Below are 268,055 nucleotides of genomic sequence, written 5' to 3'. Positions count from 1 at the left end.
CAAGAATTGACAGGCCTGTGTGAGGCTCTGGGAATATCTGGACCTCTGGGTACAGTATGTGCCATTTCTTCAGAGGGTGGGGGAGGGGGGAATTCACACAAACGCACACACACTTATACATAAATGGTTCTGGGGATTGAACTCAGGGGTGCTTTACAACTGAGCTACATCCCTGGTTCTTTTGATTTTTTTCTTTTAATTTAGTTGTAGACAGACACAATATCTTTATTTTATTTTCATGGGGTGCTGAGTATTGAACCCAGTACCTCACGCATACTAGGCAAGCGCTCTACCACTGAGCCCCAGCCCCAGCCCTTTTTTGTTTTTTAATTTTAAGACAAGGTCTTGCTAAGTTGCCCGATTTGGCCTGCAACATGGATCCTCCTGCATCAGCCTTCTGAGCCACTGGAATTACAGGCATATGCCACAGTGCCCTGCAGGATTGAAAAACATTAAAGGAAACTTCAGCCACAGTTCCACCTAATCATGTGGGAAAGTCTTTATTGAAGGACGGGATCAGCACAGGGAAAAGACAGAAGCAATTTACCAAGCCATGGCCAATGGATACAGAGTCTCAAAAAGCTGCTAATAAAACATTTGGATGTCACAGTCTAGTGCTTTGACTGGACTAACAGAGATAAAGATCAGATGGAAAAAAACTTCTCAGGGTTTACCAGCCAAAATATTCCGTCTTCTTTTCTGAAATTACTACTTCTCTTGGCCATCTTTGAGCCATAAGGCAGGACTTGGCAAGAATTTTAAGGACAACAGTGGCTCTCCGAGGGAAAAGACTGCCGGTACCATCCAGAAGATGATGGGCAGGGCGCCTGACAGAAACCCAACTCCCACTCCCAGGGGTGGCTCCGTGGCACAAAAAATAAGCATAGAGGAGGCTGGAGAGATGGGGGAGTGGGCGAGAGGCTTGTTCCTGACATTCGAGTTTCCAGCCAGGAGACCTCAGCGGTGGCTATGGGGTGGTGGTTACAGGGCTTCCAAGCATCCTCATGCACAGGAAATAAATACCAGCAGGACAATAGATACTAAGATGGAGGACCCTGTGGGCTTGGTGGCACAAGCCTGTAATCCCAGTGTCTCTGGGGGCTGAGACAGGAGGATCATGAGTTCAAAGTCAGCCTCAGCAATGGTGAGGTGCTAAGCAGCTCAGTGAGATCCTGTCTCTAAATAAAGTACAAAATAGGGCTGGGAACATGGCTCAGTGGTTGAGTGTTCCTGAGTTCAATCCCCAGAACCCCCCTAAAAAAAGATGGTGGGCACCATAGTGATACAGACAGTGGCCACAGCAGGACAGGTGCCCAGTGTCCAGCAGGACCGGAGAAATGGCTGCAGAAGACAGGGAGGAGGTTGGAGACAAAGGTGGGCCAGACTTGTAACCAACCAAATCAGTGAACAGTGCTTCTGGTGTGGAGGCTATCAGTGTAGTCATGCTGGATTTGGAAGGAAAGATATCCTACTATTTTTTTTTTTTTAAAGAGAGAGTGAGAGAGGAGAGAGAGAGAGAGAACCTTTTTCAACATTTATTCTTTAGTCATCGGCGTCACAACATCTCTGTTTGTATGTGGTGCTGAGGATCGAACCCGGGCCGCACGCATGCCAGGCGAGCACGCCACCGCCTGAGCCACATCCCCAGCCCAATATCCTACTATTTGAGGTTGTAGAACCTTACATTCTACTAGAGCTCCGATAATAAAATCTCAGTTTCAGAATCCTGAATTAATGTGAGGTTACAGGTGGCAGGCAAGAGTCCTGCTTGGCATAAGCATTTGTAAGTCTTCATTCAATTCTGTTTTTGTTTAATGGACTGGCATAATGAGGTTTATTGGAGAAACATATATATCAAACACAGCTCTCTATTTAAAAAAAAATGTCAGTGTGGGGCCTATGTGGTAGAGCACTTGCCTAGCATGCAAGAGGCCCTGAGTTCTGTCCCCAGCCCTGCAAAAATAATTAATTAGTTAATTAATTAAAAGGTAATTAATATTGCATTAACTGACCAGTAGACAAGTTCCACAATCAGAACTTGAATCCTCTTTTGAAGAAGACTTTAGCCAGGCTCTGTGGTGCACACCTGTAATCCCAGTAGCTTGAGAGTCTGAGGCAGGAGGATCTCGAGTTCAAAGCCAGCCTCAGCAATTTAGCAAGGTGCTTAGTACTCAGCAAGACCCTGTCTCTAAAACATAAATAAAGGCTGGAGATGTGACTCAGTGATTAAGCACTCTTGGGTTCAATCCTCAGTACCAAAAAAAAAAAAAGAAAGAAAAGTTACTTGAATCAATAATTTGTATGTTTTTAATATTCAATTTTGAAAATGAGACTTCACCTAGACTTTTCTAGATTTACTACCAGTAAATGCTCCTTGTAGTAACAATTCATTTTTATGTGTTTTTCTTGAAGGATTTTAATGTCTGTTTTCTAAGCATCGTTCTGCCCCCGGCTGGCTTCTTATTCGGGAAGGTTGTGCCCCTTTGCTTCCTGTCAGAACCGCTAGGTCAGTTGCTGTTAAATGAGCTCCTCTGCAGAGAGCACATTCAGTGCCTTATTCCATTGATGGAGTGCCGGACTGTCGGCTCAACTCTGAAAATCTTGAATACCACCCAGATCCACAAAGATTATAAGAGCAAACTAAGTTGTGAAACTACAATACACAGAGGCATTTAGCTAAAGTGTAACAATTCAAACTGATCTATATCCATCCAAAACAATTTCCTCCTTCAACCTTACTATTCTTTGAAATCTGCTAGAAGAAACAACTAACTCAAATGTGTGTGTGTGTGTGTGTGTGTGTGTGTGTGTTTAATTTGGCGAGGGAGGGGGTACATGCTGGGATTGAACCCACGACCTCTCACATGCTGAGTGCTAAGCAGGCACACTTTCACTGTGCTACACCCCAGTTCCTTTGGAATTTATTTTATGCATGAGCTAATACCACTGGCTCAGCAAATACAAGTTGGTTTACTGTGGGCAGGAAAAAATTTTTTTGAAATGAAAGAAATGCATTACGAAGTAAGACAGATTTTTGCTTAGTGCAAGAGGTCCTTTATTATTGTCTCAGAAAACAAAAGCCTGGCTGACTTGATGTTTTCCATTATCTTTCTTCTGAAACCTACATGACATGATGTTTCTGGCTGGGTTTTCATATATTCACAAATGTTTGTTAAGTTGTGAAAGAAAATGGCTGGAGGTATACTTTGTGCTTAAAGGTGAGCAATAAAATATTCGTACATTCAAAAATACAAATGGGGCTTCATTCAAAATGCGGAACGTCCGCCCATTAAAAAAAAAAAATGAATCTACAATTCCTTCATTTCAAAACTTGCCATCCACAGCGTACGCTGTTCATGACGTTACCACAGGGTGGCGCCACTTCAGTAGGTAAAGCGCACTCTGGGAACCTCTGCGTGGGTTGGGTGTGCTGGGACTTCCCAGTTTCACCGACACGTTCTGGAAAAGATCCGGCTGGAGAAAGCATCCAGGTTGTAATCACTTTTGTGGAAAGGGAACTGAGATAAAGTGCTCCGAGAGGCCAGCCACTGTGATAGCACTTACTATTAAACTTATGTGAGAAAGTTCTGCAAAATACAAGTTGGTGCTGGCAGAGGATCATGTCCACCAACTCGGTTTGTTTTGTTTTGGAGATAGAACCCAGAGTCTGCGCGTGCAACACAATCACTACTAAACATATTCTCTTCCAGGGAGCTACACCCTTCTCCAGAAAACCATCATTATCTTTATTTTTTTATTTATTTTATTTATTTATTTATTTTTTTTTTAGAGAGAGTGAGAGAGGAGAGAGAATTTTTTTTTAATATTTATTTTTTAGTTCTCGGCGGACACAACATCTTTGTTGGTATGTGGTGCTGAGGATCGAACCCGGGCCGCATGCATGCCAGGCGAGCGCGCTACCGCTTGAGCCACATCCCCAGCCCCATTATCTTTATTTTTATTATTATTATTTTGCACTGGGGATTGAATTCGGGTGTTCTACCATTGAGCTACATCCCAGGCCTTTTTATTTTAAATTTTGAAACAAAGTTTCACTAAGTTGGGGGAGGGGGGGCTGGCCTTGAACTTGTGATCCTCCTACCTAATGTGATCCGCCTACTTCGGCTTCCCACCATCATCCATCTTCTTTAAGTTTTGTTTTTGGTCAGGGATTGGACCTTAACCACCAAGCTTAACCACTGAGCCACATCCCCCAACCTTTTTTTATTTTTTATTTTGAGATAGGGTCTCACTAAGTGACCTAGGCAGGCTTTGAACTTGCCATCCTCCTTCCTCAGCCTCCCAAGCTGCTGGCATTACATGTCTGTGCCCCTTTGTCCTACTTCCATCATTCTCTTTAAATATGATTGATTGTTAAAAGATTCTGATCCTTAGGAGCAGATTACCTTGCCTGATTCCATCACCCCTCCTAAATGCAGCTTCCATGTACAGGATTCTACCAACTGTAATCAAAAATATTTGGGGAAAATGCATCTGTCCTGAATATGTGGTCTTCCTCCCCTTGTTATTATTTTCTAAATGATACAGTATAACAACTATTTATATAGTATTGACAGTAATCTAGATGACTTAAAGTATGCAGCTTCCTGGCCCATGCCTCTAATTCCTGTGACAGGGGAGTTTGAGATAGGAGGATCACGAGTTCGAGGTCAGCCTCAGCAATGCAGCGAAACCCTAAGCAACTTGGCAAGACCCCGTCTCAAAATAAAAAATTGGGGATGTGGCTCAGAGGTTGAGCACCCCTGGGTTCAAACCTTGGTACAAAAAATAAATAAATATGAGGGAGGATTGTGTAAATTCTATGGAAATCCTATGGTATTTTTTACAAGGGACTCAAGCGTCTTCAGATTCTGCCATCTGAGGGGAAGAGGAGATCCTGGAACCAACCCTCCCAAGGATGCCAAGGGATACGTGTGATTTACCCAGGACAGCACAGCGTGTAATCAGTAGGGTTGGGATTTGAACCTAAGTCAGCTTGACACCAAAACTCACCTTGCTCCTGTAAACCCTGGTGCTCCTACACTATGCCTGCCCTCCTATCTCCACCATCAACAAATCACCAGGAATCAGCAGGTGCCCATCTGTGACCAGGGCGGAGAGAAGGCATTTCTCAACAAGATATCATTGCCCCTTCATAAATTACCTGAACATTGTGAAGCGTCCTTGAGCAGGGTGATTTCGAAGATTGGTTAGATGGAAACGGTCACACCTTCTCTCCAGACATACTGTCACCATCGCGTGGTTAAAATGGCAATGGTACGTCAATCAGCAACTTAATCAGTGATTCACTTGCAAGATTTTATTTTAGTGAGTCAGCAGCCTTTACATTTCATGGAGTCAAGGAGAGGTTGATGCAGGTGGGGCAGAAAAATCAGAAAATTGACATACGGCAGCAGAGACAGACTGTCAAATGCTTCCTAAGTCTTTAGGAAATTGGAAAGTTATTTACCCATCCACTCACCAAACACAGATGAGGAAATAAGAGCATGAAATCTGGGGTGGTTCACCCCTTGCCAGATAACAGGCCAGCACTGCCTTATAAAATAGCATCATTCTGAAAGTAAGGTGCCTGTGTTCCTGATTAAATCAAAAGTAGAAATGAAATCGAGACTCATAATTAAAGGAGACTTAGATAGCACACTTTACTTTTCAAAACCCCTTTACATCTCTTATCTTAATTTATCTCTGCACAATCTCCCTGCTTTGAGCTACTTTATTGAAGCACTCAGGGGCCCCTGTAGTTAATGTTTAGTGTATATGTCAGTCTCTCCCGCTGGTTTATGACCTTCTTCAGGGTTGAGACTGCATCAATAAAGCCTGAGCCCTTGGCGAGGTCTTAGTCAGGACTTGTTGCTAACACAGAAACCCACTGGATGCCGTTTAAGCAAAAGGAGGGCTTTGTTTCAAAGAGCCCCAGGGCAGGGGTGCAGCCACGTCTGGGACGCCCAGGAACCAAGCTCTCTCAGTTCCTCGCGTCTGGGTCTGCCTCATTAACACCTCTGCAAAAGAGTCTCTCCCTGCTTCCTAGTCCATTCCGCTGAAAACCGGCCTGCCAGCATCTCCCGAGTCGACGTGCAACTTGTCCAGCCCTGCAGGGAGCCTCAAAGCTCTCACTCCCAACCTCCCCAGTCTCCAGGGGCCGAGACTCTGATTGGTCCAGCCTGGGTGAGGTGTTCACCTCTAGTCCAATCAACGGTGGCCAGAGGGGTGCGGTCCTCCGAGGTTGTTCCTATGGTAACCATGAGTTGGGGGAGGGTTGGGGGTGGCAGGAAGGAAGAAGGCACCGTTCCCAGAAAGAAAGAGTGGAGGAGCGGGGCGACCCCAACAGTAGGGGGCCAGTTCCCGTGTACACTTGGTGCTCTATAAATGCTTACTGATCGGCCTCACTCTAAAGGCTTAGTAAAAAGAGCACCCGGGGCTCTGTGTGGCCGCAGGGCTTCCCGCTGGTTTCTCTTCCTGGTGGCGCTTTCTTGCCCGCACCTCCTGGGCTTCACCGACTCCAGCTCTTCCTCGGGGCCTGCATTTGGACTCGCCTCTCTTAGGCCTTTCCCGACCCCCCTTCGTGATTTTTTAAAAACCCTCATCTTGAATGACCTGCTTAATTCCAGCCTTCTCCCAAAGACCAAGTTCCAGTTGGTCCAGGGGCGCCCCAAAGAATTAATCTGCAGAGGTGGGGGCGGAGAGGGGAGTTAATGACTCATTAAGCAAACCTTTGACCTGTGGGAGATAGGAGAAGTGGAGACTTCTTAACCCTTTTCTCCCTAGAGGACTGTCCCAAGGTGAAATGCATGTTGCTTTTGAGAGGGTGGTCCGGAAAGTCAGCATGGCCTAGAGAGGTAGCGGCTTCTCACCCCACTGGCCTTGCCCCTCGTCCCTGCGGTCTGGGGACTCCTTTCCTAAAGAAGTAGCAAAGAGGACTTCAGGCTGTGCTTTCTGGGTAACTTGCGTGCATTAAGCACCATGCTGAAACCCTGTGTCAGAAGTCCCCTCTCTCCATCTCCAGGCTCTGCTTTTCTCCACACTGTTTTTATTGCTCGCTTAGCTTTCCCTAAAGTTCCCAAGGGTTGGCATCAGCTCCAGCTGGTTCTTCAGTGTGAAGGATGCTTCTTCTTCCTAGTTGTAGCCCAAGTTCTGGGGACTTCCCTATGGGCTCCGATTGGCCCCTAGAGGGTCATGTGTTCAGCTCTGACCAATCATCGTGGAAAATGGGGACAGAACTTGGTCTCTAGGTATTCTGTCCTTTCTAGTTTCCCTGGGAGGAAGTGATTCCCTTGGATAAGGGGCAAGATGGGAGCTGGAAATGTCGAATTGGGTGTTGGGATGGAGCGGGGAACAACACAGATGCAGAGGACAGGGTCTTCTCTGCTGACCCAATACAGATCCATGGGGCTGGGAGGAGAAGGGGGAAGGGCAGATCTGGGCAGCCAGCTCTGTGCGCAGTTGGGCTGGGAGGCTAGAGCTAGGGCTGGCCATTCCCCAGGAGCAGGCTCTGTGGCCAAGGACCTGGCGTCCACCTGGGACTGGCTGTCCTTCTTTGCAGCACCACCAAGTTCTCAGACTCAGAGCCTTCCTCCAGGACCCAGACAGACACCTCCATCACAAGGCTGAGATCACTCAGCAGCCAGGGACCCCTCAGGGAAGCCGCCTGGAGGCTCCTCATTCACCACACACCGTCAGAGAGGTGGCCAGGTGGCGGGAGCCCTTCCCGGAGACACAGTGCTTGCCCAGCAGGCCCTACCTGAGAAAATCACCTTCCACAGGAGAGTCGGGACTTAGCCAGAAGCTTCAGGCCAGCAGCTCCCCTGACAGCCATCTGCCCATTCTTGGGGTCACCACCCCCGACCTTTTAGGCTTCCTCATGCCCCCATTATCATTCTCACTCTCCTTGGTATGTCTGCAGCTGTGTGAGTCCCTTGGAGTAAGCTCTTACTCCCTGAGGCCTAAGACAGCCAGTGCTCACAGAGCATCTAGTGTACTAGAAAATCATCCAAATGCTGCTGATTGTTTCTTTTAATACATGCAGCAAAACTGGGAGTGGTGTTGCATGCCTGTAATCCCAGCCACTCAGGAGACTGAAGCAGGAGGATCGGGAATTCAAGACCAGCCTCAGCAACTTGGTGAAGCCCTAGGCATTTCAGCAAGACCCTGTCTCTAATAAAAAATATATGTATGAAAAAGGGCTGGGGATATGGCTCAGTGGTTAAGCCACCCTGGGTTCAATCCCTGGCAACAAAAACATGCAGCAAAGACTCTCTGAGAGCCATGTTTTGGCCTTGACCAGAATCCAATCTGAAAAATGTAATCAGTAAAAACATCCAGGGGACCTTTAGTCAAATCTGAATACGGATTAGGGATTAGGGTTATGTAAAGAAATTTTTGTTACTGTTGTTCAGCATGATAACAGTATTGTGGCTACTGGAGGAAAACATGTCATTTCTTCGAGCATGCTGAATCATTTAGTGGTGAAACTCAATGATGTCATTGCTTTAAATATTTTAATGACAATGACAACCAAATGAAGCAATATGGCAAAAATGTTGGAAATTGCTAAGTCTAGGTCGTGGAATATGGGTGTCCGTTATACTGTTCTCCACTTTTCTGCATGTTTGAGCATTTTATGATAAAAAGTGAAAAACGGGCTGGGGATGTAGCTTTTGGTAGAGGTTTGCCTCGTATGCATAAGGCCCTGGGTTCAATCCCCAGCACCACAAGGAAAAAAAAAAAGTGAAAAACGAAAACAGAAAATGAGAGTTAATATTAGCAGTCCCATTTCACAGATGAGAGAGCTGAGGCACAGAGAAGTACTAGCCTCCCTAAGGTCACAGAGCTTGAGAATGACACACTTGTACTTGAACCCGGTCAGCTGCCCCACTGGTACACTCCTGTCTTCTTCCGTTCACTTGTGCTGAGTAAGTACCTGTGGGATGCACAGTGGTGGTTTAAAGGGTGTTGGCCATTCTACCTCAGGTATGTTCCCGGGACTTACGCTCTACTCTGGGCCCAAGTTCCTATACGCAGCATCTTCCAAGTGGTCTGTGGATTGGTGCTGTGTTCCTCAGCTGGCTTATTAGCAGTTCTACACCCAGCAGCTGAGAAAACGTCCTGCATGTGATATGAACCTAGAACTGACTACTGAAACACCTTTCCGGGTTTTTCCCCGGAAGAGCTTTTGCTATTGCTGTTCCTGTTGTATTAATATCGCTTGCTTCTATGAATTAGTAACAGTGCACATGATGTAAACTTCAAAAAACTCAGAAGAAAATAGAGCAAAAGGCGATTCTCCCTCCTGCCCACTCAACCACCAGGTCCCCTACCTGGAGGCCACCATTCTACATAGTGTGCGGTGTACCCTTTCAAGGATGGCCTGTGTGGATAGAAGCAAGTCGGGAGGGGGAAGGAGGGGAAAAACCCTTTTACGCTCCACCCCACCCTACCTAACACCAACCAGAGGAGCCCATTTTGTCTACACTGTGACCATTTATTTATTTATTTTGGTGCCTGGGAAAGGAATCCAGGGCCTTGTGCCTGCTAAGCACGTGCTCTACCACTGAGCTCTACCCCAGGCCCTAGTTTGGCTTTTTGTGCAAGCTTTCCTAGTACTAAAAAATATCTGAAGCAACTGACTAAAAGGATAAAGAACTCACAGAACTTCTCCTGGCCTGGCCCATTTTTAAAGCCCCAAATCTGCTGTCTCCTCCAAAGCAGCACATGTTCTGGCCCCACATTTAATGCCCTGCGTTTTGTGGCCTGAGGGTTTTTTTTTTTTTTTTTTAATATTTTTTTAGATGTCGGTGGACCTTTATTTTATTCATTTATTTATATGCAGTGCTGAGAATCGAACCCAGTGCCTCACACATGCTAGGCAAGCGCTCCACTACTGAGCCACAGCCCATGGCCTCAGCTTTGTATGGGGTGTTTCTATAACGTCCTGGTGGTTTTCTTTGTTTCTGTTTGGTGAATTCATCCTTAAGATCCACTGTGAATATTGCCTCCTGTGTTAGCAGTTATTGATGTGTAGCATGTTACACCCAAATTTGCAGCTTAAACACATATTTATTATCTCTCACTACCGATTGTAAAGGTTGGGAGTCTGAGAGTGACTGAGCTGAGCAGTTCTGGCCCAGACTTACTCATGAGTCTTATTCATCTTTCCCTTCATTTTCACTCAAGCAGTGGCCAGGGCCGCAGTCTCATCTGAAGGCCTGACTGGGGCTGAGTGAAGTGTCTCCAAGCTCCTTCACTGTTGGCAGAAGGCTTCAGTTCTCACCATGTGGGCCTTTCCCATTCAGTCTGCTCTTGGCTCCTCCAGTGTGGGGAATCCGAGTGACAGAGAGCACACCCAAGGTGGAAGCCACAGTCCTTCATAGCACTGCAGAAGTTTCATGTCATAACTTCATCTTATTCTACTAGCCACGCTGACCAAACCAGGTACAGTGCAGAAGAGGCCATGCAGGAGTATGAGGTCCAGAGGTGAGGATCACCCTGGAGCTGCCTGGCCTGTTGGAGTCCTCTGGGGACCTGCACTTTTACTCAGTTTCTGCAAAGCTTTTTCCACCTTGGGTTATAGATGGTTTGCTTCATTCCTAAATCGCAAACTTATTAAGGGCAGTGACTAAACCTTATTCATCTTTCCCTTCATTTTCAGGCCCAAATACTTTCTAACATAGAATATATATTCAATAAATGTCAAATTAATGCCGAATGCATGATTGAATGGATATAAATAAGTGAGCAAATTAGTGACTACATAAATGGATAGTTCAAAAGACCAGAGGAGGTAGGATTGACTATGAGATGGTTATCTCCCCCGCTTTCTGCTTGTCGAGATAGCTAATGAGTTGGTCACTAAGTCCTTGCTTTCTTTTCCTCTGGCTCTTCTCTTTGCCCACCATTCCCCTCCCCATGGTCAGCATCGGAGGGCTTGGTCACCGTATCGACATAACAACTTCCTGGGCCCAGGTCACAGCCGACGGCGCTCTTGGCCCAAGCCAAACCCATGGGCTCTTTCTGCAGGGAATTTGAAATTGGCACCAGGAAAGGTCCAACTTCAGTGTGTCTTCTTCCTTGTCCAGAGGGACATGAAAACCAAGAAACTCTTGGTAATCGTGCTTTTTTTGCTCTGTGGACTGGGGAGCAGAGAAAGCCAATGTGTGTCAACAGGAGAAAATGAAAAGAGAGGAATGCAAATGAGAAGGGACGGGGAGGTCAGCCCAGGGCTGAGAAGCGCTCTTGTTCCTGTTTCCAGGCCGATGGTCAGGCCCAGCTGTGTCTTAGTCCCCACAGAGACACTCCTCCATTCTTTTAATAACTCTGGGGAGGGGGGCATGGTGTGCGGGAACTCACTTGCCCAGATTATGAAAGCCAATTAGGCATATTCAGTGACAACACGTTGGTGGCTGGAAATGAACGCAGGGGCAGGATTTGCACCACAGACATTGGCAAATGCTATCAATCCAGAATCCCTCCCCGAGAGCTGCCAATAGACCTTCTCCACAGACTCAGGGGATTTCTGCAACTTACAGCCCCAAAACACTCCGACGGCTGCTGGGCAAACTCCTCCTCAAGGTTGAAGACCCGGAAGATCTCCTGAGAAACCCTTCAGGGGGGTGACATTTGCAGGAAGCTAGTTCAGTGTGTGCTCATAGTACCTGAAGGACGTCGTGAGGCAGTCCAGAACTCTGAGGGTTACGTGACACAGGCCATGCGGGAGGCAGCGACTCCACCTAGGCAACAACCACCCATGACCCTTAAGGCTGAAGTCCATGCTCCTCAGCAGGCAGGCGGTCCTCTGAGCAGTGGCCCTTGTCCTCCATGCATCTCCAGGCTCTCTCCTGCCAGCTCCTCCCCTGCCCACCTTGTCACCACCCCCTGACCTTGCCCTTGCCTCCTCAGTGTGTTCCCAGCCTCTATCTCACAAGCTGATAATCAGTTGGAGAGTCTGATAAAGATCCCAGTCCGAGCTGGGCACCATGTCGCATGCATATCATCCCAGCAGCTTGGGAGACTGAGACAGGAGCCTTTGAGTTCAAAGCCAGCCTCAGCAACTCAGCAAGTCCCTTAATTAAGCAACTCCGCAAGACCCTGTCTCTAAGTATAATACAAAATAGGGCTGGGGATATGGCTCCATGATTGAGTTCAATCTCTAGTACCAAAAAAAAAAAAAAAAAGGATCCCGGCCCCATCCCAGGAGGAACCCACAGACACACCAACGATTGCAGTTTCAGGGGTCATGGACCAAACACCTTCTTGCCTCTAAAGGCTTTTAGGGCCCCTGCATCCCAAGTGCCTCTCTCTAAGCCAAGCCCACCTCTGTCTCAGGATTTAAACCCTTCGCTTTCATATTCATTTTCAAGTCTTAACTGTGCTGGGGACATCTTGAAGGAAGCATCCGATTGTTTTATTTGTGAGTATGTGGATGACCGAGGGATGGCAGGGTGTGTCCCAAACCTCAAGTTCTAATCATGAGATCAGGGTGTAGCTGCAGCCACAGCCAGGCTGTCTAAGCACAGAGGTGTGTCACTGAGCATGGTATTGCCATTACTAAAGGAAGCAGATGCCACCCACAGTTAGGCCTGACACCCAGGGAAAATGAGAAGCAGGAATCACTGTGGCCAGGGTGTTCCCAGCACTGGTGGCACAAGAGGCTCAGGGGGTAAGGACCTGCCTTAAGCAAAAGATGGGGAGCCGCTCAAGTGTGGTTCTAGGGAAATAAGTTGAACTTGTAGTCCTGGAGATCTGGGTTCCCATTCTAGTTCTGTCACTTACGGTGTGTGACTTTGTTTCTCTCAGCCCCAGTTTTCTCATCTGCCCAAAACGACTTTATTGAATCACTATTAAGAGAGACAGCTGTATGAAGTGCCTGTATTGCAGGATGGTCAAGAAAAGTTAGCATCGCCTTTACCTGTGTTTCCTCCATTCTGTCACAGGCAAAGAATCCATCTCCTCCAACTAAAGCAAAACAGAGTATTGCAGGAGTGGAAGGGCTAACTATTTCCCAATTTCTTCCATCCATTTCTTCCATGATAAAATATTTTTTACCTAGGTACATAGTTGCTTCGTTAAATACTGCCTTCCTTTTCCCCAGCCTTCCTTGTGGATTGTCACACTCTGGTGACTATGGTCCAGACATTGGAATGTGAACCAAACTGACATGCATAGCTTCTAGTTCATGTCCTTAAAGAAAAGGCACATATACTCATTTTTCTTCTTCTCATATTCTCTCCTCCTCCCCCACCCCTCCTCCTCCTCCTCCTCCTCCTTCTCCCTCTCCTCCCCGCTCCTTCTCCTTATTCTTCTCTGTCCTAGCTAGGACAGGACTGGCGCAGTAGCAGCCATGTTGTCCCATCAAGTAGAAGTTGAGGTTTAGAAGGATGTTAGGTCTCTAGTGACTTAGTAGAGCAGAGGCACCCTACCAGTTCAGACATTAAAGTACAAAATAATTAAACTTGCATTTGTTTAAGGATTGTCAGTCTTTGGGTTTTATTACAGCAATCAAACCCGTCCTCCATCTAACACTCAGTAAGCCACGGGGAAGCTCAGAGCATCCAAGGAAGAGCCTAACCCTCAGCCTTCATGGGGAGCAGATGTCAGGACGGCTCCTGGACACCCTGCCTGTAGATGAGGCTCAAACTGTTCAGGCCTCCACTCTGGGGAGTTCATTCAGTTAACTCCCATAATAGTTCCACACATGCACATCATTTTGATTTTTTGTTTTTTAAGGATTTTGTTACATTTGTACAAGATGTTCTAAGCTCAAGTTGTAATTTTCCTGCTCCAGCCTTGGAATCTGACTTTTCAATAATGAGTTTTCCCTCTTTCAGTGGAGAATGGAAACTAGAAACTAAGATCTGGGCCGCACAGGCTGGTATAGTGGTACTGGCAGTCATTCCTTCCGGGCTTTTAGCAAACCGGAAATGTGAGGGAAAGGAGAGTTGTGTAGACACATGCATATATCTTCATCAATTTCTGCACCTATTGATGTATTTTTTAAAACCATGTATCACACCAACCAGTTCCAGTCTGTACCTAGGCCTGGGTTCTGCCTTTCTTCTCTGACAGCAGGAACCGGATCTCATTATCTCCAACTATTTTCCTGTTTGCTCAGCCCCCCAGGCAACCCAGTCCTCTGACCTTACAGGTGGCCTCCTCCTGTGCAGCCCTGCCTCACCCACCAACCAGGCCCTCAGCACTGACCTAGCTACAACCCCAGTCCTCTTGAGTATTTTATTTAGAGACAGGGACTCACTGAGTTGCTTAGTGCCTTATTTTGCTAAGGGTGGCTTTGAACTGGTGATCCTCTTGCCTCAGCCTCCTGAGCTGCTGGAATCACAGGTGTGCATCACTGTGCCCGTCCTCTACGTTTTTTATCGGTGCATTATGGTTGTACATAATGATGGGATTTGTTGCTATGTATTTGTATGTGCACACAATATATTTGTGTTATTTTTATTGTTGTATTATTTATTTGGGGGATATTTTCAGTCTGAGGTTGGTTGGATGCACAGCAGCAGAGCCTCATAGCAATATTTGGAGGAGGCCCTTTTACTTCGGGACTCCGGTTTTACAGATGGGACTGTGGAGTCTGGGAAGGGGAAGGAAACTGCTTAAGGCCACATAATCAGCATCAGGCCTGGAATTGGAACCACCACATCCCAGCCCACTGTCCTGATCCATGTCCTTGAACCCACGCTTTATGTTCCTTTGACTGCCATCTGTGGCTCTGAGGCTGCCCACGCTCCAGCTAGGTCCATTTTGTCCAAGGAACAGTTCCAGGCTCACAAATGACGTCAGCGCCAACTTTTTAAAAAATATTATTATGTGATATTTAACACATAGAAAAGGAAATACGGCCAGGTGTGGTGGTGCACACCTGTAATGCCAAGCACTTGGGAGACTATGGCAGGAGGATTGAGGATCTGAGGCCAGTCTGGGCAGTTTAGGGAGAAACTGCCTCTAAATAAACAAAAAAACAAATAAATGGAAATATGTAATATATATTTATAAGTTACCAAGCATCACCATGAAAGAGCCCTCCTGTCTCCAAAGCTTGCCTCCTAACTTGAAATATGCTAACAACGGGGCTGGGGGTGTGGCTCAGTGGTAGTGTACACAAGGCCTGGGTTCAATCCCCTAGGAGCTGGGTTCAATCCCCCAGGAGCTGGGTTCAATCCCCCAGGAGCTGGGTTCAATCCCCCAGGAGCTGGAAAAAGTAAAACACAAAAAACAACAATAACAATAACATCAAAAACCATTAGCAAGTTTTTAAAAAACAGGTTTGCTGGGCATGGTGGTGCACACATATAATTACAGTGATTTAGGAGGCTGAGACAGGAGAATTGCAAATTCACAAACAGCCTCAGCAATTTATAGAGGTCCTAAGCATCTTAGTGAGATCCTGTCTCAAAATAAAAAATAAAATGGTCTGGGGATGTGGCTCAGTGGTAAAGCACCCCTGAATTCAATCTCCAGTACCCCCTCCCCCCAATAGAGGCTTAAGATTTACATTGTGTTTTCAGGACACAAAATGTCTCTCCATTTAATCTCCTAACTGGAGACCTGAATCTTCCCAGTGGGTTATCCAGCTGTTTCCCTCTGTTACCCTTCCTCAGAAGCCCTTGACTACTCTGTTTTGTTTTGGTGTTTGTTTGTTTGTTTGTTTTGGTGTTGAGGATCAACCCTGGGGCCTCCAGCATGCCAGGCAGGTTTTGTTTGGAACTGGATGTCCTACCAGCAAATCCTGTGTTTGTCTTTCAAAAGTGCAACACAAATCTGACCATCTCTGGTCTTCTCCCCTAATCCAAGTAGCCTCCTCATTGCTCTCCCCTGGGATCCCAATGAGCTTTTTAAAAAAATTTTCTTTTGTAGTGCTGGGGCTTGAATGCAGGACCTTGTGCACTGTAAGACAGGCACTCTACCAATTGAGCTATACGCCCAGCCCCTGCAGTGAGTTTTCAATTAAAAAGGAATCACATTATAATGTTTTCAGCTGGGCTGGGTGCTGGCCCCTGGGCCATGCCTGTCCTGAGCCAATCCTGCATCCTCAGGGTGGTCAGAGGGTAAGGTAAGGGCCTCTGCCTATGGGCTCCTGCATAGCCCCATCCATTCCTGGTTCTCAGCCAACATCAGTGAGATCAACACTTCCTTTTTGCAACATTCTGCAATGCCCTCTCCCATTTACAAGCGTGAAATAAATTCACAGATAATAAAACCTACGTAATTTCACACTTGTAAAGCTCAATAGAATGTACTGGAACTTATAGGAGAAATTAAAGGAATTAACATTTGATGACCTGTTTCACATAGAAATCCTCTGGCAGCGGTCTGGTCCATGCCACCAGGCCACACATAGGAAGCAGGGTGGTGTGTAAATGTCCGGGTGACAAAGATGAACAGATGGAGGTTGATACAGATTCCACAGAGAGGCAATTTTCTTTAACTGTAGATGACTCTCAGACCTGAACAGAACAAAGCATGGCCTTCCCTCTGTGTCCACCAACCTTGAATTCCTGAGCATGCAGGGAGCACTCCATCTGGGTACAAAATTCTTCATCTTTAATTATCAAACCAAGTTGGGTTCTGGGCTCAGATAAATCTGATAATTTTTACCTACAGGGATGTCTGCTGGAACATTCTAGAATGACAAGTAGGAGGTCAAAGTCATCCCCCATCCCTTCAACTACCTTGAGGTCTGGTGTCACTGGGCCTCTTTTGGCTCCTAGTCCCTGTAAGCAGTGGGATAAGGCCTATGGGCTTTTCCAAAATGTTCACTAGGTGGCGCTGCCGCTCTGGGTGAGGAACAGAGCTGGGGCCCTTGTTTTATTTTACTTTTTTCTCATTGCCCACCAGAGTGTGTTCAGAAGGGGATCCCTGGGCTGGGAGTCAGTGTGACCTATATCAGGCCCTGTTTTCACCTGGTCTCTAGCTTCGTGGGACACTGAGATTTTCCAACAGACTGACCACACCCCCTGCTTGCTCATGCTGCTAAATTTTAGTGAAGTTTCAGGGTAAGGATTAGAGATGTTCCTTAAATGCTTGTCCTGGGCCAGGCCCTGAGCAAGCACTGGGGAAGGGTGCTCTCGTTGGATCCCCAGGATCGCCCCTCTGTCTTGTGCTGTTATTTCCCCCACTTTACAAATAAAAGAAAGAGGCTCAGTAGAGACCAGATGCCAGATAACCATCTCAATGCCACACGCCCACCCACCAAGCTGGAGGCCACCAGGCTGAACACAAGGGGCAACAGGCCTCTTGACAAACTTTGGGCAAGATGGTGAGTGATAGTAGAGAGGAGCCTTGTTTGGGAGCCAGAAGACCTGGTTGCTCTGCCCCCAATTGGCTGTGTGTGATGCTGGGAGTCCACTGAGCCTCGTCTCCTTGCTGATGAAGTAAAGTGGTGGAACCATTCAAAAAAGCTAATATGACCCAAATCCACACCTGCGGCTGTCTGCCTTCAGTGAGGGAGACTCTGGCTCTGCCTGAGCCAGCCCCGTAGGTCCAGGGATGTCCAGGGTGGCCTGGAGCAAGCTTGGAAGACAACATCCCGGTGGGGGAGTTGGGCCTTCAGTTGAGGAAATAGGGCCCTTTCCGCCTGGAGAGAGAAGATGGGGGTACGGGGTGGGGGATCTTGGGGGGAGGAGTGGGAACGATGGGTAGTGGCAGGAGAGTTTGCTGCTTTTTCAAGGGTCCTGATGATACCTGGTGCTTTTAACCAATGGTCAGGGTCCAGGATGGAGGTCTCTGCTCACACTCTGGGGTCACCCTCCTCACAGTGCCCCGAGTCATAGGTTAGAAGACGAAAAAAGTCTGTTTCCATCTGAGGGAACCAGGAGTACGTAAGGCACAAAGAGAGGGAGAATTTTCTAGAAGCCAGGGGCATGGCTGCAAGTCAGGCTTTCCTGATGGAGGGGAGAGCTCTGGGTGACAAAAGGCCAGTCAGGAAACTGGACAGAAGCTTCAGGCAGGTCCTTCAGGTCCTTTCCAACTCCAGGCCGTTGTGTGGATGGCCCCAGACCCCACTGCTTGAACTTGGGGCTAAGAAGTCTTTCCCTTCTCTTCTCATGGGGCCATAAAAATCCTTGAGGGCCTTTTCTAAGCCAGCATGCAAGAAGGTGCTGAGGTCTGTTCCACCAACTCTGTGGGGCCCAAGCCTGCCTGGTTATTTCTGGCTTTCCCCAAGGAAAACAAACCTTAGCCCACTAATGTAAGTGTTGCCAAAAGCTCAATCCTTATCCCGATGCCAATTCAATAACAAGGACACAGTTTTGAGAGAAAGGAAAAAGAAGGTTTTTTTTTGCTTTGCTAGCAAAGGAGAAACACAGGGGACTCCTGTCCCAAAGGCTACATTTCTGCCCATCAGCAGGAACGGGGGGCTTTTAAAAAGGTGACTCAAAGGCTACGTTCCAGTGTTCTGTGTTGGAGTCGTAATTCATTTGTTCACTTGGGAGATAGTCATTTCTGAGATCTTCTGGTACCATCCCCAAAGTCTGGGTTACCTCATTCTATGGTGCTGTGAGCTCAAGGACAGATAAATCTGTCCTAAAATGGAGAAGAAAGGGTGATCCTGTTTCCCCTGAAATTAGATTAAGGAGGAGAGGTTGGGGAAGAGCAGGGAAAGAGGAAGAGGAAGAATCATGTCCATTTTTAAAATAAGTTCCAGTGGCCGAGCAGCAAGGGCTATATTCAAAGCATAAAGTGGTCACTGTTACATAAACAGGCAAAACCTTTACCCAACAAACAAGCAAACCAGCTCCTCTAGGCCATGCCCAGCTTCCTAATATGGCACCGGGTACCGTACCCCTGCTGCCAATCAACACCCGTACTCCTTCTCCCAGGAGAAGAGGAGTGGGTACTGACCCCAGCTGGCAGATCAAGGTCACAATCACACTGAGGTGGCTTCAAAAGTTGAATAGGCTGCCGGTCACAGTGGCACATGCCTGTAATCCCTGTGGCTCAGTGGCTCGGGAGGCTGAGGCAGAAGGATCCAGAGTTCGAGGCCAGCTTCAGCGAAAGACGGCCCTAAATGAGACCCTGTCTTTAAATAAAATACAAAATAGGGCTGGGGGTGTGGCTCAGTGGTTGAGTGCCCCTGAGTTCAATCTCTAGTACCCCCCTCCCCCTCAAAAAAAAAAAGTTGAATAGGCTCTTCAGGGTCAAGTGCTAGATAAAATATAGGAGACTCAAGTTATATTTGAATTTTTCATAAATAATGATTTTCTTTTTTGGTGCAAGTATACTCCACAGTCCATTTAGGATGCACTTATACTTTAAAATTATTCATTGCTTGTAAGAGATTCAAATTTAAACAGGCCTCTGTATTTCCTTTGGCAGCCCTCTGGGCAGCTCACAAATATGGCCAATGACCTAGGCTGACTGACAGGTGTCTTTGAGGGAATGGATACCTTTCAAAGCAGGACATTGGGCCAGTAACCCTGGGCTTTGTCACGTAATTAGTTTACATATAAAAACAGCAGGAACAGAAATGGCGGAGCTGAAGAGGCGTCACAATGTAGAAGCTGCTCAGGAAGTTAAAGTTATTTTCATTCTTTGGGTAAGACTTGGGACTTGGAGTTTGACCCTGTTATTCACATAGGAGGAGTCCTTTCCAAGGACATATCCTAGGTAAGCTTTGTGGATAAAGACATCCATCCAGCACTATCTATGGTCATCGTTAATACTTATATGGCAGTGCTGTAATTGAGTGGACTGTTTAACCCTCACAATTCTAGTGCCTCAAAATAACCCTGGAGTAACCTGGGAACTCAGTATCGGGGGATTAGAGAAGTGAGTTGATGGCATAACTACTTGGTAGGCAGAGTATTAGGCTGTTGTTAAAGCTAATGATTATTGAAGCTGTTGAGACGCAGAGGGTTCTTAAGGTATGATGAAAGAGGGGAGAGCTGGATTAAAAATTACAACATGTTACCTCCTGTAGGAAAGACTTGAGAAGGAAATCAATGTGAACTGTGATTAGGTGGGCTAAGCTTTGGCGGGGTGGAGGGTGTGCCAGGGATTGAACCCAGGGGTGTTTTACCACTAAGTCACATCCCCAGCCTTTTTTTATATTTCATTTAGAGACAGGGTCTTCCTGAGTTATTTAAGGCCTCGATAAATTGCTGAGGCTGGCTTTGAACTTGCTATACTCCTGCCACAGCCTCCTGAGCCACCAGGATTACAGGCATGTGCCACTGTGGCCGGCTGATTTTCTTAGCTGTTTGCCCATTTCAGGCCCAGTCCAGGCAATAAGAGGACTGGAGGTTGCTACATCTGCAAGAAAGGGAGTCCCCAAGGCCTCCCCCTGCCCAGGGCCTCCTTTAGTTGTAAATGTCTTCGTGGCATCACACACCTGGATGCCCAGGACATTGGCAGTGGGTGGACTTGAATCCATGTACCAGAAACATCAGACAAGCAACCATTTGGGTGATTGTTCAACTGCCCAGTTAAAAGCAACTGTACACATGTTCAAACTTAGCAGAGTTTTGGAGGAAGAATAGTATACTCATTGAAGTGCAAAAAAGGAAAAGTAGAGAATTTATAAACAGCAAAACCTTCTAGAGCAGGGGTCAACCGATCTATTCTGACAAGAGCCAGAATGTCATGATTTTATGCTCTGCCGGCCACCACCTCTGTCACAGCTACTCCACTCTCCCTTTGTGGCTGAAATCCAAAGACAGAACCTAAAGGAACGGGTGTTGCTGTTCTAACAGAGCTTGAGTCCCAGATGCCAAAATAATTTTGTATTATTTTCACTTGCTATAAATTCTTTTTCTTCTTCAGATTTTCCCCCCACCACTTAAAAACGTAAAAAAAAAAAAAAAGAAAAGAAAAGAAAAAAAGTAATCCTAGCTTGAGGTTCGTACAAAAATCTGTAGTGGTTGGGTTTGTCCTGACTGTGATTTGCTTTTCCCTGGTGTAGGGTATGGACCTGCAGTCAGCTCCAGCCTCACGTCCCTTACTGTGACATTGAGGGGCCAGGGTTTTCCTTATCCTTTTAGCCATCACTTTCCTCAGCTGGAAAATGGGAGGGGGAAACACAGGGTCATTAGGAGGACTCTATGGGGGGATACTGGCTGCACACTGCAGGAGCTTCATAAATGCATGCATGGTAGACATTTTTTTTAAATGTAAAGAATATATATATATATATATATATATATATATATATATATATATATATATTTATTTATTTATATTGGGGGGGTACCAGGGATTGAACTGAGGGGCACTCGACTACTGAGTCATTCCCAGCCCTATTTTGTATTTTATTTAGGGTCTCACTGAGTTGCTTACAGCTTCACTTTTGCTGAGGCTGGCCTTGAACTCCTGACCCTCCTACCTCAGCCTCCCCAACTGCTGAGCTGCTGGGATTACAGGTGTGTGCCACAGTCCCTGGCTGTAAAGAATATGGAGTGCCTGATTATAAATGATGATGATGATAATTTCATGATTCATTTCCCTCCCAGTATCAGTCGAGGGCAAGAGTTCTCCTTTCCTTTGTGTACCCAAATACTTGGGAAAACGCTTTTGCTTCTTGTGATTCTCTAGGTTGATACAGAGGGCGTTGGAATCATGCTGTTCACTTCATGGCACATTTTCATCCTTGGTGCATGTGAAGTGCTGCTCTTTCTTGTTTATTTTGAGTAGTCCAACTCTCCCTCCAAGTCCCCCATGCCCGAGAACTCTGATTCGACAGACAGGTCTGGGTTGGGGCCAGACAGAAAATGTGGATTGCTAAGACTCTTCGGTGCAACCATGCTTCAGCTGGTGTAGCGTTTGCCATAGCTTCTAGTCCTCTGTTGAGAAATACAGTCTCAGGTTCTGCCTATGACCTGTTGGATCAGAACCTGCAGTTTTTATTTGTTTTGCTGAGCACTGAACCCAGGGACTTGCGCGTGCTAAGCACATCATCTACCACCGAGCTACACGGCACTGTAACAGGAGCCCCCAGTGATCTGTGCACTCCTGGGAGTTGAAGATGCATGCGCACAGGTTGCGTGCAAGGTGCACCCCTTTCTGCATCAACAGGGGCTTGAATGTGATATTGGAACCACACCACACGGCTGTAGTCAGAATCAGGTTGAGACCCCAGGGGATGCTGGTGGCCCGCTGACCACAGAGCCGTGGGTGCCGTGAGCTCATACTTTTTTTTAATCTAAATTTCTTGTAAAGTGAGGTCCCACAGCAGTTGTCTGTCTGGCAGAGCCCAGAGGGTGGGACTGTGCCAGGAAAAGCAATTTAGGATCCAAGAGGCCACCAGGGGCCTCTTTCCCCATGACCCAGAGGGTGGACGTCACTGGGGCCTGTGGGGCTGGCCGGGGGTGGGCTGTAGATGGCATTTCTTAATATAGTGAGTCAATAGCTGTTTTCCGAGTGCCACAGAGGACTAAAGGAATGTCACTGAATGTTTGGCATGGAGGGAAATGATGGCTCTGAGAGGGACATTTCCCAGGCCTTGGAAGCGAAACAGATATGACGGAAGGGGCGACATGGAGGCCCGTCTCCACATCCAGGCTTCCTCATGCCCTTTTCCCCACTCTGGGTTGGGGCATGCATGGAGAGATGCCAGCCGAGCCAGCCTTCCCTAGAGAGGCTCCGACTCGGGGCTAGGTGTTGCAGGGACAGGCGGGGCTGGCTGCCACAGACTTCTCCCTCCACCTTGGTTTATTGGCCTGTACAAAGGGCAGTCGCTGGAGCTAGCTAGGTTTCAAAACCCAGTTGAACTGACTTCCTTTCTGAGCACTTCCTTCCCTCTCCCCTCCTGAGGTCTGAGAGGAGGATTCCTGTCCTTGACTTCCCTCTGCCTCTCCCACCATAACCATTAGAATGGCAGGGAAGCCCAGCAGGAGAGGCCAGCCCCACTCTGCTGTCACTATGCTGTGTCACTCTCAGCTGGGCCCCACAGGGGTGGCTCTACAAGTGTGCAAAGCCATGGATCTAAGAGTTCTCTGGAAATCAGAGCACAGAATCATTTCTCCCCCTGCAAACCCCATGCTTCCCCTCGCCCACTTTTTCCCCGAGATGACAGCCAACTTGAGTGTCTGATCAGTTTTGCCACATCCAAGGAAATCGTTGATTTATTATCACCTGGTGTTAAAATCATTAGGAGGCTTTGATCAACAGGACTGTGGCACATTCATGTCATGAAATAAGACAATAATGGGGACAAGAACTTCACACATGTGATATGTCTGTACCTCACAGGTGACACTGAGGGACACTGTTCAGACTGTACATTTCATTTGTTTGGAGTATAGAGAAGCAGGCAAAAGTAATCTGTGACTTCTGAGGAGAGGAGACTGAAGTCAGAGTAGAAGTTGACCTGGTGTGGGGACCCTATCTGGAGGGCATAAGCAGGAGCCAGGCAGGGGGCTAGGAATGTTCTCTATCTTGACATGGATGTGTGGCTGGGTGCACATGTAAAAATCTTTACAAAACTAGGCCTTATGGCACACATAACACTATTTGAGCCAGAAGCTTTTAACTCTAACCAAGACTTGAGATCCAACTTCCAGTTTATAGCAAATGTTATGGGATAGAAGAACAAGCTAAACGGCACTACGGGGAAGAAATGAGCCCGGTGCCATTGCGCAGGCCAGTGATCCCAGTGGCTCAGGCGGCTGAGGCAGGAGGATTGCAAGTTCAAAGCCAGCCTCAGCAATTTAGTGAGGCCCTGAGCAACTCAGTAAGACCCTGTCTCTAAAACTACATATAAAAATGGGCTGGGGGATGTGGCTCAGTGGTAAAGCACCCCTGAGTTCAATCCCTGGTACTAAAAAAAACAAAAGAAGCAATGAGACAAATAAGAAAGTTACAACTTCTTCAGGGTAATCAGTCACTTTCAAGAGGGAAAAATGCTGTAGATCAGAAGAGGTTAGGAGACATCACTATCAGATGCCAACTAGGGGCCAGGTATGGATGTGGGTTGGAGGAACAGTTGTAAAGGGAATTTTAGAGGCAATTAGGGACACTGAATATTATATATATATATATATATATATATATATATATATATATATATATATAATTATTTTATTTATTTATCTTTATGTGGTGCTAAGGATTGAACCCATGGCCTTGCATAGGCTAGGCAAATGCTCTACCACTGAGCCACAACCCCAGCCCAATATATATATATATATGTTGTAGATGGACACAATACCTTTATTTTATTTTTTTTATGTAGTGCTGAGGACCGAACCCAGTGCCTCTCACTTGCAAGGCAAGCGCTCAATCACTGAACCAAAACCCCAGCCCCTTGAATATTATATTAATCCATTTTCTATTGCTATAACAAAATACCTGAGGCTGAATGTTTTATAAGGAAAGAGGCTTATTTAGCTTATAGTTTGGGAGGCCCAAGAACATAGGTTTGGCTTCTGCTTGGCTCTGGTGATGGCCTACTGGCTGCATCACAACACTGTAGATGATATCATGGTGGGAGCTTATGTGAGAGGAAATGATCACATGGTGAGACAGGAAGCCAGGGAGATTTTGAGATCTAATAACCTTCCACTAGGTCCCACATCTTAAAGATTCCACCATCAAATTGCCACACTAGGGACCAAGCTTTCAGCTTATGAAACTTTGAGGGACATACTAAAACCATATCCAACCATAGCAAATATAAATTATGTTTTAGATGATGATAAGGAGTCATTTGTAATGTCTTAAAGTAAGATAATGCTAATTAGTTCCAGTGGATTTTTGTGCATGTGGTACCAGCGATGGAGCAGGGGTGTTTTACCAGGGAACTATGCCTCCAGCTCCCACCCCTCTTTTTTTTTTTTTTTCCAGTGCTGGGGATCTAACCCAGGGCCTTGCACATGCTACCACCAAAACATATCCCTGGCCCTTTTTTTTTTTTTTTAATTTTGAGATAGGGTTTTTCTAAGTAGCCTGGGCTGGCCTTAAACTTGCGATTCTCCTGCTTTAGCCTCCCCAGTTGCTGGGATTATAGGTAAGTGCCATCATGTCAGGTTGGAAGATGTTATTTTTCACAGATCCATACTGGAAAAATATTTTTCTCGTCCATTTTCAGCTTGGAGAAGGATAAGACAACCCATACAGGTGCTTCAGAGGTTTCTCTTTCTGCAAACAGCCCTTTCAACTGGAAATGGACGTTGCTTGGACTCGTGCTAGACCTAGCACATCATGCATTTCCCTATTTTATAACAGCTGTGTGTTTTTCCTTGCTAAAACTATTTTTCACTGAAACAGTAATATATGCTTGATGAGAAATATTTTAATAGACTAACAAATATGTCATGAAAAATGAGGCTCCTCTCACCCCAGGTAACTGCTTTCACAGCTGTTCTTCCAGCAGCAACTGGGACAGATGAATTCCTGTGCATCTTTACAGAAATGAGACAGTCTCTGTTCACGCAAATGTATCATTGCACATGTGGGGTACTTTACCTTTTTTTATGCAGAGGCAGCCTATCAGCCACCGGGTATAATACTTGCTTTTTTTTTTTTTTTTTTTTTTAGAGACACTTTCATATCTGCTCTTTTGAAGGCCATAAATAAATTGTTCCACACACTGGACTGCTCTTTTCTTCTAGAAATGCTTCCCTCCTTTGGCTTCTATACCTACCTATACATTCTCGGGGCTTCGATTTCTTCTTCTCTGTTGTTGGTTCCTCTGGTCTTCCCTGACCTCTGAACAGTCACGTCCCTTGACTCCATCCTTGACCTTCCCTCTGACTCTCTTCTTGTACGGGGTGATCTCACCCAGTCTTAGGGCTCTAAGAAACATCTCTGTATTGACAACTCCCGATTTTATCTCCAGCCTGAGTCATAACCTGAACTCTGACCTCTTATCTGGACTGCTTACCTGGCATCCCTTCTCTGCTGGTTATCTGGCAGAAGTCCCTAACCTAACCTGTCCAGAACAGATCTCCTGACTTGAGCCCCCAAGCCTGTCCCTCCTTCTGTCTTCCCTGTTCAGCTGTCGCTCAGGCCAGGAGCCTGGGACACATCGGCCTTCCCTTATGCTTCCCTTCACGGCTGCCCCCCAGCAAATCGCCCTGAGCTCTTCCCACAGTCTGGCACTCCTCGCACCTGGAGCTTATCACCACAGGGCTGGGCTCAGCTACCATCACTGCTGACCTGGATTGCTGCGAAGCCTTGCAGGTGGTCTCTCTCCCTTCTTCTTTAAAATTTTTAGGTTGTAGATGGACACAACACCTTTATTTTGTTTATTTACTTTTATGTGGTGCTGAGGATCCAACCCAGCACGTCACACTTGCTAGGCAACCCCAGCCCCTCTGCCCCTGTTCTTGCTCTTGGTCTGTGGCTCCTCAATGCAGCAGCAGGTGATCCTGGGGAAACTGGGCAAGGCCCCATTCTCCTGTGAGGGATTCCCTTCTCACTGAGAGGATGAGCTCCTCAAGCCTGCGTGACCTGGCCATTCTCTCCGGCCTTCCCTCCAGACACTTCCTCCTTTATTCATTCTGCCCCAGCCTGTCTGATTTCCTTGCTATCCCTTGTCAACACAAGGCCCAAGCCTACTTTAGGACATTTGCTATCCCTCTGCCTGAGGGTTTGAATCCCAGATATATCTGCTTAACTCATTCACCTTTGTCACATTTTCGCTCAAATGTCACTTCCCTGTGGCACCGACACCACCTGGTGAAATCCTCACCATAATTCTTCCAAGTAAGCATACTCTCTCCCATGTTGAGCTCAGAGACTTCAGTGATGTGCACAGGGTGAGAAGAGCTGGACTAGGACCTCTCAGCCAGGTCTTTCAAAGCCAAAGGCCTTTCTTCCTGTCCCTGTGAGAGACACCACCACTCTGACACTTTCCCCTGTCCCCTGGCACCTTCACAACATACAACATGAAGCATCATAGATGGCACAGCCACTGGTATTCATATTCTGAAGTGCTCTTGTGGAGCAGGGCCGATCTTATGAACTTGGATGGAGGATCTGAGATCCCAGGGGCTCTGTGGTCTGCAAGGCCACATAGCCAACGAGATGGAGTGCTCCTGCATGAGATGGAGCAAGTAGAAGTTTGTGGAAGTCCCAGTGGGACAAGCCTCATTCTGGTTGCAACTCAGATCAGAAGGAAGGGGGTTGTGTTGGGGATGGGTTTTGGCCAGCTGTAACCAGGGGAAGAACGCAGATGCTGGAGCTGGGCCTTGGTGGAGAGGCTTTCCGGAACCCTGAAGATTCTCTGTGCTTTATACATATTAGGCCCTCACATGAGTTCTCTCTCTCTCTCTCTCTCTCTCTTTTTAAAGAAAGAATGAGAGAGAATGAGAGAGAGGGAAAGATAGAATTTTTTTAAAATATTTATTTTTTTTTAGCATTTGGCGGACAAAACATCTTTGTCTGTATGTGGTGCTGAGGATGGAACCCGGGCCACACGCATGGCAGGCAAGTGCACTACCGCTTGAGCCACATCCCCAGCCCCGAGTTCTCTCTTGGCACCTTAAATCATCTCATCAGCCATGTGTGGGGAGCATTTTATCCCCATTTGGAGGATGAGGATACCCAGAGCTTTTCCACCTGCCCATTGGGAGGCAATTCTGTGCATGTGCACCCCCCATCTCCAGTGTCCTTCCCAACACCCATGGTCCATTGCTCAGGACACATGTCCCTTCTCATTCTATCTTTCCACACCTGATGAGTTACAGCGTTCTCGCTCTTCATTCTTTGAACCTTTGCACCTGTTCTCCCCTTTGCCTGGAGTGTCTCCCCTTCCTGAACTCCTACTCATCCTTCAAGATCCAGTGCCACACATAGTCCCCAGACCCAACAACAGAGCTGATAGTCCTCTCCCCTTGCATTTCTTTTGTGGCTCTCACCATGTTTCCCATCAGTGGCTTGTATCCCTTTCCTGGGACTCAGTCTCACTCATCTCTGTGCCCCACTGCTGTGAGGCACCAGGCTCCCTGTGTTTGTTGGAGGAAAGCAACCCCAGGAAGCCTCCTGGAGTACCCACCCGACTGCTCTCTCTGCTCCTAGGAACACAGAGCACTTTCAGCCTTTGCCTGTGTTAAGGGATCTTCTACTATTGATGTGACAGTCAAACAGTGATTGTTGGCCCCTTTCTTGTTCCTTCAGTCTTCCTCTTTCCATTTCTTGCCTCAGCCAGGGGGTGTCCTTGCCATGAGCTCTGGGGAGCAGCCTCTCTAAGGTGCAGCACTGACCCTTGATGCTAGCGCCCCTTCCTTTCTAGGTGGCCTAGGGTGCAAAGCCCCTCCTCACTGGCTATGTGGCCTTGCAGACCACAGAGCCCCTGGGATCTCAGATCCCCCATCCAAGACAGAGTCCCGACTCCCACCCTTGACTGTCTACTTCCCACTCCCATTCTTTCCCTCCCCTGTTAAAGAAAAAATAAAGGCATTTGTTACAGACAGCAAGGAAGACTTTAAGAAGCCCACTACTCCAATGGGGGTGTGTGTGTTTTATATCAGGGGAGAGACTTAGTGCCACTCGGATGGCAACGGGAAAACTGGGAATTTATAGTCCAGGAACATTGTAGGGGGTCGGTTTGTGGAAAATTACTAAGCAGAGACCTCAAGGCTCTGGGACTTGACAGGATTCTTACTGCAGGCAGGCAAGGGTGATCTGATACCAAAGGTGGCGGATTTTCCTGACTCAGCAGGACTTCTGCTGGAAAACAAAACAAAACAAAAAACGACTAGGGGGCCCAAGGACAGAGGCCAAGGTCAGGGCCTAGGCAGAAAGAAGAACTCAGAGGAGCCTGGCTCGAGTTTAGTCCAGTCCCTTACAACTTGGCTCTTTCCTTTCTCCCTCCTCAAGCCAAGCCTTTCTTGTTCTCAGGCCGGAATAATCTTCCTTATTTCCCAAGACCAGTTCAAATGTCTCCTCAAGAGAGTTTCCTGAGCTCTGCACAGGAACCCAGTTTTCCTGCCTGAGAGGTGTCCATTTCTCCTCCCCACACAGGGAGGTCTCTGTGGGCAGGGACGCTGGGTAGTGCCCACAGGGCCTGGGAGGGCAGGTGGGGGTCAGCGAATCCAGACTCGGACCTCGCCCCGCCCCCTGCCCCCCGTCGAGGGAAGGGCCTGCGGGGGGGGGGGGGAGGGAGGGGGATGTTCCGGCTCATCCTTGGCGCTTTCCTCTGTCCTCCAGAGGGACCCGGGTGTGGGGTGGTGGTCAACGTGCTAAGCCGGCCCGGTTAGCCTCCTCTGGGATGGGAGGAGATCTCATTCCACGTTCCTGCTCCCCGCTGCAGTTGCACCGAATCGCCTTGGGGGGCTGACAACCGCTCAAGGGATGCGGGCGAGGAACGAAGCTCGGCGGCTTGGCCACCCCCAAAGGACAGGCACAAAGTGCCCACGCTACGATTCCCTCCCCTCGCCCACTTAACGTGTCAGAGCACTCGGCCAGGGCCAACCTAAAAGCCGTCCTCGCCTCCACCGAGACACATACAGGCGCCCAACAGCTACCAGGGAGGGCGCTGCGCCTTTAAGAGGCGGCGGCGCTGCCCCCTGGCGGCCGCCCGCGCTTCCTCCGCGCGCTGCCCGGCGGCCTCCCGAGGCAGCCGGCCGGGCAGCGCGGGCGTCGCCGCCGGCTTCTCGGCGGGCTGAGCGCGAAGACGCGGCGGCCGCGGGTGAGGACCGCTGGCGGGCGGGGGCGGCCGCGTGCGCCCCGCCGGGTCTAGCTCGAGCGGCGGGGAGGCCCGGCTCGGGCGGCGCGCAGCCCCCGCCGCCGCCGCGGGAGGGCGTGTTGCTCGGGCCCGCGCGGCGGGAGGGAGGCGCGCGGGCCGGGCGGGGGCGGCGTCGCCGAGGCCCGGCCTCCCCCCTCGGCGGCCCGGCCCGGCGCAGCCCGCGGGCAGGCGGCGGGCGGCGAGCCCCGCGGGTGGCGGGGGCGGGCGGGCGCGTCGCAGGCGGGCGGGCCACCCCGCCGGGCCAGCCAGTGGCGCGCCGCGCTGAGCCCTCCTCCGCGGGCCGCCCCTCCCCGCCCGCGCCCCTCCCGCAGGACTGCGCGCCGGAGCCCGTTCCGCGTCCCCGCCGCCGGGAGGAGGTGCCCGCACGCTCGCGGCGCGCGCCGGCCCCGGACTCGGCCTGTGGGCGATTTCCTCCGGACCCAGGCTCCGCGCCCGAGGAGGAAGATGCAGACCTTTCTCAAAGGGAAGAGAGTTGGCTACTGGCTGAGCGAGAAGAAAATCAAGAAGCTCAATTTCCAGGCCTTCGCCGAGCTGTGCAGGTAAAGAGGGACGCGGCTCCGACGCCCGGGGACCCCCGGCCTCAGCCCGGCTCAGCCTCAGCCCGGCTCAGCCTCAGCGGTCGCTGGGGAGGCGAGGGCAAAACGGGAAGGAGCGGTGAGCGCGGAGGCTGCGTGCGCGGAGCCAGGTGGCCGTGGGGCCGCCGGCAAGTCGGAGGGGAGCGGTGGCCAGTATGGGCGATGGCTCGGACCAGAGCTCTCAGGTGCACTGTGCCTGGCCCCGAAGCCCCCAGCCGCGCGGGGAGCGCTTCTGGAGACTGGCGGAGGTCCTGGGCAATCCGGGGGTCCACGCTGTCAGCTGGGGGTTTGAGGGTACTTTTGCACAGACGTGTTTGTCTTCCTTGGTCACCTTCCCCGTAGTGGAGAAGGGCACCAACGTTTATGGGCCACCTACTACGTGCCACGCGTGTGCTCGGCTCTTGGAGCTGTCATTGCATATCACTCGGTTGAGCCCCATTGAAGCGAGCAGCAATACTTGGCTTGTATGTGGTGATTTGCTGTCTCATTAGAGCCTCACAACAGCCTTGCAAATTGGCCAGGGTGGTGATTCTAGGCCACGTGTCTGGGAAGGGGTACCGACCAGCTAGCGAGAGGGGTGGGGTACTTTCCTGGGTCCCTTGGCTTAGGAGTGGCTTGTGTAAAGAAGGGGCTGTGTAAATGTATGGCCTTCTGCCATCTGCTGACTGCCCCCCTTCCACCATGCTCAGTGGTGGAAACAGCGTTCGGTAGATTACATTCTTGGTAAATTACAGAAGTATGGAGTCTTGTGTCAAGTGTCCCTTGTCTTGCTCCACAACTGTGACTTTGCCCCTGAAATACTGTTAAATTCCCTTTTCAATGAAAGCCTGAGAGGCTCTGATTTCCCAAGCCGTTTGCAAACTCCAGGTGGAAACCTTTGTTACGCAGTGTCTCCATTTGGTAGATTTGATTTTTGAAAATGGGCCCCAGTTGCATTTTTGACCCTGTTGAGTGCCCAGACATCTAGGAGAATGGAATAGTTGGGTCTCTTTATCCTTGGTGTGCAGGGCAAGGCACCATCTGAATTGGCACATGCTGGCAGCACCTGGGTGCTCCTCACTGCTGTCCCCAGGGCTTTCTGCACCTCCATCCAGTGCAAGTAGCACAGGCACTTTCTGCTGGTTGGCTGCCTCTCCCAAACAGGCTTCGTTGGGATTTTCATGGCCAGCAAGGCGTGCAGAGTGGCCCTAGGAGTTTATAAGGAAATCAGGAGGAACTCGGAGCCAGAGCTTTGACGATGGGGTATAGGGCTTCTGGAACATTGAAATAGGACATTGGAGTATTGCACCCCAGATACACACTCTTATGAAAAGGGTGCCCTAGACACTGAAGAAATTTGGAGAAGCCCCTGTGGCTTTCTGGAAGTCCAGTTGTGATGTGGGGCACTGGAGCTCCCCCTGCCGTCATCATGTAAGACTTGGGAGATCCCAGTTAACACTTTGCACCTTTTTTACTGATAATGCGTTGTGTCACTCTTTCTGTAACCAAAGCTTGAGATTTGTCCTTGGGTTGGTAGGTTTTACTCAGTAATTAGCAGCCTCTAGTAAAAGAGTCCAGGCTGACTCAGGGCTGGGACCTCATGCCAGACCTGCTGGCTTGCCTTTCTTTTGGACCCCCCCTGCCTTTGAAGGGGTAGGGGCTCAGGGCACCCAGAGGGGCAACTGTTCTGGGGAAAATTGGGAGTAGAGTGTTAATTTTTGTAGAAGGGCTGTTGAGTTCAAGGTCTGATTGCCTTCCTTTGTCCAAATATTGGCTTCAAAAAGAAGGCAAAGGCCTCTAGGCCATTCTAGAACCCCAGGAAGCCCACTCTGTTTTCATTACCGAAGCTTTAGATGTTTTGTTGGGTAAGCTTAAGAAGGAAAAGAAAACACCAAAAGGAGTTTTTGTTTCTTCTTCCACTTCCAGGGCAGTGCCCTCTGGTGGCCACATTTCTATGCTGGCTGCAAAATCTTCCAACTGTTGGGATGGTGACCGGGGCCTATGCTGTTTTGTTTGGTGTGAATGTCCATGAGACAGTGTGGATGGTTGTCTTCATCACTCAGACTCTGAGGGTGCAGTCCTTCAGTATTGATGGATGATCAGTATTTATGGATGATGAATTCTATATTGAAAAGTCCAGGGATGTTGGAGATGACTTGATGTTGCTCTGAATGTTTGGGGGCAGTGCCCTCACCAGAGGGAATTGTTGGACTGGCCTGGGATGAGTTGTTTAGTTCAGTGTCAGGCCTTATAAAAACCTTATCAAGACATGGAGAGGTTGTCTCTTCCAGCCTTGTTTTACAGATGTGGAAATGGGTGCCAGAGAGAGCAGACTCCATACTTCTGCTCTTTTCCTGTGCCTTCTGCATTGAGTCCAACCTAGTGACCTTGAGATGTGCTCAGAGAGCAAAGCCTTTCTTTCTGGGCACTTCCAACAGAAGGTGCCCTTGTTCTCTTCTCAGGGTCCAGCTGCTTCTGTTTTGTCCCTAGCTAGGGACACTTTCCTTGCAAGACTGAGTTGTGCCCTCCACAAGTGTAGTGCCCTGTTCTCCCAGAGGTCAATGCCTGTGGGTGGCATCAATAGGTGGTTGAGCTAAGTCCTGGGAAGTGCCCCACCTACATGAGGCAGGTACAAGGGCCAGCCCTTTCAGCTGTGATAGGATGGGGCCTCTGGCCAGCCAGCAGATGAGCCTTGGAATCAGCTTGTTTTCAGTGGTACTGTTTGTTCCTGTTCCTCCTCTGTGTCTTCCCCTCTCTGTGGAGACACAGGACATGGCTCTGGTTGAGTTCATTTTCCCCTCCCACCTGCCTCCCAGTTCCTAGGCTGGGGCCACCTCATACCCTCTCTTTGTGGCTTTTTCAAGGTGCCTAGAAGAGGCCCCCAAGAAGCAGTGGAGGACTAAAGTTGTGGGTCGGACAGATTGGGAAATTTCAGGGAGCTTCTGTGTTTGTTTTGTCCCTGTGGTGCTCCTTTGGGGAATGCTGGCTGGCCTGGGTTCCTCTCGTTCATGTTTTCTGTGCCTCTCCATCAGGTCCTTTTCTGCCGGTGGAGCTACAGGAGGTTGTGACAGAGGCACGTGGCATCATGAAGCCCTCTGATATACCGTGTGGGTGAACATTGTCTGTCTTTACTATAACGACAGCTGATTTTTAATGAGTTGCTTCTAAGTACCTCCTCGCATCTCATCCTTCTAGCAGCCAGGGGTGGAGAGATGGGGAAAATGAGACTCCGCATGCAGAAGGGACTGGCACAGCCTGTTGGAGGGCTTCCCTGAGCTCAGGCTGGAGCCTTGCCACCTAGAGTACAGCCTCCTTGTTTACTAGGTGTCTCCTTGCCAGCTGAGGCCCAGCCATTGTAGAGGCTCAGCAGGAGAATGCCTGTGAAGTTCTTGTCTTCAGAGCATCAGAATCCAGCTAGGCCCACTCTGCTTTTGGGACTCATGCTCAGGGAGCCATCTCAAACCATGCACGTTGTTTGTCTCTGCATCTTTTCCCACTGAGGACCCATTTGTAAAGTTCCCAGAAGGCACCATGGAGTTCACTGATGCTCAGGTTTACTGAAAGCCTTCTAGAATCCATGCTTGGTGTTGGGCTGGGGGTTGGGGTACAGTGCCTAGAGCATGCCAGGGAGAGTAGGTGCTGTTGGGCCTATCCCTTTCCCTTGGACCCTACATTTCTTCTTCTTTTTGGTAGTGCAAGGAATTGAACCCTGGGCCTTTCACATGCTAGATGAGCACTCTTCTACTGAGCTACCCACCATCCCCATTTTTTCCTTTAAATCAGAGCCATCCTGAGGCCACTGTGTTCCAGGATGGCTTAGCACTTTGGGCTGGAAGTCTTCCAGGAGATTCTGCAGAAGGAGAAAGGAGGCTCTTTTCCAGAATTCAGTGATACCAATCTGGGTTGGTATTTATTCGTTGATTTTAATGGCAGGATTTGCCACCATCTTGGAGGCGTGGAGGTGGGAGGAGGTTCTGACTTAGGTTTCCTTTGTGTGGCACGTGGGGAATATCCATAACTCAACCTTGCAAATAAGCCTTTCCTGCCAGCCTCCTAGGGAGTAGACTGGACTTCTTGTCAGAGCAAATACCCATCTGGATGCAGAATGTCTTTGATGAGGCTGTGAAGGTTTCAGGCCAAGCTCTACAGCTGACTACCATGTGACACCCATTTGGTGTTGTTCTTGGATTTGGTAGTTTGCAAGTGGCCCTGAGGTCTCTGATGTTAGCTGATCATGGGGTGTGGGGTTTGCGGCTTCCCTGATGGTTCTATTTTCCTTTAATGCATGGCCCATCTGAATCCCACAGTGCCCACTCCTGCCCCCATGGACTGCTGTTCTCACCATTTTATGGGTGAGGAAGCTGAGAAAATTATTTGACTGCAAGGTGATACTCTCATCTTTTTAAGTGTGGAGATTGGAGAGTTTGTGCTGGACTTCCTGGAAATGCCCTTTCTGTTAGTGATTTAGAACAGGCTTGTGCTTGTGTTTCTCTTCTGGTAGTGAGATGCAGGAATTCACATTGTTGGGGCTGACTAGGCATCACCAGGCAGAGCTAGGCTTATTGGCATGGCAGGCTGGGTGCCTCTGATCCGAAGCATTGAACCACTCTGTCTCCACTAGTTATTTCTCCCAGTGGACTAGCAGGTTTGGATTATCTAATAAAATCCCAGTGAAGTGCCTTGTAAGTACAATTCCTGAGCAGCTGGATGTAAGCAGGGTTTCTGTCCCCATTTATATTTTGCATTTGGCTGGTAAGTTTACTTCCAAGGGTATGCTGTGGCACCTTCTTCCTTCCTTGGCAGAGCCACTGACTGAACCCCTAACCCCTTCCTGCATGAATTGGGCCTTGGAGAGCTGGCCTAAATTGGTGTGGCCTTGCTTTGGAAGGTGTTGCAGTCCTGGGAGGGAAACCCAGGCCTGGCATGTCCAGAGTCACACAGAGGGGCTATGGCAGAGGACGCCCTGCTCTAGTACCAGGGTTCCTGCCCCCTGCTCACTGAAGCCTCCTCTGGAGGTGGGACCCAGGGTGCATGCTGGAACAGGTTGTCCCATTCCCATTGGGCTGTTCAAATCCCTCTGGGCCTTGTCGTCTTGCTACAGGTCTCCTCAGGAAACAGCCTTGTGGCTGTGATTCCCCAGCAGGGCTTCATGGGCTTTTATAAGCCAACACAATGCTAGTTCTTAGGACACCCCCTTACCCCCAACTTTTAGGGGTTAGCAGGGTTGATCTGTTACTGGCTGGAGATTGGAGAAACACTTCCAGGAGGGAGCTCTCGATCCTGGCTCCCCCAGGCCCATGAACACTGGGTGCCCTTCTCTGTTAAACTTCAGGGTGTCCCAGGGCATGCCTGCCAGCAGAGCCTACCTAATGGGCTCTGCTAGCCACCAGCTGCCCCTGGAGAGTGAATCAGTATGCACAGTCAGGCCAGAGGCCCTTCCGGCTTCTGGAGAGGTCTTATTTTTCCTCCTTTTGCTCAAGTTGAAGCTTCAACTTGCTTAGGGAACCCCAGTGGCTGGGCTTGCTCCTTCTCTGTCTATTTGTGTTCACTGTCTTGCTTATTGTCTGTTTCACTTTTAAAAAATAGATTCCGTGAAGGTAGAGACTTGAGTGGTTTTATTTATTGCTGGAACCCTGTCTACCACAGGCACATAGGAGCTGAAAAGTTTGTCCTGCTGGTTTTGGAAGCCTTTTCCATGTCCTTTTGGCTCAACCAAAGCCTCTTGTGACTCCGTATCCTCTGGTCCAGGAGGAAGCCTCTGGCGTGATGGCGGGAGGAGCAGGTTGGGGAGCTTGTGGGCCTTGTTCTTTGATTTGCTCAGCAGCTCCCCAGCATCTGCCTCAGCACCCTGTGCTCTGTGCTGGCCTCTGCCTCTGGAGCCTGGGAGAGGAGGGTAAGCAGCCTCAGATGCACTGGACACACTCAGGGTGCAAGCAGAACCAGGAAATCTGCAAACCAGAGAACTGTGGTGGGGTGGCTGCCACCACTTAGCATTCTGTGGCCTCTCTGAGGAGGTGGCGTTTAATGAGGGGACTGAGAGCTCCCTGCAGAAGCTGAAGGGTGGGCAGTGTTCACTGTCTGACTGCCTTGGTCCTGGGTTCTGAGTTCCACATGCACCCAGGGGAGCCACCGAGGGAAGAGGTAGCTCTGGTCATGACTGCAGGCTTTAGACAGGTGGTCAGAGGAAGCATGAGGGTGTCCATACTGCGTCTGTTCCCTGACAGTGGAGAAGGCCTGGAGGAGCTACAGCTGTGCTCTGGACTGAGGATCAGACAACGCACTTGGTCTGCCTTGAGTCTAGCCTTTTTGTTCAGGGAATAAGCAGCTCTGGACCTTGGGGTGGGTGGGCCCAGGTAAGCTGTCATTTCCCAGAGCCAGGGTTAGGCCTCAGTGCCCTGGGGGTGGGGTGGGCAGATGCCCCCAACTGATGGCTGGTGAGTGTTCTGGGATGGTCGTTAAGCCACAGTGTGCCAGGCTGATCCCATCAGGACCTTGGGCTCAGGGTTTCTTCATGAGGAATAAAATGGTGGTGGTCTGTTATATTCTCTCTGCAGGTGAACATCTGATGCTTGTTCTCCTTGGCAGTCATTTGTCACTGCCTAACAGTGCTTGCCCAACAGAAGGTATAAGGAGCACTGATGAGAGCGGCATGTCCTTGTGCCCAGCCCTCCTCAGACATGACGCTCTCAGGGGAAGGGACTGTGGTCTTTTTGTGGAGCACCCTGAAGATGCTTCTGGCAAACTCAAACTGCTATTTCCTAAGTGTGTCTCTCGACCTCACTCCAAAACTGTCAGACATGGGAAGCACTGAGTTCAACAAGGCTGAGCCAACACTGCAGACTTCTGGGGATGGGGATCTCCAGGAGGGTGTTGCAGAGCTTTCCAGGGAGGTCTCTGTCCCCAGTGCTCCTGGCTGCACAGTGTGGATTCCCGACTCTCTCCTCAGCACTTGGGCTAGAAGACCCTGGAGGGAGCCCCATCTGGCCAGGCAAGGCAGGGCACAGCTGCTGCCCAGCTCTTCCTGCTGGTAGCTGCCTTTTGGGAAATCCCTTCTCCCTACCTGTTAGGATTTCTTGCCTCTGGCTTCTGGTTTGCTATAGAGTACTGAACGGTGGATCTGGAGGCTTGAAAGGAGCTAGTTTTGCATGGGAGACCTTCCTGGGACCACTCTGTCTAGATTTGATCCTGATTTCAGGCCTGGACTGGGAGGGGCACTGGTGCAAGCTGTGTTTTCCTCTGCAGTTTGTGCTGTGAATGCATGGATTCCTCAGCTGCTATCTGCCTATGGCCTGGGGAGGGCCCAAGTTGGGACCGAAGGACGCGGAGCTTGTTAGGTGGCTGCTGTGCCTAGGAGGGCTGTTTTACTTCCCCTCTGCTCCTTTGCCCAATGGCTCGTGCCAGATCTCAGGGGGGAGAACCCACCATGGGCCAGGCATGATTGTAGATTGGAAGCATACCCTCCAAGATGGGTAGTGTGTGTCCATTTGCTAGATGAGAACTGAGGCTCAGGGAGAAGCGAAATGACCACTGTGAGTGTCGGAGCTGGGATTTATTCTCAGGGCTGGCTGACTCCTGAAACCATGCTGTCTTTTTCCTGCCACTAAGGCATGGCACTCAACTTCAGAAGAAAACCAAAGGTTCTTTTTTGGGCATCTTCTGTGTGCAGTTGTTGGGCCCACCACCCAGTTAGGTGGTGGGTGGCTGAGATGGCAGTAAACTCAGCTTGAGACTTGGCCACCTGGCTGCAGGTGCTGGGGCATGTGATCCACCTTGCTGGTTTCTTCTCCTGCATCGTGCAGTCCAGTCCAAGTGGCATTGCACCCTGGGGCTGTGAGCACGGTGGTGCCTGGTCAGTGACAGGAGTCCAGCCTGCCTTCTCTTCCAGGGTGGGCCTGGGGTCCCAGGCGTCTCTGGTGGGAGCCCAGCCCAGGCAGCAGGTAGCTCCCCTGCAGTCTTTTTTTTTGGGTGTCTTCCAGTGCCACTGACCAGCTCACTGGTCTCCGGGAGGACTGGGGCAAGTGAGGTAGGTGGGTGCAGGGGTGCAAGGAGATCTCTCTGTGGCAGTTTCACTTTCATTTCTGCTTCACACCCTATTTCCACCCAGCAGCCAGGGCTGGGCTGCGGAGGTAAGGAAACATCTGGTGCCCACACTGGGGCATCCACACTGGGGCACTGTTCCTACTGTTTGTGCCTGTGTTTACGCACCCCCGGAAGGGATCTGGGGTGGGCCTAGCATCTTCTTTTGAAAGGCACCCCACTCCTTCCTTCCCATGCTCACACACGAGTGCCTGTTGGGTGTGGGGAGCTCCTGGGTTAGGGACGGCTGGTGAGTGTTCTGGGATGGTCGTTAAGCCACAGTGTGCCAGGCTGATCCCCATCAGGACCTTGGGCTCAGAGTTTCTTCATGAGGAATAAAATGGTGGTGGTCTGTTGTCTTCTCTCTGCAGGATGGACTTTCCTCTGTGCCCTGCATCCTCACTGCCTTACATGAGTGGGACAGTGACTCTGGAGGACTGTGCTGTGAGCCCCAAGCTGCAGAGCCTGCAGGGGCGGCTTAGATTAGAAGCTGGTCTTGCTGACCCTAAAGCTGACTTACTTTAAGATTTTATGAAAGTCCTAACTTTTGTTCTGGGAACCTTGAAAAAGAAAGGAGATGCTAGCTCTCCCGTCAGAGGCTTGTTGTCGCCTCCCTAGAGTGGCCTGGGCCGCGGTGTGGAGTCCAGTGTGAGAGAAGTTCTGTTTCCTACACCCAGTCCTTACCTCGACCCTGTGTTCAAGGAGATTTGGGTGCCCAGTGCCCTTGGCTGCTTTGCAATGGGCTGAAGCTGTGGGGTGGGGTGGCAGGTCCTGGCCCAGCTTCTAGCCTTGTAAATAAACAGGCAGGGTGCCCCAGCTGGTGGGGAACGTGCTTCCTGAGCTTGAGGATCCCACCAGGTGCCTGTAGCAAAACTGCTGAGTTGTCCCTGGGCTGCGAGATTTTAAGTGGTGCAAGTGGTTTCTGTCAGTGGACCTTGGTTGGTAGCCCCCTCCTGTCAGGGTCTTTCCTTTAGCTTTGCTAGGAATTCTTTGCTTTTGGGATGCTGTCCTGGAAAGGGTTGGGGGAGTGGGTGGTTGTCACCTTCCCTAGGGCAGCCACTGGGATGTGGGTAGTTCTGGTGTGCCTCTGTATCAGCAGCAGGCTGGGATTGCCCAGAAAATGAGACCTTGTAGATGGCCGCAGACCTGGTCCCACTGCTGTGTCCTCTGTCCTCTCCCTCTCCACTAATCAGCAGACATGGTGAGTCATCAGGGTAAGGTCAACCGGCTAAGAGGCAAGTATGGCTGATTCCTGCTAGCCATGGGTGATAGGTTATAACAGAGACCTAGTGCCACTGGATCTTGTGATAAAGGGTGAAGGATTGACTCCTGTAAGTGCTAAATCCTCGGAGGGTTCTGGCTTTGAGCATAGGTGAATTCAGGGGCTCAGTGCTGGTCCTTGGACCTGTGTCTGTGCTCTCCTGTTCTCTCCCACTGTGGCTTCGTTCTCAGGCCCATGTTGTGGTGTACCATGAGTGCTCACAATGACCTTTACCCTGGGCTAGGCGCTGTGCACTCTCTCTTATGATCTGTGCCACAGTTCTGTCGGGTGTGTTTAGTACCCCAGTTTCCTAACCAGACTTGCTGGGGTTCCCACAGCTAGTGGTTGGCTGAGCTGAGATTCAGAGCTGGGCAAGTTGGCTCCAAGCCAGTACCCTAGGCCCTAGGTGCACAGGGACCTGGACTCATTCTGATTTGTCAGCCTCAGCCAGTGCCTGTCTCTGCACTGGGGTGGGCTGGGTGTGGAGCTAGGCGAAATCTCCAGAGGGAAGCTGGGAACTGTTCCTGGAGAGAGTAGGGTGAATGTGGCAGCCAGGGGGAGGTGGAGGGACTCCCTGGTTCTGGTTCCAGTGGCTGGTGGGGGCCAGGGGGAGAGCAGGGACTACTTTCTATGGCTTCCAGCCTTTTACAGGGATTGCGAAGACCAGGGTAGGGGCCTGAAGGGTGTACACGTATTGTCCAGGGCCAGGACACTGTTCCCAAGAGGAAAGGGGAGAGTACCCCCACAAATTGGAGCCAAATGTGAGACTTCTGTCTTTACCTTTCTCCTCAAATAAACCCGGTTCTGGCTTATTGCTGTGGCCAGGCCAGCAAAGGCAGATTTGAGGGTCTTGGCCCAGAAGCCAGGTGGGTGGGCATCCTGGAGAAAGTACTGCCCCCCCTACCTTGGAGGGTGGCATTTTCCAGGGCCTGGGGATAGGCTCCCTGGGGCTCAGGGTGAAGGGTGATGTCTTCTCTGCCCTGCTGTCTCTGTGGGGAACCTTGGTGTTTTGACACTGAAGTGTTTTGGAGTGAAACAGTCTCCTGTTATGTAAACACAATCAGCCTGTTGCTGCTTGGCCCTGTCCCCACTCAGGGAGAGCTGAGGTCTCTTTTTGCCAGGATGCTGAGGATTCTGTGAGCCAGGAGCAGCTGTGGCTGATCGATTGGGGGATTCTTGGAGCTGGAGGGAGCGCTGGTCCAGGGAGGGCCTCTCACAGGTCCATGACTTGATTGTAGCCATGTGCAAAGCCTGACTCAGCTGAACAGGCCTGGTAGGAAGTGTGGGGAGGACACCCTGAGAGTGTTTCCACCTGGAAGGGGGAGGAAGTGGTCATTGGATGGCTGCTGGCCACTAACCCAGGCTGTTACAATCCTCAGGGCCAGTCATGAGGGCGCCAGGCAAAGAGAGAGAAGGCTCATGGCAGTTGAGCCTGGCTAGGAGTTTGGGTTCCTCAGGGTCCCTTCTGGAGCCAGTGGGAGGGTGAGGAGAAACAGCTCAAGGCCTCTTGCCTGAGGCTTGCTTGGCCTCTGGGGGGTGCCTCTGCTTGTTGGTCCAGATTCTTAGAGGCTTGGATCTCTTTAGGGATGGCCATGTCAGGGCAGCTAGGTAGAGGCAGTGCTGGTGGGAAAGCTTTGGGAGGAAGGACTGCTCAAAGCCTTCCCCTTTGCTGTGGTCACCATGGATAGCAGGGCTATTCTGACCTTTGTCCTCCCCAGAGTAGCCTCTTGGGTCTTTAGGAGCTGTCCAGGGAGGCAGGGATTGGGATTGGAGAGCTTGTGGGCCTGCACTGATGTCCGCATGCAAGGGTCAAGCTCAGGTCCCTGGGAAATGAATTTGCTGCCTGTCAATTCCATTAAGCCGGTAGGACTGCTGAGTGGACAGTGGAAAGACCACAGGGAAGTGCCTGGGTCTGTTGTGTGAAACTGTGAGGGGTCTTCTGTCTATCTGCTGATGAAAACAGCACTGAAATGGAAACAAACTTGACAAGTTTGGAGACCTGACCCATAAAATTGCAGAAGTCTGGGCTGGGGCTGGGCTCAGCGGTAGAGCGCTTGCCTAGCATGTGTGAGGCACTGGGCTTGATTCTCAGCACCACATAAAAATGTGATAAATAAAATATAGCTATTGTGTCCATCTACAACTAAAAAAATAAAAAAATTGCAGAAGTCTCAGGGGCAGGCTAATGATCAATTTGTGAATAGCACTAGATAGCTTCTATTAAAAAGTGGTACTGAGCATGATTGCAGAGCACAGCACATCAGGGGCATGAAATGAAAAGCAAGTGTCCCTCTCGCCAGCCCAGTCTCCAGAGGCAATGTGTTGCCACCTTCTTGTGTGTTTTAGACCTGTGCTGTCTTTGTACAGGCAAGCATGTGCACGCGTGCACGTGCATACACACACACCCACCCACACACACCCACACACCCACACACACACACACACACACACACACACTGGCTCTCCTGTGCTAACTTTTTCATTTAACAAAACTTATAGATGATTCCATATTGGCACTGACTTTGAGCTGTTAGTGGCCAGGAAATAATGTGAATATAGCTTTATTTTGCTGTTCTCATACAGCCTCAGGCTCTAACAAACCCCTTGTCAGTCTCCTCTTGGGTGCTAAGCCCACCCCAAGCTCATGGTTGCTCTTTTCCCTCGTCTCAGCCTAGGCTGCTGTAACAAACACCACCGACGTTCAGTTCCTGAAGTTCTGGGAGCTGAAGTCAGAGATCAGGGCCTGGTAGACTTGGCTCCTGGTGATGATATCCTGGCTTCTTAATGAGTCCATGGGGGGACTAGGGGCACCCTCCTCCTAATTGCATCTGACCCTAATTATCTTCCAAAGACCCCCACCTCCAAATACCATTACTCTGGGTACTAGGGCTTCAAACTTTTGAGTTTGGGGGGTTATGCAGACATTCAGTCCATATCATCCAGGCACTTTAGAGGAGGAGGTAGTATGAGGCTCATCCCCTAAGCCTGGAAGGGGCTTCAGCATGTACAGGTCCCCATGCCTTTTGCTCCTAGTGCATGTGACCTTTCGTACAGGTGCTGTGCTAGAGAAGGCTGTTCGGAGTGCTCAATTAGCCCAGGGCATGCGTGGGCCCCCTGTCCTAGTCTGTAAAACGGGTACCAGTATCCAATTGGGAGGCAGTTTGAGGGATCACAGGAGATGAGGATGGCTTGACAGAGATGGTTTCTTATGCATGTGGATGGTCTGATTATAATTTACCCTTATAATCCCCCCCTGCCCCCCACTGAAGATTTATATATATAGTTTTTGGTACTGGGGATTGAACTCAGGAGCACTCCACCACTGAGCCACATCCTGTACTTTGTTTAGAGACAGGGTGTCACTGAGTTGTTTAGTGCCTTGCTTTTGCTGAAGCTGGGTTTGAACTCATGATCCTCCTGTCTCAGCCTCCTGAACTGCTGGGATTACAAGCATGTGCACCCAGCTTGAAGATATGTTTTTTTTTTTTTTTTTAAAGAGAGAGTGAGAGAGGGAGAGAGAGAATTTTTAATATTTATTTTTTAGTTATTGGTGGACACAACATTGTTGTTTGTATGTGGTGCTGAGGATCGAAACCGGGCAGCACGCATGTCACACGAGCGCACTACCGCTTGAGCCACATCCCCAGCTTGAAGATATGTTTTTGAGCTGGTGATCGTTACTGATCTTCCAGCTGGAAAAGGGAGGGCTGTGGGTGTGGCCCTTATACCAGCAAGGACCCATTTTGGTCAGTATCTCCTCCCTGTCTTCCTGCCAGCCAGGGTGAGAAGATGTGGCCAGTGGAGGGCTGGTGAGGTCCTCTCCACTGCCCAGTTAGTCCCATTTTCTCAGCTGCTCCCCAGTTCCAGCAATACCCTGGAGCCCAGGGTGCTTCTAGGAAGGGCCCCCAGCCAGCCCCTGACTTGTGCCGTGCCTCATGTAGGAAACAAAAGGGTGTCATGTTTTCCCTGAAATGTTCTGTCTTCTGCAAGATAGTTTAACATCATGGAAGAAAAATTTGAAAGGACAGATCGTTCTTCCACCCCCACCCATACACATTTCCTTTTTGTATATTCTCTTCCCTTTTTGTATCTAACTGTCATAGAGTTGAAATCATTGTACATGAAGCATTTTGGTTTCTGCTTTTGGCACATAGCAGTGTAGTGTAAACATTCTTTGTTTATAGTCTTTAGTTTTTCTTTTTCTTTCTTTCTTTCTTTTTTTTTTTTTTTAGTGCTAGCATTGAACTCAGGCCTTTGCACACAGTAAGCACTTGCTCTGCCCCTAAGTTGAGCTGCCAGCCCCAGGAAAAGTTCATTTTAAGTTTAATTTTTATTCTTTTTCTATGGAAAAATTTTTAATGTATACAAAAAAAAGAATAAAAGCACCACAGCACCTTCTTGATACCAAGTGATAGTCACTATAACTTCTGACTGCTATTTTATTTATTTTATTTAGGTGAATTCCAAATATCTGATTTCATATGTAAATGCTTTTGTGTGATCTTTTTTTAAAAAATATTTTTTTTAGCTATATATGGACACAATATCTTTATTTTGTTTATGTATTTTTTGTGGTACTGAGGATCGAACCCGTGGTCCCACATGTGCGAGACGAGCACTCTACCGCTGAGCCACAACCCCAGCCCTGCTTTTGTGTGATCTTTAAGAGCTAAGGAAATGTTAAAAAAAAAATCAGAAAAGGGCATCATCACATCCAAAAATAAAGTACAGTAGAGGAGGATTATTCTGGTCGCTGTGGAACTGGTCTATTGGGTGGAAAATCATGGTCCTCTGGTCCCTTGTCGGGGATCATGAACTTATTCCTTTACCTCTCTGAACCTTGATTTTTCCTCTTAGATGGGGCTGTGGTAGACCTTCCACGGGTGCTGGTGGGATCGGGGGTGCCAGTGGATGCCTTAGACAATTTCTCAATCTCTGCCAGGTTTTCCTATGACCTCAAAAAGCCCCTCAGTTCTGGGTCTTGGTTCTCCTTTGTAGAAAATGGAGGACCCTGTGAGGGGGAGGGCCAAAGCCAGAAGTTATCCCCAGGGAAGAGGGGAGGAAGGAAGGCCAGCTAGCACCTGTGATGTTTTAAGATGGAGGCCCCAATCTAGAGTCCCCAAGAGGGCCAAGCGCTAAGGTCAGGGGGATGAGCTGCAGCGGGGGCCAGGGTGTGCTCTGGTTCTTTGGCTCTTCCCAGGGGTGGAGGCCTGAGAAGCCCAGAGTGGCACTTTTTTCATTGTTCCCAGAGCAGAATGTGAGAAGTATGTATTTGGGCTTGGGCAGAGCTGGGTTGAACTCAGTTCTTCCTCAGCTAGCCGAATGGCCCAGTGGCCTCTGGGCTTCAACTTCCACTTGCAGGTCATTGCTGCCTTGGGTGCTTGATGGGCGAGGGGTGGGATTTGGATGGGACTGTGTCAGCCACCATTCATTCCTCCAGCAGGGCCTGATCACAGATGGGAAACTGAGCCCAGGAGGTCCTCAGTGAGGCTACCCTTGTTACTAACTGGTTGCTCTGGAGTCTGATTGCCAGAGATCCTAAAACTAAACAAGAAAGGAAGGAAAGGGAAGGCATGCTGGCGTCTTCCTGGAGGGGCCCTGAGCCAGACGTGCAGAATTGAGGCTGGGCCCCCAGCTGGTGCTGCCCAGGCAGCTGGAAATGCTTCTCTCGAGCTGTCTGGCCCTGGCGCCTTTGTTGGCTCTGTTACTTTTTGCCTGCAGGGGCCTGAGCAATCTGTGCTGATGGTAAAACATTTGTTGGACTGCCGCTGTAATCACACTGCAAGGGACACTTGGAATTATATCTGCATTTGGAAAGCTAATTTTAAAGAACGTTTTTCCTTCACAATTATGTGCAATCAGCCAGCCAGAGTCGCACTGTTGGGGATTCTCCCTCCTTCTTCAGCTTAGAGGCATCTATTTTTCTCTTACTGCCTTTCCTTCAGTCTGGGAAGGGACCACCAACCCTTGGCTGCCAGGATGCCCCCATGAAACCTTTCTGTGATGGCTGTGCAGGGCACAGGGACAGGAGATGTAGAGGATGAGGCTAGACTCAGACATGAGCTACAGGATGGGTAGGATGGGTGGCGGATTCTGTTTTCAAGATAGGAGGTTCAGGTTGGTAGAGAAGATGCTGGAATATGTCATTTCAGTTTGGATGTTGGAGTGGCCAGGATCTTTTGGTGTAAATAACAGTAAGCCCAGTTCAGGTGAGCTTAAGCACAGGTGAATTTCTGGGCCCAGGCAATCCCACCCCTCAGGCCCTGTGTTGTCCCTCCTGTCCCTCCCTGTGTAGCCCAGTCACTGGGATCTTTTCTGTCTTCTGGAAGCTCCTTACCTGCTTTCCCCGCAAGACCTCCATGCAGCCCTGCCCTCTGCCTCAGCCTCTCCTGCAGACCTTCCAGCCTGTGTCCCACGCTGTGTCCTTGTTTACCTTCCCCTCTGTGCTGCGAACTGGAGGACAGGGACCCTTTCTGCAGTCTTCATGGTCATGTCCCCAGCAGTGAAGTTGTGCCTGGCACAGAGTAGGTGCTTGAGAAGCATGCAAGAAACAAATGCCCGCATGCCTTGGGTCAAAAGGTGGCCAGCGGGTCATTCGGAAGAGTTAGTTTAGGAGAACCTTGACCAACCTTGACCTCACCCGTGGTGACCTGTGTTCATTCCCTTCTCTTAAGTTCTTGTCCTGACAGCTGGGGTCGGTGCTGCACACTCACTGGTTCTTGGTCTAGGGAAGCGGGTTGAGGGTGGGACAGACCTGGGCTGGGGAGGAGCCCGGGTCAGGGGAATGTACCACTGCTGGCTTCTAGGTCCTAGGCTGGTGCCCCGCCAGCCCTCCTTGGCCCTTCTCTTTTGTTGCCGCGCTGTGGGGGGCTGTTCCTGGGAGAGGCCTCCATGTTGAGGGTGGTGGCCAAGGGGGGCATTCCAGACAGAGGGGCCAAGGGTGCGGGCAGGTGGCTGGAGGTGTGAAGGAAGCCTCTGTGGGTCAGGGCTGGGTCAGGTGTGGAAGGAGCAGGTAGGGTGGGAATGCCTGGTGGGGAGGTGAGCACCTCTTGCAGGGCTTGAATACCCGTGGCAAGGGAAGCGCCTCAGGAGGGCCTGACTGGGCAGGGAGAGTGCGCTGAGTCAAGTTTTCAACTTAGAAGGCTGCTGACTGGAGGGCAGGTGTGCAGGCATAGCAGGGAGACCCCATGGAGGCCTTCAGGGCAAGGTCTGTGCCTCTGGCCAGCTCACACGTGGTTTTCCCTTTTCCCTTCTGATTGGAATTAGATATTCCTCTTTTTGGTATTTTCCATTTCTGCCCAGGGGCCTGGCTCTTGGCATTGGCTTGTGACTACTGTGACCCCTCCGTGTGGGGCTCTAAAGGATTATTTTAGCTATTTGGGGCCTGTTGCCATGACTCCCAGCTGCAGAGTCTGGCAAGGCCTAAAGACTGGGGCATGTGCCCACCTGCTTGGAGCTGGCCCTGGACCCTTGACTCTTGGCAGTGGAGTCCTCTGGCCCCAGGTTTGTCCACCTCTTCTAGAGGTGGAGCTGGCCATGCATTTTCATTGGCTGCCATACTGTGATCCGGCTGATTTTTCTTTTTGGAGTAAGACTCTAGCAGTGTTATCTCTGCCACCTTCTGCATGGGTTCGTCTCCCATCTCTGGGCATCTGAAGTCTGCTTGGATTCCTCCCACCATGGGTCGTTCACCACTTGCTTTGACATCCTTCCCCTGAGAGCTGGCAGCCTCTTCCTGAGGTTTAGCTCAGTCTGATTCCAAGCCCCTTCTGCTTCATCAGAAGAGTCCCTTCTGCTTGGAGAGTCTGATGTTGTCATCAGAAGGAGCTGGCATCCTGTTGAAGGGGAGGAATGGGGGTTCATACCTCCTGCTTCTGGGCCTCAGGTGACACAGGCATAGCCAGTCTTTGTGGTACTGGATGGCTGAGGCCAGACACACCCTGTAGGAAGTGGCCTGAAGCCCTTTACCTTTAGGCCTTTTAGGGGGATGCTCTCAGCTCTTGGGGACCCAGGGCGGTGGTGCCCATCTCCCTGGCCTGTTGGGGCCCAGGGTCTGAGGAAGGATTTCATTTTGCACTTGGGGCAGTGGTGGGTGGCGGAGGAGAGGCTGTTTTGTCCAGAATAGTCCTTTCCCAGAGATGCAAAGGCCTCATCCCCAGCAGACCTGGAGAGACCCCTGCCACACAGGGCTCCTGCTTCTCCAGGGCAGTCACACAGAGTCGTGGGACCAGGAGACCTTTGCTGACTGACAGGCCTGAATTTGGACTGTGGTTCTTCTTGCTTGCTGGGAGTCTTGGGCAGGATTCTTTATTGCCCCGAATCTCTCTGCTAGAAAAAATGTGACAGTTATTCTGCTAATGTTGCTGTGGATGGTAAATGTGAGCAGAGTGCCCGTGCCAGGCCTGGTGCTCTGGGCCCTTCTGGGATCCTTGGAGATGTCCTTGGTCCTTTCTCCTGCTTGGTTTGGGGAGAGCAGAGTGGGTGGGAATGAGGGAGCGTTAGTGGTGTTGGCCTTGTGTTTGTGTGGGTCACACTCAGGCCCTAGGAATCCTCCCTGAAATTCAAAGGGCTCAGGGTCATCAGATGAAGTAAGTGATGCCTGTTGCTAAAGTTGGGGTGTCTATGAGTGCGGGACTTCAACAGGCCCCTGCTGGCCTTTCTGGGCCTGAGACTCAGGCCCAAGGGCTCAGACTCAGACTCTGTTTGAAGCCTGTTCTTGCTCAGAGCACTTGGCAGAGCTAAATGAGGTGCCCTTCAATGGATCCAGGTGGCCTTAGGATTGGGTGTGGCTGTCCTGGGCATCTCTTCTGGACCTTAAGATGACCCAAGGATCAGGATTTTCACCCCTGTCCCCAATTTATAGCCAGCGCTCCTAGGCCATAGGCATTCATCACCCAGTCCCTGTTCCCTTCCCTGACTCTTGAGTCCTCCTCCCTGATGTTGCCATCAAGGACCCCTGCAGCAGTGTCTGGTTATACCCAGCACCCTCTGGAACCCTTAGGCACCCTGTGAGGCCCATGGAGGCCCTTGTGAACTCCTGGGCATATCCTCACCTGTCCCTTTCTCAAACGAGGACACTTAAGGGAGCGACAGTTTTGTGGAGTGGTAGAGCTGCAGGAGTCTTGGCATTGTGGCACTTGGAACAAGGCCCTTGCCAGTCCTTACCAAAGGCAGACAGCCCTCAGCACCTGTGCTCGAGGTAAGAGGGCACAGTGTGCTACAGAGGCGATTGCTGAGGGTCTTGAGATGGGGAGATGGCCCTGGGTTACCCAGGCGTCCCAGTGCACTTGCCCAGGTCTTGAGGAGGAGGAAATGGGAGATGCAGCAGGGCAGGCGGAGGTCAGTCAGCAAGGACAGCAGCCAAGCAGCCAAGGACAGCCTAGGGCCTCCAGAATGGAGAAGGATGGGAGCGGACAGGTGCTTCCCAGAGCCTCCAGAAGGAAGGCCGCTCACTGACCTCTTCAGTCCTGGACCCAGGTCTGTCTGCTCGTGCCTATCCCTGACAGCCACAGCAGGAGGTGCTTGCAGCATTGATACCCACTGCCTGTTTCAGGGCCCAGGGGGCAGTGCTGGGTCAAGGTCAGAGTGTGTATGACTACATGGTGTCGGATCAGGCTGCTTGGCTCCCTGCCTCATCCATCAGAGGATAAGGTGGCCCCTGCATTCCTCAGGATGGCCTTCCTGCCTGCCATCTGTGGATGTCTGAGAGGGAATTGTTTAGATAGGGCGTTTGGTGTGAGCTTTCTGAGGTGGCAGCAGGGCTGACTCTCACCTTTGCTTTGATTGATAGCAATTGGTGCACATGGTGAGAGGGGCCCAGGAAACGTTGGTGCCTGATATCTGGCCTTTGCCCTACTGTATGGCACTTGCAGGCCTCCCGGTCACACCCTGGCAGCTCCTGTCCCTGCCTGCAGCTCTCTCTAGCAGCACCCTTCTGAACCCTTGCCTCTGCCTCCTGCTGCCCCGATGTTGGCTGTACTCAGGGCCTGTGGCCACCAGTGCATAGCTCGTCTCTCACCCACCTTCTCTGTGGCCACCAGCATCTCTAGGCAGGACTTGTGGCCTATGGGCCCCTATGCACCTGGGCCAGCCCAAGATTGCACAGAGGAACCCAGCAAATGTTTGATGAAAATTAGCCAGGGAAACCTCTCTGTGCCTGTGGTTGGCGGCTCAGTAGCTTGGTAGGTAGGGAACTCCTAAACCTTAGTGGTTGGAGAATCCTCTCGAGGCCTTGGAGCTCAGGGCTGCAGGGTGCTTCCCAACTGTAGGATGTGTTGGCCGCGGCAGCAGGCAGCGCAGAAGCTCAGTGTCTGGGGTGCAGCCTTGAGGGCAGGTTTCTCAGTCCCTGGAGTCCCAGGGAGGAAATGCCAGCTCAGGGGCATTCTCCCCGCCTGCAGAAGCCTGCAGAAGCTTACCTCACCAGGCTGAGATTAAAACTGATTTGGCATTCTTGGGATTAAGAGAGTGCTGAGAACAGAGTGGGCTGTGTCTGCGCCTGGCAGGCTGCTGGAGCAGGTGGGGGAGGCCTGGAACCCGACTTCCAGCGTCCCTGGCCTCCTTCCCCAGGGACCATCCCTAATTAGGGGAATGAAAAATTACAGCACCTGCAAGACCCAAAATGATTTCAGGTAGAGAACTTTTGTATTAGAAAACGGATGTGTTTTCACTGTTAAGGGACAGCCTTAATATCTGCTCTTGGCTTGAACTAGCAGCACTTAGGTGCCGCATGGTATGTCCTGGGGCACTCTGAAGCCCACTCTGTCAGCCTGAGACTCTGTCCTGAAAACCAAGGGGTGGGGTTGCCAGGCGCCTCTCCAGGAGGCCCAGGAGGGGAGTCTCTGGCTGCCCTCCCCCACGCTGGGTTCCAACAGCTGCTTCTAGGGGCCCCACCAGCTTGTCTAGGTCTGAGATCTGGTCCTGATTCAGGCTGCACTGTAGGGCCAGCCTGCCTCCCTCTGGTGGGGCACCGAGGCTAGGTAGGGTCTCTCGTTAAGGTTGGTGGTGTCTGACCAATCGAGGGAAGGACCCTCCCCCCATAAAAGACATATGGAAGCTTCCAGTTTATGTGGTTCTACTCTGGAGCTGTCCAAACAATTCAAATGTTTGTATTGGCTTTGAAAATTCTGTTCATATGTTGTCTTTATGTTGGGTCATTTCAGTTTCTGGCATTGTCAGTAGGAGGAAAATCCAAATTACAAAATAATGGGCCAGGGAAGCAGGATGCCATGGGGGAGCAGGCAGCCAGGCTCTGGGCTGAGCTCAGCACTGGGGGGCTGGGAGTGCAGTTTAGGGAGCTGAAATAAAGACCAGTCTCTGAGCCTTGGGGGCTCACTGTCTGCAGCGTGGGATGGCTGTGGCAGGAGACAGGGCAGGAAAGGGTCCCTTGGTGAGGATGGTGTTGGAGCTGGTCTCTTTGGATGACCTGGAGTTTGCCAGGTAGGGATAGGTACTCCAGGGGACAGGACAGTTTGTACAGAAGCATGGACCTGGTGTTTTTGGAGAAGCGAGTCTCTCTGGGAGGGTTTGAGAGGAAGGCCTGGTGCTGCCTTCTCTCAAATGCCCACGTACAGTGAGCTAGGAAATTGGAGATCTAGATAGGCACAAGCCCTGCTCCATGAGGGGTGTTTAATAGTCAGGCAAGGTCAGGTAGGTTGCAGTGGCAGATACACCCCCAGGTCTGAAACAGCAACACTTGATCCAGTGGATCTGCCACCCCCAGGGCTGCCCCCTGTGGATCTGCCACCCCCAGGGCTGCTGGCTGCTCCACAGCAGCCCTGTGTTGTATTTTCTTGGCCTCAGCACCGTTGTCATTTTAGTCCAGATGATGCTGTTTTAGGGTTTGTCTGTGTACTCCACACACTAGATGCCCACAGCATTCACTGCAGCGCAACAATCGGGAATGTCTTCAGGCCTTCCTAAATGTCCCTGGGGAGCAAATTGCCCCTGTTGAGAACCAGACCTGGCCGAAGGTTCTCTTGGTCACTGGTTTCTTTCTGGACCCCAGCCTGGCTTTGATGCTGCTCAGCCAGGGTTGTTTCCAGGCAGTAGGTCTGGCTGGCTTTGGTGCCCCCACACTGCCGAGAGGCTGAGAGGACTGGCTGGAGGGCCTTGCACTGGCTCTTGAGTGCTGCTTCCTAGAAGTGTCACTTCTGATCACATGTCATTGACCAGAGCAAATGTTGTGGCTATGCCTGGCTCTGCGGTGGGGTGTAGCAGGTGCAGTGCGGTGGCACTGAGCATCTAGGAGGAGGAATACTGGTACTGGTGGCCACTGTTGGTGTCTGCCTCTGAGTAGTGAACCTAGGAGTGGGCAGTGCTGTGGAGCCAGGGAGTCCGCTGCTCTGTGCTCAGTGCTGGGCAGGGAAGCGTGGGTGTGGGGCCTCTGAGGCTGGAGACCTAGGAAGGCTGCTCCAGAGAAGCTGACTTGAGGGGGTGGGGGTGTGCTAGGACTGCGGCATTGCTTCTGCACACAAGGGTAAGGGAGGAGGCCCTGTTTCCTATCAGTAACCCCAGGTCCTTGGGAGACATTGTGGGCTTTGGGTGGCATGCAGAGACCCCTGGCATGCAGAGAAAGGTGGGGGATGTAACTCAGGACTGTTCCCCACATGCCTGGTACCTTGAAGTGCTAAAGGGCCCTATTATTCTGGGTGACTGAAATCTCAGTTACCAAGCCGTGCTACAAATTGTTTGGTGAGGTCGCCTGGCCTCCTGTTTTCCTAATCACACCCTTGCCTTCCCTAGGTGGTTGTTAACTTGGGGTGTGGTGCATGCAGCTGCTTTTGTTGCCCACAGGTAGGGGTGGGGGGGCACAGTGTTTCCAGCAGATCCCTCCTGCGTGAGATGGCTCCTGGGAGGCCTGGCTGGGTTGTCCTTTGTAGTGGCAGCTGGGCTCTGGAGTGGGCAGTCCTCAGCTGCGCCTGGGAGGGAGACAGTGGCTCCGAACTTGGATATGGCAAGAAAGCAGTTCTTGAACCTGTGGGATCCTTTTTGGACAAACCTCACTATTCTTTGGTGGCTGCTCTGCTGTCTCTTATTGACAGGAATTCTCTTAGCTGTCAGCAGGCCATTCACCTTGATGGCAAGAGGGGACCCTCCCTCTCCTACTGCTGATGCTGATGTTCACGGGCCCTGCACCCTTCTGTCCTCCTGGGCTGTGAGGCAGGCTGTGTGTGAAGGACTCTGTCATCCCAGAGTGACCTGCATTGGCCTTCCGGATACTGCGGCCAGTGGCCTTGTATTGGGGCTTTTCAGGGCCTTGTGGTGTGCACCGTGGGTGCCTTTCTGAATCTTACATCACTCTTTCTACTTCTCTTTTCTGTTTCTCTTTATTGGACTCCACTGTTGTCCCTCTGCCTTAACACCAGGTCATCCAGGATAATTTTTGTCATCTTCAGGAAGTGGAAGCTGCTATCACTTCATTGAAAGCCCCTGTTGTTCAGCCTCCAGTGACAGAGACTCATCTTAAAACTAGTTTAAGCAGAAACCTGCAGGTGCAGATCCAGAGAGGACTAGATCTAGGCTGGACCAAATCCTGAAACTCCAGCAAGAGGGCTGTGTCCTTGCCTAGGTCCTTCAGCCATTTCTCCTGGTGTGGTCTCTGGTCTAGATTCCGGCCACTAGGAGGCAGGGCCACTTATGTTGCTGACATTCCCCCAGGACCCATCCTCAGGAGGACCAGGACTGGCACCTTGGAGTCAGAATCATGTGGATAGGAGCAAAAGTAGCAGAGTCTGTTGCTGATATGGGCCTGGTGATGCGCTGGGCCTGAACTCCTGGTCTCCCAAAGTCCCATGGGATGGGTACTAGGACTCTCCCCATGTCACAGGGGAGAGCATGGGGGTAGGTGGCTTAGGGATGGCGGCACAGCTGGGCCCGAGAAAACTGAGGTACCAGGTGCCTTGGGTTTTAATAAATATTTTAATTATTAAGCTTTACCTCTATTGTCACTTTTTTTCTGTGGTGTTGAAGTAACATATATGCTCACTGTAGAAAATACAGAAAACACAGGGCAGTGGAAAGGAAGACCAGCAAACCTCTTTCTTGCTGCCACCAGCCACTGCAGCGTGTTCCCTTCTGGCGTTTTCCCAGGACCCAGGTGTTCCAGTGGGTGCAGAGTCTGCCAAGTGTCCACCCGCAGTGCGGAGGCCCCGCCGAGGGTGCCGCCCAGCTCCTCTGCGAGCAGTCTGTGGAGGCCTCCTGCCTTCCTCCGGAATCCCGAGTGCCCGCCGCCTGGCTTCATCCTTCATTTGGTGGTTGGATCTGTGCCTTCACAGGCATCGTCTTAACGTCAGACCCAGCCAGCAGCCAGGGTTTCACCTATTATTTTAAAAATCGTTAAGAACTCTTTTCCTAGAGTTTGAGAATATGCTGTAGGCACTCTGCCAGAATTCAGGGACGTGGTGAAACGGATGTCGTCTTCTCCACCCTGCCTTTGCCCTCTCGCTGGCCGCGCTGTGGTCATTTTCTTGGAGTTGTTTTAGTTTGTTCTGTTTACACACAAGCACACCCTCTTGTCCTGGCTGCTGTTCTTCACACCGATGGCTGGGTCCCGCACACAGGGTTTTGCATTTTTCACATGCAGCTTTGTGGAGGTGATTCTCCTCCTGGGCACAGGGAGGGCTTCCTTATTCTTTCTACTGCTTCATGCTGTTCTTTCGGGCATGTGGTTTGTTAGTGGAACCTCTTGGGGACATGTAGTTCGCTACCAACCTTTTGCAATCACAGACGGGTTGGCAGTGGGATCCCCGAGTCTGAAGTATTTTGCACACTGAGTGTGTCTAGGGTGACAAGGTGGGCGGTGGAGTTAGGGTTTTCAAGAGGGAGCAGCTGGTACTGTTCCTCTGTTCCCCATGTCCCTCCCTTCTCCCTCTTGCCCTTTGGCTTCACAGTTCTCTTTCTGAACTTTCTGGTTATGGCAGGATTTCAGGAGCCTGCTCCTGGGGATTTCGAGGTTGCTGGTACCTTTGCTTTTCAGAAGTTTCCAATGAGGGAATGAGCCCTGCCTGACAGGTTATTTCCCAAGAGGAGGTGGGGTAGTGCACCGGGCTCCACTACCAGAGGGGACATGGTTTTCCGCCAGTGTTCCCTGTTCATTCCCTTACAATGTGGCCCTGGAGGCCAGAGGTGCTAGCCCATTGGGTGCCACCGCCCACTGTGCTACACCTGGCTGTGAATGCAGGTGGGGCAGACCTGGCTCTGGCCAGCTCCTGGCTTCCTGAGTCCCCTGAACTTCTGCTTACTCACCAGAGCAGCGGGAAGCCTGTGCCCTCCCTCCTCGGGCTGCAGGAGGAGTCAGCGGGCAGGAAGGGTTCAGGTGTGTGTGACCTGACGTGGACTGAAGGGAACCAAGCCCCACTTTTTGCCAAAGTTCCAGTTTATCCTGTTTTAGGAGCTCTGAGCTGGTGGGGCTGGTGGGACTCTGGGGAGCTCAACCCCCTGAAGAGTTCAGCCTACCTTTTCTCTTGATTACTTTTGTTGTTGTTGCTTTCTTATTTTTGTGTTCCATCTGTTTTCAAAGCTGGGGATCTTTTTTTTTTTTTTAAATATTTATTGTTGGACACAATACCTTTATTTATTTATTTTTATGTGATGCTGAGGATCGAACCCAGCCCTTGAGTGTGAGAGGCGAATACTCTCTGCTGAGCCACAAACCCAGCCCCAAAGCTAGGGATCTTCTTAAAAAAAATTTTTTTTAAAGGACCAGATGTTGTAAAATGTGGACTGATTGGAATGACTGCAGTTGGCTTGGTAGAGATGAGAGCCATGTGCTAGGATAATCTGGATGCCAGCAGGATTTTCCCAAAGGGCATTTGTTGTACCCTCAGAGTGCTGGACTGGGCTGGGGCCAGGAGCTGAGCTAAGTTTTCCTGTTTCTATACCTTCATTTACCAGCAACTGTTCATGAGCATGTACATGCCAGGCAAGCACCAGAGCTAGGTGTGGGGCACACAGTTTTTAATCTTGGAACGTTCTTTACTCTACGGAGCTTGGGGAGTCAACTCTAGTTCCTGTTGCCTGGTCCCAGGCTTCTTTGAATGGCTGTCAGAGGCCCTGCCTTCTTCCCAGCAAGCACACAACATGCACTTCAGTCTTTCTCAGTCCCTACAGATCCTGGTAACCCTACCCAGGGCACTCCTAGGTGATGGTGATCCATGCTCTCGCACAAAGGGCTGGGAGAGTAGCAGCTTAAGGTCTGTGGGAGTGTTGCTGGGGTGTTGGGGAGGGTGCTGTGGGATGACACTGTGCTGTTCCACACAGAGGGGCCCTGGCTATGCTTGTGGGAGGAAATGTGGGGGGCGAGGATGAGGGCTCTGTGCTCTGGGCAGACCCAGACCCAGGCTCTTAGTAGGTGGGCAAAGTCAGGCATATGTGGGGACAGATAGTAGCCTGAGACTATGTGGGAGAGGGGGGAAAAAGGGGGAGGACGTGAGATTTAGACTAGGAGGGGTGTGGGTGGACTGGGTCAAGGGACTGGCAGGGAGTCCATGGGGCCAGAGATGGCTGGTACTGGAGACATGTTTGGCCTGAGAAGGGTATGAGGTCAGGATCCTGTGGCTTCCCGTGGGTGAGAGTGTTTTCGGTTGGGTGTAGCAGGCTATTTCAGGCTGTGGCACACCTGAACGCCAGCCCAAGGTGTTCAGCCTGAGGCTGGATGGCATGGGGAGCCATGGGGGGAGGTTGAGCTGAGCAGAGGCACTGGCGTCCATGGTGAATTTGGTGGTGGGAGAGTCTTGGGACAATGCAGGCTGGAGCCACTGAAGAAGGCCTGGCCCCTGGATCAGAGGGAGGACAGCCATTATGAGTCCTTAATGGGACTTCAACCAGCTTCACCCTCTCCTCTAGCCCTTGGTGGCTGTGAGAATCCCTGCCCTGGAGAGCATGGCTGTCCGGGCGACATGGAGACTGGTGCCCACTCTCCCAGGGCGGCTCTCAGCGCTGGCCTGCCTTTAGCTGTAGTGGACGTTCTCCTTCCTGCCTGCTGTAGTAACGTGTGTTTTCTTTGTTTTTCTCCACAGGAAGCGGGGGATAGAGGTGGTGCAGGTGAGTACAGACTGCACTTTGACCGCCTTCCAGGTAGCGTGACCTAGTCTCCCCTTTCCCAACTCCGTAGGAGTCTGAGTGCTTGGCCCTCTTGTCACACTCTAGTTGGTAACTTTCCCCTGAGGATTAAATGCCATTTCCTCACCAGGCTGGACACAGGTGGTTGATGGCTGCTGCCTTGCAGAGTTACTGTGCCTTTTTGGGGAAGGAGCTGGGGTTAGTTTGGGAGTTCTGGGGGTCATAATATTGCTCGCATTGGGGGTGGAAAAGCTGAGGGTTCAGCAGTCGCCCAGGCAGGTGTCCGTTGTTCTGTACCCTTTTCTGCCTCATTCCGAGTGGACTTGGGCCAGGAGCTCATTGGCTGGAAAAGGAAGGAAGGAAGGATAGATGGAATGGATGGATGGAGAAGAACGGAGGAATGAATGGAGAGAGAAGGAAGGGTGGGTGGAGGAGGGAGGGAGAAGGAAGGAAGGAGGATGGATGGCTGGATGGAGAAACTGTCCCAGGACAGGAAGTAGATGCACAGGCTCTGACAGCAGCTGTCTCTGGAGAGCCAGGAGGTCTGACCTATCAGAGAAGAGCCTGGAGTGAGGGGCTGCCTGGGTGCTCTCTGGCTGGTGATATTTGCTGCTGTGGTTATGACTCATGAGGGTGGGAAGGGGGGCATTTTTGTCTATGTAAACACAGATACCTTCAGACCTGCCGTGAATGGCAGGCACGACATTGCAGCCACAGGCACACCTGGCACCTTGTGGCATGGAGACCCATGGTCATTGGCCCCTGCAGAGAGGGCCAGCCAGTCCAGAAACCAGATCAGGGCTGATGAGGAGCTGGGCCCCCTGTAGGAAGCTTCCAGAAAGCTTGCTGGGGAGCTCTCAGAGGCTGCGTGGTTGGCTTCAGGAGCCCACTGGGAATGACTGCCCCATTCCTGGCAGATTCAGCACTTCAAGCCCAAAGGGGCAGCACAGAAGCCCTGGAGCATCCTCTGCTCAGGGTCAGACTGGGCACTGGTAGCTCCTGCAATATTGTCCACAGCTCTGGCGAAGGGTGCTGCATGCCCCTCCTGACTTCCTGCTGGTGGTATGAGGGTTGATTGGTCATCAGAGAGCTGAGGTTTGCTTTGGGGTAGAGAGAGAGTTTCTGGAAGCCTCTGGTCAGCCGTCTCCTGTTCATGAAGGCTCATCTTGGCTTTGTAGAGTTGCATGACTGACAACTGAACTGAATTGTGGACTTTGATTTCCCTGTCCATTTCAGGAATGGCCAAGAGGTGTGCCTCCGGGCCTTCTCTGCTGCCTGGGGGTTCTCAGTGTGCATGGGTGAGGATGGGGGATGGTGGATAATGCCTGCCACAGACACAGGTGTGTGCAAAGGAGGTGGGTGTGGACCATTTCTAATCCAGGATGCTGGAGAGGCTTTAGCCCTTTCTGAAGGCTAACTTGAAAACCCTTTGCAGATGTATACCCATCAAGGAACTCTTGGTGCTACTTGGTGCTCGATGTGCAAGGGACAGTTCTGGGTTTGCCTTAGCACTGATAAGGGCCCAGGAGGAGGGTCACTGCTGGGAGTGGTTCCTGGAGGAAGTGAGGGCCTGTGCTTACCAGCAGACTCCCTTCTTGACAGAGGAAGAGAGGCGTTCCTCCTCCAGACCCTTCCATTCACATGATCCCATTCACATGCACAGGGTGTGAAACACAACCAGGGGCCACAGGAGGTTTCCCGGGCCTCCTAGGAGGCTGTGCCGAACCTTTCCTGCTTAGTCATGGGTGGGACAGGAGACTGGAGTCACTGCTTCAGAATGTGCTAGGCGGGCAGAGGAGGGGCTCTGAAGTCTTTCAAGATGTGTCTGTTCTTCCTTTGATGATGACTCGGGGAAGGAAGTGGTGACTAGGGACCAGAATGAGGCCAAACTGGACGTTTTCCACTCTGGCATCTAAAAATAAAACCCACAGTAAAGCCTCTCCCTCACCTCCTCTTGGCACCCCTGGGTGTTTTAAATTTTAAGACATTGGGAAAGGCTTTGCAAAATTTGCAAGCCACATCACCTGGCTGGTTTTACAAAATTAGGCTTCTGTGTATCCAGTCTCTGGCTCTGGGCCCTGGTTAAGGTGGTAGTGAGGGTGAGGGTGACCTTGCACCAGCCACCTCCACATCGGCTGTGTCAGGTCCACTTTCCCAGTCTGGAGAGGCACCCAGTGATGGTGCGTCCTCTGTAGAGATGAGGAAACTGAGGCTCAGGACAAAGTGACCTCTTGGGGTGTTCAGCTGGTTGGTGGCAGCGTTGGGCTTGGTGTGGGCCTGTTGTCTGCTGGGCAGGCGGTCTCCCGAGCATGGTAGTGGGCTGCTCCACTTACTAACTGCTTGCCTGCCTGGCGTTCCTGCCTTTGGCTACATATAAAAGGATGCTGAGGCTGGGTCAGGACCCAAGGCTGAAAACCCTGGCAAGGTCCTGCAGTGTTTGTCCAGGTCATGGAATCATTCCTCTTCCTGCCATTCATCAGTGTTCAGTACTTATGGGAACTTCAGTATACCAGGCATCGAAGCCATTTACTCTGAAGGAACTTTGTGTATAATCCTTCCCAGGTGGAGGTACTATTTACGCATGTTCACCTCCTCAGGTGCTGGTCCCATAGCTGTGTGCTGGGAAAAGAGCTTATAAACTCCTTTCCTGTCACCCCTGCTACCCCTTCCACATTGTTCCTCCTCCTTTTTCTAGGGATAGTGTTATAGTGGTGTGGAATAAGACCACCCAGGTTTAGGTCTCTGGCTGTGTGACTTGGGACCAGTTGCTTAAGGACTCTGTGTGTCAGTCTGCTCAGCTATAAAGGGGGATAATTCTACTGTCTGTGCCCAGGATTGGTGTGAGGACTCAGTTATTTTGGGTAACAGAGTTGGCACTGGACCTGGCTCTAAGAAACTGGTGATCTGCAGAGCCACGTGTTCTTGCTTCCTTAGGCAGGCCTGAACCCAGGGGTGGACTGCAGGACAGGAAGCCCGCCAGTCATCGTTATAACCCTGGGCCAGGGAGGTGGTCCCTGTTCCTTGTTTGCAACAGAATTGGAAGAGGAACTGCGCAAGTTGTCAGCCGATAGCACGTCAAGAGTGATCTTGGAGGTCTGGGGTGCACGTGGTAGTGTAGTGCTTGCCTAGCACACAGGGCCCCCGGGGCCAGCTAGTCCCCAGCATGGAAAACAAAGATTTGTGATGAGAGATTACTGTAATTCTTGGCATATGATTCTACAGGAATCCAAAGAATTTGCTATGACAGATCTCTTTCCTTTTTTTTTTTTGAGTAAGTGGTTTTAACACATATCCATGAAAGCTGAAAAATGAAGATAGAATTGATAAGCCTGTCTCGTTCCAGCAGTAGATGATACTCATCTGTGGATACAGGAAATGACTTTAAAGGTCCCATTCACCGCCTCAAAGTTGTGTTTCCAGTAAAGTTGTACTTTCTGTGATTCTCATTTGTATAATTTTAAATGTTTCTGTCATGTTTTTCAGTTGTGTCCTAATATTAATTATAATGAGAAGAAACATTTTGACACTGAAGAGCTTTATGGTCACATGAGAAATGAAGAAAAGAAACATTATCTATACATGTGTATGTTTTGGCTCAGTTGTGGAATAATCAGAACAGGGCTTCCCAGCATGTGCTGTGATTGCATAAACATCCCAATGGAAAGTGGGCTGGGAATTAGAGTCCAGGAAGAAAAAGGAACGTGGTGGGATTTCCAGGTGTCAAGGAGAGCTTGGTTATATAATTTTGAGATGGATGATGGTGGATCTCAGACCACTAAGGTATTTAGATTCCATTGGATCCATTTAAAAGAGAAATAGTAACAGTTTTAGTTTAAAATGTTAATATTTACAGTATGTTGGAAATTACATCCTCTGCAAGTATTTAAACTTATGATGAGAAATATTAGATGTCAACTGTAAATTGTACAAATAGAGACATTGTTTTAGATGCTCATTTGGGGGGTTTGGTTTGAAGGCCATTTGTTTCTCAGGACTAGGTAACTCCTCTGAGAGGGACAGCAGTGGGCCTGGCTCTCAGGCCATCTAGAGACCCCTCTGGGCCTTGCCCAGCCCCATGCACCACTGAGACCCACAGGGGCCCTCTGGTTTCCCAGGCCGTGGACTCATCTGGAGGCCGCTGGCTTCCCTCAGCCAGGCCTGCTGGGCTGAGTGATGAGGATGATGAAGGGCACATGGCCCCTCCCTGCTCCTCGGAGAAGAGCTGCAGTGAGCTGGATCCAGGAGGCTGGGGAAGCAGCCCTGCTCTGTGTCTAGCATGAGGCAAGGGCTGTGGGACATGAGACATTGTGTCCTTGTCCTGTGTCCTGAAGAGCCATCTGTCACAACAGCAAGGGCTGCAAGTTTGCCTCAGTTTCCTGCTTCATAGTGATGTCCTGAGGAAGCTGGACCCATGGGCCCTGACTGCACTGTTCCAAGTACAGTCTCACCAGCTGTTGAGGTGAGAGCCCCTCATGGCCAGGAGCCAGCGGGCGGGGCAGGCTCTTCTCAAAGCAGTGGTGCAGCAGCCTCTCTGGGCCAGGCTATAGGTGCTGGCCCCGCCAGTTCCCTTGGCTCTCTGTGAAGCCTGCGGTAGTCTGTCAGTGGCTAGGTGTGGGTGAGCACATGGGCTTAGGCACAGAAGAGGGCCTGCACCCAGCCTGGTCATTCAGGAAGGCTCCCTGCAGGAAGAACCTGGGAGTGGTGATGAGCCTTGTCCCCCTGACAGAGCTGCCTGGGAGGACAGTCGAAGCCTGCAGGCCCAACCAGGTCTTGACTCACTCCCTGGGCCTTTGACCTTTAAAACAACTGGATGCTACAGTGATCGAGAGCCAGGCAGGGTATGGCTGTCACTCCCATTTCACCCAGTGAGTCTTTGTTGGAGAAAACATTCCTGGGCAGGTAGGGTCATCTGGTCTGGTGGCAGGATATGGTGGCCTGGGGCCTGCCTCAGCTTTGCAGGACTGCGGGCATTTTCCGCTCTGGCCTGATCTGTGGGGAAGCACAGAAGAGATGGTTTCTGGTCCTTGGGCTCTACTGCCCCTTTCTAGAGCAGCTCACATGGGTGGGGAAGACCCCAGAAGGAGAGCACTCCTGTCACCCTCCCTGCCTCTGGCCAGCGCCCTTGGGAGAATGTGCTATGTCCTGGCCCCACCCCAGTGTGTTTCGTGGGCTCTGTCCCCGGTTATTATAAAGGACCAGGGGAGAAGGAGATCTATTAGCATGAGAGGGCTTGGTATTTTATTTGAAAATGCAAGTGAGTGAACCGCAAATGTGAGAAGTACAGTAGCCGATTATAGATTTACTGTCTTCCTTCCAGATTCCCTGAGAATTACGAAACCCTGTCTTGGAACAGCCGCTGTTTCTCAAGCAGGCAGGGAAGTAAATAAGTTTCCCCATTTGTAGAAGGGAGAGGCTGCGGTAGGCCTTTCTGTCATGGTCTCTCCAGAGCTGTCACTTGCTTGAAATGCTACTGTTCTTGGTGTATGTATCTCCTCCTTGCATGGTGGACAGACAAGCCAGGGAGAAAAGGCAAGACTGAGAAAGGCCAGGCAGATAGTTCTCCTCCGAGAAAGGCCATGTGTCCAGGGCTGACGCAGAAGTGGGTACTGGACCTCTGGAGCTTGGGGAGCCACGGCGATGACCTCCTAAGCTCCTGAAGAGCTCAGTGGGCAGGACAGGCTCATCTGTGCTGTGGGTGGGGCCTGTGAGGGTGGGAATGGGCGCTGGGCAGTGGACTGTGGTAGGGAGGTCTTCTGGGGAAGTGATGACAGAGGTGTCCATGGATGGGTGGGTATCAGAATGGGTTGAGCTGGAGCACATCCCTGCACACTCCTAAGCTGGGATGGGGGTCTGATGGTGGCCAGTGTTTTGGCTGGTCTAGACTCTTGGGCCTGAGAGGGTTGGCAAGAGACCTGGCTGGAGGTGGTGGGAATGTCTGTCCCCGGAAGGCTGAGGGACTGTTGGATGCTGAGTCAGGGCATTGAATGGCATCTGCAGGGAAGGATGAGTGCTGGAATTGGAGGTGATGGGGGCAATCCATCTGGCGACAAGGCTGGACTGGAAGTGTCCCAGCATGGGGTAGGACCTTGACCTAGGGAGGGTGTTGAAGCCTGGCTGGAAATTCTTGTGGTAATGAGGTCTGGGAGGACAAGTGGCAGTGCTTGGTACCTGGGTGGATGTGGGTGTGAGGAGAGAGGGGACCTCCCCCAGATACCTCTTTCATTGCTGCCTAGGGTACCAGATTATGGGCTGCAGGAGGAGGAGCAGCCAGAGGAGGGCAAGGTGGTGGTGACATCTGCCTGTTCAGACAGGTGTGCTGGATGCCAGCAGCAGAGACGCGGGTTCAACAGCTGGCCTCCCCAAAGCAGATCCCGCGGGTCCCGAGGTTGCAGGGCCTGCTTCTTTCTGGGGATTGTAATGCTGAATTCTCCAGTTCAGTGTTAGAACGTGTCCTTGTCACTTAGGGAGTGTTTCCACCTGACTCCAGACTTGTTTCAGAAGCTATGCAGATGCATCATCTGATGATTCATGCCAGCTGTGCGCCTGCACCACACACTCTACAGAGTCTCCAGCGGCTGCCCTTGCTGGATTGTCTCCTGGGGGCACAGGTAGGCTGGGACTTGCCCTCCCTCTTCCTGGTGCTCTACAGCCAAGGGCAGGAGGCTTTGGGAAAACTGAGTACTTTGCCCTAATTGGAGGCCTGATGTCCTTACATCTAGAAGCAGACATGCAGCCACTTCCCCAGGTAGCAGTAGCTATATGAGGGCCACCTGAGTTGGAGTGACCCCCAGCAGACCTCAGCATCGCAGGAAAGACTGCCAAGGGGTTGGAAGGTTTCCATGTGGTGATTGAGGCTAGTAATGGATGTAGATTGTCCTGGAATGACCCTGGGAGTCCTGGGCTTGGGCTTGAGTTTCTGTTGGTCTGTTTTCTGGCTGCGTGACCTCATTTTCCTCATCTTTAAAGTGGGGATGCCACTCAGCACATGGGACTCGAGAGACCTGACAGGTCCTGAGGGAGTATTAGGTGACTTCCCTCATTCCTTGTCAGGCACGGCAGCAGAGGCGGAGGCAACGCACAGTAAGCTGTGCTGCGGAGGAGGAGGGTTGCTGCTGGAGGACTCCACACCACAGACGTACTACTACTGAGTTTCTAATTATTACAGATTTTAGTTCACTACTTTTTTTTTTAAGGTTTTTTTTTTTTAAGAAAATTTGAAGTACAGATTTTTTTTCCAAATATAGAAAATTATTTTCACACTCAGTCATTTACTTAAATCTATTTGTTAACTATGTATCTTATCTGTGAGCATGATCTCCATAGTATTTTTTTATAATACTGATACACTGGGTAGGGGAGTTATATAAATCAGTGTCAGCTTTTTATAGCTATTAAAAACACCACATTTTGGGAGACGGTGTGGGCAGTGATGGAGAGAGGCTGCCGGGAGGGTGGGTGTCGGGGTGGCTTCCCTCCTGTTGGCTTTTTTACTCCTGAGCCTTTTAGGCTTCCGTTAGGGACGTGGTGGGGGAGTCCCGGGTGCGCCACAGTGCTGCTCAGTCCTGGCGCGGCCCTTCCTGGCCTCTGACATGCTGAGCCAACAGGAGCAGATCCTTATGAAAGCAAGTTCCTGCTTTCCATATCTGGGTGACAGAGTGGCCAGGAAATCAGAACCCAGGCCACCCACACTGCTGTGCTGAGTTGGGACTCCATCTCCCTCAGCCCCCAGACCCCTGGTCAGCCTTCAAAAAAGTTCACAGTTGCCTTGGAGTGTGCCAGGCAAGCACTTGAGGTAAAACCAAAAAAAGAAGAAAAAAAAAGGTGGATGAAGGAACACGGGGAAATGGGAAGGACCTAAAGGGCCATCGTGGAAGAGCCAGAGGAAAGTTTCTGCTTTGAAAGTAGCCACCTGTCCTGGACACTCAGGGTGAAGTTGTCCAGAGGGTAGCCACCTAAGGTGGCTGTGCAGCCTCCAGCATCGTGGTCCTGTGAGCTGGTGCGCTGGACACGCCAGGGTGGGGAGTTGGGTGCGGGCTCCTGGCTCCTCACCAGGTCGGCCTGTCTGGGCTGAAGGGCACCTCTTGTGGACAGCACAGCAGCAGAAATGGGAGTCTGAGAAGCATGTTGATGAGAAGGTCCTGGGCCATGCTTCAAGCCCAGCTGGGCTCGCAACCATGAAGTCACAGGCAGAAATGCAGATGTGTGTTTCCTCAGCTGGTTGGGCAAGGGGCTGGCTGCTCCCTCGCCAGCTCAGGTGCAGTCTGGCCTGTGATACCTCTTTGCTTCCCGGCAGACCCCACCCTCTCCTCCCCAGACCTGCCGGTCAGCATGGGCTGCTGAGGCCAGAGCTTCCTAGTCTGCAGGGAGAGCAGGTTTTGTTCCATGTGTGCTCTGTGTTTGCTGGATGTGGACAGAGGACTGAGTGGTTGCTGCACCACGTGTGGCAGGCCTTGCAGGTCTGTATTTGTTCAGAGTGACTCTGGGTTATTCTTGTGCTCGGGAAGTAACGTGTACTCCTTCTTGAAATCTTGGGAGGTAAGAGGGGCCTAAAGGTGAAAATCCAGAGGTACACAGTAAAGTCATTTGTTCAGTGTTTTCCTCTAGCCTTTTCTTCCGTCTTGACATAAGCCATACTCTCACGTGTGGTGTGCATCACATTGTGCTTTTCTGTCCCTAGTTTTGTGACCTGCATCTGAGGGTAGATGAACCTTTGCTTGTGCTGTTGAATGAAGCTTCTTGTAAGTAACTGCTACAGTGCCTGCCTCCATTCTCATTGGCCCTGTGTCCCAGCACCTAGAACCATTTGTCCGCCCCAGAGCCTCATTCTAAGTTATTTCTGACTTGCTGTCACTGACAGTGCTGCCATGGGTATCTTTAGTCTTCAGTTGTTATATACCTAAACTATATCTCAGATATTCACTTTGGATAGATTTTTAGGAGCGACTTTGCTGAGTTTAAGGCACCAAGCCTTTGCAGTATGATGTTAATATGCAATATGGGGGCTTGCAGTTGTGCCTCTATGACTCCCACCCATGGTGCCTACAAGACTGGGGCTCAGGCCCAGTGTTACTGTGGTGTCCCCACATCTGACTCTGTGCTCAAAGCAGGAGGTTGGGGAGCCCAGGGCTGTGCAAGACAGTGTAAACCTTGCACATCAGGCTCTCACTTCTCTCAGGGTGGTGTGGCCCCACTCTGGCACATTGCCCTGTCACAGTGGTGACCTCCACTGAGCACACCCTGGGTGCCAGCCTAGGCCATAAGTATTTTTGCCCACATATTCATGTATTCCTTACAATGGTCTAGTTAGGTATATACTAGTGTCATCCCCATGTTAGGTAGCAGAACACTGAAACCAAGGGCGAGTAGCTTACCCAAGGTCGCATGGGCAGGAGGAGGAGGAGGAACAGGCTGCTGGGCTCTTGAGGGCTTATTTAGGATTATTTAAAAAGGTGTCTATTAGGAAAAACCATATGACATACCAGAGTCAGGAGAGCTTAGTCTAACGGTCCATGTGCCCTTCCAAAGCTCTGTGTGTCCACACACGGCCAGGATGGCTCCAGGGAGATCCTGGCTCACACTGGGTTCCAGTGAAGTCTGTCTCAGCATTCTGTCAGTTTGCCTGTGACGTTTCTGAATGTGACTCTGAAAGATAAGGACTAACCCTTGATTTTAAACCTCAGCTGGGCCACTCAGGACGGGTGGGGCTGCCAGGTGAGGGGGCTGCCTCTGGTTTGATTCCTGCCTCTGGATGTGTGGAGGGTGATGCTCAGCAGGTTTGTGCTGGGCTTTGGGCCTCTGGCATGGCTATTAGATGCATGGGTGAACTGGTCAATACCTCTTTAGGAGTGGTCATTGTGACGGTTGACATGACCACAGCAAGTATGAAGACAGCCTTACTGTGTTGAGGGGCCCTTTTGAAGAACTTGCGTGTATCAACTAATTCAATCCTCACAACGGTCCAGAGAACTACTCTTATTCTCTTTATAGATAATGTGTTTATTATCATGCCCACTTTAGATATGAGGAAACCGAGTCAGGAGTCCTCATCCTGGCCCCATGGCAAGCAGGTGGTGGTACAGCTGGCATGCCAGCCCATCATGCTGGCTCGTGGTCCATTCCTTTAAGAATTAATATATATATATATATATATATATATATATATATTTTGTTAATTCTGATTTTTGTGGTTTGCTTTCCCTTCTTTATAGTGCTAGGTTCAAACCCAGGGCCTCCTGTATGCTGGGTGAATGCTCCTGCACTGAGCTACACCACCAGCCCTTTAAAATTAATATTGTTTTTAGTTGACACATCATTATGGATGCATATGGAATCCAGTGTGAGGTTTTAATGTGTGTGTACAATGTGTGGTGATTAAATGAAGCTAATTAACTGTGTTACCTCCTTTACCTCTGATTTCACCTGGTGGGACCTTTGACATTTACCTGGTTACTTTGAAATGTGTGTCAGAGGGCAGAACTCACTCCTGCTGTCGCCCTGTGGCCCGGCAGCCCTGCCTGGTGGCCACATTCTGCCCTCACTGCCGGGGTTCAGCTTTTTTGGTGTCCACCTGTGTAGGAGATTGGTGGTGTGTGTCCCTCTGTGTCCGGCTAGTGTCCTCATCATTAGGGCTTTCAGGTCCCTCTTAACTGCCACTCTCAGCTGTGGCTTTCATGTCCCGACGCCAGTGCATCCTTGTGGTTCCTTTGCCCAGGTGTCTTGGTCTCTCTCCACTTCCTGACTGCCAAGTGCTCTTCTCGCACAGCCCCGTCTTGCCACTGAGTGGCTGCAGGCCAGTCTGCAGGGATGTGACCTGTTCCTTGGAGGGCCCCATGAGATCCTTAGCAGTTGATTCCTGTTCCAGGGACCTCAGCCAGCTCCCACCCACCGAGGCACTCTCCAGGAACCCAGTGCGGAGCCCAGGCATCCACAGGGCCTGTTCCTCCTGGTGTTCCGACTGCTGGACACTCATTGATCTGTCCAACCAGGTTCACAATCACTAGCTCTGAAGCCTTCTGGGACCCCCCTCCCCTAGGCCTGGTAAGCCCTCTGTTGTGTGGGCCCCCAAGTCTACTGTGCATCCCGCCTCCAGGCAGGCAGGTTTCATTTTATGGTGTCATTGCACACTGTGGGGGCTTTCCCTGTCCTTCTCTGTGAGCTCCTTGGGCCACAGGCCACATCTCATTCCTCTGGGGACTGTGGAAGCCTCTTTTATGTTAAAAAAAAATCTTACCAAGAAACTTTCAGAAAATAATTGAATGTTATAGAAATAGGGGAATTGGAGAAGTTCCCCAGCATCCCACTCCCCAGCGCCCCTGCTGTGAGCTTTCTCTGTACCTGCACTAACCCATTCTTTTTCCTTCTCTCTGGTTCTGTACTTAAACAACTTTTAGTGCTTTTGAAGTTGATGAACATTTAACATGACTGCTACAACTAAGGGAGCCCTTAAGACGGGATGTGGGGTAGCTGTGCATTTGTGTATGCTGAAGATTCACCATCTGCGCTCGGTAGTGGTGCCTACGGGCTGGGATAGGGATAGATCTTGGATTTATTTTTCAGCAGTAGGTTGATGTGTCACCTAGCACCTTTCAGTGGCTTGTTCCATGGTATCCATGGGGCATTGGTTCCAGGAACCCCTCTGGGTGCCAAATCCCTCAGATGCTCAGGTCCTCATGGAGCATCCTCAGTGTCTGCCTGTGATGTGCACTGTCCTCCCGTGTACGTCTCTAGAATATTTAGAGTACCTCCAACAGCATCCACATGGCAGAGAAATAAGGACGAGGGAGAAGGTTGGCACGTGATCAGTACAGGTGCAGGTTTTTCTGCCAGATGTTTTTCATCTGAGGTTGGTTGAATCAGGGATGTGGGACTGAGGTAACAGAGGCCTCAGGGAACTCATGAACTGGAGACCACTTTCTTTGTTCATATGAGGTGCTAGCTTGTTAGGTAACTTGCTATTTGACTATCCTGGAATGGGAAGAATGAGTTGCTTCCATTATTTTTATGGCTTAAGGATGTTCATAGCTTTTTGGTGTTGTATATACTTTACTTTCTACCTCTTTCCTCAAAGGAAATTGAGCTTCCTGGCAGCCAGTGTGTGTGGGGCAATGAGATTAGTTACCCTGGTGAAGAAGTGTGTTAAGTCTTCAAGAGGGAGACTAAAAACCATGGAGAGGATTGAACTTTTCTTCCTGAAAAATTGAAGAACCTTGTCAGTGTCACAGGTAAATCTTTTGTTTTTACCTGGATGAAAAAGGACAGTGGTAATGGAAGCAGAATAGTGGCCTGGCCACATCTTCCAGGAGTCTCTGTTGCAGGGGCATTGTACTTTGGGCGGGGCTTTCCTCTCCTCAGCCCCCACGTCCACTCTGCCTGGTCAGCTTCCATTCTGCAGCATCCTGTGTACCTGCAGCTCACTGTGGTGCCATCCCTCACTTGCAGGATGGCAGGATTTGCATTCATCTCCCAGGATCCAGCTGGAAATAACAGTAGCCAAAATTAACCACGTCGCGCCTCTCCCCTGCCAGAGGTGCTGGAGGCAGGCAGTGTAGGGCTAGCCACTTAGCCCTCTTCTGCTGGTGCTATGTCCCCACCCTGCGTTCAGGCTTTTTGAAGGGAGGTCACCTTGCTGTCCCTGGTGCTGGAGCTTGGGCCATCGTGCACGATCACATTCTAGGCAGGGGGAAGGCAATGAGGGAGTCGGGCACCCCAGCCCCTGGCGTCCAAGTCTTTTCTCACTTGTGGCATGTTAGCTTTCTGATGCTGTGACAAAATATCGGAGAAAATCAACTTAAAGGAGGAAAGGTTTCTTTTGGCTCATCGTTTTGGTGGTCTGAGTTCAGGGTCGTTGGCCCAGTTGCTTTTAGGCTGCCAGGAGGAAAAACATAGTGGAGGAGGCAGGCTGTCAGCTCAGGGTGGCTAGGAAGCAGAGAGTGTGCAGGCAAGGGCACTCTTGGTACAGAGCCCCTCTTCCCAAACCCACTCAGCTGGGAGTCCATGGTGGATCAACCAAGGTGGGGTTGGAGCTCTAGGGTCCAGGCACTTCCCAGTGGCCCCGCCTCTGAACAGTGCTTTTCTGGAGAGCAAGCTTTTGGGGGACATTTCAGATCTTAACCATCACAGTTGGCCTCCCTAGAAGCCCCTTGGTGCACTGCTTCTACCACGCCTGGGTCACAGTTGAGCCACCGGCAGACAGCAGGTGGGAAGCATGGTCTTCAGCATTTGCTGGTGCCACCATCACCATCGTCATTGCCCGTGGCCCATGGAAGATGGGACCTAAGTGAGGTGTGGTGTGGTTAAGTAAGGGGTGGAAGTGAGCCCCACCGAGAGGATCTCTCCTGAGAGTGGCTCTCATGAGGAAAGAGACTAGGGGTACCTGGTGTGCTGTCTCTGGTCTGCCTGAAGCAGGGCTGGCCAGGGGTGACTCCCTGCTGTGGCTGCGTGACGTCTTGGTTTGGCAGCCCCGAGCTCTTTGCCGTATTCAGGAGTGGGTGCTGTTGGCCTGCAGCACCGTCTGGAATTGGAGCAGGGTTTATCCTGCCTGGGCACATTTAGCTGATCTACTTTCTCCCTCTTTCTGGGTTTCCTTGAGCCCAACCATGCCGGGGTGAAGGGGTCCACTCTGAGGGGTGCTGACTCTGATCTATTCCCATAAATACCCAGTCCCCCTAGCCTGGTGTGCTGCTTATCATTGGCCCAAGAGGGTACCAGGGAGTCCTGGGCACAGCGATCTCATGGCTTTTCCTTGTGAGTCCAGAGCTGTAACTTAGCTCTGCCTTTCTTGCCTCCTTTTCTCACCTCCAGCCTGGAGATCTCCTCTGGGAACCAGGGCAACCTCATGGTTCCTTTCCCCAAGGCCTCGGCTGTTCTCCTGTAAGCTGCAGAGTCAGCTCTTTCAGGGACCCAGCTGCTCTGGAGCTGCGCTTCCCAGGCCTGTTTTCCAGCATCACTGTCAATCTAAGTCTTTTTCTTTTTGAGCTTTAGAGAATGGCCCTGCAGCATACCCTATAAGGAGATGGCTCGGGGTGCCCGGCCCTGCAGCTGTGTCCTAGGAACTCGGCTGGTGTGGGGCTCAGTCGGCATTATTCAATGCCATTCAGGAAGGCTGTCAGCGACCCCATGGGAATGGGGTACAAGGACTGGGTGGGGGTTTGATCAGGTGTCCTGGGTCTCTGCAAGGAGACAGCCTGGAGTCTCCTAGGCTGGGAGGAGCCCACACAAATTCCAAAATGCATTTGGTGCCTTTCAGCTGGGCTTTTATGACTCAGCCCAGGCAGTAGCAGTGGTCATGTCTATTTGTGCCTTGCCTTCTGAGGGCCAGTACGAGTGTCTGCACTTGCCAGGCGGGAGGACAGAGGCTCCCCAGTGGCACTGTCTTCACCCCATGAGCCAGCAGTAGAACTGGCCCTGGGTTCCAGGTTGTGCAGTGGCAAGGTCAGTACCCTCTTTGCCCTGAAGGCTGCCTGCTTGGTGAGGTCCGTGACTCAGCCCTAGTTTCAGCTCTGCTCCTTTGGAGCTGGGCAACCCTGAGCAGGTGACACTGCCTCTGCGAGGCCCATTGACCAGATGGTGGCAAGGTTGACTGAGATGAGGTGAGGGCAGGTAGAAGGCCTTGTGAAACTGTCAGCCCTCCTTGCTGGAGGGGGAGGTCGCTTGAGGTCAGGAGAGCTTAGCGGCTGGGTGGGGTTGTGGGCTCGGGAGACTTCCTAGCAGCTCACTGGTTTTCTTGCTCTGAGATGACTCCAGTCTTGGGAAGCCCACCCTCCTAACTGGGCAGGAGTCTGGCCTTGACTTGGTGTCTCTCCCATCTCATGTAGGTGGGGCCTGGGTGGCCTGGTGTGAAGGGGGTCTTGGGCTCACTCCCTTCTCCCTCTCTGGGCAATACTTTTGCTGCAGGCCCTGCCAGGTGGCCATGTGGTTCAGGGTGTTTTGACAAGCTCGGCAGGAACCTGGGTAGACTGGGATGCCTTTGGGTCTGAGCTAAGAGCCTAGGAGTATGGTGGGGAAGGGCCTGGCTGGGAGAGGGCCGGGGGCCACAGGGGCATACACTGACTGCACTTGGTCAAGGGCAGCACACCCTAAGCTGAGGCAGCAGGCCCTTACGGGAGCTGGCTCCCTACGCCTGGCTGTTGGCTGAATGTCCCGGCCTGGGGCTCAGGGCACACAGTTGCCTTGCTATCTGGGGCTTCAGTGTCTTCTCTTGTCCAAGGGGCACCAGGACCACATCTGTCCAGCTTACTTAGGGGAAAAGATGAAATGCCTCGAGGTCCTGAGCATGGTCAGTGAGACAGACCCTCCAGTTGGACTGCTGGGGACCTATGCTGTTTCTTGGGACAGCACAGAGCATTGTAGCCAGGCCTACTGGAACCCTGCCTCTGTCCAGCTCATTTTTTGACCCTCTGGAAGGGGATTTGAAAGAAGAGCCTCCTGTGTGGCCTGTGGGAGCAAAATGCGTTTCCTTACTACCTGGGGGTGCACGCTATTGCACGCTTTCTTTGAGCATAGGAGTGGGCTGCACGCTCATGCTGAAACCAATTTTGTTTTGATTTTTAAACCAATGTGACCCTGCTGAGATCTGTGGCTGTCCCGGTATGTCCCTGTTAGATGCATGCTCAGGTTGCTTTTCTCCATGGCTGAATGTGTTTTCTGGTGGTGACCGCAGTCACTTGGCCCTCTGGGTGGATGCTGGCTCAGGCTGTGTTGTCACTGTCACCAGAGGTATTACAGTGAGCATCCAGTCCTTGTGTTGTGGGGGCAAGTCTGTGAGGCTGCTTACTGTTCCTGCAGTTTGTTGATGTATCCCTCCTGGGGACTGGAGTCAGGCACAGAGGCTGGGTCCTTCAGACTTGGGATGCTCTGTTGTCACCTGCGTTCCCTGTCAGTATGCCTCCCTCTGGAGAGGGGTCCGTGCCCTCCCTGCTCTGTGTGGAGGTCTGTTCTACTCTCTCCAGCTCAAGTCAGTTTCCCTTCTTTGGTGACCCAGACTTTGTCCCTCCTATATTTTAGCCAGGAATCCACTGGGAATCGGGCTCTGAGATGGTTCTGGTGAAGAAACTGGAGTGGAGGAGTACTTTTGGAGTGAAGGCAGGGCTGAGGGAGCAGGGGGACTGGGGAGGGCCCAAGCCTAGCAGCCGTCGGAGCTGTCACTGTTCCTCAGGCTAACACGGGAAAGAAGTGTCACGGAGATCCGTGATGGTAGCTGGGCTGCCAGGTGGTGGTTGTGGTCATGGCGAGCTGTGACCACTGCCCAACAGGGAGAGAGAAGGAATAAATATCTCTAACCCTCTCTCTGCCACCCTCTGGTCGCCTGCCAGTGCCCATCACTGGCCCAGTGCCACTGGAAGGCCAGAGTCGCAAGTGATGCATTCCATAGAGGTCAGCCTCCCAGGCCCGGAGCAGGGCGGAGGGGATGGCGTTAGTGGGCATCGACTAGGGCCTCCTCCACCCCTGCCTGTGACCCTGTGGCCTCAGGGCTGAGCAGGAGTGCATCCTGTGGACTCTGTCGAGAGGGGACCCAGGGTCCTCGGTCCCACTGACCTCCCTATGTGGCCCTCCAGCCCATTTCCAGGCACAGGTGGTTTGTGATGGACCCTCTGAGGGAGCTGGCAGCTTGCTGGGCAGGGCCCTTTGTGGCTGAGCCCTTCATCCCTTGTGTTGCTAGGTGCTCCCCCAGGCCCTCCTCTGTCGTCTGGGGACCCTAAGATGGCCAAGTCTTCAGCCTCCTCTGTGCTGGTGGCCCCAGAGGGCTGCTTTAGAAGAGCTGAGAAGGGTGGGCCCCTGCCCCCACTCCCGCCCCTTCAGGAGCTGCGGAGGGCACCTGCTGGTGGGTGGTCCCTTCAGAGCTTTGGAGTCTCAGTTACCTGCAGCCACCAAGTGTGGTGATATTGACCACCTGTTGGGCATGTCCCTGTGTGTGCCACTCATGTGTAGGAAAGAACATTAGGCCCAGGCTGCTGTCTCTGCAGGCTTTGGGCCAGGCTGCAGGAGCCCTCGTTCCTGCTGGCTCTGCTGCTTGTGCTGTGGCCTTGTGTGGCTTGGGCCAGGCTTGCTTCCTCCTATGTAAAATGGCTGACAGCATCTCTTGGGTCAAGTCTCCCTCTCGCCCTCGGTGAGTCTGACTCTGCAGGACAGGGATGGGGAGTCTCCCGCTGCTATCTTCTTGTCCGTCTCCTTTCTTAGCCTTTCATCTTGCTGTGTTATTACTGCAGAATGGAAGGATCTGAGCCTCCCATCACCACGGGTGCCGAGTGCTTGTGTGAGTGTGTGTTGAGCTGCTCTAAGCGAGCTCTTCTGACAGTCTTTCAGCAGGACAGATTTCCAGAGGGTTTGGCCAGCTCCCACGTCCACCTCCCTTGGTTGCACTATTTTTGTGCACAGTGAACATACACGTGGCTGCCTGCGCCTGTGTGCGTGGGGGATTTGGAGTCAGGCTGACCTTGGTGGCATCCTGCGAGTGACCTTGTCTAGATGCGTGGCCTTGGGCCAGTGTGCTGCAGGCAGTTGACTGCCAGGCTTAGTGTTTGCCGCGCTCCTCATGCTTGCCCCGCTTGCCTGGTAGTGCTGGGAGGACCAGGTGGGTGCGTGTGGAGGAGGTGCAGGTGCTTTGTGTCCGTGCAGCCCCTGCGGGGTGATGCACCCCAGTACCCTGCGCCAGAGGCGTTCCTGAGAAGGCCCCTTTTTAGCCTTGCAACATCATGCTCCAAAAATGCTTGCATGCCGTTTATTTAACTTTAAGTGGGGCAGATTCTGAAATGGGTTGTTTATTGTCCAAGTTGAATTTTTAATTTCTCATAAATATCCCACAAATTGCTGTAGTACATTTATATTTATTGAATCTGTCAGGGTTGTTTATGACACTGAGGCCTGGGCTCTCCGTGTTTGTGGGCTGTTGCCATGGCGACGCCTGGGTCTGAGGCTCTGCGTCTGTGTGGAAGGTTCTGGAATGGGCTCTCTGTGTGAAGAACTAGGACTGCTACCCCAGGAGCTGGCCTTGTGTGGCTGAGCTGTGTGGGATTCTGGTCCTGTTTCGGCTTTTCCTTGCTCTGTTGCTCTGTCCCCCCGAGGGGGTGCACACTGTATCTCCTAATTCTTACCCCAGCCCTGGCTGCTCCAGTGTGGCCTGGGCCTCCAGGTGCGCTGGCCTAGCACCTGTGAGAAGAGTAGACCCTCAGGCCCTGGAGCCATCGAGCCCAGCTGCAGTTCATTTGGCACTGGGGCCTCCTGGCGTAGCCACCAGTGACAAGCCCCTCTGCCATGTTCCTCAGAAGCCTGTACCCTTGGGGTGGATGCATCAGCAGTGACTTATTACACTGGGGGCCGCCCAGTGCCACACATCCCCGAGTCCAGAGACACTCAGGTGGAGAAGCATAGTGGTGTGTGATTCTGTGCAGGGGACTGTCGTGAACGGGAAGGTCTGTGCTCTGGAGAAGACAGGCCAGAGGTCTCCCGGGGACAGGGTGCTGGTGGGAGGGAGCCTGCCTGCGCCAATGGGAGGCAGTTGTGAACGGTCGCCAGGCTGTCCACTCGCTTCCTTATCACAGGCTTTGCTTTGGTAAAATGCTTATAAAAAATAAAAGGCATGAAAGCCGTGGGAGGCGGAGGGTGTGCTGCTTGCTGTGGTATGTACCATCGGGTTCTCTGGAGCGCTGGCTCTCAAACCCCTGTGCCCGTCCTCCTGAGCTCCCCTTCAGGAAGATGCTGCCCTCCCCAGGAGTGACACGGCTCTCAGGAGAGGCTGTCTGGGGAGCCACAGTCCAAGGGCACCCTTACCCTCCAGCTGCCTGGAGCCTCCTGGTGATCACGGAGGGTGGTACCAGTTCTGCACCCCAGCCCCTGGCCCAGTGTCTGGTTTGGAGTGGGCACTTAGGTTTATGTCCTGGTGGCTTTAGCTCATCTTGGGAGCAGGTCTGTTTCTGAGCACAGAGGTACAGGGTTTCTTCTCAAGCTTTAAATCTGCCTTTGAGAGGTGCAGTGGCAGGGATGAGACCGTCTTATCTGGATGTTGCTTTCTGGCAGCCAGTGTCGGGGCTCGTCTCCACCAGGCTCTTTATGATAGCCTGGTTTGTTGTGTGTTGACCTGTGCCACGTGCCAGGCTGTGTCCCATTCAAGTCCCGCAGGACCCTACACTTATAAATGAGGACAATGAGATCAGCACAGATGAACATGGCAATGGGCTCAGATTCCCTAGGAAGGGGGACTGGCCACACTAGGCAGGGAGGGTCCCAGGCTGCCTGTACCCTTAGTGCATGATGGGAGTGTTCGGCCGTGTGGACAGGGGTGTTAGGAGCACAGTTGGATGGATTGTTGGGGTACAGGAAGTGCTGTTTTAAGTCTCTGCCCTTTCACTTCCTTCCACCTCCTCTGCCTCCGGTGGCCAGTGGGACTGCCCTCCTGGACTTTTCCCTGATGGCTCTGGCCCTGGTGGTTTTACCGACTCTGAAACCTGGTGTCCCGTCTGCCTCCTAAGCATCAGCATGGTTGCCCAGGCCACCTGGATGCAATCACCCAGGAGATTTTCTTTTTTTCATAGCAAAATTGGACAGAAGGTACCTGTAGTTCCCCCTGCCCCTGCCACACACACTTGCGAGCCTCCTCCACCGTCAGCAGCCCCCAGCAGAGCTGTCTGTTACATGTGATGAATGGGCATGGCCATATTGTCACCACCCACCAGGGGACCACAGTTTCCATTAGGGCTCACTTGTGGCGTCGTCCTGTGGGTGTCTGATGGGATCACACAGCAGTTCTGTTGCCCCAGGTATCCTCTATGCTCCCCCGTTCTTTCTTTTTCTTTTTAAATATTTCCTGGTTGTCCACGGACCTTTATTTTATTTATTTATTTTTATGTGTTGCTGAGAATCGAACCCAGTGTCTCACACTGCCAGTCAAGTGTTCCACCACTGAGCCCCAACCCCAGCTCCCATCTGTTCTTTTAAAAGTCGTTTTTAAGCAAGTACTGATAGGATGGCACGAGGTAAGTGCAGATCTCCAGGCAGGTCCCGAGCATTGGGTGTCCTGAGCTTCCAGGTGATTCCGACTGACATGTAGCCAGAGGCAGAGTGGCTAGATTGGAGCGCTGGCACACTTCAGTGTGTACAGAACCCCTGGGAGTGTGTTGGCAAGCAGGTAGTGGACCCCACTCCTGGTTTCTGGGCCCGTAGATGTGAGAGGCTGAGAATTTTCATCCCTCTCCGGTTTCCCAGTGATGTAGATGTTGTTGGTCTGAGTGCCTCCATTTGAGAACCACGGGTTTTAAACTGTGATGGTGAAAGAAGTGATGGGGCCTGATGTCCTCCCACAGAATGCCACCAGAGTGCTTTCCACTCCTCTGGGGTGCCTGGAAGGTTATCCTGACCCCTTTCCCAGCTTGCACTGGGAACTGAACCTGGCCGCGGGAGGTGCAGGGCTGTTTTCTACCTCCCCAGGCCCCAGCAGCCTGGTTGGGAGAAGCCATACCATATCATATTGAAAGCCGTGTTCCAGGAGGCCAGGTCAGTCTCGGGGGTGAACTTCCAGCCCACTGACGCTCTCTCAGACCATCTCTGACCTCACTAGGGTCCCTTTGGCCTTTCCACCAGGACAACTGCAGGCTAGCCAGGCCTCCCTGGAGGGCGTGTCAGCCCTGGCCGCCATCAAGTCCTGGATCTTGTACAGAGCCCAGTATCCAGATATCCTGTTCCCCAGGCTCAGGCTGCCCCGGATGCCTGGCATCTGTCATGAAAGACCTTGAGTGGAAGCTGAGCCCGATGTGCTTGGCCTCCTGGGAGCCCTGCAATAAAATCAATGTAAATATAGCTAACATTTGGGAGTGGTTATAAAGCACTTGAAAAAATCCCTCATATAAACCCAAAGTCAGTCCCACAAGATGTAAGGAGGATTGATTATCCCACCTTTTGGCCTTGGAGACTGAAGTTCAGAAAGGTTAACGAGCTTGCCCAAGGCCACAGACTGGGGGAGAGCCAGGGTTTGCACCCAGAGCCCTGTGTTTTCTGCTCTCCGACAAGCCCGCCGCTCTCCCTGCTGGGATGTGGGCTTCCTCAGCACCGGGTTCTTGGAGTGCGGTGTGCCAGCGTCGTCATGGTGGAGTTCTTGAAATAGGTGGTGGTTCTGCTCAAGGCATGGGAGTGAGCACCCTCTAGCTGCAATGGTGGCCAGGATCTAGAAGCCTTTCAGCTTTCCAGTGGGAAGAGGGTGCCCAGGAACTTCAGGCCCACGGTGGTTTCCGCACCCATGGGAATAGGGTTAGCAGGAGAGATAGCACAGTAGTCTCCGGCCTGGCTTCACGCGGCACCCTCCATATTAGATTCCTGAGGGTGTGCCTGCTTTTTGACGGGGGATGACTGACTGCTCACAATAGGCTCCCTTTAGCCTGAGCAGCTGTTTTGATCTGGCTCCTCCATATTAGACTCGTCAAGAAAGACCTCTGTGGCCATGAGCGTGCAGGCCTCTGGTGTGGAGGTCGGAGTCCTGGATGCCCTTCCTCTGCGCCGAGTGCTGTTTACCTGCCAGGTGGGCAGCGCGTGGCTGCCAGGCCCCGGAGAGCGTCCAGTTGGTAAGGAGCTTCTAGCTGGTGGCAAGACAGACTGTCCCGAGTAGACTTGGAGCCTCTCGGCGCCTCTGGGCACTGGCCTTTGAACTTCCCAGGCAGGTGCTCCTGCTGTTTTGATTTTGCTGATGGGACGGCTGGTGGCAGGACCTACTTCCTCCCAAGATAGTGTGGGTGCACCCCTTCCTGGGGGCCGCAGGTTGGGGCAGGCCTGCAGTGGCTCCCAGCTCTCTCTATAGTCCCCACCTGATTCTATCTTTTAAGAATTACTTTTTTTTTTAAGTTATTTTTTAGTTCTTGGCGGACATCATATCTTTATTTGTATGTGGTGCTGAGGATCGAACCGGGGCCGCATGCATGCCAGCAAGCGCGCTACCGCTTGAGCCACATCCCCAGCCCTTAAGAATTACTTTTACCAAACCTCCCAACTTCCTGCACTTCAATTTCTGGTTGAGTAAAAGGAATAAAGCAGAGGCAGAAGAGGGGCCCACAGGAGGAGGGATGCAGGAGTCTCATAGGCGGGTGGGATATGGTCAGTGGCTGCTGCACTCCAACAGCTCATGTCCCCGAGTCTGGACTCTGTTCCTCTTTCATCTCGGACGGGATAGAAATTGCTAACCTGGGGGCCCTTGGAGAACCCCTTGGTGAGCATGGGCTTTAGAACACATTGCTTGTGTGTGGCTGTGTGGCCCGCCACTGTGACGCCTCTTTCTTGAGCTGCCCCACCCATGGTGCACGGATGTGGTGCAGATGGGAGGCTGCTATCTTGGGAGATGTTGACAGGTGCCAGCTCCAGGACAGCAGAGCCAGTGGGACCTCTGGCTTTTTCCAGCAGGCACCCTCTGGTGTCACCTCCTCCAGCCCTGCTGTGGCTCTGGTTAAGGCAACTGGCTGCCCCTGGCTTTCGGTCAGTCCCAGGACGGCTGCTGCTCCCAAGTTCCTTGTGACTGGGTGAAGCATGGGCAGGGCTGCCCTTCCTGTCCCCAGCAGCCTAGAATGTTTTGGCACCACTAGGCCCAGCTCTGTGACCGACGCCCACTTTGCCCTCCAAACCTCCTGCTTCCCTGTCCTCTGTGTCCTCATGAAGCACCTCCTCCCCAACTTGCAGGTACAGCCAGCTGGTGCCTCTGTCCCTCCACATCACCCTGCATTCATTCCTGGGTCCTGAGGCTTCCTGGATGATCCCCCATCCACTACCCCAGTCCCTGGCCCCTCTGGCTGAGCCTCTTGCTGAACCTCCTGCACCCACCTGTGCTTGGCAGCTGTTCTGCGTTGCTGCCCTGCCTTCCCCTTCTGCTCTCCCTGGTCTGTAGGTCGGATCCGAGCTCTGCACAGGGCTTTACAAAGCCCTTCCTGGTGAGGCCCAGCCAGCTGGAAGCCACTCCCCAGTGTGAACCCCAACAAGTCCCAGCTACCCCTGGTCCATGCCTCCGCACCTGCTGCTGCTGGTGCCAGCACCTTGGCACCCTGCACCCTCGACTTCTCGGCTCCCCTGGGTGGTCTCAGGTTGCCTGGCCCAGCTTCCTGTGCTTCCATCAGGCGCCATTGTCTGAGGCTCGCCTCTCCCCCTTCTCCTGTGACGGGTCCCTCCTGTCACTGCAGTACCCAGCAGAGAATCTGGCCCAGAGGAAGCCTCCTTCACAAGGACTCTGGTGAACTGTGGACTCCAGGCCAGGCCAGTTTAGAAGCCACTGCAGTGGGTTTTCAGGGTTTCCAAGGGTCAATGGACTCTCAGTCTTTAGGATCTTCCAAGTTGCCTTCCCAGTGTGTCTTTACTTTCCGGCTTCCATGAAGTCACTTTTGCTTTGGGTGGCATTGGAATTTCCCACAGACTTGCACTCCGGCCTCCCTTGCAGCTAAGGGTGCCTATTTTATGTATTTCTGATCAGTGAGATGTAAGGGAAACAAGTGTTTCCTCTATTATGGGAAGACAGCTGTTTGGCCCCGCCCTCTTCTTCCTGCCTTCCAGATATCCTGTGAGGGTGTGGGAGCCTTGGCAGCCATGTTGTGAACACGAGTGGACAGGCATGAGGACAACAATCACTCATGGCAAGTACTGCAGAGTAGAAATTTGAAAAGAGCCTTGGTTCTTGATGATTTCAAGCTGTTGAAACACCTAGGAGCCCCCATCTTGCCATACTTTGTTTTTATGATTAAAGCACTTAAAAATCAAACACATCTTCATGATTATGAGCCTGGTGGACCTGTGTTTTGTTATCAAAAAGTCATATGTACTTTTGTGAGAGGGACGGCCATCATCGAAACAGCTGGGAAGAGTAAAACTGGTTGTCAAGGAGGACATCAGTGCTCCAAGTGCTGTCCTTTTTGGGACAGCTACTGGGCTTTTTGTTTGTTTGGACGTGTGTTATGTTAAAAAACAAATTATACCCTCCATATGAGACAACTTAAAGATTCTTGAGGTTTTCAGCATGAATGAAGAAACTTAAGGAAATGTCAGTTGATAGAATTATTAGCAAAAGGTCCATGGATAGTTCTGACAGGTTTCAGGCCACTGAAGAAATACTCCATTTTTCAGACGCCTTATGAAAGTTATTTTGTCTGTGTCTCTGCCAAGTCATGAGAGCCGTGGCCAGTTGCTCAGAGCTTCACAGGATCCAAGTGTCTCTGAGCAAGATTAGCAGAGGCCCAGGGCCGGCTGGCGCTCCCGAGCTCTAATTGATCTGGCTTAGGCCAGGTCTGTCAGTATTAGTTTCCTGGGGCTGCTGTAACATATTACCACCAGCCAGATACCTTAAAGAACAGACATTTACTCTCAGCTCTTGAGAGTTAGAAGTCAGATTGTAGACGCCATGCTTCCTCCAGTACCTCTTACAAGGACACTTGGATTAGAGCCCATCCGATCATCTCCTCCTAGCTTGATAACATCAGGACCCTGTTTCCACAAGGGTCACATTCGCAGGTACCAGGGGTGAGGACTTAACTGTCAGCTGGATCACAGTTCTCTGCTCTAGTCACCCTGGACTAGGAGACGGGATGCTTTCCTTGGCTAGGCCTGAGTCACATGCCCCCTGGAACGAGAGCGCGTCAGTTCCCAGCCCTCGTGTGGCTTGGAGGTGGGAAGGAAGGTCCCCAGAGGGAACTACTTTGTGGGCAGGCCCAGGACGCCAGCCACAGAAGCAGCACCATGAGGGATTCACCAGCATCGATGTGGCCTCAAGGGCCCCGCTTCTCGGTGGGGAGTGGTCCCGTGGTCCAGTTCTCTGTGGCTGTCCTGCGTGCTGCTCTCTGGGACGGAATGGGGACGAAGCAGCCTTTCTCTGCCCGTGCAGCCCAGCCCATGCATCCTTCGGCTGGTTCCTGAGCCTAGTGATGGCCACAGGCAGGGTAGGCGGTGTGGTCCTGAAGCTTGGAAGAGAAGGAGCTGCCCACTGGCTGTTCTTTATCGTCGGGGTTTTTAACAGCCATGGGAGGCAATAACAATACCGTGGGGCAGGAGAAGGTCGCCGGAGTGTTCCATCCCTGGAGAAATGGAAAACTACCCACTACCTGGCTCCGCTGCTGGCTTTCCAGTTTACACTCATTTGGGGATGGTTTCGTTTGCTTAGTTTTTCTCCTGCCCACCTGGTCCCTAGCGCAAAGTCCTAAAGCCCTTGTGCCCAGGCAGGTCTGCGCTGCTCGTGGCTTGCGTTCACACTTCCCGCGATGTGCTTTATCTCCATTACGACTGAGATGTGGCCACCGTTTCCTTTTACTGGAGCATAGGAAGGCACAGGTGGGAGGGAGACGACCCAGGCTCACTCCATACACCAGCGCAGGGCCCTGATTTCTCAGAGCCTCCGGGTCCTCTGCAGAATGGAAACAGGAGTCCCCCAGGCCTGCTCTGTTGTCGCAGTGGCCCCAGCTGACTTCCTGTCGGTGGGTTTGTGCGTGTCTGAGACCCTGCGCACAGGTTACAGGCAGGTCTCAGTAGGCGCTCCCGGTCGGCCTGGCAGGTGCTGTCAAGATGCCCTGGGAGTTGAGAGAATGGAACGTGATTGCTTCAGATCCGACAGGGAGTTGGCAGAAGCAGAGCCTGGTGGTATTGTGTTGCGTGTGCTGCCCAGTGAGGCCTAGGGCCAGGCTCACCACCAGCAATGGACTGGTTTGAGGATGCTGTGAGCTGCTTTGGGAGGTGGGGAGGCGTGTGCATGAAGGAGGCAGTGTGGGTGCTGGCTTAAGGACAGCAGGGAGCCATGGAAGGTTTTGAAGTGGGAAGAGCACGTTCAGGAAAGGTATTTAAGCAGTTCTCACCCAAGGTGAACTGGGTTTTTCCCAGACTAGAGCCTGGATTCTGAAATTAGTTCTGAAACAGCAAAAATGTCTGCACTGGAGAGCAAAGCTTCATCTGATGACTTCTCTGCATGCAAGCCAGGGTCCCAGCTGGTTTTGGAGTGCCCTCGTGCATTGAGGGAAGCCCCCTACCCTTTCTACCAGCCTTCTTGCTCTGTGCATTGGTGGCAGAACCTCATCAGGGGGAGGCAGGGCAGGGCACTTGGGCGTCATCAGGGGGTTGAACTCAAAGGCCTTGCTGACCCAGCCACCTCCTGGCTGGCCACCTGCCAGGAGCTGCCAGAGGCAGATTGCTACCAACTGGGGCTGGCCAGGACAGAGGGGCCCCGAGGTTTGCCCAGAGAGGTAGCTGGCCTCTGCTTCCTCCTGAGAGGAGGCTCCGAGTTTGGCTTGACTCTGAGGCTGGTGTGTGCGAGGAGGGCGCTGTCCTGAGTGTCATCGCCAGACTTGGAACTGTAGATGCAGGCTTCCCTCTCAGGCTGAGGGCACATGGCATGGGCTGCCATTCAAGGTCTGATTCTTCAGGGTGGATCTTACGAGGGTAGGCCCTTCAAAGCCCCTGCTCCCTGCGCTGGAGCCCTGCCCTGAAGCCTGCACCTGCCGGGCCCCTGAGTCTAGACCCAGTGTGCCATGGTGTCAGCGTATTTTCCTTCTTCTTCCTCTTTCTTGGTGCTACACGGAACCCTTCTGGCCAGTCCTGCAGGCAGAGGTTGCATCCTCTCTCCAGTCTGCAGAGCTGGTGTGCCCAGGCCACTGACCTTCCCTTCCTTCAAAATGCTTGGTCCCACACAGGTGAGTCAGTTACTGCATAGAATGACCTGACACCTCTCAGTTCTTTATCTTCAGAGCCTGTGGCTCCTTTCTGGTCCCTAATAATCCAGCCCTAGAGTGTCCATCAGAGTCTATCCTCAAACCCTCACTTGCTGGCAGGCAGCTAAGCTGGTGGCCATGGCCTGGCCTAGGCTTGGGTTAGATTTATGCTGTGACTTCTCCATAATTCCCTGCTTGGCCTTAGCCATGTTCTCCTTCCTTTTGGCCAGATTCTGCTTTCCCCTCGTGTGCAGGAGTTGAATCAGATTGACTTTGACTCAGGTACCTGGCCCACACGTGGCTTATTTTTTACCTTCTGTTCTTTGAATTAGTGACCAGCACTCAGGCCGGGTGTCCCAGTTCTGCTGTTCCCTTTCTCCACCAGCCAGCTCCACTGCTGCATTTTCCCTGGGCATTTCACTTTGCTCTTCTCCACTGGCTCCTGCTCCATACACCCCCAGTTCCCCTGCTGTCGTTGGCCCCCAGGGAGAGGAGAGAGAGGAGAGAAGTGAGCAGCTGGTCAGCCATTCACCAGGTGATTGGAGTTGAGGACTCCAGAACTGAGAGGAGAAGGCTCTCTTTTTGTCCAGCACTTGGAGTGGGGACAGTATGTGGATTAGTGGACTTTGAGGCTGTAAGTGGCTGAGGAACAAAAAGTTGAAGCCTGGACTGTGGCAGGGTGCGAGTTGGAGCCATTGGAGGTAACAGGGAGGGGTGGGCAGGTATTGTGGGAAGGACTGTGAATGGGCTCCTGAGGGCCCTAGGCAGGATGCCAGCCCTCTGCTGCCAGGGTCAAGGGGAGCTTGTGGTTTGGGTGTGACCTCTGGACCCTTGGAGAGTCCTGTAGCAGGTGCCTGGCTCCAGCACCCCCAACCTCGGGCTCACAGGCTATGGTTTTCATCCAGCCGTAGATGAGCATTAGCCTCCTGGCTGGGCAGAGGCCCCCAAGTGGGGTGCACTTTCCTGTCTGGGGCACTCTGTTCCAGGTAGGTGGAGCCCTGTGGGAGGGGCTGTTTTGGAGCCAGGATGGCATTTTCCCTGTTTGCCAGAACAATCCTGTTGGAAATAGCCCCCGAGATAAGAGACTTTCAGTTAGTGGCAAGATTAGTGCATGAATTCAGTGTCCTGTGCAGGACCCCAGAAATATGTAGGTGTGGTGATGTCTGTACCTGCTGTCTTCTGCTTTCCTGTGGGCATTTCCTGCCTCTATCCCTAGCTGGGTGATCTTGGGCAAGTTACTTTACTTTATTTGCAACAGGGTCTCCCTAACTTTTACAGGTCGTCCTCCAACTTGGTGATCCTCCTGCCTCAGCTGGGATTACAGGCATGCACCACTTACCACTATACCCAGCTTAGGAGATTTTTTTTTTTTTAACTTCTCTGAGCTGGGGCTTTATACCTCTTTAGGCCATGAACTGCCCCTAGCCCACGAGACTAATCCTAGGTCAGTTATTTTGTGCTAATGCCAAGAAATTTCTAAGGCTTTCCTCATAGCCTGTGATGGGAAGTTGGCGGTGGCTGGACAGGGAAGAGTTTTGGCTTTGAGTCACACTTGGGAAAGGATTACAGCTTTTATTTCCTTCTGCTGTTGCCATTCCCTCCCCTCACTTTTTTTTTTCTCTATTCCTGAGCTCCCTAGCCTTCTTGGAACCAGAACATGGGTCACCCACAGACCCCAATTCCTGGCTGCTGGCCCAGCAGGAGAAACAGACTAAGCACAGGCTTGAATTCTAGGTCTGTGCCTCAGTGTTCTGTGGGGGCCCAGCTCACCCTTGTCCCACTTCCTGGCCTTGTCTCTGGTCTTAGTATCTGATCAACACCCTCAAAGTGGGTGAAACCTTAGCCTCAAGCAAATCCTGTTGGCAAATGGCTGTGAGTCAAGGGGTTTTGGTGATCTCAAAATGAGCTCAGCTCCAGCATCAGGGCCCAGTCGGGGTTGGGAGTGGAGCTGTTTGGTGAGCAGGGGACCTCCTATGTGTTCTTAGCCACAGGTGAGCCAAGTGGCTATTGTCATCAGCTGAGCATTCCCCAGGACCCCGGGCACAGAGGGCAGGGCGTGTCTGCGCCATCTGTTTGCACCTTGGCTGTGCTGCCGGGTGTCCAGGTATCACTGTGCTCCAGCATTAGTTTCCTTAACTGTGCCTCTGTGGGGATACGTATGAAGGCTCCGAGGCCGAGCAGAGTGCCTGCACGTGGCAGGTATGCGATATTGCCGTTTCATATGTGGACTGGGGTGTTCAACACCTCGGGAGACACGGGCTGGGGGTGATGGGATCCTTGCTCAAGAAAATTGTGTGAACAAGGGCCAGCAGGCACTGCAGTAGAGGTTGGCTGTGTTTTGCGGTTCCCAGTGTCTTGATTCCTCCCAGTTTATATCTGATGACACTCTTCCTTATGGTGCTGGAGGTGGCACAGAGGACCTTGCCCTGTCCTCCCCTGCAGAGCCCTGTGGGTGCAGTGCTGGTCGGGGTGGCTTTGCAGCAGAGGCAGGAGCCAGGTGGGGCAGGGAGCACTGTGCCTGGGTTTGGGCTGCATGGTGGGCCTGCCTTGGTGTGCTTCTGGCTGGTAGCCTTTGTTGTGGGGGCCTGACTTCTGAGTGGGGCTCTCCTGACTTCCTTCAAGGCCATTTGCTACTCAGGTCAGCCCCAGATTGTTTCTGGTGCCAGCATCCCAGGACCTACTGGTTTCAAGGATCCAGAGTAACACATGTGCAGAGTAACATAGCAACAGGACAGCCCCGCTGCTGCCCAGGCAAGGTACACACCTGCTGTGACCAGGGACAGGGAGGGGTCCTGCGGAGCTTTTGCTTGGAGCTGTGCATGCTGGATGTCCTCTCACCTCATCCAGAGGACACCTTATCAGGTGGGTGTGCCTGTCTCTTACAGGTGGGACATGCAACCTCAGGGAAGGCAAGTGACTCACCCCTTCCCCCAGGTTGGCCAGCCCCCTCTGGGCAGGACTGCATGACCAGTTCTGCCTCCCAGGCTTGGCTGTTTCCCACTTTGTAGGCCTGACCTGGAGGGTGACAGTCATAGGGAATGAGAATGGCAGTTGTCCAGGGAGGGCACAGAGCCACTTCCTGCCCAAGGAGTGCTGGGTGGCTTTCCAAGGAGGGAGAGTTCAGAGAAGGCTGCGAGCTGGTGGGAAGGCTGGGGGATGGCCATGGCAGACCCTGAGGCTTGAGCTAGCATCGGTACTGGGGACTTCGGTCTTTGGAGTCTGTAGTGTGTGTGTGGTGGACTGTCCCCAGGCAGGAGTGATGGGCAGGGTTCCATGTGCTCTTGTCAGGGACCTCGAACCCATTTTGTCAGTGGTGGGGAGAGCCTGGTGGGCAGAGACCCAGAGGCCTTCTCCTCTCCCTCTTCACTCCCCTGCCCTGCCCTGCCCTTGGCTTCAGGAGGATCCTGGGCCCTAGCTCCACTTGTGCAGGAAGAAGCAACCGTGCTTCCTGAAGCCACAGCCTGGGACCCAGCTCACCCCTGTCTGCTCTCACTCAGACCCTGTGAGCCCTCAGTCCCCTGGTTCGAATCCCAGGTCTTACCTTTGATCCTAGAAAATGACAAACATAGTGAACCTGCCAGACGTGTGAAGGTATAGTTTTTAAATAAGCCAGTTCAACCTAAAAGGAGCGGAGAGTTGCCTGAGTTCATAGATGATGATTGGACATCTTTTTGGTCATCTTGAATCAGGTGAGGCACCTCCTGGGTGCAGGAGGCACCTCTGGCAGCAGGAGGAGGCCCCGTGGAGGGCTGGGAAGGGGTGAGAGCACTCCTGTAGTGTTCTGGAGGAGCGAGAGGGCCATTGGTCTCCTCTCACCCACCCTGCATCTGTGTAGGAAACTGCCGGGCTGGGAGCACACAGAGCTAGGTCGTGTGAGAAGCTGAGGGCCCCTGGCTCCTCCCAAGACCCTGTGAGGTATGGGTGTGCCTCCTCTGTTCCTAGTCATGTGAGGAACACAGTGAGGTTCAGGGGCTGCTCAGCTCTGCAGATTGTGATTTTCATATATATACATATACATTTTTCTTTTAGTTGTACACAATACCTTTGTTTTCATTTATTTACTTTTACATGATGCTAAGGATTGAACCCAGGGCCTCGCATGCGCTAGGAGAACCCCAGCCCTGTAGGTTGTGATTTTATAATTAGATTGTTGAGTCCACGGCCACGACCAGTCATCTGTGCATTGTGAAGATGCATGGCCTCCATGGGCTCAGGTGGGCAGAGCAGGGAGGTGGGGGGCATGAGCAGGGGCAGGTAGAAGGGGTGGGGCAGTGAGGCTGGGGGCCTGGACCCTGGCCTCAGCACACTGGCTTCACTTGGCAGAGTGAGGGGAGTCATGGGACTTTGAGCAGGGACGAGCAGAATGAGCCTCAAGGAGCCATAGAGGGGGCTGCAGATATATGGGGTAGCTCCAAGAATTTACTCCAAAGCATGGAGACATCTTTAGGCTCAGTTCTGAGAAAAATTGAGCAAGAAATAGGTTCAGGTTTAGGAATAGTTATTTTCTGGCATGCTCTAAAGTGCCCTTTCCCCTAGTGCCACGTTGTTAGGCACCTGGAGCGTGCTGCTGGGTCCTCAGAACTCTCCTCCGGCCTCCTCAGATCCCACGCTCCTCACCCTCTGAGAAAGTGTGTATGGGTTACTGCATCCTCTTTTCTGGGGGATTTGTAATTGTACAATTAGGAGCAGCCAAATGTTAAATGGTGGGAAATTGGTTCAATAAAGTATGCTTTATTGGCCTTCTAGTGACAGTACTTCAGAAGAATAGGCAATGTCACAGAGATATTGTCGTTATAGCATGTTAATTTAAAAGTAGGTTCCAAATTTGTTTGCATGGCATAATTTCAATTTTGGAAAAATGTACATCTAAAATTTGGAGGGGCATTTGGTAATATGTTACGAGTCATCTCTGAGATCAATTTAACTTAGGTGTGGCTCTGAGGGTGTAAGTGGTAGAGCACTTTCCCAATGTGTGCAGGGCCCTGGGTTCCATCCCCAGCACCAAAAAGAGAAGGTGTGTAAGTAACTGGGAGTGCAGACATCCCTTACAATGGGCATATATTGATTTGATCATGGAAAATCGACCCATTTTTAAAAGCTGCATTTCTTTGCAGTCACATCTGGACTCTTTCCATCTGACCTCCAGGCCAGCAGGGGCAGCTGTACATAGTCAGCGTGCATGGCACGAGTACCTGTGCTCCGTCTTGAGCTCTTGGCCCCCCTTGTCTGAGGCCCGGTGTGAAGCTCAGCCCTTTGCTCTCTGGCTGGGTGTCCTTGAGTCTGTCTGGATCTTGGGCTCTGTGTTGTGCAGTGAGGACAGGGGGCGAGGGGGACCTTGAAGGTGGGTGCCCGGGTGGGTTCTGGAGTTCCTCTCTTTCAGTCAGGGGTTGCCATTTCCTTTTCAAGGGAGGCCCACCCTTCACAGTTCTCAAACTATTTTTAATGCTCTTTGCTGAACTTTGAACTTTGATTAGAAGACAGTGTGAGTTTGGCCCTTGGTCGACTCTTTGAAGAAGGCAGATGCATGTGTGTGCACACAGGTGAGCACACAGGTGGGGTCTGACATCCTGGGCTAAGCAGTGCTGGCCTTGGCCTGCCTTGTCATCACTGTCTAGTTAGCTGTGCAAGGGGCATGGAGGTGGCTTTGTCCTGGGACTGGGGAGGTCTGCTTGGACTCAGGGGCTTCCTGTGCAGCTCTGAGGATTAGGACTGGCCTGGCCCAGAGCAGAAGCCACCCAGGGAGCAGGGGATGGCCCTGCAGGGGCCCCCTTGTCCAGTTGCCTGAATGTGCAGGCCTCTCTGAGAACAGCCCTGACAAATAGGGGACACTGCCCTAGAGGAAAGGACGGGGACGGCCAGGGGTCCCGGCCGTCCCATGTTCTGTGTGTGTTCTGTGGCTTTCCTGGTGCCCCAACAGGCACTGTGGTCAGGGAGCCCAACCCTGAAAGCAGGCAGATCCCCTTTGGTCCCTCAGGGTAGCTTTGCCTTGGCCTCTGCCAGTGTCTCTCAGCCCCTGTCCTCACTGCAGCGGCCCCCTGCCTCGCCCTGCTCCGCTGTGTTTGGGTGGGAGAGAAGGTGGTGTGCCGTTGGTGATGGCCCCAGAGCTGGGGTCCCAGTGCTGTGTTCTTGGGGAGAGCCCCCTCCCCAGGTGCTGAGCCCACGAGTTGTGAGTGGAGTGAGGTCTCAGAAAGCTGTTGGGACTTGGTGGGAACTGCGGGGAGGCACCACTTCCAACAGCCAGTATGGCGAGGGCCAGTTATCAGAGGAGGTCACGTTTTGTCACTTGTTGGTGGCTGTGATTATGTGGAACGAGCTGTGGTGTGGCACTTGGGGGCCCAAGGCACGTTTCTGCCTGTGCTCTCAGTGCCGGTGGCTTTACCTGGAACTCAGTAAGATACCGCAGTCCCCTGCATGCTGTGCTGGAGGGGTGGCTGCTGGCCCCACCATGTGCCCTTTGGACATTCCAGTTCACTGCACCTCTGCAGGCCCCCGGGGGCAGCCGCTCCCAGTTCGGTGGGGATAGTGGTTGGTTATGTTGTCTGCTTTGTGGCCTCATCGTGGCTGACTGTGGGGCCCTCAGGAGGGACAGGCTCCTCTGACTCCTCTGACACCCCTCCTCCCCCCAGCCATTTCCATCCCCTCTAAGGGTGCTTCTTGGGGACCAGAAAACTTCAAATTGATGATCCAAGTGCCAGAGCCAAACTGGGGTGAGGCAGCCACTTAGCACCACACAACCCCTCCTCCAGCTCATCTAGGCATCTGTCTGCAGCCCTGGGCCTGAGATCCTCACAGACAGGCCATGCTCAGGGTGCTGACCTACCCGGGCCTATGTCTGCTGATTCTAGGAAACAACGGGGCCAGTAACCAAAAGGGAGGCTCTAGCCCCAGCTGCCGTCTGCAGTCCGAGGGAGTGTCCTGGGGAGGCTGAGGGCCTGCAGTGCAGCTCCTGCTGACCCTGGCATCCCCAGGGTTTTCACAGACGATTTTGAGACTCAACTTCTCTTTTTTACGGAATATTAAAAAAAATTAACATTATATCAAATTCCAGATTGGAAACTGCCCTAAGGAAAAAAAGGAATATAGAAAGAATCCTGCTTCCTGTCTTAAGAATGTATGCAGGCTTTGTAGAAATTCGCAAAATGTTCCATCTTTATTGTTGAAGAGAGTATTTTGGGCTTGGAGAATTCCTAGCCCCTTATGGTGGGAGCTGCCGGTTGCCATTCTGGGAGGAACATGGAGATAGAGGCAGCATTGAGACCCTGGAAGCTTTTCCCTGGTAAGCCCAAAAATATCAATCCCGGGCCTGTTGCCAGGGCGGGCAGAGAGGGAGATTTGGGATATGAAGTGGGGATGCAGATGGGAGTGGCAGCTTTCTCAGATCATCAGTTCTTGGAACCAGACCACAGGCCTTGGCATGGCCTGGGACCCTTGTGTTAAAGCCTAGACCCAGGCCGCAGAGGAGGAGGGTGGTGGCCCATGTCACACTGTGGGTCAGTGCCAGGTCCCACGCTTGTGCTGTCTTTTAGAGCATCATGGTTTTTGAAGTTCTTATTTCAGCCTTGTGTTGCACCAGGTTGTAAAAGAGACAAGTGCCAGGTGTCACACGAGGTGCTGGTGACGTCTCTTCCAAGGGAGCCAGGGAGCCGAGAAGCCCCTCTGCCCTTCTGAGAGCCCTCGGGGCTTCCTCCCACACTGGGGACAGTGGCTTCCAGGCCTGTAGTTCAACTCTCTGCAAAACCTGCACCCCTTCCCACATGCCCTCGCCCACCCTGGACTCCATGCTGCTCCCATGCTGGCTTTCCTCCTTGCTCAGAGCATGCCCCCAGGTCTCTCAAGTTCTTCCTCGCTGGGTCTCAGCCCAGACGTGTCCTTAGAGAGGTCTTGAACTTGTTTGCTGGGACAGCTATGACCAAGTACCATGCACCAGTGGCTTCACAGCTCTGTGGATTTTCTCCAGTTTTGGAGAAGGGGGTTTGAGGTCACAAGGTGGGCAGTGCTGCTTCCTTCTGAGGCTGTGAGGGACACTCTGCTGCTGGCCAATCCTGTGGCCGCTGGGGCTCTGCTGGCATCTTTGACCTGCCTTCTTTCTCCACGTGTCATCCTGCTCTCCACCTTTACTTTAGCATGGCTTTGCCCTGTGTGCTGTGTCCAGGTCTCCCCTTTTGACAAGGATGCCAAGCACATGGGTTTAAGGGTCTGCCCTCTTCCAGAGTGACCTCATCTCTTCCAGTCACATCTGCAGGAAGTGAATTTCCAAATAGAGTCACACTGTGGGGCAGTGGAGCTTAGGACATCCTATTTTCATGGAGCACAATTCAAGCCGTGCAGGCCTCCCGTGGCCGGTGCCTGCTCTGCCTCTCAGTGCCTACTCCACTGCTGCGGTGATGTCATTGGCCCCCTGAAGTTACTGTTATGTCCTCATCTGCCGTCCCTGTCACCTTCCCTCTAGTGTCACAACTCAGTTACTTCCAGAAGTCATGCACTGATCCACTGAATAAATAAGCAAATGAGCGAGAATGGTTCTCTGCAGCAGGTGCTGGCTCTGCTGAACCCCGTCCAGAGCCTTTGTGGACAGCTGAGGCCGTGGTGGTTTCCTTGATTTAAATCCCATGTCCAGGTAGAAGGAGGGTTGTTGCTGCCGCGCACGCACTGTTTCCAGAGTGTGGCAGTGGGCTGGCGCCCTCTGTGTTTTCACACCTGCTGCTCTGCTGAGTGTAAAGATGCCCACCACAGTGCCTTGCCCTTGCCCTTGGTTGCCACCTCTGCCTGGCAGGGAGCACGTGGCTTGTGCAGGCTGCTGTGGGTGTCTGCCTGCTGCCTTCTTACCTTCAGGGAAGGGCACTGGATTTCAGGCTGGTCAGTCCTCATGGGGAGCCCCCATGAGAGGTGGGTGAGGAGGGCGGGAAGGGTGGGGGTCATCTGGAATGGTGGCAACTGCCTCTGAGTCATCTGGCTGGAGCTCAGGGAAACCCACGCCTCGCTGCAGCTCACACATTCATCTTTGGGACTGTCAGAGGTGGCAAGGAAGTCCATCCATTGGGACTGTCACTTGCTGCCTCTGTGCCTTCTCCTTGCCCACTCTTAGGTCTGGAAGGGTCCTTGTCTGGTGACTTATCTCATCCTTGTGCTCAGCTCTAGACATACTGAGTGTCAGGGTCTCTCCAGACATTCATGGTCGTCTTGGGGGTACATGACAGTCCTGGAAGCTATAATGGTGACCAAGTGATTGTGGCTCCTTCCTCTGCCTTTCTTGTGGTCCTTGTCAGAGCCATGGTACCTCTAGTCCCAGGGATGGAGGCCTGCTGACGTAGCTGAGAACACGGTTGCCTCTGTGGCCACTTCTGCTCTGCGAAGTACATGCCCTAGGCTGGGACTGGGGTAGCTCTAGTGTCCTTGCTTGATCTCTGGCCCAGAAAGTCCTGAACTTCTTTTCCCTGCCGGGCCCAGGATGTCTGTTATTCCTGGGGCCACTTGGGATTGCAGAATTTGTTGACTGAATGCTTTTTCCAGTGTCCCTTCCTAAGCCACTGTGGGGGATCTAGACCTAGGGGCAGGTGGGACAGTACTGTGTTGAGGTTGATCAAAGTGATGGCTGTTAGGGAAGGGAGTGGATGAGGATTTGTGATCAGAAAACGTCTGGGCCTGCCCCTTCTTGGTAGTGACCTTTTGTGAGTTACCCTATCACTTTCAACCTTCATATTTACTTGACAGATGCTTGGGTGGGTAGATAGGTAGTGGACGTGTGTGTCTGTGCCACCTCAGGAAACTAATTCAGTGCATGTTAACTGACCCCTGGCACTATGCCAGGCCACCAGGAGGAATAGGACATAGTCCTGGCCTTGGTGAGGGCACAGAGAGCTCTTTCTGCAGCTCATGAGGAGCAGGGTTGGCGGGGCTGGGCGGCTTCAGTCCCTCTGGAGTAGGATACTGAATCAGTCAAGTCGTCTGAGTGGAGTGGCAGCCCTGCCACCACACTAGGCCCCTGAACCTGAAAGGCAGTTTCCATTTGGCATTGGAGGTGGGGTCTCTCCCAAGAACTGTGGCCAGTGTGGTGCTGGAGGGACTGAGTGCAGAGGAGTGGCAGGAAGGTGCTCATGCCCTGTGCAGGGCCCTGGCTGCCCAAGGCCCGCTCTGGGCCGGGATCCCTGCTGAGGCCCCACTTACCCTCTCCGGTTCAGTGCTGGAGCTAGTGTCATGGCTCCTTGGTACCCATAAGGACATGGGTTCAGTGTAGTCACAAGGACCCAGGCACTGCCCACAACTGCCTGCCCTCTTCCATCGTTCCTGGCTCCAGAAACCAGAATCCTATGGCCACTACTTTGTGAGGGCCCAGGGCAGAGATGCCCTGCCTCACAGGCCATTGTGGGTCTAGTGAAGTAACACACGTGGCATGCCAGAGCTGGGCCTGGCATACAGTGGGCATCTGTGAGCCCAGGTTCTCTTTCCACATGCCACTCACCTGGCAGTGAAAGGTTTAGGTGCCTTCAGAATAGCACAGCATGGGAAGGCCCCTCTCCTTGTCCCTCAGGCCCCGCTCCCCACCCCAGGGAGGCTGCCACACAGTGCCTTGGGAACACCTTGAGATGCTCTGTGCAGGCCCAGGCAGGAGAGAGACACCCTCACACACTGCCCTGGGGCTGCTGCTCCTCAGAGGTCGCTTTCCAGGGTTTTCCACAAGTGATTCAATCTGATCCTCCTTCATGGGCTTGATTTATTAATTTTGGTGACTACAAACAATGCCTTGTCTGTCAGCCACCAGCAGGATGGACTGACCTAGGGTCCCAACCCCGGCATGCCCAGTGATCCTTCCATGGGAGTGTTCAGAGATGGCTTCCTGGTTGAATCCTTCTGTCTCTCCAGCTGGGGTTCAGACCCACCCGGCTTCTCCTAGGGCTGTGGGCAGGATTGGATGGGGACCTTGTTGTTGGACCCCAGGCAAACATGCTCCTACCTCTGGCCCTGGCAGATCATGCCTTGGATCACATTGTGGCTGCCTGTCACTACAGGGAGGCATCTGGTCAGCTGTACAGTCAACCCCTTTCTTCCTGAAGAAAGCAGGCTTAGGACCCTGTGTCCTGGAGCACAGGGACCTGGGGCATGGAGGCACCTCCCTTGCTGATGGGTTGCACAGCCTCAGCTTGGTTGTTTTCCCTCCTAGAACCTGCCTTGCCCCTTCTGTAGTAGACACAATGACCCTGCCTCCGAGGGCATGAAGACCAGGTGAAATACGTGTCTGAGCTGCTGGGTTCAACACTGGAATATGGTAAGGTTGAGGCAGCTCTGGTGGAAAGATTGATTAGGAAGGCCACACAAGGCCAGAGAGACAGAGTGAAGCCAGAGAAAATCCAGCCTCACGTGAAGACTGATGAAATCCCTGTTGGCTGACCTGATGCAGTGGGCTCAGCTTAGTTCATGGGGTGTTGGTTGGTGCCTGATGGTAACTGTAGGAAGGATGGTTTTCACCCCCACTTGGCAGGTGAGGAAATGGGCTTACGGAGGTGAGGGATGCCCAGGTCTGCATAGCTGGATACAGCCTCTGTCCTTTGACCCCAGCACCCCTCTGCTCTGGGAAGGGGCTCTGTACCCGGGGAAGCTTAGGAAGAAGGGAGTCTGCTCCGTGGAGAAGGGAGTGCAGAGGGCAGGGGACCCTGCGAACCTCCTCCTGGCACAGATTGATCAGTGGGACCGCCCCACCCACACCCCTGCGTGTGTGTGCACACGGTGCCTCTGACGCTGTGGTGCCGTGGACTCCCCGCCACTCTGGCCTGACCTTCCTGTCCTTCCCTTTTTTCTTTGCCAGCCTGTGACTTGTGCTTTCCCCTCAGGACAGGAAGAGATGCTTCTGGTGACAGGGAGGTTTTGGTTCCTGTTCGTCTTGGGCCCAAGGGCACCACAGTGAACAGTAACAAAGACAAAGCAGCCCACTTGGCCGAGGCACTTGGGATCAAGGGACCCGTTGGGCAGATTTAGGGGACGGGCTTTGCCGGATGCTGGAGGACAGCCAGGTCCGTGGTGTGGCTGTGTTCAAGGTTTCTGCCTTGTGATCCTCGGGGATCAGACAAGTAATCTTCCCCTTACAGGATGAATCCCTGTTCCTGTCTCCTCCAAATTCTGAACTGTAACTAAAAAATGAAAGAAGAAAGGAAAAAACCCAGCTGGACCGTTTGCTGTCATTTACTTTCCTCCCTATTTCCTGTCCCTTCCCTGTTTATTTTTTCCCTGCAAATGAAAGAAGACAGCATTGGGCTTGAGAACACCTGTCTGGGGGTAGGCTAGACTGGGCAGCTCTGTGTTCACAGATGACCCCAAAGTCCTGGTTGCTTAAGCCCTTGAAACACCCCTCACTTGTGCGCCAGCGCCCGGGACGGGGAGGCTCTGCTCGTCACAGGCAGCCTGTCTCCAAGGTCACTGGGCCTGGCCGGAGAAGGGGAGAGCCCCACTGGCCCTCACACTTGCCATTAAATGCTTTGCCTGGGAAGCGACTTGGGCCACTCTCCCACAGGGTACTGACTAGAGCTAGTTGTGGCTGGTTTCCCATGACCCAGTAGGGGCAGTGTCCTCGTACCCAGAGAAGGGCTGCTGTCCCTGTTACCCTACTCTGACATTTTGTGCTTCCTCTCTGGTGCTTCCTGTGGCAAATGCCGTTTCATGTGGTTGTAACACAGGCACATGCCCTTGTCCGCTGAGACCCTTCACTGTCATTTAGTGGCTCTTGAATAGCCCCTCGTGGTGGTGGGTGAGCCCATTACTGCACAGCTGTCCCATGTTGGCACAGGTCTTTATTGTGTTTCTTCTTGTCGACGTGGCCTCTGAGAAGTTCCCTGGTCCAGAGGCTGCCTTACCTACACGTCCTTCGCAGGCTGACACCCCAGAGATAGGCTCTCTGGGTCAGAGGCGTGGGGTGTTTATCTTTTTAATCTGCTCCTGAGCCTGACTCTGTGGCACTGGGTGCAGACCAGGGCTCTGAGCTCCTGAGAACACAGGGTCAGCCTGTTCTCGCAGAGCCCTGCTTGCTGGGTGGCTCTTTGAAATAAAGTTGCTGGAAGTTTCCCAGGAGGTTGGAACTACCAGGCATTGTCATTTGGCCATTTAATTGCCTTGGCCCCTTGTCTTTTGGAGGGGAAATTTTGTCCACTCCTTTGCTGTGAGTAAGTTGCTGCTTCTTCCCATTACGTAGTAATTGGGAAACAGATTCTGAGAGACCGGGGACCTAGGTCAGGGAGCGTGTTCGCCAGCCTCCCTCACTGGTCCTGGGCTGAGACTTCTGGGAGGACCAGCTGCATCTTGGTCCAGCCTGCTGGCAGGCCTTGGTGAGCTCCAGCTCTGGACCTTGCTGAGGGACACGTGGGGCTCCTTTGGAGTGAGCTGCCTGCTAAGGAAAGCCTTCGTCTCCCTGCCTGGCTACCTTTGGAGCCAAACCCTGCCAGGAGACACACTGCCAGCACTGACTCCGGGGCCTGCTCCCTTTTGGAACCTGTGGGGAGCCCAGACCCGACCTCTCCTGCACAGGGGCCCTGCTGCTGCTTGTGAACCCCAAACCTAGTTGGGCAAACCGTCCTGATTCTCAGCTCCTCAGGAGGCTGCAGAGGCGTGGAGCAGACCCGCCCTCTCGCCTCTCCAGCCCTGTCTCACCCTGGCCAGGCAGCACTTCTGACACAGGGCTTGCACTTGAGGCCACAATTGGAAGTTCTCTACTCCACAGAGGTGCATGGGGGGAAGGGGGCTGAAGGAAAGCTGGGAACGTGGGAGCCTTGGGAGTGGAGGGTACTTGTCTGGCTTTGGCTGGAGGGACACCTGGGTTTCCATGGTGCTGTGACCTCTGTGCCCTTGGGAGTGTCACTAAACTTTTGTGGCTGAGTGACCTTATCTGTGCTGCAGGTTATCCATGTTTGTTAGCCAGCCTGTAGCCCAGGATAAGCCCTTTGTAAAGGCTAATTGTCATCATGAACCACAATGGTGAGCTCTGGTGTGGCAGCACTGTGGGGACACTATTGTGAGTCAACCAACGGTTGCAGCATCCAAACTCTGGCCTGTGTTGAGCTCCCACTGATGCCAGGGAGGCTCCTGCTGGCCCATGAGTGTGAATACAGAGGAGCGGAAACGCGATGGCTGGCGTTTCCTGAGTGTGTGGCACTCCTGGGCGAGATCCCGTTACCAGTGGGCATGAGGCCATGAGACGGCAGCAGAGCCTTCAGCCACAGCGTGCCTCCGCATGGCCCTGGTGCAGACAGCTGTGAGGATCGGGCGTCCCTGTGTGCGGGTGCAAGGAACAGCCCTGAGTGTGCAAGAGTGTGCGCGTGCTGGGCCTCCAGGCCACCTGCATTACAGATGGGGCCGCGAAGGTTCTGGGTCCTCCTGTTTCCCACCGTGGCTCTGTTGTGGCTTTGTGAGTCTCCGGGTTCTTTGGGCCTGTTAGGCCTTTTCAGGAAGTGCAGCAGATTCTGTGGTCCTGGGTGCCACGTGCTTCACAGTGAAGGACTCCGCAGCCAGGGGCGATGAGCAGCCTGCAGCGGGCGGAAGTCGCTGCCTGAGTCCAGTGGCTTGTGATCGGAAGTTATGGTGCCATCCTCCAGGGATGTGCCAAGGGTCCTGGGGACATAGTGAGACAGGAGTTCTTCCTGTTCAGGGTGGAGTGAGTTGAGAAGTATAAGGAAGGATTGGACGTTTGCTCTGGGACTCATGCCGCCCTGTGAGGTATAGGGAGGAGTTGGTGGGGAAACTGAGGCAGCAGGGCTGGGTGGATCTCCAGGTCTGGCTGCCTTGCCCGTCCCTAGTTTCAGTCTTGGGGAGGTGGGCATGTGTCAGGGCCTCACTGGCCTAATTACCAGGCTGGGGATGATTAGTTAATCATTTTAAAAGTCAGAAGTGACTCTTGGGCCACTGGGGTTTGCAGGCCTTTGTCCCACCTCCTAGCCCTGCCCCCTCCTTTGAGCCTTGCTGACCTTGTTGCTGAAGGAAACAGTGGCCCCTTGTTCTCCCCAGCACCACACTGCCGGTGTCCAACACGGGCCTCACACGATGGCGTGACTTGGAAACGCGCACCCAGACTTCCTCTGGCCTCAGCGGGGGCCCTTTCATCCAGACACCCTCACTGTGCCCCTTCTGCAGAAGAGAACAGGAAGTTCCCGGGAAGCTCCCTTTCCTGAGGGCAGGGTATGGTCAGAAAGCAGCAGACCACCTGTCCCAGGGTCACTTAGGCCTGGCCCTTCCCACCAACATCTGGGAGTGGGCCTCTGTGTGTCCCCTCCCCTGAGGTACCCCCTTGAGTCCCCTCCTGACTGTGTCTCCTTTGCAGAGTCCTCCCCTAAGGGTCCCTCTTCTGCAGCGTCCTCTGCCTCCACTGCCCTCCCCTCAGGTATTCTGGGGGCTGTCTCCTCTTTCTCAGCTGGTGAGGAGGGACTTCAGGCTCTTGAGGCATTTTCAAGGAACAGAACCCTGTGGGGTGATCGTGGCATGTGTGGTCACTTGAAGGAGCACCGTGCAGAAGTCTTTAGAGCCACCAGGGCCCCACTTGCACCCTGCAGGAGGCCTCCATGCTGGGGAGGGGCCAGGCCCCTGCGTGTCCTGAGCTGTTGTTCTCCTGAAAGGGCTGCACTGGCATAAAAGTGCTTGGAAAATACACAGAGGCAGGTGGCTGGCTTCCAGAACTCGACTGTTTACCTCAGCAGCTCACCAGGAATGCCAAGAGCTCATTTTCCAAACAGCCCACGGTTGTCAGGTCTACAGGCCTCAGGGTGATGCCAGGGGTGTCCCCTCTGCCTGCCTCCTTCCCCAGTTATTGGGGACCCCAGTTCCTGGCAGGCTGACTTGTCTCCCTGTAGTGTGGGGACAGGCGCAGGGTGTGTGCCAGCATCACTTGAGTGACCTGCTTCTCTGTGGCTCTCTGGGTCTGGGAATACTGGCCTCTTGTCCTGGTGCCCGTCACAGTGGAACGTGGCAGAAGCGGGTGGGTATTCCGAGTGCCCCCCTTCTCTAGCTCATCCCACTGGCTTCTGTACCTTCCTTAAATTCAGGTGTCCAGGGGAGGAGGGTCTGGGGTCTACACACAGAGCCAGGAAGGCCCTGGTGCTCTCCTTTTTTCCAAGGCAGAGACTGAGACTGGGGGATGAAGAGCTGGCGGCCTGGCAGGGACTGTACGCGGCCTTGCTGCCGAGCCTCTCTACTTCCAGCTGCCTGGCTAGATTGGCCATTTTTCCTTCCTGGGCTCTTGGTGTCCTGGCCTGGGAGGGTCGGAAGGTTGTCCCCTGGCCCTGGCCTTTCTGTGTGGACCAGTGTGTGCCCGAGTCTCAGAAGATGTCTGGCTGGCTCTTCCCCTCCTTACCCAGGAGACTAACAGCGACCTCCGGTCCTGCGAGTTCGTGGGCCCTTGGCCCCTCCCCACGGGCGGGGCGGGGGGCGTCAAGTTCTTATTGGGATGTCTGGGGCGCCCCTACATAGAGGTGAGCCCTCAGCATCCTTCCTGCAGAGTGGAGGATGTCTGAAGTTAATAGAAGGGTTGCGGAGGGACTGTGTGTGGCTAGGTGGAGGAGGGCTGAGAGAGCCGAAAAGGGACAGGGTGCCTCGGAGGGAACAGGAGCAGTGGAGGACAAGGAGACCAAATTTGTCATAGGAGCCATAGAGGTGGTAGCCGTTATGGGAGAGGAGCTATGACAGCAACCAGGAGTGCATCTGGAGGGTGGCACGTGGGGACAAGAAGGTGAACACCCAACCTCTTTCCTCTCTGCTGTGTTTGCTGGTGCCCTGACCTGGCCAGAGGACCAGGAGCTAGGTGGTGGCCTGAGGACAGCTGCTTGGGGCATGGCTGGCACTGGTCAGAGGGCAGTGGTGGGCGGGGAGGGGGATTGAATGCCAGGCACCACTGTGGGTTCCCGTTTGACTCCCAGCAGCACCACCGTTCCCACCCAGATCTTGGTAGGTCTTTAGTCTGTGCCTCGCTCTCTTCACTTGTGAGATCCTTTCCCGGGATGCTGGAAATAAACTGGAGCAAACATATAAGCCAGGAGCACATACCTGCTCGGAATGACCCTTCCTAGCTGTTATTTGATTCAGCCTCCATCCTGGAGGAAGCTGCACTTGGGGGTGGGGCTTGTGGCCTCCTCTGGCCTCTTTTGAAGCCATGTGGGGGTCAGCAAGGTGCAAGGCTGACGCTACTGCCTCCAAGGGACTGTCCTTGCAGGTGGTGGCCATGTGCCGGCAGCAGACAGCTGGCGGGTCAGGAAGCCTAGCGGCAGGTGCTTCTGGCTCTGGTCAGGTGGTGCTGGCTGTCAGCACCTAGCTCTGGCTCCCTTGGGGCCTGATCTTCCCAATCCCTGTCCTCTTAAAAAAACAAACACATTCCCAGTGAGCAGGGTGAGCAACCCGGACTTCCAGACAGCCCACACACCTCCGCCAGTCAGGCCAAGCCCAGATCTCGGTATGCAGTGAGTAGCTGCTGTTACTTGAGGCAGCAACTCCTAGATCTACTGAGACCACCAGCTCTGCTGAGAGTTTTTATAGTTTTGTGGAAGGAATATCCACTTAGATCCAGGGTCGAATCTGCTGTCTGACTTGAGTCATTTTACTGAACCTCTCTGAGCCCTAGTTTCGGTAGGTCGTGGGCTGAAGAGACATGTGCAGTAATGTCTAGACGGCCACTCCGCAGCCTACTTAGGTGCGTGGATTTTCTGCCCCTGGGTGCTATGGGGCTTGGGGACCAGAAGTGCAAACACAGAGGCTGCCCTCTAGGAATTAGGAGAGACGAGTTGTGGGGCTGTAGGGGTCTCGTCCTGTCAGTGGGCCCTTAGGAGCTTCGTCCTCTCTGGTATGCTGCAGAGGCTTGTGGGTCCCCTGGCTTGTGCCTGGGGTAGGTAGTAGGGTGCAGTAGCCTCAGGCGCTGAAGTTGCTCTCTGTGTCCCATTACAGCTGAACCTCAGCCGGCCGATCGAGGAGCAGGGCCCCCTGGACGTCATCATCCACAAACTGACTGATGTCATCCTTGAAGCCGACCAGAATGACAGCCAGTCCCTGGAGCTGGTGCACAGGTTCCAGGTGAGTGAGGCTGGTGCCACCCAGCTGAGGGGCCTGCAGGAGGCAGAGGAAGGCTCAGGAATGGCTGAGTGCCGTCTGAGGGCTGAAGCAGCCATTTGGATGTGTCATCCACAGAAGTGACTGTGGCACTGGCCAAATGTGGTTTCAAAGGCAGGTACTTCCCTACGAGTGAGGCCTCGGTCTTCCTGGGCGGAGTGTGGAGACTGACGCCGGGCACGGTTGGCACCCTGCCCCTCCCGCCTGTGTAGACATGGCTAGGCCAGAGTGTGGCTGAGTCCAAGTGTGGCCTCCACACCTCACACAGGCACGCTGCCCCGACTCGGCATCCAGAAGGGACCCTTTGCTGTGCTTGGAGCGAGGACACCTCCGCGGGCCTTCGTGCCAAGGCTTGCCTTGGAGGAGAGCCCCCTCTGCTTGTCACGCTGACCCTGTGTGCTCCTGGATGCACACGGCTCAGCTGTTCCCTGCTCCCCACCCATTTCCCTAGTAGCCTCCTTTTTTGTGTGGACAGATGTGATTCTTTCCTCTAGAAAATGGCTCAGGGGTCACAAGAAACAAAGTCACATTATCCATGAAAAGCACTGAGACAGTGGGTGTCCTCGGCCTCCCCAGAGAGACGGGTGCCTGAGCTAGCACTTTCCTTATGTGATAATTGGAGAGGTGACATCGTTTCTTTCTGTCAGAACAAAGAGGCTCTTGTCACATAATAGCCATCCTGCTGACCAAGTTCTTCTCTCCCACGTGTTCAGGGACGGTGGCCTCAGCCTCCCTCGCTTCCCATGGCTCCCACCCGCTCCCTTGGCCGCTCCTTGCTGCAGAGCCCACTTCCCACCTGGGAGTGATGGGGACACAGTGGCAGCTGCTCACAGCCTCCCATGTCTTGGGGGTGGCAGGCAAGGTGGGGTTTGTCCCTGTGTTGTGCTCTCCAGGGCCTCTGCTCTTCCAGTAGCTGGATGTCCTTCCTGTGTGCTAGACTCCTGTCCTTTCCTAGGGCTGGAGCCATGGGAAAGGTGACTTGTGACTCAGTTTTCTCAATTGTGAGTTTCTTATTTTTCTTATTTCCACTCCTCCTGTTGGTCAGGAGGCCATATGAGGGGAGGTGTGAAGTCACTGTGCTTAGCCCACCACACGCCCATGAGTTCCTGCTGCACTCTGGGAGCTCTTCCAAGCACTGGGGTGAAGACACGATCCACTGCTTGTCCAGGCCCTGTCCCGTAGCAGGGCTGGGTTGAGATGATGCACTGCTGTGTCCATTTTATCTCTCAGGGCACGGTTCCCCAGCCCTGCTTTCCAAGCCCAGGAGACTGAAGCTTGGAAGCATGCACAGTGCACCCATAGGGACTGGGCAGAGCCAGGGTTCAGTCTTGACTTTTTTAGGGACCGGCTGTGTGTTCCTACAATTGTGGCATTTATGCTACCTCTTGAGTCCTGGTCTCTGTCACCATCCTGGGTGCAGGCCCAGCTGGTGGCCAGCAAAACAGGGCTCTTCCTTGTCCCTGAGCTGTCTCTAGGAAGCTTCCAGGTGTCAGTTCTTGTGCTAGTGCTGCCTCAGGCGACAGTGTGGGGAGCGTGGCTGAGCCTGGCAGCTACATAGATCTTTGGGACAGGGATTCCTACTGAATCCCTCTGAAGGATGATGCTCGTGCAGGGACCTGCTGAGCAGCTCCATTTGTAAGGCTGGGCGATGTGTAGTGAGAGCAGTTGTGATAGCAAGAAGCTCACAGAACAGCCACGGGGCACCAGGCCCTGTTCTAAAGCACTCTGTGCACATTGGCGGGTCTGCTGTCGAGCAGGAGACTACTCTTATTTCCAATGTGAGCGAGGAATGGGTGGAGGAAGGTTGGGCGGCTTCTCAAGTCGCCATAGTTAGAAAGTGGTGACTGGGGTCTGAACTGTGTCGCTGGCTGGACCCCACTCTCCCCCACCTGCCAGGCTCCACAGCAGACTGTGGACACACTGCCCGGTCAGTGCCCCCAGCATCAGTTTCCTTGTCATTAGAATGAGGTGCTGGTGGCTCCTCCTTCCTGGGACAGGCAGCAGTGTGTGGGAAAGTGCTGGTTCTTGTGAGAGCTGTGGCCTTCCTGCTGTTGTAGCTGCCATAATGACACCACCGTTACTTTGGTTGGTAACATCTTTCTGTAAGGGCCAGGCCCCCGACTGGCCCACGGGTTCCTGGAGTCACGGAATAGCTATTCCATCCTCATTGCCCCAGACACCCTGAGCTTTCAGCCCAGGGCAGGCAATCGCTGCCTTCTGTGTACCTGCTGTGGGCAGAGAGGACACACATCAGGGGGCGGGATGTGCAGCTTAAGGCTACCAGGTACAGTGGGGGTCTTGGCTGGGTCTCCAGGTCTGTCCCTTCCAGGGTACACACCCAGTGGTCCTCAGCAGGATAGTGACCTCATGCAAGCTTTCCAGCCCCAGCATTTCTGGGATGAATTTTCATTCATCGTGGGTTTCAGTGAGAAGTCAGATGTCTGATAAGGCCAAGAAGTTTCCTCCTTTGTGAGAACAGTCCCTTAGGGAAGAGTGTGCTCCCTTGCTCTCCAGAGGACTCAGAGGGGAGGAGCCAGCAGCAGGTGTGAGAGAGTCCGGCAGCTCCAGGGCCAGGACACAGAGGAGGCTTTTGCTGACACGTCGTCCCCTGCCACTGATTGACAGAGGCATAGGCTCAGAGCCAGGTCATGTGAACTCAGGGATGACCCTCGACCTTGACCATGCCCTTTGTTTTCAGAGTCTGTTCGAATGTTCTTTCTTGAGACGTGAATGAGGAGGTGTTGGTGTGGCTTGTGGAATGGGGGGAGCCGGGAGGCCACGATCAGAGGCAGTGGACTTCAGGAGCAGGAAGCAGACCTGGGGCATGGACCTGCAAAGCAGCCCCGCCCTGCCTTTCCTGGTGAGCAGAAAAAGCAGAGTTAGATGCTCTGCCTGAAGGGCCTTCTCCCAAGATAGTGTCCAGGTCCCTGGGGAAGGGTTTGGAACTGTGTGCAAAGATCAAGTTTCTGAGCCAATCCTGACAACCATGGAGCCTTCTGCTGTGGGATGCTCCTGTCCACCTGAGCCCCTGAGAAGTTGAGCTGAGAGCCCAGGTGGATAGGTGGGGATCTGAGCCTGGTTATCAGATACAGGCTGGTGTGCTGCCGTGGATCATTAAAGCTCCTTGTTATGGAAACACCCAATCTGGTTTTTTTCTTCCAATTTTGATTAGTCTCACAATGGCTTGGCCTGGACAGTCACTGGGATGATTCAGTTGGTTTTCTACTCCAAGGCTCGTGTGAACCAGCAGCCTGGTGCCACCACGGCTCTGCTTGAGATTTGGTTATCAGTGTGCGGTGCTGGGCAAAGGTCCCTTGGTGACCCTGCCTACATGGGCAAGTGGGGCTGGCCAGACCCCAGGGGCCTCCTGGCCTCTCCAGCAGCTTTCTCGGGGAACAGCAGGAACCTCCTGCTCACTGACCTTCCCAGCACTGCCTGCCAGGTGTGGGAGGGCGCCCCTCCTCTTCTGCCGCACCTTCCAGCCCCAGAAGGGTCATTATGCTGACTGCGATCTGCAGGGCCTGGGGATCCTCCTGGGGTTTTCTTGAATGAACCTGGGGAAGGAGGTTGGGTCCAGGTTGAGGCTTCTTGGACCCATCTTACTTAGCTGGAGGGACATTTGTTGTCCCCAGTGTTCCTGGAGCCCAAGTCTCACACACACCCTGGGGCTGCTTGCTGATTGCCATTGCTCTGAGTGCCCAGCCAGAGGGAGGCCAGGGCTGCTGGGGATTGTTCTCATAGCCCGAGCCACGCACTGGGAAAGCACTCTCATCACAGTCCACACTGGCTTAGCTTTCCTGTTGTGGTGTCATCATAAACCAGGACTGTTACTGTGGCCTATGGGTCTGAGTGGCCTGACCACAAGCCTCCCTATGTCCCCTGCTCTGTGCTTGTTGTGCTGGCCCTTCCACAACAGCTGTGGAGCCTGCCCTGCCCAGTGTCTTTGCACAGTGGTTCCTTCACCTGGGCGCCACTTCCCAAGGGGCATCTTCTCTGATGATTGACACAGCTCCTGTCCTTGTCCCTCCTGACTTCGCACTTTTCCTTCAGGCCATTTGAAAGTCAGTTATTCCTCCTCAGTTGCCACCATCCATCCCTCACTGGGCAGGGGTAGTGCCTGCTCCCAGCACCTGGTGTGCCTGGCTGCTGCCCTTGGTGGCTGGTACCCTGGCTACGAGAATGTGTGTGTTAGGAGTCATGTGTCAGCTTCCCATTGCTGTTACACATCTGAGAAAGGCAGCTTTAAGGAGGAAAGGTTTATTTTGGCTCATGGGCTCAGAGATGTTGGTCTGTGGTCACTTGGCTCTTGGTTCTGGTCCTGTGGTGAGTCAGGACATCTTGGTGGGGAGTACATGATGGAGCAGAGCTTCTTAGACTCCAGGAAGAGAGAGCCTGCTTGCTTGCTGTGTACAGAGTCCCGTCCAGAGTCACTGTGGAAGGGCCTGAACCCCCTGTGGGCGGGGCTGGCTGAGCACCCAGCCCTAACATTCAGCCATTCCCAAGGGTTCCTTCTCAGAGTACTGAGACTTCACCACATGGGCAGAAGTGCCTGCAAGGTTCTGGCCTTGAGCTGGTGAGCCTTGTGCAGGGCACCTGGTAGCCTAGGTAGGGGACTAGGAGCATGGTGTGTGCCCAGTAGTTGTGCATGGGGATGTCCTGGCAGGGCCAGAGCTCCTCATGCCAGGTGTGGGGCGTGGCCTCTGTTCTATAGGAGAGTCGGGACAGGATGGCAGGTTTAACTGGCAAAGACAGGATCTGCCCAGGAGGGGGACCTGCCATGCAGAAGGAGCAGGTGGGGACCCCCAAAGCCAGCCATGACTGGTGTTGAAGATGAAGAGGGAGCTCCTGCCTTGTGGCCCAGTATCACCTGTCCTCAGCTCAGTGTCCTGTGATCCTGAGTGTCCCCTTTCTCAGCCACAGTGGCAGGACAGAGTCCACTCCCTCTCAGGTCTCTGTCAGTGTTCAGTTGTGTGAAATGGGTCTAGGAAGGGGGCCCCTTACCTGTCCCTGGGGATGCAGGAATCGCTCACGCACTTGGCTGTTTGGTTCTTTACTAGCGTTTACCTGAAAGAAGCAGCATTTACTCAGCCTTGGTACTGCCATCAGCCAGGGGACAGGAAGGGGTGGGGCAGGGCAAGGGCAGGAGCCTCTGGTGCCTCCCTGCAGGACGGGTTCCTCTGAAGGGGTGGAGGGCATGGCCTTCAGGCCCTTCCTGCTGTGACTCAGGTGAGGCCTGGCTTCACTGCACCCAGGGCTGCCCAGATTAGCTTGAGACTCAAGGCCACACCTGTCAGGGACCTTGGCCTGAGCGGCCCGCTGGCAGGTCTCTGTGGCAGGACAGTATGGAGGTGAAGCTCAGAATGGCTCTCGGTTTCTGACCGGCAGAACTGGGGACTCTCACACCGCCTGGCCCAGAGTGCCTGTGGCCTCTGTGGAGTAGGACCGCCTGCTGCAGGCACCGAGTACCCCACAGCTCCTGTCCTCCTTCACAGGGTGTCGTGAGCATCAAACAGGTGGACATATGCAGTGCCCTTAGAACAGCACCTGGTGCAGGGCGAGTGCTGCATGTGTGTGTGCGTGCGTGTGCACACGTCTGTGTGAGTGCTGACCACCCTTCCTTTTAGTGTCTGGGCTGTGCTGGTGTGTGCAAGGCACCCCCACACAGGCTTGGCACTTGAGCACTGGGTGACACACCTAACATCACCTTTAGTACGGTGGCAGTAGCACTACTCCTGGCCTTATCTGTGGCTCCAGCTGACTCGAGGGTTCTCATTTGTAGTTGGAGTTGATGAGGTGGTGGTTTAAAAGTGTCCCCAAATGGGAAGAGGTGTGTTGTGAGGGGGCAGCTGAATGCGGAGTGGCAGCCTGAGACTCATGGCTGGGCCAGGGTCAGGGACGTGGCTGCCACCCCTGGCTCTGCTCCTCTCCAGCCAGCCAACCCGCACTCCACAGGGAATATGCAGGCTGGCATGTGAGACAGGGACACTGGGAGCAGCCCTGTCCAGCCCCAGGGCTGCCTCCCTGAGCGTGGCCATCACTCCCAAGGCCACAGGTCAGCTTTGCCCCCACCCTTGGGGCTCAGACATGATTACACCACTGCATTGAATCCATGCTGCCACCCGGTGCTCGCTGATTGTTGGGGAGGGGGGCAGGGAGGGGAGACAGTTTTGGCTGTTCTGGGTCCTTGGATCTGGTTAGGAAGATGGCATCTGAACCTCGAGATGTTTCACAGCTCCCAGAATCTAGTGGGTCTCTGTTGGCTTGCCTGTGGGCTGTGGGGTCAGAGCTAGGGTCCCAGTGGAGGGTTTGGGTTGTCACCACAGAGCAGTGGGAGACCTTGATGGAGTGTCTGCCATGTGGCCTACTCTACCTTGGGCCAGCAACTGAGGGACCATTCCCACCCAGCTGGCTTGAAGGTCAGTATTCACCTGAGGAAGAGGTTGTCACCTGAACCACCTCTGACACGGCTGGTGTCATGCAGTGACAAAATGTTGGCTGTCAGGTGCCATGGGAGGTGGAACTGGGACATCTCAGCCTCAGAGAAAGATCCGTGTCTTGGGGTGACTGCAAGGTCAGCCTTGAGGAGCCTGCTGCCCTGGGTCACAGACCATTCCTCCCAAGGTGGAGACGGCCACACAATCTGCCCATTGTGTACTGAGACCTTGCCAGGCCAAGCGGGTGGGGCCTGGAATCACTCTTCCTGCTGCTGGAGTTGTGATCATTTAGCGCCCTAGGCTGGCTGCAGGCACTTTCCCATGCCGAGAGGAAGCCTGGACCCCAGGCAGACCTGCTACCCATTACTCCACAGGGTGCAGCCCAGGTGGTGGGTGGCTGGAGAGGGTGCCCTGAAGCCTGAGCCCAGGCCAGCTTGCTGTGTGTGTGTGCAGCTCAGAGCATGTTGGGTTTCAGAAATAGAAATGGTTATTAATACATTTCCCGAAGTTGTAGAAAGAACTTCTGTGCACGTTTTCTTTAGATTTCTTAGTTTTATTGATATCTTTGGATAATTCTGTGTTGTTAGGGGTTTGCCCTCTGCCATCCAGAATGTTTGGTGGCCTGCCTGGCTTCTGTGGATTCTACCCACTGGAGGCTAGTAGTGCGCTTGCCCCATGCCTCTGTTTTGACCACAATGGCTCCAGATGTGCAGATGTTGGCTGGCACCCCTGGTTGAACACTGCTGTGCTTTTTTTTTTTTTTTTTTTTTTTGGCTGCGCTAGGGATTGAACCCAGGGCCTTGTGCATGCGAGGCAAGCGCTCTACCAACTGAGCTATATCCCCAGCCCCCCACTATGCTTCTTTTTTTTTTTTTAAATATATTTATTCTCAAGTTTTAGGTGAACACAATATTTTACATTTATGTGGTGCTGAGGATTGAACCCAGTGCCTCGTGCATGCTAGGCGAGCGCTCCACCACTGAGCCACACCCCAGCCCCCCCACTATGCTTCTTGAGGGAGGACTCCAGCATCCCTGAGAGCTGGCGTGGCCCGGAGAGTTGCTCCTGTCACAGGCATCTGTGCTGGGGCCCCATGCATCAGGCTTCAGCATTGGGATCTCAGCCCATCTTGGGCTTCTTTTCATCCGTAACACTGGCAGCAGAAAGGGCACCCTGTTTTCCATTTTCCTCCTGGGTTGTGTCGGGACGTGACTTCCTGACTTGTTTCTATGCCGCCTGTGTCGGCTGCATGGTACAATAAAGCCCAGTGTGGTTTCCTTGAACTTCACGTAGTGAGTCACATTGCCACCTCAAGCCAAGAGTACAGCTAGCTGGTAAATTACATGCTGCTGCTCTGCTGACCTTGGTCATCTGAGGATGGACAGAGGACGTCCTCAGAGCTCCTAACTGCATCTGTGCAAGGTGGGTCTCTGCTCCCTGCTTCAGGCCTCCACACCCCGTGCTCTCAGTCTCTCCATAGATTGGTGAGATCATTCATCAACTATTAGGTCCACTCAGTTGTTCATTCAGCAGATCTTAGCTGAGCACTCTACGTGCCAGGAATCATAAGACTTGCAGATGCAACAATAAATAGGTCAGGTGGACATAGTCCCTGACTTTCTTGTATTCACGTGTGAATGTGTTGGGGAATAGGGACGAAGCAGACAAAACACCAGTGTACTGAAGAGAAATAACACAGCCTCAGTTATGTGAAGAACTTGGAGGAAAGAAGTCAGGGTTGTGGCAGTGGGAGGTTCTCGACACTGGTTCTCCCTGGGGAGCTGACACTTGAGCTGAGGCCTGAAAAGATGGGACAGAGCCCGTCCTGGTAAGGGGAGACTTGGGCAGGTGGAGGGGGCAGCCTATGGGAGACCCTTTGGAGGGCAAGTTGCAGAGACCCAGGATCTGGAAGACCTGTTGTGGCTGAGCATAGTCCGCAGTGGGCTAGAGGGAAGGCAGGGCCCAGATTGACCCTGTACTATGGTATCTGAGGAGTTGTGGGCAGCTCCTTTGGACAAGTGACATCACGCCATGTCCTCTCTCTGATGACCCTGATTGAACCACAAAGTGCCGTTTTCTACTTTCTACACTCTGAGGAGGAAGAGGCCTTGGGCCATGGCCGGGATCGGTGGCAGGCTGCTGCCTCCCTGGGAGCTTGCTGCTGCTGGCTAGGGGAGGGCCACCGAGGGCGGCAGCGTTCCTGGCTGCAGCTCCAGCCACTGCTGGCTGCAGTACATCTCTCTGTTTCCATCAGCCAGAGCCTGCTGGGACCTGGGAGGTCTGGGTGGCTGTGCGCAGAGGTGCGGAGCCTGGCCCTGGGGCCTGAGTGACCCTTGGCTGTCCCAGAGTTCAGCGCACCACTGACTGCACACAATTCCAGTTAGTGATCTCCCCACCCCCACCCCAAGCAGGGAATCCCTGCGGCCTGGCTGTGTGTCTGCTTGTGAACCGGTCCAAGCCCTGGGTGAATAGGGCAGGGGAGCCTGTGGCTGCCAGGAGGTCTCCGCTGGGGAACCAGCAGATGTGGGCCGTGGGCAAGGGTGGGGGCAGGGGTTTCCCCTGGCATGGGCTCCCCCTGGCATGGGAGTATGTAGGAATGAAGGACTGCTGCTGTGGAGCACACTCAGTATGACCTGGGACCAGGCTCCCCTTTCCTGTCTTCTTCGCCTGGCACAGCTGTTGGCTGTGACAGTGGCCAGGTGACCACCAATACCCTTGCAGCCCTGACGGCCTGTGGTCTATGAGTGAACAACCCATGACCTCCGTTCCGTGAGGTCATGCTGCCCCAGGCCCACGCCAGTGTCGCACCAGGGCCCTTGCAGGCTCTACAGGCTACGTGTGGCCTCAGTCTCCTAGTCATCTGGAGGACCTGATTAGTTCTGTGCCCAGTGCTGGGAGAGAGAGCACCGGACATCCGTCAGGTGAATAGCCTAGGCTGTTGCCTTGCCCTTCTCCCGCCAGAGAAGGTGGGAGCAGTTTATAAGTTCAGCACTGGGCTCCAGGGACAGAAGGGAGGTATTGTTTTCACTGGGGTCCTGGGGGTGGGGAGGGATCTGCTGACTCAAAATAATAGCCTTCAGTTCCTGCCCAGCCTCCTCGTCCACACAGGGTTAGTTTTCGGCTGGAGCAACATTTTTCCTGGGCTTTTCTCTGGCTCTTGAACACCAGTCTCTCCCTTACAGCCCGTTTCTCCCAGTCCAAGCTCACACTGCTCACAGGTGGCCGAGGGGGGTTTGTAACATGGTGATGCCTCAGGCCACTTGGGTGGTGACCTAGGTGGCAATTGGGGCTCGCCTCTTTCTTTGGGCTAGGGGTGCCTGTGCGCGGGAGGCCCTGCTGTCCTCCTGGGTGCTCAGGCCCCAGCCCTGTGCCTTCCCTCATCTGGAATGGAGGTCCCTCCACCTGCTGGTGGCATTTATTCTGGAGGCAGGGCCTGTTGCTCCAACCTCCCCAGGGCCTTTTGAGTCCTTTCCTCTAAGGCAGTTCTCTTTGCCACCTGGAAAGTGACATGCTATTGGTGGCTTCTAAGAAAATGTCCTGTGCCCTTCCTGGACGTCCCTGTGCTCCACTCATCTTTTCCAGCTGAGTCTTACAGGGACTGATGCCGAGGGCCCTTAGACATGGATTTCCTGGTGGCATCTGTGTGGTCCTAGGTGGCAGCTCTGGTTTGGGGGACTCTGAACATGGAACACATTCCTGACTGGGGTCTCTCCTGTCCTGCTGCCCCGCCAGCCTGTTTCCCTTTGGGCAGCCATTGGCTTCAGGGGCTGTGAGCCTTCTCAAGGCTTCTGGGTGCTGAATATGGTCTCCCTTAGCCACGCAGACCCACTGGCCTGGGAAGTGGCTGCGCGTTGGCCCCCACAGCGCCCTCTGCCTTTCAGCAGTGCCTTGAACGGCCTTAGCCACCTTTGCTAACAAGGCTCTGCCAGCGAGCACTTAGAGTGTCTCTGATCACATTTTAGAAGCATGTCCTAGCGACCACCCAGCAACACAGGAGTGAACCCCAGGGGTAGAACTGCCGAGTTCGCACATTGTTTATTTTGGCTGTGGCCTGGTTTCCTCCACACAACCTATACGGGTTCTGCACCTGCCTTCCATGTGCTACCTCCTCTGTTTCTGAATAGCTTATGTTGGCCCAGAATTGCCATATGTCAGAGGGGACCAGGTCCCTCCAGTCTCTTCTCTTGCCTGTTGGTTATACCTCTGGACACTCAAGGCCCCAGAAAGGGCATTGCTGGCCTCATCAGCTTGTCTGGGCCACCTTGCTCCTGACTGTGCTCCCACATTCAGCTGGCCTCTATTCCACACCCCTGTGCTGTTGGAGTCTGGCCACCCCAGCCTGAGCTCCCAGGTTAGTAAGGGGGCTGAGGAGCAAACGGGCCTGGGGTACATGGTGGTTTTCTTTTTAGCTCTACCAAATCAGAGACGGTGTTGTGCTCAGGGTCAAGGCAGCCTGTCAATCCTGCCTGAACAGTGAAGCCCAGCACACGTGCTGGCCTGATGCACTGCCAAGACCTCGTCTGTTCCAAGTTCCATCTCATGGTCTTGCAGACTGTTGGACTGGTCACTTTGTAACTGAGAGCTGTCCCTGTCATCCTGCAGCCAAGGACCCTATTGCTTTAGGATCAAGTCCAGACTCTTGGGTTGGTTTGTGTCCAACTGTTTTTCCTGCCCTTGGCCTATTTAACCTTCCCTTTTGAGACTTATGACTACTCCGGCTGTGAGCCTCCTTACAGGTCCTCAGGCGTGCTAGGGTGCCTTTCCCCAGGGCTCTGCTTTAGCTGTCCCCTCTGCTTGGAGTGCCCTTTCTCCAGGCCCATGTCCATTACCCTCTGTGGTTCAAAAACAGTGACCTTAGGAAACTTCCTCCCCCCCAACCCTAATGACCAGATTAGTTCCCCAGCCCAGTGCATCCCTCGTGTCAACCCTCCAGACCCTGTCACCACCACCCCCTGCACCCTAGCACATCTGCCACTCAGCAGACCCCCAGAAGGTGGTCAGTATTTACATCCAGACACATGCTCACATTCACATGCACGCACCATCACATGTTCACATGCATGCTCACACCCTTGCACACCCAGGCACATTTACACACACATTTACATGTGTGTGCACACACACAGGCTGGTCTTGTGTGCTCTGGAGACCTCAGACAGGGTGTTCAGACACAAGAGGTCTCTCCAGAATACAGCTGAGGGTTGGCTGAGGCTAGAGTATCATGGGGAAGCTTGGCTCTCCCAAAGAGCCACTGTAGGAAAGTCGGGAAGTGGGCAGTGAGAAAAGACCTTAGCCTGCCAGGACCGAAGCCAGGGGAGAAGAGATATGGGGGACAGTCTCAGGGTTGGTCGTGCCTGGGCTAGTGACTGGTCTACCATCCCTGGCAGAGCTGTGGCCTGTCCCCAGGGCATGCTTGTCTGCCTGCTGCCGCCCTCCCTGTATGGCATTTGCCTGGCTGGCCACAGGTGACAGGGACCTGTGCTGTGTGAGCTCTGAAGGCTGCGGCCCTGGCTCCTGCAGTGCTCCAGCCTGACCCAGCTCAGGGGCCCAAGAGCTTTTTGTTTGTGCGGTCATCACACCCTAGAACTGGAGCACCTAGGGCGGAGGAGGCAGAAAGGACATGGTGGGTTCTCTCGCCCTCATTGTGCAGATGGGAGAACTGACGGCGGTGCAAAGTGGCTTCTGGAAGCACATGTGGCTGCTCCAGGACTTCAGCCCGTTCTGGCCTCAGCTTGCACATTGCCTTGTGTGGGGATTGGGTGGGGCCGGGCCCGGGCCACAGTGCAGAGCAGGTCTGGCACCCAGATTGTGCTGTTCAGGCCAGGGCTTCCTTTTTAGAAAAAAGTTTATTGAAGTGTAACACATGCATGAAAAGCGTAGATCTCTAAATAAGCTTGGTGGGTTTCCACCAACCAGGCCCACTGTGTACTGCTCTGGATTGGGTAGTGCAGAGCTGCCCACCCCCCAGCAACTCAGGGCTCCCTGCTGTGCTCTGCTCTTCCTCCCCCACCCCCACCCTTTTTTGTTTTTTAACCTCTAGGACTGTAATACCTCAGTTTGAGAAGCCTGTCAAAACCCCCTGCATCTCCTGCCTTCTGCATGTGGCCCTTGCACAGAATTGGCAGCCAGGCTCTGTGTTGGTTCCTTTTGCTGGGTAACAAGTTACCTCAAATGTGGCAGCTAAAGGCAGAAGTTTACCATCTCTGTAGGCCGGACACACTGGTGCTGGCCAGGGTTGCATCTCGTCTGAGGCTTGACCAGGAGATTTGCTTCTGTCAGGTTTTCTGCAGAATCTGTTTCCAGGAGGGTGGGGTCTTGTCTACTATAGTGTGAACATCTGTAGTTTTGAAGCATGTCGCAGGCCTCACCCTTACTCTGGGGGAGATTATAAACTAGAGTCAGGTGGTCATGGAGCTGGATGGACTGGTGGAAGGGAAACCCTTCCTTGGCCTGTGGCCACACTACCTGTGTGGAGTGTCTGCCCTGTCTCATAACATCCTTCTGTCCAGGGTGGGGCCAGAAACCTTCGTTTCTGGGAGGAAAGAAGGAAGCTGGTCACCATACCAAGAGACAGCCTCCGACATACTTGAAGTTCTCCAATCCTTGCTCTGCAGTGTCTTCTGACATGGCCCCCACATTGCTGTGGGGATTCTTCTAAGACTCACCTCCAGTCCTGCATTGCTCCTGCAGTTTCCCTGTGGCTCCCTTCAGCCTTCAGGTCCCCATGCAGCGTGCCTACTGAGGCCAGCAGTCTGGCACTTGGCTCATGGCCCTGTGTGAGGCACCTTGGCTGCCCTGGAGAGTTGAAGCTCCCTGCAGGCAGCAGGGCAGGCTTGCTCGTGTGAGCTTGCATCAGCTGCCATGTGGGTGCCCAAGAGATGTGACTGTCTAGAGGGCCACCTCTCCTGGAGCAGACCCCTGGAGACCTCTGCAGAGGAGATCCGTTCTCCAAGCCTGCAGGAGGTCTGGACAGCTTCGTCTTCCTCTTTCCCCTGTCCCCTTGCTGGCTCTGGCTCCAGTCCTCTGCCTGCTGCTGCAGACCTGCCTGACCTGCTTGTGCACAGAGTTCTTCAGCATTTCAGTTTCAAACAGTGTCTGTCTTCCTGAGGTTTAAAGGCACTTTAGCCACGTTACCTGTGTTTCAGTGGGTGATGAGATGCACCACAGAGGCCTCAGCTTGACGTCGTCATGGTTGATTTTGAATCCTGGCAAAACCCCAGCTAGTTATTTTTGACCTTGAACCAGTCACTTCACCTTTCAGGGACTTGATTTTTTCATTTGTAAAATGGAAATAAATGGATGTTTGCTCTGTAGACCACAAGGTTGGCCTGAGAGCCAGATGCAGTATTTTGAGTGTCTGCCTCATGAAAACCAGGAATGGTGCTGTTCTTGCCCCCACATTGGGTCATCAAGATGACCTAAGACGTGCATGCCTGAGGAGCTGTTCTGTGGTCCGTTGGACTACCACAGCTAGGTATCTAGCACAGGAAGTGAACAGCAGTGCACATAAACCCTTACACAGGCTGCTCACAGCAAGGTTATTTGTAATAGCCAAAAAGTGGAAACCAACCAAATATCTTTCAAGTGATGAATAGATAAACAAAGCGTGGTGCATTCATAACATAAAATATTTGGTCATAAAGAGAAATGAGATGTTGAATCTTTCTGTGTGAAGTATGAATGAATCTTGAAAACATTTGAGAGCAAAAGAAGCCAGTCACAAAAAACCACATATTTTGATTCTATTTATATGAACTGCCCAGAATAGGCCCATCTATAGAGACAGAAAGTAGATCCATGGTTTCCGGGGCTGGGAGGAATGCAGACATTGAAACTGAGAGAAAAGGGTGTGGGGTTTCCTTTTGAGATAATAAAAATATTTTAAATTGTGCCGATTATTGCACAACTCTGTTAATATGCCAAAGCCCTGGAATTGTAAACTTTAAGTGGGTAAATTGCATGGCATGTGAATTACATCTCAATAAAGTTCTAGAAGGTATGAACTATTGCAGTCTCCATTTCACAGGTGAGGCCCAAACTTAGGGAGGCCCAGAATGGCATGTGAGGAGGGTGAGAGGCCTGGTGGCCCCGGCTCCTTGGCCTGTCTGCCCTTGGCAGCACTGCCCCGCTCCGAGAGAAGGGGGTGGCCCCTTTCCTACCTCCCAGCTGCCCCTTTCCCCAGATGAGAGCTTCCCAGCCCTGGATGGAGTTCTCCCGAGCCCCGTGGGCAGGCCTTCTGCTCCAGGGTCATTAGTGGAAAGTGGAACCACTGGTGGGGGGGAGCGGGAGTTTGGGCCCAGCAGAACCACAGCTGGGGACCTTGTCTCTGACCAAAACCTGTCAGCTCTCAGGGTCCTGAGGGAGACGGGAGAGTCCTGCCACTCTCTCAGTGCTGTTGGGGGGCCCACAAGCCTGTGAGGTGCTTCAAGACCTGTAGGGGCTTCAGGGTGTGCCCAGGGTTCCTCCCAGCACCCGGCTGGGTCAGTGCCTGGGCATCTCTGCCAAGCAAGGCCGCATACAGGTCCTGCTGCTCAACGCCAGGCCTTTGACTCACGGAGTCTCTGTTCTGGTGATGTCTAGTTGTCCAGCCTTTCCTTCTCTGGCTGTTTACTTCAAGGTCCCAAAGATCTTTGCCATTGTTTTCTTCTAAGAGTTTTATAGTTTTAATTCTTAATCTTAGGATTAATCTTTTATATTAAAAGAAGTGGTGCTCAAAAACCATTTCATCCAGCATGGTGCCTATAGCAAGCCCAGCGTAAGCGCCAGCTCGTTTGTTTTTAGGTTGTCCCTGGTGATCGCTATGATTATTTTTACCATGATTATTATTCTTTTGTGCTTCCCATCTGAATAGCTGCCTCCTGTTCCTTCTAGAAAGATAGTGCTGGTGTTCACATCCAGTCTGGCACAACTAGGGGTGGGGGGTAGGAGAAGGGGAGGACCTAGTTGCCCCTTGCCCAGTTTTTGCAGACTTCATTTTAGAAAGGAGTCACGTGGGTGAGGAGAGAGCGAGCTGCAAGCTATTCTAGGGCCACGCCGCAGCTTAGCCCCCAGCTTGGGTTCAGGCTCCTTCCCTCTGCACTCACCTGCTTCTCCCTCTACACCCTGCCCCTCCTGAGAATCCAGAGGGCAGACACCCCCAGTGAGGACCTCTCCTGCCTCTGGGAGGAGCGGGTGACCCCTCCTGCCTGTGTGGTAGACTTGGTGGTATGGTGGGTTGGTGGACTCCCCTGCCTGGCCACACTGTCCCTGGAGGGCACAGGCTGGGCTTCTTGGGTCAGGGATTGTGTGTGTTCCAGGCATAAGCAAGAGGTTAGCACAGACCAGGACAGCCAGGTTTCCTGTCCCAAGGTCAGAGCTGGCCTGCTCTTCCATCTGCTGGACAGGGCAGGGCAGGGCAGGGCTGGCCCAAGACCTTAGGTGTGGCTCTAAAATTTGTGTGTTACAGAACCACGAGAATCCTTCTCTGTATCCACCCACTCCTTCCACGTTCGTGAATCCTCAACACCCACAGTACTCCCCGCGATGGCTTTATTCAGACTCGGGCTTACCTAAGGCATTTCAGAGACTTCCCTCCAGGATCTTGTTCCCAGACAGACAGCGGCAGGGGTGGGACTTCTGACAGCATCTTCTACTAGATGAGAACAAAGCCTGCATCTCACACTTCCTCACTTCCTGCCTGCAAGGACCACAGAGGAAAGGGTATCTCTGATGCTCCTCTCAGCCCTCATTTGGCTTAGATTCTCAGAGGAGAAGCTTGACCCCTCTAGCCCCACAGAGCCCTGATGCCCATGTTGGCGTCGTCTTGCAGGCCCCTGGGAGCTTGGGCCTGGGAGGGCACCTGGCTCCTCTCTGCCCCCTTGTCCCTGCAGCAGTCCCTTCACCACCCCTCCTGGTGCCGCGGGCCAGACTGTGCGGGCCTGTGTGAGGCCCTGCACTTCCGCTTCCAGGAGCCCGCTCTGGGTATTCCTTGGCAGGCTGGCCCTCGGGGAGCATGTTTTCCGTTTGCTATGGAGACGGTTTGGGCCTTTTCTTCCAGCAATTTGTTTGGTAATTCTAAGAGACTTGTGAAAAATGCATGAGGGCCTTCAGTACAATAGATAAACTGAAAAGCCTGGGAGAAACTCCACTTGTGGCTGGCAGGCTATTGACAAAGCCCCTTGCCCGCTCTGTGTCCTCCCTCTGTGTCCTCCCGGGAGAGGCGGTGCTGGAGCGACTGTCATCCTGATGCGTTCGTGCAAGTTCCGGAGCTTACAGGCACTTGCTTGGCAGACATTTTTCCTTCTGGTTTCTCATGACCCTTTTCCCCACTGAGTTTGTCTTAAACTCACATGCTGGGTTCTCTTGAATCTTGAAAGGTCACCCACCCTGGTGCATAAAGTGGGACCAACGTCAGTGCTGTTTCTCAGCAACTGGCGGATCCTCCTCTCGGGCCCTTTGTGGGGGAGGGGGAGCACGCCAGTTGTTCTTAGCAGCCTGGGTTGCCTGGGGAGGACCAGGCTGACCCAGCATGATGAGCATCTGATACTGGAGGAGGGGAGAGAGTATGTGTGTAACCCTGCTGTCACCGCGATGCCTCCCGCAAGTGGCTGTCCCTCCCACTCCAGAGCAGCCCGCAGCCTCAGAGGAACTAGAGGAACCCCAGACCTTGCTCCTGGGGTTCCTCTAGTGGGAAACTCACCCGGCTCCAGTTTTGTCTTTATGAGGACCTCTGCAGTCATCTTCAGTAACTTCTTAAGTCACTGTGAGGAAATAGAGGCCCTGAGGAGCCCAGCACCTGCCCAGAGGTGCACCGAGGTGGACGACACTGGGAGCCTGGGTCTCTTGCTGCTGGCCACGTGCTCTTCGTATGGCACAGGCTCTGCCTGGCTCGTGGGGAGTGGGGGCAGGAGCTGGGTGCTTCCAGGCCCTGGCCCAGAGCACGACCTTGTTGGCCAGGATCACAGAGCAGTGGGCACCAAGTGTGGAAGGCTGCAGCCTGCGTGAGGCCCAGCATAGCCGGCCGGCACTGCCAGCTGGCTGAGGGGCAGCCTTTTCACATTAGTGTGTTGCTGTGGTCTCATGAGGTGTGTCTCGGGAGGGACAAGCTCTGGTGGAAGCCGAGACCTGGTTTGCAAGAGCACACTGGTGAAGGAATGGTGCCCAGAGGGTAGGTGCCGGCAGACGCCCCAGAGGAGAGGTGGGGGCTCCTCGGCAGGCTCTTGGGTGAGGAGGAGGCTGTGGGGGGGAGGCTTGAGGGCAGCTCTAGATAATGCCTCCTTAGGCCGCTGCTCAGCTTGTCCCTGAACCCATGTTGGTGGGACGTGGGCATCCCACGTAAGCTGCCTGGCCCACTTGGCCTGAGCAGCTGGCAGCTGGCCCAGTTGACCTGCTGACGGTTTTGTCTTCAAGGAGGGGAAGCAGTGGGGCTGCTTGTGTCCTGCATGTAGGTCCACAGCACAGGTTTGCCGAGAGGAACCCAGGCCTCCCAGCAGTGCCCTGGCCACCACCCAGGGCCCGAGGGGATTGTAGCATCCAGAGAAAAGAGCCTGTAAACCACACGCCCTGGTGTGGAACACTCAGGAAGTTGGTATGGACCTGCTTTTGAGTCAGAATAATAAATAAAAATAATAAAAAAGATTATTAGAAACCAAAATGGGTTCATGGGGAAAAAATCCCAAGTGCATCTTGCTTTTTGTTTGTAAGATTTACCAGAAGGGCCGGGGTTGTGGCTCAGTGGTAGAGCACTTACCATGTGCACGTGTGAGGCCCTGGGTTCGATCCTAAGCACCACATAAATAAATAAATAAATAAATAAATAAATAAATAAATAAATTAAATAAAGATGTTGTGTCTACCTACAACTAAAAAAATATTTAAAAAAATAAAGATTTACCAGTAAAGAAGACTTGGGTGGTGCTCCCTGCTGACCTTCACTGACCCTCCAGGGGGTGTGCTGGCTGTGTGGGGAGAACCTCGAGGGGACAGAGTGAGCTGGCGTGGTCTAGCCAAGTACCGGAAGCCTGAAGCCTGGTCCAGGGGTTAGCAGCTGTTGTTCCCGAGGCTCTGAGGGGCACCTGTCCACCCCTTGCTGTGCTCCTGGTGCTCACGGGCACTCCTTAACAGGTGCCCACGACACTTCAGCTGTGTGTCTTCGTGTGGGCTTTCCCTGTGTCCCGATCTCTGCCTCATTTATAAGGAAGTTGGTGATCAGGCCCACCCTTGTGCAGTGGGACCACTTCCTAAGCTATCACATCTGGAGACTGTTTCCAAACAAGGCCCCACGCACAGGACGCAGAGGGGTAGGAGCAGAACATGTGCCTAGGGCATCGTTCAACCCGCCACAGGGGGAATGGACTTCCTCCAGGCCAGGCTTTTCTAGACCCTTGCCTTCTCTCCCGCATTCCATGATGTTGTCTTCAGAATCGAAGGGTCTAAAGAGCCAGAGAGGAACAGGCTTTTATCAGTTACTCTTGCGTTTCCATAGTGCCACCACAAAGGCAATAGGTATTAAAGGGAAGTTCCTGAGTGTTGAGTAGCCATCTGGGACACTTCTGTCCATCACTCCTTCCCACAGAGTTTCTCATGCCCCCAGCATCCTTCCTCTTTCCCTCTGGCCCCCGTCTCAGTGCTGGGCTGGCTCTCCTGTGGAGCAAATCAGCACGGGGATCAGATCTGGCTTCAGGTGAGGCTTTATCCAGGGGTCAGACAACTTGACCAGACCTGGTGGCTCTTCTAATCCTCAGCTATTTTCTGAGCTTAGGCCTCAAACAGGCCTTGCCTTCAGTTCCCATGGTGATTGCTCACAGCTGCCCAGTCTCCATGTGTCCACCTTCTTCCTAAAGCTGAGGACATTCTTATCCTACCATTCCCCCGCATGACCCCCTGAGCCTGCTTCTGATTGGACAGGCTCAGGATCATCCCTCTTCTCCTGAGCCAGTAGCCCTAGGCTGGGATGCACTGATTGGTCACGCCAGAGTCATGTGATGGGGGAGGGACAAGAAAGGGATGGATACACTGGATACACGAGGGCTCAGGGATGAATTTGTGCCTGTCTCCTTGGCCTCAGCCTGCTTTCTAACCAAGATCTGCTTTCCTTCCAGGAATACATTGATGCCCACCCTGAGACCATTGTCCTGGACCCCCTCCCTGCCATCAGGACCCTGCTTGACCGCTCCAAGTCCTATGAACTTATCCGCAAGATTGAGGTCTACATGAAAGGTACAGGCGTGTGCTCAGCATCCGTGGCTCGCAGCCCTGCCTTGTGGTCACAGGTGGACAGTGCGTGGGAGGGGAAGGGGTTGTGTCTTTTTAAGCACTTTGGTGCAGGAAGCAGTTGAGTTCCTGGGCACAGTCATTCTGGGGAGGTCCTTCCTCTCCCTGCTCTCACTCGGGGTGCTGTTTGGGAGAGGTTTCTGTTTGCTGTTCTGAACCCTTGGGGTTCACTTCATGCTGTGATCAGGGAGTACGAGTCCAGGGCCAGTGGAGTTATGCAGCCCGACCAAGGATTCCAACAGAAACGAAGGGCCTTCGTCCCCACACAGACAGGCAGCAGGCGGCACACTCCACGGGTGCACTCTGCTGGCGGGTGGGAGCCTGCCCCTGGGTGTGGAGCTTCCCCGGCTGCAGGGTCTTGTCCCCAAGGAGCCCCTCTCCCTATTCCCGCCCCTCAGGGAGCAGAGCAGCTCCAGGGAAGCCCAGACAGCCTCTTAAAGCTGTGTGTCCGCATGCAGGAGACTTTTTGGAGAATCGTGCTCATAACTTCCTAGTTCTCTCTTCTGGGCTCTGGTCCCTGCTGGGACTATTGTTTAATTTTTAAGAAAAAGTGCTCTGCCTGGGCTTGGGGGCTACTTAAGGATTCATCCTGGCATCAGGAGAGGCGGCCTCCTGTCCCCAGCCACACAGACCTCCATTGCGCCGTGGCTGCCTTGAACCCTGACCTGCTTGTTTCCCATTATGGTGGGACCAGCAGGCGCAGTTTGTTTCACAGGGCTGGAGACAGCCTGTCTGCAAGGGGACTGTCACAGAACTATGGGGGTGGCATTCGCTGGATATGCACCCTGTGCTCTTGGGTTGGGCAGCCTCCTTTCGTTGTCTCTTTCAGTGCTCTTTGGTGGGCACAGTGGTCCTTCCCATTTCACACAAGTCATGGAGGCTATGTAACTTAGCTTTTTGTTACTGTAACAAGATACCTGAGACAGGCTACCTTTATAAAAGTAAAGAAGTTTATTTAGCTCATAGTTTTGGAGGCTGAAAAGTCCAACCAGCATATTACAGATTCTGGCAAGGGCCAGAACTTGGCTTTGTCACTTTATAGTAGGTAACAATGGTGGGAGCAGGCAGGAACAAGCAGATGGTAACATCTTGAACCAGGAGTAGAAAGAGCTGATTTGGGTCAGGTTTGCTCCTTTCATAAGAACTCTTTCACAAGAATTACCCAGGGGTGACAGGAGAACCGGCTCACACCCCAGTGACCTAAGGACCTCCTGCAGGCCCTACGCCCTACAGGTTATCCTCCCTCTCAGAACCACCACCCGGGGACCAAGCCTTCAATCCCATGAACCTTTGGTGGGAGTGGAGGGACACAAGCCACAGGCTTGGCAGGTGCACTGACGTCACACAGCCTGGGCCAGCAGCTAGCCAGGCTCCTAGCTCCTGCCTCCCATCCAAGGCCAGAGGGTGCTGGTCCTGAGAGATGGTGATCCTCAGTTCTCTAAGGACACGCTCCGGGAAAGGGCTGGGTGCCAGCCCCATGTCCTTGGAGGGGTCTGGGGGCTGTTCCTGGGCGCCTGACACTGACAGCCTGGTGTGCAGCCTGCAGAGACTCCCGGGGCCCCCTTGTGGGCAGGTGCCTCAGCACCACGGCAGCAGCCTCGCTCCCTGGGCCTGGAGTGGTTTACTTCCCTTTCCTGGTGGGTATAGAAACCAAGATGGGGATTGGTTCTGGAATCAGCCTCTTCCCGAAGACGTGCTTACTGGACACTGGGTAAAGGGGCAAGAGAAGAGCGTTTGACATGATACGGCCAACTGGAGGAGGCAGATGGCAGGTCTGCAGCCACCTCTGATGTCCACAAACAGCCCAGTGGAAGTGGACGATTCAGAGAAGGTGCCACAAGGGACTTTTTCAGAGTAAAACGCGGGCTTTGGAGGGAGACAGACTGAAGATGGGCCCCAGTCTGGGCTTCAGCTGGCTCTGTGTCTTGGACAAGTCACTCGATCTGGCCCTGCCTGTGTTCTGGAAAACGTGGATAACAAGTAGCTCCTCCTAAGGTCCCAGGGTAGGATAACTGGGACAGTGTCTGTGGAGACTTCTCTTGCTGTGTGGCCCATGGGGGCACCTGGGGATGCTTTGGTTTCTGCTTCTGCTGTAGCGGCAGGGCCCAGGCCCTGGGTTGTGTCCCACAGCCTAGGACAGATTTTCACAAGTTGAAAAGCAGGACTGGTGGGGGGTAGGGGTGGGCAGGGCTAGCTGGGGTCTGGGGCGCACGCGTGTGCAGTGGTCAAGGAGCAGGAGCCTGCTGGTAAGGCTCGGCTGCGGCACCAGGTAGAGGGTACCTACCAGGTGGCAGCAGGGAGCCCTAGCCTGCTTGCGAGGCTCTGGAACTTGGTCTCTCCTGAGCAGTAAGGAGTCACGTTGGGACGCTGGAGCTGGGGAGTGCTCCAGTTCTGCTGGGGCTCTGGAGAGCCCACTGGCTGCCGGGTGGAGCCTGGATGTAAGTGGCAATGTCTTGCAGTGAAGGGGCGGAGACAGAAGAGGTCTGTGTAAGACGTGTCTCGGAGGGCAGCCACCCCAGCCGGTGGGATTGCCAAGGGAGGTGGATCAGGACCAAGGTGCACGCTGCCTCCCCTGGGCTTGACGGTTGCTCCCGGGCCTTCCCTGAGTCCCCATGGGGAAGCTGACTCCAAAAAGTCTTGGGGCCTGTGGCCACTCCAGCAGGGGCCCAGAATGGCAGTCTGTCCGCTGCACTCTCCAGGCATCTCGGGGGCAGTTCCTCTGTCTGCAGTTCCTCTCATGGGGAGGTTGCTCCTCTTGTAACCTCATCTGTCCCAGGGTCTGCTTTGCTCACTGCCCTGGGCCCCCACCTGAGACGGAAGTGAGCACTCGGGCTGCTGGCTGCGCCTCTGTGTGAGTTAGTCACCCGGCAGATGCTGAGCAAGGGCCCCCGTAACAAGAAGGCTCCCCAAGCCTGATCCCCTCAAGCCAATCGTTAGGATAGGCCTGTGGCCTTCGGGCTCGAAGCTTCCTCTCTGGCTGTGAGGTTCTTGTTCTTATGGATGGAGACCTGACCCTGTCCTGGGAGTCTGCTCTGGGGTGGAGGCGAGACTGCGATGTCTCGAACTGTCTGCGGTTCTCTCATGCGAAGGTGCTCGTTTTTTAACCCCATCTGTGACGTGAGACTCGGGCGACTCAAATCCAGATGGCTTGCGCCTCCGTTCCTGTGGGGAACTTTCTCCCCACGTGCTGATGATAGCTGGGACTTGGGTGGGCAAGGCTGGGGGCTACAGCAACTTGGGCCTTCAGGCTGGGCAGTGTGGTGAGCACAGGGAGACTGATGGTTGGGCCAGAGGGTACAGTGAGGGACCTCATTCTTGGGCGGCCATTGCAGGCGCTTGAGCTGCTGAGTGAGGAGATGAGGTCTTAGACACCTCAGTGCAGAAATGGCTGGAGAAGCTTCTAACGGCCATTTCCTGTGTTCTGTTGAGGGGTGACTGGATCCTGGACATTTGATGGTGGCCCAGACCCAGCCTCAGACTTGAGGGGCTGGTGACAGACATCTGGTAGGAAGAGCGCCAGACAGAGGCTGTTCTGCTGAACTCAAAACCCTTAACCCCAGACACTGCTCAGGAGCCACCAGATGGACTGCTGTGACGGTTGTCCCCAGGAACCTAGTCCAGCAGGACCTGTGGGCCAGGGCTGCGCGAGCTGCACCCTGGATTTTCCTTACCGTGCGTGCTGAACCTGGCTTGTGTTCTTCCAGCAGGGCGTCCAGAGGCTGGGCCTTCCTGGAGCTCCCTCCTGCTTACCAGGGGACCAGCACTCTGGGTGGGTCTCTGCTAGATCCCCTCCCACCCCTGGCAGGTGCAGAGCCTACCTGGGAGAGGTGTCCCCAGCACCCCTGGGCCCTGCTTGCTGCTATTCTTGGAGGCATACAACTGTTGTAGGCCTGCTGTAAGTGGCCAAGTCGCTCCTGAAGTTCCCTCAGATAATTATAGCAACCCAATGGCACCCCTTTTGTGTGGGAGAGGGGTGTGGCGAGCCTTTCCAAGCCATCAGCACCCCGGGCTGTGGTGACTCCCTGTTTTGGAGAATCCAGACTGTAGGGAAGACAGAGCGTGGGTGCTGCAGGGCTGGTCGGCTCCTGTCGGATCTGGGAAGGAGGAGACCGTGGCCCTGACTGCTGTGGCACATGGGGAGGATCCTTAGGGATAGCAGGCCGATGTCCCTGTCCCCCTTCTTCATCCCTGGCCTCACCTGTGTGTGACCTGTGGTCAGTGCCATCCCAGTTCCATATTCCCAGAGCTCTTCCTATAACTCAAAGCCAGGAGGGGAATCAGGGCCCTTCCTCTGCCTCAGATCTGCCAGCTTCCGGCCACTCAGTCAGCATGCAAGTGCCTATAACAGTAGAGACCTCAAAGACGGTGGCTTGAATGGGATAGCACTTCCTTCCTCTATAACGTGAAGGCCCAGGGGAAGCTTGTCAGCACTAGAGTGCAACAGTGGGACCCACACCTTCCAGCTCACTGTTCTCCAATAGTCTGGCCCTCCTGGACCACGGTGGTGGCTAAACCTCCAGCCATCACGTCCAAGATCTAGACGTGAGGATGAAGAGGAAGCAAAAGGGAGCAAGCCCTAGTTATCTTTTAAGGAAGGTTCTGGAAGCTGCAGCTTGATGCTCCTTTTCTGTTTTCATTGCACAGAATTAGTCACTTGCTGAGTTGCAAGAGAGTTGGGAAATGTGATCCTTGTTCTGCATTTTCAGCTGAATTTTGGGGGATTTCACCATGGAAGAAGAGGTAGATTGAATTTGGGGGATATCGTAGAGGCCTGCCACAGAATTGTCCAAGATGTGGCATCCTGCTTTGGGGACTTGCCTTTCCCATGGGTGAATGGCATTTGGAATATTATTCCTCCTCTGGTCAGCCAGGCGTGGCTTTAGCCTGTGACCTCAGCAGTAGTCCCCTCCAAGTAGCAGCTTGACACCATGAGGTCAGGAGGCTTCCAGTGACCTGCCCAGAGCTCCCCCAGATGACTGCTGCTGGGAGGCAGCCACCCAGGACACACCTGCGCCCACACCCTCACCCACCCCACATCCACAGCCTGTTAGCAGAGACACAGGCAGCGCTGAGCCTGAACGCGGTTCAGGCCAAAGGAGGGGCTGGTGACAAGCCATGGTTTGCCTGGCATTTTTTGGAGGCCACTTGGCCACCCGGGGCCAGGATCCAGAGACTAAGGCCGAGGCTGAGCAGTTGTGGGCAAGGTTCTAGCTGCCTGAGGTGACCAAAGCTGTGTGTGAGAAGGCACCTGGGCTGTGATTGGATGACAGGGTTTGTGTCCCTGTCCTTGGGGATAGCAGATCCAAGGGTCTCAGGCCCTGGCCAGTAACTAGAGAGCTCCTCCTGTACTCTGGTGACTTCAGGGTGAGGGGCAACTCTCTTTTTCCAAATCTCCCACACATGAGCTCTGGACGTGGCAGGTGGCCTGTCCTGGATGCCAGTCCTCCCGGGGAGGGTGCACAACACAGATCAAGCTTCTCCGCCTGTGGTTTTATGAGAATTTGATCAGGGTTCATCTAGGAGCAGGTTTGGAAGCTGGATTGAAATTGAGTTATTTAGACACCAAAGAAAAGAACACATTTTAGAGCCTGGGAGAAATGATCCCGTAGAGCCTGGCCTGGGGGGACATTGTGGCAGTGGTACAAGGGTTTCACTGTGGGGCAGGCTGGCTGTCCACCTCAATGAGCTGCCCAGGCTGTGTGGGGGAGGGGGCCAGGGAGGGAAGGTTGGAGGCAAAACCAGGCACCCCCCCTCTGCCCCACGTCATGTGGACCCCCTGAGCCACTCCTTTGCAGATCTTGGGCACTGAGTGGGTAGGGCCACACTGGCCTGGGTACTCTATGGTAGCCTGTAGGAAGGTTTGTGCTCTCGTGCCCCCTTTTAGAGGTGAGCACTGAAGGGCATCGAGCTGCCAATGGCACAGGGCCCACTACAGGCGCCTGCAGTCCCCGAGCACAGCTCCTCACCTGCATATGACTGCCTCCTGGCCCAGCGACTGACGGGCAGGGTCCGAGGCAGAGAGGACACTGGGGGTGCTCTGCTGCCTGTGGTGCGTAACCCCAGGCTCTCATGGCACAGGGCACTGCCGGCTGGCATCGTTCTTGTACCCAGGAAGTGACACTGACCAGGGAAGGTCCCTGGTACCCACTAGCTGCTCTGCTTCAGACAGCCACAGGCCTGTACCCCACATGGTCACTGGACAAAACCCCATCTGATCCTTTGAGGGCAGCAGCGTGTCACGTGCACTGATGGGCCTGGCCTCCAACCTGGGCCGCAGGGGCCCGCTTGAGGGAATGGTGTGCCCCATCAGGGGTCTGGTGTGGGGGAAGATGAGGTGGTCCCAGGCCTGGACAAGCACCCAGAGCAGGTGGCCACCGAAGTAACACCGGCCCCACAAGCTGAGCAGTGAGGCAGGGCCCTTGGGCAGTGGCTTGGCTTGCGGTTCCCCCATCTGGAGCTTGAGGGATGTGTAGGACACTGTCCTCATTCCCACATTGGCCACCTTCCACACCCCAGTGTGGGCAGAGGTCTGGGTCAGCAGAGCAGGAGGGTGCCTGGGCTCCACATTCAGCCCAGAAGCAGGGCAGCCGCACCTCAGCTGAGACCAGACTGGTGCCACACCAGCATTGGGAGGCATTCCAGCAAGCCCAGGGCCCGCATGAGCCCTGTCACCTCAGGGCAGGTCAGCGTCCTCCCTCCTAGAGCTGAGGGGAAGGTGAAGTAGGCTGTGAGCCCTGGGACCAGCCCCAGCCCAGCCTTCTAACACAGCAGGGTGTCCCTCTTTCAGAGGAGAGCCCGGACCTCAGGGTGCCAGAGCTGCCCTGCTTTCCTCCCCACCCTCTGCCAACCCCCTGCGTGGGGCTGCTTCTGTCCCTGGCTCTGGGTCAAAGGCCGCACCTGCTGCCTGGGCCTGGAGCCAGGGGACACTCGGCTGCCACCCAGGCATCCTGTGCTGTGGGGAGTTCTCATTCTCCTTCCCCGCCCTGCTGACCCACTGTCAGCCCTCAGAGGTCCTGTGCTGAGGTGACCTGGGGATCTTGAATGCACCCGTCCTGCTGGCTGCACACACTGAGGGCAGGGGAGCAGATCCTCAGGCCTGCGCCTGCTATCCGTCCACAGGCCCAGGACCACTCATTCCCCACCAGGCCTGGTCCTTGGTGCCCACCTGCCATGGCATAGCTGAACAGGGAGACAGGGCTTCCTAGAGGAAGATGGGTAGACCTCCTGCCCAGCTCTAGTGCCCTCTCTTCTGTTACCCTAGTGTTGGAGCCTGAGCTTGGCTTTTCCTGTACAGGCCTTTGGGTCTGGCCTCCCACTGGCCCGGGCAGAGATGCTGCCAGGCTCCTTCCTCTTTAGCATGCCTGGCACACGAGTATGGAGGTCCCCAGGAGAGATTCCCAGGAAGGACGTGAGCTCTCCTAGCCATTGGTTAGGAACCACAGTCCATTCTTAGGAAGAGCATTGTATCTGTTTGTGGAAAGCAAACAAGCCTTCCACGCCCTCGGGACCATGGCAGAGACATACCTCCAACATGGCAGGAGCACTCCTCCACCCACAGAAACCTCCCAGCCTGCCTAGCTCAGTGGCTTCTGGATGAGATACCCTCCTCCTCGGCCGCAGAGACCAACCAGGCTCCCTGCCCGCCTGCTAACACCTAGAGACTGCTGGGCCTCATCTTCTCTTGGCCACAGATACCCCCTAGGAGCCACTCCCCCAGCTATCCCACCAGATTTGGGCTGATCCTGAGCCAGTCGGTGAGGTGAGGTGGACTGCTTGGGACCTCTAGCTCCCTCTCCCCAAGTTCCTTGCCCCTCATAGGACCAGCTCCTCCTGAGGGACATCCCTGGGGACCTGCTCCTCCCCTGCCTTGCACAGTCTCCCAGCTCCTGGGTGAGCATCTTCACGTCCCTCCCCGGGGTGTAAGTGAGGCGGTGGATACTCAGCATGCCCATGGAGGGAGCTGGACAGAGGGTCTGGCAGCAGTCATTTATTCTGCAGTAGGAGTGCGAGGCCTGGGCCTGCAGCTGAAGCGATTTTCCATGTCTTTAAAGGTGAGGAGAGAGCCCAGGCAGGTGCCGTTCAGTGCCTTCCAGCTTGATCCAGCTCTCTCCAGGGAACTGCTCCTCCAGGGCAGCGGTGCTGTCTATAGCAGATCCATTCCTCAGGGGCACTTGGGCAAGTCGTCTAACTGCATCGAGGCTCAGCTTTCAGATTGTCAACCAGGGAGGGATAAGGATGATGGCCCTCCCTCATCGCCCCAAGACTCCTCAGAGTATAGTCCTTCTCCTGGGTGACAATGCACCGAGGGTTTCTGAGGACCTCTGGTTGTCTTTTGTGACCTCGACACTTTGGAAGAGCCCTAACCATTTATTTTAGAGAGCACCCCTCCATTTGGGTTTCTCGGGATTTTCAAGGATCTGGGCGGGGTCATGTATGTGGGGGCAGGAGTGGCCTCCCAGAGGTGCCGAGCCCTCTGACCCACCCGTCCGAGGTGACAGTGCACCTGTCTGCACAACAGCCATTATTTGGCTACAGTCTGCAGGTTCTGACTGTAAGTTTCTGATTTCCCTCGTAGCTGTCAGGTACCTTATAAGAGTCACCCCCCACCCCCGGGTTTGCGGCACCTATTCAAGGTTCTGGCCAATGGTGTGTGCCAACAGGATTTCAGACACTGCCCGCTCCAGCTACACCTGAAAGCGATGGAACCCTGCAACTTCATAGCCATCCCTAAGGACTGGGTGGAACTTCAGGGAGCCCCAGCATACTCTCATAAACAAAGGGAAACCGAAAATAAGGACGCAGCGCAGGGCGTGTGGGAGGCGCGCGGGGCCATGCGCTTCCTTGCCACAGGACTTCTCAGGGACATCAGTGTCCGAGTGTGAACCTGTAGGGCGGGCAGGTACTGGGTCTTGCCCTGGTCGTAGGGTGCACTGATTCTTGATATTCCAGTAGAAGGAAAAACTGGCCTGCCAGTCGTGACCTGCCAGGGACTCTGAGACAACCCAGCTGACAGCTGGAGAAACGTGAAAGACATGATTAGAACCAGTGCAGCAGGGCTGGCTGGGGCTCAGTGGCAGAGCGATGCTTGGCATGTGTGGGCCACTGGGTTCCATCCTCAGCATGGCATAAAAATGAATAAAATAAAGCTATTTAAACAAAAGGGTCAGTGAAACGCCGCAGTCCTCAGCCTTCCCACTCCGTCTGCCATGGGGTCCCCCTCCCACTTTTGCAGTGCTTCTGGTGAGAGGCCTGCTCAGGAGGCTCCTGAGGGCTAAGCACCCCAACAATGGAATTGCACATCTTCCTGGGAATTGCCCCTTCGCCTGTGGGACCCTCACTGTTGGGGACTCCTCTCAGATCTTCAGAGGCAGCTGCTGTTCAGTTTGGTAATCCATCCTTCTGGTGCTTCTCACACTTGGCAGAAATATGTGTGCATTTAAAAAGGAAACTGAAGCAGGGCCGGGTCGCATGTTTTCTGGTAAAACTTGTATCCCCTCAGTATTCATCTTGACTTCTTTCCACGTCAGCCCATGAAGACGAGGGAGATGAGTCTGCCCCTTTTGATGGCAACATAATATTTCAGCCTATAAATGAGTGAATCATAATTCAGTCAAGTTACTTGGGCTCATAACATTATTCCAGGTTTGTTTGGATTTTTTTTTTCCAATAGACAAGGCTGTTCAGTAAACAGACCTCTGCATATTTCTGGAGAATTAATCCCTAGAAGTGGAATTTCTCATTTGACGATTCTAAACATTGCTCACATTGGCAGATCTCGCTGGATTGCCCTTCAAAAAGTTTGAACAAATTTTCCTCCTAATCATGCGAGTCACCTGGGGGGCATGGAATCGAGCTCATTTGTCATTATTGGCAGGATCGCCTCTTCCTGTGTTTACTCACGTTTCTTCTGCGAGTGAATGTTTGCATGGCGTTTGCCCCTCTCTGCCGCATTATTGGTTTTTTATTATTTATTAGAGCCCTTCTGTATGAAGGAAATTGTCCCATTATTTAAAAACAAACAAACAAAAAAAAACCAGGGAACCCCATCAATGCAGCAGCATCCTCCTGCTGGGCCACACTGGTATTTTCTGTCCTGCTTTTAGAACAGGTTCTGCCAGAAACACTCCAAATGTTATTTTTTAAACATCTTGAAAACAAAAGGTCTGCTGCGTTTGGGGAGCTGAAGCTGAGTGGGGTTGGTGAGGCTGGCCCGGGGTCCAGAGGGGGCTGTGAGTGACTCGCTGAGAACAGCTGCCGGGGAGCTAGTCCGCACTGCCAGCAGCCAGTCAGGGCTCAGGAATGTCTCTCTGCCTGGCCAGTGTCTGGCTCCTCCACTCCTGGACTTAACATTCCAGGTGCAGTGGGCTGTCTGGCCTCACAAGACGAGATGGGCCACTAACTTGGTCAGTTGGGAGGAAAACCACTCACCCTGCCGGCCATGGCAGGCTTCGCCCACCTTGCCATGCCTTCCCCTGCTGGGAGATGCTCCGTGGTGGCATTTGTTTCCCTCCGTCCCTCTCCAGAAACACCCCACCCCCATTGCAGGCTGGTCCCCTACCTCCAGTGCGTTCCCAGAAAGCTCACCTGTAGGCATCAGGGACTGAGGGCCGTTCCCAAGCCGTCCCTCCCCAGTGGCTTTAAATAGCCCCATTACTTTTCTCCCTTGAGAAGGCATGGTAATGGCTACGTTAGTTCCCTGCTGCTGCAGCTGAGCTGAGCGGCTCATTTCTTATGGCGCCATCGGAGAGGTCAGAAGTTCTCTCCAGCACTTGCGTTCTCAGGGAGTCATGGGCGGAAACAGGGGCCAGCCGGGCGGAGTACTCATCTGGAGGCCTGGGGAAAGAAGCAGCCTCCACTACATTCTTGTGGGCAGAATTCAGTTCAGTGTAGGACTGAGGTCCCCCTCCTTCCTGGCTGTCGGCTCCTGCCTTCTCTCATGGCCCCTCCATCTCCAGGCCTGACGGGTGGTCCACCAGAGTTTCTTCTTCAGACAAGACCTTCTGCTCTAAAAGACCTCCTGCAGTGAGGCTGGCCCCAGCTCATCTCCTAGTCAGAGGGTGAAGTCCACCACATGTGGATGCTGCCCATTGTGCCAGCAGATAGCCATGGGCTCTCCATGGTGACACTGGAGCATTTTCTTTTAGTTATTCAATTGTTTATCATACATAAGACCACACAACTGTACAGATGCATTGGATTTTATGATTTCCTTTATGTAAATAATGGGTTAAAAACAGTTTTACGCTTGTTTTTTTTTTTTTTTTTTGTGGTATTAGGGATTAAACCCAGGGGCACTTAACCACTGAAACCACATCTCAGCCCTTTTTTATATTTTATTTAGGTACAGGGTCTTGCTGGGCTGCTGAGGGCCTCTCTGAGTTTCAGAGGCTGGCTTTGAACTCACAATCCTCTTGCCTCAGCCTCCTGAGCCCCTGGGATTACAGGCGTACACCGCTGTGCCTGACTGGATTTTTTTTGTTTGTTTTGTTTTTGTTTTTTGGTAAGATGTGGCAATCGGCATAGAAAAAAATGACCTGACCCTTATAGTGTTCTAACCTCATGTTCCGCATTCCTAAACAGCAGAAGCTGCTGGATTCTATTTGATATTGCTACATTTGTCAAGGTGATGATTCTTTTATTCACTATAAAATTTTATGAACTGCTGAGTTCAAAAACATCATCCGCAGGCTTGACATTTAATTGCAAAATGAATATGGATTTTCTGATTGATAACAAAAAATTGTGGTTTATAAAAATGGATATTTCTGGTGCTGGGGCTCAGCGATAGTGCACTTGCCTTGCATGTGTGAGGCACTGGGTTTGATTCTCAGCACCACGTAAAATAAATAAAATAAAGGTCTGCCAACAACTAAAAAAATAAAACTAAAAAATTGTTTACAAAATAGATATTTCCAAGTTTCTATTCACATTTACATATTTTTTTGAATTTAATTATTTATTCTAATTTGTTATACATGAGGGCAGAATGCAATTCATTTCATATTACACACAGAGCAGAATTTTTAAAATATTTACTTATTTTTAGTTGTAGTTGGACACAACACCTCCATTCCTTCATTTATTTTTGTATGTGCTGAGGATCGAACCCAGGCCCCTACACATGCTAGATGAGCGCTCTACCGCGGAGCCACAATTCCAGCCCTAGAGCACAATTTTTCAAGTCACTGATTATACACAAAATATTTTCACACCATTGGTGTCTTCATACATGTACTTAGGATAATGATGCCTAACTCATTCCACCGTCATTCCTACCCCTTTGCCCTCTCCCTTCCCCTCTCTCCTTTTCGCCCTATATAAAGTTCCTCCATTCCTCTCATGCTCACTCCCATCGCCATTATGAGTCAGCATCCTCATATCAAAGAATACACTCGGCATTTGATTTTTTGGGATTGGCTTACTTCACTTAACATTATATTCTCCAACTCTGTCCATTTACCTGCAAATGCCATGATTTTTTTCTCTCTTAATGCTGAGTAATGTTCCATTGTGTATATATGCCAGAGTTTCCCTATCCATTCATCTACTGAAGGGCATCTAGGTTGGTTCCACAGTTTAGCTATTATGAATTGTGCTGCTATAAACATTGATGTGGCGTGTCCCTGTAGTATGCTGTTTTTAAGTCCTTTGGGTATAAACTGAGGAGTCGGATAGCTGGGTCAAATGTGGTTCCATTATCAGTTTTCCAAGGAATCTGCAAATTGCTTTCCAGATTGGCTGCACCAATTTGCAGTCCCACCAGCAATGTATGAGTGTGCCTTTTCCCCCACATACTCACCAACACTTATTGTTGTTTGTATTCTTGATAGCTGCCATCCTGACTGCAGTGAGATGAAATCTTAGTTTTGATTTGCATTTCTCTGATTGCTAGAGATGTTGAACATTTTTTCATATGTTTGTTGGTTGATTCTATATCATCTTCTGAGAGGTGTCTGTTCAGTTTCTTGGCCTATTTATTGATTGGGTTATTTGTTTTTTGGTGTTAAGGTTTTTGAATGCATCATACATCCTAGAGATTAGTGCTCTATCTGATGTGCTTGTGGTAAAGATTTGCTCCCATTCTGTAGACTGTCTGTTCACTTCACTGCAGACAATATGATTCTATATCTAAAAGACCCAAAACATTTTATCAGAAATCTCCTAGAACTAATAAATGAATTCATCAAAGTAGCTGGATATAAAATCAATGCTCATAAATCAAAGGCATTTCTGTACATCAGTGACAAATCCGCTGAAAGAGAAACTAGGAAAACCACTGCATTTAAAATAGCCTCAAAAAAAAAATACTTGGGAATAAACTTAATGAAAGAGGTGAAAGACCTCTATAATGAAAACTACAATACGCTAAAGAAAGAAATTAAAGAAGACCTTAGAAGATGGAAAGATCTACCTTGTTCTTGGGTAGGCAGAATTAATATTGTCAAAATGATCATACTACCAAAAGCACTATCCAGATTCAGTGCAATCCCAATCAAAATCCTAATGACATTCCTTATAGAAATAGAAAAAGAAATATATAGAAATTCATCTGGAAAATAAGACTCAGAATAGCCAAAGCAATACTTAGCAAGAAGAGTGAAGCTGGTGGCTGGCATTAACATTCCAGACCTTAAAGTATATTACAGAGCAGTAGTAACTAAAACAGCATGGTACTACTGACACCAAATAGACCTATAGACCAATGGTACAGAATAGAGGACACAGAGTCTAACCCACATAACTACAGTTATCTTATATTAGACAAAGGCGCCAAAAATGTACATTGGAGAAAAGATAGCCTCTTCAACAAATGATGCTGGGAAAACTGGAAATCTACATGTAACAAAATGAAATTAAACCTCCATCTCTCACCATGCATAAAATTCAACTCAAAGTAGATCAGGGACCTAGGAATTAAACCAGAGACCTTGAATCTAATGGAAGAAAAAGTAGGCCCAAATCTCCATCATGTTGTATTAGGCCTCAACTTTCTTAATAAGACTCCTGTAGCGCAAGAATCAATAAATGGGATGGATTCAAACTAAAAATCCACTTCTCAGCACATTTACATAGTTGTAAGCCTTTCTTTTGTTTCTGTTTGTGTATAAAAACCTGTTTTGTTCAGAAAAAGTCAACCTAGTCAGCCACATGGAGTTGACCAAGGAAAAGGAACTGTGGTGTTCTGCTGAGTTGTTTGGAAAGGGGTGGACCTTTTTTTTCATATTTATTTTTTAGTTTTAGGTGGACACAGTATCTTTTTTTTTTTTTTTTTTACATGTATGTGGTGCTGAGGATCGAACCCAGTGCCTGTTGCATGCTAGGCGAGCGCTCTACCACTGAGCCCCAGCCCAGTAATGATGGTGACTGACAGGGGGCTGGAGGAATCCCACAGGTCCACTATTCCACGTTGGCTTCCGTTGAACCCATCTGATCCTCAACAACCCAGGACTGCCCCTCCCATTCACAGAGTGGGAAACCGAGGCCTAGAGAGGTGAAGGAGGCTTCTCAGGGTGACACTCACCCCAGCAGCCGGGAGCAGCCAGGAGTAGGGGCCAGCAGCATAGCTGGCTGGACACCGGCATCTCTGGGTCTCTGAGTCTCTGAGGCAGGAATGGGAGCCTCAGCTCCTTCCAGGCTCAGTGTTCTTCCTGGGTGGTGGGAAGTGCCCAGTCCTGTCTGGTGAATGACTGCTCCAGCTGCCTCCAGTGACCGGGTGCCCCAGGGCTTGTCTGCCTTTGGTCCTGAGAACCCACCAGCCGTGTGGAAGCTCCTCAGTGCCTGGGTGGCACAGTCAGGGCCTTTGGTCGTCCCTATTCTATGGGATCACCTAAGAGAGAATCTACAGCCTTGGTTATTCGTCCCGAGGGCTGTAGGGTGGACCTCAGGGAGCACAGGAGGCAAGCCAGCTCCAGCTGGTCACAGCAGTGAAGTCTTGCCTTGGGCTTGCTGTGTGCCACACGTGCTCAGGGTGGTGACTGATGTGCACTCAGCCGTCTTCATGGCAACCCCTGTGGGTGCTGCTGTTGAACCTCCTGCAGGTGGGGAGAGAGACCCCGCGGTTAAGCGGCCACCCGGATGACACGGTGGATCCAGGCTTGGGACCTGGCACTTAGTCCTCGGGCCTTTCATGCTATTGAGGGGCTTTGGCTTAGCCACAGGGGCCACAGGGATGGCAGTCTGCAGCTCCTGGAGCCAACCCAGGGATGCAGCAGATTTTCAGTGGTTTCCAAGAGGCTCCTCCTTCCCACATCCCCAGGACATGCCAATTTCAGGGCCGGGAACTTTTGATGTCTTAATAAACAAAACAAAACATGTTATTTCCATTTTATCTCATCCAGGACTATTACTGGGCCTTAGACACAAGGGTCATGCCTCTGCTATTCAGTTGTTCCTACTTTTTTTGAAGGGACGCATCCTGTTAAAATCCCAGCATGCTGAGGGCCTGCTGGGCCCTGCCCGCAAGGGGCCCTCGGGCCACAGGGAGAGATGAGTCACTTGCCACAAACTGGGCGTAGAGGGGTGCAGAGTACAGATGAGCACAGTGTCCTGACCCACATGTCAGGGAATAAGCAGGAGTGTCCTAGGCCACAAAGAGGCCAGCAAGGGCCTGCAGGGCTGAGGGACCAGCACGCGCAGGCTCCAGGGCTGGAAGGCAGGGCTGGAAGGCAGGGCTGAGTGTGCTCCGGCTCTTGCTTTCAGGGATTTGGTGAGAACCTGGATCCTGTTGCCTCCCCTGGTCCCGCCACCTCCATTCTAGTGTCTGCTGCCCCCATGGGGACCTCACTGCCCCCTTGTGAATAAGACTGCTTCCTGCCATACAGAGAGGGCCCTGGGAATGGGGCGTGGCCCAATAAAGCAGAACTGAGCCCGGCTGTGAGGGGCTGTGTCTGAGGCACCCTGCCAGCTTGCCCCGCACCCCGTGGGAACCTGTGTGTTGACATGGACGTCCTCCTTCACACAGGAGGTGGGGACGCAGGCTGGTGTCTGGTGCGTTCATTTCTTCACTCCTTGCTGGAGGAACAGCCATGGGCTGGATCGGCTTCTGTTGGGCCTACCCAGAGGGTCAGCAACTCCTTGGCTGGAGGGTTCCTGCAGATTCTGTGCCCTCACAGGCCATTCAGACACCACCTCCGTGCCCTCGTGGGTCTCTAGTGCAGGTGGAGTGATGCCCAAACCCTGGGCTGGCTCTCCTGCCTGCTCCTGTCCTGCAGGGAGTCCTTCTGCTCCTGCTGGCCTCACTCCTGGGAGCACCTGGGAGCCCAGAGCCGCCCTTGCTTTGTCCTCGGGAAGGGTGTGCACAAACAGCAGCACTGGAGACCGTCACCCTGAGAGTGGATGCTTTTTTGTCTGGCTTTCGCAGATTCCACAACATTTCTGCCACTCCACAGGTGGACAGGACTGGCTCACCCCACGCCTGCTGCCAGGCATGCCAGGACTGGGAAGCACAGGTGTGCACCTGGATCTCTCTGGGCCTGCGTGCAGGACTTTGTTCACTGTTAAGCACTTGCCTGCCCCGAGCTCCCTGCCTGGCCTGGGGTCCCCCAGCTGGCCCCAGATGACCATACGTAGGGGGATGGGCTTGTTCATCATGCTGCCCACCCCTTCCCTCTGTAAAGGACCTTCCCAGATTTCTGAACATGGGATCAGCCAGGGCTGAGGAAGGCATTGGGCACAACAGGTGGTTACTGGCACCACAGCATAGCCCTTCTGTTCTTTTGGGACACAGTATGGCAAGAACCACTGACATGCTGATTCCCGTGGACCCTGGAACTCACTTCTGGGAACTCGGCTATGGAAGTGATTCAGCGCAAGCCCACAGCCTCGTCAGCCCTGAGATGGAGAAAACTTGTCTGTCATTAGGGGGAAGCGTTGCCGGTCAAGTGGCCGGGAGAGGCAGAGCCACTAGAAAAATAGGTGACAGTAAAAACAGAACTGAGAAGGAAATTGACTTGTTCAGAAAACCAGCAAGTGAGGATGAGGACGAGGCTCTCAAGGGTGCGGCCCTCAGCACCTGGGTGTGTGGCGGGCCCAGGAAACCCGACGTGGACACTGTCCTGACTGCCTGCTCTCCTGGGCTTCCCAGCAGCCTACCCCACTGCAGGGCGCGCGAGACTCAGTGCTGTGGAGTCATTTGCCAAAGCTTTGGTTGTGATTGGTTGTCCCAGGGTCAGGGAGGCTGGGTGGCTTCAGAGCTGCCCCTGTTGTCCTGCTGTGTCCAGATGTTGTCATTGGTCCTCTTGTTTTCTTGCTAGTGCTGTGGAGGCTGCCAGCATCATGAGAAAAAGGTCACCTGCAGAGTGGGCAGGGCAGAACTGTGTGCCCCGATGCCAGTGCTGGCCCTGGCCCCACCAGGAACTTGGGTAGCCTTGAACCCCTTTCCCTCCCCCTGGCTGGATCGTGACCTATGGTTGGGCTTGCCCCTCTCCAAGGGCCCTCCAGCTCCACAGGCTCTGATCCGAGGGGCAGAGAGGGAAGACGCTGCAGCTTCTCTGGGGGCTGAGGGAGCAGTTCTCAGGAGAAACAGCCCAACCTCCAGCCAAAGTAGCCTCCTCCCAGCCCTCGCCCAGAAATACAGATGACAGATCAACAGCAGCAGCAGTGGCTTCCCGGGGACCAGAAATAGCCTCACGGGCTCCCAGGCTCACTTACCAGAGCATCTGCCCGTTTCCATGTGGGCGAAGGGCTGCTGGCGGGGCTGCCCTGAGCTTCCCATGGGTGAGCAGAGGAGCTTCTGCTGTCCCCGTCCCTCACGTGGGCACTGCTATGTGTCAGCTAGCACGAGGTGGTTGTGTACCCCTGCCCCATGCTGCAGGGCCTGGTTCCCTCTCCAGCCTGTCCCAAGCTAGGTGGCTGCTGTGCCCACCTGCTGGACTGACCACAGGGCCGGGATCCAGGCTGCAAGAGGTAATGGAGGCATGCTGGGCCCCCAGCCACATGGCCTCTAGGCTGCCCTACCCCGCCCCTGCTCAGCGAGGCCTTGTGGGGCGCTTCCCTCACGTACCCCATGCTTCCCCTCCCAGCTGTACCACTCCTCTGTGTGGGTCATTTCCCGGCCCCTTGGGCTGGAGTGAGCTCCGTGCAGGGAGGGGTGTCCACGATCACACACTGTCACGGCTCAGAGTTCAGGAGGCGCTCAGTGCGTTTTTGTTGGTGGTGGCGGTGAATGGTCGTCGAAATCAAATTTTAAGAACAGTGGGTAGTGTCCAAGTCCATAGTGATTTCACAGGCAGGTCTGGTGGGCTACAGGTGGCCAGAAACTGGCTCAGGCGGCACAGATGTTGTTGGTACCAGCACTTCCAAGGGGTCTACAGCCCAGTAAGGGACAGATCCTCCCCTGCCTCAACTCTGCAGGATCTGGGCTGCCTTCACCTAAGATTGGTTCCCTGGGCCTCAGCTTGGCACATGGGTCTCATCTGGCTGTGGGATTGGGCCAGGCTCAGCTCCAGCCCACCCCTCCCCAGAGTCAGTCAGGCATGCAGCCGGTGGTGTGGATAGCCAGCTATAAATCAGGATAGACAAATAAGAACGTGACTCTGTGGTTGTGCTCCTTTGTCTGGCCCACTTGGCCCCTGCTACCACCGGGGCTGCCATCTTATACACAGGATTTCAGAGAGCTGGGTGTGTCTGAAGCATAAGAAACTTTTGTGCATCAAGGAGAACTATAAAGGAAGGAAAATGACAACTCATAGAATGGGAAAATATTTGCAAACCATATGTCTAATAAGAGACTAGTGCTGGCGCCACATGTTGGTTGGGAGTATCTTGTCCTTGCAATTCTTCTGAACCTGTCACCTCTCAGGGGAATGTCCCTGTACATCACCTCTGGGGGGAATATACCTTCATCATCTCTGGGGGGAGTGTCTCTTCGCTGACTTCACTGTGAACTCGACAGGAGTGGGGACAGACTCTGCAGGTTTGTTGGAAGGTATTATTTAGCTCACTGTCCCTTGGAGAGCACTCAGTAAGTGGCACTGCTGGCTTTTTAAAAATAAAATTTTTTTAATGGATGTAATTCACATTGCTAGGAGTGGAGTTGCCAGGTCACATGGTAACTTTTTAACTGCCCAAGGTCCTGCCAGACTGTTCCCGAAGTGGCTACGTCACTTACATTGCTACCGGCAACGCATGAGGGTTTGAATCTTCTACATCCTCAACACAGGAATCCCTGATGGTGAATGATGTTGAGCATCTTTTCATGGACTTACTATCCATTTTTATTTCTTATTTTGAGAACTGTCCTACTCAAAACCTTTGCCCAGGGGCTGGGATCATGGCTCAATGGTAGAGCCCTCGCCTGGCATGCATGAGGCACTGGATTCCATCCTTGGTACCACATAAAAGGTATTGTGTCCACCTATGAGTAAACAAACAAAATAACAGAAACCTTCTCCCATTTTAAAATTGGGTTGACTTTTTATTGTTTAGTTTTAATTGTTCTTTATATGTTTTGAATACTAGTCCTGTACCCAATATATGATTCGAGAATATTTCTCCCATTCTCTGGGTGTCTTCTCACTTTCTTTACAGTACTTTTTGAAACATGAAAGTTTTTTTATTTTGATGGTATCCAGTTGATCTATTTTGGCTTTGATTGTGCTTTTAGTGCCATATTTAAGAAGATATTGCCTAATTCAGACCATGAAGACTCACACAGATGTTTTCTTCATAGGGTTTTGTAGTTTTAGCTTTAGTTAGTTCATGATCCATTTTTAATTAATTTGTATGTGATGTGAGGTAGGATTGCAATTTCAGTCTTTTTCTAATGGGTAACAAGTTGTACTAGCACCATTCATTGAAAAGAAAATTTTTTCCTCATTAAGTTCTTTTGCAACTGAGCACAGGTGAATGAATTCACATCTGGATTCTCCATTCTTTTCCATGGATCTGCATGGCTGCCTTACTCCTGTACTGTACTGTCTCAATGACTCGCTTTGTAGAAAGTTTCACTTATTTCTTTGTTTTTGTGGGCTGGGGATTGAACCCCAGGCCTTGTGCAGGCCAGGCTCTCACTCTCCCACCGAGCTACACCCCAGCCCCATGGAAAGTTTTGGAAAAAAAAAAAAGTGTGAGTCTTATAGCTTTGTGCTTCTTAAGATGTTTGGATTATTCTGGGTCCCTTACATTTAATGTGAATTTTAGGGTCAGCTTGTTAATTCCTGAAAAAAAAAGCTGGTATTTCAATGGGTATTGTGTTGAGTTTATAGATCAAAACATTGCCAACTTAATAATGTTTACTCTGTTCATGAACCTAGTGTGTCTTTCCATTTATTGAAGCATTCTTTAATTTCCTTCAGTGATACTTTGCAGTTTTCAGAGTTTGTTTTGTACTTATTAAATTATTTTCTTCACATCACATTTAGAGTGTTCATTGTTGGGTATAGAAATGCAGTTGTATTTCCTGTGTTGCTTTTGTATCCTGCAGCCTTGGTGAACTTGGTTATTATTAGCTCCAGCTGAGTTGGGAGGGTGTGTGTGTGTGTGTGTGTGTGTGTTTCTTGGGATTTTCTGTGTACCATATCATAATATTTGCAAACAGACATAGTTTTATTTCTTTCTATTTTGATGTTTTTTATTTCATTATTCTTGTCTAGTGGCCCTGTCTAGAGTCTGCAGCAAGGTGTTGAGGAGGAGTGGCCAGAACAAATATCCCTGCCTTGCTCTTAATCTTAGGGGGAAAATACCGAGGCTTTCAGTGGTGGATTTGATGTTATCTTAAAGAGTGGGTTTCTGAGGATGCTCTTTATTAGGATGATTAAATCCCCTTCTTTCTAGTTGTTGTGTTTTACTGTAAAAAGGTATTAGATCTTGTGAGATGCTTTCTATATCATTGAGATTATGTGTTATGCTTTCGTCCCTTATCCCAGGGGGGATATGTTCTAAGACTCCCAGTGGAAGCCTGGAACTTCAGCTAGTGCCAAGCCCTACACTTACTGTGTTTTCCCTATACTACATCACATGATAAAGTTTAATTTATGGGGGGTGTGTGGCTTAGTGATACAGCGCTTGCCTATCACTTGCACGTGTGAGTCCCGGTGGATCCCCAGCACTGAAAAAAAAGTTCCTAAATTAGGCGACAATCTCATAACAAAATAGGACAATTCCAGCATCCCTGCTCTTGCACTTTGGGGCCAGTATTAAGTAAAGCAAAGGTTCCTTGAGCGCAAGCCTGTGTTCTAGGACAGCTGATCTGGTAACTGAGGTGGTGACTGTGGTGTCGTGCTAGACGCAGGAATGAGTCGGGCTGTGACATGGGTGGTGCAGGCTGGAGAGCCCCTCACCCTGCTTGTCATCCTGCTCATCACCCTGCTCGCCAGGTGCGGGTTAAAGCTCAGTGCTCTGTAGATGGCCACAGGCGGCTGACCCTGTGGAAAGTGGGACTCCGCACAGTGGGTGGCTGGACTGCAGGGGTCACCTTCGTGCTTCCCATTGCTGAAACTGCTGCTGTCTCAGTACTGCCACCGAGCAGAGGAGATGCTGTTAGGGACACCCTGAGCCCGCAGCCATGGTCACTAGGCTGGACCTGGAGCCAAACCACCCAGCATACCCTAGGCCGTACCTCTTTTTTGTTTGTTTGTTTTTAGTTGAAGTGTACATAATGCCTTTGTTTCTATTTATTTATTTTTATGTGGTGCTGAGGATCGAGCCCAGCGCCTCACATGTGCTAGGCGAGCGCTCTATCACTGAGCCCCAGCCCAGGCCATCCCTCTTGCTCACTGTTAGCTCCACACCGGGAGCGTCTCCATGGTGCCCGCTCCCTCAAATGGAAAGTGGGAGTGATGGTGGTGCGTCCTCAAAGGCTCTTTGAGGATGAACGAGTTGCAGTGTAGCCACGTGGAACAAGTGCGGTGGGCCCAGGTCAGCAATCAGCAGTGGTGTGTGACAGTTGGGGTCACTGTGGGAGCCTGACAAGCTCCTGTCTCGTGCCTGCTCCTTGCAGATCCTGCACTTTACTGGGACCTCAGCATCACGCCCCCACAGCAGAGCAGCAGTGGCTCTGTGACTCTGATCCTGAGCCTCCTGCCAGTCCTCCATCCTTCATGCTGGGGGAGGGCAGATGAGGCGGGTGTGGGTCACAGCCTGCAGCGAGCACCAGGACCCCCCATATCCTCAGCTTGATTTTCCTGACTTCTCTTCTTCCAGGCTGCTGGGTAGACCTGGCTCCTTGCCCTGGCTCTTTGGTTGACTGTCCTATGACCTTGGGCAACAACCACCCTGGGCCTCTGGTTCTTGACCCGTGCTCCACGCGCCGTCACAGCAGCTTCAGGATGGAATGAGCACTGCTCGGGGCTCGCCACCCCTCCAGGGGCCTGGCAAACGTGGACTCCCAGCTGCCCTCCCAGGGCCCCCAGAGGAGCCCCTGTCTGGAGTCCAGACTTGCCCTGGTGGGGTGGGATGCCCAGGGAGGCGAGAAGCTCTTCTGAGCTGCCTTGTGCAGCTCTTGCATTGCTGCTGAGGTCAACAAGGCTGGCTCTCGTGCTCCAGTGTGCTGACCTGGCCAGCCAGGGAGTGGACAGCTCTGGGGACGGCTCTCAGCTGCTTTGCTCTGGGTTTGGCTCCCAAGTTTGGGGGGGGGTGGGCAGGGCAACCTGCCCTGCCCATGTGCAGCCTTTCCCAGCCCTGTGCCAGAGGTATGGAGCGGGCCCACCTCCTGGGGGCTTGCAGTCTTTTGGAGGAAGGGGACTATGCTGGAGGGGTGGCAAAGGTGGAAGCGACGTGTGTGTTTTTCTTTTCTGTGTGCTTCAGGTTTTCTAGTTAGCATGTAAGAATTTTATAATTACAGAATATTGCTGGGAAATGTAGTTGAAGAATATGCTGCTCTTGTCACATACACCCCACGCCCCACTCAGGGGACCATAGAGCTTGGGACCCTCAGGGCTGGAGGTGGGCAGGGTCCAGGACAGCCCTGGAGGAGGCGCTGACCTCCCCTCTCTTTGTGACCTAGATGACAGGATCTGCTCGCCGCCCTTCATGGAGCTCACCAGCCTGTGCGGGGACGACACCGTGAGGCTCCTGGAGAAGAACGGCCTGGCCTTCCCCTTCAGTACGTAGCCGCGTGCTCGGCCGCATGGCCACGGGCAGGGTGGGTGTTCTAGGCCCACAGGGTTGGAATTGCTGAGGGTGGCCCAGGCTTTGCCTGCGGAGGGCACAGCCCCAGGCGCCTCCACGCCACCACTGCGCGGGTCCTGCCTGGGCTGGTGGCATCTGCCCACGTTACCCCAATTGCAGCACTGCCCTGTTCCCCTTGTGGCTGCAGGAGTTTTGAGGGGGTCCTCTGGGGAGATGCCCTGTGTCCACCAGTCAGACATCAGGACTCACTGATCCCTCTCTGCTTTCCTCTCTCCAACCCGCAGTCTGCAAGACCAGAGTGGCTCACGGCACCAATTCTCATGAGGTGAGTGGAAGTCTTGATTGTCCCTGTCCCTGCCTCCCTGCACCACCCCTGCCCTGTCACCCCAACAGGTCTTGCTGGGACCCTGCCAAGCTCCCGGGCACAGCCTCTTGGTGTGCAGCTCCCACCCCGGCTCCCTGGACTTGAGTAGAGGAAACAAAATGTGGCAGCCTCGCAGGCCGTCTCCAGCCTCTCTCGCCTTCTCCTGTCCCTGAGGCTGGGACGGTGCTGGGGCTGCCGTGACAGAATGCCACACACACTGGTGGCTTGAGCAGTAGACGCTGACTCTCACAGTTCTGGAGCCGCGGGTCCCAGATGAGGGTGGTGCAGGACTGGGTTCTGTAAGGCTGCTCCTGGCTTCTCAGTGTCACATGTGGCCTGTACATAGCATGTGTGTGGTTGTGTGAGCAGAGTGTGCCCAGAGGGTGCTCATCTCAAGGTGAGGGTCCCACCGACCTCACCCAAACCTGACTGCCTCCAGACACCCTCATGCTGGGCTCAGGGCTTCAATTCATGGATGGAGGGGCATGTGGTCCCTAGGGGAGCCCAGAGAAGTCACACCCAGCCTGACCTGTCCCTGGCTGCATGTTGTCTGGCCCAGAGTGCCAGGCACTGGGCTGGGAAGGCTATCTCTGCCCACCAGGCGCTGAGGCGGAGGGCCACGCCCGCTGGCTAGCTGTGCCCCGCTTGCCCTCCTGTCCATCCTTCCCTGTGCACATGTGTCTGACCCTCCTGCAGGTGCCAGGGAACAGGTGCCTAGGCTCCACCCCATCCCTGTGGGAGACAGTGAGTCCTTAGGGAGACTGCACCTGTGGGACATGCGTGGCCGTGAGCTGTAAGCACTTGGGGGTGAGAGAAGCAGGCAGTGGGCAGGGCCCCGAGGTCTCTGCTGCCCTTCCCGCCCTCAGGAACCACAGGGGATGTCATCTTCAAGCCCTGGGCACAACCCAGTTTGGGCCTCCCATTAGGCAGTTGCCCTGGCATGCAGAGTGGGCCCTGTAGGGAAGACCTGTCCCCCGCAGCCCTGCCATCAGAACATCCCCCACCAGGGGAGACTAAAAACAGAAGCCGGCAGCAGCGACCTTTTCTGGATTTATATCGTGCTCCTTGTCCCTGGGAGATATTTAGGGGAAATGTCTATAAACAGTGTCAGCAGCGGGTGTGCTGCGAGGGGCGGCCCTGCCCGTGGGAAGGAGATCTTGGCCTGCTGCAAAGGTCAGCGGGAGCCTCCCTGGGCACTGCCTTCCCGTGCTTGTCCTGCCTGGGCATCTGCATGGCCACAGCCAGGGAGAGGGCAGCCAGAGGATGCCCCTGTGCCTGCTTCCCTCATTGCCAGGGCAGCTTCCTGGCCACTGTCTGCCCGTGGTCACCACAGAGGCCCTCTGTTGGCAGGTCCTTGTGTCTTGGTACACCCCTGGGTGGGTAGACTGGTCCATGCCAGGGAAGGCCCCTGGGCAGGGAGCAGCCACATGGAGCTCCAGGCCACGTGGGGACTGCAGCCTTGGGAACCCGTCACTGCTGGATGGCACTGCCATCTGTGAAGTGCAAATGACCCTGCCTCTGAGTGTCTGACCTGCATTTATGCATGGGGACTTCCCAGTGACTGTGAAGGACACGGGTTACTATGGGGCCCGCTGTGACCTGGCCCAAGGGAACTGTTTGAAAGCTGGTGTGGAACCAGGCCCCAGGGAAGGTCTGCATCCAGGTGGCTCCTCTTGGCAGGCTCTGAGGGGTTGCACGAGCCTCACCCCCAGTGTGGGTCCTCACCCCCAGGGAAGTTCGCACACCCTCTGCCCCGCCCCCATCCCCAGTGCTCTCCCGACCCACGGCAGTAGTGTCCACCTGTTGTCAGCATTTGGAGACCCATGTGTGCTGTGGGACTTGGTGCCTGGGGCCTGTTGGCCTCAGAGGGTTGCTTCCTTGGGTGTGGGTGCCCTCCACAGGGTGGGCACACGCCTCCCATAGGTCAGGATGTCCAGCTGGTTTGGCCAAGGTTGAGTTGATGTTCACAGGACTTCTGGGTGTTTAGCTTACAGAGGGTGAAGGCCCTGCCCATGCCCACCTGGGAAGTGCCGGGGGCCTTGGGCCCAGCTGGTTCTGGGGCTGCCTGGCCCCATCACTGTTGCTGGAGGCGAAGGGGATATCCTGGCCCACCCCAGCACACACTGCACTGGTTCCCCCGCTGGCCTGGATTTCTGCTCTGTCCTGCCCAGCTGAGCACCAGGCATGCAGGGTTGGCAGCTGTTGAGGCGGCCAGCTGTCCAGGCCCTGTGCTCCTCCTGGGGCCTGTGGGTAGAGGGATTAGCAATGACCTAGCACAGTGGCTGGCTCCAGTGGGCCCCATGGTCCTTAGAGCAGACAGACCCCATAGGCCACTACAGACACAGCCTCCGTCAGAGCCGAGAGCATGTCTGCAGCCCCTCTACCCTCAGTCCCACCCCACGTCCTCAACCAGCATGGTTGCCCCAGAGGGGCCGGGCACCAGGGGCCAGACACGCCCGTTTGTGACACCTATATGGCCCCTGCGTAAGAAGCGAGGCCCATGCTGGGCACACCTGATTCTATTCCAGGCTGTCATCCTCCAGCAGGTCACCGACCCTGCTGTCTTATCGATGTCAGAGGGTGGTGACGCGAGGGTGACACCAGGTGACTCACATGGGTGTTAGAATAGGGACTTGCAGTGAGTGTTCAGCAGGAACAGCTTGGACCAGGTCCTCAAGTTCATATCCACAGCCTAGTGTCCCGCCCCCCATCCTGGATCTTTGTGGAAGAGCCCCCAGATGTCAGAAGGATTGAGTAGCATAGACCTAGGGGCCCCACTCCCTGGCACTGTGAGGAATGCTCTCAGGAGTTGTGCAGTGCACCAGCTGTTCACCCCCACGTGGTGGACTCCGACTCCCGCAGCAGAGGTGACTGATGCAGGCGTTCTTCTCGCAGCCATCTCCACTCACATGTGTCCCTGGCTCAGGATAGGGAATGCTGCTGGTAATGTGCTGTTGTGTTGAAGGCAGGAGGGTGGTGGGCTCTGATGCAGCCCGTGTCCCCTGTCTCCCCAGATGGCCATCGTGTTCAACCAGGAGGGCCTGAGTGCCATCCAGCCACCCTGTGTGGTCCAGAACTTCATCAATCACAACGCCGTGCTCTACAAGGTGTTCGTGGTGGGCGAGTCCTACACGGTGGTCCAGAGACCCTCGCTCAAGAACTTCTCTGCGGGCACATCAGGTAACTGCCTCTCGCACTGGGACGAGCACAGCTGTCTGTCCTCCCACTTCCCCTGCCACTCGTGTGACTTCTGGAGGCTGGAGAGATGCCCTGAGGCTGAGTTGGTGCAGCAGATGGATAAAGAGGTCTTGGAGCACCCTGTCCCAGCAGGCTGCTGGGAGACTCTGGGACCACCATCAGCCCCAGAAGGCCCCTGGAAGTTGCCTGTGTCCCAGACAGTTCCCAGGACCCACGGTGATGAGACGGGGAGGGAGGTGCGGGGCGGGCACGGTCAGCCAACTCTGCAGCCCCTCGGGAAGCTGGCTGGTCCCCCACCTCCCTGCTTCTTGTCTCCACTACCCCAGCACCAGCTGTTTCTGCAGCCACTGGGGGTACCAGTGCTCTGGAGCAGGCAGCACCTGCTGGACTGAGGATCCCGATGCGGGACGTCAGGTCCCGGGGCAGTCACACACCCCCTACCTAGTGCAGGGCTGCACGTGTGCGCACCTGATCAGCCAGCGTGCCCTGAACCATGGAGGGGGGTCCTCAGTGTCCCTGAGCAGTGATGTCACATGCTGCTGCTGTCCTTCAGGGCCCTAGAGGTGGTCCTCTAGGAACAGCCTCAAGACCCCACTGAAGCTTCCCTCTGCCCTTACCTCCTTCCAGGCCTGGCACCCACCATGAAAAGGGATGGGGTTAAAAACCTGCAGCTGTGGGGCTGCAGTGAGGAATGTTCTGTGGGTCCTGAGGCCACTCTAAGGCGAGTTCCAGAAATCTTGGGTGTTATAGCAATGCCTCACAGTAAGTGGAGCCTTCCAGAGGGCTCCCGGGAGGCCCGTGCCTGCCCTGCAGCTTGCTCACGTTTCTCTCTCAAGGGAGATGCCTTCAGGCCTGCCCGGGCCTCCTGAGGACCTGCCTGGCTGCCTGTCACCTGCCTGCTGGCCTGGAGCAGCTACCCGTCGTCCCCTCCAGCTCTTCTTCCCCTGGGTCACTTTCTTTCCCTTTCTTTGACTGAGTGGACAATGGGGCAGTGTCTTCCTCTCCCTGCCGAGTCTCAGCAGTCTTCCAGGGTCAGGACAGCCTCTCCTGACCCGTCCAGCACCCGCCCTGGGGCGAGGGGATAGTATGGGTTGGGTCAGTGGACGCGTCCACTAGGGGACATTCTTCCCTGTGTGGCCTGAAGAGACTGACATTTCACACAATGTTTTTATTATTTTCCTGGTTTTAAAAAAATACACACTTTATGAAGAACGTGTAACTATTAAATTAAGAATAGTTAGGGCCGGGACCATGGCTCAGTGGGAGGGTACTTGTTAGCATGCATGTGGCCCCGGTTCATCCCAGAACCACACACTAAAAAGCGCTCTCATGTCTCTCTTGCCTTTTTTACCCAAATCACTTCATTTCTAAGATAAATTTACTGCCAGATCTCCTTTCTCATCCACACAAAAGTGTGTTTGTGTGCTTTTCTTTCTTGGTTGTAAAATGGTGGCCCAGTTCTCTTCTCAGTGCGTGGGGAGCCCTCCTCTCCACGTGTCCCTCCTCGTGGCTGTGTCTCAGACCCCGGCCAAACAGTAAAGACACAGAGGACAACCGAGTGACTTCCAGTGATTCTCCGACTCTACCACTGTCTTACGGTGAATGGGACATGGCAGGGGGCCCGGCGCTCACATTCAGGCCTCTCGGGGGCTGTAAGGCCTCAGTGACGGCAGCTCTGTACGATGCACTGGTTAAACGGGGCTGGGGGGCTCTGGCCACTTTACGGCACCCACCTAGCCTGTGGTTCCCACTGCCCAGAGTGGCCGGTCCTACACTTCCTGTGTCCAGGCTGGGAGCTGGGCTCCCTGCTCAGGGCTGCTCTTGACCTGGGGGGAGGTAGAGACAAGGACTTGTCTCTCAGCTGCCATTTGCTTTTGATTCTCAGGAATACTTTTTTTAATATTTATTTTTTAGTTGTGGATGGACAAATACCTTTACTTTGTTTATTTATTGTTGTGCTGAGGATGGAACCCAGTGCCTCACATGTGTGAGCAAGTGCTCTCCCGCTGAGCCCCACCCTAGCCCTCCCAGGAACATTTTTTTCACATGTCAACATCTCCAGAATCAGGTGTGTACTTAACAGCAGTGGCATCCCGCAGACACCTTGACTGGAACCAGAGTAAGCTCTTATGCAAAGGTGACATTGGCCACCAAGAACACGAGGACTGCGCTGTGTTCCTTGCCTGAGGTTCATGTGCTCTCTTCACCACGCTGGGGCAGAGGGATGGCTCTCTTTGTTCCCTCTCTCTGTGCAGTGGGGCTTCCTTGACCTGAGGACGCAGGGCCAGGGGTCCCAGCCCTGTGCAGGGGCCTATTACACTCTCCATCCTGGGCCTTTTTCCCTTAGGGAAGAAGAGTGGTCCCTCCTACCACGTAGAGCTGGATCTACCAGAGTCCACAGGGTAGATGGCTCCAGTGCTGTCTCCATTACTAAAAGCTGCTGTTGCCGCATGGGAGCAGCCTAGAGATATGTAAATGAGTGGGCGGGGCTGTGCCCAGGGAAGCTTCAGGTACAGATGCAGGCAGCCTGTCCTCCACTCCAGAGCCTCTGAAGAGGCAGTGAGGTGCTGCATTCACTGAGCCTGCCGAGGGAGTCCAGCCAGGGGCTAGCCAGCCAGACTTCCTGCCTTCGTGAGTAGATATTCCAGTGGGGGGGAGAGAGCACACGGGAGAGAGACCAGAGCCAGTTGCCCCGAGATGGAGACTCCAGGGAAGACATCGCGGCTCTGGACACCTTCCAGTGAGGGGAGTAACTTGGAAGAGGCACAGCAGACACAGGCACCTTTGCAGAGGTGGCATCTAGTGGCAGCTGGAAGTTGACTTGGGTTGCCACCCACAGTGTCGTGGCATGCACCTCCTGGGAGCGGCAGTAAACAGCAGAAGAGCAGCAGATTGTGGCTGCAGCTCAGGGCTGCCCCGCCACAGTGCCGGGGTCTGGGAGCTACTCTGCTCATTTACTCTTCCTCTTTTCCATCTGTAAGTTGAGAACAAAAACAGTCTTGGCTTCCTTTCCCTGCCGATCCTGTGGGGAGCCGAGGTGGCCCTTCACCCAGGCTGTGTGTCCTTAGGACTCATCCGCGAACAGGGACTGGCAGGGGCGTCTACACTCAAAGTGCTTCTGACAGCAAGGCCCTGACCTTGTTCCCCTAACAGAGGGGACAAGGATCTGGGTGCCAGGGCTCTGTCCTGGGCTCAGGCTCCTTCTGACCCACCCGAGCTCCCCGCAGGTTCCCATAGTCTCTGGGGACAGGCAGTGGCTGGAAGCTGCTCTCCCTCCTTCCCTCCCTCTGCCCTGCCCGGCTGCATGTGGAGAGCTGCTGGACCTGTCATTGCTGGCCACCCTGCCCAGTAGTCCTCTGGCCAGAGCACCGCAGGCCGGAAGTAGCAGTGTAGGGTCCCCCTTGGAGATCCTGTGCGTTTGGTCTTGCCCCAGGGAGCCATTGTGGATCGCAGTTTGTCCAGTTCCATGGGCTTGGCAGGCCCCTGGGGCAGCTCTGTCCCCTTCCCTCCATTCTCCTTGCAGCTTCTACAGCTTCCCAGCTTCCCTGGACTTTGCTGTGTCCACCTGTGCATGGTGGCCCTTTCTCCCTCTCTGCCTGCTCTGCCACCCTGTTCATTTTCCTTGGGGACCTGCAGGGGTACAGGTGGGAAGGTGCTCTGAGTTTGGGGGCTGTAGGATGAGGAGATGGGCAGTGCCTCCAGGAGGCCAGACCACTGGCATGGACGGCTGGCACCTGCTCCAGCCTCTGGCCCGCTGGGCTTTGCCACCTCGAAGGCTCCCTGGTGCCAGGAGAGGATTGGTGGGACTGCGTGGCAGAGTCCCGCAGGGTGTTTATTTTCCTCAGGCTCCTCCCCAGGACCGTCTCTCGTGCCCCCTGTCTGGACTGGCTCTGGTCGGAGCAGCGGGAGGACTGTCGGGCACACCAGGGTGGCCAGGGGCCTCTATGCCCCGCTAGCGGGAAGGATGCCAGGTACCTCTCAGCGCCTGCCTGCTTGGCTCTGCCCCAATCACTTCCTCTGCATGATCGCTGTGGCGCCGCAGAGTCCTGGAGCTGGTGGGGTCGCGGCACCAGGGCAGGCCCCCCACCCTGGCACCCAGGCCCTCAGCTGGTCCCTTCCTGTCCTTCAGCTTGGGGGCCTGGGTCCCAGGGCCCGGCATTGTGTCCTGGGGAACAGGACCCATGATGCCCCACCCTGGAAGGACTCAAGCAGGGCTAGGCCCCTTGGGGACTCCTAGCCAGGGGGTCCTGGCTGTTCTGGGAGTGGGGGAGGCAACAAGGTGGTGACGGCTCTGCCAGACCCAGACCTGGGCTCCTGGCTTTGTGATTCTTGCCTTGACGTGCCTGTGCTTCCAAGTGCCTGAGAACGTGTTTCTGGCTGACCAGCCGACCTTGCAGCTCCTCGGGGTGACCTTGGTTACTCCAGAGGACATTTACAAGTGGGGTGAACGATTGCACCGTCAGCCTGTCGCGCTCAGTGTCCCCGAGACTGGTCTGCTGCTGGGCCTCTGTGGGAGTTGGGGGTGGGTGCGATGGTGGCGCACACGCAGGGACTCGCGAGCTGGATGCAGTGGAGGGGGTGTCATGGTGAGCAGGTCATTCTGAGCAGCTTCTTGGACGGGCACCGTGGAAGCCCATGTTCTGGTTTTCTGTTTTTGTCCTAAATAGTTGGAAAACAGCAGAACCTTTGTTTTAAGCTCTCACATGGCGGTGGCAGCCTGGCCGGGTCTCCATAGGAGTTCCATGGGTGGGAGGGGCCTTCGACATCGGGTGCATGGCTTGTCCTGCCTACTTAGCCCCCTTTCCTCCTGGCGCCCTTTTGGTGACATATCTGCAGCATCTTTCAGGATGGACCTTAGGCGTTGGGGAAGCCCAGGTGGGATATCACGAGATGGTCGTGGAGGTGGCTCAGCAAACCGTCATTTTTGTGTGAGAAATGAAATTGAGGCCCTAACTGGGCCAAGTCCATCCCTGGTACACTCCATGGGGTGGGGAGCCCAGCTCCCTGGAGCGCCTGGCCCTACTGCTGGACCTGGAGGCAAGGCGCTGGCTTGTGGCTGAGGTGGTGCTGCCCTCTGGTGTTGGATGGCGGAACCACACCCTGGCCTGGAGGCCCTGACCCATACTCCTGTCTGCTTTTTCAGACCGAGAGTCCATCTTCTTCAACAGCCACAATGTGTCGAAGCCGGAGTCCTCATCCGTTCTCACGGAGGTACGTACCACCTCCTTGGTGGCCTGGCATGAGGCTGCCTTCGCCCAGGGCTGGGCATCATGGGAGGCCCTTGTCCACATGCCAGGCCCAGGCCCGTTCCCCAACCCCTCCTGCCTGCTGTCTTCTAGCCCGCGTGCTGGTGGCGTCACAGCTGTGCACACATTGTGATGAGCATGTGGGGGCCAGGGCGGGAGGGCTGCAGGCAGCCCCCATGAGCGCAGAGAGGCTTGCTGTCCCTCACTCTGTTTGTGAGTGTCCCTTGACAGCCTGCTGTGTGCTTCTGCAGCACTAGGGTGGCGTGTGACCCCCACCCCTGAAGCCGTGGCAGCAGGCATCATGGCTGGTGCTCAGTGAACGTCACCATGGCAGTGTCCAGCTGGGTGTCTAGCAGCCTCCCTGCAGCCTCGCTGGGATTGGACCCCAGGCCCGCTTCCAAAGCTGGCTCTTTTAGGAAGCCGGGGCGACCTACCACTCTAAGGACTGCTGGACAGTGTTCCACAGCAGACAGGAGCCTCCAAAAATCAGGCAGTCTGCCGTCCCTTGTGGGCCTAGCAGGCCAGCGGCTTTGCTCTCATGTCCCCTGCACTCAGGACTTGCTGGGGTCCTGTCCCCCCTAGAGTGCAGTGCGTCCATCTTGGTGTCCTGGGAGCCTTTGCTTTCTCGTGGCCTCCTCCCTCTTCAGGGCTGGGCACAGCCAACCCTGGGGATCTGCCCTGGCCTTGTGTTCCTGGCCCCCAAACCTAGGCAGCCTGTCTATCTATTGTTTGTTTCTGGTGTGAACAAGGACCTAGAGGGACACCACTGTCCCCAGGACCTCAGTAGCTATCCCCCAGGAATAATCAAGAGAAGCGCCGGGCCTGGCTGTGTCGCTGTGAGGCGTAGGTAGATGCTCTGTGCAGGGAGGCTCGGCCCACTCCAACATCTCCAGGGCTTCCTCCTGCCGGCCTCGCGGAGCCTTGGCCAGTGTGCTGGGCTGCAGAGGAATTGGCACAGCACAGACTTCCTGAGAAGTTATCCCTGCCAGTGCCCTCGCACAGCACAGGGCTAGCGCCCACTGGGGCTATTGATCAATACCAGGGGGACACTGAGGGCTGCATGCAGGGTGGCCCACTGGGAGTCACCCTCTTGGATAAACCCCTGTTGACTGTGGGCCTCAGTTTCCTCATCCAAGAAATAGGAGGGGTCAGCCTAGAGCCACAGCAGGGTCCTTCCTCTGCCTCTCAGACCTACAGTGGTCCCCCCCCCCCCCGGCCTTCTCATGTGACTGCTAGTCAGGAATCCTTCAGGACTAATGCTTCCAAGAAAAGAAGAGGCAATGCCAGCTGCATGGCCTTCCTGCAGGACCACGGCCACTGTGGCCTCCCTCAGGCCGTCCATGTCAGCTCCACCATGGGAACTAGTGTCCAGAATACTCCCTTACCAGTCCTCCTGGCCTGTGCCACCTGGAGCTCTGCCAGCCCTGTCTCAGCCCCCCTGAGAGCGCCCTGCAGGGACCCACACTGGCCTGGAAGCCCCACCTCCTTCCCCAGGAGGCCCTAACCTGGGAAGCTCCACTCAGCCTGCAGGCCCCAGGGGCCTTCTACCTTTCGGAGCCCTCATAGGATGTCCTTAGGAGCAGTGGGCCTCCGAGAGCACAGCTCAGTGGTGGGGCACTTGCCCAGGAGGCACAAGGCCCGAAGTCCCAGCCCCAGCACCTCGGGAGGTAAAAAAAAAAAAAAATTGCTTTTCTGGGAAAAATAGCCCGGGTCGGACCCAAGCTCTGGCAAGCCATGTCATCCCTTTGAGCCTCAGACTCCTCATCCTGCCCAGGGGGAATCCAGGGGTTCTGTGAGTTGCTGCCGAGCGGTGCCCACTGCCCGTGTGCAGGGAGTTCTCAGTGTTGGCCGTGAGCGGTGGCCCCGGGGCACCCACAGAGCTCCTTCCTGACTCCCCACCTCCTGGTTAGCAGGGTACCTTGGGTGGTTGGTGTTGAATTCCCGGGGAGGAGTTCCACCCTTGTCTTGTCCCAGGCTGGCTGTTTGGGTTTGGACAATCAAATGGCTTCGGAAGGATTTCTGAGATTCCTCAGCTGAGCTGGGAAAGTGCTTTTATAAACAGCTCGTCAGGAGACGCGGGTGAGAGGAGCTGCGGGTGAGAGGAGCTGCCTGCCCTGGGCCTGCCTCTGTGTCAGCCCCCAGTCCTCCCTGAAATCTCAGGGCAGAGGCATTCTCATTACCCACTTCCGGGGTGAGGAAACAGGGTCCAGAGGTTCGCTACAGCTAGGGCAGGCCCAGGGCATGGGCAAGCCTGGGGTCCACCTGGACCTCTGACTTGGTGAGGATGCTGGGCTGTGGGCCAACTGCTGAGCTCCTCTTTGGACTCGGCCTCTGACCCCGAGTGTCCCAGGGAGCTCAGGTGAGCTCCTGTTCAGCTAGACTGCCACTGTCCCTAGGAAGCCCCCAGGAAGACACCAGGGCACTCCTAGGAGAGGAAGGAGACAGCCTCAGTCCCTGGTTGGTGCTCTCCGGGAGAACCCTGCCGTCCATTTCAGGACCAAAGGCCATTTGTCTTGGTGACCAGGGCTCAATGCTCAATCCTCTGACCCAGCCTCAAACAAATTGAGGTGAAATCCGCATGGATAAAATTAGCTGTTTTAAAGTGAGAAATCCAGCACGACTGGTCTGCTCACATCGAGGCACACCACACCACACCTCTGCTTCCTTCCAGAACATTCCCATACCCTGGACTATGAGCCCCCACTCCCCATTCCTCCACTGCTTCCCTGATTCCTGTCTCCACAAATTTGCGCCTTCCGGAAGTTTTATACGGATGGAGTCGTGCAGCACGAAGCTGTCTGCCGCCCAGCATGCACACTCGGATGTCTTCCGAGTTCGTCTGTGCTGTAGCGAGTCGGATTTTATCCCTTCCCACAGACGAACGGCACTTCATGGCACTTACCCTGTGGCTTGTTTACCCGCTGCCCTGCCGATGCTGGTGGGGCGGGTGGCTTCCGCCTCAAAGGTGGGGGAGTGAGGCTGTGCGGACGCAGGACTGCGAGGCAGCCCTGGGTGGGACCCCGGGACTGGGCCTGTGGGGCCACCTGTAATTCCCGGTTTGCTCTCTGACGTGCCGTATTTGCAGCTGCACCCCTTCCTCTAGCCTCTGAGCTTCAGCTCCAGAACTCCGGTGTTTCATAGGCACCTAGCTGAGCCCTGTTCAGGCTGAGGTCACCCGAAGCTGTCCCTGCCCTGGAATTCAGAAGCAGCCCTTCTGGTCATCCAGGCCCCTGGCCTCCACACCTGTCATCCTCCTCCTCCCTCTCAGCAAGTCTAGGACGGAGGCTCAATCAGTCCCATTTTACAGCAGAGTAAACTGAGGCAGAGAGGCCACAAACTTTTCTCCAAGTCCCCAGAGTCAGCAAGTCACTGCAGGATTCACATCCAGACCCTGGGTCCAAGTCCTGGCTCCCAAAGCCTCTGGTGCAGTTTTCTCATGCCCTGGAGGCTCCCACTGGGCCGAGCTCAAGCACGTGGGTCCCAGGCCGCTTGGAATAGAGCAGAGAATGGGCAGTGCGGGGCGGTCCAGGGCAGGGTGGAGACTGTGCACCCGGACAGCCCCACTCCCCCCCAGAAGCTTTGCTGACCGCTGCACTTGGACCCAAGGCATGTGGTGGGAGCATCCCTGAGCCTCCCCTCGGGAAGGAAGGGGGCGGTGGAAATGCAAGATCACCCACCTGGAGCCCTTCAGGGACCAAGACCCGTCCCCAACCTCAGCCTCAGGCCATGAGTTTGCCTGCAAGGAGGGCGAGGAGGACTTCCCGCCGCCTCCGCCCTGGCCGCGTGCCAGCATTCCCGGCGCCCCTGTGGCTTCTCGGCTTCTCGTCCCGCCCCCCCCAGGCCTCTCTCCCCACCTCTCCCCTGCCCCGTCCTCCCTGCCTTCGAGGTCAGGCTCCAGTGATCTCTGCACCTCGCTGTCTCCTCGGTCCACAGCGACTCTCCACCACCTTCCTCCCTGCTGAGAAATGGGTCTAGAGCCTGCGAACACCGAGGCCCAGACCCTGCCCTGGGCTTTCACGGGCCAGCCCGACCCCCTCTGAGCCCGTTGCCTGTGTGTAAGACGCCAGTGTTGACCCCATCCCTCGGATGGCAGCCAGCAAGGCCGTGAGCAGCACCCCACCTGCCCAGCTCGGGCAGGACACAGAGGTGGTGGCCTGGTGCTGACTGGGGTGGGTCTGGCCTGAGGGATGGCAGGGCCTGTTGCACCTCCTCACCCCAGCCTGACCCCTGTGTGTGTCGCAGCTGGACAAGATCGAAGGTGTGTTCGAGCGGCCGAGCGACGAGGTCATCCGGGAGCTGTCCCGGGCCCTGCGGCAGGCGCTGGGTGTGTCACTGTTTGGGATTGACATCATCATCAACAACCAGACGGGACAGCACGCGGTCATCGACATCAACGCTTTCCCAGGTGAGCAGCAGGGCTGGTGGCCTGAGGTGGCAGCCAGCAGTCTGCCACCTTTGCACATCTGGGAACGGGCTCTGGAGCGGGAGGGGATGAAGGAGCCCAGTACCGGGCATCCTGAACCAGGGAGGACTGGGCCCAGGCAGCCGGGTCCACGCGCCCTCTCACCTTGTGACCTGAGCCACCAGCATAGCCTCGATGCCCCAATCAGTCTGTCCCTTGAGCCATTCCAGTCTCACAGCCAAAGGGACTTTGAAGGGCCACAACCCCAGCTGTTAGGTGAAGGAAAGCCATGGACTAGAGGGTCACACAGCACGTTGGTGGCAGGGCGGACTAGAGTGTCACACAGCACGTTGGTGGCAGGGCGGACTAGAGGGTCACACAGCACGTTGGTGGCAGGGCGGACTAGAGGGTCACACAGCACGTTGGTGGCAGGGCGGACTAGAGGGTCACACAGCACGTTGGTGAGAGCGGACTAGAGGGCCACACAGCACGTTGGTGGCAGGGCAGGTGCTCCAGGACCGTGCTGCACCCAGCCCCCAGCCACGTGACCTGTGCACCTCCCACAGAGTGACAGGTGGAGTCTGACCTGGTCCCACCTGTCCCCGCAGTAGGCCACTCGCTCACCCGCACCTGGGCTCCTGGGCTCAGGCTGGCCTGCCTCTGCCTCCTGCGGGCCTGGGCCCTGCGCCCCACCGTCCACTCTGTTCTCAACAGTGTCTCTTCAAGCGCCTCGCGGGAGGGGGAACCACCGCCCTCGGCTCGTCTCCTTGGCCTGCACCTCCCAGCTCTGGGGCTGCGGGTGCCGGGCACCAGCTAGGTGGCCGTGAGGAGGCGGTGCCTCTTCCACTCCTGGGCACGCACAAGCTGTTCCAGGCAGCACCCCTGTGCCCAGCTAGGGAAATGGAGGCTTGGGAGGCCACTGGCTCCTTTTGTCCTCCAGCTGTCACCGACCAGGTGCTGTGGGTCCCAGTTGGTCCAGACGCCAGTACAGAAGTGAGCTGGACTGCCAGGTCCCAGCCAGAGGCCCACACCATAATTGGGAGGGAGCAAGAGACAGAAGGGTGGGGGTGGCTGGTGGCTCCTCTGTGAAGCTGTGACACCAGAGCAAATCCTGGCCAGAAAGGAAAGAGCCACCCACCAGAGGTGGAGCAGTGCTCCCCGGCTGTGGGCCCCGTCTCTGAGGGCAGCCTGCTGCGGCGTGGTCTCACTTTGGGGGCAGCGTCTAAGGTCCGTGTTAAGCCCACGTCATTCAGTCTGCCTCAGTCCCCCTGGGTGGAGGGAGAGAGCTGGGGACCTGGGGTGCAGCAGAAGGACGTTAGGAATGAAGGGGCGAGGCAGGGCTGCAGGGTGGTCAGGGGGACTCTGGACCATGGACTTGGGGGCCACATGTGGAAGTTCTAGGAGGGAGAGTGGGGGGCTTCCCTGTGAGCCCACTGTGTAGTGGGCCCAGGGCAGTCTGTCAGGGAACTGTCACTGAGCCAGTGTGGACAGGGAGGCTTCTTCCAGGAGTTGAGAGAAGGGCCATCCCCCTAGGGCAGGAGGGTCACAGCTGCACCCAGCAGAGGCTGGTGAGGAGTCTGCTGCCGAGGTGGCCCCAGAGACCAGGGCTCCAGGGAGCCGGTGCCAGGGAGACGGCTCTGCTCGCCAGCCCTGTAGAGCACTCCCGGGGACAGCAGAGGGGTGGGCGAGCTCAGGGCCTCAGGTGCAGTAGCAGCCCTGTCAAAGAGGCCACCCACTGCCCGGTGGTGTTGACCTCTCTGTGAACCAGGCCTGTGTGGAGACAGGCAGCAGCCAGCCTCCCCCTCCCCACTGCACCCTGGAAGACTGCTGTGATCACCACTTGCCAAGAGGACGAGACCAGGCACTGAGGGACCTGTCCGAGGTCACGGGTCCCTATGTGGTGGAGCTAGGGCTGCACTCTGACCATGAGATTTGCTGCCTCTTGGCGGAGCCCAGTGCTGAGTTCAAGTCCAGGCTCTACCTTCACAGTCCACGTCGGCTTGGCCACTTGACCCCATCCATCCCTGCGCAGGTGGGAACAGCATCTCCCACCCTGCAGTGTGCCCAGGGCCGTGTGGAGCTGGCTCCTGTCCTGCCCCCCCCCCCCCCGTCTGCGCCTGCTGGTGTCAGCCCACCCCACCTCCTGTTCCTCCCAGGCCTCGAGGAGGCAGTGGCCTCTGCACGTCCCCCAGCCCCAGCTCTGCATGGGGCGCTGGGCCTGGTCTGGGAGGAAAGCAGAGCAGTTGCTGAGGAACTGCCTCCGGATTCCCTGGAGACCTGCCGGAGTGTCTCCCGTGTCCTTCCTGCTCCACACCTGCCCTGGCTCCCAGCAGCCACCCCCACGATCCTGGGCGCCTCAGACCCGGGTCTTCCCTGCCCTTTACCCCTGGCCGCGGGCTGACGGGGCACTCAGTCCAGGGCTCCCAGCACCAGGCTGTTCTAAGACACCGACAAGACAGTGGCCTTGATCCGATCTCGGCTGTGCCACTTAGGAGCTTGTGACGCTGGGCCTCTAAGCCTCCACGTCCTCCTCTGTAAAGGGGGCCTGTGAGGAGGCAGCAATCAGGGGACGGGATCCAGTCCTGTGGCCGGCACCGCCTGCGTGGGCTGAGGACACTGGCGTGGATTCACCATCCTCTCTGGTTAACTGTCCCACATTTTCATCTGTAAAGTGGGCGGGTCTGTGAGGGTGATGTCACCCAGTGCTGGACACGGAGGCACTGTGCGCCAGCCGCATGGCCCTTTCTGTTTCTGCCGTGGGCCTCTCTGCAGCACAGCAGTCGGCTGCTAAGTGATGATTGGACACAGAGGAGCCCCAGCTGGTGGCCCCGCACACGGCCGTGCAGTGTTCTGAGGCTACACAGGGCCGTGTCCCAGGCTTTGCCACCCATCTGTACGAGTGGCTGGGAATGTCATCCAGGGCATGTGCCGGTGTTCAGTGACCTCTCGGCACGGGGTGCAGTATCCAGGGTGGTCCAGCTTCAGTGGGGTTGGCAGTGCCCAGAGCCCCCCGAGCTGGTGGGCTGCAACTCCTGCCCAAGACCTCTCCTGCCCTGCTCGTCTTCCTGAGCCACGGGCCAGTTCTCGTCCTTCCAGACCCGCCCCGGCAGGCCCCATCCAAATCTGAGGCCTGCTGTGAGGCTCCCGAGGACTTTGCTTCACGTCTGCGTTGGGAGGTGCCGCCCCAGGCAGACACTGGCAGTTCATGTGGCCTGGTGGGCAGTGCCTAGAGGCTGTCTCTGAGTGCAGGGGGCACAGAGGGCCTCCTCCTGTGTTTTAGGGTGAAAAAGGAACACTTTGGATTTGGGCTGTGGCTGCTCTGGGTCAGACATCACCGGTGTTCTAGCCCCTCTGGTTGATGCCCATAGAAGCCTCTACCACGAGATGTATCCTCTCAGTGGACAGCTGAGGCTCAGGACAGATGCAGGGGCCAGGAATCAGGACTGAGGCCAAGTTCAGGCAGACCCCATGGAGTCCGTGTATCATTCAAAGTGGGCATTGGTGCTGCCACCTCCAGCCATCATCTCACCCCCTCAGGTGGATGTGTTTACCATCTTGCCATTACTGTAACAAAATACCTGAGATAATAAAGCTAAAAAGAAGGAAGGTTACTGGGCATGGTGGCTCATACCTGTACCCCACAACTTGAGAGACTGAGGCGGGACCATCGCAAGTTCCAGACCAGCTGCGCCATTTTTGTTTCTACTGTGGGCATCCCTGTCTCAAAATATTCAAAAGGCTAGGAATGTAGCTTGGTGGTGAAGTGCCCCTGGGTTCAGTCCCAGTGTCATAAAATAAAGAGGAAAGGTGGTTTGCTCTCACAGTTGGGAGGTTTCAGTCTGCTCTGGGGCCCTGTGGCTCTGGGGCCTGTGGCAGAGCAGCATATCATGGGGTGGAGGACACAAGGCAAAGGAAGCACATTCTCCTAGTGTCTGGGGGGGGGGGAGGGTGCCAGGTCCCTGTACCCCTTTCTAGGTCCCCCATGACCAGAGACCTCCCACTAGGTGCCACCCCTCAGGTCCCTTCAGGGGACCCTTATCCACACCATGGCAGTGGTTGGACAGGTGCTCACCACTTCACAGTGGCTCACCACTTCTCAGGGTCAGGGCCAGCCCTTGGCCCCATGGGAGTGACCTGGTCGCTGGTCGGCCTGTCCCCGCTCCTCAGCCCCCCGGCTGACCTGCGCTGTCTGTCTCCACCCCAGGCTACGAGGGCGTGAGCGAGTTCTTCTCAGACCTCCTGAACCACATCGCCACCGTCCTGCAGGGCCAGAGCATGGGTGCAGCCGCCGCAGGGGACGCGGCCCCGCTGAGACACAGCAGGCTCCTGGCCGAGCAGGCAGGCAGCCTGGCAGGCGAGCGGACGTGCAGCGCCAGCCCGGGCTGCTGCGTGCTGGGCCAGGACGCGCCCTGGAAGACCGAGGCCGAGGCGGGCGCGGGCAGCGCTGCCAAGCTGCCACACCAGAGACTGGGCTGCACCGCGGGCGTGTCCCCCAGCTTCCAGCAGCACTGCGTGGCCTCCCTGACCACCAAGGCCTCCTCGCAGTAGCCACAGAGCCAGGACCTAGAGGGTGGCAGAGCACGCCACTGGGCATCGGCCCCCAACGGACGCTACTCAGAATTCCCGATGATCTGATGCTTTTTTTCAATTTTTAACCTGATTTTCTGATGTCATGGTCTAAATGAGGGGGGAGATGGAAGGGAACAGCCTCGGGGACGGGGACCCCGCTTCCCGCCTGCGGATCTCGTCAGAGTTGACACCGCTGAGTTTCAACACTAGGTCTGAATGTGGGTGTGTGTGCGTGCGTGGGTGGTGCTAGGAGCGTGTGCACATCCGTCTGTCTGTCCCCACGGCTGCTGTGGACCAGGCTCTGGGATCCTGGAGGGAGGCCCGCTCCTGGTCTGTGGCCCAGCAGAGCGCCGAGAATGGTTCCCCTTCTTCCAAGTCCACCCACGCCCCTGACCCGACCCTCCCTGTCCACCTTGGCCCTTCCAAGCCGACCCCCCGGGCTGCTGCTGGCCCCTCCCCAAAGCCAAAGGACGACAGGCCCTTGGGGGGAGCGGTGTGAGGCCCCGACCCCTGCCCACGGGAGAAGAGGAAGTTTCCATGGGCTGAGGCCCGTGTCCTGGGTCGCTGCCACTCCTCACTGCTCCCTGGGGACCACCAGGTCCCTCCCAGGGTCCCACCTAGCACTGCTGTTCCCTGGACCCAGAGGGGCTGCTGGCTTGCCCAGGACCACTCCCCCAGTCTCCTCCTAGATCCCCTCTCTCCAGAGGGTAGTCAGGTCCAGGGCAGGGCAGGGCAGGGCAGCTGGTGCTTGCTGTCCTGCCCCCTGGGCAGCCTGCTGCTCCCCCAGCACCCCAGAGGACAGGCAGGAGCCTTTGCTGGGAATCCTGGCCGGCAGGGTCCCTCTTCCTGGGCAGGAGGAGGCTGCCCTGCGGTTCACTCCTGCACACAGTGGGCACTAAGCCAGCCTGCAAGACAGCCACACCACCCCAGACCCGCTCGCCACAGCAGCAGGCCACCACTGGCTGACCCAGTCCACAGGAGGGGCCACCGAGGGTGCAGCCCAGTGAGGGGCCTGGGCCCAGCATGATCTCGTGTCATGAAGTGCAGTTCACTTGGGAAGAGAAGGGCCACTGAGCTGTCCCGCATGGTCCAGTGGGACGGAGGACACTGGAGGGAGCGCCGAGGGCCCTGGAGAGCCGCTGAGCCCGGCACTCGGGGCAGGGACCCTCCTTTGGGCAGCTGCCAGGGCCGGAGCCACGGAGCTGCCTGGCCTCCTCAGAATGGCCCAGGACTGGCCACGTTTACAGGACCTGAGCGTTGACCCTGGTGGATGTCTGCTCGTCACCTGTCCTGGGCCAGACCCCGAGCCCGGGACAGGGGACGCGTGGCAGCCTCTTGCACTGCTTTGTCTTCAAAATAAACTACTGAGATCAACCTGCATTTCCCACATGTCTCTGGGTGTGGCTCCTGTTCTGTCACCTCCCACAGTGTGGCCTCCTGAGGCAGAGTCCCAGCCCCCGCTGCCTGGAGGACCCTGACGACCTGCATGTCTGTCCCTCTGGTCAGTCCAGGTCACGTGGGTAGCGTCCAGGGCTGGCTGTCGGGAAACTACCTTCTGGCGCTGTGGCCCTCCTCTGGCCTCCACGCAGTGGTGAGTGGGACAGTTGGTTCCCCCCATGGAGTTGGTCTTGCGAAGGCCTAGGGACTGTTCAGGACCAACCTCAGGCTGGTGGAAGCCATTGGCAACCTGGAGCATGGATGGGCACTATGGATGGTAAGGGGACGCCAGCCACCCCTTGGGGGGCCTCAGTAGCCAGGTGAGAGACCTGTCCTCTAAATGCCCCATGTGCACACTGACCTTGTTGGTCCCAGGGTGCTGTCCCCACTTGGTTCCCCTGAGGCCTTGCTGGCCTTGGCCTTGGGGCTGGGTGTCGGGGAGACAGGCCCACTGAGGAGGTGGGTGGTAAGAGCTGGCCCCACAGAAGGACCCCGCTAGGCAGAGGCCAGCCCCGCCAGCAGCCTCGGGCGGCCGGGCTCACACCCAGGCTTCTGTTTCCGAGTTGGCTGGCACGTCAGCCTCGGGGCTTCCCATCTTGCTGGTGTTCAGGGGACAGAGCTGCTGAGGGGCAGCAGAGCAGGTGGCAGACCACACAGAGCTGAGCCTTGGAGTCGCCTGCTCTGTCCTGGGCCCAGAGGCATGGCCTCCATCTCTGCCTGAGGACACTTCCCAGGACAGAGTGACTGCATACACGTCACGCCCAAATGCCAGCTCTGGTGTCTGTCTTAGACTAGGGTCGTCGTCCCTGGTGTCCTGCAAGTGTGGCTCTGCAGTGTGTGGTGGGTGGGGCTGACTTGGGGTTCCCAGCGCCATTTGTGGCACTCAGATGCCCCTGAAGCCTCAGGGGGCTCTGGGCATCTGGCACGAGCCTGCCCATGCCTGTAACCCTAGCAACAAAGGGTCCTCAGAGGCCACCAAGTGGGCTTCACAGCAGGCTGACAGCCCTTCTGGCCGACTGCAGAGTGACTGGTGCTGGCTAGACGGTCACTCTGAGACCAAGGGACCTGAGTCTCCAGCCTGGAAGACATCGTTGGCTCTTGGGCATTCTTGCTGGCTGCTGGCCACAGAGAGCCATCGCATGGCCTCACCCCGCCTCACTGATGGCCCTGGTCTGTCCCTTGGAAACGGATCACGGACCCAGTGGGACCCCAGCAGCTCCTGTCCTTGTCTGTGCCGCAGTGCGCTGGCCCTGGGACCCCAAGCCCCGGAGCTGGGTGCCGGCAGCTCCACATGGGCTTCCCTGGGGCAGACAGGAGCCCCCCTGGAGGGCAGCCCTGGGTCTCCACCTCCGTGGCCACCCTGGCCACGCCCACTGCACACACTCCCGCCCAGCCAGTGTGAGGCGACCAAGGCTCGTGCCTCAGGTCCCCCCTCACAGTCGGGGTCTGTGCCTCTGCTTCTCTCCACACGGCATGGCCAGCGTGGACGTGGCCGCTGGTTCCCTGGGCAGCAGGGCCTCTGCTGCTTGGGTCCTCTTCCTTCTGGTTGTGTCCAGCTGGGCCTTTCCAGAAATGGTTACATTTTCTCTTTACTGCCCAAGTCATCTGAAACCTGGCGTCTTGAGGGGGCTGCCTCCTGCAGGGTGTCACTCGGGACAAGCTACTCAGGCTGGGTGTCATGGTAGTGCCCACACTGTGCTGGGTGAGCAACCCTGTTCGGAAGCAGCTCTACCAGAATCCACCCTGGGCTGCACTTAGTCTGTACGTCCAGACCACAGCCCGCGCGTCACTCTGAGAACATCATGCTTCCCTCCTGGCTCTTTTCAGCTGGCTTGTCTTTGGGATGGGTTATTCTGGGGACAAGGAGACCCTGTGCTATCTCCTTACCAGCTCATCTTGGTAGTGGGTGTCTTGATTGCTGATGGCCTAGAAATGCAGCTGGTGCTGTTTGCTATTCTGTAGCCGTTGCCGCGGGGAAGCTGCAACATGGGAGGAGATACACACCACAGAGCCGCAGCCATGCAGAGGGGTGCCTTTGTGCCCCAGGGATGGGCATTGGCAGCAGCGGGCAGCCTGGCTTCCTGAGCCCCCCAGACAGCTCTGCCACTGTAGTCCTGGTTTTCTGGCTCACCATGTCCCTCTCCAGGCCTTAGCATCGTCTGGTAAGGAGATAGCAAGGATCACCCCCATTTACAGATGCTGAGATGGAGGCTCTGAGACCCAGGAAGCTGCTGAGCTCTTCGGCTAGTTACTGGTTGGACGGGAGATGCCTGGAGCCTAAGGCCCAAACCCAAGTTCTCGCCACCAATATGCTGTGCAGACTGACCCGACAGAGAACTACGGAATCCCACCTAGTACTGGGCACAGTGCTGCACGCTTGTCATCCCAGGGGCTCGGGAGACTGAGGCAGGAGGATCCCAAGTTCAAGGCCAGCCTCAGCAATTTAGCAATTTAGACCCTGTCTCAGAATAAAAGACTAGGAAGCAGCTCTGGGTTCAATTCCAGTACCAAGAAAAAAAATCCCAGCTGGCCCTCTGAACGTGGCTCTAGGTCCCCGCAGGTGTCACCGATGCCTGTGAGCCTCACTTGGGTGGGCAGCCGTGCTGGCCCTGGCAGGGGAGCACCAGGCAGGCCCCTGCCAAGGTCGCCATCCCGCAGGGTCTCACCGTCCTTCCTGCGCATCAGCCTCACTGGCCTGAGTCTCACCCTAGGTGCACAGACCAGGGATCTTAGCCCCAGAACTGCCACCTGGAGAGGTGACAGGCCTGTCCAAGACCAATGCCAGTCCAATAGAACCGTGCTTGAACCCGCCTCCTCTGCCTCCTGCAGGCTTGGCCTCAGCAGAGGGACATGGGCTTGTGCTCCCTCCTGCTGACCATACGTTTGTCCCAGTGGGTGGCATTGGCTGTGGACGGTCCAGCTTTCCCCACTGGGCAGTGGGCTTCTCAAAGCCAGGGTTTATGCCAGTCCCCTCCTCATGCCAGGCCCATGAGGCCCAAGGCAGCCCTGCGTGAATGTTTGACGGACAACTGAATGACGGGCCCTGCCCCGCCAGCTGGGCCCAGTCGCAGTGCCGCCTGGCCTGATGGCATCATCCTGCACAGCCAGGCTCAGTGCCGGGGGCGTCCCTCCTGCCTGTGACTCCGAGCATTTCACCTTCTCTGCCTCGGTTTCTCATTCTTGAAGCAGAACAAGACCCGCAGTGCTCTCGTGAACTGTTAACATGCACGAGGGCTTCCGACAGCCCCGGTCCTAGGCACACGACAGGCCAGCAATCAGGGCAGGCAGAGTTGGATTCGGCCAAGAGCAGCCTGCAGCTCAGAAGCTCTCGACGGGATGTCCAAAGCCAGCCCGCTGCCTGTGGCTTGGGGCAGGCATCAACTGGGGCCGTCAGGGTCTCTACCCAGCCCCACAGGTGATCAAGGACTAACTCAGTCTGTGTCCCAGCCTGGCCTCACCTCCACACGGCCCAGCTCAGGTGCGGTTAAGACAGAGTGACAGGTGTCACTTCATCCACACAAAACCGCTTCAAGGCGGATCAGCTTCCCCATTTTACAGATGGGGAGACTGAGGACCAGGAGTACAAAGCCACCTGTGTAAGATCCCACAGCTAAGAAGTGGCCCAGAAAAGCCCAGACGGACTGAAACTCCCCTGTCCCTTTGCTCAAATCCTGTGTGTCCATTGGGAGTTGAGGGGGGAAAAAATTCAAAGAAAAAGGAAAGAGCCCAGAGCAGGTTTTATTTTTCCTTAGATGAACTCTATACAGAACGTATTCTAGTCAGGAGTTTTCAGCTTTCACCGAAAGCTCAGAAGTTATTGCCGCTGTGCCCGGGGCTGTGAACATGGAGGGGCTTCTAGAAAGCTGCCTGTGTTCAGAGAGCAGGGTGGAGAGCGTGGCCACTCCACAGGAGGCCAGGGCGGGACAGGAGGGAGGGGAAGGAGCATGGCAGGGCAGGATGGCCCGGGCTGCCAGAGGCCACCTCCCTACCGGAAGCAGCGCCCTGGCCGTCTGGGCAGGACCTGTAGAGGGGACAAGAGAGCCAGGCCCACGGGTGCCAGGGGCCCTGGCTGGCCAGCGCCTCAGCCCCGCCGCAGTGCCTGCAGCTGGTGTGCCACCCTCTCCAGCTCTGCCTCGATGGCCGAGAGGCTCTCCAGCTCCTGGTCCTAGGAGAGAAGGTCAGGGTCATTGGGAGCTGGCCTGTGCTGTGGGATCAACGGGACAGTCAGCAGGGCTGGTGGCTGCTGGTTGGCTGCATAGCCTTGGACAGGTGGCTCTGCCGGGGAGTCTCATCTGCACCGTGGGGACGTGGCACCACGCTGGGGCTTGCCTGAGGGCCAGCGGGCAGGCGGGAAGCAGAGGCCCTGGTGCACCCTGCCTGGGTGCAGCCCTGCTCCCTTTGGATGGTCCAGGCAGGCGGAGTCTGTTCTTTCAGGGTACCTGGATCATGAAAGGTCCCTTAAGGGACCCTCCCTTGGCCCAGACCATGGGCGACAGCTCTCAGGGTAGCCAGGCTGGGCGTGGGACTGTCTTTCGCAGCCTCCATACCTGAGGGGGCCGTGGGGACTGCAGCACGGGCTGGACACTGACAGATGCCCATGTCCACCTGCTAAGGCTGGGCCTGTTCCTGACCTCAGGGGGACCCTGAGCTCTGGCTGCCAGGGTGGTTCAGGGGAGCAAGGGACTCTCCTCTGAGCCCTGCTCTGGGCCCATCTCCCAGAAGTGCCAGTCCTCTCGGAGCAGGACACACCAAGAGCACACCCCCACTCAGAGCCTGCTAGGAAGCCACCTTTCTGCCCCTGCCCTGGGGGTGGACTTCCAAGGCCACACCACGGCCCACCTGGGCCCAGTTCATGGGATGCTGACAACTGTTGCCTTGGAAATGGGGACCTAGAGCCCCCCTGACCTTGAGGGGCCCTGGGGGGTGATTTTGTTCTTTTGGGGTGTTATTTTCTGCAGAGCTGGGGTGGAGCCCAGGGCCATTCTGTGTTGGGAAGTGCTTACCCCTGGCCATGCCCAGCCACCCAACCTTTTTTTTATTGTATTTTGAAACTGGCTGTCACTGATCTGCCCAGGCTGGTGTCAAACTTGTGATCCTCCTGCCTCAGTCCACACCCCAGCCTGAGCCACTGGCTTCACAGGCAGCCCATGCGGAGGTTTCTAAGACCCCTGGATGGGGAGGAGGTCCCCACCCCACCTTGACCACAAGACTCAGGGGTCCCCACTGTCCCACCCTGCCCCCTGGCCCCCTCTGCCTGTGGAGACCGGAAGCTGGCAGAGTCTCTGGCACTTCATTATTCTGCCGTTTCTGGGGCTGCTCCTTTGTCCTGGAGGTGGGGCTGCTCCTGGGCCCTCCGCCCAGTCCTGGGGACACGGTACCTGCCCCTCCAGCCCCAGCTCCCAGGGGTCTTCCTCTCAGACTACCAAGACCAGACCCAGGCCCAGAGAGGTCAGGACCAAAAGAAGGGCCCCTACTTTTCTGGGTGGGCTGAGAACAAACTTGGGGAGAGGGCTCTGGTCCCTGGTGGCCCCCAGAGCACTGAGGCTTGAATCAAGTACCACCAGGGTCTCCTGACAGGGAGCCCAGCTCCTGGGCGGCTGTGCACTGACCACCTGCTCAGCATCCCAGTGGCCCGGGGAGGCCCAATTCCAAGCATGGACGCCTCTAGTCGTGAGGCTGAGGTGGGCAGAAAGGGGGTGGGGACGTGAGGCTCAGGGGAGGGCCACCACCTGCCCAGGGCCGAGAGCCAGGGAGAGGCTGGCTCAGGCCTGTGGGCAGAGGCCAGGTCTCCCTCCCGTTCACACAGGCCCCGAGGGCCAGCGGGCTCTACCCTGCCCCTCCGCCATCATGGGAAGAGGGTGCGCCCGGGCCTCCTGGGAGCCAAGACATGGCCGGGGCCTGGACCCCTAGGCCAGTCCTGCCCCCGGTCCCCAAGCTCTCTATCCAAAGCTGCACCTGTCACTCTCTGACCTGCTCAGACTCCCCAGGGCGCCCAGCAGCTCCCAGGCCGGGCTGAAGGCCTCCTGCCAGCTGCGGGCCATTCCCCAGGTGCCCGCTGGGAGCCCAGGCACCCCCAGCCCTGAGAGTCCCTGGCTGCCCACCCCTCTAGGTCTAGATTCCAGGGGTCTGGGTCCCCTGCTGGGGGCAGTGATGTCCGAGTGCAGCTGTCCCCAGGCCTGGCCAGGGCCACTCCCTCCCGTAGCCACCTCTGCTCTGACCTCTGCCCTGCGGTTGGCGCTGCCCTCCTCCTCCTTCTTCTCCTCGGGGTAGCCTCGGGCCTGCAGGGGCAAGCCCGCCTCCACACTGTCCTCCGGGGAGGATGGCCTCCAGCCTCGGCGCAGCTGCAGGCCAGGCCCCCTGGGGCCAAAGGCCCGGGCCCGGAAGGAGAGCTTCATGGAGCGGTCGGGGTCCAGGTCAGGGCCGGGGTCGTCCTCCTCATCCTCCCCGTCCAGCCGCTTCCCTGCCGTCAGCTCCTGGGCCAGCTGGTCCATCTTGCTCCACCGCGGGGCCTCCTCCCACTCCCTGGAGGGCCGCGGCTCCTGCTCCCCGCTCTTCCCGGCCTGGCCTCGGAGGGCCCCTGCCGCGTCCTCCTCGTCCTGCTCCTCCTGCCTGGGCCGCTCTCCCCTGCCCTCGGGGGGCCGGGCCTCCTCAGCCCCCAGCTTTGGGCCTCCATCCACCACCAGAGCCGCAGACCGACCTGGAGCAGGTGACAGAGCAGGAGGTGAGGGCCAGCAGCTCCCCGTCCCACCGCCCAGCAGCCTCTGCGGGCCACGGTCAGGCCACGGGCTTGGCTCTCAGGGTCGTGCCTTTGCACAGTGTCCACGTGGAGGGCAGGGCCACCCCGATGCCCTGCCTGTCAAGACCCCTCAGAGCTCCGGGGTGGGGGGCCAGAGCCAGCTCCTCCCCTAGCCCAGAAGCCTCTGGCCCAGCGGGCCACCCCCGGGGGCTGCCAGGGAGTCAGCTGACCCATCACGGAAGACAACGCTGTCCCCAGATCAGCCTGCTCCCACCTGTCATTCTGTCTCTCTGTTCCCAGAGCCTGGCCACCCACCCTGCAATGCCCCTCTTGCCTCCTGGGCCAGGGGCGTGCTGTGTGGAACAGGGGAGAGGAATAGTGTGGAAGTCAGACAAACTGGGGTTGGAATTTCAACTTTTACTACAAATTAGCTGTGTGACTTTGGGAAAATTACTTAATCACTCTGAGCTCCACTTCCCCATCTGGAAAATGGACCTAATACCTACCTTTCGGGATTGTGATGAAGATGGAACAAGATTAAGGATGAGGTTCCCTCCCACCCCACCCCCCCAGACATGCTGGTTCAGGTCCCCGTCATACATACTCTGGCCTTTCTGTGTCTCCTTGGAGCCGAGGCTCTGTTGGGGTTCAGATGCTGCAGTGGGGCCTTCCTCCTCCGGGGAACCCTTCTCTGCCGCCTCCTCCTCCTCCTCTTCCCCCTCTGTCTGCGACCCTTGTTCTGTGCTCAGGCCCTGGGAGGGGCCCTCACCGTCCGCCACAGCCTGCGGGCCCGAGCGCCTGTGGCCTGCGAGGCTGGCTGGTGGCTGGGTGTTAGGGGCCTCCTCCCCCGGGGCCTGGCTGTCCCCCTGCCCAGGCTCAGGGAAGGCCCAGGGCCTGGCTGTGTCTGGGGCCTCGGGGCTCGGCTCTGCCTCTTGGGCATCTCTTCTCTCTGCAGCACCTTTCGAGGGTGGTTCTTCTGTCACCTCTGCAAAAACAACAGGGCCAAGTTAAGCCCTGAGGACAGCTGTACTGGGGCCTCCCGGAGGCCACCTGCGGTCGTGGTCATCCTGTGTCTTGGCTTCCAGGAAGCTTGGCCTGAGACTAGAGTTAGGGTTCTCCTCCCTTCTGGACTTGATCTGAGTACCTGGATTGTGGTTTTTATTTCTGTCTCTTAAAACAGGATGTAACTTAGAAAAACTAAAAATAAAACCCAAAACAAAAAGCAACAGACCCTGAAATGAAAATTAGGACACTGGCTGAACTGCTGTGTGATCTTGGGCAAACCACTTAACCTCTCTGTGTAAGAGGCGCCATGACTGCATCTCCATTTTCCCCTCCATATGGGGCTCCTCTGTCTCCCGCACCCTGTGAAAGTGCTCAGTTCCTCGGGATTTTCTCAGGGACAAAAAGCCCCCGTCATTGCTAGAATGAGCGCCACTGAGCAAGGTGGCCCCAGGCGGGTTCCACCATTTGAGCTCCGGCAGGTCCCCAGGGCTGGACACGTGCTCACCCCACAGGACACACTGAGCGGCAGACGGGGAGGCGGCCTGACCACTGCTCACACAGGCTGCAGGCCACAAGTTAAGCCCGCTCCCAGCCCCCACACGCCAGCTCAGGGTCCCTTGCGTTGAGCTCTGGGTGCGTGTGCCCACACGGATGCCACGCTATGTCCCTCCGAGGCCAGGGCAGGCCTGCGTGGCGACCCAGACTCGTTCCCGTGAAGCCAAGATGGGGGTCCAAGCCGCACCCAGCGGCGCCAGGTGGACAGTGTGGGCCAGGCTCTGGGCAGCTGGGCTGACCTGCCGGCTCCCTCCCAGCCCCAGATCAGGGCCACTGGGACCCCCGCTCCTAGAACCGGCCTCATCCACGGCCATGAAAGAGCTGCGCCCTGCAGGTGGCCTGTGGCTCCCCAGGTGGGAGGACAGCGACCGCCTGGCACCGGCCGAGCCACGGCAGCCTCAACCCACCCAGTGCTCTGGCTTCCAGAATGAGGACCCGGTTTCCCGCGTCCAGGCCTCTCCTCGCACCCTCCTGAGATTGGCTACTCTAAGGAGCCACCAAATCCCGGGAGGCCAGGGGTGGCCAGCTCTGCGCAGGGGCTACTGGGGGGACCCACCTGCCAGGCCACAGAACTCCCCCCCAGGGCCCCAGCACCTGGATGGACAGTGGGACACCGCGGCCAGGACCCGTGGCTGTGCCGTGGGACCACCGTGTGCAGCCCACCTTGGGGAGGGGAACAGGAGCTGCCGCCCGGGGCCTGCAGGAGGGGCTCCGGCTCTGGGAAGGCCCCGCCCCCGGGAGGCCCCGCCCCGCCCGCCCCTCCCCCTCGGGAGGCCCCGCCCCTCCCGCCCCTCCTCCTCGGGCCAGCCGGCTGGCACTGACCTTGGGGCTTGGCCTCGCCGCTCTGGCTCCCGAGGACCTCCGAGAGCTCCTCCTCGAAGCTGCGGTGCTTCTTGTGCTGCTGCGCCCTCTCCTTGGCCCCTGGGGAGGAGCACGGGGAGGCCCGTTGGGTCCACTCTGTGGGTCCAGGAGGCCGAAGGTACCACTTCCCCGTGTGGAGTGGGCGGGTCATGTTCCAGGCCTGCCCAGTGAGACCTCGAGGGGTCTCAGCCAGGGGTGGCAGGTTGGTCCCCCCGCCCTCGTCTGGGGCCATCGGGCGGCCACACCACCTCCACAGACTCAGATGCTGCTCTGGGAAAGGACAGCGAGCCCTGTCTGGGACCACCAAGGCCCTGAGGGACAGAGGGCTGCAGGGCGGGAGTGAGGGACCCTCAGGATCTGTAGCTCAGGGACCTGGAGCAGGAACAACAGTGACCGCTCCTCTCCTCCGGGTGCTCTCAGCCCAGGCCCCGTGAGAAGCCAGCCCTGCTTGCCCTGAGCCCAGGGTCGGCCGCTGGGGTCCACACCCGTCCTGCCCGTCCCCGCACTGCCCCAGTTGCCGCAGGCGCCCTGACTGTCCCCACATCCGCACCTCACTCTGGGCACTGGCCCCTCTGTGGGGTCAGCTCTGCAGCTGGAGATGGCTTTTGCCCTTATGGGGACATCTGGGACAGCTGTGAGCCAGGGAGCAGTCCTGGGCCCAGAAAGGTGTGAGTCCCAGGGCTCTGGGGCCACTTCCTCACTGGATCACCTATACATGGGGCACCGCCCGGCAGGTGCCAAGACAGGCAGGGCCGCAGGACAGCACAGGGGCCTAGAGGGCGTGGGGGAGTGGGCAGAGGTTGCACCAGGATCGTGCAGCCACAGCATGGGCCCCGTGCCTGGGTGCGGGTATGCAGGACCCCCTGCCCTCTAAGAGCCTCTGGTGACATTATATTTCATGACATAACTTTAGCTAGTCAGTGTTTAATCTCAAGTTTATCGTTGTTAAAATATTTAATTTTTAGTCGGAAACCTGAGCCAGGAACCCATGACACAGCCCAGGTCATTGGGGCCAGAACGTGCCTCCTCCCCGCACCCTCATCTCTGGCGCCTGCCGCCCAGGGGGACAGCCAGAGAAGGGCGCAGGTGAGCTGGGGGGCGGGGTTCTTGCTTCCTCCCCAGATCTGCCCTCTCCATTCTCACACGGCCCGTCTGCTCCAGCAGCCTCAGAGGGGCACCTTCCCGAGCTGGAGCAGCCTTTCTGCCCCCACCAGTGCCACCAGACCCAAGCCCAGGCCTGGGGGGAGCGGGGGAGTGGGGGAGGGCAGGGAGGGAGGGGAGGCCCAGCTCACAGACAGCAGCCCGCGGGTTGGTGCCCAGGATGCCGATGGCCCTGCTCTAGACAAGGGGCCCTTCTCTCAGGAGTCAGCCAGGAGCAGCCCGGCCAGAGCCTGGTCCCGTGTGCTGGGTCAGTGCCGCCTTCCATCAAGACTGAAGGGGCCACCTCTGGGGGTGGCGGGAGCATAATCCTCCAGCCCAGCACTCTGCCAGGTCGCCCTCAGGGACAAGGCACTCGCCACCTCTCAGCCACCCATTCCCAGGAGCTGTGGACTCTTAATGTCTTGGGAAGCCTTCACACTCTGAGAGATGGGGCTTGCTCCAGGGCGAGGCATTGGCCCGCCCACTCACAGGCAGCTGAAGTCTGGCTGATGTCCTGGGGCAGACAAGACCCTGCCTGGCCCCACCACTGCCCCTGCAGAGAAGCTCACGGGGAGGGGCGGGGGGAAGAGCCCTTCTTCCTCTCTCCTTGAGAAGAGCTGGCTTCTCAGTTTTCAGAGGAAAGGAAAAGGAAAGCTCTCTGCATTCTAGTCTTGAAAGCAACCTCCTGAGATGGCTGAACTCCAGAGGCCAGGCGGCATTCGGAGAGCTGTTCCTGTGTACTGTGTGGCCCTGGACAGGCCACTCAACCTCTCTGAACCTTGATCTCTTTAATGCTATCAGTAACAAATTCAACCAGGTGGCAGAGGGGATCCTACCTTGCTGCCCTATGATTGAAAACAAGTAACTGAGTGCCCCAGAGGGCCTTTGCCAACCTTCCTCCCCAATTTTCGGATTCTCAATTGATGGGATTTACCCAGAATTATGTGTAAGGTGACTGGAGCACACCTTGGAGAGCAAGGTCTTGGAGCTCCTTCAGTAAATTCTGGTGCCGCAGGATGGACAGGATCCGCTCATCTGCAGGAAAGGACACAGTCACGGGTGGCTTCCAGAGAACAGTCAGGAGGAGATCAGCGTTCAGCTGAGTGCTAAGGAGTTATTCTGGAAACCCCGACAGGTGGCCAGTCAGATCGCATCCCGAGATGACACTTGGGAGACTGTCCCCACTCCAAGCCGTCCATCACTTTTCTAGCACCTTAGAAAGGTCAGGCAGGGCCCCCACGGACCTCAGCCCAGGGAGGCGGGCCCTGGGGATGCCAGTGTCTCTCTAACCCCTCCTGCTGCAGCCTCTGCCCATCCCGTCCTCTCCTCTGCACCCCAGTGCCTGTCCTCCACTGCCCCCCTCTGGATGGCCAGCGGGTCTTCTAAAGCCCCCTCCCCAGATGCTCACAGTGCCACCCAGCAGCTGGCCAAGGCTTGATAGTGGGAAAGATTCTGTCCTCCTCGGGCCCCGCGGCACCCTTCAGCCACCACAGACCCGCACGCTGACCGCCAGGGGCCAGACGCTATTCTGACCCTGGGAAAGCACCCAGAACCTCCCCCCACAGGGAGCTCACAGTCCGGACCTGCTGTTCCTGTCCTGGTTTCATCTGCCCAGGAGTCGAGTGACCAATCTGTCCCCTCTGCTAGCCCACAGGCTCTAGGAGCGTAAGGCTGTGACCCCTTCCTCGCCCACCCCTCACGCCCCAGCGCAGTACTGGCCAAGGCAGGTCCTCACTGGGTGACACGTTGCACCCCAGCCACTCATGCCTCCCAGCCCAGGAGGTGGCCACTCTCTCCAGGCCAGCCCCTACCTCCTCTGAGAGTCTCCAAACACTCCTGGCTGACGGGCATGGGGCTGGGCTTGGACAGGGTGTCGGAGATGACCTCGACGATGCACTTCATGACCTGGAAGGGGAGCAGAGGTGGGCTGGGGCCAGCTCACAAGGGGCTCGGCGCCCCCCCCCCCCCAGCGAGCACAGAAGAGCAGCTGCTTTTGTGCTCAAGAGTCCACGGAGGCCTGGCTCAGGGCACGACTCTGCCCTGGGCCAACAGTAATAGCCATGCTAACCCTCCTGTGGTGCCTGCCCTGGGCCAGGCCCTCCAGCTGCATGGCCAGGCCAGCACGTGCCCCTCTAGGGTAGATCATGGGGGCTGGCATCTGCTGATTCCAAGGTTGCTTCCCTAGGATGAGGAACTGCTTCTGGGAACTGGAAGAATACCTTTAAAAAGTGCTGCGCTCCTGCAGATGCCGAAGGGCCGGCTTCTCCAGGAAGTCCTCCCAGACTGCCCAGAGGAGAACAAAGACCTACCCTGGTTCTGCCAGGTGTGACTCTCAACGCCCTCAGAGCTGTCACATGGAGGCACTATCAGTCTCATAGTCTGGCTTCACATCTACCCAAGGGGTACAGCTGGATGTGGGGCACAGATCAGCTACATCTGGGTACCCATCCAAGGCCAATAGCAGCCTATACCTGAAAGCAGTGTTCAGCAAGATGCTGGGACAATCTAAGCATCTGATAACTGGACGATCTTTGACGATGGTGCCAACTGTAGTGTGGTATCCCAGCTGTGTGATCTTAGGCAAGTATGCTTAAGAGACTCAGTTGCCTCATCTGGAAAGTAGGAATGAGAATGCCTTCCCCAGGACCCTTCTAGGGTAATGAGGCACAGATGGGAAACAGTCTATAAAATGGGAAGTGCCTCACACACCAGGGTGGAATTCACAGCTTCAGACCTGCTTCAGCAGCCTAGAGCTGGTGGAGAAGCAGGTGTCAGACTGCCTGAGGCAACGCTGGTGGGGAGCGAGGGGGTGGAAGGCTTGTCTATGGGATGCCAAGGCAACCAGCCCAAGGGTGGTGCAGGATGGCATCCTGGCAAGCGTTGTGCAGCGGGTGCAGTCACCACCTCCCAGGGAACACTCAGGTCTCAATCCACTGCTCTTGTGCTCATGAACCTGGGCTGCTGGAACGACACGGTGACCAGAGCGGACCCCCAAACGGGATCTAGCCAGCAGCGCCCAGCAGTCTGGACCCTGACCTTGTACTGGGAATATCAGAGAGCCACCAGTCTGTGAGGGAACTGGGCAGGGGTCCCAGAGGACTGGGGGGTCTAAAAGGGAAGCTGTAGGGAAACAGTGGCCATTTTCTGAGGACCAACCCTGTGCTGGGTACTACACGCCTCACCTCAAGGGAAAGGGGAGAAAGGGGACGCTCAGAAGCTAAGGAATGTTTCCAAGGTTGCACAGCTAAATGAGTAGCCGAGGTTTAAATTCTGGCCCCTGTGCAACTGGAAAAAAAGGAAACATAATTGAGCACCTTGAAGTTGAAATGTTTTTGATGTTTTTGGTTTTATCTGTAGCCTCTGAAGAGAACGGGCCCTGCAAAGTGAACAGTAGACATCTCTCTGATGCTCAAGTGGAGATATGAGCACTGGAGACTGGAAATCCAGCCCTGGCTCGGGTGGGAATGAACTCCAAGCATGCTTCTGGTGCAGAGTGTTTCCTCCTGCCACAGGAACCCCCACTGGTGACCGCCCAAGTCCTTCCCTGGGTGGCCTCCACCATCAGCCCCAGCTGGCAGGGACCAGTTGGCACCATCGCCAAATATTTACCCTGTGGTCCTTGGGGGCACCAGGTACCTATGAAGCGGAGGGGTGCTAGTGAGCTGGGTGGGCAAGGGAGAGAGGGAGAGCAAAGGGGGAGGCCAGAGCCAGGCAGGTGACAGCTGTCCTTGCAGGTCTGTGGACAACCCAACCAAGCCAGGCCACCAGCAGCCCACGGTAGGCCTGTGGATGCAGGTGTCAGGACAACAACTGGGCACCTAGGCCCCATCAGACAGACCCAGGCCCCTTCTGGCCACATGGCCAATCTCATAGAACGCTGGAGAAGTCTCCGCAGCGGGACAGCAGGGAGAGTGAGCGGTCTCTGATATCTTCTTTTACAAGCTGTCCTCAGGTCAGCAGCCGCAGTGCTGGCTCTTGGCTGTATGCCAAACTCACTCCTGCAGCTGCCCAAGAGCTGGCCCGAGGTGTCCACCAAACCTCCTCCCCCATCCCAGGGCATCCCCAACACCCCTCCTTACCTCGGTGTCCCCTTTATTCATAGGGCTGTTGACAGGGAGGGCAGTGACTGGAAAGAAAGAGAGAGCACTGGGGTCACTCCCCCGTGCCCAGGGGAGCACAGTCCTTCCTGACTGAGTTCAGAGGGGGCCACTCACCCAGCACTCCCTGTCAAAACTGTCCCCACCCAAATGAGAGGCCGGGCTGCCCAGGAGGTGGCCCCAGAGGCTGCCCTGAGGGGCCCTGACTCTCCCCGGGGGAAGCTGCTCTGGAGAGGGCGCATGGAGGCAAGTGCTATGGCAACACCAGCAGCAGAGCCGGGGGACCCGGGTGGGACCCAGACGGAGGGGAAGAGCTGGGGAGGGGGCTGTGAGAGGCAGGAGTCCGGCCAGCCGACGCAGAGAGAGGGGGAGCTGAGGAGCGCCGTCCCGCCCCCTCCCCCCAATGACCTTGGCCGGCCAGGCGCGCAGCCCGCGGGGCCCCAGAGCGGGAGCGGCGGCCGGGGGCCATCCTGTGGGGCTGGGAGTCAAGCCCAGGTGTCCCTCGGGCCTGGGCGGAGGCCACGCTGCGGGGCCAGGCGGAGGCGGCGGCGGGAGGCGGAGGCGCTGTCCGTGGTGCTGAAACCTGGCGCGCCGAGGGGACGCGCGGAGCAGCGCGGGGACCGGGGCAGGCGGGGCGCCGGGGCCCCTCGGCCGAGCCGGGGCTCACCTTGCCCGGCGCAGAGCAGGAGCGCCAGGACGGCGGCGCAGCGCATGGCGGCGGCGTGGGCAGGGCCGGGCGGCGGGCGGGGCGCTCGGCGAGCGTCCGTCGGTCTGTCCGCCAGCCTCCGGCACCGGCTGGAGCACTGCAGTAGCAGTAGCTGAGTTGTGTGCGCCGCTTATATACCCGCCACCCCCGGAAATGACGTCATGGGGCCGCCCCCTGCCCCTTTCCCCACCCCCGGGGTCCAGCTCGCTCCACCTCCAACCTCACCCCTCGCGGGCCCCTGGCCTCCGGCGCTGGTGGGTCTGGCTGCGACCCAGAGGTGGCACGGCAGGGCTCAGGTGGCCCTCCACCTGTCCACGGTTCCACCGATTTGCTGTGTGTCCATGAGCAAGTCACTTTGCGAGTCCGAGCCTCGCGTCCCTCCGCTGTGCGCACTGAGGTGACTGCCAGTGCTCCGAGGGCTCCTGCGCTTCCCCCTGCGCAATTGCCTTCTCCCGCGTCCACCCGCTGAGGCACGGTCATCGCCCAGGGTTCCCCAAAACACCAGGAGGTCCCGGAGGCCTCCTTGTGGCGTTCCAGTTTGTGCCTTCGCGTTGATGATTGTGTGTTTCTGGTCTTGAATGAGGGTTACTCGCCATTGCTTTCCCGGTGCCGCGGGCCTCGCGCTCGGGCCCAGTCAGCGGGACTTAGTGATGACAGTCACGTGCGTTGGCTGAAGGCTGAAGTGAGTCTGGGACTCTGCCTGCGCGGCTCCTGGGGGCTCCCTCTCCTGGGCCCGGCCACTGTTGGACACTTTTATGCTGGTGGTGAGGGCGGGGTGGGCTCCGGGTTTTAATGTCAAGCCCACAGCGGAGTCCTGTGTGGCATCCGCTCTGTAGCCAGAGGCCGGCTCTTGGGAGCCCCTTCGTGCCGCGGCCACCAGCTGTGTTCTGGAACCTGGATGTTTGGGGGAAGGTCTGTTTCCTGGTTGATTCCTTCTGCCCTGGGACCCTCGATTCTCTGGCCTATTGCTGCTCTCATCCTGGATGCCAAATTGGGAAACTTGTGCTACCTGAGGCCAGTGTCACCGTGAACCTGGCATCTGGGTAATAATTTGGCACCGATTGCCACCTCCAGAGCCCCTCCTTTTTCCTGCCCCTCCTCTGCTGCTGTTTCCTGCTCCATACCTGTGCCCATTTCCTGTCCCTAAATGAAAAACTGGACTGAAATGACCCCATTCATGCATTTATGAGCTTTGTTGTCTGCCACAATTTTTTTGTGTACTGCAATGTAAGTAATTTTCCAACCTGTATACTCTGTTTCTCACGATGGAGTCCAGCTTGGTGTCACACACTTGATTGATAGCACGTACTAGATACTGTGCTTTTGCTGTTATAAAGAACAATCTCATACACAGACCTCTGCAGCATTTTTAATTATTTCATGAACAAGTAAGAGACCTTCGAGACTGGCAGGCCAGGCGACAGCGTCCAGGAGCCACAGCTGGACAGTGAGAAGCACACTGAGGCACTTTGCAAAATGTCACCTCTGATCAGATTCACATACGGCAGAGGGAACAGTGGTTGCCCAGGCCTGGGGTGTGGGGAGATGGGGAGTTCGTATTCTGTGGGTGCAGAAGATGGCAGGGTCCTGGAGACCGTGGCAGTTGCACAATTATGGGAATGTACTTGACACCACTGAGCTGTGCTCCTCAAAATGATCAAATCATAAATTTATATAAAGTTTAATTTACCATGACAAAAATAATTGCTATTTCTATTGATGCAGGAGGGTCTTCTTGCCCAGGGGGGGGCGGGCAGCAGGGAGCAGGGAGCAGGTGTCCTGGCCTCTCTGTAGGGCAGACACTACCCATCTAACTGCTGCGCCTGGAGCTCTCCTGGGCACCAAGCCCGGGAACAAGGGCACTAGAGCCCCCGCCAGCTGGTCCCCCAGGACTCCAGAGGGATCCTCACATGTGCAGCCCCCAAAATGCTGACACCATGAGAGAGAGACCCAGAGGCAGCCCAGGTGCCTCCCTGGGGAACTGCAGACTCAGAGCTGCCCCCCAAAGCTACTCCGACTCCAGCAGGTGCACCCAGAACCTTGCCCAGCTCCCCTGGTTCTGTCAAAGGTCTGACCCACCTCCCACGGCCAGGATCACCCCTTTTGTACCCAAAGCCTTTTTCCATATGATGTTTGGGGGGGGGTACAGAAAGATCGGGACGCCCCAAGGAGCAGCCCTCTGCAGTGTCTCGGGCATTCACTCCAGCTCCCCCCACCCGGGGCATCATTTTGAGGACGGCTGTTTTGTACCATATCGCAGCGTCTCCAGGTGGACGGAGCTGTCTCTCCTGGTGAGTGGCTCCAGGGCACACACTTGAGTGACAGCGTGTGACAGCGTGTGCTCGCCGTAGCCGTGCTTCACATCCTCCCCACTCCTCTTCTGGGGATTCCCCTCTTCCATAAATCTGTGTCCCAGGGAACCCAGGCACAGGTGCTGCCCAGCTCTGGCTGTGCCTGGGGTGTGTCTGAAGGTCCTTGGCCCCGCAGCCACGGGGAACTGCGTGTCCTGAGGCCTCAGCCCTTCTTGGTCTGGTCTCCTGCAGACTTCCCCTCTGTCCCTGGCTCCAGGCTTCATGGTTCTTGGTTGTCAATTTGGAGATGGTTCTTTAGACCCCTGTCCTACCAAGCAAGGGTCATCAACGCTTGGCCTCTGCCAGGCCTCTGATCAAGGTAGAGGCCCAAAGGCGAGGATGGACAGAGGACGGAACCCTCAAGGCTGGGAAACCGAGCAGGCCTCACATCAACCAAGCTGCAGCACCCAGGGAGGGGCTGGGGAGAGCTCTCTGGGGTAGAACTGTGGCAACTCACCAAGTGCCCCCTCAGTATCCACTGTCCCATGATTTCCCATAAGGAGGCAAATGAGAGCAGTTGTATCAGAAGTTAGAAAAGAGCTCAGCAGTGAAAGACTGCAAAAGGGCCACACAGCATAGATTACCAGGTAGAGGTTCAGAGGTGTTGTTTAAACTGCCTAACACCACACAGCCAAGAAGGGGCAGAGTGGGATTTGACCACAAGCTGTAGTTGTAATGTGAAAAAGTTGTAATGTGAAAGCTTATTGATGCTAGATAAAGGGGGTAAATGCTAATACCTGTCAACAGAGGAAATGGAGACTTGGAAATGAATGGTGCCTTGTCCTGAGTCACACAGAAAATTAATGGCAGGGCCGGATGAAAGCCAAGCTCACCAGACGCCAGCCTTGGGTTTTCTTCCTGGACAAAGGTCCAGGTGGTGGGGCTCGGGGTGGGGGGCTCCAGATATTTCCTAGGGCAACTCAGTGACCTGGCAGAGGTGCATTCTGAGCACGGATTCTTTTTCACCCATTCAACCAAAGCCATTTCAGGACTGGGAAGAGGAGGCCTTTCTGTATCCAGCAAACAGCACCTACTGCGTTTCAGCTCTGTTCTCCCTGGAATAGGCTAGTGAAGAACAGAGACAAGCTTCCTGGCATCTTGGAGCTGGTACTAGGAAACAGAGGACAAGGAGTAAACCATAATCAATAAGTATATCATACAGCAGGTTAGAAGTTGGTGGTTGCTGTGGGAAAAGGAGAGAGCTGAATAGGGTAGGGAGCTGTGGAATCCCTGGGTGACAGGCTGTGGGCCTCGCTGAGTAAGTGGTCGGGTAGGCCTCGAGGAGACAGTAACTTAAGTAAGGCATCTAGATAGAGAGCAGTACAGATACATAGAGGAAGAACATTCCCAGCAGAAATGAATAGCCAGTGCAAAAGCCCTGTGGCAGTTTTGAGGTAAAGCAAAAAGGCCAAGGCAGCTGGAAGAGAGTGAGCTAGGTAGTGGGTGCAGATGATGAGGCACTGTTTAGGCCAGATGCCAAACCTCATGGACCTCCGTGAAGACTTTGGGCTTTTACTCCAAAGCAGATGCTAACAGGAGGAGATAGCCAAAGATCAGGGAGTCACTGGGAGAAAAGGAGCCCCAGGAGGTATGGGGTATTGGGGTAGAGCGTCTGACCCAGCTAGTTCTTGCAGTCCTAACACTCCATGCTGTCCCAGGGGGCCTGGACCAGAGTCAGAGAGGACAAGAGAAAGCCATTGCTTCCTGCTGCCTCTGGTGACCAGAACCAGACCCGAGGGTCTGCCCATCTGTTCCTGTAACTTGGGTGCAGGATGCCTCACGTAGGCAGGCCCTGCCACGGGGTCCTAGGGGACAGCCCTTGCTGGTCCCCCAGGGAAAGTGGCAGCTGCTTATCTGACAGTGGGGCCTGGGGCGTTGAGCCGCAGCGTCAACATGCCCTCGGCCCCCGCTCACAAAATCATATTTTCCAAACGTGCAGCTCCGCCAGCCCCTTATCAGGCCTCCAGGTGGAAAGCCCTGTTGCCGGGCAATGCAGCTTTATCTCCGAGGTCTGCTCAGAGGCCAGTGCACGGTGATTTCGTTAGATCCTCTCCCATCTGTCTCTGCAAACACCCCCGGGGCCTCCAATTAAGGTTTTGCTTTTCTTCTTTGGCAGATGTTTGCTTTAATCTAACCAAGCGGTCCCAGGCCTCCTCTGTGGATGGACAAGGGCCTGGCTGGGCGGGTTATGGGAGAGGCAGGCAGGGGAGGCTCATATACCAAGCCTTGGGCCCCGGGACTGGCTCACTGAGGACACAAGGTACAGTGAGTGGGCAAGAAGGACCAGGCCTGGACCAAACCCTGCCCCACCTCCTGTCCCACTCCCCAGGGCCACATTCCCACGGGGACCCATAGCAGTGCCTCCCCCTGAGCATGACGTTTTCTAGGGCGACACCCAAGGATCAGAAACTCCCACATCCCGGAGGGAGGTGTTGGGGGTCCACCTGCAGAGGCCCCGCATGGAAGGTGCTGCAGGAGAGCCACTGGGTGACGCACGGGTGACGCACGCTCCGGTGTCACGCCAAATGGACCGGAACTCGGGGAGCTGCGGGCCTGGGGGCAGGTGGGGTTAGGTTCAGGGCAGAGGAAGCCAGGTGGCTGGCCTGCCTGCCGGGACTCGGCCTTGTGGTGGGGAAGGAGGAGGGTCAATGCTGCCTGGGAACAGGCCAAAGGAGCGTCCAAGAAGGGGCAGGCAGCTAGGTCTCTGGGGAGGAGGACCCCCTTGCCCAGCCCCAGGCCCCAGGCCCTCAACTCCATGAAAACCTGAAGGTGGACTTCTAGAGCCTCCCAGGGAGGCATCACCAAGTGACTTCAGGGTGATCCCTGTCCCCACAGCCCTTGCTGGCTGGCGGAAGCAGCTCAGGAGGTGAAAAGAGCAGCTCTTTGGACTGATTTTAAATTCTGGCTCTGCCTAGTACTCTGTGTGGCCTGGAAAAGTCACTTTTCTGAGTCTCTGTTTCCTGTTCTATAAAAATGACCAAAGCACTTCTTGTGTGATTTACCGTGAACTTAACTGATAATACCCAGTCTCGCCAATACTGGGTGCCCCGCACGCGGAGCCTGCTCACGGGAGCTAACAGAAGGAAACAGCCAGTTCTCGGCCTTTGGGGGAGCTCAGCACCTGTTAGTGCCCCCCCCTCTCCACAGCATGCCCCTTCCCTCCTCCCCCAGGTTCTGTGCTCTGGCGCGGCCCTTGTTTATGTTGTTCCATTTGGCTGACAAATGACCCAGGTCCTGTAAGCTCCAGAGTCAGCAGGACTGGACAGCTCGGCTTCTGAGAGGGCATCTGTCTTTAAATCTAAGTAACAGGGCCAGGGATGGTGGCACTGGCCTCCTTGGGCTCCTGCAAGAGCGTGGAGTTATCAGGTGTCAGGTCTGGCCCTTGTGAGAGCAGTCCGTGTTGGTGGCTGATGTCCAGGCTGATGGAGTCTCCCACGGCTGTGTCGAGCTCCCTGTGCAGGAGAGCCCAGGAAGGAGAAGCTGTTCCTAGGGGGCAAGGGGTGCTGATCCTGGTCCCTATTGAGGGGAGGGTGGTAGTTGGTGCCCCCAGCGCTCAGGCCCTGCCCTTTCCCAGCCAGTGCAGCAGGGGGTCAGGAGCCCAGACAGAGAGGTAACTGGGGAGAACTGAGTGGTCTGAAGGGGCTCCCGGGGGGCTGGCCCTGCAGGCACTGCTGGGCACTGCTCGTTCCCTGCCGAATGGCATCTCAGAGCCCATCAGCCGACAGCCTCCTTCCCCTGAATCTCCCAGCCCTCACCTAGGGCCCCCAGCTCAGAGACTGAGCAGTGGGTCACTGTTTTCCCTCCTGCCTCCCCAGCTGCCCCACAGGGGTCCTCCTCCTGCCTGGACCCCCGTCAGTGCAGGTGCCCACCTGGCACCATTTACCTGCCCAAGAATCGTCCCCTGCCCCTCCACCTGGCCCACCTGCAGCGCTCCCTCCCTCTGCTCGCAGCTCCCCACTGCACCCCAGCAGGAGGTGCCCCGTGTTGGACATCCTCTGTCACCTTCTCTGCAGTGTGTGTGATGCAGGCAAGTGGGGGACAGGGCACCAAGCAACGTGAGGGTGAAGCGGTGTGACTAGGCAAAGGAACTAAGGAAAGGACAGGAAGGTTTGCCGCAGCTGTGCCCCACGCGGTCACCTCCTGGATGTCTGGCTTCCCCTCTCCCAGTCCCACTTCCCTCTCCCCAGTCACTGTGCCTAGGTCATGCCATCCCCCCACTGTCCCGACTCCTCCAGCCTCCCCTGGTATCTGGAGGTGCCAGGCACACCCCTGCCCCCTCTTTCCCATGTCTCCTGACCAAAATGCCTCTGCTCCCACTTTCCCAACCTTCAAGGCTTCGCCATTTCCACTCAATGATTTCCGCCCAAGGCATTTTCTGGTCAGTCCCAAGCCCCCTTCTCTCTCCACTCTCCTAGATGGCGTAGCCCTGACCATCAGCCGACAGGTTGCTTATCACCCTTTGCACTGGCGACTGGCATGCAAAATAGATTTCAGGCCTCAGGAGGGAAAGACACTGCTTCAAATCAGTCCTGACTCTGCATTCATAGGAACCGGACTACTTTTTAAAAATCACTTAACCCATGAGAACAATGGTGGGGTGTTTTTGCAAGGTGGGGGGCCCTGTTGGGATGTTTGGGATGGGTCCATTTGGGACCCCATATCTGTGTGTCACCCTGTGAAAAGTGTTCACGCTGGCTCCTCAGGTAAAGGCGAGTCCCTGAAGCCCTGCTCGGTGGGTTGGTCCTGATGCGGGTGGAGCATGGCGCAGGCGCGCTGCGGGATGCTGTCCGTGGTGCTGAAACATCACCCAAGGGGGAGCACAGGCGGAGGCTGGAGATTTGTCTAGATCCCAGGAGACCCTGGTTTTAAGCTATGCCCCTTTTTTCTAGCTGTATAAACTCTAAAGGTTTACATCAAAAAATAAGTAGAATAGTGGCCTTTTACCCCCAAATGCATGGGGTTTCAACATATTTCCAGCAGTTAGACGCTTTCCACTTCCCAGAACTGGAGAACAGAGGAGTGATGTGCATCCCCACCACAGCCCTCCGCACTCCGTGGAGGAGGAGGGAATTAGGTTCTCCTGCATCATTTTGTAGACCTCGTGCCAGCTCTAACTCTTACTGACTCGATGGCCTTCATCAAATCAATTCAGTTATATGGGTCTGTTTTCCTCTTTTATAATGTCAAAAGAGATGGTGGGAGAGATTGGGACTAGGTTATCTCAGAGATCCCTTTCCTTGCTGACCCGATGGCTTCTGGTTCACCAGCCATCTCCCACACCTCCAGGAGCCCTCTAAAGCAACAAGACAATCTAGGACATTTCTTACCTCCAATTCAGAAGACAGTTTGTTACGGATAATACTCAGAGGGCTCTGCTTATGACAGCCTGTCTCATCTTAGAAGGACATCCAGACATCTGTTCATCTGCTTCTGTACATTGAGGTGACTAACAAGTTCTCAGCTTTCTCTGTTATAAATCACTCGGTGAGAATCATTTGGCCCTAAATGTAAACAGTGAATTATATTCTACACACATCATCTTTTCCAGAGAAGAACTGTGCCTCAGCAAGAGGCTTTGGGACAACTAAAGCTACAGAATGAACCTCATAATCAGAGCCTTTCAGCTTGGAGGGCCTCAGAGGCCTTTGGATGCTGCCACACCCCTGATGAGGGCACTTAGAAGCCACAGCACCCCTCTGCTCCCAGTTCTCCCAGCTCAGGACAAGTAGTTCAGGACCAGTGGTTGAATGAAGACCTTCTCAGGCAATTTGACCACCTTATCCTGCAATCCCAGTGAGAGATCTCCTTCCAGAGGATTGAATACCACTAAGTAATAAATGCCTAAGATCAGAGAATTCCTACCAAAAAAATGAGGGCTGTGTCTCAGGCTTGTTTTTCCTGGAGTTGCAGGACTTAGAAAGGTCACCTTGTCTTTAATGGCCTCTCTGCTAACAGAAAGGGAAAATGGAAGACACAGAGAGAACCCCAGGGATCTGCCTAGTCTCCCTCCTAATGAAGAGCAAAGAGTGGCTGGGAAAGGGGCCTGGGGACCCAGGCTCTTCTCTGAGCCAAGAGCTCTGCAGCCTTGGCAGAGTTCTGAAGCCCTTCGGGCCTCAGTCTTTTCATCTGCCAGTTGGAGCTAATATTCCCTGCCCCAGAGAGAGGCAGGGAGAAGAAAACAGTTCAGTGACCATTTGCTATGTTGTTTATTTATTCATTAATTCCACAGGGTTTATCCAACACACACTATGTTCCAGGCCTGCGTTTGGTGCTGGAGAAGCAGCGGTAAACAGCACAGTAGGGTCGCTTTCCAGTATCAGGGAGACCACGGAGGGTGCTGAGTCAGGAGGCTTCCCAGGGTCCTCCTCATCCCAACCCTAGAGGAAGAAGTAGAGGAAGACGGGAGGATGTTAATGATGATGAAGTAAATGAACGAATGAAAAGTTTTGTCCTGTTGATCCAGAGCATGGAAGGGAGAGATGTGTTGATGTCACTTACCCAGGCTAAAACACTCAGGTTGAAAAGTAGCCAAAACATATCAGCAAATTAATTTAAAAGTCATTTAAAAAAAAGCCTTCTGACCCAGATATTTAGCAAGTATGCTAATGTGGATACCAAAGATGTTCATTGCAACATTGTTTACAAAAGCCCCAGATGGAAAACTTTCAGATGTCCAGCTTCTGGGGATCGATTAATACAATTAATATGTATACACCATGGAATGTTCTGCAGGTATTTTCATTGATATTTTAGAAATGTGTGGACATGGCAAGATGCTCATGATACACAGTTAAGTGGAGAACACATGTGTGATTTGATTCCTCATGTGAATGTGTGCACACACACATACATGAACAATGTGCAGAGACATACATCGTGTTAATAGTAGATGTTTAAGGTGGTGGGATTGCAGATGTTAAAACTTTTTCTTTATACTTAGTGGTATTTTCTAAAGCAGTTATGTATTGCTTACAGAATTAAAACATTTTTAAAACTGTAACAAAAATTAACACTTGAAGAGATACTTGACATCATTAGTTCTTTGGTAATGCAAATTAAAACAATGAAACTCCACTGTTCACCTATTAGAAAGTCTAGGTTAGAAAGACTGAGAGCACCAAGTGCTTATGAAGGTGTGGAGGAACTTGAACTCTTGTTCTACTGGTGGGAATGTAAAATGATATGATCATTTTGGAACTACAATTTGTTGGTGTCATTAAAAATTAAATTTAGAGGCTGTGGTTGTGGCTCAGTGGTAGAACACTTGCCTAACATGTGTGAGGCACTGGATTTGATCATCAGCAACACATAAATAAATTAGATAAAGGTCCATTGACAATTAAAATAAAAATTAAAAATTAAACTTAGACCTCCCATATGGCCTAGCCATTCTACTTCGAGGTATTCACACAAGAGGAATGAGTGCATCTGAACACATGAACATGAAAGTTCATTGAGGCTTTTTTTTTTTTTTTAAAGAGAGTGAGAGAGGAGAGAGAGAGAGAGAATTTTTAATATTTATTTTTTAGTTCTTGGCGGACACAACATCTTTGTTGGTATGTGGTGCTGAGGATCGAACCCAGGCCGCACGCATGCCAGGCGAGCGTGCTACCGCTTGAGCCACATCCCCAGCCCCTCATTGAGGCTTTTTATCTTTACAATATCCCCAAAGTGGAAACAGCCCAAATATATCCTAACAGGTAAGTGAATGGAAGTTGTAGTCTATCCACATAACTGGATATTACTTCAATGAAAACGAAGTACTGGTACACAGAGCAGCATGGATGAATTTCACAATAGAAGCCATACAAAAGAGCATATTCTGTATAAATCCACTTACCTATAATTCTGGGACATGCAAATGAGTCTATAGTGACTAATTAAAAGCAAATTAGTGGTTACCTGAGGATGGGGGTGGGAGGGATGTGGAGTGAGGGAGGGATCACAAAGGGTCAAGAAGGAGTCTTGGGAGAGCTGGATCTGCTCACTGGGTGATGGCTTCACGCGTCTCAGAATTTACCAAACTGTACAATTGAAATTTGTACAAGTGTATGTCAATAAAGCTGTTTTCTGAAACTTTATTTGCATTTCTTTGACGCTGAATTTACTCCCAGGCTATAAGTTTTTGTTCCTCCGTTTCTTCTGGAATGACTGGTTCTTTGTGCAACCTCTTCTTATGGTTCAAGAATAATCTGTTCCTCTTCAGGGGGGACCAGCTCTGTGTGGCAGGAGCTCATCTATGGGGTAATCGGCCCTGTGCTCTGTAAGTGTGGCACATGTGGGCACTTTGCTCACCTGGGTGTGCTCCAAGACTAGCGAACCTACATCTAAACCCTGCAACTCCGCCAAACTCTGCATTTTTAAGCAAGTGCAATAAAACTTCTGCATTCTTGTTCTAGGCCACCAAACTTGTGCCCAGTCCCACGCCTGGCCTGGGCCCACCTCCCAGTCCCACCACTGTGATGCTGGAATGGCACATACTGTTTCTTTAAAGTGATATCTTGCAGATATTTGGTGATTTTCAGATATGGACACTCTTGATGGCCTAGGCAGTGTCTCAGGTGTTCTTAAAGTGAACCCAAAGATTTGAGCTCTTGATTTTCATGATTTTGTGGGATTTCTGGGTCAAGAGAGTAGGGAACTATTTCCACGGATCACCTAAGGTCCCTTACAGGAAGAGGAAGGGCGGTAAAGCTATCTTTATTTTTTCTTTAAAAAGTCCACCACAAGGACACAGGAATGAGATGTGGATTTCCCCCAGTCTCAAGCTGGCTTGATCCTCCTGGGAGCAGGAGCAATTGTGCCTACCTGACCCACAAAGAACCTGGGACCAGAGAGGCTTAGCACTGGTATCCACCATCCCTCAGAAAGCCTGGAGCAAACCAGAGTCATGCTTCCTCCTCTGTATCCAGCACCCTCTCTGCAAGGTACTGGCTGTGCTCCCAGGAGCCACGGAGGGCCTGTCAGCACATCCTGAGTCTAGGGACAGGGTGTCCCTGCTGCCTGAAGATGTCATCTCCCCACCACTCCTCACTTCTCCCCTGGTAGCGGTCCTTCAGCCGCAGGAGAATGGCTTAATTTACAGAGAGAAGCCGTGGTTACAGCATCTCCCCCGGGAAGTAATAAAGCCCAGAGTGAGATAAGGGACAAATGCAATTACCTAATAATGCTTTTGTCTGTTGCAAAGACCAAGCTGGCAATTCTTGCCCCTGTCCCAGCTTCCTGGAGAGACTTCCAGGGCCACCAGCCCTGGAGATTGCCCCCAAACAACGGGTCATAGTGGAGAGTGGAGGGCTTAGAGGATGGGTGGAAATTGGGCACAACTAGGGACGGGGCTGCAGGCTGGGTCCAAGCACCCACCCGGCTTCTGTCTGCGTTTCCCTCTCGGCTCTGGGAGTTAGAGTGTTTGCAATTAGAGCAGGAACAGGATCCTAGAGGCCAGTGAGCACAGGCCTTGCACATGGACAGAGCTGGTGTGTGTCCTGGCAGCAGCTGGGCAGGATCCCCACCATGAAATGGGCGTAAGGGTGGTCCCTGTCTTGTGTGAAAACAACCTGTCACATAAGGCCACGTCAGCCCTAAACGGTGCTCTCCTTCTATTCCATTTTCTCCCTAAACTCTGTGCACCAAGATGGGACAAGATGGGACAAGCGCATGGGAGTCAGATGGAGAAGTGCGAGCAGCCACGTTCACTGAGCACTTCCTGCATCCCGGGACTGGCTGAGCCCTCTACAGGGCTTCATCCTCATGACAACCTCATGCTATACCCTCACCACCAACGAAACACAGAGGCCCCATGACGTTAAACCACTTACCCAAGGGCACATGGAGGCAGTCAGGCACAGGTCTTGACCCCACGCAGTCCTACTCTGCGTACCTGGCTTGTGGATGGAGCTCCCTGCCAGGCTCCTGGGGTCTTCCTGCTTCGTGGTCCCCTCCCTCCTGGCTGGGGAGCTGGTCCCAGCAGTGCTCCAGGTTCCAGGTCTCCCTAGACCTCTGTGCCACTCAAGCCATGCTGTGAGCGCTCATCTGTGCACAGCACTCCTCAGTCTACAAAGACTTTCCCGTTCGTGGATCTGAATCACTTGAAAGAAGAGACCGGCTATCATGCCTGCTCCACAGAGCCTCTTGGGAAGATGGTGCCGTCTCCTTCCCCGTGACAAATGCACATTTATGCACAGGGGCTGTTCAACCTGCAGAATATCCCTGAGAGGTAGACACTGTCAGGCCACTTCATAGAGAAGCAATCGAGGCCTGGAGAAATATAAAAGAGTTTGCTGAAGTTTACAAAGCAAGGCAGCGGCTGAGCCAGCACTTCAGCCCAGATTGGGTTGACCCCAAGCTGTAGCTCTTCACCGCTTAGACCTTGTCTTAAACAGAACCCAGTTTTGTCCCATGAGCCTTGTGTGAGCCCAAAGCGAGAGGTGATGACTAAGCCTGCCCTCCCCAGCCCTCCCAGACGACGGCTCCGAGGTCACTTACCCACAGGTCAATCCTGCCGGTTCCTGAGTTGATCGGACAACACCCACCTTCCATGCCCTCGCTCACGCGTTCATTCCACAACTAAGATGGGTAGCATTTGCTGCACCCCAGAAACCAGCTGGACCTTTGATGTCTGAATGTCCTTTATTCATTGACTGCACTTGAAGGACTTGCTCCCTGGTGGAGAAAGAGGAACAGGGTGGGCGAGGAACCTGCCGCCTCTGTCGGGGAGCAAAGTGCAGAGCACCCCCTTCCCTCACTGCTCTGAGCACAGAGAAAAGCTGCCCATTTTGAGTATCGATATTCAGCAGTTTCCATGGATACCAGATCACAATAACTCAACCAAGCAGGTGCAAATCAAGTGTCTCTTTCCATCTTCGATGTCATCCACTGACAGCTTCTACCCACCTGCGCTTCCAGCCATTCTTCGGGCGCCGCCAGAGCTCCAGCAGGTTCTGTACTTGAACGCACGCATTTATAGGAATGATCCTAACAACTGAGAAGCAGCAACCATTGGCTGAGACTGTGTGCGCCAGGCTCTATTCTAGTCACCACAGCCCTTGGAGGAAGGCTCTATTGTTATCCCCTACACAGGACGAGGAAACAGAGTGGAAAAGGGTAAAGGTTTTGCCCACTTTAAAAAAACAAAACAAAAAAACAGTCCTGGGAGGACATCCATCTCGTCTGATTGCTGGGTGATGCCAAGACACCCAGGTCTGAGAGTGAAGACTCCCTCCCAGGCTGCCAGGCCGGCTCCTCTCCCTGGGCGAGTCCGGCGTCCCTCCTTCGCACCTCTGTGCCTGGTATATGAAGCTTCCAGAAACAGGAGCACAGGCGGGCACCCACGCGCTGGCTCCGGGACTCAGGCCCAACTGGTGTGAGTGCTCAGATGCTCAGAATTGAGGTGTGTGGGTCCGCCTCCCACCATCCTGTCCCACTCGGTGGCTCTGGACAGGAGAGAGGCTCTGAGCAGAATTGGGGTGAACAGGTGGCTGCTTTATCCCCTAGCCTCCTCCCACCCCCGTCACAATCCCCCGCCCTGGTACACACTCAGCCACATGAAGGAGGCTGCGGGGCTGTGAGCAGGGCAGGGTGTGACGCGAGCCCAGCTCTTGTCCAGAGGCAGCGGGAGTCGGGAGTCGGGGGAGCAGTGTCAGGTCCTGGCAGCTGAAATCGAGCCTGGCCATCTCCAATCAGTAGAGTTTATTAGAGCCCTGGGGACAGGGAAGCCCCCCTTTCCTGACCCCCCTTTCCCAGAGCTAGCTCCCCTAGGGAGCCTCGGCCAGCTCTGCACCCCCACTGACCTTCCAGAACTCGTTGCCCACAGGATCACTGACTCCAAAGGCACCCTGTAGGCAGACCACGGTCACGGGAAAACCCGGATCAGCACCAGGGCTTGCAGAATCAGGGTGAGAGTCCACGACTCCTGGCACCCCTTGGTCTTGACCCTCTTTTGATTCCTTCTGCACATCTCCAGGATGAGCCTGGGTCATTGGTCACCCCCAGCCTGTCTGCACCCTGCTTCCTTCACCAGCTCGTGACATTCTGGTGGGGTCTTCCTGTGGGTGTCTGTGCCTAGACAGCTGCATTTCAGATTTTTCCAGAAATGTGAGATCAGAGGAGCTTTGGTCTGGGACTCACAGGAGCTGGTTCAAGTCTGGGGTCTGATGCTTGAGGCACGGAGCCGGGCACGAGGCTTACCCTCTGATTTCAGATGTGTCATCTGTACCTGGGGATTATGAGCCAGCTCTGGGGGGGGGGTCAGGATAATCATGATCACTCTGCTTTCAACTGGGATCTTCACAGTGTTCTCGTCTCTACATGGAACTTTAGGGACATGCAGGTAGCTGTGTGTTGGGACTGGAACCAGAGACCTCTGCCTCCAAGCCTGGGATCTTCCTCCTGACCTCTCTCCCCCCAGGGGGTCCTCAGAGAGGTGCGGGCACAGGAGGCTGGTGGCTCTTCTGTCTCCTGGGAGCCCTGGCATCTGATCACAGGTTCCTGCCAGGAGCACTTCTCTGTCCTTGTCTGTCCCAATTCACGTTTTCCTACTTCTGAGCAGGCTGTACCGGAGCCAGCAAGCAGACTCCCTTCCGGGCACCCATGGCTGCCCCCGTCCCGTCCCCAGGCCTGGAGAGCTGGCTCCAATGTGCTCCTGTTTCCTTCACTGTTTTTCCACGGAGGAGGCACCGCCTTCCAAATCGGGAAAGGAGGTTAGAAGAAATAGCTCTGCAGCTGTCCCGAGCTGCTCGCCTCCGCTGCTGGGCCGGGCGGCTGTTTGTGTTGGGCACCCATCTGGCTCCTGGCAGGCGCTGCCTCTTCACCATCCCTAGTGGATGCCACTGTGCCCTGTGCGCCGTGTCCCCTCTGCCCCCCTCTGACATCAGCTGCAGCCTTGCGGGTGGTCCTCGTCTTGCTGAGTGCCCCGCTTCCTGCTCACAACTTTCCCCAGTGAAGGGTGGGCGCTGCGTCCCCAGGGACAATCCTGTGGGGGGGAAAGTGGTCAGCGAGGACAGGCCCCTGCTCCCCGTCATTCAGGGCCGTTCTGAGATGCCTTTTCATGGTCCCCCAGATCATGGAGGGTCCTGGTGGACTCAAGCCCAGCTGCCCACACCTGGCCCGGCTCAGCAATGCTAGCTCCAGTGGCTCTCTGCTTTGTGGTCTCCCTGCCCATGTGCCCTGCCGACAGCCCCTGGGGACGTCCTCCCAAGCACACTGCCGGAGTCCCAGTCTGTGTCTCAGGCTCCGTGTGGGACGGAAGCGCGAGAGGAGGTGGCAGAGCAGGAGAGGAGGGCAGCCAGGTCCTGAGTTCCCACCCGCAGCAGGGCCCCACGGGCACCCCGCACGGCCCGCATAAGCAGCATGTCCTTTAGCCTCTGTCACCCTGGGATGACACCAGCCATAGCAAGGCATGTGTCACATAGGAGTAGAAAGGGGGAGAGAAGGGGGCTTCTGCCTGCAGGGGAGAAGTGACAGGGCACAAGAGGTGGCTTTCAACCTGTGGGGTCACAGGGATGGCGGGTCAGGAGTGACTTCTCTCTGTCGGCGGGATATTCTTGTTTATGTAGGGCTCAGCCCTGAGAGGACAGGACAGGGCCTCTTCTGTCCGGCTCACTGCCCTGTCCAAAATATGGGTGTGTATACAGTAGGTGCTCACTCGATGTTTATTGCAGGGTTGAGATTTTCCTGCAGGATGTCTAAGGGAGGAAAGTTCTGGGTGGCCACTGATTTCTCTCTGCCCCTCCTGGGCCTGTCCCCCACACCCTCTCCTGACGGAGCTGTTTCCTCCCTTAACTGGGTCCCTGTCAGACTCCCTGCTGCTCAGGGCAGCTCCGATGCCTAATCAGGGCACAGAAAGAGGGGGTTCCTGGAGGGAGGTTGGAGGTGCACAGAAACAAGAGAAGGCTGTCCAGAGAGAGAACTACTGTGTCCCCTCCATCTCACACCACCCTTCAGCACCATGAGCTATGAACTACCGGCCGGCGGTCACCCCTATATGCACAGCCAGGGGACTCCTGCAATCAGAGTTACTTTGGAGTTATGATATGGACAGTGGGCTGGGAGGGGTGTCCTGCCTTGACCCAGAGCTAAATCAGGCTTGGGTTGATTCTACAATGGAAAGAGGAGACCCCAAAGCCAGGGCCATTTGGGGGTTATATTACCAAAAGTGTGTCACTCAACGTAAGGGAGGGGATAGTCCACCAATGTCAGGGTAATGAAGTCCTCACTGTACTCCCCTCTTAGGGCCTGGACATCTTGTTCTGAGCCCAGGGCCCTCGAGCTGAGCCTTCAGGGACTCAGTGTATCAGAGCCAAAAGGCACAGGAGCCAACAGATGTGGAGTTCAGATCCTGTTTACATCCCTCTTAGCTGTGTGACGTTGGGAGGTCATAACCTCCCTGTGCTTCACTTTCTAAATGTGCAAAATGTGATCAAAAAACCTCCGGGGGTCGCTGCCAAGACCCTGAGGTTACACAGAGAAAGGGGCTAGCCCCAGGCCTGGCACCACCTCCTGGGCCCCTCCACCCTGTGCCTCCCTACTCCCACACACAGCCTGTCTACACCCGTCTCATCTGCCTCCCCCCACCTGACTGGGTGCCCTGCGGGGCCTTTGGAGGACCCTGCTGCCTGGGTTGGGATCCTGGCGCCACCTCATCTCAGCTGTGTGGCCCTGATGGAGTCACTTCGCCTCTCTGTGCCTTGGTTTACAGGAGGACAGTAGCTACTGTGTAGGGTTGTTCCTGCCTTTCCCCCATTGAGAAAGGTTGGTTGTTACCCAGGATGTTGGGATGACTGTTTCCACAGGTCGTTAGGGTAGCACGTGGGGACAGGGACAGGACTGGCCACAGGGAGACCGGCTGGTGGACAGGGAGGGGGCGGTGGCCTATACGGGTGGCGCAGTGGGAATGGAGATCGCAGGTAGATTGGGCTTTTGGGTGGGCTGGAGGGAGAGGCCGGGCTGGGGGTGGAGGACGGTTTTGCTTGGGGCTCGGGTGTCTGATGCTGCCCATGCTGCGGCCCAGATGAGCAGCGGCCAGCTGAGGACCCTAAGGGCAGCGTTGGCCCTGCTGAGTGGCCAGGGCTGCAGCGCTGACCACAGTGCCAAGGTGCTGATGTGGGAGGGGGTGCAGCGGGAGCCTGGGAGGCCGGGGAGGAGCGTGAGTCAGGGCACAGGTGGGGGAGCCACGGGGCTGGCCCGCTGCCCTCGGGTCCAGAAGGGCCAGCTTCCGACAGCAGGCTCCTATGTGGAGTCCTGCCGACCCCAGCCCAGGGTCTACCCTGCCCTCCCACCTCGCACGGCCCACCCCACCTAGGCCAGCCTCACCCTCCTTCCCAGACACTGGACCTGAGGGCAGGACGGCATTTCCCGTAACTCCTGCCATTTCCTGTCGCGCAGGTCAGCCCTATTTAGCCAAAGTCGAGAACCCGGGCCATTTAAAAAGTCACCTTTAAAGAAAGTGGTGCAGGAGGAACACGGGGAGGAGAAGACCCCACCCCTCCATTCTTCCTTGTCGTACTTCCTTGGACAAAAATATCCTGATCCTCGACTTCTGCCTCTGTGGACGGGACAGTGGTCATGCTGTCCAGACACAATCCCGCGGCTTGATCCCGCGGCTTGAGGTACAGATTGAGGTCCATCTGGCCTTTACTTGTAGGAGTCCGCGGTCCCCCACGCCCTTAGACAGAAGGAGAGCCGCCGGGCGTGGCAGGACTGTCCCTTTGTGGGGTGGGAACAGGAGATAACTGACTGGCCTCTGGTTACTTTTTGGAGCAAGGGTTGACGCAGAGGGGCCTTCCTTGTTGTGCTGACTCAGGTGACCAGAATCTCCTGTTTTCCGGAAAACCTGTCCTGTTTGGGGGCCCACCTGCTTACCTGAAGTTCCAGTTCAGTTACGTGGCATTTACCATGATGACTCCATCTTGGTCAGGTCGGGTCTGCTGGGGCCTAGGGCAGGAGCTCAGGGTCAGCAGCAGCGCCTGCCCCCAGGGCTGAGTAAGGTGTAGAAGTCCAGCCCACCTGGGGGCACTCTCTTGTGGCTACCACTGTTGTGCTTTCCATTCCTGAGAGGAAGGACAGGGAGGGACAAGTGGCTGAGGCTGGACTCTGTCCACCTCCTCCTTCCTGAGGGCTGCAGGAGCCTCCTGATGCCTCCTGGGCACTGCTCAGGGCTCCCTGGGCTCTCTCCCATGCCCGTCCAGAGCCCGGGTCTATTTCCCTGGTGGAAGCCAGGGCTCCCGTCCTGCCAATCGACCCTTCCACTCCTGGGGGAGAGGTGCAGAATTATTGGTTTACTTCTATTCCTGCTGCTAGCAACCCTGCCATGGCTGACTCCTGGTTGAGGCGTGCCGGGGCCACTTGAATCCCCTGCTCCGGGGGTAGGGGACCTGTTTAAGACTCCACTTACCCCCCAGAGTTTCTGGCCACCTCCAGTTTCTGGCCACCCACCCCAACGCCTGCCCTTTTGGTAGCCTATTGATGATGGGAGGGGGTCCTACTCCTCATGGAACTCGGGGCAGGAAAGAGACAACAGACACATTGAAAACCACTGCTTCACACCCGGGGGCTCAGCTCAAGACTCCATCCCCAAATTCCTAAGCCTGACCTTGGAAGGTGCAGGAGCTCAAGCCCTGAGCTGGATGTAGTGCACCACAGCAGGTCTGCAGTGCCACCCGGGTACAGCCACGCTCCTGCGCACTTCTCAGCAAACCAGTGCGGAGCCACTGGAATCCGGGGGCAGGCAGGGTGCCTGGGACAGTGGAACCTTTAGCTTCTGTTTCTGGGGGAGGAGGGGAGGGTCACGGCAGGAGGCTGGACTGGAGGAAGCCAGAGCCCGGTGTGGAGCAGGTGAGGAGGTGGGTGCTCCAAGCACAAGGCTCAAGGGGCGAGGCCCTGGGTTCCGGGGGTGGGGGTGGAGGCTGTTATCTCTGGCCTCCACCCAATGTCCATCTTGCAGGTTTCCTAGCAACCGTTGTTCATTTAATCAACATTGACTTTGAACATAGAAATCAATTTCCTTTATGACATGAACCAGAGAGCCGTACGAGCCCCCAGGTGTAAACGGTCACTGCTCAGATTCATGAACAAGATGGACACGGAGTACCTTCTGTGACAGGGGGAGCGTGGGGGGTGTGGAACGGAAAGTCCCCAGGGGTGTGACTCAACTGAGGCCCTTTCTTCCCCGGAAGCTCTGCAGGGACTGAACACCGTGCTGGAGGCGCAGGTGGCTCCGGGTGTGCGAGGACATGAACCAGAGGGCTCGGGAACTGCGGGTGGCTCGGTGGCCATTTTTATTTTACAACGACAAACGTGTGTTGTAACGAAACACACTTCACAGAAACATGACGGAGGGCCATGGGGCAGGATGTGGTGTTCGCCAGGAAGGGGGTTGCCAGCCATTTTAACTTTATGATCTCGACTTTTAAAACATGAGCATGTCACCTCTTCAACCTGCCAAGACGGGAGTGTCATTCCTTCTTTCACAGGAGGATTGCAGCTTTGGGGACCAACGGGACAGTCTCTCGAGGGGCCAGTGAGGGTCGAGGCTGCGGGGACAGAGTCCTAGTCCCTCTGGGCTTCGATGGATGGCCAAGGGCTTTGGACTGCGGCCGCTGTCCACAGCTCTGGAGACTGGAAGCCCAGGGGACGCAGATCCGGTGTCTGGGGAGGGTCCCTTCCTGGCGCACACCTGGCGCCTTCTCTCCTCCCCAGGGGCCCACCCTCTTGCCAGAGTGCTCATCCCGCCATCTGCCCCCCAAGGCGTCCCATCTCCTGAGGCCCAGTGATGAGGTTCCAGCAGAGGACCTTCAGGGACACAGGACTCAGACCATGGCAGGCAGCGAGGGCTACCTGGGAGAGGAGCAGGGGAGCAGGAAGAGGAAGGCAGGTCGTCCCCCTCCCCGCCCCCCCACAGTGAGCCCCCCTACAGGACCAGGGTGGGGTGTGGAGGGAGAGGGAAGGGGACTGAGGAGGGCATCCTGCGGTGCTGGGGGCCAGGCCAGGTCCTCTAGAACCCCAGGAGGCGTCAGGCTGGGCAGGCTGGGGTGAGAGCCTGGCGGGCCCCCTTCTCCTGCTGCCCCCGTCTCGGGCTGCTGGCCCCCAGGCGCTCCCTGACCTGAGCAAGCTACACCTCCTCTGGTGGTCTCAGTCCTGCCTGTGGCTGCTGTCACCGATGGAACCCTGGCCTTGCCCCCCTGCACCCGGAGCCCATCCTTCAGTCCACCCGGGTTGCTAAAGGATGCTCGGCCCGTCCCTCTCCTGCCCGAGACTGAGATCCGGGATGGACCAGAAGGAGGCCCGAGGCCTTTCCCACACGCCCCTGTCCTGCCTGGCTCCCTGCCTCTTCTTGGCCTTTGCACCCTGCGGTGACGAGTGTCACCAAGCTCCTGGGGACAGGAGAGCCCACCACTCCCCTCCCCTCACCCTGCCCTCACTGCTCGCAGGCTCCACTGGCGCCACCTTGTCCACTCTGCGGGGAGAGTCACCTGTGACCTCTGCATTGCTAGAGCTAGTGGACGTCTTGGTCATTGGCTTGACATCTGGCCATTTCTTGAAGCCCCCTCTTCTCTTGACCCCCAGGAACCTCCCTCTCTGGTTCTCCTCCCCCAACCCCGGCTGCTCTCCGCCTGTCTCCATGGCTGGCCGGTTGCTGCTGTCCCCCCTCAGACCTCCGCCCCCTCCCCATCTGTTGTGGCTCCCTCGAGGGTCACACTAGTTTCATGGCAAACCTTTCCTGCACCCCAAAATGTGACCTTCTTGCCACTGTCCCCATCTGGAGATGAGCGAGGCCACCCTTCCAGGTGCTCAGGGCCAAGGTCGCCAGCCACCCTTGGCTTCTCTACTCCCCACCCGACTCCTCCTCAATGTCCTGCTGGCTCTGCCTTCCCACCGCCACGGATCCCGCCAGCCCTGTTTCCCACCCTCCTTCCCAGGTGGTCCTTGTCCCCTAGTCTCTTCTTGACCCACGGCCCAGTGGATCCTTTCAGGACCTCACTCAGATCCTGTCACTCCTCTGTGCAGAGCCACCCGTGGGGTCTTACCTCACCCATGGTGGCCCTGCCTGCTGCGAGCCCCCTCCCCATCACCTCTGAGTCCTCCTCTCCATTCTTCCCTCCACCCTCAGGCTCTGCTCCCAGTGCAGGTCTGTCCCCTCCCCCGCAGCACAAAACCTGCCCGGGAGGCAGCGTCCCAGGTGCCCACGGGGCTGGTTCCTTCTTCGTGAGGCCTCCCTGGTCACCCTCTGTGAACTGTGGCCGGCTTCCTTGCGGCTTCATCCTTTCTCCAAGACACTGTGACCGGCTGGACGTCACCTGCTCACACATTGGTGTCTGTGTCTCCTCCAGCTGAGGGCGGGGGAGTTGAGGTCTTGTTCCGGCTGTGTCCATGGTGCCTGGAAGTGAGGTGCCTGAGACACAAGGAGGGGGTCCGGGGACATGGCTTCCCGTGACAGGAAGGCCGTGCTGGCTTCCTCGTGGTGTCACGACTGGAGCACCCGCCATCCAGGGAAAGGCACCCACGAGGGAGGGCAGACCAGCTGGCACTAGGCTGTGGGGCAGGAGCAGTTCATTCATCGGTCACACGGGCCGGACATCCTCCCACCAAACCCTCTATCTCCTGGGGTCTGATCCCGGCAATGAAACCAATTTGGTTAAGTGGCCAATGGGATCATGACGCTGCCATTCAGAACCACTTGTCACCTCCACGGCGGTTGGTGGCTTGGGTCTCCATTCACCTGGAAATTGAGCCTCCCCTAGACCCAGGGTCACGGGCACCCGGCAGCTTGGCCTGTGGGGTGACAAGCTGCAGTGTGTCCCTGGCTCAGCTCCAGGGAGAGGGAGCCGGAGCTCCGTCCCTCCCCTGTCCCTCCCCTGTCCCTCCCCTGTCCCTCCCCTGTTCTTCCTGACAGTGGGCGCAGGTGCCCTCTGTCTCAGGGACACTGGGAAAGGTGAGCTTCCTTGCCCAAGTTCAGCTTCACAGCCGACTGGAGCCCTGTCTTGCTTCCTGTGCGTTGGGCATCTCCTCCCATGTCACCTTTGTGACCGAGGCTTTTTCCTCCACGCTCCCAGCCTCTCCAGGCTCCATCTCGCTCCCCCTCGCTCCCAGCGCGGTCACCAGGGTCAGGCCCACATAACTCTATGCCAGAATCGCCGCCCCCACCCGCCCCTATGATCTCGCCCCCATCTTGATGTCCTCCGTGTTTGCTGTGTCACTCTGGAAAGCTGTCGTCCAGAGCTGACCTGGTCCAGTCTCCTCCCTGCTGAAAACTCTAGTGGTGCCCATCACCGGCCGCTGTGGGGTGGGGGCCTTCGGGAGCCTCAGGGGTGGGCAGAGTGACCAGGAGGCCCCAGGGCTGTCTTCCATCAGATTGGTCATCCCCCAGGTCCACAGTAGAGCACCACCACGGCTCGGTGCAGTTCTCAGTCACCATGACCCATATGTGTGGGAAATCCACTAAGAGGAGGAAAGATTTATGTGGGTTCCTGGTCGCAGTGACTAGTCCAGGGCCAGCTGACCCCATCCCATGGAGGTGAGGGGGACATCATGGCAGGCGGGAGTGGTGGAGGAGAGGTGGAGGGAGGAGGCAGGCGGAGCTGCGGAGAAGATAAGCCTTCCAGGGACCTGCTTCCTGCCGTTGAGGTCCACCCAGCGGTCAGTGGATGGATCCATCAGCAGAGGCAGGGCCCTCAGGGTCCAGCAGGGCCTAAAAGCCCCAGCTCTGTACATATGAGACTACTGGGGGGGGGACGTTCCAGATCACACCCGAGTTTCAGCACTCAGAGCCTGTTCCTCCTCAGTCTCGATCCGCACCCCTCCCCCACTGGCGGGCCACCTCCCAGACCCCACTTTCACGTCCCAAGTGTGGCAAGTCCCTCCTACCTCAGGACTTTGCACACACCAATCCCCCTGCCCCATCTCAATTTCTCACACTCTCGCCCCAAATGCAACCCGTCACCCAGGTACCCCACTTCTCCTACTTTAGGTCTTAGCTTCAGACACATCTCTTCCCCAAGGTCACTTTAGATCAGGGTCATCTAAACCACCTGAGATGGTTCATGGGCGAGTGGCTTATTAAGGAGTGCTCGGCGGGTGGATATGAGGGAGACACTGGGAAGGAAGTGGGGAAAGCAGGCCAGGCAAAGGGAGAAGTCAAGCAAGTGTGACAATCTCAGCCCAAGTTCCAGACTCAGCCTGACCCCATGGGGAGTTCCAAAAAGTAAGTTGTATCTCAGATGACCTGGGACCCCAAGCACGTGTATTAGTCTGTTTCCTGTTGTTATAGCACAACACCTGAGGCTGGATAATGCATAAAGAAAAGAGGCTTATTTTGCTCAATGTTTTGGTGGCTGAGAGGGTTTGGCCATGGGTTTGCTTCTGGTGAGGGGCTCCTGCGGGTTGGCATTGCAATAGCAGAGCAAGGGCAGAAGACAGACTCGGGGACCATGCTCGCTTTTTTTTTTTTCTTTTATAACAATGTGCTCTTGTGGGGACTAGCAGGAGCCCCAGAGAACCACACTAATCCCTTCTGAGGGTGGCACCCCAGTGACCTATCTTCCACCGGCACCCACCTTTTCAAGTTTCTACCACTTGAACTCAGCCACGCTGGGGACCAAGCTCTAGCACGTGAGACTTTGGGGTACAGTTGGAACCATCCCTAAATCAGCACCTGGCATCCACCTGGGCTTTCTCTTTCCCACATCAGTCAGTGGCTGTGAGCCCCACCACAAGCAAGGGGGTGAGGGACCCCCAGGACTTCCTGCTTCAGTGGCCCAAAGGCAGTTCCCTGAGGGAAACAGGTTTGAGCTCAAGAAACAAACGGCGCTGGGCAGAGGGATGGCCACACAGAAGCTGAGGCTGAAGGGCCTGAGGTGGCTGTGCAGAGTTCAGCGTGTCCCAGGACACAGGCCGGAGAGCGCGGCTGTACTCAGTCTCCCCGAGGGCTTCCTTACAAATGACCGCTGTGTTTTAGCTACTTGTTTCTTTGCCAGTTCGGGGCCTCTCTCCTGCAGGAGGAGGAGGCCTGAGAGCAGGGACCTGTCTGTTTCGTCCACCACTGTCTTTCCGGAGCCTGAGTAAGCATTGGTGTTGGTCAGCGTCAATAGCCTCCAAGGAGCAGGTGGACAGACTGAAGAACACACACAGGTGGTCAGTAGCAAAGCCCAGGCCCCCTTCAGGGCTCCACGCCCAGCTCCTTACATATCCAGCTTGAGCAGATCCACGGCCAAGAAACACTGGCAGGGTCACCTCGAGCCACAGTGTGTGGTGCAGTGGGCTCCAAGGCCTGCTGTCCCAAGGGGGTGGAGCACTTCTGCCCAGATCTCAGAACGAGAGTCACTAAGGCACGTACGCAGTAGAGCCAGGCCAAGGCACCTCGCGCACAAGATGCAAGGCCAGCCTGTGCCACGACGGGTCAGCAGCTGCGCCCAGCAGCCTATGCAAGGCCATTGTCCCTCCGCACCCTCCTCGTACCCCAGGAGGAAGCACCCCGTGGCCTCCTTGCAGGCGGCAGACGTGGTGGGGGAGCTGGCCAAGTGTCCCACTGTGCACATGCTTGGGAAGACTCAAGAGGACACACCGAGCCGGACAGGCTGGTGCTGCCCCCACAGTGCGAGGCCAGCACAGGCTGTGAGGTCTCTTATCTGTCCGTAGGAATGTTCCAGGCCCAAGGCCCATTCATGTGAGCTGAGGGGTCCACAGACTACGCCCACGAGACTGCCTGTCCCAGAGAAAGGTTGCTGGGTCAGACACTTTTAATCAATGAATTCTTTCCAACAGTCAAGGGACCATCAATCCCAAGGAACAAACACTCCTTTGGAACACAGGAAAGCAGACAGAGCCGCCTGACCCTAGATTGTGTCTGAAACATACAGAACCAAAACGAGACGGTCTTGAATGAGATGAAACTGTGATACTTTTCCCTAACGTGGTGTTCCCCCGCCTACAAAGGTCCATCCCATCTTCAGACAATGTTCCTTTTCCTGTTCCTTTCTGAGAGTTATGGCTTGCATTGGTCAATCTCTCTCTCTCCCCTTAGTGATAGAGCCCTGGTCCCACCTGGGCACAGCGATGCCCGATTCTCAGCAGAAAAGATTCCCTTGCGTATTAAAAGAATGATGTGACATAACCAAGTAGGACTTATTCCAAGAACAGAAATCTATAAATGAAGCATTTATATAACAAAAGATGATAATCTCAAGAGTTACTCCAAAATCAACCAATAAAATTCAAGTCTTTATTTTAAAAACACTAAAAACTAAAAATACAGTAAGGAGTATCTCAGATTACGTGTTCCTAGTACCTTTTACAATGGAACATTAGAGGAATTCTTCCACAATTAAGATTAAAATGAAATGGTCTCTTCACTGTTTTAGGCATCAAGTTTATGAATTACTAAAGACCTGAAAAATGGTGTCTTGCATTGAGAGAGGACATTTTCTCTTAAGCAAAAGAAGTCTGGAGGTAGAAAACCCAGGGCAACTCCATTGTTATTAGGAAAGAAACCTGTTTTCTATATTTTTCACCATGCTAGTTCTTGACATCAATCCTTAAATCTGTATTAGTTTCCTATTGGCTGCTGTAACAAATCACCACCAGCTTAGTCATTTATTGTCTTATAGTTCTGGAAGCCAGTTGTCCAAAATTGGTCTCATCTGGCTAAAATCAGGTTGTCAGCGGGGCTGTGTTCTTTCCGGAGGCTCTGGGATGAGAATCCATTGTTTACCTTTTCCAGCTTCTGGAGACTGTCCAAATTCCTTGGCTCACGGCTTCGTCATCCCGACTTCATTTTCACATTGCATCTTCTGCCAATGACTCTTCAGTTTTCCTCCTTCCCTTATGGGGACCTTCGAGGTTACTTTAGACCCATTCTGATAATCCTCGTACCTCCCCATTTCAAAGTCTTTAACTTAATCTCACCTTCAAAGTTGTTTTTGGCCCTGCAGATTCTGAGATGAGGACATACACATCTTGTAGTGCCATTATTCTGTTTACCGGGTGTTCCAAGGTGGCAGCTGGAGTTCCAGCCTTTAAGCCACCCTTCCAGCCAGCAGCAAGAGGAAGGTTGCAGAAGACAGATCTTTTCCAGAAGCCCCACGTAACACACTTACATCTCATTGGCCTCAGGTAGCTGCAGAGTGTTGTGTGGCAATGGACTCGACTAAGAATTACGATTCTGTCATTGCACAGGAAGTCAGATGAGGTGTGGGCTAGCAGTTCAGGGTCCACCACTGTCACTGTCCTCATTTGATAGTGTTGTGGAGGTTCTGGTCAACGGGAAACCACAGAAAACCATGAAGTCATAACTCTCAGAAAGGAACCGTCAAAGGAACCTTATCTAAAGACGGTGTGGACTTTTGTGGGGGAGACACCACCTTAGGAAAAAGTATTACAGGATCTCCTTGGAACTGATCTGTCCCCTGAAAACGTGGATTGAAGGAATTAAAAGAGAAGGAGAATATTGGATAAATCAGACTGAATGCCAGGAAAGGTCCATGATTCAAATTTTTGGCATAAATATTTTAAAGTTAACCTGGGAGAAAATATAACAATACAATATTTAAAAGTCAAAAACAGAAATGAGCCTTCCTGATCTGAAAATATAAAACGACAATAAGTAAGTTAGCGTGGCACTGGTGCATGGTCAACAGACCCCTGACCAAAATGGGGTATTTGCCCCTGAAACAGGCTGTAAGAGATGATGTGCAGCTATCAGGGACCCCAAGGAGACACCTGAATAGGAACCAAGTAAGATGTACAGACGGGGGCTTTCAAGAACCAAACCAGAGAGAGGAGATCTGGCTGCAGCCTAACTGAGGAACGTGGAATGTCACGTCATACGTCTGAGCCTTGATTTCCTCATCTTGGTAATAGAGATAATCGTGACTCCTGGAAGATAATGAAAGCACTTTAAATAATTAAAAAGGGAGTCAGGGTCTGGGCGAGATTAAGAAGAGCCTGAGACCTTATCACCAGCAGACAGTGGCGTCTTTCCAAAGCCCAATCTGACAATCCTTTCCTTTCAAGTGGAAAATTTAGTCCATTCACCATTATTGTGATTAGTGACCATTCGGGTTCATATCTGACCCTGTGTTTTAAGTTTTCTCTTTCCCTGGCTGTTTTATCAATTTTTTCCTTTGTCTTATCTTGGATTGATCAGCTTTTTCCTTTATTCCTTTGGCTTTTCTACTAGTGTGAAATTATACATTCTGATTCCTTCTTTGGTGACTCCCCTTAAATTTTTAACTGACCTGATTTAATAAAGGCTAAGGTTAATCAGGGGTTCTCTTCCATCCAAAGCATAAAAAGACATCATTAAATCATTATCACTGATCAGCGTTCTAATTTTAAACTTCCTCAAATCATTTTTATGATTATTTTCTCTAGTGGATATTTACATAAGTTGATTCATGTTTCCCTATTTGTTTGATCAAGGTTCCTTGGAACGAGTCATTCCTTCCTCCTGGCCTGGTTCGTCTGTAAGCAGCCCTCATTCTTGAACTGATGCATGTGCCGGAGGAGCACAATAAAGTGTAATTAAATGATCTATCTATAATTCTATAAAACATTGCTGTGATGGAGAGTTCATGTTCATTTGAAGGTGATTTATTTTTCTCTCTGAGCTTTTAAGATCTTCTCTTCTGCTTTAGGGGTTGTGAGGTTTCTCTACGGTGGGTCTGACTGTGGGGCCATTTCTGCCCTGCCCAAGACTTTGCTTCTTCAGCACGTCGTGTACCTCTCCTCTAAGACGGAACATTCTCCGCCTCTGCCTTCCCAATAGTGCCTTTCCCCTTCGCTGTATCCTCTCCTTCCCACCCCATCCCAGGCCTCTGATCTTTCCTTTGTACTCTGCATCTCTAGCTTTTCCTCCTCTTTAACCTCATCAGAGGGCAAAGTTCATATCCTATCAATCAGGCAGAGAAGGGCATCCCCAGTGGCCAGTTTCCTGAGTCGCCACCACCACGCCAGGAGACTGGGCTTGTGGGGCTGAGCAGGGGCCTCAGGAAGTGGCAGCCACACTGGAGGCCAGAGGAGAGGGCCTGTTTCTCTGGAGGCTTGGCAGAGGCCACCTGAGTCCCATTTCCTCCTACTTTAGTAAAAACACCCGGAGCCCATCTTCTGTGGCCTCGAGTGAAGCGCAGGCCAGGCTGCAGCCTTGCCCACTGCCACTGATGTCCCCCCACCTGGGGCCCCTCTGCACAGGAGCCGTTAAGACCCCACATCTGGGCCCTGCACATCTACCAAGAAGCCGTCCTGTTTCCCTCGGGCGTTGGGGGTGGGGTTGGACTTGGGTACCCCCTCAGGCCACTCAGTCTGCTCACATCCTTCTCCCATTGCTGAGACCCCCGTGGGGACCACCCAAGGCCGTCCTGAGGGGTGGCCATGGAGATCTGTGTGCAGCAGCTCTGACAGAGTCCTCCTAGCAGAACCGTGAAGCCACCTTGCAGGGACCAGTTAGGTCTTGTGTCACCTGGAGGTCAGCGGAGGTTACATCCTCAAACCACAAGTCCCTGCCAGGCTGCAGACACAAACAGAAACGCATTTCACCTGGGCCAACCCCATCTCATAAGTAAATAATAATACTATGGAGTATTTCCCATCCCCTGGGCTTCATGCTAAGAGTACGTAAGGAGGCTGCCCTGGTGTGCTCCTGAGGAAAGCTCAGAGAGGCCGGGAGCCTGCCCAAGTTACACAGCAGGTCAGTGGTAGAGTTGCCTAGCCACCCGAGGAGCTGTCCTGAGGACACCAAGCGGAGAGGGGGAAGGGGGGGTACGGCGGTGGGGGGAGGGTTCTGGCGATGGCAGATGGCAGAGCGGAACTCAAACCCAGGTCTCTGATCAGCTCCCTGTGTTTAGTGGGTGAGGAGCTGGAAGGAGTTGCTGATGTAACACTCCTGTAACCTGATCCTCCCCAGGGGCTGAAAGTCAGGCGGCTCTCCATAGCCCTCCCGGCCTGAGGAGTTTGTTAAATAACAGCTCCCTCTAGTGCACCCAAAACAACGGGATGGGTACTAAAGAGGGGAAGAGAGCGACCGCCAGCATGGGGAGCCTGGGGGTGGGAGAGGGAAAGGAGAAGGAGGAAAGGAAGAGAAGAGAGAGGACAGTCCCCTGTCTAGGGACTGGGACTGGGAGACCTACTGTGGCCATCCCTGGTGTTAGTGCAGACAGGAGCCAGCATTCGCTGGGGACCTTGGGCACAAATATTCCATGGGAGGCAGGTGGATCTAAACCCCTCTGGGAAATCTGAAGGCCAGGCCAGCTTCAGCGTCTACTCCAAGGGTCTGTGGAGCCGTGCAGAGACCTGGGCCTCCTTGTACCAGGTAGACCAGTTGCCTTCAATCACCTTCATTTCTCAGATTAGTGGAGCTGGGCTGAGCTCACCGGCTGCCCAGGTGCCCTTCCAGAGGCCTTGGCACCTGATTTCAGAAAGCCTGCTCCCTTGAGCCTTGGGATCTCGTGTCCGTCCCCACCCTTCCCACTTAACCAGAACCTGTAACCCACCCCAAACTGTAATCAGTAACAGAGTTGGGTTTGTGGACTCCACCCTATCGTCCTGGTCTGCTCAGTCTTTTCTGATTCTCTCCCAAGCCCTCTTTAAGGAAAGTTCACATTTACTGAGAGAGGCACTTCGGCAGTAATCTTCCTTTGGATTTCCAAAACACTCGTGGTTTAACTTCTAGTTTGTAAAAAATGCAGGAATTAGAGAAATGCTAAGTTATATTATAAAAACACAAACTGATAGAGTGCAAAAACTCTAAAGCACAAATGACCTGGTTTCTTCTACCGACAGATTGCAAGATAAAAAATGAGGGAGGGATAACATGGATTAGAAGACATTGAGAGCCATGTTGTCTGAGGCTGCACTGCTATAACAAAATGCCCAAGGCTGGGAAATTAATAAACCATAGATAGTTATTTTCTTGCAGTTCTGGAGGCTGGAAAGTCCAGAGTGAAGGCACTTATAGGCTGGGGGTCTGGTGAGAGCCCATCTCTCGGCTTCCAAGGTGGAACCTTGTTGTGGTATGCTCTGGAGGAGGGGGGGGGACTGTGGCCTCACTTGGCAGAGCAGAGGGCCAAAGGGACACAGGCTAGTTTCTTCCGCTCTTTTATAAAGTCACTGATTCCATCCATGAGGGCTTTGTCCTCATGACGCAACCACCCCCTGAAGTTCCCTATCACACTGAAGATTATGTTTCAACACATGGAATTTGACTGGGCATGGTGGCCCATGCCTGTAATCCCAGAGGCTAAGGAGGCTGAGGTAGGAGGACTGTGAGTTCAGAGCCAGCCTCAGCAATTTAGCAAGACCTTAAACAACTCAGTGAGACCCTGTCTTTAAATAAAATATAAAGAAGGGCGGAGGATGTGGCTCAGTGCTCCTGAGTTCAATCTTCAGTACCAAAAAAAAAAAAAAAAAAAAAAAAAAAAGAAAAGAAAGAAAGAAAAAAGGAAAAAAAACCTGAAGAGTTTACAGAGGAAAGTGAATGATGTCTAAAGTTTATTCCATACTAATCTGGGAGGGGGGTGTAGGTTTAGGGGTGGGGATAAGGCCAGAAGTCACAGCCATCACCTGAGAACTCATTGTTCTATTTGCACTAACTTCACATATTTAAATTTTCCCTCATTAGAAAAAATTAAGACAGAAAAAAGAATGTGAAGTAAGAGTCAGAACCTGAATACTAAAGTTTATTTTTCTTATTTTTTTCCTTTTTAAGACTACACAAAAGAGTATAAAAATCTTCATAGTAAATAGCAATCCTAAGTGACAAAGAGAACGCGGTGTCCTGGTGGCCCGGCTGTTCTTTCCCGGCTGGTGGCTTTGTCAGCATTTTCCGTCTTTCCAGGAGAGCGACCAAACTCTGCCACACCAAGGGGCTTGCTTTTCCAGGTTAAATAAGTGATGTCCAGCCTGCGTCTGCCGCTGCTTGGGCAGCTGAGACCCCCACCTGTCTCCTGCAGTCCCCCTTTTCCAGGACACAGACCAGGCCTTGGCCACCAGGACCCGCCTGCAGCCGACATTGATCAACAGCAACCTTGGGGGCCGCTGGCCACGTTGACACGCAGCAGGTGGCCTCTTGGAAACAGAGCCGGGGCTGGCGGAGGGTCAGATCCTGCAGGAAACACGGAACCCAAACAGGAATCACTCGTCTGTACTCCCTGGAGTTTGGAAGGACAGACGGGGTGTCCTTGGTCACAGAACACAACTGTGCTATTTCAACACTCTGGCCAAGAGGCCCATCTGAGGAGACAGAGCCAGGGCAGCAGCGCGGCTAGGGGAGGTCAGCTCTGAGTCCTAAAGTGCTGGGATAAATCTAGGAGCAAAAGAGGGACAGAGGACATCCCCAGGCAGTGCCAAAAGGGGATAGAGAGAAAGAATTCATTCCCATCAGGAGAAGTGTTCACCTTTGCCAGAAATCAAAGAAGTGCAAATAACGAGAAGATACAATTTGGTGTCTTTCAGGCTGGCAAAGGTTTTAAGAATGTATAATATCCCAGATTAAAAGTGATTCAAGAGACTCGCCAGCTAAGTGCCGTGTGTGAGCCTGCATTTGGATCCTGGATGCGGGGAAACTGTGGAGGACGTTATTGGAACACTTGGTAAAATACTGAATATGGATTGCAAAATTGTGGTGTTGTATCAGGGTGAATTTACTGATTTTTACTTATTTGTCATTGTACGTGGTTATGTAAGAGGTCGTTAGGAAAAGCCACATCGACATACCTAAGGTATGATCCAGCAGCCTACTCAGGCTCAGAAAGAAAAACTGTGAAGGAGGGAGGAGGTGGAGGAGGAGCCCGAGAAGGAGAACAGGTGGGGAGTTCTCGGCACTCTTCTTGCAAGCTTTCTGCAAATTTAAAATCATATAAAAATGTTTTTTAAAAAGAAAAAAGTTCACGATGCTCAGTGCTGGCAAAGCTTCAGGAAACGGGCAGGCGTTCCGGAGAAGCTCAGGGAGAAGCAGTGCAGATTTTCACCTGGCAAGGCCACGTCCAGGTCGTGGTCCGAAGAAAGGACCTCAGGAGGCTGCATCAGATGTGGCCGATCATGCCATGGAGTAGCACTTGGCCTCTCGAGGACAGAAACTCTGACCTAGGCTGCAACATGGATGACCCCTGAGGACAGTGGGCGACGACATCACGTGATCCCACTTATGGGAAGCACCTGGAGGCGTCAAATGAGAGGGCAAAGCAGAACCCATGCCTCCCAGGGCAGGCAGAGGGGAGCGGAGTTAGTTAGTATTTAATGGCTACAGAGTTTCAGTTTCATGAAATGAAGAGAGTTGTGGAAGGAGGGCGGGGGGCGGTGAAGTTTGCAAAATGTGAATGTACTGATGCCCCTGTGTACTTAAAAACAGCTAAAATGGCCAATTTTATGTTCTAGGTATTTGACCACAATAAAAAAAAAATAAAGGAAATAACCATGAGTGTGCTCAAAGATCCAGCTAGGAAGATTTGCACAGAAGCTCTAACTATGCAACAACAGATTGATTAAAGAGCTCTGGCACTTTCCCAGAACAGGACAATATGTAACCCTTGAGATGAGATTGTGAAGCAATGTTCCCTCACATGAGAAAGGGTTGGGAATACATTAAGTCGGAAAAAAAAAACGGTTTCCAAGACATTATGTTCTGTACCAGTCAAGAAACCAAACTCTAAGAGGGAGACGGGAAGACAGAGGGAACACAGGTGCGCATGCGTGTGCCTTGGAGTCAGTGAGCCTGTGTCCCTGTATCCAGTTTTAAGCTTCTTGAGGTCAGGAACCCAGATTTAGTGATCATTATGTTGCCAGTGCCTAGAACAGTGCCTGACACACAGTGAGCACTGGTAAAGCTCTGTTTCACAAACACATGAAAAGACATAGAAAAAAGAATCAGTGTTCAAGTTCAAAATGCCCACATCTGTATTTTTGAGTGGTGTGAATGCATGGATCTTAATTTTCTTATATATACATATTTTTTTCTTTCTTTTGGTCTAAATGTTCTACATACAACATTGATCAACTTTGCAGTAACACATATAAAACAATGGAGGTGATTATTTAAACGATGGTAAGCTAAAAGTAATATGTGGGGGTGGGGGGGTGGGGCTGGGGGAGTGGCTCAGTGGGAGAGGGCTTGCCTTGTTCAATCCTCAACACCACATAAAAATAAATAAATAGATAAAGGTATTGTGTCCATCTACAACTAAAAATTTTTTTTAAAAAAGTAAAATATGCAATTGCTTAAAACCATGGTAAATTATTTAAAACAATAAATACAAAGCAGTAAAAGGAAAAACAAACAAGCAAGCTCAGTCTTAGGGCCCTTGGGTACAGGATCTCTCTGGGACAGAGGTCAGGGTTACCTGAAGCCATCTGGAAGTTTCTCCAGCCAATCTTTGAATTGCATCAGTCTCAAGGAGGTGGGAGGGGCCATGACCTTGAGCGAGTCACCAGCGCTTTCCCTGGCCTCTGCTTTCCCGATGGATGCAGACAGCATCCTGGACAGAGCCTGTGCTTGTCCACCCTCCCCTCCAAGCATGCCCTGGACACAGGAGGACGTGGCAGGGGTGGGAAGGAAAGGATTAGTGTCTCCAGTTGACAGACAGCTGAGGTCAGGGGGTTGGAGCTAATGGGCTGCCAACGGGTGGGAGTGGGGGGTGTGGAGGCCTTCCTTGTATCTGTGCCCACCCTGGTCTGATACCCAGGAGCCTGCCCCCAGTCCTGGCACTGCTGCCTCCAACCAGCTGGGACCTGATGGCCTAGAGAGGTGAGACTCACCGCGCGTGCGCACTCCTGGGAGCCTGGAGAGCTCTGCTTTCGGCCAGGATGATAAACGCTTGCTCTCCACTTCTGGCGGGGACCTGTCACTTCTGTGACCCAGGGGATGATTCATAGCTGACCCCTCTCACAGCACAAGAGCCTGCCCAGATCCCTCGGGAAGACACACAGCCTGCGGTTTGCTCATCACAAGATGGTTTTTGACACAACCCAGGCTTTGGGAAACTAAAAGACTTTATTTTTTTGAGAACGATTTTGCGTTGACACAAAAATTGAGCAGAAAGTACAGAGAGTTCCAGATGCACACTGACCACCCCCCTGCCCATGATTTCCCGTGGACACCTTGCCCTGGTCTTGCCCCTAGGTCACACTCGACGGGCCAGTGTCCTTACATGACCAGGGCCTAAAGTCTATGGTTTACAGAGCTCTCTCTCTCTCTCTCTCTCTCTCTCTCTCTCTCTCTCTCTCTCTCTCTCTCTCAAACATATTTTTTAGGGTATTTTTTTAAATCTTTATTTTGTATATTTATTTTTATGTGGTTCTGAAGCTTGAACCCAGCGCCTCGCACGTGCTAGGCGAGCGCTCTTCCGCTGAGCCCCAGCCCCAGCCCCAGCCCCTCTCTCTTTTTTAAATTGTAAATATGCACAACACAAATTCTACTGTGTCACTGTTCTTAGTGAGCATCTCTGTGGCATTGAGGACACTCATGCTCTGCACCCATCGCCACCATCCTCCTTCCACACTGGAACTCCCAGACCTTTGACAGCAATAACCCATGGGGTTCACTCCTGGGATCTGGACAAAAGTGGAATGACACGTGCCCATCATGTAATGACAGAGCAGCTTCATCAACCTGAAACCCCCTGCACCCCACCGACCATCTCTTCCCGAACCTCTGGCAACCACTGATCCTTCCACCATCTCTGTAGCTTTGCCTGTTCCAGAACGTCATATAGAATGGTCCATTGAGATCATTGGACCTACAAGAACCTACAGTCAACAGACCCACAAAGGCACCACTGTCACCCACAGGGTGCACCCTTGCTATGTGCACTCTGTGGGCCTGGACAGATGTACATGATACCCACCACCAGCGTAGTATCACATAGAGCAGTCACCTGCCCTAGAGGAAGCATTTTGTGATAACTAAATAAATAAATAAACAATGTATCTACTAACATTTGTGTTTTTTAGAAAAGTGGGGGAGAGGCTGGGTGTGGTGGTGCAGACCTATAATCCCAGCGACTTAGGAGGCTGAGGCAGGAGGATCGTAGGTTCAGAGGCAGACTCTGCAATTTAGCAAGGCCCTAGGCAACCCAGAGAGACCTTGTCTCTAAATAAAACACAAAAATGGCTGGGGTTGTGTCTTAGTCATTAAGCACCCCTAGGTTCAATAAAAAAAAAAGTGGGGTAGAGAACATACATTGCATAACAATGAGGGTCAGTGTGGAAGGAAGATTTTCACAATTTTCATAATTTCAATGTTAGAACCAAGGGAATGTATTACCTATTCAGCAGGTAAATAAATGAATACAATGTAAAGTTTAAATAATTCATTTTTCCATTTTCTTTTAACTCAGACTTCAAATATCCCCCTCTAGGACGCTGATGTTGATAGCAGAGTTGTCCCCGTGGCCTCCGTGCACAGCGGGTTGCTGGGCCACCACTTCCTCCCAGAACTCCTGTCCTGTCTGGCCTGAGTCTGTCCTGGATGCCCAGGAAGGCCCAGCCCTCCATCTGCCGCCCCAGACCTGCAAGCTGCTCACTCCCCTCCTGCCAACTGAGCATCGTAATTACACGATAAAGACTAATTGCCCATGACTAGGCTCTTCCACAGTCACAAACATTAACCAAAGTCACGCCTAACAGGCCTCACCATTAATTATCTGTGCTCACCGCTCTCAGATTTAATTATGCTCTGGCAGGAAGGAGCGATCCATGTACGATGACTAAGGAGACGCAGCTTGCCCCCTTCTCATCAGGTGGCTGGCAAAGCTGCTCCGAGACCCCTTTCCAGTCCCACCCCCACCCCCAGTGAACAGAAGGAGATAGCGGGGGAGGAAGCCTGCATTTATCCTGCACCTACTGTGTGTGGCTGGACCCAGGCATTGTAGAAGACATCGTCTCCCCTAATCCTTGCAATCGAGATGGGTCCCCCATTTTGCAGATGGGAAAACAAAGACTCAGAGAGATCAGCCCCTTGCCAAGCAACTGGCAGAGCCAGGTCTGGGTGAGTTTCAGGCTCACACTTATTCACTAGTCGGTATGGGGGGGGGGTCTTTCTCCAAAGCATTAACAAACATTATTGCACCTTAGGCCCACATGTGTTTATTAGTACCTAAAGCCCAGAGGGGTTTGATGTCACATGGTACACGCCCAGGTAACTGTCCCAGCGGAGCCAAGAAGGCAATGGAGTGGGCAGGTGAGAGGCTGGCTCTCACGTCCATCTGCCTGCGTCATGGTCTCTTGACTGTGCAACCTTGGTCAGGTTACTTTCTCTCCTTACCGGTGGAATAAAACTGGGGAGATGAAATATTTACGTGAAAAATCCTTAGCCTAAGGCATGGCATTCCTCTGGAAGGAAGAAGACTGGTTCCTTCTTCCACAGTAGCTTGTGCTTTTCTTTCGGTCACTTGATAGACTGATGAGAAAAACTGGTCCCAATGATGCATGGTTTCCCTCTCTGCCTTGTTATGGTGATTTTTAGCTTCTCCACTAGGGGGTGGAGTCTATTTCCCTAGCTCTGGGGGCTTGGGCTAGGGAGTGACACTGTGCCATTTCTGTGCCTGGTCTTGCATGCTGCTGCTCTTCCCGTGGATCCCTGCACCTTCCTGTGACCAGCTCAGGCTAGCCTTTTGGATGGTGAAAGACAGAGCTCAGGTATCCCCATCACACCAGCTGATAGCCAGCCAACTCAGACGTAGGGCAGAGCCATGTAGACCAGCAGATAGGCAGCGGACTCAGGAGTAAGCCCCGATGAGATCAGCTGACCCTGGTGCAGGTCAGCAGATCATCCTGCTGACTCATGAGCAATAATATTGTTTTAAGGAACTGAGTTTTTAGTGCGATTCTTGTTACCTGGCGATAGCTAACAGTTACACTCATTTGTGTAACTTATTCTCAGGTTGGAACAGTGTTTGGACCCATTAAAGTCCCCATTTCCCATTTCCTATTGCTTGGGCTTCAGCAAAAGTAGAGAGCTCAGAGCAGCCTGGGACCAACCTATCAGCAGGTCCTAGGATTTATCCTTCTTCAACTTTTCCCAGAACCTGTTAAAACTCAATTCAACAGTCCAATTTTCTTTTGTCTGAAAACGTCTTTATTTTATCCTTATTCTGAACAGATGCTTTTGCTGAATGTAGAATTCAAGGATGACAATTTTGTTTTCTCAGAATATGAAAAGTAAACATGCCCTGTCTTCTGGATCCTGTTATTGCTTATGAGAAGTCAGCTATCAATCTTCCTGTTGCTGCTTGGAAAGCAGTCTCTGTTTCTTCCTCTTCTGCTCTGAAGATGTTCTCATTGTCTTTGTGTTTAAGCAATGTTATTATGATTTGTCTATGTAAAGTAAATTTATTGTTTTTTTTAATCCTTCTGCAGTTTGTTGGACTTCTTGAATCCAAGGCTTGATTTCTGTATTCGTTAGAATAAGTGATGCTAGTGGGGTGCCCTGTTCGATCCCTGAGAAGCTCATGGATACAATTTGGAGAATCCATTAAATTAAATTGGGAAAACATTACATTATTATTTTCTTCCATTACCCATGGAAATCACAGATATTTTTATATATCACATTTGTTGTACCTTGAATTATTGTTTATACTCATTTACAACCTTGAAACTATGGTAGTATCACAGCCCCCTATAGAGCCCCCGCTAGATGGCACATAACTGGAGCCTTTGTCTTACAGGTGCCTGGTTTGAAGCCGCTGGCCCATCACTCGGGACCTATGGACCTAACAATCGGTTAGCCACAAATGGTGGCATTGTGTGCTCTCACGTTGCTGATCACCCTCCTGCATCCCCTCTCCACGATGGCTTGTGGATCAGTACAGGGAAGGAGGTGAGTTGAAGACCACCAGGTAAGGTCCTTACACCTAAGTGACGGCAGCCTTCACCCTGACATGTCATGGAAAACTAACCATCTGTCTACACTGCAAATGAATCATCTTGTTCTTTAATGTGTCGGCAGTGATGTACCTTTGTCTTGTATTTCTCTTTTCTTCCCTCTTGGACTTTTTGTTTCTTTTCCCATTGGGTTCAGTTTCTGTATTTTTCATTTCTAGAAGTTTCATCTGATTCTTTTCCAATTTCCTTTTGAACATTTCTTTGATGTTTGCATTTCTTGACTCTCTTTTCCAGCCTATATCCTGCAATGGGCTGAAAGCTTGTGTCCTCCCCAAATTCATGTCGAAGCCCTAATCCCCAGAGTGATGGCATTTGACGGTGCGGGGAGGAGGCCAGGGCAGGCTGCAGGTGGCCTTGGGTGCCAATATGAAGGCAGATGGTGGAGGAAAGGCCATTCTCCAGGCACCAGGTGGGGCCCAGAACAGCACTATGGAGGGTTCAGTCCTCAAAGAGCGCCCAGGCTGGTGGGCTACAGAGCTGCAGATGCCATCAATGGGTGTGAGGAAGAGAGGGGAGGGGAGGGGAGGGGAGGGGAGGGGGGAGAGGGGAGGGCCAGCTGTCTGGGGAGCAGACCTCTGTGGCTCCTCCTGCAGCCTTTATTCTCCCTTCCTGCCTTGTCACCAAGAGTAAGTTCACCTGAGCCCTTCAACACCTGCCTCCTCCCCTGAGCTTTGAGATCCCAGGGGCGGGGAGAGGCTGTCCTGTGTGTCAGCGTGTTCCTTGCCACCAGGACGTTTGTGGATGATGCGTGGATGAATGAACCCAGGAAAGAAGCAGCCAGCGTGGTGACGGCGGAGGTGGGCGTGCAGTGGGTGCTGTGTAGCCAGGAAGGGCTTAGGGGTGGCGATGGTGGTGACCGGACCAGGACAGGGGACAAAACAGAGTAAGGAGGGAGTGGTGGGTGCGAAATGCTGAGTGGAGATGCCGTGAGCACCTGGTGTCCCTTTCTCTGTGTAGCACACCTTCATCTGCCTTGCGACCAATCTGACTGAAATCTTTGTCTTTTTAACCCCCAGACCCAAGGCTGCTGCTCCTGAGAGCCATCCTCACCCTCAGGATGAAGTGCTCAGCTTGGGGTGGGCTCCAATGGGGTCCCACTAGCTGTGGCTGATGCTGTGTGTGCTGAGGGCTGAGTGTGGCTTGGTCCAGCTCTCTGCAGGGCTGTCTTTCCCCTGGTTAGTGGCTGTGCACATCATGGTGAGGGCTACGTGTTCCCCTGGGAGTCCTCTGGTCCATGGGAAGGGGCTGCAGTGGGCAGTGACAGCAGGCTTGGGGGATTGGGGCCTCGGAGCCTCACCTGCAGGTGACACACCAGCAGTGTCTGCCTTGGGAGGGCCCACGCTAGGGGAGACCTGTCTCAATCCCCCTCCCGCTCATTATCCATCGTGAGGACACAGCTGTCACTCAGTTCCTCTTCTGCTGAGTCTTCTGGTTAAAAATGACCTGATTTTATAAAACATGTCCGAAGAATAAACATAAAAAAATTCTGCCTGACTGGTTATCAAAGACACGAGTATTGACCCCAGGAATGCCATGAGGGCTGCTGGATTTGCTAAGCTGTCCTTTTTCAAATTCTAAAACGTTCGCCCTTAGAGTTCACTAAGAATCGGCTCCTGGAGGGTGGGTAGGGTCACATACTCTTTCTGGAGGGCAATTAGGTGGTTTGGAAACAGTCTGGAAAAGTGTCTCCACCCTTTAACCCAGAGACCCTGATCCAGGATGCATTCTGGAGCAATTCAAAACAAAGGAAAGACTGTCACTCACAGCTTTTCATCTGAGCATTGTTTTGAATAGTGAAAGATTCTCTCCAAAGTACTACAGGGCTGGGACATAGCTCAATGGTGGAGCTCTTGCCTAACGTGAGCCAGGCCCTGGGTTCCTTCTGCAGAGCCATGAAACTCAGCACTAATGGTAGAGTGAAGTTGCAGTGACCCACTACTTAATGGGAATATCATGAAACGATTAAAATGGTGGTTAGCAACTTTAAAAATTGTATGGAAGGTCCCAGTGTTGAGCTCTTGGATTCTAAACATCATTTTCCACTAAAAGGAACCAGGTGGATGGTTTTAGATATGGCTGGTTTCAGGTCCAGGGCAAGAAAGTATCAGATTAGACTGGAACATTTCAGTGTTCCAGGAAGTGAAGAAATGCTCAAAACTCATGAAGGCGAAATCAAGCCAGCTGAATCTGGGACAATTGAAGTATCAATAATAGTAATGAGGGGGCCAGGGTGGTGGCTCAGTGGTAGAGTGCTCGCCTAGCATGTGTGAGGCACTGGGTTCTATTTTCAGCACCACATAGAAATAAATTAATTAATGTAAGGTCCATTGACAACTAAAAAAATATTTAAAAATTTTTTTTTCAAAAAAAATGAAGTTGATGCATCTCAACAAATTGAATTTTAAAAGAATCTGTAAGTACTCAGAGATAGTGTTTTGAAGAGGGGAAGTAGAGGGAAAGAAAAAGACTAGCCAACAAGACAGAAGGAAGATGGCAGAGTTAGAAAATCACCGTTTCAGCCACCAGTGTGATAATTTCCCTAAGGATCATCAAAGCGCTCCCCAAACCACAAATGTTCATTGGAGAATAGGAAGTTTGCAAGTTTTCAAGGTGTCACCCTGCCTGCGAGGACATTCACTCACAGCCAAGGGAAGAAGACGCTGTTGGGAGGGGGAGTGATCTCATCCTCTGAACCAAGAGGCCTGCGCCTCTTGCATTGATGGAATGATCCGGGGTTACCTCTATACCATTCTTCCCCCAAATGTCAAATCCACACCATGGTCCTAAGGGCAGGAGATAATCAGCTCACGCTCTTCAAGATGCCAACCTGAAGGACCAAAAGAAGGTGGGCGGAGTGGGGGGAGACGGAGACTCCAGACGGGGCAAATGTTAACAATGAAGGAGTCTCAGCAAAGGGCTTGTGGGTGTTCATTGTATTATTTTTTCAACTTTGTACGTTTGACATTTTCCTGTCTATATCTTTAACTGTAGTGGAGAGCCTATGGGAGGTGCTTACTATAATACTGACCCCGTTATGTCGACAGAATACTCATGGAGTTGTTTCTGCAGTTGGACGAGCATTCATAGCAGATGGCTGTGGTTTTCCTCCTTTGGCTTCCATTCCTATTTGGGGTTGGGGTTGAGGACGGAACCCAGGGCCTCAAGCATTCTAGGCAGGCGCTGTCCTGCTGGGCGGACCTCGGCCCCCACCCCCCTCTCCCACAGCAGCCTGTCATTTCCTTTGGGCCCCCAACCCGCGGGCTCAAGTTCTAAGTCGGTGCATCCTGAGCCGATGGACTCCGGCCCCAGGGTGCGTGCTGGGAGACTGGGAGACAGCTGGGATGTGACAGAAGCAGTGTGGTCACCTCTGGGGAGCTGCCACCTGTGAATCAAGCTGGCACAGAAGGAAGGGGAGCCGAGAAGGAAGGAGAGCAGTGCCGGGGCTGGTTTCAGACACAACAGAAGCAGGTGAACCCACAGGTTTCCTTTCTGCCCACGCCAGACAGAGCTGGGTGTCTGTGGCCTGTGCCCAGGAGCCCCCCACCGTGTGGGAATGCGCAGACCAGTGTGCTCACTGCCTAACACAGGCCTCAGTCCAGCAGTGGACTCGGGACACCTCACCTGTCCTTGGGGTCAGGAGCCTGGCAGTGTGGCCCGGGGCCTCTGTATGGGTTCTCTCGGGTTCCAGCCCAGAGGTCAGTCAGGCCTGGGTATCAGCTGGTGGCTCGACAGGGGCAGGTTCTGCTTCCAGCTCCTCTGCTGTTGGCTCCTCTTGCAGGTGGCTTGCGGGGGACCCCGGCTCTGACTGGAGGCCACCAGCCCACAGTCACTTGCCATATGGGTTCCGTCATCATGGCCACTCCCTTCCAGCCAGTTGGCAAGAAACACTCCTACATAACGTCGCACAATCACCAGTCTGATGTCCCCTCACCTTTGTCATGTGAGATGACCAAAACATAGGAGTGACCTTGCCTCCCTTTGTCACATTCAGTTGGTTGGAAGCAGGTCACAGGTTCCACCTACCTCAGAAAGACGAAATGGCACCAAGGCCTGGCACCCGGAGACAGGAGCTCCTGGAGGCTGGCTTGGGTCTGTTCCCTACAGAGGCATGGGAAGAATCTGTCAAGAACCACCATGGCTCCCCCCACACCACTGAACACCTTCTTTTTGTCACTGAGTACTTACAACTGAGCACTAAAGCTGTGTGTGGTTGCATCCTGTGGCTTCCTAACTCAACCCGAGTCACCACTGGGAGGGGGGGAGGGGGGCTGGAGTCGAGGGCACCCGGGGCTTTCTGCTCTGCACTTGGTATTGCTTGGAATTTTTATGATGAGCATGTATTGGTGTCGTGTGCGATTTAAAACACAATCAAAAATGAAAATGGTGGGCTGTGGTCAGTAGTACAGCATGTGTGAGGCCCTGGGTTCCATCCCTAGCACTGGAGAAAGAATGGAAGGAAGGAAGGAAGGGAGGAAGGAAGGAAGGAAGGAAAGGAGGGAGGGAGGGAGGGAGGGAAAGAGAGAGAAAAAGAAAAAAAGAATCCTAATTAGAATAAGTTATACTTCATTATGCATGTCAAAACACGCTCTACTGTCATGCATACCTAAAATAAATAAATAAATAAATAAATAAATAAATAAATAAATAAATAAATAAAAAGACAAAAGAATAAAGGAAAAAAGGAGGAAGGAAGGAAAGGAAACGATATGCAGTATGACTTCAGCCAACGCCGCTCGATGCTCGCCTGGACCCTCCTATACACATATATACATACAATTGGGAAGAAAAGGTGGGACTTTATTTTCCATGATTAAGGACTCTTGCTCTAATAATCAGAGAAACTAAAGTGATGTGAAATGTTTTTAGGGGCAGTGTAATGGCTAAAATTAAAGCAAACACTCTTGTTCACCTCCTGTAGAAAGGAGAGTTCCCGCCTGGGTGGAGGGCCCAGACCTCAGGCAGATGTAAGTGGGGACACACACCTGTGTCCTCTCTGGCTGGCGGAGAGCAATTGCCTCCCATCAGCACATCTGGCCTCGCCCCAGGACTGAGTGTTATTTGAAAAAAATATAGCAGGTTTTCTCCAGCGACTAAAAGCTCCGGGGAGGGTTAGCCAAGATGTGAAATCGGAGACCACGCGTCAGACAGGTTTGAGAAACTGCCTTGTTTTGAAACCAAAGAGTCCAAATCCATGGCGACGTGGAAACAAACAAAAGATACGTGTGATCCCACTGGTAAGTCGTTGAAGGACCCGGAGTGCATCGCAGAACCTGTTTGTTTGTAAAATTATCAAATTGACCAGGTGGCGCCTCGCTGAGTCAGCTGGCCAAGGAGTGGCCTTGACCTGTGGTCACAACAAACAGTAAACAGAACACAGGCTCCCGAGGTCAGGTGTGCGGAGCTGGAGGCAGCGCTCAGAGACGGGCCTCCGGGGCTGTGTCTGGTGATGGTGAAGGAAAAGGAGCCAGCCTGGGTGGACACTGTCCAACAGGGGCAGTGAGTGACTGAGGACCTCAATAATGTTACTTAGGAAGAGGGTAAATGGGGCTAATTCTCTTCCAGAAAGTTACCCAGAAAGGAGCCCGGGCCTGGAGGGGTGATTAGTGGTTTCTGTGCCTACGAGAGTGGCCTTGTCAATGTCGTGTTCTGAGTACTGCTTATGTTCTGCAGGGAACAGGGCCGACGGGTTGTCAGCGGGGCTGTTTTCACTTTCTCAGTCTCATTCCACTTTAAAATAAGACCAACACGGAGTGCACTTTGCAGCTTAGAAAATGCCCTTTTTCCGATGGTGCCTCCAACTTTATGGAGGAAGCGAGGGTGGGAGATGTCAGGTCTCCTGCCTCACACCACAGCTAAAAAGCCAGCCGGCCAGAGGACAGCAGCAGCCAGCTTCAAGGTTCTTTTTGATATCACATTACTGTTTCTCATTTGTCCTGGAGTTTTTACTAATCCGCCTTGAGTTTTTACTAAATGCCTTCTACCAATCTAGGTTCTAGATAGAATTGTAATAATAATAATAATGCTACAAGCCTAGAGTCCAGCAAGAGTGACAGAGACTGAAGAGGCAACTAATGAAGCCCAGGTTTTATGATTGGGGGCTCCTGTGTGCTGAGACCACTTAGACCTGAGAGGGACAGTATTAGTATCCTACTGCTGCTGTAACAAGTTACCACCCTTATGGCTTGAAAAACACAGAGTTCTGGAGGTCAGTTCTGAAGTCTCACTGGGCTAAGATCAAGGTTTGGGCGAGCTGCATTTCTTTTGGAGGCTCGGGGAGAACCCCTTTCCTTGGCTTTCCAGCTTTTAGAGTCTGTTTGCATTCTTTGGCTCCTGGCTCCTGCTTCCCTGTTACAGTTTGGGTATGAGGTGTCCCCCAAAGCTCCTGGATTAATGCAGGAATGTTCTGGGTGAGATGATGGGCTTGTGAGAGCTGTCAGCTTGACCATTCTATTTGGAATGGATTGTAGGTGGTGTGGGGAGTCTGGCTGGAGGAGGCCACTGGGGTCGTGCCCTCGCAGGGTACCTCCTCCATGAGGACCCTTCCCTACTCTCTCTGCTTCCCAGCCTCCATGAGCAGATTCCCTTGGCCACACCCTTCTGTCCCAACCTGCTGCCTCAACTGGGTCCAGAGCCATGGACTTGGCCAACTATGGACTGAGCCTCTGAAATGGGAGCCAAAATGAACTTTCCCTTGTCTAAGTTGTTGTGTCAGGGTTTGGTCATGGGGTAAAATCTGCCTGACACACTCTGCCTTTAGGCCAGCCACATGGCTCCGACCTCCACTTCCCCTGCCACGTCTTCTCTGGCTCTTCTGCTGCCCTCTTCGACGTGTTCCCAAGACGCAGGGGACAGCACTTCTGCTAGGAAAGGACACACGTGGCTGGCTTATGCCATGGCAACACGGTCCTCCAGTCTCAGGGGTCACCATGGATGAAGACTTATTTTTCGTCAAGCTGTCTGTCCACTGTAGACATGCCCCAGGACTTCCTCACTCAGGATCTGGGCAGGGGAAACGGCCCCTCTCTGGGACATGCTGGACTCATGGAGAAGGGACAAGTTGGGTGGTAAGACCTGAGAGGACCAAGCCTCGGCTTAGGAACAGCACCCGTCCCCTCTGCTGGCATTACACTGGTGACAGCAACTCACTTCTTGGATTGTAGACCAAAACCTGGTGAATGGCCTACACCAAGCTGCACTGGGTAAGGCCAGGAACCAGGTCTCTGCCTTATCATTCCAGCTTGTTTCTTTCTTTCTTTCTTTTATTTTTTAGTTATAGGTGGATGCAATGTCTTTGTTTATTCATTTTTATGTGGTGCTGAGGATCGAACCCAGTGCCTCATATGTGCAAGGCAAGCGCTGTACCACTGAGCCCCAGCCCCAGCCTGTGTTTCTCGACCATTTTTCTATCACTATTCTCCATAAAACCTTAAACCACAGGCGTACTTACTGTATCTCTGCACGCATCCTGCACTTTACATACCATAGCAATAAGATATTTTTGCCCTCCTAAAAACCAATGTTCCTCCACGTGGGGTGGGCCCTGTACTAGACCTGATCATATTTAAAGTTTTAATTATGTCTTGGAGTCCACTGACTTAAACCGTTTGTGAATTAAAGAAAATTCTAGCAGTTGCTAAGTTTGTATGCATAAATTTCACCACTGAGTCAAATTCAGTGTGACTAGTACTACAAGGCAAAAAGTAAAGACAGGAGCATTGCAGTGGGGTCCAGAGGGATCGTAATGTCACGTTAGGAAATAACTGCCTTGTATCCAGGTGTTGCTTAGCTTCTCCCTGTTTCAAGGCAGTGGTTCAGAGGCAGAGGGGGTTACTGTACAGAAAAGAGAAGGGAAGAGTCCAGAGTCCTTACGCTGGTGGACAGATCCTCATGAGAACAGCTACACACGCCCTCCCGGCTCAGTCATTCCCTTCTGACCACACTGGCCTTGCTGTCCCAGGCCCCGAGCATAGCAAGCATACTCCCATCGAGAGGACTGTGCCTCTTACTAGAAAGCCCATCCCTTTACTCAGGCCCTGCCCAAGTGCCACCTCCACAGACAAGACCTTCCTTGTCACCCTGCTATCTCACTCCACATCCTTGCACATTTTATTTTTCTTCATAGGATTTTACACTGAGTGATAGGCTGTGTGCATTAGCTTGCCCTTCCTACCTAATTGCAAGCACCATTTTGTCCCTGCCCCTAGCAGTGGCCAGTGCTCAGGGCCCTTAGAATTTAGCTCATTTTGTAGTTTTACTGTGGCTTAAAATCATTTTACCACACATCCTTTTTCCTTTCAGTATCTTTATAAATATGGCTCCTCTATGACACAGTTGATGTTCAAGTGCTCTTACATAAGTTCTGCTCATTTGGAGGGATAATTTGAGTCTGTCAGGGAAGCCCATCATGGATCAGAAGTGTGGAAGTTCAGGATCATTTAATCCACATTCTCTCTCAGGAACTAACAGGAATACTCTTCTCAACGTGTGCTGACGAGCGGCTGGAGCAGCATCTCAGCTCTTCCTTCTGGCCAATCATAGCTCCAAGTCCTTTAGTCCTTGACTAGCTCTCTCCTCCTTCCATCCAGACCGAGGGGCTGACCAGGGTCAGCCCTAGCACTCAGCAGGCCTCTTGCAATAGGGAGCTGGAGCCTGTTGAGGCCCAGTTAAGCAGTTTTCCTGCCCATCCACAGCAAGAGCTGAATGTCAGGCTTCTTAAAATACAGCTGGACTCCTGGCCCCGCATTCTCCTTTCTCATCTGCCCAACTAACAGGGTGAGCCTGGTCCCACCACACTTTAACAAAATCCATGCTTTTCCTGAGGTTTTTGTCCTGTGGTAATAGAAATTGTGGCTTTCACAAAGCATAATTTCAAGAGAAAGGAAATTTTATTTGGTTCGCTAGGCAAGCACTCTACTACTGAGCTACATTCCCAGCCCAAGAAAGGAAAAAATAATCTCACTTTCCAACTGACACCTGAATATACAGAGCTGTGCAGGAACTCTGCTACCACGTGTGTGTGCATATACACACATCTATTTATTTTACATACCTTTAAATGAAGACACCAGATTGAGAAGAATACCTATTTGATTCTTGTATAAGCCCTTTAATTAGGTCAAGGTTTCATGTGCTCTGAGGATAAGTGAATGGTAACACTTTAAAATTCTCCAGTTTGTTAGTGGTCAAGAATAATGAAACCAAAATTCAATTAAAGATATAAGTAACTACAGAAAAATAATCCTAGAAACAGTTAGTCCAACTATTTCCAGTGTCAAGAATGTATAAAGACTGAACAAGATTCACAGACACCCCATAAAAGCCAGGAGGACACATACAGACGGACCGCCTGGCAGTGCACAGTGCTGAGGCAGGGTCTGTGTTCCATTTTAAGTACATCACATTCCATTTTTAAGGAATGTTTCCAAATTAGAAGAGACAGCAAGAGAGAAACCCTTCAAAATATCAGCAGGACTAAACTCTGGTTTTATTGTTTGAGATCACACCTGACTTCACAGACTGCGTCATTCCCAACCAAGAACCCTGCACAAATTCTATGGAGATTTAGGAATGTTCTACACCAACCCCTAGTATTTATTTTACATGATGTGGAATCTTTTCATTCATGATAAGTTGAAGAAAAAGCCCCCACACACCTACCCTGACCTTTAAAACTTTATTTTATGATAAAAAAATAAGAAAAACACACATGCCATAACGTGCCAAGGCTTTCAAAGGACTTATAGGCTTCCAAGTAGATTAGCGTCATGGTTGTGATATGGTTAGGAATAAAACTGGTCAGGTTGTCAGTTAGGTACCCCGGGACTGTGTCAAAGACGTTTCCCTGATAGGGAGGAATACTCCTTGACAGCCAAGAGCCACATGTATTAGTCACATGTGAAGAAGCCACCAAACCTCAACTGACAAAATAACTTAAGAAAAGCAAAGTCAAACAGGTATTATAGCAGACTTAAGGAAAATGACTCTCCTCAGAGGACAACTCTGGTGTATCTGCACTGAAATGAAAGCGCACAGTTGCTAGAACAGATCTGTTCCTGTGTGCGACAAGCAGGGGCTGTGGATGCCATAAATTAACCCAAGGTATAGGCTGGAGAAATGGAAAAGAGGAGGAAGTCAATGGAGTGTAGACAAGAGTCTAAGGAGGACGGCATGGGATGGAGGGGCCTCCTGCTCTGGATGGAAGAAGGGAGAGCAAGGTCCTCAGGCAAGAGCTTCCTCTGGGGAGCAGCAGCAATCCTCTAAGGTCACTTAGGAGTGATTTCAGCTGTGATTTAAGACTCCACTCAACTGAAATCCATCTGCAAAGGTCTTATTAATGGGGATGAAAAAACATTATTTAAAAAAGAAAAAATGCACAGTAAATTTTATTTATATATTTACAAAAAGATTTACACCAGTCAGGTCGTTAACATGTAAAAAGTAAATCTCTATCTGCAAAGTTAAATATATGAAAATACAAAGGCAGACTGGATTACTAAAAAAGAAAACTTTTTATTTTTATCAGTAAATACAATTTCCCTGATTATAACCCATAATAAGTGTCACCTAAAATACAGGGAGGTCTGTACAAAGGTGAGCAACCCCAGTATCTACATATATTAAGACCACTGGACTCAAAAAGCAGAGCTGAGCTTGTTGAATTATGTCTGTTTTAGAAACTCTTACCATTTGAAGGAAACAAGAGGGAGATGTAGGCAGCAGAGTAGTTATATAATAACTTAAAAAGTTAAAAGCTGTAGTGATAAAACCATCTTGTGCACCCTCCTCAGCAGTTTAGGCAACTGGCCTTCCCGAAAACTCCAGGTTTAGTCAAAGACAATCAGCAAAACAACTGGGCTCTTTCATTTGCCATACGGTTGGTCATGGTGCATTTCTGGTGTGTAAGTCAATAGGACAATCATGACCCAGAGGTGAAGCAAAGCCTAAAAATGGGGGAAAAAACAACAAACAATGTATAAATAAGTCAAGTCTTTCCCTCAGGCCCGCTGAGTAGTGCACTGAGGGAAGGGCAGTGCCTCCTGTCTCAGCACCCTTGTGGAGGCACCAGATCTCAAACAGCAGAGCTCTAAACATGTTTACTGGATGAATAATGAAGGAACAAATGAACAGCTACAGGAGCTCAGTGCAGGAGGGTCATCAAGAGGTGCTACGCCTACAGACATCTCAGCAGAGAGCAGTCAAGCCCTGAGCTTCCACACCTTCCCAACACGCACACACCAGAGGGCAGAGAGCCAATCAGGGGATCATGCAGAGTAGAAGGCAGGATTAAAATCGTTAGATATACAGGGAGTTGACTGAAAGACTTAGTGAAGAGGAGATGGGAAATATTCTTTCATTTTTGGAACCAGGGCTTAAACCCAGGGTCGCTTAACTACTGAGCCACATCCCCAGCCCTTTTTGTATTTGATTCTGAGACAGGGTCTCATTGAGTTGCTTAGGGCCCAAGTTGCTGAGGCTGGCTTTGAACTAGCGATCCTCCTGCCTCAGCCTCCTAAACTGTTGGGATTACAGACATGCAACACTGTGCCTGGCTGGGAAAATGTTCTTTTTTTTTTTTTTTTGTAGATGGACAGAAAACTTTGTTTATGTGGTGTTGTTGAGGATGGAACCCAGTGCCTCACATGCTAGGCAAGTGCTCTGCCACTTTCCCCAGCCTTGGGAAAATATTCTTGACAGGAGTAATGTGTCAGTGTCACGGGCTGATTTAAGGCATATATACAATCCAGTGACAAATCTCTTCTAATTCCCCCAGGGTAATGCTGAAATGACGTGAGAGGCTTCCTTAATGCCTCATCACCTTGGAGTGTTCGACACGTGGCATCACATGTTGGCAGATGGTATCTGTGTCTATGAAAAACTCTACCTGGGAACTGGTCCCAGTGGGGTGTGTTCTGAATCCTTTCTGATGCCATTCTTTTTTTTTGGTTCTCCCCATCCTCCCTCCTTAAAAACTTTTTATTTAGAGGAAGAATTCTTCCCTCTAGTGGTTCACATGGAAATTTCTTTTTAAGTAGATTTTTATTTCTTTTCAAGAAACCAGCCCATCTTAATTCAACCCAATCATTATGAGACACACCCAGCCAGCATTGTGAGCTGGCTTTTGAGGCACACAAGACATATGCAATGGCATTCTGAACCACTTGACCATCTTATTAAAGCTTAGAAATCTGGAGGGAAGAACTGGGATTTGGCTCAGTGGTGGAGTGCTTGCCAAGTATGTGTGGGACCTCACGTTCCATCCCTAGCACCACAAATAAGTAAATGAATAAACAAACTTAAAAAAAAAAAAGAAAAAGAAAAATCTGGAAGAAAATATATGAGCTTTGACATCTGTTTAGAAAACAAAGCAAAACATATGAAAATAATTTAAGCAATTTTATAACATCAAGATAAAAAGGCAACTAATAATTTTTACTGTACTTTTATCAGTATAGGGGCTTAAAATGGAGGTAACTATTAAATTGCACTTAAATTTTATTTGTTGGAAAAGCCTTTGAACAATTTATGTTCTAGACATAATGAACTGTTTACTTAAGGAATAAAGTATTTTTTGAGAGCTTGTTTGGAGGTTCTAGCAGGGGAGCGCAGCTACTCGTATACCCTTGACTGAAGAACTGTCCTCCTCTATCGGGGAAGGTCGTCCTCTTAGACCGAGCGCGCAGCTTCGGGAGGGACGTACATGGAGCGGTGAGGGAGGAAGGGGACACCCGCCTAGCCAGCCAGATCAGCCGAATCAACCCTGGCGATCAATGGGGTGACAGATGTCGCAGCCAGATCGCCCTCACATCCTAGAAATAAAGTATTTTTTCTTTTCTTTCTTTTTTTTGGTATAGTGCTGCAGCAGAACCTAGGGCCTCAGGGATGCTAGGCAAGTGCTCTACCAGAGCTACACTACAGCCCTAAGGAAAGAAAACTTATTACCAAAAATAAGAGTTATTCTCTTTCAAAAGTGACTGCTAAAATATAAACAAGACCGGAAGCTGTTACTTACCATATAGATGATTACAAACACTCGAGCTATGGGGTATCTTCGGAGAAAAATTCCCAGACGAATACTGTGCAAACAGGGGAGAGAGAGAAGAGAATTACATGTAAAGACAAATCTTGCTGTATTATTATTATTATTTAATAATTTGGCAAATCAAAACTATTTATATAGTCATCACAGAACAATGATTTTTACAGTAGATTGTTAAATGGTTACTTCAGATAACCATATAGAAATGTCATAGTTATTATTTGGGTTTTGGCTGTTAAACTTTAGCATAAGGTATTTCTATTAATTCTATAACCACAAATACAGAAGGTAAACTTGGTCCCTCTCTAAATAATTTTTCTATTAGGAACAAAAGAAGTTACAAAAGATGAGGCAAGCCACACGGAAAAGGAGAGTCTGGTTGGTATTAACTGGTAAACAGCTAATCTGGAAGCTTTTGCGTGGATATGTGTTTTCAAAGGATGAGGCTGTAGACACCCAGTGAACACCTGAGTAGATGGGTGGAAGCCTGTGACGTCCTGACCATGTTACCCACACCCTGCCCTGTTCAACATTCTTTCCCTATTAAGATGGACGCATGTATAAACAACTTTCTGCTTTTTTTATTGGCATAAGCACAACACATTGCACTACATATGCTAAATAAATGAAGAGTTGAAATTCATGCACTTAGTTTGGAGATAATTACTATGGCATCCTACTTTAAGAATCTTAGTATATCATTCTTATTATTTTTAATAATATAGCTCTATTCTGACAAGAAAGGTCAGAAAAGACTACTATATTATATAAAATTTATTAACTTATTATTTTTAATAATATAGCTCTATTCTGGCATTCTGAACCACTTGACCATCTTATTAAAGCTTAGAAATCTGGAGGGAAGGACTGAGATTTGGCTCAGTGGTGAAGTGCTTGCCAAGTATGTGTGGGATCTCATGTTCCATCCCTAGCACCACAAATAAGTAAATAAATAAACAAACTTAAAATTATTATATTATATAATAATTTATAAACATTAAGAAGCAAAAGTACATAGGTTATTTACATACGAACTTTATCAAGGCTATATACAAACTGCTAAAACATTTCTCAATTAGGTGGATGTCTGCTAGTGCAAAAAATTTATACGTAAATATAATACTATATACATTTTATGTATTCTTTATGTGCTTTGAATAAAAATATCCTGTTCAGTTAGATACAGCAACATCTTTTCTTCTAGCCATACATAAAGTAGTGGGATAAAACATTCAAATGGATAATTTTACATGAAGGAGAGGGTTTCTCAATGAGATTTAATGAGAACTAGTTGTACCAAGAAGAGAAATGGCCAGGGTTAGAAATTTCCAATAAAGTGTAGGCACTGGCAGATCTCTTTAAGCAACTTCATGGCATTGAAATGTCACTTGAAATTTCAGCTCTGCTGGATGGGACTCAACTGTGACTGTACCTACTAGAAGGCATTTTTTTTTTTTTTTTTAAAGAGAGATGAGGGGAGTCTTTTTTTTTTTTTTTTGTAGATGGACACAATACAATGCTTTTATTTATTTATTTTTTTTATGTGGTGCTGAGAATCGAACCTGGGTTGTGCCCATGCTAGGCGAGCTCTCTACCGCTGAGCCACAATCCCAGTCCATAGAAGGCATTTTAAAAACAGTTGATCATTCATCCTGACAGGTACTGCTTACCTAAACTGGTCAATGGAACTAGCTGCTTTGCGAACTTTTCCATACATTCCTGCTAGGTTAGTTTCTGCATCATTAAAAAGAACAGGAACATTTCGCAAACGTGTGCCTATTTAAATAAAAAAATAGATTAATATACTGACACCAAAAGCAACATCCTAAGAAAATTACAGTTGGAAATATATTGTACGTGGATGGAATTCTCCAGGCCAGCCTTCTAAGCATCATACGCAAAGTAGATGAGACCATGAAGACAAGACAGATAAATTCAATTACAGAAAATGTTTAAACTTCCATATACACAAAAATAAAACAAATAAAAATGAAGAAAATAATTTTAGCAAAAATCCAAGTTTATGAATATCCAGTGTGGTGAGAGTCAGCCTGAATGGCCTTTGCTCCTGAGCCCAGCAGTCTCTGTAGGATACTGAGGACTCTGACTCCCAAGTTCTTACCTCTAGTCCTGACTCCCCCTCTCAACCTACCCTCTGCCTGCGTACCTCCTTCAGGATGTCTGAGGGACACCTCAAATGCTTCAGGCCCAACACTTCGGACGTGATGTCCCCTGCTGACCTTCCCCTCCTGGCATTTTCTGAGACCTAGTATGTGACGTCTGCTCAGGCCAAAACCCTTCACTCCTTTCTCTCCAACTTCACAACCAATCTGGCAAATTCTGTCAGCTCAACTGACCCCCACAATCCAATTTTGGTTGAAATCACCATTTCTCATACGAATGGATACAATGGCTTCCCTAATCCCCCTGCCCCAGGCCTTAGCCCTCTGCAGTCCATTCTTTGCATTTACTTCTTATAATGCAGAGCTGAGGGGGCTGGGGATGTGGCTCAAGCGGTAGCGCGCTCGCCTGGCATCCGTGCGGCCCGGGTTCGATCCTCAGCACCACATACCAACAAAGATGTTGTGTCTGCCGAGAACTAAAAAATAAGTATTAAAAAAAAAATTCTCTCTCTCTCTCTCTCTCCTCTCTCACACACACACAAAAAATAATAATAATAATAATGCAGAGCTGAGGATCACCTCCAAGGCCCTGTGCATACTGGGCAAGTGCTCTACCACTGAAGCACACCCCCAGCCTGAGTCACTTGTATGTAGCAGCCATAGGCATCCTGATAAAATGTAACTCAGATCAGAGGTGCTCAAGAGCCTCAATGGCTTCCTACTTTGTTCATAGAGTCCTTACGCAGGCCTACAGAGCCTCCTGAAAGCTTTCTGAATTCATCAAACACTTCTTTTGCCCTCACCTAGCTGCACTGGGTTCCTTTTTGTTCCTGAAATGTCCCGGAACACACCTGCCTCAGGACCTTTGCATCTGTTCTTTTCTCTGCTTGCTTTTCTCTATAGGCTCCTTAGAGTTCACTTCTTTTCCTCCTCTGGGACTTACATGCCGCTTTTCAATGAGACCTTCTTTGACCACTCAAACTATGATTTCCTCCCCACACTGTTTCTCTTTAAAATTTTTTTTTTGTTAAAGAATTTTTAAGTCATAGAACTGAAAGATTTGCTGAATGACTGCATGTACAATTTCTAAGATTAAAAATCTGATTTGCTGCCAAGTGTGGTGGCACACTCCTGTAATCCCAGTGGCTCAGGAGGCTAAGATAGGAGAATCACTAGTTCAAAGCCAGCCTCAGTAATGGTGAGGCGCAAGCAATTTATGGAGACCCTGTGTCTAAATAAAATACAAAATAGGGCTGGGGAGGTGGTTCTGAGGTTGAATGTCCTTGGGTTTAATCCCCAGTACCAAAAAAAAAGAGAAAAATCTGATTTGCAGATGCTTATACTGGCACATTATCTTTGAATATGTATTCTGGAAAATTATAGATTCCTCTTTTAAAACCATAAAGCATGGATGAATTTCTGTGAATTGCATATCACCTTTAATACTCATAATTATTTATTAAAACAATATTAAAACATTGTGCTTTAAGTTCCTTAAGAGCCCCTCTCTACAAGTTATCTACTTCATCAGCAGCATCTTGTCAACTATCTTATGTGTCTCAGCATGATGACCAGTCTTCAGGCCTTCTTTCTCCTCGCCCAACACCTGTGAGGACATTCCTTAGTCCACTACCCATCTTACTATGCTCACACTGCAGCACATGGCCCAGATCTCATTTCAGAAAGTGCTGGGTTCTTCATGGAATAAAGTTTCTTTTCAAACAAAAACCGCCTTTCTGTAGTTTTTCAAAACCATGTTTGCCTGCTATGTTCTTTTCGTGGGTTACCTTCTCCATTCTCAATTCCAGACATGTTGACGGGACCCGTGGAGGCAGAGCTCATCTGTTGCTCGAGGCGTTCCAGCTGAAAGACCAGGGAGTTCTTTTCTGTGCTGAGACTCTCCAGCATGGTCTGCTTTTGGATGAGGGTCTCTGTTAGCTGATGTAGTCGACTTTCTAACTCGGACTGACTGCTGTTACTTAAAGTTTTATTGGTAAGCTGAAAGACAAAGCGTTCGTAAAATTATCACACTAAATTAAAGTAAAACAATATACAAATCATATTATTACATTTTCACGTATATATTGTGGCATTAACTATTTTTCCAAAACTCTAAAATGATTCACTAATGTCTACAGAAGTAATTTTCAAACTGTATCGACTGATGAATTTGGTAGTTCAAAAATGAGCACTCAAAAACTTAACAGAACAGAATGGGATGTTTGCTGACATTCACATATCATAGTATGTGAAGGTACTATGTTGTGAAATTTTTTTTTTGTGTGTGTGTGTGAATGCACGTGATACTGGCACACATGTAAACAGTTTTTCCTACTGTGGTATAGGGCAAAGGGCATACTCCTAGGTTCTCATCTCTATTCTGCAATTTTCTAGCTATTTGATTTTAGACAAAAAAAGAGAATTTTCAACACCATAGATAACCACTGTTCTGATTTCTATCATCAGAATTTGGTTTTGCCTATTCTTGAATTTCCTATAAAGGTGAATCATACAGTATGAATGCTTCTGTGAGAATATTTTTAAAAAAAGATTTGTCTAAATAGTTACAAAAGTAGTTTTCTTGTGTAACAACTACTGCGAAGTGTGTCAAAACTTGCTTATCCATTTTTCTGCTGATAGACATCTTGGATATGTCCAGTTTCTGGCTACTTAAAAACACATTATGACAATTCACGTCTTTTTGTGGACATCCACCTTCAGTTACATTGAGTCAGTGTCTACGGTCATAGGGGGTCATAGGGAGAAGCACGTTAACCCTGTCAGAAATAGCCACCACTCCACAGTGGTCATGCTATTGAGTGTCCCCAGTGCATGTAAGAATTCTAGTTGTATTATACCCTCACAACAAGTGGCACTGCCAACCTTTAATTTTTGCCATTCTAGAGGGTGTGGAGTGGTACAGCTGATGATCTGGTGCACCCACTCTTGGGCTCCTCTGACCCTCCCTGCATCTTCCTTTGTGAAGCTCTCAATAGCCTTCCACCTGCTAAAAAAATGGTTGTGGGTTGTGTGTCTTTTTATTATTAGTAAGAACTTCTACCCCCATTACAAATCTTTTGTCAGACAGATATACTGCAAATCTCTTCCAGCCTGTGGCTTGCTTTCTTTCATTTTTGTACTCATATCTTTGATGAGCAATTTTAACTTTTTAAGAAATTCTTTTATTTTTTTTTAAACGGACCTTTATTTTGTTTATTTATCTATATGCAGAGCTTAGAATTGAAACCAGTGCCTCACACATGCCAGGCAAGCACTCTACCACTGAACCACAACCCAGCTCAGCAATTTTAATTTTGATCAATTCCAGTTTATCTTTTGTTTGTTTTGTTTTTTAGAGAGAGAGAGAGAGAATTTTTTAATATTTATTTATTTATTTTTTAGTTTTTGGTGGACACAACATCTTTATTTTACTTTTGTGGTGTTGAGAATCAAACCCAGCACCATGTGCATGCCAGGTGAGCACGCTACCGCTTGAGCCACATCCCCAGCCCAAATATTTACTTTTAGTTTTAGGTGGACACAATGTCTTTATTTTATTTTTACATGGTGCTGAGAATTGAACCCAGTGCCTCATGTATGCTAGGCGAGCGTGCTACCACTTGAGCCACAACCCCAGCCCAATCTCTTTTTCATCTACATTTAAATGCTTTTTGTGTCTTCTGAAGAAATTCACCTTCCTCTAAATTGTAAAGTTTCTCTCACAGTTTCTTCTATGTGTTATAGCTCAGGTCTGGCTTTTTCAAATTAATTTTTGTTAATTTCACAAGTCTAGTTAGGGGATGGGAGCAGTAATTTTTAAAGAATAAAAAAATTCAAACTGGAACCTACTTTGTTAACAAACATACTGCTCTCCTAGGAGGCCCGAAGGCAACACGATAAGCAGAAATAGCATTTTTCATTCACTTAAAATAAACCTCAACGTATGAGGTTTCTCTATAATATATTAACATGCTAATTTCTTTTTAAATTATACAAATCAATTTCCTTCTATGAGACAACAGTTTTTCTCTGTTCTTAATTAGGTGAAAAAAAATCTTTTTTTTAAGTATTTAACTTTATTTTATTTAGTTTTTTTTTTTATATTTGGTGCTGAGAATCAAACCCAGTGCTTCAAACGTGCTAGGCAAGTACTCTATTACTGAGCCACAACCTACCCCAAAGTAAAAAAATCTTTAAAGAGAAATTCTTCTATGGTTAATTTTGGGGGGTGGGGGGTAAACAGGGATTGAATTCCAGGGTACTTGACCTCTGAGCCATGTCCCCAGCGCTCTTTTGTATTTTATGTAGAGACAGGGTCTCACTGAATTGCTTATCATCTTGCTTTTGCGGAGGCTGGCTTTGAACTTCTGCCTCAGCCTCCTGAGCTGCTGGGATTATAAGTGTGTGCCACTGTGCCCAACTATGGTTAATTTTTTTTAAATACTTTTTTTTTAGTTATAGATGGGCACAATACATTTATTTTATTTATTTATCTTTATGTGGTGCTGAGGATCAAACCCAGTGCCTCACACATGCTAGGCAGGCACTCTACCACTGAGCTACAACCATAGACTTACGGTTAATTTTTGATTCGCTAAAGTAGCCCAAATCAGAGGGTGTAGCTCAGGGGTTGAGCACATGCTTAGCTTGTTACTTGGTTAGGGTTCAATCTCTAACCAAAAGCAGAACAAAACCAACCAACAACTAAAGTAAAAAATATCATGATCATATTTTAGATGTAGTAAGCACTCAATATATATTTAGTATATACAGAAACACTTATTTAAGGGTTAAGCCATGTAGTCTTTTTGCTCTTTCTTTTTCATATTTTTGACCTTTTGCTAGCAAGATCCTTTATATTTAGATAGACTTAATATATAATGGACACATTGGTTATGAGTCTTCATTATTTAGTTAGCTAATGACCTAATTTGAACCCTGAAAAGTAAATAATTTTAGTTTTAAGTTCTCAGATTTGAAAAGCAGTCCATAACTTAAAATGTTATAAAATATTTTTTTCTCAATTTTTATAAGATTTTGGAAAAGCTGATGTAAGTGTTCCCTCTTCCCTTGCCTACATTTGTGAAGTGTGTAAAGGAGAAAAGAACAACTACAGTCACAACGGTAAAGGCTTTGGTAGATCTGGGTGGAAGGCACATGGGTATCAATTTCTCTAAGTTTATAGTTTTGGAGTTTCAAAAAAGTTTGGTGACTTTTATATGGACATCCTAGCAATTATTAATAGGAGACCTATCACTTTTTTTAAGGAAATATAATACATAATTAGAAAACTGATAATCAGTACAATCACACTGAAATCAGAAGATATGAAAATATGCAGGTAATTCTAACATTGTGTGACTCTCAAAAAAGCAAATCTTGGCATATAACAAATGTAGACTTCAACGGCAAGAGATAAATATTTGTCAGAACTCAGATGAAAACATGGGAAGAGAAGATCTTGCTGCATCCTTTTAAAAAAATGTAGCTTTATGACATTTCCCACAAGTTGTGAATGCTGATTCCTACCTGATTCCTGAGTTTTTGAATTTCTTCCTCACGATCTTTAATTCTGCTTTGCAAAGTGTTCTTCGTTCGATACAGATCTTCCTCTATGTAGTGGAATTCCTACAAAGTGAAGCATGAATGGAATAAACCTAAATCAGTGTCCTTATATCATCCCCAGAAAGCGGGCACCTTTAGTGGGCACTTCAATACCATGCTGATTATATACTGAATGAAAACCAGAGACTTGGATGGCTCAGATGAATAGCTAATATTTCAACTTGACATAAATACAGGCCCCAATATATCTATTAATAGGATAAATCATCAAAAAACAGAAAATACTTTTATCTTGCAACAATGTATGGAGGCATGTAGTAATTCAAATAATGATAACAAACTGGAGAAAATATTCACTATATATATGACAAAAAAAAAATAAAAGACCCATGTAAACTAAAAGGAAGTTGATAAATGAAAACACTTTTTACAATTCATATCTTAGAAAAAAAGGCTAATCTCCCCAATATACACAAAAATTTCATGATTGCTTAGAAAGATCAATATACAACAACAAAATAATTGTTTAAAAAATAAATAGTATTCTCTTCTCCAGCAATATCATTTCTAGTACCAAACACAGGGAAAATGATTCATTCTCCCTAATAATCAAAGAAATGTAAATTAAGCAATAAGTTAATTAAACAAATGTTTAATAATTAAACAAATGTTTAATAATTAAACAAATGTTTAATTATATCTAACATTATCTAATGTTATATCTAATATACACAAGAATGCAAGGAGAAATTTTTATCATTATTAACAAATTGACACAAACCCCTTCTGAAAAGCAGAAATATATTATATGCCTTAGAAGATTTATAGCTTTTGATCTAGTAATTCCCTTCTCAGATATCTAATTTAAAGAAGCAAAGATTTAAAGTTAAAGATTTTCATACCAAGACAATCATACAAAAAAAATTTAGAAAAATAACAAAAAGAGTTCATTGTTTAAGTAAACAAATGATAGTCCATCCCTATTGTGGAATATTATATAGACATTAATATTATGCTTTTGAAAAATGTGTAATAGTCAGTAATTATAGAAAATTAAAAATGAAGATGGATTTTGAGTTTTTAAATTTTGTATATAAGCACAAAAAAATGGAAAAACTTAACCAAATTTTGCTATCACACTAAAGTGGCAGGGAAAAAAATCACCTTATTAAAGAAAATTTAAAAAACCATACACAATCAACAGGCCATGACCTCTTATTTTTTATTCTTATTCTATCAGACTATGTAAATATCAGTCTTTGAGGTTTAATTCACCAATTTTTTAAGTATAAAATTAGATGCACTTTGACAATTGTGTATCTATTATCACATCCACAATGTACAATATTCCCATCACTTCAAAAAGTAACTCTTTTTCAATCCCCTTCCTGTCCCTTGGCGGCTGACAACTACTGGCCTATTTTCTATCACCACAGTTTTGTCTTTTCTAGAATGGAAACATACAGTATATTATGTTTTGCGTCTTGCTTCTTTCACTTAGCATAATGTTTCTGAGTATAGCTTATATCAATAGTTCATTCCTTTTAACTGCCGAGTACTATTTCATTGCATGGGTATACCACAATTTGTCATTCGTTCTGATGGATAATTAGGTTCTTTCTAGTTTTCAGCTTTTCTGAATAAAGCTTCTATGAACACTCAAGCACAAGTCTTTATGTGATCATGTTTTAATTTTTCTGTGGTAAATAGATAACATAAAGAATAAAATTTCTGGATCTTAAGTATGTGTAACTTAAAGGAAAAAACCCTACCACACTGTCTTCTGCAATAAGAGATCCAGATTCCCACACCTTTGTCAAAACTTTGTATTTTCATTCTTAATGAGCAGCTGTTCTAGTGAGTGTGTACTGGTATCACTGTGATTTCAATTCACGTTTCCCTAATGATTAATCATGTAGAGCAGCTTTTCATGTGCTTGGATGTATTAGGTAATATTTTCCACCTGTTTTGCTCAGCACTGAGAGTGAGATGGGAAAAAATAAGAACCTCTGGATTCACTTACACCTGCACTAAAGCATTATTTGTACAAATGGACACAGTGAGGTTGGAATCTAAGAGCAAAGTATATGCCAATCCAAAAATATGCCCAAATCACTAATGTACAACGTAGGAGGGGGAAGAAAGAATAATTAGAGTTGTTAAGAACTTTCAAAATCACTATACTTGTATACAGCAGTGATAAAGCAGCAGGAAGAGAGCTGTAGGAAGAAGCCATGGCAATAAGACTCAAATTGCAGGAGACTACTTCATACTCTCAGCTGGACCTGCTCCTTTCAGATTGAAAAACTCAAGATAAAAAAAGAGACAGGTCAATGGGGGAATTAGAGCAGGAGAATCACAACTGACAAAGTGTGCTTTTTTACCCCTCAAAGCACAAAAATTCAAGGCTGAAATTGATTACTAAATAAACAGTCAACAGCTAAATTTAGTTCATTTTCCTACTTGACTCCCTCATTTTAAACAGGGACCTGGGGAGAGGAGCAGTAAAACCACTTGCACTAACAGGAAGAAAATGATCCCAGGAACCACTGAGCATATCACGTTATTGTCTTAATATATAACAGCTCCTTGAATAAAGTGCAATTTCTGAAAGGACAGCTAATCTTATGATTAAATGATCTAAAATAGCCTATGACACACCCTGAAGGTTGCTGCTGGGTGACTTTTTCTCTTACTACTCAGGAAACAGATTTTAAGTGCTACTTTCATAATAAATTATCATGAAAAAAAATATAAGAATCCACAGAATCAGAATCTAAGAGCAAAGCATGAAAAAGTAAAAACAAATTTAAATACAAAGCAGAAATGTCATATAGGATACACTGAGAATTATAAGAATATTTTTCTATAAAATGAAGAGAACCATAATGATTTTATTTCTATCAAGTGTCTATAACAATGTAACTACTTAGTGCATTAGAAATATTAACATTAAATATAGAATCTCATTCTGAAAATATAGCTATAAATGTGGTTTTTAAAAATATTTTTTTAGTTGTACATGGACATAGCTTTATTTTTATGTGGCTCTGAGGATCGAACCCTTTGCCTCACATGTACTAGGTAAGTGTCCTTCCACTGAGCCACATCCTCCACCCTATAAATGTGTTTACTATTAACTATCTTAATATAAAAACTTTTATATAAATACATGTACAATAATTTGGCTTGGAGAACAAATTACTAAGTGAAAAATGAAACACAATCTTAAACATGATTTGTAAGAATGGTCTGTATAAGGATGTTTTCTCAAACAGATGAATAGTTCCCACAGCACTAATATTGTATTTCTATTAAATAATATTTACCATAGTTCCTAGGAAGTACCAACATAGTCAACTATGAAAATCAACAAACTAATATCAGTCTTCTATCGATACATACCCTAACAAGGAGATACAACAAAATAGAGACAAAGGGTAGTAGAAAGGGATTTCTGGGCTCTGAGGTAGGAATCCCAGGTTCTATTCTACTCTCTAATTAATTTTACAATCTTAGGAGAGGCATATTTACCAGTTTGTGCTTCTACTTTTCATCCGATAAAACAAAAAACAAGGAAGGTGGTATGCAAGATAGGGAAAGCTATAAGATCCCATCTACCATTCACGTTTCCAAAGCCCACACTCTAGCTTTCCTGAAGGGAGTCTTCTCATCTGACCACTAGAGGACAGAGGCTTCCTCAATAACTGTCCATCTCAGAATCTTACCTGCTTCAGTCGCTCCAATTCTGTTTCTAGCTCCTGTTTAGATGTTTTCTGCCCAGCTATCTGGTCTTGCAAATCTTGTAACTGTTCTCTTGCTGATTCTGCTTCACTAACCTGCTGAGCTTCCATGTCCTAAAAAGAAGAACCTTACATGTAGAAAGCAATAATTAACCATTCAGTTCAACTGTACGGAGCAACCATCACGAGTCATGAACTGGGCTCAACGGGCACTGGAGGGATAGAGATGAGTGAGATGTGGCTTCAGCCCACAAGAAGCACCCCCGACACCTTCCCTGTGCAACACAGGTAACAGTGAGCAAAATGAACAGGATGCTGCCGCTGCAACAGCATGTGAACCATGGGGTCTCCTAAGGGTGGATAGGCAGTGGCTTGCTGAGAGATGTAAGTCTCTACTATAAAGCTGAAACAATCTCAAAAAGAACAGAAGTGTAAGACCAAGAAGGACTTCACTGCATTCGTTCTCATTACTGCAGGATACAATTTGTGGGTGTCTGTGTGTATGCACCGGGAATTAAAATAAGCAACAAAACTTTTACATCACATGAAGTTGGCATATTATTTTCTTCTTTTAGCTTTATTACTATTATCTGATTTCACATTTTTCCTTCTTACTTTGATTTCTTCAAACTTAAAACCATTCTCTGGATTTCCTGCTAAATCTACTAATACAAAGCACATAGCTCTAGGTTTCTATATTTTTCCCACATAGGTTAAGCCAAACTCCATTCATAGGGTTCTACATCTTAATTTTCTTTTACCTTTTGGTACATTCTCTTTTAAACTCATCTGTTATCTCCACACACTCTTGAACTTCAGATATTATTTCAAAATCCCAAGACCAACCTTCCAGGTAATCAAAGTGCAATCCTTTAAGCTCATACAACTTTGTGAATGTAGAAGAAAAACATTAATTCTGATTATTTTTTTTCCCTGAACTTTTGGGGCTATCAGAAAGTAGTTCAATCTTTGTCAGGCAATTCTTGAGGCAGGCAGAATGTCCAGTGGTTAAGAATACACATTCTGGAGTTAGACTAGGTTCTAATCATGGTTCTGCCACTTTACTGTCTGGTGGCAAGTTACTTTCCTTCTGGTACCTAAATTTCCTTGAGTATAAAATGAGAATAACATAATTAGCCTCACAGGATTATAGTAAGGAATAAATATATGGACATATGTCAAGTGTTTGGTGAAACATCCATAAGTGACAGCTGTGATAATTACTTACACCTCATCCATTTTACTAGGCATAATATTTTTTATTGTAGATTTCATAAACAACTTTAGAAGGGGTAGAAACTGGGTCAATGACATTTATGATTGGTAAGAGTTATTTTTTTACCATTTCAAAAGATATGAAATAGTTGTTATAAATAAAATTTATTATCTACCCAATTTCTAAGTTCATAGGATTGAATTCTTTAGAATTTAAAATTATTTACACATTAAGAAAAAAAAAATCCTATTTTAAGGAATGTAAAAAAATCCAGAAACACCAGCAGTTGTTGTTTATTTACAAGTCAAAAACAATGCTAGGCCCTTTATGCATTCTCCTTACTTTCAAGAGAACTTTTGTTTAGCTTCATTTACACATGAGGAAACTGAGGGGCAGTGAGGTGAAGCACCTTATGCAAGTTAACATTTATTACACACCAGAAAGCCTCTGCTCTAGACAGAGGTCCTGCCTACACAACCTCCACACTTCCTTTGGAGTTCACAAGTTTTGCAAGTCAACAACTTGCATAATGAATGCAAAGATAAATATTCTTGCAAGATTTTTTTTTTTTAAGGAAAAGAAAGATCACTACCCTGTACTTCATCTTCTATTCTCAGATGCTTGCTCCTATGATATTTATGTTAAAGATCCCATGTTTAAGTGAAAGAGATGGCCAAATTTTATATTTAAATTAAATATAGTAACTATGAACTGTAAGATTACACATAACACCATAATTAAAAGAGCATCCCCAAGCCCATGCTAATATTAGAAAACATCCCAGTTTTACTAACAAGCCCAAAATCTGTTTTTAACAATTATAATGTAAGATTTGTAAACTTAAGGCTTCTGTCTTGTTCCCTGTTATAACTCCAAGTCTAGCTACATTGGCAGTACTTGCTAAGCATTTATTGAATGAATGAATCTAGTTACTTGTTTGTTATTCCCTTAAAGTTATAGTCATTTAGTGGACAAGAGCACTAATGCTTTAGATTCACTTCTATGTGGTAAGTAATATTCCCAAAGAAGTTTCACATATTTTTTCAATAATGCCCTTTCCTCCAAAATACAGAATCTACCATCTCTCAAGCTGATAATATCTGAGGCAAATGATTGTCTGGGAGGCTGACAGTCCATCTTACCTGTAGCTCAGACCTGAGCTGATGTATCTGGCACATCAACTTCTGTATTTCCTCCCTCTGCATCTCCTTTTCATGCCGAAGTTCTTCTAGCTCCATGCTATTAGCAGTACTGCTATCTAGACCTTCAAAACCAGAGCCTTCCTTTAAGCTGTTAATCAATTTTTCTTTAGACTATTAAAAAGAAAGAAAGAAAGAAACATGTTTAAGCAAGACAGACATTAGAGTGCATACAGGTTTTTATTTATCTATTTATATTTTGATGGTATAGGAGATAAAACCCAGGGCCTCATGATTGCTAAGCACACACTCTACCACTGAATTATATTACCTGTATTTATTATGTTCTACACTTACATACTGAGTATCATCCAACCACACAGAAACTAACCAGCTATGGAAACATTCCAACATTATATCCATCAAAGAAAGTCCACAAATCATTAAATCTGTGAGAATAAAAATGCAATAGAGCCTTGCAATGTCCTTGGATTTTAGTTCCCACAATCATGTTATAGTTGAAAACTTCTCATCCACAAGATTTTTCTTGCCGGGCATGAGGGCGCATGCCTATAATCCCAGCTACTCAGAAGGTTAAGGGAGGAGGATACTAAGTTTGAGGCCAGTATTGGCAACTTAGACCCTGTTTCAAAATAAAAAATAAAAAGGGCCATGGATATGACTAAGTAGTAGAGCATCCCTGGGTTCAATCCCCAGGACCACAAACAAAACTCCAGTTTTTCTTACTTTTTTCCCCCATCACATTCCATTCAACAAATATTTATGGAACACTTAACACAACTTTAGTACTGTGCCAAGTGTCCTGTGTATTGAATATAACGTTTCTTGCCCCAGATAGTACCCTCTTGCCTCATCAAGCAGAAGGCAAAAAACTCAATGCAAGAGAGATACGCCCAGATCACTTGAAAGAGCTTTTATCCCATATGGCTGGGATTTTTGAAAGTGCAGCAAAAACCCAGGATGTAGCATAAGAATGCAAAAGCACAGAGGATCTATGAGAAAGTATTGTGCTGCTCATACAGTACATTAGGACCAACTTCTAAGAGCTCCAGATGCCAGGCTAAACTCTTTTAATTTATTTGGTAAGCTAAAAAAAATTAGCAAAGGTTGACTAGGGAGTGATATGACCAGAGATGTATCTCATGAGGGTTAGTCTGATAGTTCTGTGAAGCAGGTGTTCACAAAATTCGGTCCATGGGTCAAATCTGGCCTGTGGCCTGTTTGTTTTATAGTTCATATGCTAAAAATGTTTGACTTTTTAAAAACATTTAAAGGATTATAAAAAATAAAAAAAAGAATTTGTGATGGAAACCATATAGTCCACCAAAGTCTACAGTATTTACTATTTGGTCCTTTGCAGAGAAAGTCTGTGGACCCCTGGCATGAAGGATGAGTTGGAAGAAGAGTTCTGTCATATGATTATCAGTTAATAAAGTGCCAATTCTAGATCAGTAATAATGATGACTAACAGCTTTGATCTTAAATATATTATAAAGTCACTCTCCTCTATCAAAGAGAATTTTCCCTTCTGTAAGTGGCAGAATTACAGGTGATTTCTATTGCCTTCCTTGAACTTTGTGTTTTTCAAATTTTCAGTAATGAACGTGACCATTTATATGATTTTAAGTTATTTAGACAACCAAACCTTTTGTCCTCACATCCCCATCTAGCTATGGTCCTTTCCTTATGTCCATAGTCAAACTACCCCTATCTTCATTTCTTCACCTTCCACTGAACCCTGGAAATCTCCTTTGTGAGATCCCCAGGGATCTCCCAGTGCCAAATCCAAGTACTCTGTTCTGTCATCACACGAGAGACAGCTGAGTGCCTCTGGTCACCCCCACTGGGAACTCTCTCTTTGCTTGTCTTCCTTGGATGGCAGGTGTCACTCTTTTTCCGTTCTTTCTAATCTCTGACCATTTCCCTTCCCAGTGTCTGTCTTTTGTGGGCTTTTTCCCTCTATTTTGTAAATGCTGATGTTTAAGTCTGTTCTTTGCCATTGGTCTATGAATCTCCCCTTTCAGGACACATACTGTTCTTTAAATTAAAAAAAAATAATAATTGCTGATGGACACAATAACTTTATTTTTCTGTGGTGCTGAGGATTGAACCCAGTGCCTCATGCTTACTAGGCAAGCACTCAGCCTCAGCCCTACATAGTGTTCTTGATTAATTTTACCGATGCTCACAACTTACAGGTTATATTCCCATGGCTAAAATGCTCACATCTCTCTCCTAGGCTTCATGTTTGTCTTTCTAATTCCTTCTTGATACTTGTAGCCCAATGTCACATCAATTTTGCAAATTCACCATCATTTGTCTAATCTCCTTCAACTCTAACTTGCTGCCATTCCTGTTTTTCTCTGTTACAGTATAAGGGACAACATTCACACATGCAAACCAGAAATGTGCAGCTATTCTTCCTCTAATTAAATTCCCAAGTCTCATGCTTTCTACCGTCTATGGATCAGTTGTCCTGTTTGCTATCCCTGCTGCCACAAACTTTAGATCAGGTCCTCATTCTTTCTTATAATCACCTCTTCACCATCTACCTGCTTCTGATCTAACCAACCCACCCTTTGTTCCCTCAGTGTATTCAGTAATTTCTTGTGAACCAGGCACTGTGCTGGGATATATAATGGTGAACAGAGGGAGGTCCACCTCTCACCTAACCTCTTCACTGCTGCCACTCAAACCCGACCACACTACTCAAATTCTTTAACATCCCTCCCCCTGTTCCCTACAGGAAAAAAAGATCTAGTCTTTGTTCTTCCACTAAATAACCATGTGCTCTATCTTTGGGTCTTATCTCCCATCTTTTAATCTCGAATACTTTATGCTCCAATAACAGGGAACTAGCTCCCCTAGTATGCCATGTTCTCTCAGGTCCCCTGGCTCTGGCACAGGCAGTTCTGTCTGAAATCTCTTCCTCAGCTTGAGTCTTCCTACTCATCCTTCATGTTTTTCTTTACACACAGTATCTCCTTGATTCAGTGAGCCCTGACATCCCCAGGTACACTGTAAGGGTCTCTTCTCTCCAGTGCCCATTGAATTGCATCAGTAACTTTATTCTATCCCTTAGTCTAGACTTTGGTTTCTTCCCACTGAGCTTTGTTTCCTCAGCACCCATCAGGTATCTAGTGAATGGTCACTAGTAAGTCCCTTTTCAATGAATGTGGAGGAGAATATGATCTTTCATGGAGGTAGAATCAAAAAGTCATTCTGAAGATGGCGATAAAGGAAAAGGGTAGAGATATAATTCTGATACACCTGACCCTGAAAGGAAGAAGGATGACAGGTAAATAGTTCAAAGTAGTAAAAAAGTTAAAAAGATTATTGTTTTCTTAAACAAATACCCAAGATCTAGCTTTTGTTCTTCCACTAAGTAACCAGCTAAGCAGAAGCAGCAGCAGAGGGAGACAAGTAGGAAGAAGAGAGACTCATGGAGGAAGGGCTTGGATGAAGTAGGAGGAGATGGAATCAACGTATAGGAAGGAAAGTCTTAGGAAAACACATATGAGAGGCAAAGGAAAACGAAATTGAATATATATTAGGTAACTATGGTCTTTTTTGGCAAAACAGAAGATAAAGTCACTTCAGAGCTAAGGGAGGGGCAAAAAGGCTGGGTGAGGTGATTCTGAGAGCTGGATGAGACCGAGATCAGTTGCTTTGAAAAAATTCAATAAGGAATCAGTGAGGAAGAATAAAGTGGCCACTCAATAAGACATTAATACCATCACAGCGATCGAGGTAATAAGTTGAAGATCTGAACTAGGTAGTGGCAGAATAACTTTTTTTAAAAAAGCAGTAGAACCAAGAGACATTTTATCTTTTTTATAAAAAGAAATTTCTAAGTCAAACAAGACAATTCAGCCAAACATGAACAAACACTCATAGTTGCTATGAAATGTCAGTGTCTCTCAGGTAACTGGCACATCTTAACATTCAAAAGTGCACATTTCAAGCTTACTTGGAGTATTCTAGTAGCTTTCTGCTTGTAATCGATTAATTCCTGCTTGGAAGACTCCAAATTTGACTTGCACAGCTTGACTTGCTGCTGTAGTTCATCAACTCTCTTCTTCTCATCAGAGTACTTTCTTTCTGCCAGAGTAACTGCTTCTGCCAAATTCTGACGTTCCACCTCCATTTTATTAAGTCGTGCCGCAAACTCACTCTGTGATAAATTTTTTTACATCATGTTTATCACATCATTTCATTTTGAAGTATATTTTACAACTATTTGTTCTGAAATCTTATGAGATTTATTAGCTCACCTCACCAACATAATAAAGGGGGAATTTGCTGAAGAACAGAAAACCTAGTTATGTGGCTCCCAAACACGGCAATGCATCCAAATCAACTGGGAGTTTAAGTACTGACAAAGGCCAATGCAGGCCACTGCAGGCCTTTGTCAGGCTTCACAAACAGCAGTTTCCAAGACTGCGCTTGGGAATCTATTTTTAAAGAAATTTTCCAGGTGAATCTGATTGCTTAAATATGAAGCCTAGTCTGATGGCTGATCATGGCTAACAGGTCTGTAGAAAACTAGAGAGCCTATTAGAAAATAAATGGAAGAATGACATAAACAGCTAGATCTTTTCTAATATCATGGCTATGCCCCCTGGTAATATTTTTTAGTTTAAGAAATTTTAAAAAATATTTTTGTTGTTACAATGGACCTTTATTTTATTTATTTGTATGTGGTGCTGAGAATCAAACCTAGTGCCTCACACATGCTAGGCAAGCACACTACCACTGAGCCCCAGTTTAAGAAATTTTTAAAACATGCCCTAAAAACACACTGCTTGTCATTTATTAGGCTACATAGAAACAAACCCCCCGGAGTTATGGAGATACAATACACACATAATAAAGTCCCTCCCCGCTTTTTTAAATATTTATTTTTTAGTTGTACTTGACACAATACCTTTATTTATTTATTTATCTATTTATTTATATAAATTTGGTGATGAGGATCGAACCCAGGGTTTCGCACTTGCTAGGCAAGTGCTCTACCACGGAGCTACAGCCTGGCCCCTAAAGTTCCCCTTTTTAAGATTTATAATTCACTGGTTCAGTGTTTTCATTGAGGTGTGCAACCATTACTACTATTTAAGTCCAGAACATTTTCATCAACCCCCAAAGACATCCCATACCCATCCTCCTTCCCCACAGCCCCTGGCAACTATTAATCTACTTGATTTCTCTATGGATTTACCTAAGCATTTTACATAAATGGAATCACACACCCTAAGGCCTTTTGTGTCTGTCTTAATTTTTAATATTTTCAAGGTTCACCCAAGTACTGACACATTATAGCATATATCAATGCTTCATTATTTTTTATGGCCATGTTATGAGTTTCTGGTAAGACTATCTTACAGTTTGTATCCCATGAGGCAACTGATAAATATTTGTATTACTTCCAGCTCTGGGCTATTATAAACAATACTGCTATAAACATTCACATGCAAGTTTTTATGTGGACATATATTTTCAATTCCCTTGAGTATATACCTAGGAGTAGAACTGCTAGGTCATGTGATAACCTGTGTCTTTCATTTTTGAGAAGCTATTTGTTATTAGAAAATTTCCTAATGTATTTAGGTACTTAGGTATATGAATCTACTTGTTCATCTGTAAATTTTATAAAATCTAAGTACAGGTTCCTGAAAAAAATTTAGTGAATAAATTGAAATATAACATGTTTTAAGGAATCAGTATACAAAATAGAATATAAAATATCTCATTAATAATTTTTAATATTGACTACATGTTGAGATGACAATACATGTTGAATAGCCCTTATCCAAAGTGCCTGAGACCAGAGTGCTTCAAATTTTGGTTATTTTTCAAATTTTGGAATATCTGCACTTATATAATGAACTACCCTGGGGATGGGACCCAAATCTAAACATGAAATTCATTTATGTTTCACCTTAAACACACAACCTGAAGATAATTTTATATAAATTACCTGAAGGTAACTTTATATAATATTTTAAATAATTTTGCGCATAAAACAGTTTTACCGTGTGCATTTTCTACTGTGATATCATGGTGCTCAAAAAGTTTCAGATTTTGGAGAATTTCAGATTTGGGGCTTTCAGATTAGGGTTGCTCAAATTGTGGATATACTATGTTAAGTAAAATATTATTAAAATTAAAAACAAAAACAACAAAACATACTACCTGATATTTAATTTCAGGGCTGTTCTATTTTCACCTGTTAAAAAGAAGGTTCAGACCAGTGGTTCAAAACCCAGCTCCTAATAGATATACCTGTGAATCCTGTAAAAACAAACTTCCTAGGCTCTGCCTCACACAGCTAAATCAGGCTCTACAGAAGTGGAGACTGAGCAGCAGGAAGTATTACACAGGTGACAAGTGCAGACAGGGCCAAGACTGAACTAGAAATAAAAGTTCATTTAAGATTAAAACTCTAAGTAATATGACATACATACACATGTGAATTGAGTGAAAGATGCCTATCTCTAATGAATATTAACCATTTTAATCATATCTTACACATAAAATAAAATTTAACAAGGATCAAGCTAATTGTTTAATTATCTAGTTTTTGTTATAAGAAGTGACTTTTCTGAAATGTACCACAGAATTTTATTGAGGAATAAATGTGTTATGAAACAGTGAGAAGTCACTCCTCCTGTCCAAATATCAGCAGAACTCCGTCAATCTCCTTTCTCACCTGCATCTGTTTGTAGCTCTCTTGCTCTCTCTTCAGATTGGCATCTGCTTCATGCAGTCTCTCCTGAAGAGTTTGCAGAGCTTGATTCTGTAGGCTACTGCCTTCATTGTGATCCTGCATTATTCTACAAAAAAATATATCACGTGAAATAGCACATTTCCACAGGGTACAAATCAGAAGGTAGAATAATTTTTATAGCACCTATGGGTTAGTCAAGCACAAAAAAGATGGCTTGTCTAAAACATTCTTTGAGATATCTTTTTCCTTTTTAGTGGCATGTAACTTATATTTTTAGGGTTCCAAATATAATTAGCACATACCATAAATCAAAAGATTAGTGATACCATGTCTTCAAATATTTTAAAATTCAAATCGGCTAACAGTGCATGCCAAGATTCAAACAATGAATGTTTCCAACATTACTAAAAGAATTTTTTCCTTTTGTAAATTTCCAAAAAGCTAAATTTTCACAAGCCATTATTCATAAGCTAGGTAATACTTATCATTATGTGTCCTATAAAAAGTCATTCTAGGGTATGTTTTTCATCACTGATAAAATTACCTACCGTGACTTTTCACTCTGTAAGGCTTCCAATGCCTCTGTTCGAGAACTGAGCAGCTGATCAGCCTCCTGGAGTCTCACTTTAAGTACGGCCAGCTGGGAATCCTTTGCAGCCACTGCTTCGGTCAGGTCATCTACTTGGGCTCGGAGTTCTCGAGTTATTCTATCACTTTTTGAATGGTCAACATTCCATTTTTCGACTCTTGCTCTTGCTTTGTTTAATTCTATACAAAATGAAATTTCTTCATATAAGCAAAACCACACACACCTTTTTCATGGCAAAGATCCCTTTGTTCCTTTAGCACATATTGTCAAAATTAGAAGCTTAAGTAACTTCAATTTTTTTTTTTTTTGGCCTCATATGGGACAACCACTTTTTAAGGCCAATATTTACACATATATTACATTTAGTTTTTTTTTTTTTTTTAAATATTTTTTAGTTGAAAGTGGTCGGTTATTTATTTATTTATTTATATGTGGTGCTGAGAATCGAACCCAGTGCCTCACACATGCTAGGCAAGTGCTCTACCACTGAGCCACAACCCCAGCCCACATATATTACATTTAGAAGGGTACAAAGGGGCAAGAAGTTAGCTGTTCCTTTACAATGTTGTTTTTTTCTGGAGATATAAAGTATTTGGCAGCCCAAACTATCAGTGTTAACAATAGCAAATGGTCAATAAATTTGTGGAATTCTGCTAGAGGCAGTCAGAAGAATGGAAATTCAAATTGAAGGTACAGTCTAAAAAGAACAAGATAGGGAGGGACTGGGGACATAGAGCAGCTCAGTGATAGCATAACTGTCTAGCACGCTCAAGGCCCTGGGTGCAATCCTAAGGAACCACCCTCACAGAAGTAAATAAAAACTCTAAGATAAACAAAAGAAAGAATCTGTTTCTTTCAATAATTATTACAAAAAGATGCTCTTTTAACCTAGTACAATGGTGCAGAAAAGAGCAACGTAGAGCTGGGCGTGGTGGCACATGCCTGTAATTCCAGCAATTTATGATGCTGAGGCAGGATAATTACGAGTTTGAGGATAGCTTCAGCAATTTAGTGAGATCCTGTTTCAAATTTTTGAAAAGGGGGGAGAGGTTGAAGATGCCCTGGTTTCAATCCCTAGTACTGGTGAGGGAAAAAAGGCCATCATAATATTTCATTTCAGAATACAAGAGCATTTCTATACCTGGATATACCATCTGCAATTTGTCACCAAGAAAAGTGATTTTTTTTTGGTTGTTGTTGTTTTTAATTGAAACAAACTTTACAGTGTTACAGAAGAAACTCCATTTCTGAATCTACATTAATCTGGGCAAAGTGAAGCTTTTTCTAAAATCAGTCTGACTAGTTTTAAACAATCTTTGTATTCTACTATCCTGGGTCTCCTTCATGCCTGGACAAAACTTCTCCCAGTCTTTTCACTCCTCTCACCAGGGACCATGGTGGCCATTTCCTCTCTTTTATTTTAACCTCAGTCACACTTAAAAAAAAACACATCTTCCCCTGTCACTACCTGGGTCTTGAGATTATTTCCTTTTAAATTAGTCATTTCTGAGAAATTTGAGGGCTTCCTATTTCAGGGCAACCTCACCATAAAATTTCTCAGGACACTATTTGAATTGAATTCCATGCACATTTATGACCCTTGGAGAGGCAATACTGTGACCCTGTACTAGTGTCCACTTCTTTACTTAATCTCCAAATTTGGTCATGAACAGTCCCCCTGAAAAATGAATGATTACTTATGTTTGATTAGACTTAGTGGTTCCTAAAAAATGCCCAAATAGCAATATTCTGTTTTGGGTTAGTCCCATTTCCAAACTCAGGTCCTCTATTTCTAGGCAGATACCATTTTACAAATCTCATCTAATCTACTTGTAGTTAGATGTAAAATTTTTAGTTTAATCTGGGAAGTTATACTCCTAATCCTGGACAATTTAAATAAAGTTACCTTCTTGAGTTTCTTTGGATCTCTGAAGTAATGAGGCCATTTCCTGATTTAAAGACTGAACTTCATTCCTTAGCAGTTGATTCTCCAGTCGAAGATTAGACAGTTCATGGGATTTGCCACCATCAATGGGTGCTGGATTAGGATCAGCACATATAGCACCTGATGATGCATGTTCCTTTGAAGAATCCTCTTGGCCTTCAGGACCAGAATCTGAATTATTAGCAGCTTCTGTATAAAAAGAACACATTTGTTACACTGGCATGGACACCATGCATATATTAGTAACTTACTTGGCTCAAGTTGACTGCTACAGCTAAATACCATCAAAATACCACAAATTCTCAATAGACTTCCCTTCCTTCTGCTGAAAATTCATTCCCACAAATGGACCCTACAGACCTCCTCTGAGGACACTGAAAGTCTGGGCACACTGAATAAATCATGATATAGAAAGTAAGAATATAGTCCTGGGAAGAAAAATGCCGACACAACTTGAGTGGTTGTGTTTTAGTTTCTGAAATGTTTCTGGAGGTAAAAAGGGAGAAGTCTCAACATTAAAATATTGGGAAGGTACACCAGAACAGCTGTGGGTTTCAAGAAGAGTAATAACTGCTCATACTAATATGTTATATATCAAATTGAAATCTAAAATGCCTTACTGGACATATAGCCTCATGAATTCAGATTCCTCTTGTTATCAATTTGTTACTAAGTTAACTAATTTAGCAAGTACACTCTGATTTATTTAAAAAATTATATGATAAAATGAACCATGTCTAAGTGATATGGGCAAAAGAATCTTTACAGGGTTAGATAAGCAAATGATCATGAAAAAGAGTTTAACATCTTTAATGACTAAAGAATATAAATTAAAATCACAATGAGAACCAATACGCATCAGCTAGAATGATTAATGCTGGTAAGGACATGGAGGAATGGGCATGCATATACACTGCTGGTGGGAGTACAAAGTGGCACACCCACCATAAAAAAAGTTTCTCAATTTCTCCCGAAATTAAAGCTGCACTATGATTTGGCCCAGCAATTCCACTCCCAGGTGTTTATCCAAGAGTAATAAAAACATTTGCCCCCAAAAGGCAAGCTCAAATATTTCATACTAAGAACTGAAAAAAATCCCAATGTCAATAAGGAGACTAGATAAACTGGGTGTATCCACATACCATAGAATGAAAAGGACCAACAACATGGATGAAAGTCACAAATACAGTTAATTAAAAGAGGTCAGACTGGAAAGTGTATAAATGGTCTAATTCCATGTGTAGAACAAGCAAAAAATAAGGTAAAAAATCCTAATAGTGGGCATTTTCAGGGATGGTGTAGGGAGATTAACTGAAAAGGTACATAAGAAACTTCATGGTGCAAATAAAATCTTTATCATGATAAAGGTGTGGGTTATATTAGTGTATCACTTGTATAGCTAAGATTTTTACATATTTCAACAGATATAAAATTTCCTAAAAGAAAAAAACCACAAAAGTTAATAATTAAGTGTAATAGGGAATGGATAGAAATGATGATTTAAATATGGGAATGCTTCTCAGTACTGAGGCTGGACGGTAGGTGAAGAGGGTTCATAATACTATTCTGTTTACTTAATATAGGCTTTAAATATTCCACGTAAAATTATTTTAAAAAATTGACCGCACAGGCGCAGTGGTGCATGCCTATAATTTCAGCAGCTCCAGAGGCTGAGGTAAGAGGATCATGAGTTCAAAGCCAGCCTCAGCAACTAAGCGAGGGCATAAATAACTCAGTGAGATCCAGTCCCTAAATAAAATATAAAAAAGGGATGGGGATGTGGCTTAGTGGTTAAGCGCTCCTGGGTTCAATACCCAGTTTTAAAAAAAAAATTGGGCTGGGGTTGTGGCTCAGTGGTAGAGAGCTTGCCTGACATGTGTGAGGCACTGGGTTCAATTCTTATCACCACATATAAATAAATAAGACAAAAGTCCATCTGCAGCTAAAAAGAAAAAAAAAAACTTTAAAAATTGACTGCAAAATGGCATTGATCAAGCTAGTGAAGAGTGTGAGTTAAAGGAGATCTAAAAGCATAACTTTAAAATTCAATACAGGGACATCTATATTTCTGTATCTATTGTATAGGATTTAACATATACAGAACAAGTACAAGTACAAGATACACAGAACACATAAAAAGTCACTGGCACATAAAACAAATATCAAATTTCAAAGAATTGGTATCATGCAAACCATGCAACCTGACCTCAATGCAATTAAGCTAGAAAGCGTCATTTAAAACTAGGGGGGGAAAAGTCTCATGTTTGGAATTAAGGAGAAAATTTAAAAAAAATAATAATATAGTTTAAAATATATTAGATAAATTTAAATAAAAATGGCATTAGGGGTACTCTATACGTTAAAAAAAATCTTCATAACCACAAGCAGTTCACTAGTAGATATAAACAATATTGGGCAGATAAGTTTTGAAATGTACATGGTGTTGAAAGTCATTAAACTGTATGCTTTAAATATGCACATTTTGGGGCTGGGGTTGTGGCTCAGTGGTAAAGTGCTTGCCTCATTAAAACTAAAAACTAAATATTAAAAAATAAATAAATAAATAAATATTATTATCTGATAAAGGTGTTCAGCCATTTAGTACATTTCGAGGCCCATTCTAAGGTATGTCAGATACTGATATTCCTTAGGCAGTAGGTGTAATCACATTTTGGTTTCTGCAAAATTAGAATAGATTAATGTCACAGTTTTAGCTGTGACAACTTCATTATTTTTCTGAAATTAAATAATCTTTCCAAAATGAACATAAAATAGAAAAATTCTTAAGAAATGAAAAACCAATTAAACTAATAGTTTAAAATTGTCACTAAGAATATCTCAAGGTCTGATGGTCTTAACAATGAATTGTAGCAAATATCCAGGGAGAAAATAATCTCAGTCTTACACCAATTTATTAAGATGAAAAAAAATGAAAAATAATTTCCAATTCATTTTATAAGGCAAACATAACTATAATACTAAAACTGCAAAATTACAAGTCAATTTCACTGAAAAAAAAAGATACAAAAATCCTAAACTGAACATCAGCCACCTGAAAGTTAAGTTTGATTTTATGTTAAAAAAAAAATCAATTGTATACTATAGTAATATTATGGAATTAAAATCATTGTCATCTCAAAAGGTAGATGAAAAAACTGCTAAAATTCAACATGATAAAAACTCTAACTAATTAGATATAATTAGATATACCTTCTTACCCTGATTTAAAAGTATCTGTCAAACACCTAACATGAAATTTAGGAACCCTTTAAGATAAGGAACAAAAAACAAAATTGGTCGTCAAATCCTAGCCAAAGAAGTAAGGTAAGAAGGTTTTACTAATAGACAAAAGAGTTAATAAGAAACAAACTGCCATTATCTATAGATGATACGATTATGTTGTTGAAAACCTAAATGTATGTTCAGAAAAGTATGAATAGGAACTTTCTAGGTTGCTTAAAATGTATATATAAAAACCAACATACCAACAATGACAAATAAAAATTCTTAAGAGATGTCATTGATATAGTTTCAAAATATAAATAAGTATGACATAAATTATGCAAGATCTCCATGGAGAAAACAATAAAATCTTGATGAAAGACATTAAAGTTGAAATTACACCACATTAATGGACTAGAAAACTCAATACAGTAAGAATGATGATTCTTACCAAACTAGATTAAAAAACAACAACAACAACAAAAACTCCTCCCTAAAAAAGACCAATTAAATTTTTGTTAAACTTGAAAAGCAAATCTAAAATATATATGAAAGAGTAAAAGTCTATTCTTGAATAATGACAAGGTAGAAGCTGCCTTATCAGATAACAAAATGTAGTTAAAAACTACATTAAGACAATGTGGCACTGGCCCAAGGATATACAAATAAAGCAAAGAAATAGAATTAAGTGCCCAGAAACACACTAAGGAATGGATGGATAGTGTTGATATATGACAGAGATAGGAATGAAAATTGGTAGGGAAAGGACAGTCTTTTCAATATTGCTGGGATAGCTAATTTTCACATGGAGAAAAATTGAATTTGGATGGCAATCTCATAATGAACACAAAAATCAATTTTTGGTAAACCTAAAGATGAAAGGCAAAAACATAAACCTTTAGAAGATGATGTAGGAAAATAAATAAAGATTTAAACCATTAAGAAATCTGAGGGGCTGGGGTTGTAGCTGAGTGGCAAAAAGCTTGCCTGGCATGTATGAGGCACTGGGTTCGATTCTCAGCACCACATATAAATAAATAAAAGTCCATCAACAACTAAAAATTTTAAAAATATATAGTAAAAAAAAGAAGTCTGAGAAATTCATCTACATTAAAATTTCTTTTTGAGACACCAGAGACTGGGGTGGGGGACCAAGGTAAAACTGAGAAGGAACTGGCATTTAAAATATAAAAAGAATGGGCTGCAGCTGTGGTTTAATGGTGGAGGGTTTGCCTAGCATTTGTGAGGCACTGTGTTTGACTCTCAGCACCACATATAAATAAAGATCCGCTTTTGATAACTAAAAAATATTTAAAATACATATGTATACACATATACATGTATGTACACACTCACACAGAGCTGGGGATACAACTCAGTGGTAGAGCAATTGCCTAGCATGTGTGAAGTTCTGGGTTCAATCCCCAGTACCACAAAAAAATTGAAACACACTTCCCAAAAAAGGAATAGTCAAATATTTGGAAAAAAATGCTCAATCACACTAGCAATGAGGCAAATAAAATAACAATTCAAACAAGAAATGTCTTTGAAAGCATCAACTATTGGAAATTCCTAACCACAGCTGACCAGGGTACAAATAGGTACAACTTTTCAGAAAACCACTTTGGTTTACTAGTGCAGTTGAGCACTGTCATGCCCTACAACTCAACATCTTCAATTCTGGGCATCCTAAGCATTGAGTCTCACCTCTTGTGATTTTGCCCAGCATGGCACATCTGGCAATACGAGGAAACATTTCTGTTTTTCACAACTGGGAGGCCTATTGGCATTTAATGGGTTACGAGGCCAGGGATGTAGCTAAATACCTTGCAAAGGACAGCATAGCAACCCACAGCTATATATTATTTGGCCCCAAATGTGAATAGTCCTGAGGTTGAGACCCTACCTTAGAGAAACAAACTTATTACAACTGATGTACCATTATAATTGGTTCTATTTCATTTCCCTGCCAACCAGGTTCCCTTTGGTCTGTTCTTTACAATTAAATTCAAGTTGTTTTCCTGAAAAGTATTAAAATTACTCATGTCAACTCTTGGCCTAAAGACCTCTGTCAGCATTACACTGCCTTTGGCGGTCACTTTCAGCTTTTAATGGCCTAACAATCACCTAGGAGACAAAATTCAGATGGCCTGGCGCCATCCTCAGAAAGTCTGATTAAGTCTGAGGGGGACCCAAAATTCATTTTTTACTAGTCAACACAAGTGATCCTAATGCAGGTTACTCAGGGATCAATTGTTATCAATGATCTATAGGAACCTATTTAAACAGGTAAAACAATGCTTTACAGAGGCCTTCAGGAATAACTCCCACCATTCTCTGTTGGTCTCACTTTCTTCATGGCCATACATCTCACTCTCACATTCAGTGTTACCAGAACTTTTGTGTACTTTTATTTACTCTACTAACCCTTTAAGGACCTGTTATCTCTTTGTGGAATGTTATCTCCAACTTCTTTTCTAGCACTAATTCATCCCTTAAGACCAGTTCAAACTACAGATAGGTTGAAAAATAATCTAAAACCTAAATGTTATTATAATTATGTTCTTTTATCATTATATAATCATATATTATGCAATCATATATCATATACAAAAATTAAGTTTTTATAGGTGTTCCACACTTGGGACAATGGGACAAAATGGGTAAATAATCTAGGTGGCTTCCACAACACTCTCATAAATCCTTTAATTACTTCATTTATTTTAATTTTTTAATATTTATTTTTTAGTTGTAGTTGTCAATACCTTTATTTTTTTACTTATTTTTTTATGTGGTGCTGAGGATCAAACCCAGGGCCTCTCACTCACTAGGCAAGCGCTCTACTACTGAGCCACAACCCTAGCCCTACTTCACTATAATTATCTACTTACATGTCTACCTTACCTACAAGACACTTCTTTATCCTTGCACTCAATATGTTCTTGATAAATGTATAATTAATCAAAAAATAGATGAGAAGACATTTAGCAGTATAAAAACATAATTCATCAACTGTTACTGCATGCTCCTGTTTTAAAAGCGCCAAACCCATGATTCTATACAACTTTTTAATCTGAAGATACAGATTTTATCCCCTACAGCCAAAATAGGGAGGGAAGCTTTAACATTTAAGAACATTTCCATTAATCATGAACTCTATAAAAGAATTTCTGCAATAACCTTTCATGTTGACTGCTATTTTAAAATGCATAGTAGGTACTTCAATTAGCCACATTACCATGTTTACCTTACTTTACAGGTGACATGTACTTGTAAAGGTAATTCACAACTCACAAAACCACTGGAAACCAAAATTCTAACCTCTTACTTCACTAGTTAGTCAATGCCTTCAATTCTTCAATTTGAATCAAAATTCAGTCTCTCAGTTTTATGTCTGAAGAATGTGGAGAACCCCCCCCCAACTAGAATATATGTGAAGTACAATTCCTGTCATGTTTTATAATCCCCATTACAAATATAGTTTGAGACAAGTCTCAAATCTAAAACTACATTTTCTTTCAGATTTCAAAATTTTCTTTTTATCATAAAATATCTTAGGAATCAAATATGACATAATTTCCTAGATGCTGGGTTTGGTAGTTACTCAAGAGACAACATTGCAAAGTCCCTCTTTATAGGGAATATTGACTACCAACATTAAATGTTGCTTCCTTTGTCTATACCACACATGGGCAGAGAGCCTGCTCTTACAGAGTGGGGGCAGACTGTAGAAGAGCAGGTGAGAAATACTATGACAACATCTTAAGCTTTAATGACATATTCAATTTGCTTAATTCTGAAAGAATGGAGGACTGATGAACTACCATGGCTTTGGCTCCCAGGAATTTCTTCAGAGGTTTTGACAGTTGTTACACCTGTGTTCACAGAACTGGCACTTGAAGTCCGAGACCTTGATAAGACAGGTGCCTTGCTCTTTTCTTTCTTGATTTCCACTCTCCCAGTAGGCTCCTTCTGTGAACTATTTAGAAAATCAAATAAGAGCTCATCATCAGGTTCTGACTTTTTCCTTCGAACAAACTGGGATGAAGGCCTAGGAATAGATGCATTTTCAACAGGTTGAGAGGCCTCCCCAGATGTCCTGGATCCTACTTTCACATTTGCAGTGCCAGCTAAAATGGTGGCTTTTTGATTTCGAATGTTATCAGCTACTGAGGAAATATAAGTAGCTTTAGGTTCAGTCTCATAAGTCAAATCTGTGTTTTGCTGATGAAGTTCCGGATAGTCACTATTCTTGCTGTATATGTTGCTGCTGGTGTTCTCCTTCCTATTGAGAGCTGTTGCAGCTCCTTGATCAACTCGGTTTAAAAGATCTTCAGCCTTTCCGGCAAGATCAACAAACCAAGACATGATGGTAGCAGAATAATCCTATTGGTGAACCTGAAAAAAGGACATGAAATGATTAGTATGGCATAAAAGCAGAAAGTAATGGCTGAGACTGGGTTCTGAGTCAGACAGTCCTGGATTGAAATCCTAACCCTACTTCTTACTAGCTAGGTAAGCAGGAGCAAACTAACTAAAGCTGAGAAACCTTATATAGAAAATGGTGAAAACAAGTGCACTTACTGTATAAAATATAGAGGAAATTTGGACACAAACAGAAATAAAGAAGACCAAGTGAAGAAAGAAGCCACCAGCAAGCCAGAGAGAAGTCCCAAAAGAAACCAACCCTGACAATACCTTGATGTTGGATTTCAAAATTGTGAGAAAATAAATTTCTATTGTCCAAGCCACCCATTCTCTTGGTACTTCGTTACAGCAGTCAGTCCTAGCAAATTAATTTGGCATCCAAATAGCAAATGACACATATGGCCAAATTCCAGCCAAATCAAATAAAAATAATATCTGAAGTTTGTTTTAAAGTGCTAAAACTTAGGTGTAGTGGCACACACCTGTAATCCCAGCGACTCAAGAGACTAAAGCAAGAAGTGAGCAAATTTGAGGCCAGCCTCAGGTCCTCAGCAATTTAATTTCTAAGTTTTATGAGACAGTTCAGTTTTATGAAATAGTTCTAATAAAAACAAAACACCACTGGGATGGAGCTCAGTAGTAAAATACCCCTGCATTTAATTCCAAGTTTAGCGGGGAGAGGGTGGTGCTAAAACTTGAAAAAACTACCTCTGATTAATACAAAAGTTATCAATGTTAAACTGAAGCACTATTTTGGATAATTCAGGTGTATACATATATAATATGTCTAAAGTACACTTTTGATAACTCAAAAACTGAGTACCTACCGTGGGCACATTAAGTTCAGAATATGCTTACATCTTATATCCATTCCACACATAGATTTGAGTACTTACAGTATGCTACAGTAGATCAAGGTGATGATGAAGTCATTAACCCTTATGGAATAGAACAAAGAGGACTGGAAAAAAGTCTACAACCAGTTCTTGAATGTGGGGATCAAACCTTTTGCCTGGACTCTTACAGTTAACTCTTTCTTACTCTTTGTTCACTTGAATGTTCTCTGCTTCAGAGTTCTCCTTTCCATCTCAATTAGGTCCTATTATTCTCTGTTCACCCTTTGTTTTGCCTCACAGCCCTTCATGCTTTATAATTTTTGGTTGCTTTTTCACATGTCTCTCCCTGTCTGGGAAGAGGGGAGTGGCTGGATAAACACCAAGTCTATTTTGCTCACCAATGACTTTCCAGCATGTAGCCACAGGGTACTGAACAAAATTCATAAAGTGCCAGATGCTGTGTAACATATTTAATTTTCACAACCATAATGTTATATACATATATATACACACACACTTTAAAATGTAGCAAAGGTTTAGAGTTTTGATGGCATCCAAAGTACTGAAAGCTAAGTCAACCTAGAGCCATGCCCACTTTTAACCCTTTCCTTCCCATATCAGCCTCTCAAAATCTAAATAAATCTCAGGAAACAAACTTACTCCTTTAAAGTTTTCTTTATAAAATATGACTATTAGTGACTCTTTCAGAGTTTATGTAAAACCAAGTGAAAACGAAGGCGAAATACTTTGTGACACATAAAGCTCCAAAGAGGAGTCAGGGATCAATCTCAGGTAAACATTGGTGGTGACTGGGGCCAATGACCACTCCTAGTGCAACAGCCAAAACACTAATTCCTTCTATCTGCCTCCATTTTCGTGAACAGGGCTTTAAAACACCAGCCTGTGTCTCACCGTTGGCCACCTAAATGAAAGAACAGAAGATGGCCCCGGGCACTGGCCCGAGTGACAAACACGGCCCGAGGCCTTCGCGGGTACAAAGCCTTCGGTAACCTGGCGCTGCAGGGACGCCGAGAGCCGGGCTGGGGAAGGGTCTGCACCCTGGACCGCTGGGCCCACGTCGAAGGCAGGTGTCATCGAGGAGGGGAGGGGAGGCCAGGCCCGGGGAGCCTGTCAGCCGGCCGATCCCGGGCGGGCGGGCGGGCGAGGACGGACCTCCATGGCGCTCGCCACCTCGCCCCTGCCTCGGGAGCGGGCAGCGCGGCCAGCCCACCCGGGAGCGCAGCAAACCACGCTGGCTGCAGCGCAGGGGACTCCGCTGCCTCGTCGCTGTCCCAATCCCGGCAAAGACCAGCGCGGTCCGAAGGAGCCGGAGGGACAGGTCCCGGCTGAGGCCGGCGCCGCGCTCCTGGGACCGTCAATGCTCCGAGCAGACCCGTCGCGTCCGCTGGCCCTTGCCTTCGCCTCACCTGAGGACTCCGGAGCGGCGGCACCGCGGCCTCGTCGCCCTCCCCGGCCGGGCCTCCTCAGCAGCCGGCACGGAGAGAGCCCAGGATCAGCAAACCTCCTCCCGGACCTGCCGTGGCCCGGCTACCTCTTCCGGGAGACGTGGAAGGACGGCGAGGACCCCAAAACAGAGTGACTTTCAAGCTGCCTGAGCGACGGGGAGCAGAGGGCCGCTAGCACCTGCAGGCTACTCAGGCGGCGGCGCCGGCGGCTGTGGGGGCCTTGCGCCTGGACACGCCCCTCTTCCGCCCACGGGGAGATCGGGCGAGAGTAGGGCCGGCGTGCGTGTGACGTAGCCCGCTTCCAGCGGACGGCGCGTGCACGCGGCCAGCACAACATCGGAGACCACGCCCCCGAGAGGGCGTGGTCTAGGGGCGGGCCACGTTGGCGGCAGCAGCGGATCCTTAGTGGATCTTCCAGGCTTCACCTTCCCACCTTCTCCCTTCTGGTCCCTAGTTTTGCTCATGCAGTTGTTGAGGCTCACAGCGGAGAGTGGGAATGCCCAAAACTTGATCCCTGATTTCATAGCGCTTACTTTTAAGTGACAGATATATATACATTATGTAAGCTGATGAATAAACTTGACAATTTCTGAATCTTACTAGAGCAGTTAAAAACAGGAAGTGACTGGAGGCAGGGAAGTGCTTTAACTCAGGTGGTCAGCGAAGTTCTTCCTATAGAGGAGGCAGCAGAGGTGAGCTATAAAGGGTTGAAAAGACCAGGAAAGGAATTCCCAGACACCACTATTGTAGTGTATTCTGCACACAGTTCAGAGAATCTATGCAATTAATCTAAATTCCACGCTCATCAATTCACCAAATACTCAGTTCCTATTGTGTAAACAGGTTTAGGTTAATTTGATCCTAAATACAAGACTAAAATGTAGTTCTAGGTATCCCAAAACTACTACGTTAAATAGTTTGTCCAAGATCATCTGCTGTAATAAAGACATCCACCTTCTTCCAAAACCTGTGCACTTTAGACTCAATACTTTATTGTCTCCAAACTAAAATGAGGAAACTCCTTTTCTTTCTCTCAGGGCAAGTTTAGCCCTGTCCAGTAAAAAGAATAACAATTATAATAATGACATTGAATATTTATATTTAGACCTTATTAACTGTAGAACGCTCTGTTAAGCTTTGGATGTGCTTTGCTTCACTGAATTCCCACAACCTTAAGGAAGGTACTGACTATCCTGTAGTAAGTGATGATGTTGTTCTCAACTATTAGGTTGTTCTTCCTGTTAAGGATTATACATTATCACTGGTTGCCTGACAGCTCCGCATCCTGGATGATGTGTGTCCTTTCCAGCTTGACTGTATGACCCACTTTGACCAATGAATGTGAGCGGAAGTGTCTTGCCACATCTAAGCAGAATTATTAAGAGTCATGATATATTTTCACCAGCAGTCTTTTTTTGGGGTGGGTACTGGGGATTGAACTCGGGGACTTGGCTACTGAGCCATATCCTCAGCCCTGTTTTATATTTTATTTAGAGACCGGGTCTCACTGAGTTGCTTTGTGCCTTGCTTTTGCTGAGGTTGGCTTTGAACTCGTGGTCCTCCTGCCTCAGCCTCCTGAGCTGCTGCTATTACAGGTGTGCACAGCTGCATTTGGCTCTACCAGCAATCTTGGTCTTTTCCCTCTCTCTTAAGGATATGTATCCCAGATGGGGCTGTTTCCTCAGCCTGGGTCCTAAAAAGGAAGAGAGAAATGAAGTAGCCCACATCTAGAATGTCACATCAGTGAGAAATAAATTACTGTTAGGAGCCAGAATTTAAGATTTATTCTTACACAGCCTTATCTGATGAAATCTAATGCATTCTGACAGTTTATAGATGAAGAGAATCCAGTGAGTTTTAGATACTTGTTCATAGTCACATAGGGAGTAAGTTCAACGTTGGGATTCAAACCTAGATCAGAGTGACTCCAGAAATTCTGTTCTCAGCCACTGAAAGGCTGAGAATGAAAGGAGCTGAGGCAGGGCCAGCTGTTCCACATCAAAAACATCGGCAGTGGTCAGGCTTCAAAAGGGAGGATTGAAGAATTCCCACATACACCCCCCTAGAGAATCATTATAGACACCTGCCTACCCAGAAGCCATCAGGGCAGGATTAGCTAGAGAAATGGCACAACCAGTGGAGAGAAGAAAATCTGCCACTTTTTCCCCCCTTCCCTGCCCCAGTGCCACCAGTGGCACTAATTCCTGAAAAAGGAAAGGGAACAAGGAACCTCCTAGAGCAGCCAAGCTCCTCTGCTCCAGGGGGAGGGAGGGGAAGAAATCTGAATAGAGCTTAAGGATACATTTTTAAACTAATGAGCTGTACCATGACTTTTGCAATGGCAGAGTGGGGAGCTTGGCAAATCCTTTCCCCCGAAAATAATGACAACATCCAACAAAATTATGAAAACCAACCATTTCAGCTCCCTGGAAATTGACCACAGGCCTAATCCCCAAGTCAAGCAGCAGTTATTTAGGAAAAACTATTAAACCTTGCGTAACAATGAGAGTCTGGGACATTTAGCCTGGGATCCCTCTCCCCCAGCTCCAAGAGAGTAGGTCAATGGTCAGGGCTAGTTTAGCTGCAAAGCCCAGCAGCTCTGCTGCTGGAGGAGCTGATTTGACTAAGAGTGGAGCCAGGAAAGCCCTGTGGCCCAGGGGAAGGCTCAGTTGGGAAGGGGACACCACTTTGCCTGGGTTGCAATCTTGGTGGATAAACAACTGAATGCCTGCAGGGAGCTTAACAGGGAGAGCCAGGCAGAGATGGCACAGTGGGTTTGTGTAAGCTGCCTCGTGCACTGTTCTAGAAGATTCTGCAAGTTCAGCAGAGCCTGGCAGAAGCCCTAGCTGCCTCCTCATTCCTGACTGAACTTAAAGCCTTACACAGGTGCGGAGGAGACACAAGAAAGCCAGGAAATTAAAAACCAGGGAAGTGTCGTAAATTGTCTGGTTTTGATGTATTCCCAACATGTTTTTGTTGTTTTGTTTTTCTGCTGGGAATGAAAACCAGGGCCTCAGGCGTTCTACCACCAGGCTACACCGGATTCCCCCTAGTCCATCTGGAAGAGGGGAATGTCTTGAAGTGTGTTCAACATTCGTAGCCATCAGAGAAATGCAAATGAAAATCTCTGTGTAACACCTTTTGGCATCCAAGCACAGTAGCTAAGATGTAAAAAGATGGAAAATACCACGTAATGATGGGGATGTGGAGCCCCTGGAACGCTATGCATTTTTGAGAGGCTAGTGATAGGACCATTTGGAAACCTTAGGCTCTATCTGCTAAAGTTAAACCTGGGCCTACTCTGACCAGTGTGCCCGCCCCCCCTGCCACCTGAGTCAGCAGTTCAGTTCAGCTGCTTCCTCAAATCCCCGAAACCCTTCATTTAGGCGGTCTGCCCAGCTGCCGGAGGTATCCTCTGGGGATTTTGTGACTCTCACTGAAAGATTCCTCCATCCATTTGGTTCCTCAGTTCTGTAATTCTACTTCCTTATTGCACAGATCTCAAGAATGAAATTATGAACCTCTTTGTTCATTTTTACCTTTCGGCAGCAGAGGGCGCTCAGGACTTAAAAGTCTGTATGAACTGGTGTATGTTCTACCTGGGTGGACAGGTAACATGAGGATTGCTGTTTCCTTTTGTTTATGGAGCACAGGGCACAATGTCTCCGTGAACCCCCTGGATGTTCCAAGGGGATTTTATATTCCCTTGCCGTAGGAGAAGAGAGATCTCCAGAAGAGGATCCCGAGGGGTTGCCAGAGAGAGGGGAACTCAACTCAGGATGAGTGGGGTCCCTGACATCATGACCGAAAAGAATTTTAATACATGTCAGTAGAGGCTCAGAAATTTATTTAGGAAAACAAGGGATAAAACAAGTGCTATCCTGAGAGCGGAGAGACGTGTTTTGGGGGTTCCCAGCTGTTTTAGAGGAAACTTGGTGAGGGGGTAGGTATGGGAAGGTACATAGGGTAGGCATGACATCAGTCTGGTAATTCCAAGATTTATGGTGATCTGGTCCTTCTTAGGATCTTTAGACTGACTTGGTTTCCATTATCTGATTCATAGAGAATTCTGGAAAGTCTCCTTAATTTATCTTTCTTTACTTAATCTAGTGATCTGATTAACACTACATAGGTAATTATGATAATTGGGTGAATTTAGGGTGACTTTAAGATTTACAGATTTCCCAGGAATTTAGAAGTGACAAGCCTGTGAAAGAGACTGGCTTGGGGGGGGGGGTGTGACAAGAAAAGTATGCAGAACTTCTGAACTAAAGTTCTAATTCCTTGTCCTCCTATGGCTCCTTTCTCCCCATTTCTTCTTTCTTTCATCCTGCTTCGCTCTTCCCTGTTTGAAATTTCCTCCAGATGTGGCCACTGGTGTTTTTCATGTTACCTCGGGGGCTAAACTGCTCCCAGAGATGAACCCCTCAACCATGGAGCCCCTCACCAAAACTCCTAGGGCTCCAAGGCTATAGTTTGCCCACTTTCTCCTCCCCCTCCCCTCCCCTCCCCTCCTCTCCCCTTTCCTCCTCTCCTTTCCCCTCCTCTCCCCTCCCCCTCTCCTCTCCTCCCCTCTCCTTTTCTCTTGTCTTTCCTCCTCCTCCTCCTTCTCCTACTCCTCTTCCTACTCCTCTATCCATCTTCTTTTTGTGTGTGCTGGGAATCAAACCACGCCTTGCATACGCTAGGCAAGTGCTCTGTCACTGAGCTATGTCTCTAATCCCAGCTGGGGTTTGAATGTATCGTTTGGGGTTTGTTTATTGGAAATTGAATCCCCAATGCAACATGTTTAGAGGTAGGGCCTTTAAGAGGTGATGACATCATGAGGGCAGAGCTCATGGACTGATATCATAAGTATGTGATCACAGGTGTGGTTAGTTATAAAAAGATGGGCTGGGCCCCTTTCTCTCTGGCATGCACACCCTCCTTCCCTTCTGTCCCCTGCCTTGGGATGATGTAGTAAGAAGGCCCTTGCTAGGAGGCAATTCCACCTTTAGAAAATTACCCTACAGATATATTGACACACATGCAAATGATATATAGAGTTATTAGATGATGGCTTATAGTAGCAAATATTGCAAACATGTGATGTTCACTGAATTAAAAATTTGGGCACAGGGGCTGGAGATGATAATTGGGTGAATTTAGTGGTAGCACGCTTGCTTGGCCTGCGTGGGGCACTGGGTTCAATCCTCAACACCACATAAAAATAAAATAAAGATATTGTGTCCACATAGAACTAAAAAATAAATATTAAAAAAAAAATCTTTGTACATTCATCAGCAGAGGCCTCCCGTGGCCACCGTGACCCTATGGTTTTCCATATTCCATCATATCCCCCTACATTTGTAAGAATAAAATTTGATTTTTTTCCATAACTAGTGCAACTGTAATTGTGCACATTTATCATTTGCATG

At 51.5% G+C, this 268,055-nt stretch overlaps 3 protein-coding genes, 2 long non-coding RNA genes and 1 other non-coding gene across 14 annotated transcripts; 1 reads left to right on the top strand and 5 right to left on the bottom strand.

The window, feature by feature from the left end:
- The first annotated feature begins 29,479 nt into the window (after positions 1–29,479).
- Positions 29,480–163,215, top strand: Itpk1 (inositol-tetrakisphosphate 1-kinase). 3 transcript variants are annotated; one of them, XM_078050743.1, is made up of 12 exons: positions 29,480–29,596; positions 29,965–30,192; positions 56,560–56,584; positions 101,143–101,268; positions 120,818–120,935; positions 143,932–144,030; positions 144,341–144,381; positions 147,435–147,600; positions 151,464–151,589; positions 152,762–152,829; positions 157,107–157,269; positions 161,471–163,215. In XM_078050743.1, exons 2-12 carry the CDS (start codon positions 30,098–30,100, stop codon positions 161,812–161,814), a joined length of 1,371 nt encoding a protein of 456 aa, XP_077906869.1. In that variant the 5' UTR covers positions 29,480–29,596; positions 29,965–30,097; the 3' UTR covers positions 161,815–163,215. The 3 variants fall into 3 exon arrangements, with proteins under 3 accessions (XP_077906869.1, XP_077906870.1, XP_013220143.2); XM_078050744.1 differs by lacking the exon at positions 151,464–151,589 and having other exon boundaries at positions 29,482–29,596; XM_013364689.3 differs by lacking the exon at positions 29,480–29,596 and having other exon boundaries at positions 29,929–30,192.
- Trnaa-cgc (transfer RNA alanine (anticodon CGC)) lies at positions 108,510–108,586 on the bottom strand. The gene has a single exon. It is a non-coding gene; the product is annotated as a tRNA-Ala (tRNA).
- A 3,775-nt stretch (positions 163,216–166,990) lies between the features above and the next one.
- Chga (chromogranin A) lies at positions 166,991–178,492 on the bottom strand. The gene is made up of 8 exons (XM_005339145.4): positions 178,334–178,492; positions 177,649–177,695; positions 175,381–175,474; positions 174,536–174,604; positions 172,391–172,489; positions 170,613–170,993; positions 169,491–169,969; positions 166,991–167,437 (listed from the first exon to the last, which is right to left on the bottom strand). Exons 1-8 carry the CDS (start codon positions 178,377–178,379, stop codon positions 167,354–167,356), a joined length of 1,299 nt encoding a protein of 432 aa, XP_005339202.1. The 5' UTR covers positions 178,380–178,492; the 3' UTR covers positions 166,991–167,353.
- An 8,418-nt stretch (positions 178,493–186,910) lies between these two features.
- LOC120886640 (uncharacterized) lies at positions 186,911–197,627 on the bottom strand. Of its 4 annotated transcripts, none has more exons than XR_013439232.1 (6): positions 197,309–197,627; positions 196,579–196,766; positions 192,510–193,690; positions 191,206–191,382; positions 188,626–190,977; positions 186,911–187,100 (listed from the first exon to the last, which is right to left on the bottom strand). It is a non-coding gene; the product is annotated as an uncharacterized LOC120886640 (long non-coding RNA). The 4 variants fall into 4 exon arrangements; XR_013439231.1 differs by having other exon boundaries at positions 190,539–190,977; positions 197,309–197,626; XR_013439233.1 differs by lacking the exon at positions 192,510–193,690 and having other exon boundaries at positions 190,539–190,977; positions 197,309–197,621.
- An 11,740-nt stretch (positions 197,628–209,367) lies between these two features.
- LOC120886631 (uncharacterized) lies at positions 209,368–220,746 on the bottom strand. Of its 4 annotated transcripts, none has more exons than XR_013439228.1 (3): positions 220,606–220,745; positions 210,672–220,472; positions 209,368–210,541 (listed from the first exon to the last, which is right to left on the bottom strand). It is a non-coding gene; the product is annotated as an uncharacterized LOC120886631 (long non-coding RNA). The 4 variants fall into 4 exon arrangements; XR_013439230.1 differs by having other exon boundaries at positions 210,672–210,858; positions 212,455–220,720; XR_013439229.1 differs by having other exon boundaries at positions 209,368–209,806; positions 210,418–210,541; positions 210,672–220,709.
- Positions 220,747–227,071: 6,325 nt separating this feature from the next.
- On the bottom strand, positions 227,072–262,866 carry Golga5 (golgin A5). Its single transcript, XM_005339144.4, has 13 exons — positions 262,600–262,866; positions 259,733–260,306; positions 252,648–252,875; positions 250,701–250,920; positions 250,135–250,258; positions 247,396–247,599; positions 243,408–243,578; positions 241,035–241,163; positions 237,271–237,369; positions 233,529–233,739; positions 231,289–231,394; positions 229,592–229,655; positions 227,072–227,522 (listed from the first exon to the last, which is right to left on the bottom strand). Exons 2-13 carry the CDS (start codon positions 260,274–260,276, stop codon positions 227,442–227,444), a joined length of 2,181 nt encoding a protein of 726 aa, XP_005339201.2. The 5' UTR covers positions 260,277–260,306; positions 262,600–262,866; the 3' UTR covers positions 227,072–227,441.
- Between the last annotated feature and the right edge of the window lie 5,189 nt (positions 262,867–268,055).

This window comes from Ictidomys tridecemlineatus, chromosome 5 (assembly GCF_052094955.1).
Source record: "Ictidomys tridecemlineatus isolate mIctTri1 chromosome 5, mIctTri1.hap1, whole genome shotgun sequence".
Lineage (NCBI taxonomy): Eukaryota > Metazoa > Chordata > Mammalia > Rodentia > Sciuridae > Ictidomys > Ictidomys tridecemlineatus.
The sequence above is the reverse complement of the archived record's forward strand: the minus strand, read 5'-3'. Positions and strand labels throughout refer to the sequence as shown.

Bases quoted from the DNA above. Each gene is read 5' to 3' on its own strand.
- Itpk1 (XM_078050743.1), top strand. From the start codon at position 30,098: ATGCAGACCTTTCTCAAAGGGAAGAGAGTTGGCTACTGGCTGAGCGAG. The intron at 120,936-143,931 runs GTACAGGCGTGT...TTTGTGACCTAG, and splicing joins GATTGAGGTCTACATGAAAG to ATGACAGGATCTGCTCGCCG. The intron at 144,031-144,340 runs GTACGTAGCCGC...TCCAACCCGCAG, and splicing joins CGGCCTGGCCTTCCCCTTCA to TCTGCAAGACCAGAGTGGCT.
- Chga (XM_005339145.4), bottom strand. From the start codon at position 178,379: ATGCGCTGCGCCGCCGTCCTGGCGCTCCTGCTCTGCGCCGGGCAAG. The intron at 175,475-177,648 runs GTAAGGAGGGGT...CTCCCCTTCCAG, and splicing joins TGAATAAAGGGGACACCGAG to GTCATGAAGTGCATCGTCGA. The intron at 170,994-172,390 runs GTCAGTGCCAGC...TTGTTTTTGCAG, and splicing joins CGGCGAGGCCAAGCCCCAAG to AGGTGACAGAAGAACCACCC.
- Golga5 (XM_005339144.4), bottom strand. From the start codon at position 260,276: ATGTCTTGGTTTGTTGATCTTGCCGGAAAGGCTGAAGATCTTTTAAAC. The intron at 247,600-250,134 runs GTGAGAAAGGAG...AATTTATCACAG, and splicing joins AGAGCTACAAACAGATGCAG to AGTGAGTTTGCGGCACGACT. The intron at 227,523-229,591 runs GTAAGTAACAGC...CCCCATTTTTAG, and splicing joins TGTTTGTAATCATCTATATG to GCTTTGCTTCACCTCTGGGT.